The 272,327-nt window shown below is 38.7% G+C and overlaps 4 protein-coding genes across 20 annotated transcripts in view; 3 read left to right on the forward strand and 1 right to left on the reverse strand.

The window, feature by feature from the left end:
* The window catches only part of TMEM70 (transmembrane protein 70), a 3,859-nt gene extending 2,868 nt beyond the window's left edge, over nucleotides 1–991 (reverse strand). The window contains exons 1-2 of the mRNA XM_068933755.1: nucleotides 836–991; nucleotides 234–345 (exon numbers count right to left, since the gene is read on the reverse strand). Coding sequence (XP_068789856.1) covers nucleotides 234–345; nucleotides 836–991 — 268 coding nt within the window. The remainder of the gene's footprint in view (nucleotides 1–233; nucleotides 346–835) is intronic.
* Nucleotides 992–1,808: 817 nt separating this feature from the next.
* On the forward strand, nucleotides 1,809–16,520 carry ELOC (elongin C). 4 transcript variants are annotated; one of them, XM_068932492.1, is made up of 5 exons: nucleotides 2,179–2,257; nucleotides 2,737–2,797; nucleotides 11,425–11,482; nucleotides 13,729–13,872; nucleotides 16,089–16,520. In XM_068932492.1, the coding sequence occupies exons 3-5, from the start codon at nucleotides 11,479–11,481 to the stop codon at nucleotides 16,277–16,279; spliced, it is 339 nt and encodes a 112-aa protein (XP_068788593.1). In that variant the 5' UTR covers nucleotides 2,179–2,257; nucleotides 2,737–2,797; nucleotides 11,425–11,478; the 3' UTR covers nucleotides 16,280–16,520. The 4 variants fall into 4 exon arrangements, with proteins under 4 accessions (XP_068788592.1, XP_068788593.1, XP_068788594.1 ...); XM_068932491.1 differs by lacking the exon at nucleotides 2,737–2,797 and having other exon boundaries at nucleotides 1,809–2,257; XM_068932493.1 differs by lacking the exon at nucleotides 2,737–2,797 and having other exon boundaries at nucleotides 2,184–2,257; nucleotides 11,353–11,482.
* A 9,390-nt stretch (nucleotides 16,521–25,910) lies between these two features.
* Nucleotides 25,911–58,819, forward strand: UBE2W (ubiquitin conjugating enzyme E2 W). Of its 6 annotated transcripts, none has more exons than XM_068932504.1 (6): nucleotides 25,911–26,035; nucleotides 43,921–44,012; nucleotides 47,158–47,260; nucleotides 49,933–50,088; nucleotides 51,276–51,351; nucleotides 55,877–58,819. In XM_068932504.1, the coding sequence occupies exons 1-6, from the start codon at nucleotides 26,021–26,023 to the stop codon at nucleotides 55,888–55,890; spliced, it is 456 nt and encodes a 151-aa protein (XP_068788605.1). In that variant the 5' UTR covers nucleotides 25,911–26,020; the 3' UTR covers nucleotides 55,891–58,819. The 6 variants fall into 6 exon arrangements, with proteins under 6 accessions (XP_068788605.1, XP_068788603.1, XP_068788607.1 ...); XM_068932502.1 differs by having other exon boundaries at nucleotides 25,936–26,035; nucleotides 54,168–58,819; XM_068932506.1 differs by lacking the exon at nucleotides 25,911–26,035 and adding an exon at nucleotides 26,423–26,518.
* A 12,534-nt stretch (nucleotides 58,820–71,353) lies between these two features.
* Nucleotides 71,354–243,252, forward strand: STAU2 (staufen double-stranded RNA binding protein 2). 9 transcript variants are annotated; one of them, XM_068932495.1, is made up of 16 exons: nucleotides 71,617–71,755; nucleotides 91,959–92,166; nucleotides 93,255–93,385; nucleotides 97,880–98,039; nucleotides 100,281–100,416; nucleotides 123,270–123,429; nucleotides 128,523–128,630; nucleotides 137,015–137,227; nucleotides 141,003–141,140; nucleotides 144,356–144,487; nucleotides 148,321–148,381; nucleotides 163,548–163,855; nucleotides 180,745–180,858; nucleotides 209,799–209,925; nucleotides 241,205–241,293; nucleotides 242,144–243,252. In XM_068932495.1, exons 2-15 carry the CDS (start codon nucleotides 91,968–91,970, stop codon nucleotides 241,288–241,290), a joined length of 2,073 nt encoding a protein of 690 aa, XP_068788596.1. In that variant the 5' UTR covers nucleotides 71,617–71,755; nucleotides 91,959–91,967; the 3' UTR covers nucleotides 241,291–241,293; nucleotides 242,144–243,252. The 9 variants fall into 9 exon arrangements, 7 of the variants coding, with proteins under 7 accessions (XP_068788600.1, XP_068788596.1, XP_068788595.1 ...); XM_068932494.1 differs by lacking the exon at nucleotides 71,617–71,755 and adding an exon at nucleotides 72,229–72,364; XM_068932496.1 differs by lacking the exon at nucleotides 71,617–71,755 and adding an exon at nucleotides 88,580–88,709.
* The last annotated feature ends 29,075 nt before the right edge of the window (nucleotides 243,253–272,327 follow it).

Below are 272,327 nucleotides of genomic sequence, written 5' to 3' on the forward strand. Positions count from 1 at the left end.
GCAGAATTCACCGGAGACCAAAAGATCAACTAAAATATGGAAATAATGTTAACATCAATCATCATAAACTGTGGAAGGAAAACAAAAAAAATCAATGACAACATTTTTTGGCTGCACAAAGAATCTGCAGAATTGGAAGGCGATTATTCCCTTTTATAATGTTACATTTTACAGTTATTAAATAGTGTTTAAAAAAAAAAACAAGGCAATGCAAATCACTTCCAGTCACATACCTAACACTGCCTTTGCCAGATTTCCGGTATAAATTAGTCTTCCATGTTCCGAGTGTTCCTGAGGGGGAGAGGTGCTGAGGCTGCGAACAGCCAGCCCTTGGAAAGATGTAACCTAGAAGGTGAAAGCAGCTAACAAACATCAGCATCGTCTACTTTGCATGTTAAAAAAAAGAGGTTTCTCCAGTTGCTGAAGCCATTCCCAGCACCTGCAGCTGGAGGCTGAAAGTTAAACTATATTACGCAGCACACCACAAGCCAGCTTCCACTAACATCTCGCTTAATTATTTTCACAACCTTTCGTTTAGGTATCCTAAAATAGCCTTAAACACTGCCAAACCAGCTCGCAAATATTAATCTTGCCATCCTTCCGCTTATATGTGGCTTTGTCGGGAGGCACTTACAACCCTTAGCCCTTAAAATCCTCCGCCCCGATTCCCCAATAAATTTTGTACCAAGAGAGGCGAGCAGCTGGCAACCTCAGCTCTCCCCTTCGGTCTGTATTTTACGCAGGGGAAAACGCTGCAAATCGGAGAACACGGATCAGCCACCTCCCCCCGCCACCGGGCTCCTCCGGGGCGGCCGCTCCCCGCCCCTCACCGCACCTGCTGCCCCCCCGCGGGCACCGGCAGGGCCGCCCGGCGGCGGCAGGCGGCCGGGACCCCGCGGCGAGCGGCTCCCCGCAGCCAGGCGGCGGCGGCGGCGGCGGCCGAGGCCGGGCCGGCGGCGCGGCGGCAGCCGGCAGCCAGGAGCAGCAGCATGGCGGGGCCGCGGTGGCGGCCGGGAGGGAGGGAGGGAGGGAGGAGCGCGGTGCCCCCGGCCGGCGGCCCCCGGCGCCCCGCAGCCCCGCACTTTGGTTCCGCCCGGCAGGAAGGGTCCGCCGCCGGCTGGCCGCCGCTGCCGGCACCCTGCGTTACAGCCGGGGCCGCGCCGGGGGTGTGCGAGCCGCAGCTCCCCGCTTGTATACCCTAACGGCGTAAAATCAGCAGCCAGCCTGGAGCTGCCCTTGGCCCTGCTGGCTCAAGTAGCCTCACTACTATCAGGCAGCTGCTGGCGGCTTCGTGAGCGAGGCTTGGTCAGGCAGGGCCCGAGGGGAGCTGCCCTCCCTGCACCCCTGGGAGCCCCCCCCCGGGCTTGCGCGAGGTAGAAAACGTGCGGAAATAAGGTGGTAAAAGCAAGAACTCAAAACTCAGGAAGTGAGTCAGAAGCACAAATGATGTTGTGGACAGTGAGCGCAAGAAAGTTGGAGTAACGCACAAAGGAAAGGTGCTTGTGCAAACTTAGTGCAAAGGAAGCTGTTATTCAGCGTTACTTTTTTGAAGACAATTTTTAGATGTGGCTGAAAATCGCAACTCGTTGTACCACTGCTGACAGAAATCCCTTTGCGCTGCGGTCCTGGCTGATTTGTCTTTAGCGGAAAGGAAACAAAGCGTTTGATTTTTACTTGCACCAATTTCACAAACCGGCTTTTGCCAATTATTGCAGTTGTGGCTTGACGAGACAGTGGCCGTGGTAGTCCCGGGTCCGTAGGAGGCAGGGAGGACGCTCAGGAAACGGGTCACGCTTCCTCGGAGGCCGCAGTAGCAGCAGCCCGGGGGCTCGGTCCAACGGCTTGAGGTTGTTCCCACAGCCCAGCTCCCTGGGGCGCTCGGGCCGGCTGAAAGCTCAGCTCTGCCTAAAAACGTGGATTTTAGTTTTTAGGGCCCTCGCGAGAACGTGGCCTCGCGCCAAACCCCGAGGCAGGAAGCCCCACACGGGGAATCCCGATCTGAAAGGCGGCGCTGCTCCCCCACCCCGACGCCTCTAACATGGTGGACTCGCACCCGGTCGGAACTACAGGCCCCAGCATGCCTCGCTCCTGCCGCCCAGCATGACGGGAGCCGGGCGCCGCGCACCTCCCAAGGGCAGGGCGCGGGGTTGCGCGTCCCGGCCGGAAGTCCGCCGTGACCTAGCGGAAGTGTTCGGGAGGCAGCTGGCCCGACACCGAGGGGGCCCTGCGAGCAGGGCAGAGGTAGCGGCGCTGACGGGTGAGCGGCCGCGGGGCGCGCAGCGGGCCGCGCCCGGCCGCGGGGGGCGCTGCTGCTGCTGCTGCCGCCGACCGGGCCGGGCCGGGGGGAGCGGGAAATGGGGAGAGGGGAGCCCCCGGGGCTGCCCCCGTCAGGGGAGCGGGCCTCGCCCGCCGCGCCTCGCCGGCCCCGCTCCCGCGCCGAGGGGCGGGCGCTGCGCGGGGGCCCGGCCGCGCAGCGGAGAGGCGCGGAGGGGCCGGTGGGCGAGTGGGGCCGGGGGGTCGGGGCGGAGGCGGTGCCGGGCCGAGGTTCCCGCACCAGGACCGGGGGGCGGGAGACAGGCGCGTTTCCTTCCTCTAGTGCGTGAGTGAAACGGTCTCCTTGAAATCTGCGCGCCGCCGGGAAAGGGGCTTTCCAGAACGGTGTTTTAATTAAATATCGCTCTTAAACTTTTTCCACCACAAATGACGTCCACCCTCTTCCCACGCCTGGCCCTAGAGAGAGGGGGAAAACTAAGGCCGAAAGAATTTAGGATGCACCCCCTGGGGTTGTTATACCAAGGTGAGAAGTGCTAGTTAAAGTGCTTTAGCTGTAATAGTCGAAGACTAATAAGCAAAGCAGAGGTGTTGGAAAGGGGTGGTATACTGTGATAGTTAGAAGAAAACAAGCTTTTCGGTGCCATCTGTTTCTTACAGGCAGATTTTACTTTAATATAAATGAGCATAGGCATTGGTAGGTGACTGCTTTCTTGACGTATACGTATGAAAAGGAAACAATGTGATGCTAGTGGTTTCCTCTGAGGCCTGGTTTTATTTTGCAATGTGTGATACTGCGTTACAGGTATTTCTCTTATTTTGAACTGTACTAGCGATGTTTGATATGGCAAATTCTGAGATAAGCCTTGTACTGTAGAGAAACTTAGAAAGTTATAGGCCGTTTGTTTACTCGAGTTTGCTGTGGATCACTTGCAGAAGTTCAATTTGGACGGAAAACAGCAAAAACATACGTATCCTAAAGGTGTCTCACTAGTTTGTTTAAGCACCGCTTTGTACCCACGTTTGTGAATATTTCTTCCTCTACAGAATTTCCCCATCAGTGTACTAAGAAAAAACGATAATGTTGGTAGATGAATATTATTTGATAACCCAAGTGTTATTTAGAACAGGGAAAGCGTTAATTAATTCTCTGTAGTACAGTAGCTACAATTTTTGCTTATGTGTTACATGTTATATCAACCTTCAAGTTATGTAAATACAATTTTCCCCAACAGCAAAAAGATCTGGTATTCGTGCCAGTGTTAACATCGATGGGAGCTTCAAGACAGATAGGCTTTACAGACTTTCAGCACTTTTTTTCTTGCCGTATCAGCTAAAAGTCATTTGAGCTTCTTTGTACCGGAATAGGTGATGAACAGATGTAGCTAGTTTCCTGAAACTTCATGCAGACTTCGTATGAAGACTGAGTGTTGGTCACTGTCTTATAAAAGTGAGGCGATCTAGCTGATTCTTTCAAGTATTTTCTTCCTTCCTCTCACTCCCACCTTCAAATTTCTTTCTGATACATACTTTTGTGTTCGTGCTCGTGTTGCTTGTGCTTTGTGTGGGGACAATTTAATATCTTTTGGGAGCTTACCTAACTTCAGATATTTTACTGTGTTTTTGCCGTTCTCAGTATACACTATAAGAAAGTCTAACTTTTTTCATAAAAGTACATTTGTTGTCAGAACAAAATAAAGGAGTTGTGATGTTGGGCTTTTGACAAAATTTCTTATGTTCAGAAAGGTTTACAGTTCATAATTTAATTACCTTTATTGTGGAGTAATTGCTATGCCAGTAATTTTTGATGAATACTTACAGAGAGAGGGGAAATCCGGTGAAACATGCTACTGGTTTTTTCCTCTATGGCAAGAAGTGTACAGTCTTAATAAAGGCTGTAATTAAGCCCTTTCTTTGTGTTAGGAAGAAAAACAATAAAGGATTTACTGAAAAGGAATGCTTCCTTAGAAAAAAGAAAGTATTGAGTAAAGTGAAGTCTTTGATGCTCCATGCCCGGTATTCTAACTCATTTCATGTTTGTCTTAACTAGCATTCACTGTTAGTATGCCTTCTTCTCACAGGTTGCTTTGTCCCAAACGTTTGAACTTTAGTACTAGTGATTAGGGAAAACCAAGTCAGCTGATTTGGAAATCGTCCTGTACCAGTTTCCCTCATATTTTTACTAAATACACTTCAATCTTTATTTTCGTCAATCCTTATTTTCATTATTTTCTCGTGTGCCCTGAGCAGTGAATGCTAAATTGAGGTGCCATATTTTTGAACAAGTCAGTATATAGCGTCTAGAATGGGACTAAAACTTAGTTGCCTGGGATTAAACAGAAGGAGACTAATGTTTTAACGCACAATAGCCTTTGTTTATTGATGAGTACATATTTATATACAAATGGCATCCTGAAAATTTCACATTTGACTTTTAAACTAATGTAGGAATTGTGGAGCAAATAACTCAAATGTCTTCACATTTTCCAAAAAAGGGTATAGAAGACACGAGAAGTGTCACAAGCTGAAGTATACAAAAGCCGTGTGCGTACTACACAGCTAATGAATTTGAAGTCATTTGAGTTGCTGTAGACCAGAATCTAAGTTTTAAAGAGTTTTCTGTGAGATCAGAGAATCTGAGTGCTTGCAAATGTTTGTGTAGATTTAAGTTTCTTGCACTAACTAGAATAAAGTAGTGGAGTTCTGGAATCTGTGCAATGATTGCATGTATTTGATTAAATTATCACATCTTTGAAATGACATGTGTTCTAGTCTCACAGACATACAAGGTATGCAAGGAAATGACATGCTGAAAATTTGAGTAGGCTTGGGAGGTGAGCACTGTGAGGAGTAAGGTAGGAGTGTCATGGACATGGTTCACTATCTCTTGCGCTCCTGCTCAAGAGAAGCAGGAAGGGAATCACATTACACTTGCTGTACTGTAGTATTTTTTCTTAAAGTTGTGAGAAGGAGAACAAAACATTTGAGTATGCTGAGAAGAAGAACACTTGAGTTGTATAGGTTAATACTCACTTTTTAATGTTACTTAGCTATATTTAACCTTGTAGATTTAAATATTCTAAGAACTTGTGAAAATTTTCACTTCCCTAATTTCTAGCCAAAACTTTGTTTTCTGCAGCAACAGCTTCCTTTGCAGACGGTTTGGAAAGCTCTCTTCTGTGTCAAATATTTTTTATAATTTTATTGTGTTTGCCCTCTTTGATAGAAAGTGACGTATCCTTTTTTGCACTATTTCTCTTAATTAAGGCAATATTAACTAATTTTTTTTTTTTTTTTTAAGGAAGCATTACAGGAAAGCAAGAGTACCTGATATATGTGCTTTTTGAGAGTGGAGGCAGGAAGCTGAGCTATCTAACTTGTAATGCCACATAAGCTTCTTGAAGGGGAAACGGAATGGAGAATATGCTTCGAACAAAAGATTAGTGGTTCTTTGCATGGGTCTGGTTCTAGTGTTCAGAAAATTTAGATTGCTCTCTTGCATTAGTGTGTTCTTGGTGAAGTCGGACGGAAGCAGGTATAAATATAGTAAAGTACCTAAAATATGGGTAGGTACCAGCTACCTGGTGTTTTCTTCATATTGCCTTAACAAACATTGTCCTCTGCATTATTTTCATTATACAGAAGTGTTTTGCAATATTATAAAATAGTTCCGAAGAAAAAAAATTGTGATAAGAGGACTTATCATAATGTGACTTGAGTTTCCTGTTTCTAACCTATTATTTAATACTTAAGAGGACCTAATTGCTGATCTTTTAAAAAGTTGAATGTAGAGTGTTATTTTTGTGCAGAAAGAATTCCTTCCCGCTCCTTTTGGAGCTGTAACTTGTGTATGGCAGAGATTTCTTCATCCTTCATCTGCTGTTGTTCCCATTCTAATTTATTTTCTCTCTGTATTTTTTTTCTTTTAAGATGGTGAGTAGCAAATCATATTTCTATCAAAAAACGTCAAATGTGCAGCTGCATGGTTGTTTCTGTACCAGCTTTTCAGAGTGTTTGTTCCGCTTACCTTTTTATAAACTCATAAGCCAATAATATAGTTGACTGAAGAAAGTAGGCTGTGGCTTATGTCGGATCATGTTAATGCTGTCTCAGTCAACTTGAGTATAGTTGCTGGGAGGAAGACGCTTTTCACAAAATAACCATTTCTAATACAGTATGTGCTAATCTTCATAATATGTGGGGACACATTCAACACTACTTGATCCAGAAAAGGAACCAAGAGGTGCTAACAGGCGATTATTGCTTTTCTAGGTTTCTCAGTTTGCCCAGCTTTCCTATTCTCTTTCTTTCTTTCTTTCTTTCTTTCTCTTCTCTTTTCACATAGAGCCCTATGATCTTTCCGTGCTCTCCACTGTCTGTATCCTGTCAGGATTAAATCTGTCTTGCTAATACTATTCATGGTTCTCGTATCATTTCAGAAAAATATAAAAAGTGCTTTGTTATGTCAGAATAGAAATCGAATGAAACCAAACTCAGTCCTGTGCTTACACATCAAATGCATCATAAAATGAAGTATATAAACGTTTTTCTTAAAAGTAGGTAGATTTTCTGCATTTTCTGCTTTTAGCGTTAGAATGTTAAAGTTTTTTGTTTTACTTTTTAGACAAAACTTGGATTCTGGAATAGCAATATTGATTTATTACTTACTCGTTTATGTTCATTTGGGCTTAAACTGAGGAGTAATGTTGGCATACTTCTTCTTCTCTGTTATTTATCCTTATAATGAATGGTTATATTAATCTTCACACCAATTTTATTTTGCTAAGCTGAGTAAGCAAGACTTCAATTCTTCTTTCATACAACAGACTGCTTGGTCATATCAGTAGCTCCTTTCCATAATTCTTTGAATTTGAACTTCTCATCCTTGAAGACAGGTAGTTAGAATTGTATATGGTATTCCAGACAAGTTGTCACCTTTGTATAGTACAACAGCAATAATATTTCCCTATATCTATGCCAGATACTATACTTAAGTCCTTGGTTTGCATTTTCCTTTTTTTTCCCCTCCCAGAGCTGCATCAGCTTATAGTTGACCATAGGATGGCTAAGACTTCCAGAGGACAAGCCCTGATGACATAAAATAAATTTGTATTTATCCCTGCATGTAGGGATCTTGCATTTTATATTTCATTTCATCTAGCTTCTAGTATGCCATTTTTTTTAAGACTGTTCACTTCTTTATGTGATACTCTGTTCTCCTTTTGTTGCAGTGCCTTCCGCATTTGCCCCATCTAAACATGCCTCCTTTTCCTGGCAGCATTGTCAAAAAATAAGTTTGATAATATTTGTGGAGGAACTTCACTGGTTACTGTTTTCCAGCCCCATTGTTTCATTTTTGCAGTGTTATATGGCATTCTTTTTTAAAGTTTCTCTTTTGTTCTAAGATTATCTTCTTATCACATTTATTTAACCTCAGATGATTTACTGAATCCAGATTAAATTTAGTTTGCGTCCTTGGTGAATACCAAGGAAAGGACTGATTCATTTTTGGGGTATTGGTTTAGTCTAGCATGTTGTAACTCTGCTAGGCCTTAACCGCATTTTTATCCTTTTTTCTTTTGCATTTCGTATACTTGAATTCAGACCACTGAACCTGATCACGTTTTTCTTCCTTACGTGTAACTACTGTATTTTTTCTCTAATCATACGATAGCACATTCCATTTGTTTTAGTTAAAATGCCAATTGGATTTGCAATTTTTTGACAGCTGTAAGATTTTGGTGTAGGAATTATTTCAGTGGCACAACTTTAATGTATCAGTCCCCTCAAATTATGCTTTCACCTTGGAAGGAGTTAATATGTTCTTATTCCCAGTAACTAGCCTATCTTTATTGCTATGTTCAGTGGCACTATTTGTATCAAAAACTCAGGCATATTTTATCTTGTCTCTGTTACCTCTACAAAATGGTATCAGTTCTTTTGTTCTTTTCTCTTTAAAAGAGTTGTGAAACTCCTTATTTTTAATAGAGTATGGGGAAGGGCTTTGTGGCTAGAGAAAGGGGTGGCACAAGTGATCCTCTCCTGTGAAGCAGAAGTAATAAAGTTTCTGAGCAACCAATACTTGCCCATAGGATGCTTGATTTCCATTTACAAAACCTGTTGAAACAGGAGAAAAGATCACATCGGTTTTGTGCTGCTACTGATCCTGCACCTGAGTGTGCAGCAACTGAACGTGACGCCCTTGGACTTCCTGGAATTAATGAAAATGGCCATTGCCTTTAACATTTAATATTAGGGTGTCTGTATGTCAGTTCACACACATTACCTCTGAAAGGGCATTCCTGAATGTGCTTTACGTTCAGAAACTTTTCACCTGGAAGAGTACGGGTGAAGGTTTGCCCAGTGTGAGTGAGAAATGAAAGTATTTTTATAAAAGTTTTCTATAAGACGGGGACAATTCTTAAAGACAAAAACAATGTAGATGGAGAAGGCTGTTTGCTCAGTTTTCAGAAAATTGAAGACTGTTGTTTTATCTCGTCATGCATATGTAGTTTGGTTAAGTTTGCAGAGTGAAGTGTCGTCTTGTGAAAGCCTGCAAAAAACATTCAGAATGTTTCATATTTGCTTATATGGAAAAGTCCTGAAAAAAGGGAGGTGGAACAAATGAACGTGCCCCAGTCCAAACTACTTTTGAGAAGTAAAACTTCTCAAAGAGCTGCATCTTCTGAAGAGCTGCGTCTTTGATTTTGCTCAGCAATATCTGTAAAACTTTTCCTCCAAATGCTGGAGGAAAAACTTTATCTTTCGGCTCCCTCCTCAACTTGCTTGCGTTTTGGGCTTTTACCGCAAACGTGGGAGGTGGGGGAGACAGTGGTCTCTATATTTCTCTCTCTCTCACTCGCACTCGTGTACCGAGGTCCTTTTCTGTAGTGAGTAATTCCAGTTCATGCCTCTGCTGTTGCTCATCGCTTTTCTAAGCAATGGCATGAATTGTCAGAATTCTTAACAGTCTCATTGCTGCCCTCAGCCCTGAATGCCAGCTAGGAAACCAACCAGAATCACTAGGGGTGTTTTCCTGAATCTGTGGGCATACAACAGTACTTCATTGATCTATACTGGGTTAATGATTGGAGAGTAGCCGTTGACGTGAAACGAACTTTAGGATGGCAATTGAGTGGATGGAATTTCTATTCCAAAGTTTTCTTTTTCACGACAAAAGGACAGTTTCAGTGTGAAGAAATATATACTGTATCTGAACATACTAGATATGTTTTGCAGATAAGTGCTTTCATCTCTATAACTCTTAGGATATGTTTACAAGAGGAAGTATGTATGTATCATGGGTGTGTGACTTTATAAGCTGTGGCAACTCCTGGTAAATTTACCCTGTGAACGCTTATGTTAAATGTGTGAAGTAGATTATCTAGGTGATAATGATGTGCCAAAATCGGGAAGTTTCAATCTTTTGGAAAGGATACGTTGGAGGGCCAGGTAGTGGGAGCTGGCAAATGTTCTCCACGGAAAGCAGAATGCTGCCCAACATCAGCAAACTTTTTTTTTTTTTGTTTAACTGAGAGGTCGTTGAGTTCAGCACTGCTACCTCTCTCAAATGTTTATCTGCAGTTATCAGGACTCTTAACTGTATCATATGGTGCGTTCTCCAAAATCTATTACATGTTTCTAAAGCCTGAATATATATTCATTGAGAGGAACACTGGTGCATTTGTATGATGAACATATCAGATCTGTGTATTCATCCTTTTGGTATGCCTCATCTATTACATTAAATAGTATACTTTGAAAGTGATTGCTACGAACAGCAACAATGCTGACTAAGTCCACTCTGGGGACTTGATACAAAGTGGATGGTAATTCTGTAAAATCACAGAATAGAAGAGGCTGAGAGGGACCCCTGGAGAGTCAGTTCCCTCCCCACACCCCTGACTGGAAGTAGGGTCAACTAGGATCGTTTGGCTAGGATCTTTTCCAGCTGAGTTTTCAATACAACCAAGGAACATCTCTGGTCAACCTGTTCCAGTGTTCATCTGCTTTCACAGAAGAAGTGTTTTTTCTTTGAATGGAATGTCTTATATTTCAATATCTGCCTATTGCATCTTGTCCTGTCACTGGATACCACCGAGAAAGAGTCTGGCTCAGTCATCTTTACTCCCCCTTATTAGTTATTCACACATTGATAAGATTTCCCCCCCCCCCCCCCCCGGTGCCTTCTCTTCCGCAGGCTAAATATTCCCAGTTCTCTCAGCCTCTCCTCATGTGAGAGATTCTCCAATCCCCTAATTGTCTTTGTGGCCTTTCACTGGACTTGCTGCAGTATGTCTATGTCTGTCTTGTAGTGGGGAGCCCAGAACAGCACATGCACTCCAGGTGTCTCACCAGTGCTGAGGAGAAGGATCGCTTCCTCGTCCTGCTGACAATGCTCTTCCTAATGCAACCTAGGATACCGCTGGCTGCCTTCGCTGCAAGGGCATGCTCTTGGCTCATGTTCAACTTGTCCACCAGCACCCTCAGGTCTTTTTAGGAAAAAGCTGCTCTCCAGCTAGTTGGCCCCCAGCCTGTACTGGTGCATGGGGTTAGTCCTTCCCCAAGCGCAGGACTTTGTATTTCTCTTTGAACTTCACGAGACTCCTGTTTACCCATTTCTCCAGCCTGTCATGGTCCATCTGAAAAGGCAGCACAACCATCTAGTGTATCAGACACTCCTTGATTTACGTCATGATAAACTGGTCTCTGACTCCTTTTCCTCTGTAGATAAGCTGCATAGTCTCTTAATAGTACTCTTTTGCAGTACATACTTTCTGTGGCAAAACTTGCCATCCCCCATTGTCCCCCTCCCAGCCCATTACCATAGTAGACGGTGTCTGCAGTAAAAAAAAGTCTTCAGGCTCTAGGCATAACTGGCTTTATGGTCGAGGACCTTAAAAAAGCTTAAAGGAACGATTTCTTTACAAAGTAAGCTAAGGATTAGATTTTAGAAATATCAGAATATAATGAACTGGTAAGGATCTCTGGGTAGCGAAGATAAATTTCAAAGCCTAATGCTTAAGTGTTCATCCACATTGCATGTTGTGTATTATCGTATTTTTCCTTACTATTATAAAGGCTAATAACTGAAGCTGGCTTAAGAAATCATCGTACTACTGACTGAAAGCTTTGCCACTTGTGTTTTTTCAGACGCTCCTATTGCAAAAGCTGCTGTTGCAAAGAAATAAAAATTTTTATAAGAGAATGGGTAAGTTAATTTTCTTAGAACTTTTTTTGTTTATTATAATGTGAAACATGTGGTAGCCTCTTATATTGGTAGAGGAGGTGGATTGTAAGACTCTAAATGTTGATCATGTCACTGTTTTTCTTGTAGCTTCAAATTTATTACAGAATTACTACAGTGTGCAAATACTACATTCCACAATACACACTTTATTTGCTTTTCTCCTCATATTGCAGGTACTGGTTATGTGGAAAAATAATTCAGGAATGAGAGAAAGCTTTAATTTAAATAGTTTTTAGGAGGGATTTCTCATGTGAACGTTGATTTATTGAAAGGCTTATTCAAAACACATCTATTTTACAATAAATTTCATTTTACTTAATGTGTATAACACTGAAAATGTACATGCTAAAATAGGTTGTTACCTTTAGGTTCTGTAACACTAAACTTTCTAGTGGACTAGAAAATTCCATTATATGCTCTCAAATATTTTTAATTGCTTGCTAAGGCCAACCGGTTTAATTCTGGCCAAGAGATCATCATAAGGACCGCTCTTCCTGAACTACAGTGCGTGTGTGCATTGACTTTAAACGTCTGAATCTGTCGTGTCTGTCTCTATATACAAATAACTGGTTAATGAAACTGATGTAAAACAAGATTGAACAGATTCTGGTTTTAATTATATTTTTTCTAAATGTATTTTAGCATCTTTGGCACTGGCAATACTTTAGGATTGGCAATAACTACTATGGTAATTCCATTTTAATTTCAAATTGACAGAGCAACTTAATTTATTGGGGGGAGGATGTTATATTTGCCATAGTGCTAGATGAAATGCAATGCACTTCAGAATATTTCTATTCTTTGTTTTGTCAGATGGAGAAACAACACTAACAATTAATCAAATTTCAAATTTGCAGTCTGTAGCAGTTCTATCTTTCCCACTTCTATATCCTTCTGAAAAGGAATATATTGCCAGTATTTCATGATTGTATGCAGATCTCTTCTGTTACATTTTTTCCAAGCTGTAAGCACTTTCAGGATTTTCATTTTTACAGTTCTAGCAAGAACTGTATTTACTTTTCTGTAAATAAAATCTTAAATGCGATATAAAGCTCAAGCATTTTTAATGGAATTCTAGCAGCACTTGCTAGATCGATTTTGTACTCCTGTAGAAAATACAGTTTGAAGTTGATAGAAATTATATATTGACTGAGATGGGGGTTTACACTTTTAAAAATTTTAAAACTACTGTGGTCCTTAATTAAATGAGTTTACAGGAATGTGTAAAGGCCAACTATAGATATGGTCTCCTTGGTGCTATAGTCTCATGTAGTGCTTAGGTCTATGCAGACACAAAGTAGTCAGCAGTTCCTACCCCAGAGAGCTTCTGCCCAAACAGCTAAGACAGGTGCAAGATGGAGAAAGTGTTAGAATGCACAAAGTGAACGGTGGGGTGGTAGGAGAGAACAAATGAATGAAGAAAAAAAGGGAAGGGGGATAAGGGTCTATGGAGAAGCAAAGCGGAGAGCAGGTGTATAGTGAGACAAAAGGGAGAAGTAAAACAGAAAAAAAAAAAAACCACAGTCAAAACTGCTGTGGGAGGAATGACCAAGTTTCCTTGATTTTTGGTGTTTTGCGCTTTCCTTATTTTCCACGAAAGGACATAATATGGGTGGCACAGAGATGCATTAACCCTGTATGGTTCTGGGTCTGGCTGGCCAGCTGCGTAGGAATGAATCCTATTTCATGCTACTTCAGTGCAGGAATCTCTGCTCTGGCTGCTTTTGCTCCTACCTGGTTTCATAGAGGTCTTTTTGCCTTGCAGTCTGTTTTTTAAACATTAGATATATATTTAGGTAGCTTTTAGTAAACTATTGAAGTATCAGCATGATAAACATGGCAATAGTTTCTTACATGAATGTGGAGGGAAGAAGTAGCATGCTTTTAAAAATACTTTCCACCTGAGGATTTGTCTAAAGGAAAATTTCAGCCCTATGTAGATTTTTGAAATCGTGTCAAAATTTGATAATGGAGAAATGAGGGAGGAGGGAAGTTAATCAACTGAGTTTTTTTTTAAAAAAAATTTTGCAACAGGTGCTGCACTCTTCAGAGAAATCTTTTTCAAATGTGCAAAGTACTTCTGTCTTTTGGTAGTATTGTGATCTTCTTCTGTCTGCAAACATAGTCATGAAAGACAGCAGCTTGTATTCTTAGTAAGGTTAATCCGTCATTGTATTCTGAAACTGTTAATTTGTTTTCCATTGTAGATGGAGAAGAGAAAACATACGGTGGGTGTGAGGGCCCAGATGCTATGTATGTGAAGTTAATATCTTCTGATGGCCACGAGTTCATTGTAAAAAGAGAGCATGCATTAACATCAGGAACAATAAAAGCTATGTTGAGTGGACCAGGTAGGTACAAAAAATTCAATGCTTTCATGTCCTTCGTTTTCTTTATTGGACGGTTTGAATCTATGTCATGTAGTGAGTGAAAGTTGAAGTAAGTAATAACTTTTCCTAATCCTTACTAGTTCCTGTTTCTGTTGGAATAGTCCGTCTCTGCAGAGGTGTACTACCAGCCATATGATTGGACTCTGCTTTTGAACTGTTAGCATCTTTTGGTGTTGTTACTACTCATTTCCTCTATTATGAGAACTTGAGGGCATTAAATGAAGCTTGCAGCTCTCAAGTTCAAACAAACAAGAGCTGGTAGTCCCTCGTGGCTGAGCTTTTGTGATTAAGCTCAGGAACTCCTTTCCGTAGGATCTTGTGAATAATGAAAGCTTGCTTGTGTTTGAGGGGAGAGTAGATAAATTCATAGAGGGAAAACTCATCGAGTGTTACTTAGTGCTTGAAACCACCTCTAGCTTAAGCAGTGCCTGAACTACTACTTACAGAAGTCCAAAGGGATGGAGAAGAGAATGGAGAGAAGTGGGTTTTTTTGTTTTTTTTTTTTTAAAAGCATGCTTGTCCCCTTCTGTATCTTCATCTTTTACATTTACCTTTGGCCACTTTAGTGGTGGGCAGTACGGTAGCGGACCTCTCTTCTGACCCCGTAGTCGTTCTTATATTCTTTCAAATTCTGGTGAGGGGAGGTTGCTGGAGAGAGTTCTTTTTCTTAATAGATCTTGAGATTTTTTTCAGGAACCGTTAGGCAAATTGAACGGTTACAAATCTCAGCTTAACGTTCCACTAAGTGTCATAGTAATGATTGCACTTGAAAATATGTAGCAGACCTGTTGTGTCTGATCTAGTTCACATCCGCTACCCAGACATGTAAGAGGAAGACTAGTCACAAGACCTGCTCTGAATTTGTTCCACAGTCTGTGACAACGTGAAGAAATAAGTCAAAGCACCGTGATCAGAGGGCTAGGCCTCCTCTGTAGAGGAGTCAGCGTTTAAGCACATTTTGTATAAAAACTAACAAGTAAAAGGGTTTACAAGGAAAGGTACTCTTACTGCCTAGTTTAATAGATCAATATTTAATTGGTGAGTGAGCTTTCTCTATTTCACAAAACATTACCAATCTGCTAATATTTGTGTTGTTTCCTACTATTCCTGTACTAGAATTCAAGCTACACTGGCTTCAGTGTATTTGTTTTGATTTCTGTGTGTAGAAATCGGTATATAACCGTACTTGATGTGAAGGGGATTCCTGCAGGGACAGCAGAAACTGTGCACTACTAGGGGTCTTGTATATACTGAGTTAGTGCTAGTTTTTGTATTTGTCTTTCAGCCTGGTAAGCTTGCAATCTAGAGAGATGAGGAAAAGCACGGAGAAGATAACAACAGTAGGAAGGCCGTGGGACTAATTACAGGATAATTTTGCATCCTAATTTTGTGCTTAGAGGGACCAAAGAAGGCTAGTTTCAAGTATACTTGTGTTTTGAGGTTTGAGCTGTTGCATAAATTCTTCAGTGTCCCAGAGGATATTGAAAAATTCAATTCTCAATTCTTCATTATCCTAGAGGATAATACTGGATGAAATCCCTGGATCAACTCATTCTGAACCTTTCCTTCAGTAGAATTATAACTAAGGTTTTCCCCTTCCTTCCTTCCTTCCTTCCTTCCTGTTTTCACAGAGCTTATCAAGCTCGTATGTCTCTGAGGTTTCCACCCTCTGTCAAATCTACCTGAAACTAACCTAGAAATTCAAAGTTAGTAGGACCGCAGAAGGGACAAGTGCGCATACATAAATGTGGAACATATATAAACTTTTTTCTCTTCCATGGGAGTCCAGCTAAAAATTTGGGTTGATACATCTTTTTGTAGATATGTTGTTATTGTGGGCTTCAGAACTGAGTGCTACAGTTTTAAAGCACCTTTCAAAGGCAAACAGATGAAAACTAAACCTTAATTTCTGGTGTATAGTTCAGAATATTTTTAATAGGCTGCAGCCAAAATGAACAACGCTTTCTAATGCAAATGGATCTTAATATTTTTGAAGATTGTGATTGTGGCACATCTTGTTTCACACTGAAGAATCTAATACCCAGCAGCATGGTACTTACGGAAGTCTATTATGGTAATAGTGTCTATATAGTAGTAGTATAATAGTGTCTATATGGTAAAGTGTTTCACGTTGCAGTGAATTTTTGTTTTAATGTTTTGTTTTGTTTTTCCTACAGGACAGTTTGCAGAAAATGAAACAAATGAGGTGAATTTTAGAGAGATCCCATCCCATGTCCTATCCAAAGTATGCATGTATTTCACCTACAAGGTCCGCTATACTAACAGCTCTACGGAGATTCCTGAATTCCCAATTGCACCTGAAATTGCACTGGAACTTCTGATGGCTGCAAACTTCTTAGATTGTTAAATAAAATAAATTATAATAAAAATGTAAACTTTTTTCAGTATTTAATACCTGTAGTTCAGTTAGTAACTTTTTTTCAGATAGCATGTTGCGTGTGTGCTGTTGAGAACTGTAAAGTTCACTGCAGAGGCAATTGCCTTCAGTCCTTTTGCATATAGCAATCATTCAGTTGAAATTTGTTTTGCCGCTTACACAAGTAAGGACCTTTTCACAAACTGAGACAAATAAACAAATATGCCAATTAGTAGATGGCTATGCCTTATCCTTTAGGTGTGGTAGAACTTTCTTTTAATGCAATGACCATATAAAATACTGGAGTTTAGGCTAATGCTCTAAAAGGTAATTATAGCTAAATACAAGTAGCTGTTTAAGGTTTCTAACTTTCTTTTATTGTTGCAGTTTCTAAACATCTGAACTTAATCTCCTTTATAAGGTAGCTGTCCTTTAGCATAGTTAAACCAAGTAGATTAGAAGTGCCCTCAGTAGGGTTTGTATACTGACAGCAATATTCCATTTAGGTTGCAAGTGGAGTATGTAGGAGAATGTTTAAGGCTTTTAGTTAAAATCATAGTATAGACACATGAAAAAGTGTACTTGGTACATTTTTCTTTTGTAACCTAAATTTTCCCCTTTATCATTTAAAATACTCAAGTCACTTGTCTGTAGAGTAAGTCTGTGACCCTAATGACAGTGGCTTTTAAGGGAAAACATAACTGTATTACAATCTTTGTGTATATTATCTTCTGTATAACATATAAGGTTATTCTTAATGTACTGTCACTTGACCTGATACGGATTTTATATGTCAGCTATGTTTTTTTTTCCATTGTTGTGATTGGTTATGTAAACTCTGTATTTAACCTTTAGAGTAGTAGTCATTTAAATTTTCTAACATAGTCATTGAAAGATAGCAGTTATCCTATTCTTTACCTTTTCCCTAGCCTCGCTCTTACTTCCACAGGAAAAAAACCCTGAAATGCGAAGCCCTTTTGTATTTGAAGGAAAGGGGCATTAACCAGATGTTAAAGGAGCTTTTTTATAAATTTCTTAAATATTTCCAATGTTTTTACAAATATTTTAGGGGGAAAGGATTGGCAAGCCACGGACATAATACTTGAGTGGAACACATCATCGCTTGGTAGTTGCTGCTGGTAATTGCCTATCCTATCAATTCTCTGTTCAAAACAGGTTCCCATAAAACAAAAAAATTGAACTGAGACAAGAAACTGCTTTTTGTTCAGCAACAGCCTGAAGAACTTCTGCCAAAGTCATCTGTAAATGACAGTGATAAATCTTAATGTATCATGAAAAAATGATGCAAGGACAATGTAGTAGCATTTCCATCAGCTCTCACTACTTCAGATCTGTTGTATCAAGAATTGGTTGTGGTCTGTTATGAAAATGCCACTAACAGGTGGTGGGACTTCTTTATTAATGTATTAACTAAATAATGGTGAATTTAGAGGGTGGTTAAAAACTGTGTCTAAACCTGTTTGCTAGCATAAATACAAAAACCTATGAAGAGGTTGTCTTGGTAAAAACTGGTAACGTTGCATAGACTATGCAGTCTGCCCACAGATGAGTTCAGTTCTGGCAAATGAACTTTTACTCTGGACTTGAACAGTGCTTGACAGACACGCTGACATTTGTCAATGTGTTGATAGATTAGCTAACGTTTATTCACGTCACACTTTGGCACAATTTATTGTGTTTACTGTGGAGATGTTTGTGACTAGATTGGTTTTGCACGTTAAAGCTGAAGCGCATTGCAAGGCTATTGGCAAAAGGCAAAAACCTATGTTTAAGCACTCTGGTTAGTGCTATTAGTAACTCATTTTCAAGAGCACTAAAAAGATGAAAAAACACAAAACAGAAATACCCTGTTATGCTGCTTTTACTCAAGCCACTAGAAATACCCGGGAAGTTAAAGGAGTAACAACGTGGATATTTTAGTCCCAACTTCATTTCAGACTGAGAGGCTCTTAAGTTCTTCAGCCATCTTTTAACAGCCTTCAGGTTAGTGACTTGAAATGTAAAAAGTCTAAAACTTTAGTTTGAAATGGAAGTGAAAAGTTGAGCTTAGCTTAACTTCATTTTAAAATGGATGGGGTGGGTTTTATGGGCCCTTGGGGGGGGGAGAGGAGGGGGAACCTTCCAAAAATGTGTTTAAAATACATTGCGTTTTATGATTGCATATTTCAGCCCTAAGGTAAAACAGCTGTTTTATTTCTGCATTATAATTTCATGTTTTTTCTTCAGCTTAATGTATCATACAGTAGCTTTGAACACTCAGGAAATGCAGTAGTGTCCTATAATGCACTATTTGCAAAACACCGGCTGTTAAGAAAACTAACCTGCAACTATCTAAGGGGGAACGGTGCAGAGGTAATTAGTGCAATTGACTTGGTAGTGATGTGGGTATGCTATTAACAGACGATTGGAAACTTACCACACTTAACCCCTGAGTTCTAAATAAATTTCAAAATTGAAATTTTTACAACTGTGTTTCTGTTGATTTGTGCCTTTTTACAGAAGTCTTACTATGCAGAATCATAGTTTTCATAACTATTTGGTGAGCGAACTGCTAATATAAAACTGGTATTTGGGTAGTAGATGGCAAAACCAGCATCTGTGAAATAAAAAAAAAAAAATTAATATGGCTGTGAAGGGTGTCGTGGAACTGAAGCGTTCAGATCTCTTCACACACCTCCTAATTATAAGTACTTGTAATTCTCATGAAAGAAGCAACCAAACACTAAAAATGGATGATAGTCCTAAAAAACCTAGAATAGAATACTTTGAAGACTTCATGGGTCACATAATACTGAACTCCCTGTAATTTAGTAAGCTAGTCCTGTGTCTGATGTCCAGTTTTTAAACTCAACCACTGATTTTGTCATAAAAGGCTGCAAGTTCTTTGCCAAGTGTAAGGAATGAGGAAAGTCTTGCTTGCTAATAATTTTGTCATAGCTTGATTATAGGTTGCTAAAGAAGTCTTTGAGGGCCTTATAAAATGGTCTATTTAAAAAAAAAAAAAAAGCAGAATTCTGTTCTACAAGACAGGAAATTCCTTTTTGTTCTTGAGCTGCAAAAAAGACTGTTTCATCAAGATTTATCAGGTCATTGTACTCAACAGCTGTGTTGGACATTGCTTAAAAGGCATTTATGATTAATGGCTAGTACATGTGGAAAAATGAGTTGCTTATGTCTGCGTTCTATCAGTATATTTCATACTTCATAGTCATAATCTGCAGCAGTGGCTGTTTGCGCCCCTTCCTTGTTTTTACTGTTACTGAAAGGAGTTTCCCAACACCTAAGTCTGTGGTTTTATATAATAGATAGATTGGACCCCAAAACCCTGTATTTAATGGGACAGGGAAGTTAACTTTTTCACTCTGTGTTTTGTGCCTCAACATAAAGGTGCTATTTTTTGTTTGTTTGTTTGCTTTTAAATCTCAAATATGATATCCTGATTGCAGCAAAGCAACAGCTACTGCAGAGTCAACAAAAGCACAATGTTACTGTGTGGGTACTAAGGAGAAAAATATTTTTTCTAGCTGGAAACTAGTGGTGGAGGCTGTGGTGTAAATTTGATTTCAACAACTGAATGGGAGGAAAACAGCAGCAGCTCTTTATTTTATTTTAAGAGGGACTGAATTTGGAAATGAAACTATTATGCTGCTCTTTAAAGCTAGGTAGGCCAAAGCTCTGCAATTAGCAAAAAAAAGGTGTCTGGTTTTTCTCATGGAAAAAGATCAAATTTAAAGTTTCTTTTCTTTTTTTTTTTTTTTTTGGACAAACAAACTGCATTGGAGTTGGATTTCTTTCTAAAGGTAGCTTAGGAGGTGGTAACTGTGTGGGAACATAGCAATACTGTGAACTAGATGTGTTGCATGAGATTGAAAAAGCCAGAAAAGAGCACACAGTAGCTTTTGTCATTATTATTCACCTATGAAGTTTGTTTCAGTGTCATCACTAGGGTAGCACAGAGAAAGGAAAAGTGACTTTTTATCAATTCAATAAATATATTTTAAACCTTATTTTAACTAGTGTTCTGTGTCATGAAATAAAGCTTTGAGTATGTTACATCTACAAATGTAGGCTATGGTGCAATCTGTCCTATATGGGAGAAAGGTCACTGAGATTAAAAAAAAAAAAAAACATGTCCCTCTATCATTGCCATGTTGCTGTTTTATGTGTACAGAATATAGGATTTTCCTCCCACACTATGTGGGAGGAAAATCAAAGATTTAAGATCGAGATTATTTTTTGACAAATGGAATACTTCAGTTTTTTATCCTATTGAACTTAACACATTTAGACAGTTTTCAAGACCTTAATCATATAATCAGTTTTGTAGCCTCGGTTGTTGAGAGTAGAATTTGAAAATTAACTTAAAATTGCCCCTGAAATATGTATTGCCTTTTAGGTTGGAGAAAGTAACAACTTGACCATTTTTAGACAACTTAAAATCTCATTGATTATCACTGATAATGATAAAGTGACTGATTTTCAGAATCATGCTCTGAGATAATTTGGGGGGAATATATGCATAGATTAATGCTGGACCTTATTTATTTGTTGCCTATTTCTATCCAGTTGAAAATTAGTGATAGTTCAACCAGAAGATACTCTGAAATTAAAAACATAAATACTGTGAATTCTTTCAATATTAATTCAAATTTAAAACTGCTTTTCAGGTGAGAATTCATAACGAAGGCCTCCCCCCCCCCAATACTACTGATATTGTATTTGCATGTAATAATAGAACCCCTTTATTTTTAAAATCACCACCACAGAAAGCCATAAATAATAAATAATTCATGTCTTGGGTCACTATAAATTCTTGCTACTCTGACTAGTAAAACAATGGAATATTTGTCAGGTAAGTTAATTATCTCTCACATAAATAGTTCTCAGTTTTGTTTGGCATCACCAAGCCTAAACATTATCTAGGATCTATTTGTATTTGGCATAAAGGATTTCATTTATCTTCTTACACTGGGAAAAAAATGTTCTGTATTATCATATTAAATTGACGTATAATGCTTTTCAGAAGCAACACTCCATTTAAGTTGAGAATTATTTCTAGTAAATTACTTGAAACTTGTAAATAATATCTATTGTCTTGGTTTGATTCTAAAGCTTTTACTGGTAAGATGCAGATAGTGTTTTCTGCAGGTGAGTCAAGTTTGTGTTTTTCAGAAGATTTGTTTCAGAGACTTGTAGTTTAATGCCCTCCGTCAAACTGGCAAACAGCAGTGGAAGGAGAAGTTGGCCCAATTGCTCTGGGAGGAATGTGGTCCTCCTCCTCACTCATGAGATGTGGTCTCCTGGTGCTGCAGAGTATGCTTGCTATGTCACTGGAGTAACACAGGGAGATTAACATGAATGTACAGTTAAGTTCGGTGTGAGAAGGAGACAAGATGTAAAGCTAGACAAGTGCAGTAGACTCAGAAGATCTCTTTCTCTCTTTCTCTGTCTCTCTTCAATGTTATAGCTGCAGAAATTGCAGAGAAGCAGGCAGTGACAGACAACTCAGTATACAGAAAAATGACAGAGGATTAAAGGGACAGCAGAGGAAAAAACAGTTCGGCAATGTTTGTGAAAACCTTACAGATAATGGAAGAAATGGAATACAAAATTATAAGGACCCAAACAGGGAGACATATTTGGCCTTTGTGAAACTGGCTAGACACATCAGAAGATAATCTAATAAATGCACTTTGAACATTGCATTTTTAATTTTTTCTGTAAACTTAAGGTAATGCAACCTATGGAAAAAAGTGAATTTCCAAGTCAAGTGCATGAATATTTACAGAAACATTTTTAGTAGGAGGTATGGCTCAGTCCTCATGATTTGCACTATATGTATTAGATATGCAAGGCATAAAAGTGTATTTGATCAGACCAATACAAGATAGCTCCTGAAATAATGAAGATAGATGAAATTCATTTTACCTCTAAAGTTTTGAATGTTTGGGCCTAGGATTCCAATCTTTGAAGTCTCTGGCAAAACTTGGGTTGACTGGTGCAGGGTCAGAGTGTATGGGCCAAATATTAAAGCTTTCTTTAATAAAAGAAAAGCTGTCAATTATTGTGTTGGCTATCTTTACACCTGCAACAGATTGATAAGGGTTAATTATAAAAGTATAGGTAGAGGTCAGCACTGAAATGAACAGCAAACTACTATAAAACCTACTCTTTCTGAAATCTATGCTCTCTGGGAGTTTGGGTTTTTCCCTGGTTAAATTACTTAGAGCAAAGAACAGTATGAGCCATCACAAAATCACGAATTGAAATGAATTTAAAGAAGAAAATGTTCATACAAATTCTTTCCAGAAGTCTGTTAATTGTATACGTTTTACTATTGTGCTTAAGGGATTGAACCCCTATCGCATTAGGGACTGTACAAACACTTACTAAAAAAAGGAGACTCTGCAACCAAGGTTACTGATATGAGACATGGGGAAGGAGAAAACAACAATAAAACCCAAGGATAATTCTCCAGCTTTCCTATTCCAAAAAACAACAAGAGGAGCTAAAAATGTTGCACACCTATATTAGGTGATTGCATGACACATGAGAAAACAACAGATGAAAACATTAATAGAAGAAATCTCTGGTAGTCCTGTAAGAATTAACTGCTCAAACTGAAGTTAGGGATAAGGGGACTCTGGTCACAGACTGCAGCTGCACAGTAACACAGCTCAGCTTCTTACACATCCAGCTAGGACATGGTAGGTAGTAATCCATTTATGTCTTATAGTTTATGTGAAGGGCAGATTCTATTCCTTGCTTTACATGTCTGCTGTTCTCAGGAATGGGATTTGCAGTGTGGATGAGGTTATCTCAGTAAATGTTATTTTAGTCCAAAGTGTTGCAGGTGCCTGTTTTTCAGATTGAAAGTGTGACCAGAAAAAGAATTCCCAAAGAAAAGAACAGTAACAAGCAATGTGTTTTTGCTAAAGCAGCGTTTTGTCTACAGAATTTTTTCTTTACTACAGAGTGGACGTCATATTTGTATTGATTACAGTTATCCTTAAGACTACAAAGCTGATCTTTTCATTTACTGTATCTGGTAAACGCACAAGAGCAAAACCACTTTGCAATCTATCAAACATAGGGGCATTCATACACTTATGCCTTGTTGTATATTCTGACCTTAGAGAGGGTTTCCTGTAACAGGTTAAGAAACTGAATATAATGGATTCAAATCAGTTTTATCCCACTGTGATTACATCAACACGAACAGTCAATATGTCCCTGTTTATAGCTGAACACATGTCCACTGCCTAAACTTGATGTTCTTGCTGTCTGTGTGGCATATGGCATTAAGAAATGTATTTTAGGATAAACATATGTCTCAATCATGTAAAACAACAACATCTAGTAAAATAGTAATAACAATGTTGCACCTAATATTGTAACTGCCTAAGTTAGTTCTGAAGGACTGCGCGAAAAATTTTCACTAGTTCTAAACGTCTCTTTAACACAATAAATCTTTCACAACTCAAGTTGTGTCAAGACGTAATACAGCACATAAACATTGACTTCCAGGAAAAACAGATGGAAGACTCTTGTGACTTAAGTGTCACTTAATTGAAGTCAGTAGAGCAATGCTTGTTTACAGTGCTCAAGGAGCCTATAGGTTTGTGACTGAGCTAATGAAAACTCAGAATTGAGGCTAGGTTAGATTGAATTCACAGGACAAAAAGTAAAGGATTTAGCTTCCTGGATGCACTGCAATGCTTTTTCTATCCTTACTTTTGGTAGGCTAATCTCCTTTCATACTCTAAAATCTACACACACTCACAATTTTGTCATCAGCAAATTCCTGCAACAGCAGCAGGTTCAATCCCTTCTGCAGCTAGCCCACTGAGGAATGATATTCCTGTTGCCTTCTGTTGTTCCCTTTAAGCAAACCACAGAGGTTTGTACACTCAGTTTAACTATTGCAACTTTGCTGAATCTGGATGCAAGTTTGAATCTGACGTGACATTGCGTGTTGGGTTTTTGTTTTTCTCCAGTTAGCAGTTTTCAAAGCTGGGCATATGTATGGAGCATACAGGAAGGTAAAGCCTGCATGTAGAAGTAATACCTTGTATCATACCAAATAAAGTGATTATAGAAAGTAGGCAAGATGCACAAGCCTTCTTTAGGTCTAAAACTGAAACAGCAGACTTCAAAGCTAAATACAAATTGAGAACAACTGTTCAAAACTTCAGTTTGGCCATCTCTGAAAAAAAAAGTAGGTGCTACCTGTGGAGTAGAAAGGATGAGAGTTGGAAAGGTGAGAAGGGTGAAACACCCTTCCTATTGCCAAGGAAGACAGAAAGATAGGTAGTTTACTTCCCTTGGCACATAGAGAGACATTAGTGGGGACATGGAGATTATAATGAGCCATAAAACCATTATCTTTATTAAGTTGTTGGTTTTAGGTATCCACTAGGACTGTGGGTTTTATAGGTTTGTCTTTGGAAAAATATTTTGTTGGTTCCCTTGGAGGATCAGGTAGGTCTGAAATACAGCTGGAATAGCTTTTGTGAAAAGTGTTTCTTCAAGGTGCTTAATTCACTGATTGCATGTAAGTTAATTCCTGCAAGTGCTGCTTGTTTATTTTCACCTGGTAAGTTACCACAAGAGTGTTTGGTGCAAAGGACAGAAAATATTCCAATCCAGGAAATGAAAATGTAGGATCCAAAAAAATTCTCCCACTTACAATATATTCATGCTCTGTAATTCAGGCACCGAGGCCACAGGTGCAGAAAAAAGTCCAAATCAGAGATTATCTGAAGAACTCTGATGGTGCAGCATGGGAGACAAAGAGAAACTTCTCCCTCCTCATCAGGACAATTTCCATCACCACAAATTATAGCCAGACGTTTTCCTGCAGCAAGCCAGCTAATAAACCCAGGGTACTTAGTCCAAAATGCAGACCCTAGCACTGCCTGCTGTGGATCTCTAATCCTCCTTTCCCGAAATGACAAATCAAATATGAGACGAACTTGCAGAAACCCATAAAAGGGAACAGCTGGCATTAACTAAATCCCTTAAGGACTGTGGATGTGCAGTTCTAAAAAACCTTTAAAAATATGTAGGCCACCGCTCGCACAGCAGTTCTAACTCCAGCACGGCAACCACGTCCATCAGCAGGGAGAACCGTTTGCCTTTTTGGAGCTGGCGAATCCCTCCAAACCCGGAAAAATACGGCAACCACTTGGTCCTCGCTAAAGAAAGGAGTGAGGAGGCACAGCCATGCCTCGCCGGCGCTGCCGGGTGTCAGGGCGGCGGCGGCGCCGAGGCCGAGGCCACCCGCCCGGCCTTCCCGCCTCACGCGGCTCCCAACGGCCGCCCCTCCCCCCCGCGCGCGGCCCCCAACGGCCGCCCCTCCCCCCCCCCGCCTGACGCGGCAGGGGGCGATGGGGCCGGTTTTTCACGACTCCTTCCCACAGCGTGCTCAGGAATGGTCCGGGCTGACGCTCTAGGGCTGCCCCCCCCAAAAGCTTCCCCTCGGAGGAAACCCGCTCCGCTCGGCAGCGGGCGAGGCCAGCCCGCGGGGGCGAACCCCATGACGAGAGTGCCGCCGCCGCCGCCAGCCCTCCCCGCCCCCGGCGCATGCGCGGCCGGGCCGAGGGCAGCGCTTCCCACGTGACCGGCGAGGGCGGGGAGGAGACGGGCGCGCGGCGCTGCGTCTCTGTGGGTCTGGGCCGGCGGCGCAGAGGGGCGGGGGGTGGATCCATCATGGCGTCTATGCAGGTGAGGAGCTTGCGGCGGAGCCGGGCAGGCGGGGGGGGGGTGGCCAGCGCCGGCAGGGCCTGGGCAGCGGCGCCCTGAGGGCGGGAGGAGCCACTTGAGGGTGGGGGGAGCGGGGCCGTCGGGGCGAGGGGAGCCCCCGTTGGGGCAGCGGTTGGGGGTCCGTTGCGGCGAGGCCCTGAGGCGGGCTCGGGGCCGGGGGCGCCGCCTGCCGCTCGGCGGGGCCGGGGCCGTGAGGGAAGTAGGGTAGAGCTCGTTGCCGGCGGCGGGATGGAGCTGGGAGCCGCAGGGGGAGGCTGTGAGGGGCGAGGCCGGCCCCGGCTGTGGCGAGGGGAAGGGAAGGGAGGAGGGAGCAGGGAGTGAGGGAGGGCGGGCGGGCGGGCGGGGCAGGCCGGCCCGGCGGGGGAGGAGGCGGGAAGGGCAGAGATCCTGTAGGGGAAGGACGGAGCGGCTGCCGGCCCCGAGGGCGGCTTGGCCCCAGGAGAGGTCCGGCCGCGATGCAGCCCTCCGGGGAGCGGTGGGGGGGGGGGGGGGGTTGGTGGCGGGGGAAGAGCGAAGAGAGCCGTGGCCCGGGCGGGGTTTGAGGGCGCCGAGGCGTTGTTGGCTCCTGGGGAGGTGGCGGGCTCCCCCTTTGCGGCGGCGTGGTCGACCAGCGCGGCGGGGTGGCCTCGCCGGGGCCGTCGTGAGGACGGTGTTGAAGGATGTGGCCACCTTCCGAGAGTTTCTGAGGTTACGGCCCTGTTAATTCTGCTCAAGCACAGGGTGGTTGCGACAGACCAGTTTTATCCTAAGCAGTGTGCAGGTGCTGCCTGTGAGGTTCGTTCTGTCTTTCTCTCTAAAATAAGCTCGTAGTGTGGTTTCAGTCTGATGGACAGATAACGTCCAGTTTGGCTTGGTTGGATGGGGTTGCTGTAGGTGCGGTAGCAAGAAACATCCTGCTGCTTGACAGGTATTTCCACTTGAATTATTTATTTATACCTTCTCCGAAGGAGTTTTAAAATAGTAGCTGTAGAAATTGATCTGAAAGAATGGATCACTTTCACTGTGTGCTATTCTGAACGGGTGGTGATTTGTTCCGTGACATGCCTAGGACACGGGCAGGACAAAAGATTACCTGGTTTTGTGGCTATGCCCCTGTTCTTATTTCACCTGTAATATTTTTCTTGCTAAATTATAAAATGTTTGATGTTGTATTTAGATCCAGATGATCTACTACTTCCGTTTTACTCCTCAAGCTGCTGCTACTTTTTTTTTTCCTCCTTTTTATTTTCATTGTGGTCCAGTGTAGGTTACTTTTTTCTGTTACTACTAAATGGGACAGTGCAGAAAGAGTGTACAAACTAAATCAAATTAGATAAATTTGTCCTGACTAGCCTGGATTTCCAGTGATAATGAGAAGTAAAATGTCAGAACATTGACTCTTATTGGGTAAAGATTTTGCTGATGAGGTTTGGAAGAATAAAAAAGCATTGTATGTCTTTTTGAGTTACTGAAATGGGATCAGAACATGAACATACTGTACCGCAAGTTCTTGATTTAGTAGCAGTTTAAATAAGATAAACCAAAGACAGATTAGTCTATCAGCTCTATCTGGCAAATGTATTTTGTAATTTTTTTTTTTTGAATGTTCAAGCTCTTACAAGCAAGGCTGCAAAATAGAAGCAATAGTTCATTAAGCAGAGTCTTGTTTAGAACTGTGTAAAAACCCTAGGGAAATGATAATTTGGAAACTTTAAGGATACATTCCCTGGGACTCTGTAAACCTGTGCTGCGTTGCTATCTCTGGCCTATTAAATGACCTTGTACAGCTTGCCTCACCGTTGTTCCTGCTGCTCACTTTGTAAAAGAGAAATGGTGATTACAAATTAAGTAAGGTTGCTTAAAATACGTGAATGCTGTCTGAAAGGACGATGACAGTGATATGTTGAGGTGGTACTCTTTTCCTGAAAATATGGCAGTGGTAAGTCCAGTATTGTAATTCCTTCATTTTAGAAATGCTATCTGCAAGATTTCTGTGGGTTTTTTTAATGATATTTTGTGATGTTGTGATGAGAGATTGAAGGAAAATTATGGAGGTTTTTTAATCTTACCAATCGTATAACCTGACAGAATTTTTCTTCCCTTTATCCTAAAGATGAGCAATAAAATTGGAAGTATGAATTTGTAGAGTTTTTTTAAAACTAGTTTACTTAAACTTCTTAAACTAAAAATAGCTAGTCTGATATCTTGAAGAGATATTTTTATTTAAAAAAAAATTTAAAAATTGAGCCTGTATCTGGAGAGTTAATGAAACCGACATCAAGAAAAGATTTGAAGAATAGAGAGGATTATTACAATTAAATTGGTTGACATCACACTAACATCACCCACTGTATTATTTTACTGGGGGTCAACCTTTGTTTAAAAAAATCAATGACTTTAAAGTTTAGTTTAAAATGTGAGAGTTAACAGCACTAATTTGAAAAAAGTGACGTGTACATAACCTTTGGTATTAGTCTGGTCCAAGACTTGAGGATAATAAATATCATAATTCGAATCTTGAAGTTTGAATCCTAAAAATGTTAAGTGTTAGGTAGGCTGAGTGGGCAAATGCTAGTTATCTAGTATTTTTGTTGGGCAACTTTTTCCAGGGCATTTGCTGATACTGATTCTTAAGCACCCTGAAATCTGTGGTTAAGCAGGATAGCTAAATGTTTTGGTAGCTATATGTGGTATGACAATATACAACATACTGATTTTTCTCATTAAAATGATAAGTTGATATGTAAATTTTAGATCACTTTTTAAAGTGCTCTCATTTTGTACAGTGTTGTATGTGCCCTAGGTTGATGATATTCTTTTACAGACCCACTGACATTTCTTTGATTAACTTAGAGCTCGAATGCTTGATCAGCCTATTCTGTCAGGCTACAAGGAAAGTTTTTAAACTGTATCAAATTACCTCCTTTTGATAATAGCAATGAACATCCACCTCAACAGCTACTGTAGTTCACTTGATGCATAATGACTTGTAAAGCTTGGGTGTTTGAGCAGAACGTGCAGAATTTCAATTTATAATGAACTTCATCTGCAGTAACATTTTTTTAATTGTAGTTTTCTCTGACTATTCAGAAAAATAGAAACTAGTGTTGGTGAGATCTTGTATTTTGTTTTAGACAACACAGTGGTTGGAAAGTGTTGGCTAGTTCTATCACTAGGTTGATTTAAATATGATTTGCAGGATTTTAATCAAATACTATTTCTTTTAACAAAGAACTTGATGGAAAAGCATTTTTTAAAGATTATTTACAGGAAAAAAAGGCTAAGCTTGTGCAACTTCTTCATGAAAAACAGTAGTATTCTGGAAGATTGTGAGTGGTGCATAGACTGCGTAGATAGAATGTATTTGCTTAAGAAAATTTCGTGTAACACTTCTAATCTTAAACATTAAAGCTCTAGGTAACATAACATAAAAATGTACTCAGAGCATAATTTAAAGCAGTTTTTATTGAGATTTCAGTAGCTTGTATACATTTTCCCTATCCCCTTACCCATTGGCTAAAAAGATTGGGATGAAATTTGTGGGAAGCGTCTGTATTGCTAGTGGCTTGTGTTTTGTGCTAAAGTTCTGAACGGTCTCGAACTGTAACATAAATTCTACATTCAAATCTAGCGTATGATTGTTTATTTTGTTAAGTACCTTTTTAGACAGATATTTTGCAGGAAAAGTTAAATTTTGTTGTTGGAAAAAACTTAGTCTGTTTTATTTTGATGTGTACAGGTGTTTTGATGGTGGCCCATATAGCAGGCAGTTTTCAAGGGCAAAAATAAAGTCCTAATCAAACATGAGGTGAGGGCTAACATTCTGCACTCTTTACTAAAGCTTTTAATGTCATTAATTACATTAGCTCTGTATTTAATCAGATTTGAATATCTTCTTGTACAAACCTCATGTGCCTAATTCAAATGAAGAGAGCAGAAGTTATTCTGGTATTAAAGTACACCTTTAAAACTGTTTCCATAGACATGTTTGCATTCAAATATGTCCATTGAGAATTCAGGTTTGCAAGGAACGGGGTATTAAACATTTAAGGAGGGGAAGGGTAGAATGGTAGTAATTAAAAAGTCAGCATTGTGGATAAAAAGCATATTTCGAGCTTAAGGCATGAACATTTGATATCTGTGGGTTTAGGGAAAGGTGTTAATTCAGAATTTGACACTTTGTTTAGAAACAATTTTTTTCCCTATATTTTCAGTTGAGCTTCTTTGTTTTTATTCTTTACCTGCTCTTCCATTCTCAGGGGAAGTTCTGTGTTTCTAGCTGCTTGCAGAACAACTATTTATTGCTTAATATTTCTTCAGTGTTTGCAACATGTTTATGTAGTAATTTGGAAATCATTTCCTCTTTACTGATCCGACAGCTCTGTCCAGAAAAGTTCTAAACTATTTTTAATGTAACTTAAAACAAACAAACAAAAAACTTAAAAAAAAAAAAAAAGTAAGAAAAAACAACTCTTCAATGAGTTTAAAAAAAAAACAATGATGTTGCTGTTAGGGGGTCATAAGACAGCAAATTATTTATGTTATTTCAAATAAAATATTAAATACAGTAAATTAAAAGAGTAATTACTTAGTAGTTACAGCCGACTCTGGGATATAAACACAATGAAATTATTGGTAGTTATTAAGTACTTGAAATATTTAGTGATGCCATTGGTGAAAGACTATTGAAGATGAAAACTTTAATCATTCCTTAAACTAAAAAATGCAAATACCATGAATGAGGCCAGAGTGAGTGGAAAGTAATAGTATTTCTCCTGTCCGCTAAGTGATTTAGTCCTTTATGTAACCTTCAGTTATCTGTCTGTACTGATATGTAGTATATTAGTTTTAGCCTGTAGTCATGCTACAGTAAAATAAGATAAATGCAAAATTTGTTCTTGTTTTACTAAGATGACTTAATTTTAAAAAGCCAATAAGAAAGCAAGATTAAAGTGAATTGAAAATCAAATGCAGTTTAAAATTGTGGCCTGCAAGTCAGTAAAGATAGATAAAATAAGTTGTGCTTTTGGCCCTATGGAGTCTCACTTGTTTGTTTTTGCATCTTACCACATAAAATAGGATTTTGGAGAATACTGTGCTGTGCAGCAAGTGCATAATTTTTAAGCTAGAGTGATAAAGTTCATTTTAGAAAGAAAAAGAAGTAGATTTTTAGCTTACATAAAGGTCCCTGGATATCAATAAATTTTCCTTATAGCTAGACCAACTGCATAGCTAGAAAATTGAAAACCTCTCATTTTGAACACTGATATGTATATGATTTAAATGAGGAAAGTGAAGGCAGGTGGACATTTATTGTATAGGACACTGTCAGTCCAGTTGATCGTAAATGTTTTCTGTTCAACTTTGATAATATCTTGCTCTTGCTTTTGGGCCAAGCTATTTAAGCACTGAGAAAGGGAAAAGAGAAAACAATAGATTTGCCCAAGCCAGGGAATGTTGTCTTGTTAAGCTGTAACCTTGGAAAGCTCTGTAGGTTTATAATTAATATAAAGCAGCTTAGCTTGAATAATGTGTAAAACTTGGTAGTTCGAGCCCTTTCCTTAACTATTTGCTCAATTTTTATGAAGCTAAGACTTCCAGACCTAAGGGCCTTCACTACATAATATGTCGGTATAGGCTATACTGGTTGTTACTCCAGGAGATGTGATTAAATTGCCCCTAATGATATGAAAGAAATAAGGCACAACTTAAATTGAACTCCTCCTTTGTTGTTGTATTCAACAAATGCAAATGTGTTCAGTATAATAATATCTCTTATGTACCCTTGGTGTACAATGAAAAGATGGAAAGCTTTTTAAGTAGTTTGCCTGCTACCGTTCTTGTGGGGGAGAGGGAAGCGAAGCTCTTTTAATCTGTACTGACGCAAATTTTATGCATCTGAGATGGCTTGGCAGTGGCGAAGGACTGATAGAGCTGTCCAGCTGTGGGTTGGTTGATTTTGTGTGTTTGTTTTTTGAGGGGAGGAGGAGACAATATTACGCTCATGAAGCCTATAACAACTATATTAGTTAAAAAATAAAAATAGCTAATAACAACCTTTTGTTATGAAGGTCAGGTAACCTGTCTTTAACCTGTCTGCTTTTGACAGTTAATGGTCCTCAAAAGGTATTCTGAAATTCGTACTGGTCCTTGCAGATTTTTTTTTCTCTAAAGTGACCTCTATCACTGGAGTGAAAAGCAAGTATTAAAGTGAGGGAAAGATTGGGGGGGTGGATCCCAAGCACCACTAGGGCTGATCTGCCTCCCCGGGAGCAGTGTTAATATGTCAGATGAGAAAGGACAGCAATTATCAGTGGTAGAGCAGGAATTGCTGAGAGTCCTTATTTTTGGTAATTAAGGATCTCATGGAGAATACTAACTATTCATCCTTTCATATGCAGCTTTAAAAAAATAATTCTGTTTCTCTTTGGATAATTACAAAATCCAAGTCATTTGCCATCTTTTTATTCAGTTTATTTAAAAATAATGCTTGATCAGCCTCAGGAAAAATTCCTGTATATATGTCAATAAATATTATTATTAATAGAGTACATTGAACATTCTTTCTAAAAGTCTGGTGGAATAAAATCCTTCAAGGAATTTTATGCTATTTATTTACATAGATTTATTTATTTCTTCTTGATTAGAAATTGATGACCAATAAGGAGACAGGACAAGGAGACTGCATGGATTGAGTCTGTGAAGAAAGAAATTCTCTCCTGATCATGTTTAGGGATATAGGCTTGATGACTATTTAAGTCTTTTTGTAGTTCACCGCTTCCAGTTTTGTTTCTTTCCAAAAGGCTTTTTGTCAGAATACGACATTTTATCTTGGTATCAGCTTCTGGAATGTTCTTTAAAAGGATAAGATTTGCTTTAAATTCACAAATTTGATGTCAGAAATTGCATTATCTGGAAGAATAACCTTTTCAGATGGTAGCCTAGAGAGTACTTTTTTTGTGTGTGTGTGTGCCATCATTAACGATTGCTATTTAATTATACCGTAGTTCTGATTTTAGGTTGATCTTGTCTCTTAATGAGTTTTAAGTCAGTCATATCATTGCCTTTGAAACATGACGATATAAAATCGTTATCTTGAACGTTGTCATCTCTGTTGCTTTGACCTTCCAGTCAAATATTGAGAAATTCACGGCTTGCCATATTTCTCGTTTTGTTTTAGAATATCTTGGAAAGCATGAAGACAGTATCCTTTTTAGTGAACCGGGTAACCAACAAACATTTACCTCCCGTCACCATTCTCCCCCCCCCCCCCCCAAAACTCACCTAGAATCTAATGAAATTTTAAAATATCTCAAAAGAGCAAAAGATTGATGGAAACCTCTTTGTAAGTAGCTCACTAGGAGATTCTTGCACTGCCTTTGTGTCCCCTTTATAATGGAGGAAACATACAAAGTGCCTGATATTCAGGACTTGAACTACAGATTGATCTGGGAAAATAACATTGTAACTAGGTTACCAGATGTTAACATGTTTTATTAGAAATGAGAAGGAAGAGACTAATCTGCCTCTGCAGTCTTAGTACAGATTGAAAACCTGATATTGAGCCAAAAACAGATAAAATTGAAAAAAGATTCTTCAAATTCAAATCCTGGTGTAAATTTTCTCAGCCATAGTATTTTGTGAAGCAGTTTTGCTACGTGTTCTGCTGAAGCTTTAATTGGCCACGTACAGTCAATTTATTTTTCTTCCCTTCCTCATTTCCTCCTCTGGGCCTTGATTAAAACTTACCGTAAGAACTATTAACTTCATTAGAAAGAAATACTCCCAGGATCATGTTAGTCAAGTACCTGGATAGCTTGTGAGGTTGGGAGTTTGGGCCAGGTGGTTTCACGAAAATAATAGGATGTACTCTACAGGGGGTTGCTTGAAAAACGTTCATTAGGAAACAAAGGATTTTTGACCCTGTAGGAACATCTTTTTCATCTTTTCTACAGATTTCCCATATAGTAAAATGGGCTGTAGTAGGTAAAACTTTCTTAAATGTCACTGTCTGTCATCTGTACTTGTTTCTCTTTATTCTATTTGAAAGCTTTTTGGCATTTGAAGTTAGGTTGCTAATTAGACAGTAACAGAGAATTGATTCCAGTAATACTTACACCATTAAAAATATCTTTTCTGTAGAGGACTCTTGTTTGCAAAGCAGGGCTGTTTGCACAGGGTTTAGAATTTCATATTCTCGACTCGAGATACTTTTCAGAGTGAGAAAAGCATGAGTGGATGAACCAAAATACAGAAACCGAAGAGTTCTTGCTAGCCATGTTCTCTCAGACTAGTAGTTGTGTGTAGCAGGCTGGTAACAGCCTTGCTTATGAAGCAACATAATGGTGCTGTAACAACAGTTGGTACAGGCTGATAACAACTCCTCCTATTCTGCTTCGCTGTTACCCTCTATCTCCATCACTTGAGGGAACACTTTAAGAATACGATCTTCTGCATGCAAAAAATTCTCCAAATCAGAAAGGATATTTTTTGGGTACAGAAGAATATTGTAACTTGAATGGGGAGGAGATGAACTGTAGCTCATAAGTGAAGTGTAATTTTTTGCCAGGAGTACTTCATAGGACTGACAGTAGTTCTGTGCTAAGATGGAGTTTACTGGGTAAACTAAATCTTCAGCTGTGGGAGAGAATCATTACTAGTTACTGAGGAAATATTGTTGGTTCTCCCTAGGATGCGCCTGCTTTTAATGTATAAAATAGAAGAGTGGGGCCCTTATGGAATTAAAGCCAGCTCATGAAAAGTAGTTAAAAATTTTCTTCCTCTTAGACTCAGTCTTGCCTCAATATCTACAATTTGCAGGGTTTTAGAAGGATTGGCTACTCCTTTCTTATGACATCGCAGCAAAGAAAAGGGAATTGTGTGTGGAAATGGAAAGTTTTTAGAAAAAAAGTTCAAGTGTAGATTTTTTGGACATCCATGTTTTCTGCTCTGTAATATTTCAAAGCTGCTGCTGTTCCATCTTTTATGTTCCTCGTTTCATCCTGATACTCTAACTGAGCATGGCTAGTTGAGTCTCTGTTTGCCACCCAGGTGGAATGGCTACCACATTTCAGCTTTTAATCACCCATCTCAGCTTCTCTTGGTGGTAAAAGGAGGTGTGAATATGGAACATTTCCTTCAGCAGAAATCGAAGGAAGCTGTCTACCTATTTTTCACTTAAGTTTTCTGCTCTCCTGGTAGAGGGAAATGTCTTTTTTCCTCAAGTGTTTCATACCAAACTCTTGGATCCCTGTACTTAATACATCCTGTCTTGTACGGAATCTCCTTTTGGGTCAATCAGCTCAACTCTTCTGTCTCCTCTTAAACTTCCAAGCCTTTTAAAGGGGTTGTTCACAGGTAAGGTATTTATTTAAGACAGCTCATCGTTTAGTTTTCAGTTTACCTATTTAGACCCTTGCACACCTCATGCAACACCAAAAATGGAATACTGAAGAACTGCAAGATCAGGTGCTTGAACACATACATATGTGCTGAGCTTTCTTCAGTTTTATTTTCTTTTTATCATTTAGCTTTTATAAGGTTGATATATTCAGCTCTGAGGAAAAAATAAATATGGAGTATGGGCATGCAGTTGAACTTAACTGCATTTTGGTAGGTTAACACTTCATGCTCATGAGCAAAGCAGTGCACATATGCTTTGCCCACACCAGTTATGAAGTAAAATTCCCTAGCTAAAACCACGTTCATTGACTACCTTAATTGCTTTCAACTATATGTACGTGTTCATACCTGTTATTGAGCCCTATAACTAAGGGTGCCTTGCTTTTTCGTTATAAGCGTATTTTTGTTTGCATATAGTTTTATTAAACTTTAACTCTGTCTAGCCTCCAGTTCCCCAAAGGAGGGGCAGAGCTGCTGTAAGAGTTCTGGTAATGGGCTTAGGACTGGAAATAGACACCTGATATTGTGATACTCCTTTTTAAAGGTATTAAGAAAGGTACTTTTCATATACCTACAAAAATTATATAGATTTTTCATGATGTGGGAGGCAAAATACCTTTGAATGCATTGTAGCTTTATGAGAGCTTGTGGTTGAAAAGTCTATCATGTCTTTGGGTGTGATCCTTGTTTGTGGAAGAATCAGAAAAAAGGTCTCCGGTTTGAGGAATGTAATAGTGATATTGTCATACATGTTCTAGGAATATAGGTTATTCCCATGTGAGATAGCTGATGGGAGGTCAGAGACATGATTTCGTGTCTGTTAATAGATGTTTGTGAGATGCATCTAGTGCAATGGCATAGTAACTGAACTTTCTGATTCTAGGAGATGCATTCGAAACTATTCATGTTACCAACAGCCAAACCTCCTCCTATACTAAATATCCTTTCCCCTTTTTCACACTGCATCTTTCTCTATATACTTTTGCCCTTTCCAACTGTCTGATGTGACTATATATATATATATATATATATCTGTATATCTGACATGACTATGCATCCTACTGTAGATTGGCATTAATAAGAGATGGGAGGTTGAGAGCTTAATGATCCATGAACAGTATTTTGTACTTGTGAGCTCTAGTTTAACCAGTCTTGCGCCGTGTGTTCACTAGTGATTGTATTCTTAACTGAATATGTTGGCTAATGAGGAAGTTTCTAATGCTGCAGCAGTGAAATGTTTTGAAGTTTGTAGTTTCTTGGGGAGAAAATACTTTGCCTTTTGGATTCAAGAAGCCTTTGTGAGAAAAGGCATAAATTAAACAATGTGATTTTCTTGGCATAGAGAATCCAAAAATCAATGTGGATTTGAGGCCAAAGGGAGATCCTCCGTGCAGATTTGATTGTACTTGTAGCCTTGTTAGTACCTAAACCAAACCTGGCATATTGTTAAGTAAGTTAGATGGGCATTTATCCTGGCTAGTTTCTGATGAGGGTCCCTGTAATGCTGCTTCTCTGAATAAATAGCACTTTACATTCTAAAAGATGGCTGGCCGCTGAATAACTTCGTCACTGCCCCCCGAGAGGCAGTCTTTCCTGATAATTTACAGATAATTTTGTGAGGAGTTGAGCTACCACGGTTTGAAGAAAGTATTCCCCAGCATAACTTTCTCACTTCCTCACTATTCTGTTTCTCACTATTCTACAGCAAAAATCTGTAGAAGAGTAAATTAATAAATAAAGTAGAAGTAATAAAGTTTTCAGAACTAGGTGAACTACACATGTTCTTGGGAGCTTTAAGGAAATTCACCAGGAATTGACACAAGGCAGAATTTAGACCTGTTATGAATTTAGCTGTGGCATCTGAGATGTTACCGCACTAGTTCCAGAGCTGGCAAAGAAAGATGTATACCAGTTTGGAGAAAGAAGAATGTGGATTTTTGCCTGGCAAAGGTGATAGAAGCTGATTGCCTTGAAGTTGTCCTTAACTTGGGAACTGTGACAGGCAGTGACTGCCATCGTTTTGACTTGCAATGATTTAGTTTGTTGTGAGCTGTCTGGGGAGCCAGCAGAAATTTTACTCTGCTGACACCTTGTTAATTTTGTGCTCTTTGCTGCCCATACTCTGAGAAGTCTTATGAGCTTGACATTTCAGAAAATCTGTGAAGGGTAACTGAGGAGATTGCACAAAATCCTACTTGACAGAATTAGCAATAGAATACAAGCCATTACTATGCCGGGCATGTCAACTATTTGAATACACTTTCTTTTGGATTAGATGTTTGGATCAGTGGTAAGCTATGTTCTTTGATTTCATCCCTGAATCACACTCTTCTGTAGAGGTAGGAGTGTTCTTGGTTTCAAAGATTTCTACATTTATGAAAACGATTGTGTGAACTAGTAGTTGTGTTGCTACTCTACCTTTTGCGGTTGTTAGTCCTTTATTTGGAGGACTGTGAAGTTAGCCAGTCTTGCTTTCTGATCTTCATACTCTGCTGTTTGCTTTTCTTCTTAGCAATGAATGCTGTACTAGATTATACTTTTTAGTTTAGTTTGCTTGGACTTTGCATTAAAAAACATTTAAGCATAAAATCCTGTCTCTCAGAACTAAAGAAAAGATAAAAATAAGATTGCCTAGGTAATCTTATTTCATTCCCCCTTTATGTAAATAACTCCATGACTGCAGTCTGTTTTCTTTCTCGGCCATCTTGAATAGAATGTTGGACTGTAGACTGACAAACAGGAAGGGAATTTCTGTACAGAATCTTATGACGGATTAGCAGAAACATCAGAAAGATCGTCCTAAGGTCTGAAAAGAAACACAGCAAGCACAGATCGCAAGAGCTTGTCAAGGTGTAAAAGATCTGTTTTGGTGAGCGATGGAGGTAATTTTAGGCTTAGCTGCACTAGATTGTATTTTGGGTTAAAGGAGCTGGTTGCAAGGCCAGAAACAACTGAAGTACGTGGTAAGAACAATGGTGTTCTTGATTCCTGTTTAAAAAAAAAAAAAAAAAAAGCAATAATGATAGTGATTCCAGAGATGCATGTCTCAGAGTTGGAGATTTGGAAATACAGACCGTATCCTAATAATTCATGTGTGAGTACTGAAGACTTAACAGTTTCTAGAAGAAAGTATAAGGTTTCGATATGGAAAAAATAAAGAAAATACAATAGAAAGTACCGTAGAAGTCAATAAGCCTACATGAGCAGCAGTTTAGTGACTTGAAGATCAAAAAGACTTTGCACAAAAAAAAAGTGGAAATAAGTAGTTGCTGCTCAAGTTCAATATAAAAGAAAGGAGCAAGCATTTAAGAGTGAAACCAGCCGTAGTTCACTGTGTTAAAATTAGCAGATTTGAAAAGTACTGAGAAGGGGTATTATAAATCTCTTATAAGAAGGACAAAGAAAAGGATGAGCCCATTAAAGAAAAAATAAAGCAAAGATTAGATTACACAGATAGATGAAAGTCGGTAGAGTTCACCTTGTTGGTTTGTTTTTTGTTTTTTAGAGGCAGGGGTAAATTTTTAAGCAGCTGAAGTAGTCTGAGTTTTTGGCTATTACTTTGAGCATGTTTCCAAATGATAGTAGAAGAATAAGCATAGTATCTGTCATGTAAAAAGGTGACTTCTTCTGGAAACCACTGTTGGACTGAAAGGTCTCTGATGCTAGAAGATACAAATAAAGAATTAACTTACAAGTGCCAAGGTAAAAAGCAGCCAAAATGGATTTCCTGAGAACAAATCACACTGAACTAACATGATTTCCTCCTTTGACTGTGTGGTAACTATTACTTCAGAGAAGAGTGGTAAATGTGCTTTCTTCTGATGATACAAATATTTTTGACTTGGCTTAGTGTGACATTTTAATAAGCAAACAAGGAAAATGTAATTTAAATCGGTGGATTCTAAATTTTTTGTCCTATTAACTGCAGAGGCCACTTCTCAAGTAATCACACATGCAGTTTGATCATAGTATAGTTACTTTGTTTCAAGTAGGTGTGTGATTGAGAAATGGCATTTTGTTCTGTCAAGCTGGGAGAATGTATAAAAGGGTAGTCTGTACTGGTTTTCGTGCTTTCTAAAAGCAGCTTGAATGACTTGAATACAAGCATTTTTACAAAATGCGCAGGTAACAGTAAATGGAAAAGCTTCAACTGAAGAAGCATTTAAATCAACAAAATGCAATTCAGTAAAGGCAGGTACAAAGTATATAATTGGGGAGTAGGGGAGAAGAGAACATACAAATATAAATGTTGAGTACCTGGCTAACAACTAGTCATGCAGGAGGGGCTCTAGGTTGCAAATTCAGACTGAATATGAGTCAACAGAATTGTGCTATTACAAAGCAAAAGCAAATCTCTGAGATTTATTTTTAAATGTTGTGATAAGACGTTATTCTCGACTGTGCAGTGCTGTGTGTGCTTTTGAGTATCATGTTTCTATATCTAAATGCTTTAAGGAGTCAGCTGAAGAGCAGCAAAAATGAAATGCTTAGTAAACAAGACGTGTGTGGGGAAGTTGAAGGAATTAGATTTATTTAGCGAAGATTAGGGGAGGAGAGCAGTATTAAGTTGAAATAAGTAATTTTTTTTCTATAAGAGAGTATAAGAGAAGTAATTTGACCTAAATCATTTCATTCATCTAGATCTCTTTCTGTGAAGAAAATCCTTCTAATTATAAAAGCAGCAGAACAGGCAACAAGCAGAGATAGTGTGCTGTGGAAAACGTTACGGCTTTTAAGTGAAGGGATATTTTAAGAGTACTTGATCTGGCCTCGTGTTAGGAAGAAGGAGCGATGACTTCCATGAGGTCTTTTCTATGTTTATAACATTCTAGAAATGAGAGAGTTAAGATTGTCTGAAAATTCTTAATCCATTATACTTTATCCTGCTATATATGTCCCTGTTAATAGCCGTAGATTTTTGTGCCAGAAAAGCAGTTTTCTACGTTCATTCCTATGAAATATAAGAAAGTATGTTCTTTTCCTGAAACTGTCCCATTTTAAATGCTTAACTTCAGAAACTTATAGTTGCAGTGGGCCTGGTATTTCGGTCATATTTCTTTTTCTTTTTTAAATATATATCTGAACAATGAATTATCTTCAAGTGACTCTACCACTGTGCATTTCTGATTGTGTGTGTGGTGTTGTAGTAGTCTTTAGATTTAGCATTTCTCTGAAAATTAATGCTTTTGTAACTTTTATGGTCAGCTAGTACAAACATTTTTAACACTGAAGTGGAATTCATTTTAAGTTGTTGCATTTAAACTTTGCATGTTTTCTGAATTACTAGGAATTGAAATTTCCTAATTGAGCTATGTGAATCTGGTCTTTGAGGTCTATGCTTAAGCAATTTTTTTTTTCCCAAACTCTTAATAATCCAGTGTAATGTATTAATGAGACACAAAGCAGCAAACTATGAGTTGTCGTGAGGGTGAGGAAAAAAACAGACCTTCATATTATCTGGAGATTATCTTCAGGATTTTTCTGAATATCTTTAGCTGTGTACTGCCTGTATTGGCAAGAATGTAGCCATCAGGTTAAAGAAGTGATCTTTCCCCTCTATTTGGTCCTTGTGAGATGACATCCGCATCTACCATGTTTTGGGATCCTCAGTACAAGAAGGACATGGATGTGCTGGAGTGAGTCCAACAGAGAGCTACCAAGGTTAGGGGCTGGGCTATATCATATGCAAGGAGAGGCTGGGAGAACTGCGTTTGTTCAGCCTTAAGAAGGAAAGGCAAAGGGAAGATCTTGCCACTGTTCATAAAAATCTCACGGGAAGGTGTAGAGAAAACAGATCTTGACTCTTCTCAGGTACACAGTAGAAAGACAAGAGACAACAGATGCAATTTGAAGCATGAGAAATTCTAGTATACAAAGAAAACATTTTTGTACTGTGAAGGTGGTCAGACATAGGAACAGGTTGCCCAGAGAGGCTGTAGAATCTCCATTTGTGGAGATATTTGAAACTCGCGTGAACGAAGCCTTGCTCAAGTAGGAGGCTGGACTGGATAGATGACTTCCGGAGGTCCCTTCCAATCTATGTGATTCTGAAAGTAAATCAGTTGGGTTTATTGGTTAGGGAATTAAATAGGGTTTATTACTTTAAACTTAATAAAACTTTATATGAAGTTGGACCTTTGCTGATGTTCCCTTTTAGCTGAAAGCTTTATCCAAACGTCTTGATTTTTGCAATTGAAATATTAAGTTTTCTGTCTTCCCCATATAGTGATCTCTTCAAACTAAGAATTTTCTCTCTTAGATGAGACATTTTGGCTATGAAATAACACTATGTTCTATTAAAATATAGTTGCAAAGGCTAGAAGCATATCAATTTCTTTTGCTTTTTTTTTTATGAAAATACTTATCTTTAGTGTTTGTGATACTTCAGAATATTCTAAGCATATAGATCTGATTCCTGGGTGCAAGATATCTTTGTGCAATAATGCAGAACAGTTTCAGTAGAATTTTACTCAAGAATTTTACTCAAGAAGGATAGAACTCTTACATACTCTAATGATTAAAAGAAATTATAATTGTTAGCATTTTCAACGGGAGCTGCATAAACTTTTGTTGATAGTTTGGACTAGCTAACTTGGAAAAAATAATTTATTTTGTCTTTAAAAATATGATTTGGTTTACTGTGACACCGTTTACACTTCTAGTCAAAAGTTAATGCTGCTATTTCTCTGGGATGCATTTTTTCCTGAATTTTTTCTTGGATCTTAATGTATTCTTGTATTGTAGCTGATTAGAAGTGATGTGTTGTCTGTGCCTGTTATTTACATTTAATGGGCAGGAGCTTGTGAAGGTGACAACAGATATTTAAGTTGAGAAGAACAGGGCATTTCAGTGGCTACTCTAGTGATCATGTACACATTTTTTTTTTTCTTGATTTACTACTGTTCTACAAAGAGCCATAAATATTACATGTGAAAACTGAAAAGCTGTGAAGCAGTTTGAGAGAGAGTTTTTGAACTGGTGAAATAAATGAAAAAATATAAAGACAAAGAAGTCCGTAGTTTGTCCACGTGTGAAGTGAATTGTTTTCTGATCTTACATACATTTATTCCTTCATTGTTTTTACCTAACATTTGGAAATGTGCTCTCTCCTAGTGGAAGAATTTGCATTGCTCTTATGATAAAAGGTTCTCAACTGAATTTTTTTTATATATATTTCTCTAAATGGCGATCTACATAACAAGGCACATAGATTGAATTTACAGGTTGACTATCATTGATTTTTATATGATGATGATCATATCAGAAGAAGAAGAATCAGAAAGTGAATTGACTTTAAAACATCTTTTCCACCCAAATTAAGAATTTGTAAAATGATTCTGGAATGTCATTCTATTGTAACTTAATTCATGATTGGATGTGAAATACAGTTAATGTTTTCTGTCTGAGATTTTCTTAAGCTGTATGTAAAAAGCAAATAGTGAACACTAGCTCACTGTGTGAGCAAATTACATAGCTTTCTTATGAAAATGTTAGCATTATTTTTCCATTTGTTTTTCTGTACACCAGTTATAACAGCCTTTAATTAAAATTATTTCATGGCATAATGTTTCACTTCAAAATGAAATTTTTTAACTACTTACAAATAAGTTATTTAGACTTTCAGAGTGCGTATCTGGATTCCCAGGCTGAAGCTTTCAAAGCAGAAGCCCAAAGCAAGTTTTCAGGGCTGTTTGATAAAGACAAATCTCTTTTGAAAGATAAATTGTGAATGTATACGAGTAGTTAAGTAGGTGTGTGTCTGAATTTATTGTGGTCTTATTTAAAAGGTATTAACGACATGCAAGATCACTTCTGTGTTGACAAGTGCATCCCTTCCACACACGCACACCCCCCCCCCACACACACCTCCCCACACCTCCTGCAGTGTTTTTTTTAACCACAGCGAGGAGTTGTTGTGGTTATTGATTTATCTCTGTCAAAACAGGTAAGAATTACCTGAGATTCTGGTACAACGTTTTTCTAAATATTATAACTCTATAGATCTTAAGATACAGTAACTATAAACTGTATCCTCTAGATTGTGTCCTGCACATGATCTTTTAGTTTTTGTTTTCTGTCCTCTGGGACTATTTAGAATAAAGAAAAGGCTTGCATAGACATCAGGCTTAAATATCTGTTAAACTATGGGGAAGAGAAAGAGTTGTGCTGTTAAGTTCTCGGAAAATTCTAAATCTGATGCATTGCAAATAAGTGGAATTGCATATTATAAAAACTATAATGAAAAAGAACCTGAGTTAATGCCTGCGAATATTTCCCTTCAGATTAATTTCTAGGAGAGGAGTCTTTCCTCTTTCTCGTCTTTCAGTTTTGCGTTCTATTTAAGTTTTCAAATAAAACTTGTTTTACCTTTCAGTAACTGATAAAGAGTACTTTAGCACACAATGTGTTTATTGTTAAATTTACTTTATATAATATTTCAAGTACTCTATGCCGTTTCTTTCTAGAAAAGATTACAAAAAGAACTATTGGCATTGCAAAATGATCCACCTCCAGGAATGACTCTAAATGAAAAGAGTGTGCAAAACTCAATCACACAGTAAGTATATAAATGCTCTTTTATTTTTGTCATCAAGCTTAGAGGTACAAGTGTATGTGATGCAAAAATATAGGTATATAATGAAAAGTCCCCTGCATGTCACGTCCACTGCTTATTCTGATTTTTTTTTTTCTCCTTTTAAATTTAGGAGCTGAAGCCCTATTTTGATTAATGAAACTATTAGTTTAATGTACTGGCCGCTCTCTGAAACTGATTAGCCCATGCATTAAATCTGTATTGGGCATTTTACTGTCTAATGAAATGTCAGTGGTTAAAATCTTCTACACATTTTAGAGTAAAATGATGGGAGAACATCACCTCTTATAGCCACTAACCTGTGAAACCCCTCTAAGTTTATGGAAATCATGCACTAACTGGTTTAGATGCTCTCTATTACTTGTGTTCACTATATTCAGTAGTTGTTGACTTCCAGGGTCGTCTTTCTCAAAAGTAAGTGGAGAAAACTTCTTAAAGAGCAAAGTTATCAAAGTAAATTTTTTTTGCATTTTCATCCCTGCTGTACTTTTATCTGGGATAAGTATAACTGAAAGAAAGACATGGTTAAATATTCCATATATTTGATTGAAATGGACAGTTGTCGTTTCTGATTTTAATTTAAACTTTTTTAACCGACTGAAGTTCAGAATATTTTCCTAGGCTATGTTAGCATTTTAGATGATTTTGTAGCTATTTTTACTAGCAGCTTAATTTTGGAGGAATATTAGAAAACCCCTAGCAGGGAAAAACATTTGTATCTGTAGGAATCTCAGATTGCATGTTCTGGACTTCTGTGTTATTCATTGATTGTTTTATTTTTGTCATCAAGCTTAAAAGTGTAAGTAATGAAACCCCCCTTGCAAGCTCTTTGAAAACCATAATGTAGAGCTGACTTCTGATAGTACTTCACATCTGCATTTTTGATGGTGGCACTCAGTGAACATGTTAGGTAAGGCCTTTGAGCCCTGAGTGTTTATACATACTGAGTTAAATACTGTTGTTGCTTTTCAGATTTTGCTGTTTTGTGGGATACTTGATGCAGACAAATATGACTCAACCAAATTGAAATAGCGCTTTCCAGAATTGAGTACAGTTAATAATAAACTGCTGCACAATTGCCAAATTACAAATTGTAATTTGAATTTTCTGTGGCCACTAGAGAAGCAAAATTCTGAATTTTCTGAGTAAGAGGACTCAATCTAGTATTGCAAATACTTTTCACTCCCATTAAAACAAGAAAATTATTAAGTGAAAGTGTACAGACAATGAAGAGATGGAAAAAGGGGGGGGAAAATCTATTTTTTATCTATTCTTGGGTTTCCATTTTTCTTAGGATATCTCTAAGTCACCAGAGTACTACTTTATTGGTTTTTATATAATGTGTTGTTTTTCTATCTCTCAGTAGCCTGCAAATAAAATAACCTCCTGCTTACTGTCATACTAATTTTTCAAATCCTCAGTTTTTAGAAGGTTTATTTTTACTAGTAACATTAGTTTTTGCCCTTTGAAGGTTATTGACACCAAGTAACATATGTTCTGAGAGCATTAATCAAGATACGGTTTGAGCTGATGCAGTATAGATTTGTGTGAAAGTATCAGCTTGGATTCGAAGAGTTGAATAAAATAATTAGAGCCTTTGGAGTAACTGGATCATTTAACACAAGGCAGTCATCTTTTAAATAGCCTTTTCTTAAACTTCTACTCATTGTGTAAACTTAAAACATATAGGAAAGACTGATTCTAGTGATTGACTGTAAAAGGAGGAAAGTCCAGATAGAGCTATCCCCTTCTACTTTGTAAACGAAATTATTTTAAAAATGTGAAGGTGGGACGTTCTGGATCACAAGGAGAAATAAAGCTGGAGGAGTGCTGGTGCAGCATGGCCATAAATGCTAAAGCAGAAGGCATAACAAGATAAATAGTCTTGAGCCCAGCTAGATTAAATCAAAGGAGTCTTCACAAAATTGGAAGACTAGCACAGCATTACTCTGTTACTGTTGAAGATGCATTCCTCCTGAAGAGTGTGACAGCTAGTGGTTTAATAGAGAAGGATTTTTTTTCTCATAAAAATTAATGTAATAGAGGGGAAGATCTGTGCAGGGACTTGAAAAATGAACAGCTTAAATACATGGTGATAGTGTATATGACGGGCAGGATGGAGAAATGAGGAATAGGTTCATCAGGATTACCAGCTGAAGGAGATGCTATTTTTTTTCTGAATACATTGTTGGTCTGAAAATCTCAGCTGCTTCACCTGTGAGACTGACAGAGGTACTTTTAATCTGGGCAGTTTTGCTGCCTCTAGCTGAATGTTAACATTATCATCATATTCCTCAAATGTATAAGGCTCAATCAAGGATGAAGGACAGATAAATGGGGGGGGTGATGGTCATTAGCAGAAGGTGGTATTCAATGATCAACAACAGAACTCCAAAAAGAGAATTTAGTTAGCAGCATGCTGCTGTATGTTTGGAACACTATTCAAAGCAACTCTTTTTGACTGGATTTAAAAAAAAAAAAAAAACCACACACTATCAGTCACTTCCATATTATGATGGAAGGAGCAAAAGCAGATGAAAAAGAGTCCTGTGGTATGTTGAGTGTTATCTTAATTACTTGTTGAGTTATATAAAGGACAAAGCAAACAATTTACTGAGCTGGTCAATTACAAGTCATTACCTTTCTTTTTTGCTGTGACCTTTTCCTTTTTATGCTGTTAACTTTCCTAGTTTTGGTGTGGACATGCTAGGTTGTATAGCATTTCATCTTTGACATTTTCATAGCATAAGAGGGAGAGAGAAATATTCCCCCTGCACCCTTTGGATGTTGCCATTTATTTTAGTAAGCTATATTCATGATTTTCTTACAGAAAAAACAAAATGGAAAGAGAATGTATACTACTTTGTTTTCTTCCTAGGCTGTGTATAGTTTTCAGCGCTGTAGCAATGACTATACGTAAAGTACCAAGATGATTTCTTCCAAATGCGCAAGCTTGATATTTTACTCGCTTTCGTGATAGTTAAGATACTAATGGAGTTTAGTGGATTTAGTTGTAGCTGGCAATTGATTCGATTAGTCCTGTGTTCCAGGAGTAAAATTATAATTTAATTGTCTACAGCACTAACAGTGTTATTCCCCTGTTCTTTAGGTGGATTGTAGACATGGAAGGTGCTCCAGGAACACTATATGAAGGGGAGAAATTTCAGCTTCTATTTAAGTTCAGTAGTCGGTATCCTTTTGATTCGCCTCAGGTAACCGCTTGCTTTCTTCCTTCCTGCTTAGTTCTACTTTTAGGTTATAGCTGCATGGCACATGCTGACTATTAACACTATCTGCACATACCCTAATGTAAAGCTTAGTTGCTTTGATTTATATTAAACACATTGTGCATATGCCATTTCTTTTAAAAATGACTCTGCAGTGAAATACAGTGCCCACTGCAATCTACTTGATTTCACAGGAGATGAAAGAGCAAAGTAAACTTGAGTAGGTTTTGTGTGTGTGTGTTTGAGAGTGTGTTTGTTTTTTTTTTTTTGTCATATTAAAGAGCAACACAGAGAAGAGTAAGAAGGTTCTCCTTTCCTGGGATATAGGAGCAGAGTAAACAAGAAATTACTTCTTTCTCCCCTATCCTTTTTACTTCCTTTTTTTTAAAGCCTCTCTTTCATCTTACCTGCTGTGATTGTTACTACAACTGGGGAAATACTGTGACTCTGGTAGGGACTCTCAAAGATGTTTGGCATCTTATGAGAGGCCTACAAATACAGTGATTAGAATTAAGGTGTAAGCTGCTGTTTTGCTTTAACAGCAACATCAAAAGAGCTGAAGAGGCAGCATTACTATTGGACTGCAGAATGAGCTCTGCGCATCCCTCCATTACCTGAGGGGAAGGTTCCAAAACATGGCTTGTAAGGGGGAGGTAGGTGTTCAGCTATCACCAACCTACCCTCCTGAAAAAGGAAAAAGAAAAGCAAGGATTCCTCAGTCTGTCCTTTCTGTTTTTGACCTTTCAGCTCAAAGTTCCAAGAGGGAGAGTTAGTCATCTCTGTGATGCTTTGCTTGTTGTTGAAAGCTATGCGAAGAGCTGTAAGAGACACATCAGCATAAACATACGGTGTCTTTAGGTACCGTGGTAAAAAACAGAATGCTGACTTTTCAGTCTTAGGTTTTTAAGGAACAAACTAGCACCTGCACATCTGCATCCATCAGGTTTGCAGGGAATTACTCATAGGTAGGTGATCCACAAGAAAGTAGCCGCTATCATTTGGTTCCAAGTAGGTACTGTTTGTACTCATTACGCAATGTGTGTGTGTGGCTGTGTGCAATTTATTGTAAAACAGCAAGCCAGATCAGTACATATACACTAATTTTAGCACAGAAAACAATTAGGTATTTAAATACTGGATACTGAATTGTTGTAGATAACTAGAATTTCCATTTTGAAAGCAGTGCTGTGGAGTAAGTTCATTCCGTATTGCAACTCCTGGATTATAATTCTCTCCTCCAAATCTACTTACTGTGAATTGAGAGTTTAAACTTCTGCTGCTTAACCACTTGATTGTTTTCTGCCTTAAATGTATGTTGTCTATCATGGTGTGCATGCTTTTGCTTACTTAGTATGCTTAGTTCTTGCTTCCTGGTAAAGAGGAGGCAATAGTTTGAATGGAAATACATTACTGGATTATGAAGGTAACATGTTCCAGTGCTTAAGAAATATCAGTAAAAGGCCTATGAAGTTCAAGGTAAGATGATGGATGATTGTTCTGCATCCAGTTCTTCCTCTGCTATAGAAGACTGTATGTGCATTTAGCAAATAAGTTAAGCTCTTTCCTCTCAGTTCCCCAAATGATTATGGTGATGCTTCCCTCTTGTAGTCAGTGGTGATATATGCGTTGTCTGTGTGTGTGTTTGTGTATGTGTGTGTGTGTGTGTGTCTATATATATATATATATACACATATACACAGAAAAGAGACTGCTGGATGCTAATGAATGGTAGGGATTTATTATGTCATTGCATAAAAGAAGGCAGTGGATATGTCAGATAAGGAGCTCAGGAGGATAATGTCTGCCGTGAGGTTCTCTTTCACTTCATTTCCACTGGTCATGAGTCAACCGTGTGTTTGACAAAAACTTGTTGTAAGAGCAATAATTGTCAGAATCACTTTTCTAACCTTATTTTGACTGTGGTATTGTCTTTTTAATAGAGAGGAATTAGTTCTAAACATTGTTCTTTTGGTATTACTTCACGACAAATAACATCGTATTTCAAATGGAATATGATCTAAAAATTTTTCCTATATGATATGATACTGTGGCTGTTCAAGTACATTTTATAGTTAATAGGGTTAGTGCATTTAACTCTTCATGCTGGAACCTGCATGGGTTGCCCAGAACTTCAATTTCTGTTGTGTCTGTGGCTATAGAAATACTCATTTGTCAATTTCATTGTATTCCTTGGTGTATGAAATCATTCAGTCCTGTGGCTTATGAAATCATTCAAATTCAGTGTCTCGGGTAGGCAACTCTATTCCATAGGACACAAAATAGGACTGAGGCTGCAAGATTTGAAAAGCTTAGTTTGATGTCTTTACACGGTTGTAACTGTGAATTTACCTTTGCACTTTTCTATTGTGTGCTGCTATTCATAAGAACTACGTTTACCCACAGATCGCACTTCATCAACAGCAGTTATTTAGGCTTATGTTCTTTTATTTTATATTTGAATTATTTGCTTGCAAAAATGAATGAATCTGACATGGTGAAAAGTGTTATACGTAAGTGAAAATGGCAGAATCTACTTAGAAGTTACTGTTTACCCGAAAGCAATACAGTCATATTTAACAGATTGTTCACAGTCTTATTTACAGTCTTACGTATGTTCACGGTAAATTACAATTATATTTATTTAATTCTTTTTTTAGGTCATGTTTACTGGTGACAATATTCCTGTTCATCCTCATGTTTATAGCAATGGCCATATCTGTTTATCCATTCTAACAGAAGACTGGTCTCCAGCTCTCTCAGTGCAATCCGTTTGTCTTAGCATTATTAGCATGCTTTCCAGCTGCAAAGAAAAGGTATGAGTATTTTTGTTGTTTTTGTTTAGAAGTGTTCAAGTAAGAATAAAAGTTAACTAGCTAACTTTGCAAAGTAAGGTTTCATGTCTCAAATTCTAAAATAGGCAACCTACATTTCAACCACTGAAAAAAATACTAAGTTAGAACTACGAAATGAACAGTGCAGTAATTACTTCATAACTTTTCATGGTAATGTGCTCATATATCATTACTAGAAAAGAGGCATGAATAGAATCACTCTAATTGTACTAATTACAAAGTTAAATTGTGTCTTAGGACAGTTCTTTGTAAACTGATTCCGACTGCAAAGGCAGCGCGAGATGTTTGTTATGAAATGTGTATTTTGCATAGTGTAGATATTTGTCTATATTAGAGTACTGGAATTAGTACAGCTGCAAAACCTTTAGCAGTTAATTATTTAATTCATCTTTATCACTTTTTCTGCAGGAAAGTAAATAGTGCTAAGATGCTTTTTTGGTCATAAATTTGTGGCCCTGATACCTTAAATGGCCTTTTTTTTGTAAAGATTATATTGTTTTACTGCTTCCTTTGGAGTGAAATTACACTGGAAGTTAGATTTGTTCAGAGCTCTTGTACATCTGTGCTATCCAAACATGCCTATTTATGTCACGTGCCAGTCAATCTTAATCATGTGTATGTGATAGAAAAAAGCCTCAAATTGCTTTATTCTGTATCCTGTGACTTCAGTTTTGCACCACGATGACACTGTACCTTAAAATTGTTATGAAAAAAACGAAGAATATTTCATGTAGTAGATGTTTATCTGTAAGTGCGTTGAAACAAAGTTCATTTTTTTCAGCTACCCCAAGCTATGGGAGACTTATGAATGTCAATTAGATTCTAGTTGTATTATATTAGATCTGAACTGCAGAGGTATTTCATTTGGTTATTTCAAATAAGTGTTGTTCCTTTTTTTGTTTGTTTGTTTTTTTCCATCCCTGCCAAACCCCTGTTTGGAATTTTTGTGGAATTTGTGCTTGAAGTATCTCTACTAAGAATTTTGCTACTAGGATTCTTGAGAGATTTTCCTTGACCAAGGCCTAGCACCGTCTCTTATCTCACTTTCACTGCATTCATGTGACAGCTTGCCATGAGCTTATTCAAATAGTTCCCATATTACAATGTGAGGACTGTTTGATTATTTGTAGGTGTTTTTTCTGTTGCAGAGGCGACCTCCAGATAATTCATTTTATGTAAGAACGTGTAACAAGAATCCAAAGAAAACAAAATGGTGGTATCATGGTAAGTATTTAACTAGAACCAGGAATTTTTGAGGTTTTTTTCTTTTTAAGCTGAAGACGATTAAAATGTAATAAAGTAGGTTAAGTGTTTTCAAAACCTTTAAACTCTTTTTATTTCGAAATCTTATTAAAATTCTGTTTCTGAGATATGCTATGGTGATTTTTTTTTTTAACATCACACTTTAACTGCTTAGTGAAAATTAAACAGCACAGGGTTATGCAAGTTTTAAACTATAGGACTGGATTTGCATAAAACTTCTTGTGAACTGTAACAGTTTATGACAAGTCTTGGGTTTGGGGAGGGTACTTGATGAAACCAGATTTCTATAACCGGTGTATTATAACTCTAAAACCAGAGTTGGTAACAACCAGTTGTTGTTGGTAATGCTTTAAAAGCTTGCATTGCAATTAAAATATCCGTGTATATTTATAAATGGCTGTGTTGTCAGTAGATTTCAGCTGTTTCACAGAATTTCTAATGTGGGACAATTGGTTGACTTAAGGGTATTAGGAACTAGTGTCTGTAACACAGCAATGTGATTCTACATGTGCATTGTAAAAAATTATACTAAAATTGCCAAGTATAGTACTACAGTCTCTGCAGTGTAGTGCTTTTACTTTTCCTTGCCACGTGCTTCCTGTCCAGCTTTATACTGTGTGTGTCGGTTTTCTTGGGTTTTTTTGTTTGTTTGTTTGTTTTCCTTCTGCCTTAACATTTGTTGTCCTCTTCCTAGAGCTGGGGTTGGCTGTATGTGCTTGGCTTATGCAGTCCAATAGTGAGGAAGGAAAGAAGGAGGGAGTAGAGAGGGGCTATGCTTTCCTTCTTTCTTCTCTCCTTGGCCAATACTTTCTTTGCTCTCCCTAGGAAAATGCTGTACAAATGGTGGTTATAGGAAACCCATGCATCTTTCAGGAAGGGATGTGTTGGAGCAGGAAATACTGTGTGCGAGGATGGTGCAGGAAGAGCAGGTCCCATAAATACCTTTTACTGAAGCCTCCATCATAAGGCATCCTATTTATTTATTTTTTTTTTTCCCCCTGCCTCCCCACCCCAGGACTGGTTCTCTCTCCCATGTGAAATGAAACTAACTATTTAAGATTGAGGGAGTCAATGAATGGAGAGGGAAAGACCAAAGCCTTCACCCTTACATTCTTAAAAACCTTTGGTACTTTATCTTAAAAGTTTGATAGTTTCATAATACTGACACCTGTGGGGATTTTTGGATGGGTGGTAATGCAAAAGAATGAACTGTTTCTCCTAGTGTAGTATTGTAATAGTCTTTCAAAAACAAGTTGACTTGAATCACAGCAAGAGTGTGCTGTATGTCATGGGATTAGGAAGTATTTAAGATACTTAAGACCGTTGATCATGAGATACATAATGTTGTTTTTAAAATTGACTCTAAAATCCATTGTCCAAAAGACTAGTAGACTGGGTTCTTCAACTTCACTACATTCTTTAGTAATCACTTTCTTTTCTTTCCCTGTCCCCTCACTCTTGTAAAGTATGTGGTGCTTCCTCATTTCTCCTCTTGCTTTCTCTTTATTGGCAGTTTCTGGATAACTGGTTGATTGACTATTTTTGTTTTATTTTCACTTGCTAGTTATTTTCAAAGAGAATCAGCTAAAGTTTCATTTATTGGCTTTATTTTGCGATTAAAAGATGTTCTGTTTACTTCGAATCTATAGAAAGTCTCCTTTTGATTCAGGATTGAAGTCTTTCAAGGAGAACAGTCTGCAGTCACTACTTTGATTTCTAATTTATGGAATTCAGTTAGAGTTAAACAAGTAAAACACTAAATGAATATAAAAAGACGTGGTTTTATGCTGAAAGTTGCTATACTATTGTGGCTGGAAAAAATCAAACTTATAGTCCATTAAATTATTTCAAAGTAATTGTACAATGGCTGTTTTATGAAAGTCAGAAATTTTAATAACCCAAAAGCCAACCTAACATACTCACAAGAGAAAACAAGTCAGTTCATTTAAATAACTTACTGTTTTGCTCCATAATACTCTCATTTATGTTTTTTAACTTCCTTCTTAGTTACTAATTACAAAAGAGATCATGTTTAAAAGTTGAATGAGCTTCTCTTCCACCTCTCCCCTGTTAAATTCTTAAAAAATAAAAAAAAAAATCTTGATGTTAGTTGGATAAAAATATTTTCATAAAATTTAGAGGTGTTTTTCACAAATTTTGTGTGGCCCTTTTTTCTTTTCTCAGTTACAAGTAATTGACTTCTCTTTTGTGGCTGTATAACAAAGCTGCCAAGGGAGAATCTTTAAATTTTCAGTGGTTTTCCTAATTGGTTTGAGGAAATGCTGGTTTGAACCAAAATGGGAAGTATAGCTTGACTGCTAATTTTAACCCTTCTTTCTGGACAAGAACTATCTTCAACCTTAGGTACACCTAAATGGATTTACAAACCCTTGAAAAACCTGGTTCTGTCGTCTTAATTTCCTGCTCCTATTTCCATTGGAGTGCCACACATCTAACCTTGTGGTTGAACCACTTTGTGCTAAGTCAGTTAGTAAAGGAAAAACATAACACCAGCTAAGAAGGAGGAAAAAAAAAAAAGTCCAAGGCTAACCACAGGGTAAACTAAATGCTGATACTGGTATAGGAACATGTGGAGGGAGAGGCAGAGTGGTACTGCTGCTTCTGCTGTTAGCTAGCCATTGGACTGCCTTAGCTGTAAAGTGAAATTGCATCCCCATGTTCTGTTAAGAAGGTCTTAGTCTCTCTATTTGGAAGAGAAAGGAGGAAGATGGTCATCGTTTTTATCATACACCTGTGAAGGATATTTTCTTTTCCAGGAGGTGCCTGGAACTTACTTGACTGGGAGCAAATAATGCGTGATTGGGGACTGATGTTGAAGTAAACCAATACAGACACAGAGGGACACAGTGGCTCTTAGAGATATTCTGATATGTAAACGTGACTCTCTGTGTATTTAGTTTATGAGAGCTTTTAATATCTCACTTTCTCTCTGCCCAGCCTAACAGCTTATTCCCTAAGTAGCAGGATTATGAAGCCTTGTTTGGTACAAACTGCCATTCTCTCAAGCCCTGTTGCAAAACTCCCGCTTCCTCTAACTCACGCTCCCTTCAACAGCTAGAAATATTTCTAGATTCTCTCCTCTACCCAACATCTGCTTTAATTGTGTGTTGAATTTCATGTTGCCAATCTTAAGATCTTGTCAGTCGTGCCTTGTCAAAGACGCAGGAGGATTTTCAGGAAGGGGGGAGTCGGGGGCATTCAAGCTGAAACTTAGTTCCATAAGGTGGTTGCGTGTTCTTTCTGCTCTCAGGAAATAATTTCTGTGAAAGAGGGGAGCACTGGTGTTTTTTTCACAACTAGCACCTCCTTACTGCATTTTTTTCTTTGTTTTTTAATGAGAAAGTATTTTCTCTCTTATCTATCCTAAACTTTTGGTATGCAGTTCAAACACCCCTTCTGTCCCTCCTTCATCCTCATCTTTTTGCATTCATTCTTTACCTTCCTATCAAAATGAACTTACTTACATGTAACGGTATAGACAACACAGTGTTTTCCAGTGAGAATGTAAAATTGTTCTCTGCTATTTATATATACTAGAAATCTGTCTGTTGATGAGGCTACATCTTTTGTGTGCAAGGTTACAAATAAGTGCATTAAAAATAATCAGACAGTGAATTTGCTTTTTGTTAACAAGCTTAACTTTTACTGAAGCACACTTTTACATATGTACACTTGTACATATGCAATAAAGTTATTCTGCAATTTTTGAGGATTCCCCCTCCCCCCCCCCTTGGCAAGCTGTTATCAGACGCAATTTCACTGTAGATTGATGTCTGGAAGAGAAACTTTAAAAGGGAGAGCTTTCACAGGTGTAAATATTTCTTTACTGTCAAGCATAAAAATTGACATAGAATACCTTTTCTATAATGCGTTCTGTCCAACAATAATATCTAAAATGTACTGAATGTAAACTATTTTCACATTCAAGATTTTAGAATTACAGTAGCAATATATTACATAATACAATGTCAGCTAAAATTTGTGTTGATTCTGGAGAAGTGTATATAAAAAGGGCTGGAGAATGGACACATGAGGAGAAGCCTACTTTGCACACCCTATCACTGTATATCCCTTACAAAGGATTTATCAATTTGAACTCTTTAAAATGATGTGCGCATGCTATACTTCATGGGACAAAATGTTAAGCGTACTTGATATTTCATTTTCCTAAATAATGGTTTTCAGAATATCAAATGTGAAAGTCTTATCCTTTTAATGGAATATTTGCTAATACTAATACGTTAGGGATGTGTGTATATATATTTTAAAAGTTTTGTGTTCGCGCGCGCGCTCTCTCTCTCTCTCTCTTTTTTTTATTTCTTCCTCTGAACAAAACCCAAAAATTATTCAGTTGTTATGTTTCCACTGCATGCTAATCTCTATGCTAGGAGTTGTTTAGCACCTTACTAATTTGGGCTTAGAATGTTTATATGTTTTCCATAAATACTTTTTTTTTATTTTAAAGATGACACATGTTGATGCCACCATTTTGTGATCCTCGTAGCAGAAGATAGTCCTACTGAGAAAATGAGCACTTTGATCATTCAGTCTTTGAACTTTAACCTTTGACTGGAAGTGACCTATAGGCAATGAAGACTACTTCCTTTGACTGCATTTTTACTAGTGTGCATTCTGGGCGCATGTTGATCGCTGGTTCAGTCCATGCAACTGACATGCTTTTATTAGTCATACAGTATTAATGCAGGTGTCCAGAAATGTCAGAATAATTCCATTATTTTTATTTTAAGCTTTTGGAAGAATTCCAGGTCTTCATATATTGTGCAATAACACTGAGCTCCTTGGCGGTTTTGGTGCATCCATTGCCGGCAATGGACATTGTACCAGGGAAAAGTTTTGTTCCTGCCACAAAAAGATTGCATGATAGAGCTTAGGAAAGTTTCAGATGTATTTGGATTATAAGCAAGGGATCTACCATTACCTTAAAAGCCACCCCATTCTTTTATATTTGGATTCTATGCACTGTGATCACAAAACTAGCAGCATGAGTTAACATGCTTAGCTGAAGGACTGTAATAAGATCATTGCATATTTATTAAATTGTTTATCTGCTGTCAAATTGTTTTGACATGGAAGGTTTTCAAGTGACAGTGGCAGAGAGGTACAATGTTATCCCTATGGTGAAATAAAACTACTTTTTTGTATATAGTTATTCATATCTCTGAAGCAAAGGTATGAGTAATTTAGGGTATGAGTGATTTAATCAAGAATTTATTTTGGAGATAAGAGAGGATGGCAGTGATATATCTGAACTTGCTGCAGTCCATAATTGGGCTTGTAATTTGTACTTTAGAGCTTTTTTCCAAATAGATTGCACACTGTTATTTCCTGCTAGCCATCAGCATGAGCCCTATTGCCTACACCAATATTTCATTTATTTATGTGTTTGAAAGCAATCCATATAACATTTTTTGTTTGCATTCACTGTTTCTTTTGTTGTTGTATGTCATGTTTGAATGTTACAAAACAATATTTTGATTGAAAAGCTTTGTCAGAAGATATTTTCGTGTAAATTATTTCTTTACCTTGTAAGCATCATCTTGTCTTTTAATCCTGTACTATAAAAAAAAAAATACATTTTTTGACAGAGGCTTAATGTTTTGACAAAAAAGTGTGGACCTTCTTATTTAAGTTTAGACTAAAGTATATTTTATTAACTTGCTTGTCCCAGGCAGCCATACTGATTTTCTCCAGGCTTTTACTTCACCAAAAAGGAGAAAAAAAAAAAACCCTAAAATCAGATTGCCATTTTTCTATGGAACAACAATTATTGAAATAATGGATAGTTGTTCTCGCCATTCTGTAATATTTTGATACTGCAATTAGGTTGTCTTTTTAGGAAGCACTTTTATAAACTTAATATCTTTACACATATGCAAAATTTCTATAACATTGTGGTTTTGGGTTTTTTTTGGTTTTGTTTTACTGTTGTCTTATTGTTGCACTCAACAAAAAAAAAATCAAGTGGTCTAAACATGAATGTCTAAATCAAGTAACTACTTGATTAAAAGAAAAAAAGAGCCAACCCAGAATTAATAATTACAACAAAAAAATTGGCTGAAAATGTTGAAGTTTTTTTACTGCTGTATAATATAACTGACAAATTTTATAGCCTTGTACATACTTCTCAAATAATGTGTAAAACGTATTTTAAAGTATAGATGCTTAACTCAGGGTGGATAGAATTCAAATGGATTTGCTTCAGAGAAGTGTTTTGTACAGCAACTGAATTATGGATATTACCAGTGAAGTGAGGCCTACTTCAGGAACTGCTATCTTTTTTTCTACTGTATTGAAAATATTTCTTGGCCTTTAAAACTCAATGGTAAAATCTAGCTGTGGATATAAATTTGATGTGTATAAATACTTTCACAATGAGCCTTTAAAACACAGAAGTTGGTTTATTTTAAGAGCCAAAAATAATCATTTTAAGCAAAGGAAATAGTTATGGTTCTAACTTTTGTTTAGTAAAATTTTGTTGTTACAAGTTAATCAAATCAACTATTTTTGCAAATGTTTAAAATGAAAGAGCAGTAATCTATCTGAATACATAATCTGTATGTTCATGTTAACTGCTCTGTATTATTGATTGAATGGATTGACACATCTTTGAAAATCTCATGTATTTTCACACAGTTGGTTCACGTACAGGGTTTTATTAAATAGTCCATAGTAAAGAGAAATTATTGTAACAGAAGGTAATGTCTCTGAAGAAATAGTTACAGTACATCTTCACAGGTTCATGTGTCTTTTCATATGGCAGATTGCCGTACTACAATATGTGGTTTGAGAGAAGCTTTATGGCATACTGTATGTATCCTGTCAAAGATATGTGATGTAGTGGTAAGCATTTATATCTTTTATTGACTTACATCTTTATATCAGCTACGGTGAAGTTAAATAACCAAACTTATGCTGCTCTTTAACACCTCCACCTATAATGTACTTAAATCCAAAAAATGCAAGATAGATTAGAAGAGAATGTACCTCAGGTTTTTTTGTTTACGATAGAAATGCCCCCAGAATAACGTAATGGTTCTTTTGCACTTCTGTGGGTAAGTTCACCTATGTACAGAGGGGCAAGACAAAATCTATATACCACTCAAGCCCTCAAAATAATGCAGCTATTCTGACAATACTATAATATCCCAAAATAGGGTTTAAATTAGATGAAGGTGGTGCCATCCTTCCTTTAGGGTGACCCTGTGTATGAAACTTTCTTCACTTCGAGTTTCTCACATGAAATGATTATAGAATTGGCTTGAAACAATTTTGCTTTTCTTTTGTGTCAATGCTCATGTTGTTAAACGCTTTGTTTTGTGTTTAGTGTCTTTCTACTATAACACAATAAATTCTTGTTTTAAAATAGATTACTACCCTTGAATGAAAACACGTGTGGACCTTTTAATGGTGGAGTGCAGAAGCATTGTCCTTTACGTTCAGCTACTCTGAGACAAAGCTGTCAGTAATTCCAAAATGGTGTGAGGGGTATCAAGGCAGGAATTTGCGTAATACTGAGGTGTTTCCTCTTTTCTTCTCCAGAGAATATCTGTTGTAACAGCTGAAGGAAATAGTTCCGTTAATTTAAAAAAAAAAAAACAAAAAACCTAAAATATAGCGTCAGAGAGATCTACGTCAGAGAGAATTATCAAATCATGCTGTGAGGCTACTTTTCATGTCTCATAGATGCTTGAATCATTCCTTATCATGGTTCTTTGCCCATTGACAAGCACTTTAGATACTGAATGGGAGTTTCATATGCAGGCTTTTTTGTTTGTTCACAGCAGTAGGAAGAGAGATTTTTTGTGAGCATGTCAGGACTATTAAATGCAATTTCTAGTGTCTCATATCAATATTTGCTGTCAGTTTTGTACATTTTTTTCTTCAGAAATGATGATTTCTGTTTCAGAAAAAGTAAGGCCCTTGATACCTGAAAAAAACTATTTTAGTGAAAAACTACATTTTAAAATTCATATTTTTTTTTGATGTTTGATTTTTAGTTATTTATTTGAAAGTCTGGCAAAACATAATTAATATCTAAGATTATAAGTCTGAGAAGATCGTAGAATTCCCATGTCTATACTTTTGAAGAGCAGATTAGACAAATGACTGTCAGGAAAGGAAGATAAAATTGACAATAAGACTTTCCAATCCCATTTTTGCTGGGGGTGTGTGTGTGTGTGTAAATGTTTTTTAAAATGACTGAAGTTTAAAAACCAGAGCTCAAAAAAAAAAAAAAAAAAAGGAACTCATGTTTCTTAAGCCGTGTCCTAATTGTCAGCCTACTGTTTTCAGGACTTCTATGTTTCGACCTAAACAAAATTGGAAGAGTAGAAGTATTGTGAGCCTTTTACTAATTAAAGCTTAATTCAGAAATACAAATCCATAAATATTTAGCCACTGCTATTTAATTTTAATGATAATAGCAATGCTGGAAATCTTGTTCACTTGCCATATTTTTCCTCCAGATTTTAAGTACACTTTTAAAAGTGGTATTTGCTAGTGTTTATGATTATCTAGCAGTTGATTCAATTTCAGAAAGCCCCTCTGCTGCTGCGAAAGGTGAAGGTTTTTTAAGTTACAAAGGAAGAGCAGATTCAGTAATTTTGTAGTTCAAAAATAATTACTGCCACAAAGCGGCTTCCTTAAAAACCTGTGTGGATTTCATTCAGATAATTCTTTTATAAAAATCATAAAAGCAAAACTGATGGATTGTAGAGTGTAAGATACTACCAGTGTAGAGATTACATTTATAAAAGTCTCAATCTACAGTTATTTTTAGCATAGAACTTAGAGGAATTCCATAGCTCTGAAAGTATGTGTTACCTTTAGTAAATTAGACTGTGTTTAAACTCCTTCAGTTTACATACATATTATCCACAAGTGTAACATTGCCCTTGGAAGTCCCATTTTTTCTTTTGGCTACTGCTTGTGAAAGAGCTGCTTATAAAAGACTCCGCTCTTCTGGAACAGGAGCCCAGTGAAGTCCTGGAAACCATCATGTTAGCCTCATTAACAGAGATGCCTATAACAGTATGAAATCCTGTAACACTGACTGCTCTTGCTTCCCTTAGGCTAGTCCTACTTCTGATATTGAAAAGTCTCAGTGATAAGATCTTATAGAAACTCCTTTCTGTCTTCAGCAGCTATTCTGTCCTGTTGGAGTACTTTAACCCTGGCCCAGAAAGCACTCCAGATCTGGTTATATGAACATTCTGGGCCTTCTCTCTTCCCAGGGCTACAATATCATCTCGATGGTGTTAATGTCCACAGAAATAAATGGAGCAGAATTCCTGCCATTCAGTGTTTTGTCTTAGTTTGCTGCTACTGAAAAGGAGGAAGTTGGATTCCTCCTCCTCCTTTCTTTGCAGCCTCATGATTCACATTCCTACCTTGCATCAAGTTCTGCTGTCAGAGTCCACACAGAGATGATTCAGCTTGTTAAACCACTAGGAAACTGAATTCAGAAGAAAAAAGTAAAAACTCTTCTGAATTAGCAAATGGAATCAGTTTGCTGTGTGATCCAAGAGTTCCAGAGCTAGAGGAAATTGGAAAGATTGTTTAGCTGGGAATTGGGATGGGCTAGCTGAAACCCACTTCAGATCTTCAGACTTTTCTGTGTGATATAAAGTACTAGAAACCTTGTTTAACACACAAGCTGAGTTATGTGCTATAAGAATCCTAAAAGCCAGGGGTCTGGACTGCCTGTATCAATCTTGGCAGTGGATACCCTTTCCATCTGTTCTAATTTTGTTTTTTCAGTAAAAATTCTTAAGATGTTCCAAAGCCTTCAAGTGATTTAGCATATGTTACCTCTTCACTTAGATGCCTTAGTCTCTGTGCCCAAGACTTATTCTTTTTTTTGTTGTTGTTCTGTTTTGTTTTCCAAATAGCAAAGCTGCTAGTGTTAGTCTGTGTATACAGGTGTTTTGGATGTTTGTGTTTTAAGTTTCTTTAGTCGTCTGCTGACATAGACGAGTTCCTAGATGCTTGAAAGCTCATGTTTAGGCTTGTGGTTGTCTGTCTCTTGATCCATAATTTGTATCTTTACTTTTGCTTTTATTTCAGGTATGATTTTTAGAAAGGGTGAGTGTCACTGTCATTGTTTTCAGGTGCTGTCAGGGTATCAGAACCAGGTTTGCGACTGAAGCTGTATTTGGGATTCTGTCAAGTAAATTGCAATGTGAAAGGATTAAAAGATAGGTTTCAGCTGTTGCTCTGAGCATGGCAGTTTGGGAGTGCTTGTATGAAGACTCCTGTAATTCCAGCAGAATTTGGCATACAGCTCTGTGGACTAGAGATCATAGCTGGCCAACGCTACAGTCGCGGTTCTGCACCAATGGTGCAAGCAGTGTCCTCTGAAGCTAAGTACGGCACACTTACCAGATGTTTCTTGATGTTCTTGTACTTCATTTTAGAACCAACTAATTCAGAGTTCTAGCTCACTGTCTTACCTAGAACTTCTCATTAATAGGGTGACAAATGCTAAGAGGTATTGTTAGCAGTTCTTGAGAGAAAACTTGTTCAAGCCTCAGAATATTGGCATATCCAAAGAAAGAATTCTGTATTTTTGAGTGTTCCCTGTTCAACAATGCAGAAAATTCACAGTGAATCTGCTGTCTTCTGTCTTCCTTGATGTTGTCCACATCAGTACTGTCAGGTGTTCCTTTTGTGAAATCTTGGCATATTGTATCATAAAGATCCAGTTGGATCATTTTATGTACTGAGGCAAACACTGCCCAAGTTCTGACACTGTTTAGGAAGTTGCTCTTAATACAGGTGCTACATCTCTCAAGGCTGACAGTGGTCATTGTTTCATCTTTATTTCATGTATCATTCTCCATAGATACTTGATAGGGATTGGTGATGAAGAAAAGCACTGTGGAGCATTAACTAAAAGACATTATGAAGCAAATTGTCCCTCCCCAAATGAATACCAAGATAACAGCCAAAGAGTTATCTGCCTTTGTTTCTAAAAGAAATTTATCAAATATCTGTTTCTGTGATTTTTGTTTTGCTTTATTAGAACATTTGCATGTACCAGGGTTGCAGCTGAGATACCTGGAGCGGAAAGCTCTTACTAAAATCCTATTCAGCTTTTACACTTTCTCTAGTGTAGTTAGGTGGTGAAGGCATTGCAGACTCTTACAACAACTGTACATGAGAAGTATATTCTTTCGAAGACAGTAGTATGTGATAATAGATAGGATACAGGATCTGTCCCTTTTCTCAATGGAAATTTAGTTGGAGGTATTGTATTTGAAGGGAGAACTGCTAGCATTTAATTAGCTAGAAAGTTCAGGAGTTCCATATTAAGTATTTACCAGACCAAAATTGCCAGATACTAATGGAGTGTAGAGTTACAGATTCAGTGAAGCTGCTCAAGATCGGTACTATTGTTTTCCAACAGGAATTCAATGCATTACGTTTCAAATCAAATGTTCTTGAGGTTGCATATAAAGCCATATATGGTACGGTCATCCTCTAAGAGAAGAGACTTGAGACGGAAGACGTAGATACAGATCTCATAGGTCTACTGAACTTTGGTAGGAGGTTTCCAAGACAAAAACCACATTGTTGTTTGTTTCACCCCTTTCTCTGAAGGTCTTATTCAAAAGATAGGTGGATTAATTTTATGTGGAAAACTGATGTTTTTGAACTCAGAATTTATTACTCGTACTCGGTCAGTAACAAGTGTTACAGGTGTCATTCTGACTGGCAGAGAAAGGTGAACAGCTCTGGACTCTGTCACTCTTATACTGGTTGCACAGGAGCAGCCTCATCTCTTACTCTCTGAACTGTCTTTAGAAAACATTGGTCGGTAGCTATATTTCACATTCAGAAGATAAAGCAGGCTCTTTTCTATTAGATGTAGACAATTTATTGAAGACAGTACTGCAAAAATAGCAGTATAGGAAGTACATGTCACTAGGTAAACAAGTCGCAAAGACTGATAAAATACCCTATCTCTAGATATTTTAGAGTCTATCTAGCCTGAATTCTTCTTGACTTGCAGCAGGTTTTGAGTTTAAAGGGAGGAAAAAAGAAATTGGGAGCATCACCTTGCACGAATGTGCTTTGTATCACACCGAGCATTAGCTTTTTAGGGGTTATAACTCTTTTTAATCTTTTATGTATCTGAGCATGATCATGTTCCCCAAGCAGTAATTCCTGATTTGGACGTCGTGCTCGGGTAACAGATGATTTTTTTTTGGCTGCCTTAGACAAGTAATAGTCCAGCTAGTCTCGTACTGAGAATGATCTTCCAAACACTCCTCCAAATAGTGTTGACTGACTAGGAGTAAGGATGCCAAGTGGAGAGAAGTTATACTTAGAAAAGGGGGTGAGGGTTGGAGAATGAGAGGGGATCCCAAACAGTTCTGGAAGATTAAATTGGTTTGATGGATTTATGAAAATTCTCAGAGAATTAGTGGTTCTTAATAAAAATAACAGAAATCATCACTAATTGCACAAACTGTAATTCTTATGTCATGAAGTTCTTCAGAAGTGGAAGAAGGCAAGACGACTGTGGTCATGATGCAACTGAAAGACAGGCCAGAGATTTTACTTCTGGTCAAGGTCCTATTATCAGAGTAGATCAGGATTTTCCATGCTAAGAAAAACCACTGGCCCAAACCAATCAAACCTTACAACTCAGAGCGTGGAAAACCTGCTCTGAGATAATAGGTTTATTTTTGTCTTTGCAATAATTTCTCCAGAAAGACTGCATACTGTGCCAAAAAAACAGATTCTAAAGTCTTGCAGATGAAGAATGCTTAGATCTAGTATGACAGTTTGTTGTTTGTAATTCTAAACGTTCTGTTAGTTTCCTTCCTTCTTTAGCCTTTAGGAATAGACTAAATCATATCTGGACATTATTCATATCTTCCTGCTCTCCTTGATGCTGTCTAGGGAATGTTACATAGAACAGCTTGTGATTTGGTGCAGCCAGGTGCAGATAGACCCTTTTATCATTTAAAAACTGCACAAATATTTTTCTGAATAGTTCTTACATCTGTTTAGATGTGTCATCTACTCTTATACTTTCCCAGTCAACTAGCGTTTTTTTTTTTTTTTTAAATCTCATTTCTTTGCAACTATGCACTCTTCCTGGTTCATGTTTATAACACTAGTAACTTGTGAAGCCTTCCCCCTGCCCCCTCCTCCCCCCAGGAAAAGAAACTTTCCCTGTATGCAGAGTCTTCATAATGCTGTGTACAGAGAATTTCTCCTTTCTGTTTGACTTCATATGTGGCTAAGATATTCCTTATTCAAAGAGAATAATCATTCTAAAACTTACTAATTTAATATAGGCTTAATTCACAATATAATTTTATAATCTTACCTTATTGCCTTAAATGATTTTTCTGCTTCTGATGGTTTAGTATCACTTGCAAATACAAGTCCCTTTCAACTTGTAGAGTTCTTCACTCTCCTTCAAAGAAAAGTATCTTAGGAGGGTTAGGTTTTATTTGCGTCAACTACCTTGGTGTGGTATAGAATATAAGGTTGTTAGTGCAGCACTTCTGTAGTAGTGTAACTTAAACAGCTGGATGGAAAAGTAAACACCAATGCAGAATGGAAAGCACCCTTCTAACAATTTTATCTTGTCCACGCTAGTTTTATCCTGTTACATCTGCTTAACTATAGCGGGTCATTTTTAAACTTATGTCAGTACAAGAATATGTTTGGGTATGAGTTAAATTTTTATGTCAGTCATTGACCTTAACTTACTCCACGATTCAAGAGGCCTGATTCCTGTTTACTCTTAAGACCTAGTCTGTGTTACAGTCTGCTAGTGATAAAGGTGTCAATGGGTATGACTAGGTACAATCTCCTACAAACACAACTGTGCCAGTAAATGTACTTAGTATTGACACTGGTGTACAGAGAAAGCAATGCTGTTCCTGGTGTAGCTTCCTGTGCGTTTGCAGCATGCTGCTGTAGGGCGCATCTCCAGTAGAAGACACCGCAATTAGAATCTAAAGCTCTTCAAGGACACGATGCTGTCTTACACCACTCTGTCAACGAAAAGGGCTTTATGTCTGGACTTGTTTGAAGGCCTCTTTATATAGTCAGAATGCTATCAATAATAATTGCTTCTTTGGTCTGTAATTACCCTTTGGCTTTCCCATCCTTATCTCCTGAGGAAAGCTAGTGTATTGCTCGTGAAGTAACAAAACCTAATTGTTCAGAAGTGGATCATTCCTACGTTTTTGACCATGTGCTTGTAACGGAAAACTGACATGCTGTGGTCTTAAAGTTTGCAGTTTTGGTGGTATTCTTGCTACTTCATCAAACTGTAGTTACATTTGTCTCCATTGCTTGTAGTCCTGAGATCTGAAACACGCACTGACCTGAATAACTTTTTCTTTTTTTCTTCCCTCCTAAAATGTTATGATTTGCGTTTTACAGGAAAAATCCAAACCTAGATTTTTCTAAGTCTGGAAAATACATAGGAAATGAGAGAAGGTCCCTGCATTCAACTTAGATGGTGAAGCTGTGTGCATATACAGTAATGTAGTACATACGGGAGTTTATAGGGTTAGTAGGCATAATAACTCTATAGACTGAAATACTCATAACCTTTTCTCTAGTTGTAAAAAGGCAGGATGACTGTATGTAAAAATTCTTCAGTTCCTAATGAAGAAGATTAGGAAGATCTATGGTGGCTAAAGAGCTGAAACAAAAACCAGTCATATCTTTATAACGCAAAACAAATTTTAAATGTACCCTAAAAGAGGAGATTTTAGGCCTGGCTTTCATGCAGTTTTGAATACATAAACTAAGCTAATGAACAATGTGAAGTTTTTTCAATATATAAGTACAACCCCCTACTACAGTCTAGACAATAACTTGTCAGTATAATTTTCAAATTACGCTAGCTTAATTAAAATGGTAAAGCCTGTATTTAGACGAGACCTTATTGTTTCCAACAAACATAGGAGAGCAATGGGAACAAATAATTACAGGGAAATACATTTGCACCTGCAAATAAGCTGAATTTGGGGCAACACATGAAGAACTGGACTTGATACGCTGATGATAAGAGACTTAGATATAAAGTAGTGATTACAAAATCAGCACATCATTTTGGTTGGATTCACTTCTGTGGTGTGTTCTAAAATAATGATATTAGCCAAAGGAGAAGACGACCTAGAACTTGCACGCATGCTTAGCAACATCATAAATTTTAAGTGATGGAAAAACAAGGGGTAGTTGAATATATGTGAATAAATGCAAGTTCTAATTCATTTCACTTTTTGATTCTTGAAGTGGTTGTGTGATTCATCTGGTTTCGGGAACTTGCATTTTAGATATGAATCATGAAAAATACATTAATTTTGTGAATTCTTCAAGTTTAGCACTTGCCACTCTCTACTGGAGTATAAAGAAGAAATGGTTTCCATTAACTGAGAAAACAATCTAGTATTTACTTGTAAGCTATGCAGTTGTATTGTGGTTTCTTAATGTTTCTCACTTATGTACTGCACAGGATGATAAATTGTTTTAGTTATTTATGATAATATGCATTGCTACCAAAAATGTGTTTTCATAGTTACATTTCTGCACCTGTAACTGGGGAAAACAGCAGTTTGGTTAGACTCCAGGTTTATTAATAATTTCAGCTTCAACGAAATACAATCCTAAGCTCTTGGCCTTTGATTTTCTAATAGTTCTTAGCTATAGGAAAATAATATTTACAAATTTGTAACTGATCTGTTTTCTGATATTAAGCTACTAGAGGCTTCAAAGTATTGCCAGTTGAGCCAGTATGACTAATGTAAATAGTGCATGTAAGTTCCTATTGGTATATTGAGCCCACAGTACTAGTTCAATTATTGCTTCAACTTTAATATTAAAATATATCATGTAAGTTTATTATTATCTATTTTAAAAATATGGCTAAGAACTTTTATCAAGCCCTAGAACTCAGAATGGCTGTAAAATCTCCATCTTTGGAGATGCTCAGAACTCAACTGGACAAAAGGCCCTGAGCAACCTGTTGACTTCAAAATCAGATCCAACTTTGAGGTGGGTCCTGGTTTGAGGGGGGGCAGAGAAGGTGGTGGACCAGGTGACTTCCCGAGGTCCCTTCCAACCAATTTTTCTATTTCTAATATACTAATTAAAAACAGGTTCCTGTGTTGGTGGTACTGCCATTCTTCTCCTCTTTCTTGTTAAATACATCACGGAGTACACTTTCTCAGCTTGTTGCACCAGTGTATACTGAGGGGTGGGAACTCATTCCATGATGGCGTTTTAAAAGCCATTTTCAATTCTAATTTGTCAGTAAAAAAATTAAAATATTTTGATTTTTGGAAGACAGTTTGAAAGTACCAAATTTTTTTTCCTACATCTGAGGTTAAAAATGACAAGGCCAAGTGTTTTCAAGTATCCTGCACTCATATATATATACACGTATAGAATGAATGGAGTACTTGTCTCTTACATCCCATTTTAGGCTTTCTGTTAGCGTATTTTTCATGCTTTCTCTCATTAATAGGGGTGATTAATCCAGTATGCTGTTTGACAACAAATCACCTACTAAAACTCTGTATCCATTGCACAGTAATGAAGTGGAGCAGATGCTTATACACAAAATAAGCATTTTTTTTCTTCCCAAGGCATTCTTTGTTTATATTAAGCTGTCCTGAATGGATGTACTGACTAGCCTTTATCCCGTATCTCAACGGTAAGAGGGGGGGGAAAAAAAAAAAAAACTTTCATGAAGGTACAGTAAATCTAAAGAATGGCTAGTAACTTGACTCAGTTGTTCATCTATGTAAAGCTCCAAACATGTAGCAGAAATTTATTAAACAGCAAAACACAATCACAGATTTTATAATGGTCATAAAATATTTGATCCTCTGTTTTATCACTGAATAATACTAGATGGAGAACTCACTAGTTATATGGTAAGTTTATGGATAAAATTCATTCTTGATTATTCATAGGCTTTTTTTGTATTTCTAGTTTTCTTTCAGCTATATATACCATTTGTGACACAGGATATGTAACCAAGATTTCAGTTTGCTGAGCTGATAAAACATTTCAAGTAATCCTAGAGGTATAGATAGATATATTTTTAAACTAAGCAGCTGTGCAGTAGGCAGTACTATTAATTATAAAAATGCTAAATGCTCAATTTAAGAGCACAGACTTCAGGTTTTAGGGACTTGTTGGAACGTTATCCAACTATTGTAGAAAGGTGGGAAAATTTTCCTTATAATCTGATGCTGACATTCCCTGAATGCATTTGTACTCCAGGTACGTCGTTATTCAGTATAGGCTATAACATAAGGTTGCGCATCAAGTTACTAACCAGCCCATTAGTAAAAATTTTTATAGACAAAGTGATGATTCAGCAATAAGAAGAAACTTTACTTACATTAAAAACTTGTAGGAGGCTTATGAAAAGTATTTGCAGTATTAGCTATTACTAGATGACATCAGAAGAATACATAGGAAATTGTATTATCGATTATGTACTTCTGAGCTCAGTTTTTAGATGAAATGAAATAAGGGGGTAAGGAATCGCAGATGCAGAAAACTAAACAAAGGAGGAATAAGAAGGGAAGGATGTCAGGTTACCACAATTGAAAAAATAGGTGTATATATACAGCCATGTCTTAACTGCTATGTCCCAAAGTGTATTCAAACAAGTTATAAATCTCATGTTAGTGTTCTGTTACTACGAACAAAACATTGATATCACTTAGCTCTCCATAACAAAAACCTGTTACTAGGTGAAATTACATGTCGTTGACATATTGTTTATTTCCTATAATATACCAAATTATTACCAAAAAAACATCTGGGGTGATGTGCTATTAGATTCCAAGTGACTATACCATTAGCATGTGGAAAGCCTGACAGGCTACTTTTTTTTTTCTTACTCTCAGCTGTCATAGCAATTCACTACTTGTTTTCAAGTCATGATTTTAAAACATTCTCATGGAGTAGCATAAACAGATTTTGAAGGATATATGACTCCTGAATTCATTCTGATCTTGAATAAATATCTGTGTTGTTCTGACATTATCCTTGCGACATCTAATGTTCTAACTCTCGTAGCTATCATTAAAATATAGTTGTGTAGTAAAATAACGTAGACAGCTTTCCCCAAAACTACTGGTTTTGTTTTGAAACATAAAGGGTTTAATTTGTGCAGAAATTACTGGTCAGTTTTATTTGATCCCCGATTTAAATGAAGTTTTTGGTTTTTTTCTCTCTCAGAAATCCTTTAGCCTTTAATCTCTCAATTCTGTATACAGCCAAATCTGACATTACTAAAGTGCTTTCCATTTTATTTCTTCTGTCTAGATCTGCCTTCTGCAGGTGACATATGCAAAGACCTGCAAGATGGTGACAGAGTAAATGTGTTGTTACTGTAAAATCACAGCAATGTTGGTCAGAAGGGAACTCTGGAGGTCATCTAGTCCAGCTTCCCACCTGAAACAAAGCGATGCAAAAGCCATGGCTAACTTGATCTGCTTTATCTAGCTGAGTCTTGACAGCCTATGGATGAGGACTCCACAGCCTCCCTGGGTGGCCTGTCATGCTGCTCTGCCACCCACCGAGTGAAGAGGTCTTCCTCAACATTCAGCCTATGCCTTCAGAGCTGTACCGTGCAGACAGTGCTCCTGGTTATCCCCTCCCTTAGTGTGCCTGTAGGGGAACGCCCAGCAGCTCAATCAGTTAGCATCTTCTTCACCTTAGGTAGCTGGTAGAAACATGATGTGACCTAAGAAATTATCTAATTCTGCACAGAAGAAAATGTTCACATCTCAGCAATCACTTGTCTCAATAGCTTCGTCTCAATTTTTATTGAAGAATGCAGTAACCTCCTTTACTGTAGTTTTTACTGGAGTCTTTCAAAAAGATAGTAACATTAAACTTTCTACTCTACCTTAAGTCCAGCGCTTGTAAATCTCTTTCAAACCCCCTAAAATAGAAATGCTGTTCATATAAATTGTTTAAATGTTTCCATGGTGTTTTGACTAAATACAAAGCCCAGGTGCATTATCCAGTAAAACTTACTAAAACTAGTGAAATGTGTAGTATATTATAAAAATGAATTACTTTTTCGAGCTTAATATCAGATATAGTCCACTTTAAGCTTACTGTTGTTAGATTTGCCAGAGCCCATTTCTCGGACTTTTTAGGCCCTCAATCACTATCCAGGATGAGTAGCATCTTGACTAAAGAGCTACCGAAGGTGTTAACTGTGCTAAGGTCCTGTTTTTAATACAGCTTAAAAAAGAAAAAGCACCTCTGATAATGATTTCTTAGACCGAAAAAACATTATTTTTCATCTGTTTTCTTGTCCCATGTCTATAAAGCAGTTCTCAATTCTTCCTAAAATACTCATTGAAAAAATTATTGTGAAAAGAGCAGTAAAGGAAATGAAAAGCCCAATTCTTCTGGGAGAGTTTGGTTATGAAACTTAGTTCTTGCTTGTGAATATAATACATAAGTTCCAGTTTCTGCACCCGTAAGATATTACAAGCTCAATGCAGTCCCACCTGCCCACTAGATTCTTCTGACCTTTGCCTTCCTGTATGTCATTTGTTTGAATGATGTGGCCAGGTAGCAAGTGCCCCAATCGGTAGACTATTTGGGGGGGGGAAAAAAATGTATATGCTACTGATGGGAACAAGTTGTGGTTAACTTTTTGCCTTTCTCTCTGAACTGTGGTCTTTGAGAGCAAAGGTGGCAAGTAAAACTTTTGAGTGTTACGTGTTCTGAGGTAGATTGAGACAGAGTAAAACCAATGGGAGAACAGACAAATCCTATTCCGTTTACTCACTTTTACTACGTTACTGCAAGCCGATAATATATTTTCCCTTACGTTAAGTCATGTTGTTTTGCTCCTTGTTCTTCATCTGTCTCTAGGAAACATCTGTTTCATAAAATCGCCAGTAGGGGTCAGGTCTCTGCCAACAGAAAACAGAGGCAAAATCTTGCAAGGCAACGTATAAAAGGAAATAAGAAGCTCGCAACTCATCTTGCGCGGGGCGAGTGAGATGATTGCCAGCGGGGCTCTAGCCAAACCTGCTTTATTTCGGGGCTCTTCGATGTAGTGAAGTTCACGGACCTGCGAGGCGGAGAGCGGGGGCCGGGAGCCGCGCAGCCTTCGCGCAGCGCATGGTTTCGCCCTGGCACCACTTTGCAGGCTGCGCGCTCCCCGTTTCTTCGCTAGTTTCCGCGAAGCGGTTTGATGCCAGCGGCTGACGCCAACCCGCCTTGGGATCATCGGCCTGCGCGGCGGCGGGCCGGGCCGGGCCGGGCCAGGCCGGGCCGGCGGCTCCTGCCGGCCGCGGTGAGTATCGGGGGCGCCCCGGGGCGCGGCCGCCGCCCGCCCGGCGGGGGCAGGAGCAGGAGCAGGGCTGGGGGGCGGCCCGGCCCGGCCCGGCCGCTGCCGGCCCTGGGGCAGGCCCGGGGTGGGGGGGGGAGCCCAGCCTGCGCGGGGGGCAGCGGGCCGGCCGCGCCGAGCGGAGCGGGGCAGCGCGGCGCGGCGCCCCGGCCCGCCGCCGCCGCCGCCTCGCGGGGCGCGGAGAGGAGCGGAGCCCGGCGGCGCCGAGGCGAAGCCGCAGCCACCGCTAGGGGCGCTGCGCGCGGGCTGGCAGGCCGGGGAAGGGATGCGGACGGGGCCATTCGCGCTGTGGGAGCGGGGGGGGAGCGCAGGCCCGGGCGCGGCGCGGGCGGCCCTGCGTAGGGGCCGGGAGCCGGCGGCGGCGGCGGCGGGCGAGGCCGGCGGAGGGCGAGGGGCGGCGGGTGGCGCGGCGGCGGGGCGGCGCGGTGGGGCGGCGGCGGGAGCGCGGCGGGGGGGGAGGCGGAGTGGTTGGGGCCGGCGGCGGCGGCGGCGGGGTCAGTTCTCTTTAGTGTTTGCCGATGTTGGAGGCGTCTCCAAAGTGTCCCCGGGAACCAGGTAACGGAGCCCGCGGCGGCGGCCCGGCGCCCCGCGGAGGCGGTGAGGGGAGGGCGCGGGACGGCGGGAGCCGAAGCGCCGGCGCCGGAGGGGGCTGCTTCGGCCATGATGTCCGAGTCGCCGTCCCGTTTCCCCCTCCTCCTCCTTCCTCCCTCCCTCGCTCGCTCCCTCCCTCCCCTCGCCTGCCGCCGGCGCGGCGGCCCCGCGGGGCGCTGGGGCCCGGGGCTGTTGGCGGCGCGGCGCGGCGCTGGCTGCCGGCCCCGCCCGCCCCTCGGCGCCCTCTCCCCCAGGCCGGGAAGGCGCCTTTGCGCCACAGCGCTGCCCACCCGCCCGGGTGTCGCTAGCTCCTGGCGGGGATGGAGGAGGAGGAGGGGGCGGCGGAGGAGGCACCGGCTCCGCCATGCGTCGCGGGGTCCCCGCCGCGGGGAGGGGGCGGGCGGTGGCCGCGGGGGGGGCCGCAGGTGAGCGGCCGTTGCGGCGGGTGGGCGGGAGAGGCGGCCCCGCCGCGGGGACCCCCCCCCGCCCCCCGTTCCTCCCTCCCCTCCACCTCCCCCGGGCCGCTGGCGCGGGGGCTGCGGCCGGCGGCCCTCCGCGCCGGGCCTGCTTCGCGCCTGAGAAGTAGTCGGCTGCGACCTGAACTCGGCTGCCTCTGCTCGGCCTGCCGCCCTCCCCTTGCCAGGGCGCTCTTGGAGCACCCCCCCACACACCGGGTTTTGGCACCCCGGTTTCGAAGAGCGCGGGTGGCAGTTGGCTGCCAGCAGGCGTCTGGTGATGGGTTTCAAAAATCCTCACCTTCAGTCAACGGCACGGACTCCTGTAGTTCGGTGGTTGCGTTTTTCTACCTTTTCTTGCTTGCCGTCGCTTTATTCGTCTTGCGCTTTGCCCAAACTTTGTCCAGGATGGTAAAGTTTGCCAGCAGGACGACACTCTCGTGCTCCCAAAATGGATGTCAACGTTTCTGCCGTGAAGCAGTTAACCGGCGTTCAGGGTGCATGGTGCTTTCAGGGTTGCTTCTGAGACGGGGTGAAACCCAGAGATAACGCGTTCTTTACTAAACGAGCTGGTTAGAGTTACGCGGACATTGGTTCGTGTTTTCCTGGTGTCCAGGTCCTCTGATTAAAGGGGGGGGGGAAATAAAAAAAGTGCACCTTGGTTGTAGGCAGGCCTAGAACTCACAGCCCAGCTCTCCCGGAGCAGCTTGGGTGCTCGCTGCGGACTGGGAGCAGGGGAAGCAGCAAAGCTGTTCGTCTGAAAGGTCGCGGGGTACTACCGTAAAAGTCAGTGATACCCAAGCAAAAAATTACCCTGAAGCGCATCTGCCTAATGTTGCCCTGTGGCCAACAAACGTGCGGCTACCAAGGCCCCGTTTGGAGCGTTCTTTTTGCAACTATTATAGTACTAAAAAATAAAAGTTTGTGTTATGCAAAAGAGTAGGAGGCACGTTACTATTGTAGCTCTTCTTTTGTGTTAAGCACTGTGTTGAACAGTACCTGAAAAAGGTGCATAAATAACCCAACATTGCAGGGTACAAGTAAGCTTGCCTTTGGTGTAAGTAGGTTTAGTTACGTTGTGCTTGTGTAAGTGGACGTACGTTGCTATGTCTTACTTACATTACTAATGTCATCAAGCTGTGCAAGAATAAAGTCGTCTTGAGCTGTGTAGTAACTCCAGGTTAGGAATCTACACCAGTGTAATAGCATTACTGTGTTTAAACCATTTTCTAAATATAGGCAAGACTTTTTTTTTTTCTGTACAGGTTTTGTTGTGACATTACTGCCTATAAACAGTGCTAGGCTGACAGCTTTCTGAATGAAATCTTTTTTCGAAGGAGCCAGCAGCAGAGTAAGATTTCCAGTACTGGTTCCCAGTCACTGAACATTGTTAGCTTTGCCCTGGAAGATCTGCTGCAGAGAGAGATTTCTGTTTGTCTGTGTGTTTGCTACGTTTCCTATCGCTGTCTACTGGGAACTGGATTAAGACTGCCTATTTGTTCCTAGCTCGCTTCTGAGGGGAGGGAGCAATTCAGAATTTTTTTCTTTTAAAGCGAACTTTTCAGTGACATTGCTCAGTTTGGTTTGCAGTTCAGGTTCAATTCAGTTTTGGGTTTGGAGGCCAAAGTCTTTATACGTCTTTTTGTCAGCCTAAGTTACCTAGCCTCCCAACAGTAATGTCAGAATAATAATGAATTAGAATAATCTTTTATCCTGCATTGTGTAAGTGGTTTGTAAAAGAATTTAGTAATTTTGTGTTCAGCAAAACTTAATCAGAGGTGCTTAACGACTTGACCAAGTTTAAACCAGCGCTTACTGCTCAGTCAACCCTTCCTTGGGAGCAATTATTGGGCCTGATTTTCCTACACAGGTCTATAAATTTAACTCCACTGAAATCCTGGTTTATTTTGGTGTAAACGTGAGAAGTGAATCAATTATTGTGTGTTTTATCTGCAAAGTGTCATGAAAAGTGACCTTGGGAAGGTTAGACAACCGGCTGTAGTCAAGCCAGATCTTCTGATTCCAAGACTGCTTCTCCAACTATTAGGAAAGCTGCACCTGTTATGCTCTATCTAGATAGTTTGTTTCGACCTGCCCGAAATATGTGACTATTGATTTGTCGGTCTTTGAAAAGAAGAAAAACTCTCATGCCGGTTCTATCCAATCCTTCAGCCAAAAATACATCTTATCATAGTATCATATGATTGGAAAGTGAGCCTTATAAAGTGTGCCATTTTTTAGTGCTAAATTTATATATGCGTATATAGATATAAATGTGTATATACATGCCCAGATTTTATGCTATTGGAGTCAAATATTTACTTGCTTACATGGGTCACACTTGACAGGGTGGAGAAGGACTTAAACCTACATTTTTTTTAGGATAACTGTAAGAAAAACTTAACTTCTGTTAATAAGCCACTAAAGCTTCCTGCTCTTTCCCCGTCTGTATTGATTTCGTATCAGCAACAGCAGCAAGAAGATCCATTAGATGAGAGTTAGACCTATCTTGTTTTGCCAAAACCAATTGTTTTGCGTTTCTAATCTTTGAATGACTTACAGACTTCATTTTTCACAGTAGTTCTTGAGGACGACTTGAATTTTTTCTCTCTTCCAAACAGACAGAGAAAGAGAATGGCTTTCTTAAAGCTACTATAAAGGTACTGTTGTCAGAGCCAGTATTGGAAATCTAGAATCCCCGCTACCCCTTTCTGTATTCACACTTCACGGCTACTTGTTTTGCTGTTTTTTCTACGTTGCACACTTGCGGATACACCTCCGTAAAGGTCAGAAGTATCTTAGACTCTCTCTGGGGTTCTGACCTGGCCACCTCTCTTTTCTCACCTAGTGCTGTTCAGCAGCTGGTACCTAAAAAAACACATGTGGTACCTAAACAAACAGGAGGGCAGAAGCGCAACAGAGCAGGGTTGATTTGGAGGGGTGAGTACTCCTTTATAGGAGCCAGATTTAGGGAGGTAAGAAACTCAGGTCTTGATTCAAGGAATTAAGGTTTTTTTATTGTGAATTTTATTATTGTGGATGGGTGAGGGGTATACAGGGCATGAAGCTGGCAGTGCTGTTCACGGAGCAGCAGATGTCTTGTGCAAGAGTGGGGGGAGTAGAGGTGGTGGGAGCATATGACAGACTCTGGGAAGAGAGAAAATGGAACCTGTGTATAATAAGTACTTAATAGATACTAAAAATCAAGGGCTGTGCTTTTAGAGATTACTTGGATCTGCTCAGTGTCAGAGCTCAACCATGAGCAGCGTTATCTGAAATAGCACTTATGTTTACATTAGAAGATCAGGAGTTCAGTAAAAATCCGAAAGATGTCTTGTCATGCGTTGTTCTGGAAACTATTTAGAGTAAAAAAAAAAAAAATCACTTGTCACAACTTCTAATCTAAAAATGTATTTTGAAAGACCATCTGTGGTAGTGTAATACTGAAGTCACATGTATGTCTATAACTGTTAAAGTTTGCTCGTACTTCACCCTAACAGCCAACTGTTTTTTGTTGGTTTTTCGTTTGTTTTTGGTTGTTTTTTTTTAAGCTGCTAGTATTTGGAATGCCTCCTAGTATTAAAATCTGTAGTCCAGGATTATAGTATACTCACCTGTGTTGTAGCACATCTTTTTCTTCTGGTTCAGTCGAGTACATTTCCGTATAGTACTTCACTAGTATGTTACAAATTTATTGATATTTAACCAAATAAAACCAAAATATGAAATTTAAATTTTTTTATTAAATAAAGTGGTTTTTATGGTAAATAACTCATTACATTTCTTTGTACATAAAAATGATTTTATTCTGTGACTCAAGCATATTTCTCTCTCCCTGTAATCCTCCAATTTAGTCTCTGTTCCTTGAGGAACAGGGGAATTAGTGCTGTTTGCCTCCAGGCTTAAGAAGTTTCTGAGAGCGAGGGACTGGATTTTCTAGGAAAGCTTCTTGCAGTGAAAATAGTCACCTGTTGGAACAATAACAGTTCTGCAAGAGACAATTAACTTAATTTTTATTATTATTGCTGCTGTTCTTAGTTACTCTTGCTATACTTAGTTATTCTTGGCAGCTGTTATATATTTGTGGTGTCCAATTTTTTTATACAATAAACCCAGTTTAAAAAGTAGTGTCAGACAATATAAGGAAATTTCAATCTACTAGACGTGTTAGGTTGGTATCAGTAACTTATTCAGCGAAGAAACTGGCTCTAGGTGATAGAGAACTTCTTCCATGTCTCTGAGATAACACATCCATACAGCAGATCACTTTTTGAAGGGAAGAAACCAAGATATCCTGTTCTGCAATGTGACGTTGTGGACTTGAAACTGGGTAGCGCATCCAGTTGTACTGATACAAATAAATTACTAAAATGGTAGTGTCTGTAGGAACTTGGCTTTGTTAGACAACATAAGAACAAGAAATCATCTAAAACTTCTTGTTAAAAATTATTCTGATTTTCTTTTTTCTTTTTTCTTCTTTCTGCTACTTCTTCATTCCTGTGTACAAGATTGCAGGGCTTTTCCCTTCCAGAATGTGAATTTTTTTTTTCTCTGCTTTTGCTTCCATTCTGTGTATCTGACAATACTTAACCCTTCCTGCTTTAAACTGTGTTCTATCTGTGGCCATAAACTACGTTCCTCTATCAGATAGACATCACTAATGTGTATTTTGCTTAAGAGAAAATTATAAACCCAAGAGATACTCTTTTTACAAGTGTTTAAAGCTGGGGGATCTTAATAAATATCAAGAAAGGCTCCGGAGAGATTTCCTTGAAAACACTTCTGTCCTTTTTGTAATTCAATCCAACACACTGAATGGCCTTGTATGAGATAGATGTTACCTCAGCTTCTGTACTGCAGATGAGTCCGACTATCCCTCATGAAATGGAGTGAGAAGCTTGTCTTGTGTCAGTAGGCAGGTAAAGCCTTGTTTCTCTGAGAGACTTAGCTGAAACCATACTGTTAGACGTGGGATTTGACCTCTTCAGAAGGGAGAACGACCACACCATTTGCTCATCACCCCTCAGCAGCAGCCCAGTTTTCATCGCCTAGACATTGCCTTAAGGAAGTGAAAAGCCACTGAAGTTGCCAGAACTGGATTCCATTTCTATGGGGTGACGGACTTGTCCTTCATGAGGGCATTCTGGGTGTAAACTTGCTTGCAACTGTAGGTATTTTCCAGGTCTTAGGAGAAAAATTCACCTTGCAACTTTATTCAACTGTTATATTACTGTCCTCTCCCACACGTTATTGTGAGTGGCAAGTTACCAGAACAGGTGTCTTTGGAGGCCCCTTTGTCAGGGGTCTTTTTCATGACTGTAAAACTGTACTTGACTTCCTCAGGAAGCTTGCTTTTTCTGGTTCTCTACGAATGCCATTGCAGTTAGAGCTCCTTGATACTTTGCAACAGCCATCTTCATTACAAGTAGGCATGAGTGAACTACTACTGTAGCTGGGGAAGCTGGTCTTTAATGCCGTAGCTTATGTCAGACTTTCAGCATTTTAAGATACAGAAGCAGTAACTTAGCTGTTCTGCCTTTAACATAGTTTCATTCATGGTAGTACTTGGAATGCTTTCGAAGCTCTTAAGGCAGCTTTGTGCTCACTGCGAATCTTTGCATGTAGCATGAAAAAGGAAATGTTTTATTTGCTGTCGTTGCAAATACTGCTCTGTATCCTTTACCTCTGCTGACACGCTTCATAGCTATCAGAAGCAAGGGAGACATAGTGGCCATCAAAACAAATACAGCCGATGGCCCAGATCATTCTCAGCTTTCTCCCTTCTTCAGTTTTGGCAGCCAGCTTTTTATTACTGTTTGTGCATCTTGTCTTCGTTTCACTCTCACAGAAGGTCCTCGGCAAGACAGGGCAGGACAGAGCACTACAGTTGAACAAGTTTAGCCAGGGCAGTTCTAGTGCTAGAACCTACCCCGCTTTTCAGATAGGTTGTCTTAGCCACTGTGCTGGGTTGCAGACCTCTTCGCAGTTCCGCGAATCTGTAACTCTGCCTGAACTTCTGCTTATACGTTGCAGCCTAGATGTTGGATGACTTTTGAGCTGAGGGAGCGCTCCTTCGCATCGTTAATGAGGGGCATCCTTATTGGCAGGCAGTAAGATTCCGTTTGACACCTATATATGGCCAAATAACGTATGTTGTTTTGGAGATCTTAGCAAGCTGAGTCCTTCTTCCTCTTTGGACTGTTCTTGTTTATTTGATTATATTTTTGAAGGTAAGGAACAGGAATCTTAGCTCAGTAATGAACAGGAATGTTAGCTCCATGGAAATTTAAAAACAAGCTTTGTTCTTTCACTGTGATTTAGGGTGATTCCAGGGGAAATACACTAAGGTTACTTTTACCATAGTGAGGTAAAAGGCTCTGGGAGAAGACATGAGAAAGACATTCTTCTGAAGGGAAAGACATTCTTCTGAAGAAAGACATTCTTCTGAAGGGCAACTCCGAGTATAATTTTATCTGTGTGTTCATTTTATCTCCATCTAGTCATGCGCCTATGTTGTTGCTAATGTTTTTATTGTTCCTTATACACTTACACTCTTTCTGACAGTCTATAGATTAGAATTTTTCTCCAGTGTCTTTAGTTTCTCATGCAGTTTTCTTCACTCCATGAAATCTTATTTATTTCAATTTTTTTTTAGATGCTATTTCCTTTTATTTTGAATTATTTGATGTGTGCACTTTCTCCCGAGGTTGTTCTCTATTTTATTTCTGACTCTTTATCCGTTTAAAAATACTTAAATAATTCCAAATTTCAATTCACTGTTTCAGTGTATATTTTTTCATGTATCAGTTATGCTGATAACTTCCTTCAGTCTAGAGAAACAAGTTATTTTGAACCAGACACTACAGGGATTGAGAGGATTTTGTTCTATTTGTTATCGTGTTATCTATCCTACTTTGTACTCTTAATGATTAGTACCTAAGCAGTTGGAGGAAAGAGTCTCCTATTTTTGCCATGCTGCTTCTGTCTGCTCACAACATGCTGAATTTGAACCAAGTCTCTTTTTATTAGCACTCTTCCTTTCTGTTGTTCTTTGTTTAATATCCTCTTCACTAATTCAACTACAGGGATTAACCTTTTACCATCCTGCTAGATTTATGTACTCTCTGTGCTGCAGTGGAATGTGTGTGCTCCATGTTCAGCAAGTTTTTAACATTCAGCTTCGCGCTGGTCATGTAACCAACAGTTTTTCTTTGGTGTTTTGTGTGCCTTTGCTCACTCCATCAACTGAGAAGATCTCTAAGTATATCAGTAGGATTTTTTTTTTTTCTTCTAAGATCATGAAAATCTGTAATATGCAATTTCTTATGAGGATAAGTCATTTATTTGAATATTTTCCTCACACAGCTTCACAATTTCTGTCCAAAACATGATTTTGCTACAAGGAATCAGTACACCGTTGCTATACTTGTGTACTTTGCTGAGTTGTTGATGACGATCCTTTGCATTCTCGGGATGCTTGAAGAGTCTATATTGATAGCTGGTTGCAGCATACAGTTATATCAATGAGTTCGGCTCCCTTTGGCTTTCTCTTAACTCTTCCAGACATGTGTCTCTTCCCATGTTGTTTGCAAGAGTATAATGCTGGTGGCACCAAGTCATCACTGGCTACAAATGGCTTGTCCACTTCCTTGATCTTTGTATTCTTCTTTTTCATTGTTACTGAGCTGGGTTTGTATGATCTCTTTTCCAGCAGTTCATGGCTTTGCCCTCAGTCTTGGTATTTCTAAGCTATTAATTTTCTTCAACTGAAAACTTGAATTTCTTACTTTTCTTCAGCAAGAAAATTTGATGCATCTAAAGCAAGCCCTAGTCATTATGTTGTCTTTATTTGTCAACTATACCTGAAGTAGAAAGAAGGCTTTTTCTCTGAACTCGTTGCAGACCTTCTGACGTGGCCAGTGCTCTGAACAGTGATCCCGTTCCATCCCTTGGTGAATAGGGAGCTAGTCTTATGAGCTGTGTATCAAAATCATCTTGTATACAAACATCACAAAACACATGTGGGAACGCACCGAGATAAAGGGGACTCCAAAAGTGATTCATGAACAGGAGATGGCAATCTGGCCCAAGTTGTGTCTGAGAGCTGCAACTTTTGGGAAGCTGTAGGAGACTTAAAAATCATCAGTTGGCCATTCTTAATTCTAGCTGTAAAACACTGATTTTGTTCAAATAAAATTGTGGCGAATAAAAAGAGAAATACAAAACAGAATTTTATCCGCCTCTAACAGTAAAGCGCAATATCTGCCACTTTGACCAATGAAACATAAAGTTCCTTCTCTAATATTCCTGGAACTGTTGGTGATAGGGGAAAGTGTGTAGTGTGAAAGGTAGAAGCAGGCAGAAAGAATTGCAACTTTTTGGGAAAAAAAAAAAAAGGCATGTTTATACTACTTCACTATACTATCTTACTTGAAGTGATCTGGGAAGCAGTTTGTCGCAGGCAGCCAGCGAAAACCTAGATGATTTTCTGAGTCCATTAACAATACATAATTTCTGGTTAGGGAATAAACTTTTAGTAGAGAAGTATTTTTTGCCTACTTCAGAACAATGTAACAGTTGTAAGGATGTTTACTCTAGAATAATCTGAGAAATATTTTGTAATTTAAAGCTGATCAAAGCCCATTTCCTTATTTGAGATGTTATAACTACTAATTACCAACATAAGTTGTAGTAGATTTCAGTAATTGCTTTTGGACATATATATGAAAGAAATTTTTAAAAATTAATTGAATAAGAAACTGACCTCTTGGAAGGAATTCCGATTAGACACTGATATCTCCAATCGGGAGCCAATTACAGATTTGATGGAAACAATTCTGTAGTGGCAGTGTGTCAAGCCTGAGTCATGTTTTTCTCATTTACCTACTTAATCTCCTTCTGCACTTTTAAGCTGCTGATTGATTGTGAAAGTAGTGGCTTAAGCTTCCCTTCTTTTCAGCTATTTTCCTTCATGAAAGAGCTTAGTAACGTATTTTTGCTTGACCTAAGGCGAATGTGGTTTACCTGCCCGTCATCTTTAGTAAGATGCTATGATGACCTCTGTACACAACAGCAGCCAATAAGCATTTCAGTATAACCCTTTCATTGAGTTCCACCCGCTGTCTCATTGGAATATTTAAATGGTTGCACTTGAATGATCTATCCCGGAAAGTAAAGAACTCAATTCCTTCTACCTTTTGGGAGCTTCAACTTCTTTGTTTGCGATTTCTGTAGCCACTAAGTTAAACAGTTATCTCCTTGAACCTTTCTGACATGTTCTGAATGGATAAGTTTTGAGGTGGCTGTAGAAATTCAACTTCATTTCTTTGTGTCAATGTTGCCTAGAATTTCTCTTGAAGATTATTCTACTCTCCCTTCTCCAAGGACTGTGAAACCAGATGAGGTCATCTTTTTAAAAACTTACAGATATGACTGTGTATCATAGAGAGTCTGGGTAGATGCAAGTTTTTTGGGTCCCTGGAATTTTGCGTGCCTACTGCATGTAAATTTGCTTTTGTATTTTGGATTCGTACACTTGAGGTGACTCATCTGGCATCAAATCTGCTTATGAATTAATTCACAGAACCTCTAAGTGAAATAGGAACTAACCTTAAAACATGTATTTCACCAAAAAGACATGACTAAAATTTAATTGAGCCCTTTCTGTAAAAATGAGTGATTTGCGACGTTCCCTTGTTGTATGAGCGAAATGTGACACCTTTTCCAATTTTTCAAGAAGTCGTAGAAAGAAATTTAGATCCCTTCTTTACCATGACTTTTAGATCATGGTAGTGAAGAACCCTTACTACTGGATATTTGACAGCTAGCTTTTGTCTTTTGGATTAGTGGTTGCTCCCCATTATAGTAGACTAATACAAAAAGGATATTATCCTCCAGTTTTGTGGAGTCCTTGTGACTTCCTGTCACTGATCTGTTAGTCTGTATTAAGCCTCTGTAAACTAGTTTATTGGATATACCTCAAACCTTGATGGATTTTGGATGTTGAAGGCCTACCACGAAGAAGAAGTCTCTAATCATCTTGCTGTTTCATGAGGGAGTCGCACCTTTTATTTTGTTTGTAGTAATGCAGAGTAACCTGGCTGGGTCAAATTGATAGCTGTGCCTGAGCTGATGTCCTGCTTGGATGGTTCAATTTCTTTTCTGGGTATGAACTGTGTGGAGGCATGAGAGCTAACTCAGCTCTCACTTCCTCTTTTCTTGATCCTCACCTTAGTTTTCTAGGCAGCAATAAACAAAGCCAAACAATCTTTCTGATGAGCTTCTCTCTGTACCACAGGGGCTGTTTATATGAAACAGCCTAATCTTTCTCCTTTGGGATGTGGGTTTTAAACAGGTTGAAAAGTGTTGAAATGCCTGACTGGCTTATTTTCTGATGCAACGTATTGACTTCTGTTATCTTTCAGTTTTCTGCTGGCATTGAAATGTCCAAGTTGTTGGTTAATCTCATCATCTCCCTTGTCCTTTCAAAAGGGAGTCTTGTAATTAAGCATCTCGCTCTACCTAAATGCCAAGTAGCTGTCCCGAAGAAGTGTTTGCTCTGGTAACAGACTTATCTTCTCTAAGGACTTTCCTGAAGTCCATATTGTCTTTGTTTCTCTTTGCTTCAGTGATCTTTGATATCAGTGAGATGCTCTGTGAGAATGGCGAACTTTTTTTTCCCCGTCATGGTTCAAGCATGAATATGAATTCAGTTTCTCTACTTAGGAACTCTGTTACATACTTGACACTGAAGTTTCCACTTGACCTGAGTGGCTATCCAGCATACACAGGACCACCCCGTAATCTTCCTGTTAGGAAAGAAAATTAACTGCATCTATTCCCTGCAGTTATTCTGTTTCATTGTATGCAATAAGATGTAGTGTGACCTGGGTTGTTTCTTTCTCAGAATTTTCATTTCAGCCTTACTGTTGTCACAGAAGCAAGAGTTATATTTCTTAGTATCAATGTGTTCCACTTCCTACCACATTTGTCTTGTTACAGGTATTCAGACTCTCATCTGTGCGGAGGTGCACAATTGTAGTCAGTGTCATAGCTTCCATTTCCCATCATTCCGTAGAAGACGACCAATCTCAGGCAAATACATTAGGTGTGGCACTTTTCTTCTGTCTGCAGTACTTCTCAAGGGAGTTTATTTGCTTCCGTAATCATTCCTGTCAGTTTTAATAAGGTCTGTGATTGCTTATTTGTCAAAGACAGGTTTGACAGTAGACTTTGAGCAGGATTCAGTTGCCTATATATAGGCATCTAGTGCTCTTTGCGACATTGTAAGTTATCCTGTCTAGCCTTCAACTGCCACTCAGCTGAGTGATTTAGCTAACCCTAAAATAGATGCCTACTTGTTGATCACCTTGAATAACTCTCTGAGGTCCACTGACTGTACTGACTAGTGGAATAATGCATTTTATTTAAGCACATACATTATTGCTATTTCAGATATCCTGATTTATCTGAACCAGATGCCACATGCGGTGTCAAATGTGGCATAGGTCTTTTGAGAGACTTCTGCTCTATTGAAGCAGCAGCTGATGGGTATCCAAATGGGGTATCTTAGAGCATCTCAAATAGCACTAGTAAACTAGTAAAGTGGACAACTGAATCCTATACTGGTTTGCTTTGACTCTAATGGGAGTTTAAACACCTTGCTTATATCCAGATAGCTGCATTTGCAAACTTAAATTATACAAGCCTTTAATCCTTGCCTGAATCCTTGTATATTATTGTACAGCTGTATCATAAGGTGTGGGTCACTGTTCTGGTGTGAGATAAATCATGCACATAAATGGCCTCACAAATCACATGTTTTTCTTATTAGTTACCTGTCTTTTACTATAGCAGCTTAAACAATTTACTAGATCTGAAATGTTTGCTCTTTATTTATTTTTTGCTTTCTGGCATATATTTCAAGTTGTTATGTATTTAAAGTTATATTATGTATTTCAGATTACGTTGCTCTCAACTGCTGGGTGACCTTTTTCTATTCTAGTCCCCTTGCTAACACGTCATAGTTCAGTGGCAACAAAAATCCTCACCTTTGGCCATTTTGTACATCTTGAAATCTTAGTTTTTAGAGTTGGATTCTATAATTTGTTACCTTATTTGTCGATTTTTTTCTTTGGAAATTTTCCTTTGTTTTCAAAATTTCCAAAAGCCATTGTTGCAGAAGGGTTGAATCTGTGACAAATGTGGCTGGTATTCCCAAATAACTGTAATCTAGTAATTAATTTAAAGACTAATATGCGTCATGTAGCATCTTGGATCAACCCAGCATTGGCGTTAGGGAACCTATATAGCTTCATGGTGAAAGAAGTCTACAAGATGATACGGTTTCCAGCTCAGCTGTCTGATCCTGTTTGTTTGTTTGTTTGTTTTAATGTACTTTTCCTGTGTAGTAATTCAGATAGGATGATGAGCTGATTGACGTTTGAAGAATTGGCTGGAAGTTACTATGAGAACAGATTTTTGCTCTACTAAATATCCTACTTAATTTTTTTTTTTTTTTCAAAAATACCTTCCTGCCTCTACTCAGATAACTGCTTACTGATCATAGGAAATGATTCTTGCTCTCGGTGGAATGTTACTCTGTGGATGGTATTAGCCTTACAGAAATGACTTTTCTATTTTCTGAAAGTGTGATACGATTTAATGATCTGACGTGGCTTTCTCTGCGCTTGTTTATTCCATCTTGGGTCTTTGCAAAGACAAATGATCCCCTTTGCAAAGGGATCATCACATCTGCTCCTGCGGAGAGCTAGGGAGTATTACTGGGGGCACAGTTAAGAACTGGTGTTGTTAATGTTCCCTAAAAACATGAATAACGGTCATATAGATTTGATGGTAAATCTGAGATGAAGCCAAATTTGACTAAATAGTTGTATGCCTACTGGCATAGTGAAGTTACCTTGCCTTGCAAAATCCTTATATTCTTGTACTTTCTGTTGCATTCAAAAAGCAAAAGAGGCTACTTTTAAGAAACTATAGCATTAAGTCATTTCTGAGAGGATTGCTTTAGTGCTGAGCAAGTAGGTGAATTTTCTGTTGCCTTTGCAGCCCCTTTGAATTTGAGCATTACTCTATAGCATTGCGTCAATTCACCTTCCGATTCGTGTACTTTTTTGTTATCTTTGGTTGTAAATTACTTTATCAAACTGAGCAAAATAAGACAGTTAGTGATTTTTTTTCTTATGCTTTGGGAAAAATAGTAAAGTAGCAAGTCAAGTTTTTCAGGTTTTTACTTGTTATCATGTATTACTTATTATTTGGGCTGACATAGTTGTAGTTATGTCCAGAATTTCCACTGAAATTAAGAATCTCTTGTATAAGGCATTGTTTTAAAAAAAAAAAAAAAAAAAAAAAGTCACTGCTTTTAGCGATTAAGTCACTGGGGATGAGACGGGGCTTCATATGGAACAGTGTAAAGGAGCTGAACTTTAGTGTATGATTTGACAGTAAAGCTAAGCTGATTAGCGAGAACAGCAAGGGCTAATTCCTTGCTCCCACTCCTGGTCATGAGTCTGCGGCCTTCCTTGTACAAACAGGGACTCTCTGATCTTCCCCTCACCTGCACGTGAGCTGCTTCAGTGGGGTAAATTGTTGGAAAAAGAGCAGCTTTTTGCTCTGGGAAAGGGGGGAGGGCAAACGGGATCGTCCTTTACTGTGGCAGCAAGTCATTAAGTCAGTTTGGCTATAGTCAAACCACATGCAGTAAGGTGGAAGCCAACAGGTTGGTAGAGAAACAAATGGGAGTGCAGACAGACAGAGTGGAGACTAACAGTGGTATCTGTAGACTTCTGTGCACACAGATTGCATGCGTAGTTTGTCGATTTTGCATATTTAAAATGTATAAACAAGACAAATTTTGTTAGTGTTGCTAGATAGCCATCTGCTCGTTGTTGCTGTAAGTCATGCTCTTACTAAATTGTTGCTGTGTGGCTATCTCGTTATTGGATTTTATAGAATAGGAGAGATTGAATTAACAGCTGCTGTGAAGGTAAATGCAGAGCTGTGTGTTTTCTGTCATCCTCAAACAAGCTGCTAGATAAAACGATACCACAGCAAAAAGAAAAAAAACATGAAGCTTAGGACTTAACGGTAGTACTTTTTACGTATATGTACGTTAATACAAAAATACTTACTGCAAGCGTGGGAAACAGCACACAAATATGTTTTACCTCTTGGAGGTTTTGTATGCTTTTCTGTGAGTGAGTGAAAGAAATAAAATAGGAGACTAGAGAATTTAATAGGTTTTTAAGGCTGAAGACAAAATCGAGGCCTCCCTAGTTAGGAAACTGTTAACCATGTTGGTGCGCTATGATTTGCGACTTTTGGAAAAAGAATGACGTTAATAAGCTACAGACTAAAGTAGGGGTTGGTCTTAAACAAACAAACAAACAGACGAAAACATTGACATGCTGCCTACTTAGACGTTGTGCACAGTCCGTGATGCTGTTCCTGTACCTTTCAATATTTTCATTAATGATGTGGATGATAGAATAAACAGTACACTTATTAAATTTGTAGATGCTATAAAGCAGGGTTGGAGGAGACTGCAGACATTTTAGAAGTGGAATTGGAATTCAATGTGATCTTGACAAATGGAAACCGTTTTTTTTTTCTTTTCCCCCAAAGAAAAAGAAAAAAGGGAAGACGAGCAGAGTCTCGTTACCTGTAGAACAATCAGGTTCACAGACGGAACCGAACGTGAGGGTATATCTTTATGGGCCAGCTGCTGTTTGTAGACTAAAGCAGAGCGTAGGGTTGCAACTGGCTGTGCAGCGATTCTGCAGAAGCTGGACTCCATCGTGTGATGCTGTAGGGAAAAACAGGCACTGTATTAGAACGTATACGTGGAATCATCGGATGTATAAGATACAAGATATGTCAAGTAATCTGTTTTACTCAGCAGTGGCTGGCCCTCAGCTGTTAGTTTTAGTAAAGCACTTCACAAATAACTACTATGTCATTTGCTACGTACTTGTATGCAAATTAGATTGTGTACTTGGAGTTGTACGACACAGTAGTGCAACGTCTGGAAGCGCCGTACTGCAGATAAACATTTTCACGTTCCATGCAGATAAAATTCAGCCTTCTACTTTGGCTGTTCAGGTCATTAGTTTCTCTTACTGTGTTGATTTTTCACACAGCAACTTGCGTTTCAAGTCAGGTTTTGGCTTTTTAAATTTTTCCACATTGTGGAAGTACATTTAACTTAGAAACTTACTATTCTTATTTCCACATTTTGTTCTATCTTACCTACTTTTGTCTTTGTTTTTTTCTGTTGGTTTGCCTTATTGTAAGAATCATTTCATCTCAGCATTTCATTTATATCCTATATCATAAGGCGTAAGGATATAGAGTGATGGATATTCCAGAAAAGTACAAGAAATGATAATCGTTAAAGAATTACTTCTGTTTTTTCTATGTTGTGTGGAGCATTTTTTGGATAGCACAGGTGTCTTCACATCTGTTGAAAATATTTTGTAGCTATGAATATAAGTAAGCTAATGTTATATTTCCTAACTTGCAGGAAATATTAATTGAATATTTGACAGTGGTATTTTCACTTTAAAATGTGAGGGCTTTTTTTTTTTTTTTTTTTTGATGTGAGAGGAAAAAAAATCACACCTTTTATGTTGTTGAACAAGAAAGTTAATACCCAGCCTGTTCAGTGGAACCTGTGAAATTGCCTATATACAAAGTGCTTTCAAATTTGGAAATTAAGTATAATGCAATTATAGTGTATTTAAATCCTTTTAAATGCCTGCTGCAGAATTTATATTGTATCTATGCAAGCTGATGTAAAAGAAGAGAAACATTGCTGTATTTTAGAAGTCAACGTAAGTTTTTTAAATACAACTTTTTAAAAATTGCGGCATTGTAGTTCATAGACTGCAAATCTATAGGCACATCTGTGTTGAAAACTCTAAGTAATATCATTGCTCTGATGGGTCAGTTTGGTAGTTAGTGACTTTTATAAAGAAACAAAGCTGGTAGCTGGCAGCTGAACCGTAAAGATTGCTAACAAACATCTGCATATCTATAACCGTCATTTAACATAAAGAAAAACTCTGGCTGATACTGTGATATAACAATTTCATAGCTATGAGTTTGGTTAGCTCCTTGAAATGAGGTGTGGAGGCTATCCTAAACCCATTCATAGTATCCTTAGAAATTATCCGTTCTGTATATGCCAAATTTTATAAAAGTATTCACATAGAAGATTTAAAACTATTTTGACTATTTAACTGTATTCATGTCTGAACAGCTCAGTAAAATATCTTTCCCTGTGAGTCCTATCCTTTGTTTTGTAGTAATAAATAATTTCATGCTTGCGGCTGGAAGGACTCAAAATGTTTTTGTTTCATTACTTCTAAAATAGTATGATGCTATTGGCGTCTATAAAACATGTAATGAAAAGGTTTAGCATATGAGTTTCCTCCCCTTTTTTGTAATGACACGATAGATTATTTCCTTGGTAATATGAAAATCTCATTGCAGCACTGTATCAACTGTGTTTTCTCTGTTCTCTATATATTACTATACTTCTAGAACTGATTGCAAAATACCTCCACATCTCATATGCTTGAAAGCTAGTCCCTACAGTTATATTTACTTTCTGGGCATCATTATGCAGATGAATTTAAAAGGTAGTTATCTATCCTTGTAGGACTACTTCAGCTTTAGAAATGCAACAAAATTAATAAAACAAACAAACCTCAACTCTTAATATGTTATGATTTTATTCTGGATTTCATAGTTTAATTTCCCCAGCGCTTTAGTACAAAGAATCTCTTCTTTTTCTCCTAAACTTTTTCTTATGTATTTTTCCTGTTCCTTGATACCATTATCAAACTGATTGTTTATCCTTAGTAAAAAAGGATCATTCCTATAATTTATCTCTTTAGTACAACGGTAGTGTAACAGCTATTAATGTAGTTAATAAAACTTACGGTTTTATTTGGGTATTAGCATGACAGGGCTTGAGAATATGCCTTCCGTAGGATCCTGTACAGTATAAGAGGAATGATACCTTTCCTGTACTTGCCATTATAAGCCAAAATGCTGCAAATAACTCTAACACGTATCTTAAAATTTAAATATTTTGATAATATATTATGATAATGCTATACATATTTTGGTAGTATTTAATTATGTTGATTTCATTTTAAAGAAGATATTTAATAAATATGGACTGATTTTTGTCATCATCTATGCTGTAGAAACCAACCTAAATAATTAAATATGCACAGAATGCCAAAGAAGTCCATAGGCATACACTTGCTCAGTCTTTAAGTTAGATACCTCTAACAGTACTGCTGTATTGTGTGATATTTTCTGTTAAGTAACAGTAGTATTTTTACAGTCTGAATTTATATTTTGAATATGTGAAATATTTGAATATATCTCAGTTGACTACATGCATGTTTTTAAAATCTGTCACTGGTAGATTTGATTTACCATTTTTATGGAAAGGGCAAATGATTGCATCTCAGCTTTATTCTTTATTTTTTTACTTTTGTCTCTCCAGAGATTTAAATCAGAGTGTTCTGTCTTTCCTATGTAACAAAAATGATAATCCAATCTGAACTTCTTCCTCAAAGTGCAGATTTACAGTAATAGGATTCATCATTTTAGTTATACAAGCTGAACTGTACTACAGTAGTTGCACTGTATGCTGTATCTAATGATTTGGGGTTTTAATCCAGCAATATAGTCCATTTGAGTACAGATACTGGGATATTCTTTAACAGTTCTTTTGGAGGCCAGAAATACTGATTTAATCAAAAATCAATTCTTTTAAATAGTTGTATTTGTTTCAATAAGACCTGAATTGCTTTTTCGGGTCTTGGATGGGATTTTTCCTCAGGAGGAGGGAATTACCGCAGCAAAAGTAGCCAAAAGCTTTGGTGGTTAAGGCACTCCACATGTGGAGCAGGACTACTCTCACGTCCTCCTCTCCCTTGGGCAGAGGTACCCGGCTCTGAGCCGGGAAAGGTCCCAGGACGCTGGGCTATCGACTGCTCTGGGATTGGTCTCTCTGTCCGCCCTGCACATATCATGTAACGCATATGAGGCCTAAGAAATACAGTCTACCTCTGTATCGCTAGATAAACTAGGCTTTTCCTGTTTGGTCTTAATGCCCAAAGGAAAAGCCTAAGACTTTCCTCTGTCCTCCACCTCTTAGGCTGAACTTGGCTCCTTCCAAACTTCTCCTGACTTGCCTGGGATGCCCGCTGTCCTGTCCTCTCCACTGTCCCAGCTGTTCCCTGCAAGGATTTGGCAGGAGCCAAAACTGTACCAGGCAGCATACTCTTGGTGGAAGAGCATGAAGGAGCCATGCCCTGACCCTGTTTTGTGTACTAGTATAGACTTAGCCAGAGAACGTGTGTTGGTAATAAATAAACCCATCTGGGGAAACAAGAGAGAGAGAGAATTCGTATCTGGCATTTCAGGCACTGGATTACAGGCTAGAGTAGGAAATCCGTGATACCCTTTGTACAAAGACTGAAGTTTTCTGCCTGTTGACTGGAAGCAGAAGTAATTTTTCAGAACTTCTCAGGATTTTTCTTTTTTCTCCTTCTCCTATTTTGTCTCTTTTCTAGTTTGAAAACAGGCAGACTAATTAGGGATATTCTTTAATGGCCTTGTTTGGTATTTTGTGTGCACCCAGCTGTAAAAACTATGGCAAAAGATTGGTACCGCAGTTTTTTTGTGAAGGCCTCAGCTCATGTAGAAGGTGACAAGCGCTAATCTCATCCACAGAAGAATTATATGGAATCTTACTCTAGAATAATCATTTTTCCTGCTGTATTTTAGGCAGGATTATCCCATAGTTAAGCAACAGAACCTAAAATCAGGAAGTGTGGGTTCTGCTTTAGTCATGTTCTTTGACTGTGGGCATTTAGCTCTGTTTCTGTTCTACTTCTATTTGGAGTTAATCTTTACAGGGGAATGACATTTCTGAATAGTTTTATGACCCATGCGTGAAAGATCCAGTAGCAAAAAGAGGTGTTGTTAATAACAGTACTTGCAATTGACATTCAAAATACGAAGGTACCCTGCTCATAATTATTTGTTTATTGCAGTAAAAGACAATGGCACAAGTTAAGATGCAGACTACAGCAAACCTCTCTGGACCTACCATGTCCCCTATGGTGCTACCCCTACCAGTAACAACGACAGCTACACTGGGTCTGCAGTCCTCCATGAATGGATCCATTTCTGAATCAGCTGCCAGCTGTAGCAGCCCTACTGCTGGCCTTGTGGATCCTGCGCCTTCGAGCAACTCACCAGGTAAGTTGGTCCAGGTATATTTTTTTGTTGTTCAAATTCAGCTTTTTGACGACTTGTTAATAAAAAAAAAATTAGATCTTAAAGGAGACTAAACTAAAGAAAGAAAACTCTGTAGAAAAAAATTTTTGTTACATAGACTGTTTACTAAGTTAAGTTTCTTCAGGTCAGTTTTACAGTGAAGCATTGGTAAATAATATAAAAGCCCAGAAAGAACATGGCCTTTTTTGTCAAATTCTGACTCTATCTTATATAGAGAAGTTTTAGTCGTGCAGGAAGGTCTCCAAGTGTATTTCTCTTCCCTAGAACAGAATGTCTTCGGAGTGCTTGGCAGTATTTGGTGTTTCCTTTGTAGCCTAATAAATGCTGTAGTTCCTATGCTTGACTGGATATAAAATACAGAAATCTTTTCCTAAAAATTTAAGCAAGTAATGAAAGTTTGTATTAGGGATAAATACAGTCAAGTTGAAAGAAGTAAGTAATAGAAGGATAAAAAAAATACTAAGACCGTATATACCAAGTAAATAATCTGTTTTAAAAAAGCAGAACAAAATCCTTAAAAGAGGTGGAAAGGTGTTCTTTGGGAGTTACTCTGAAAATGGCTTAATTATTATGAGGAAAATCTAAAGGACTGGGAAGAAGGAGGGAAAAGCAAACGAGGACCACAGGCTTTCATCCACTGTGCTTATCTTGGAAACCTTATGCTATCCACAGTTTGAAAATGTTTAGAAATCATTCTGAAAGAAAGTTAATTCCTGTAGCCAGTACACTACTGACAATAAACTTTAGTGGTGTTGCAGAAAATGTAGCGTATGTATATATCCTCCTACTTTACCATCTTTTATAAATATATTTTGAAAAGAAAATCTGTTTTTTCTATTGCATGTAATTGAAATGGTTATGATAAAATGTATATTGTCATATGATTAATATGTAAATAGTATTTAAACATTGTCTTTAGCATTTTTGCAAAAATTGTTTTTTAGCTAAAGTATTTTCTTATTTTAAGCGTACTGCTGCTTTTGTAAAGTTTTGCAAAGTTGTGAAGAATACATTTCTCCACAAAAAATTTACAGACTCTTTGTTTGCAGCTCCTCTCCAAGATATCACGGCAAACCCCAAAGAGAAAACTCCAATGTGTCTGGTAAATGAGTTAGCCCGTTTCAACAGAATTCAACCCCAGTATAAGCTTCTGAATGAAAGAGGGCCTGCTCATGCCAAGGTAAGGTCATAGTTTCAGGTTATGAGCCATATTGTAAATTCTGAACAGATAATGTCATGGTCTAGGCAAGTGCACTTGTCAGACACAATCACATTTCTAGTGTAAGGCATTTCTTATTTTTCTTTGTTTTGCTTTATTTTTATTACACTTTCAGAAAGTATTTCTGTATTTCTGTTGAAGTTCCATAGATGATTTTTGTACCTTACTTTGAATTCCATCTTTGAGTCTATATTTACTGGTTCCTACAAAGACCTCACTAAAGGTCTTTTCAGAGTATCACCACCCTTTCTTAATCACCATGGAGTTTGCTTGTAAGCTGCGTGAATCCTTCTCCCCAGTCTTCCTCTGATGATTACCTCTGAATCTATTTCATGATAGTGCAGAATACTATAGAGCTAGTTTATGTCTTTTTTTTTAAAGTATTAAGTACTTACTGATATGATTTTGTGTCCATAAAGTTGACTACATTGATATCATATCTTTGGATCTTGTTTTACAGGGCACAAAGTATGTTACTGCTCTTTCCCTTAAATTCCATGCAGCCTTTTTTCAAAGATTCACAGTGGTATTAAAACTCCTAAAATGATCATAGCATTAAAGTTTCTAGTGAGCTGACGATTAATTCACATCAGTTCTCTCATCTGTTTGGATATCCAGCTTCATTTCCTAAGTATGTATTAGCATGATTTCAGATGGTAGGTGATACAGAGGGATAGTGTCATGAAAATTATTTTCAAATTTCGTTTCAAACTTGCTCCCTAGTTAGGAGCAATCTGGGGAGGGGAAAGAAGCCTGAAAAGCACTGATAGCAAGTGGTGTAATTAATAACTTCTTTGTACTCAATATTTCAAGAGCAGAGAAACTGAATAAAACAGTAGGATCCTACTGCAGATTAGGAACAGTTTCAGCTAGTAGTGGGCTGTTCTCTCTGCAACTGGCCCTGATTTCTCTTTTGCACCTTATGTTGTCAGCTAGTGCAGAGCTGATGCTGCCGTTCTCATTTGACTCTTTCTCAGGCATGCTTTATTGTGGTGGAAATGATGTCACCATGTGCAGGACCATTGAGAAGCAGCAGGCTTTTCATATCTCCTAAGCAATGGAGGTTGAAGCACTCTTCTTTCTGGAAGTGTTCAGCACTGAGTGATAATAATCTTGGTTGATTTTAGGTTATGACATGTTAAATCTGTTGTGTGTTCCTTAAGTTTTCACTGTTGGGCTGCTTGTTTATTATGCTACTGTTGTTCCATTACTGTGAAACTGAAGGTGCTTCAGTTGTGCAAAAAGGTGTATTTTGGGCTGTTCATATTCCTCAGCAATAAAGGGATTTGAGTTATGTTACATTAGTATCGTTCTTTAAATTTTGCATATTTAAAGCTCAGAACTGCTTAAAGATTAAAATATAGCTCAGATATTAGTTACTTTAAAAATAGCAATGTATGTATAATTGAAGTGAGCCTTTGTCAGCTGTACTTTTGAAAGCTAGGTTTTCTGGGGGTTTCTTCATTTTTCAGCTTTTTCGATTTACATCTTCTTACTACTTTAATTATTCTCATAGTGCTCCAAATAATGTTATGTGCTCTGCAGACTAGTTGTTATTCAGAAAACTGTTAAGTCTAATTTTGACCTGTGCGGCAAATGAGAAGGGAAGCGGATGAAGAGCAACAAAAGTGATATTAATAGGATTATGCAGACTTGCATACCTTTGACCTGTGGAAAGGAGTGATATAAGAAATTATTCTGACAGTGTTAGCTGTTTTGTATGTGTTGCTAGTCACATGATAATATAGCTGATAGACTATGTGAAACAGAGCTAAGTCTTTGTCCTGGAAAACGTGACAGAAAGGATGTAATGTTGCTGCTGTTTGCCCCTGGAGGAGTGTTCCATAGTGCTTTTCACCTCCACGTACTCTGTCCCCATCCACTAGTGGTTTTCATAATTTTCAGAGGAATACTGTACAAGACAACTATCTGTGTCATGACTACAAATGCTAGTAAATTTTTATATCCTTTTTTTCTAGGTTTCTTTAGCAAATACATTCTGAGGGTCATGGTCAAAGGGGAAGCTGATAACAGTGGAGTTGTTAGAGAAGTGGTGCTTACTAGCAGTGTAGCTATGATTTCTAGAAGTCTGCCCTCTAAATGGATTTTTCATCATAAAAAAAAAACCGGAAAGCCTTTGTTGGCATAAACTACATTTCCAGGGGTAGTAGTCAACTTCATTATGTGCTTCGATGCCAGTGGCATCTCAGGAGACAAACTTAAAAGAAATAATGGCAGAAGAAACTAGATAGTGGCACAAAGAAAAGGAAAAGTGTGAAGGGACTAGCACTTCAGAAGCCTTAGAAGGAAGAGAGAAAGTTCTGCATGCAGAAAAAGTGAGCAGGAAAGAATTGCCAGAGCTAAGGGAGACTGACCTTACGAGGACAGTGGAGTTAAAGAGCACAAAGCGTGATAGCGTTTGCGTTTCTGGTCTCTTGCCATCATGTAATTAGGTTACACTCAAAGAATAAAAACTACCTCAGAAAATTAGTGAGAAATGCCTACCAAACTGTAGCAAAATTGTCAGCTTGGGTCTTCCAGAACTTGCATGTTTCGTTGCTTAGTCCAGACTTTTTAGCCAGTTTTACTCCTTTAATTAGATTCCCACCTACTATTGTGTCTGTGTTTTTTTCTTTCTTTCTTTCTTTTTTTTTTTTAAGCAAGAGGTTTTTGTCAAATGGGCTAAATGAGAAGGTTAATCCTCCAGCTATAGAAATTTATTAAGTAAGCCTTTTATTACCTTGAATTCCTGTAGATTACCTGAAGAACTAGGAAGAGAGTTGTGAACAGACAGGTAGATAAGTAGCCATTACTGATCATATTTTATTGAAATTCAAGATTATTCCTCTCCTATAAAAAACACTACACTGATATTTGCTTGTAGAATCTGAAATATATAAAGTCCAGATCCAGAACAAATTTTAGTTCTGTTAAGGTTGTATGTTTATGATAATTACATAATTATGAGTATTTAGCTCTAATACCCTGCCTAGCATTCAGGTGAGGGTAGTTTTTGACAGAACGCAAAATTAAGATTGTTTCTCTCTCTTCCCCCTTGTCCATGAGGAAATTGTCATGACAGCGTGAAAAAATGAAATGGCAGTAGGAATTGTGATCCTAGGACTTGCACTGTAATTGTGAAAAATACAGTAGGCCAAAATTCAAGCCTGCAGTGAAGATAAAAGTATAGAAGTATTTAGTATTTATCTAATATTCTATATATAGTATATATAGAGTATTAGTATTTGTAGAATTCAATTCCTTACAGAACTGAGTTGTATTTGTGTTCAAATGCTTATTTGCAAAAACATGCTGTATAAAAATGCATGTATAGGTAGATTTCAAGGTTGTCCATCATGCCTAACTCTAGATGCCTGGTCCTGGTTCTAGCAAATTTGACTCAGTTTGAAAAGTACAGAGCAAATAAGTGTCCAGATGAAAATGTCACCTTCTGTGCTACTGACACTGATATGTAGACTTCTTTGTGTTGCCTCAAAGTAAGTTAGTCTGCTTTTAGATGCAGATATATCTTAGTTTAACATGTGCACCTGACTGTTAAACCTTGCTTTAGATGTATGGGACTGATACTTGGAAAAGATACTGAGTTTTTAATCTTGTTTACTCTGCTCTTGTTGTTAGATGTTCAAATTTAAACAGAGCATAAGATATACAGCAGAAGTTCTCTGTTTAGTATCTTAAATATGCTTTATCTCCACAACTAACGCAGCACAGATAGTGCTTGGAATAATCCTTTACTACAGATTTTTGAATCTATACAGTTTCATCAGGAGTTAGTTTTCTGAACTCTGAATTATGGCAGTTCCTATCTTCACTCTAGAGTCCACATTAAAGAACTACAGTTTCTTTTAAAAGGATAATACTTGTTTTTTTCTTTCATACTTCATACTGGTTGTTGTGACTCTGCCCTAACAATATGTGTTATTTTCAGAAATGACACTGTACTAGAGGAAGTCTTTTCACTGTGTAAAAATATCTGGACCAAGTTCTCCACTGTTTTGAAGAGTGTGCAGTCATTTATATCCGTTTAGAATTGTTGTAAAATTACATTCTTCCCTTTTCATAGCATGCTGCACCTGTTCTCTACAGGTAACAATGACTAAACTTGTTCAAATGTGTGAAGAAATGTGATCTGAAATGACATATATATCGGTCTTCCAAGAGCAAAGGTCCAGTTTGCACTTGATTTAAACAGTACTCTCTTCTTTGATAGGTGATGTAACATTATGCTGCTTTACTTTGTCATTTAAAGGGCCCAATGTTGCCCACTGATAAGGACCCACTGATCTCTATAAGAATCAAATATGTTATCTGAGAGTTGAATGAGTATAATGAAAAGGGAGCAGAGTTTCTCTTCAGGCACGTAAGTTTTTACACAGATTGGTCTAACTCACAGTGATAATCTTGCCAGTGTTTACCTGTTCTTTGTCTTTGAAGATGTTCACAGTGCAGCTGACTCTTGGAGAGCAGACATGGGAAGCTGAAGGAAGCAGTATTAAAAAGGCCCAACATGCTGCTGCTAGCAAAGCTTTGAATGAAACTACCCTTCCCAAACCAACTCCTAGACCACCCAAAAATAATGTTAATAATAATCCAGGTATGACGTTTTCCTGTGCCTAATAAATCTTGTTGAAGTGTTGGAATATTATCCCATTGACAGATAATTTTAACCAGATATAGCTAGAGTTGGCAGATGAGAATCAATACAGCTGTCTTACAGGTATGATAGTATAATTAAGAACCTAAAGTGAGTTTGCACAGTAGAGTTTTTCATACAACATACCTACAACAGTTGAAACATCAGTGAGTATGATTATTTATATAAGACTTCGCTATGTGCAGCGTGATGATATAGCTGACAGTAGACAGCCAGACAAAACTAGATTGAACTAGCCATAGTGAAATACTGAATTTTGCAAAGAGTTATTTTAGCTGATTTTACAGTGAGAGGACCAAATTTTACCCAGTCCGCTCCTGTGAAATTATATCTGTGGTGTAAATAAAAGGATTTGGCATGGGAACTTTTAACAGATTATTCCCTGAATAATGGATTTTACTTCATAGAGACTTAAAATAAGCTAGCAAACAGCTTTGGAATCTTTATTGTTTGAAAAACTGAAAGAACACGGGTTGGAGTCTGACATCCTTCTTTTTGAGATGTTACCTGTGAGTTGTCTTCTATGCGTGCAACACCTTTTGAGGTACATGTGTTCAATGATTTTCTGTCTTGTTTGTTGGAATAAAGGAATATTTGTATTCCTAATTTTATTTCACACAAATATAAAAGCAAGCTGATGAGAAAAAATTTCATCTTTTCCATTTTCCCTTTTTTTCTTCTTCCTTTTTTCCCCCTTTTCCCCCTTCTTCCCCACCCCCCTTTCTTTAAAGTTTTTTGCAGCCAGTTTCTTAAAGAGGATTCATTTTGCAGTTAACCTTCTCCATGTTGGCAAAGAGCTGGGCAAACTTTCCTCTAGAGCATCTCAGTATTATCCTGAGCACTGGCCATTAAGAGCTGTTTGAGAGTAATGTTGTAGCGTTGCCTTGTTGCTTCTGGGATCAATGCATTGCTTCTTCAGCAGCAGAACGCTGATTTTACCCTGCCTCCTTTTGTAGTCAGTGTGACTTCTGTTAGAAGGCAGCAGGGTCAGATCTCTGTAGAAAAAGAGTCCTACGTTTGATTCCTGGCATTGTAGCATATCCCTGAGCGTCTAGATTTTGTTTGCTTTTGTCATATTTTTAAAAGGAAAAGCTGATAACAAAAGAAATAGCCTTTAAAGATATTCAATTAAAAAAATATATCACAAAACACTGTAGTTTACTTTTAGATAGGTTTATTATACCTGCATGAGTGTCTTGTCATCAAATGGCATTTTGCTTTTTTGTTATATAGTTGAATTCGTTGTCATTTTTTGCTTAGGAAGATATCAAAATTGTAGTTGATGGATTTTTTGACCTAAGTATAAAAACTTCCATCTTTTGACATATGAAGTTGCAATGGCAGAGCTGCCACGTTTATCATAGCCATATTAAGGTTAAATTCCTTTGAACATTATCAAAGTAGTTTGAGAAAATATTGACTACTTTTTACTGGAATGCATTTGTGCATTTAGATCATGTAGGAGTTTTTTTAAAACAGCGGAAGGAGGAATACCATAGTGGAGCAATTTTTTCATGAAAACTTATAAATGTGCTATATTAAAATAATTTAAATCTTTTTAATGGATTTCCTTTTTAAAAAAAGGTATTTAGATGAAGCTATAACGTAGCTTCGTGTTTGGCATTTTGTAGACCAAGTGTGGTTGTTTTTCATTTTTGTGTTCTGTCACCAGTAGATGGCTGTAGTTGCACTGATTTCCAGTACTAGTTTGTTAGATCATTCCAGTTCATTAGTTTTTAGTCATAGTCTTAAATTTTCAAGTCTTATTTCAATACATCTTTGATTTACTGATTTTTTTTTTTTAATGGTATTTGGTGGGAAGAAACATACTTTTAAATTTCATACAGTTTCAGAAAGTATCACCATATATTACAGGCACTTTGGAAAGAAGAATAACCGCTTCAATTATAGCATTGACTTTTTCATTCATCTATGAAGATTAATCTACAGAAATTGTAAAGAGAATACTCTAAGATGACTATTTAAATGTTCTTTTTCATTGGTTGTGATTAAGTTGGCATTTCTATTCTCGTCTCATAGGAAAGCAGAGACAGCATAGTAGTTAAAGAGCAAGGAAGTCATATAGGTGTATTACAGCTCTCTCTTCTTTAGCAATACTGTATCTGTGTTTTGCAGGATTTGTGTTTTAAGTGCCGTACATGTATTCTTATTTTTTTCCAGGCAGTATAACTCCAACAGTGGAGCTGAATGGTCTGGCTATGAAAAGAGGAGAGCCTGCCATCTACAGGCCATTAGATCCAAAGCCCATCCCTAATTATAGAGCAAATTATAATTTTCGGGGCATGTACAATCAGAGGTTTGTACTTTTTCTATTATTTGCTGTTCTCTCTCCTTTGCTTATTAATGTGTATTAAATCTTTATGAACTTCACAGATTATTTCAGTGTAAAATAAACTTTTTTTTTTAATAAGGAGAGTCTGAGCAGCCTCATTTAGAAGCACACATAATCTGCTCCTTGAAGAAGGCAGATGCGATAAGCATGTCAAAAGGAGTAAAGAGGTGTAAATCTTGTTTTTATTTAGTTTTAAATGTGCAAACTGGAGTTACAGTCTCCATTCATGACAGCAAGGAGGCAGAGTATTAGCTTCAGAAAAAAGTTTTACTTTTCTTTGCTGATATTTTATGTCACATGATTAGAATCTATAGCATTAAAAATGAAGCACTCTTCTTGGAAGTTGGATATAAAATTAGGAGGGCTACATTTTGAAAGCAGTCTTGAAACCATGCACAAGTTTCTAGTTTTTACCATTGTAAAGTGATAAAAGCTTTACCAAGTTCAAATATCTCAGTTCCTTAATCCCACCATGTTTGATTTACAAAGATCCTTTATTTCACAGTTTAAAAACCTGTATTCAGAACCATCCATTGATGTTGTAATTACTGTAATTACTTGGAGTAATCTTTCAGAAGACAGTATTCAAAATTCTGTTTTTAAACACCCAAGTAGGTCAAAGCCTTAAAAAAAAATTGAAAACGTTAAGTGAGCGGAGCAGTTTTGTTCTTCAATGTGCTTCAAGTTTTTGAAATATCTTTGTTTGCACAATTTTTGTACAATTTTAGTACAAATAGAAAAACTATTCTCATTCATCCTGAATCTAAATGTAAGTTGTATCTAATATAAAGATCTAAGAGAAGTTTAAGGTAATATATGTATTATTTGTAAGAATTCTTTCTCTAGAATAGATTTTTTTCTGTTTTTCCCTATTTTTTCTATAGATTTCCTATAGAACTATATTAGATGAGCTCTTTTGAATGTGGGCTAAAACTCGGAAGTGATCCAAAGTATATTCTGTAAAATAACAAAAAAGACAAAAACTGGTCAGGAATTTCCAAAAAATGTTTTTTCACTGAATAATGCTGCTTTTCTTAAAGAGGTTTGCTTAACGCATTTCCTGTTAATTTTTAGACACTTAATAATTGTCAAAAAGGATAAGGTAACACACCCTGAAGAAATGTTTTGGGTCAAAATTATTCTTCTGTTAGGAACTGAATTTATAGTAATGTTTAAAAAGTTAAGGAGCTTGAAATGAAAATGCAGCGTTTCATAGTTGTCTAAGGAAAATGTTTCAGATGACTTGATCTAATTTTACTTTCTCCACAGATTTTTAAATCATAGTAACTTTTGGGTTTGGGCATTTTCATCCTGACAAGACAACTTTCATAACTCTACAGAACAGTGTCTGATTACTGTATTTACTTGTGTTATATTTCTGGTCACTGCTGATTAGTCTCCACTTGCATATATGATGGTTTAGGTAGCTGACTGTGGTACGTGAAATAAGTTTTCTTAATATTTAGAACTCCCAAACTTAGTCAGATTGCTTTTATAAAGAGATTAGTTTGACTAGGATAAAAAGGCAAGGCTGAAAAAGTGCAAGCTAGCAAAAAAACCTGGAATTCCAGAATCCGGATGACTTACTGAACATCTTCATCAAAGCAGAACCCCAAAACACTTACTAGCTGCTGACTTTTAGGATGTTCTTTCTTTCATCACAAATGAATATTACATCAAATACAGTCTTTAAGTTTATTTCTTTCTTGAACTTCATTCCCATGTTAGGGTAAAGTGGTACACGAGCTTTGATTCCTCCAGTGCATGAGGCAGCAGAGGTGTTTGATTATTCTACTCACATAACAAATGGGGTGGGACAGAAGGCCAGAATCTTTGCTTGACAGCTTCACTGTACTTATCTGAGTACAGTGGCCCATGTGAGATGTGAGAATTTACTGTGGATAGTAAATGAGTAAGTAACTATTAAATGACTATGTAAACCTATATATATACATCAACCTGCCACTGCATGCATGCTTGCTAGCTTACTAATACCAGAGTAAAGAGGAAACAATAATGGTACCACCTGATAATATTTTTGTAACTACTCCTATGTTGGAAATGATTGTTTATCACCTCTTACCCATCCACCAGTGAGAAATGTGAAGACAGATTCTAGCTCTGTTGTAGTAGTAAGTCAAGTCCCGCATGTGAAGCACATGCTGAAGTACTATATTATGTTCTAGTAGTATGATATATGTTATGTTTATTACTTTTTAAAATAACTTATTGCCATATTGTATGCAGCATTCATTTGCTGATTTTTAGCAGTAGTAGTGCAGTGGAATAGAAGTGCTGGAGTTCCCAAATAAACGCAGACGTTATGGACTGTTTAAAAATAAGATCTGAAAAATAGTTTAAGTAATATGCTGTGGCCAGTATCTTTCTTTGTCATCAGCTTCTGACTCTAGATTGAGGAAATAGCTTTGTTATTAAAACAGTTACTAAATATGCTAAATAAGCTGGAAGCCATTTTTTTTCTTTTATGTTGTGACTTAATTCTCATGGCGAATCTCTATTTTAAAAAATGTGTTTTTCAAAGAGATGAAGATTAGGGAATTCTGTTAGGAACTTTGATTCTGGCAAGATGAATGACTTGAGGGGGGGAAAAAAGAAGAGTATTAAGTTCACCCCAGGGCATCTCTTTAGACCAATTAAGTCTAGTGTTTCAAGTGACACAAAAGATCCTTTTCAGTAACTCATAGAAATGTGGTCTAAGAGCTGCTATTTGCATGCAAAGTTGAGAGCTAGCTTCTATGTCTCCCTAAGATAATTTATGTTTAGGTGACGATTCCTCCCCCTCCCTCTGTCTTCAGCCTTGGGTCCCTACAGTATTCCTGGGTTCAGCACTGGGAGCTGAGCTGCTCAGAAATGAATTTTTTTTTTTTAGTGGGAGGAGAGGAAGAGAGGAGTTACTTTCTGACTAACGTGTGTCCTGAAACAGCTCCTCACCTAGGGCCGGCACTAGAGATGGGGCAGGAGTGTGTGTTTGGGAGCTGAGGGCAGTTAAGCTTGTGAAGAACTACACTCCCAGATACAGTAGTTCATATTTGTGTGGATGGTGTGTTGCACAAAGGATGCTGAAACGGTTTTACATGCACAAAGATGTATTTGCAGAGTCCATAGCTGATGGGCATATGTTGACACTGAATGTGAAAGTTACCTAAAAGTTTAAAAAAAAAAAAAAAAAAAAGGTGGCCAGCTTGGAAGGCAAGTGATGGAGTCTCCAAGGTGAGTGTCCTTCTCTGGGCATTCTCTCCCATGCAGCAGATGGTCCCCCACAACACTTTTCCCATAGTAATTTTGTGTTTTTCATCCGAACCTGCTCAAACTCCATCTTTGTTTTCCTACTTATGATGCAGTTAGTGTTCGTTGGAATATGCTTTGATCAGGGCAGATATTGAATGCTGACTGATTCATAAGCTTGGTGTGTGCATATTATTGGGCACCCTAACATTTTAAAGGGCTTCTTTTTCCGTATGAATGATTCTTTTCAATTTTAGTTGAAAACAAAATATGTTATTATAAAAGCAACCAGCACTCAGTGGGGACAAGGCAAGCTAACAAACTGACTCTAGGGAATTAAGAGCTGACGCTTTCGGAAACAGTTTGTTATCCTATTTCAGTGGCATCTAGTGTGTTTGTCAGCACACCATTTGGCACAAGTCAGTAGGACTGGCAAGCTACTCGAAAGAGTGCAAGCTCTGAAATGGTAGTTCAGGTTTGAGTAATACTGACAGAACTGAGGATGAAACCTGTGTGTACTACTCATATCTGTAGCCAGTGCTAGAGCCAGTACTCCCTCACATACCTGAGTATACGGTTGGCTTAAATAGTGCAGCAAAACAAAAACATGGCTGTTCACATTAGAACAGGTCTCAGTTCTGACTTCATAGTCATCCAGCTTGCCTTGTCCCCACTGAGTGCTGGATGGTTTTATAACAAGTTAGGCTGTTTTCAATTGGAATTGAAAAGAGTCGTTCCTGAAGTTTAATTATCCTGCAATATTTTCAATTATAGAATATCCATAAGTGACAAAAGAGATGTGATATCTTACAAACTTAACCAAACCATGTCCTTTCAGCCAAGAAATAAAGCCATAAGAAACTGAACACCAGCTTTGATATTTTAGTATGGAAAGTAGTGTCAAAGGGATCACAAATTTCAACCCTTATCTTTAGGGAGAATTCAGAAATTACTTGTTTATTATATAAAATTCCTTAAAACTGTCTCACCACAATTCAGAGATCTTGAAAAACATTTGTTTAATTTTGAAAGGTTTTTTTTTTTTTTTTTAAAAACACTTGTGAAGCGTAGGAAGAAAAGGAAATACAAAACAATGACAAGCTGAAGGTTGAGAGTAAAATAATTAAAGGAGATTCTTCCTTGGCTTTGAAGAATTTGATATGATGTGATAATGCTATAAGCATATGTCACACAAAGTGGTAATGTCCTTGGGATAAATTGCAGCTTCTGTGCGTTTTGACAGTTTCTGCTGCACTGAGCATTCACATTCATTTTGTATGGGATTACTTCTTTCTACAAGTATATTATATACTACAGACTTAGAAGATTATTACCTTTCTCTTTAGTGCGGTGGGTAGAGGGGAGCGCACAGAGCATTCCTCCTCTTCTTTCGCTTCACAACCCTGTCATTCTGATCCCACATTTCGTTGATGTTAGTGCACGCTTCTGTACACTGCTGTTTGCAAGACCAAGACTCGAGAATAGAGAGGATGCATGCTCTTGCCTTCTCTGCAGCCAGCCAGGTGGACTGGCCACAAAGCACAGGGCACCTCCCTAAGTGGACGTGTCTTTCCTACCTACTGGGTACTGACTGAGCTGTGGCAGGGGACACTCTGCTTAGGCTTAGTTGCTCCTGAAGTTATGTTTATTAGCCCTGTGGATCAGTACCCTAAATACTGAATCCAATGCTCTAAAAATGAGGTATACTAACAGAAAATTTGAGGAGCTGTAATAAGGCAACTACATCTATAACTGTTAGCTTCATAGTGGACTATCATGATCTCCACATTCCATCTAATAATTGAATGGAAAATAGTGTGTGTGATTATTGGATAAATTAGTAAAATTGTCAGATCAGATGAACAAAAGATTTTTACGGTGGAAGACTGGAATGGAAATGGAAAAGTTTGTTTCTTCTGTGAATGCTCAGTTAAAGATTAAATACATGTGTCAAAGAGAACGGTTTTGAGGCTAGTTTTATTTGACTTTGAGTGCTTAGCAGTGCAGTCTTAATCCTCACCCGGCCAGTGAAATTTTCCAGTGGGGAGGTTACACTGCAGGAAGCGACCTAAAATCTGTTGAGACTATCTCCAGAAGCACACCTACAGGTATGCAAACCTATTTTCTTAATTTATGGAGACAGAACGAAGGCTGAAACTCTTCAGAACTTAAAAGGCCTGCTGCGTTGCCGCAGCACCCTGTTTACCTTCTAGGAGGAGAGTTCCCTCTGTACAGAGGGCTTCCTCCGTTTGCGGCACAAATAGTCCAGTGAATAACGTGAAGGGTTGTTGGATCTGTTTGACTTTGATCTAGTGATGATTAGATCAGACTGTAGCCTGAAGCAGGTAAAGTTCAGATTATCCTGTAGAGTCTTTTCATGAATCCAGGCATGGGATGAGCCTGTTATCCTTAGCCGAATTCCAGTTATTGAGGCTTACTGCAGTGAAGGTAGATTTTATGCACAGATGTATACAAAGTAGATTTCTCTCCCAAATGTATGCCCTGTGGCAGATGTGAAGACACCAAGTTGCCTAAACAGAGACTTCTAGTGACATTTGAGACATTGTAGGGTCTCTGTGACATCCGCTTAGGAACTGGCAGATTTGGCAGCTAGAGTGGCAGCTAAAGGCCAGGCAAGGCACCTTAGGGCATTTCAGAGGGCCCTACCTACCTGTGTTTAGGCAATTGGATCAAGCCCCAAAAGTAGGGTTCAACTCATAATACCATTTTAGGTAACCCATTTAGACTCCACCTATTCATGGGAAACTTGTGCTTTTCATGAATGAGTCCTGTGTCATGTCATGCAGATGTCTTAGTACCATTTGAATGGTGTACCTATGTGCTTGTGTTTAGGCAGCTGGCTGCTTTCTAAGGGTGAGATTCACCTTCAAGTTCGGATGCCTAAATACCGTCTCTGCCTATGCTCATTTATAACCGATGGAAGGTCTAGTCAGTGCAGGTGCAGTGCAGTGCAGAATGCTATTTGTGTTATAAGCCAAGGCATCTACATTTGTTCATATGGATCTCTACAGCTTCACTGGCTATAATGGGAGCTTTGGCTACTACACATCAGCTGAATAGCTAGTGTTTGAATCTAGAACTGAATCCCAACCTAAGAAATAATCCTAAGAATGTTGATACATAGTAATTTTATGAATGCTGTAGGTGGAGTCATCTGACTATCACAGACAAGTTCATCTGATCTAATTATTTGAAGGTCCTTTAATAGTTGACAGGAGAGAAACAAGCACTTCCCAGAGCGTTACTTAGCCCATCCTATTTAAAATAGGCAAGAGAAATAGTTCCCCAAGTGTCTTATGTTAAGTCTGGTCAGTGCTATCTTATGTGATCAGGGCGGTGAAATGACATTATAGTGTATTAGGCTTTAAGATTTGATGTCTGAAAATACTGTTCTATTTTACCAGCGAGGAAGGAAACCACAAATTTCCTCTTTGCTGTGCTTCTGGGTACTTGTCAAAGGATACCCTTTTGTAAGACAAGGAATGGATGAACATAAAAGGACTATAGAAAAGATGAAATCTCTCCCCAGAGAGAAAAGTACCAGAAGAACAAACTCTTTAGTAAAGAGTATATGAGAGATTAAGTTCTTTTCTCATATCTGGTAATAACAATTATAAGGAGAGGCAGGCATGCATGGTTGCTTTTTAGTGAAATGCTTTTGATGTAACTTTTTACTGCAAAAGACTGGTTGCAGGACACCAATGTCATAAGTCCCAAGGTGAAGCTGACTAGGCTCTGAGGTTTGTTAAATTAAGCAAAGGTAGTCAGAGGAGAAGACTCAAGGTCCAGAACTAGGGTGGGGTAACACTGTGATTTTAGTTTGTGACAATTGCAGACTTAAGCCACAATGTACAACATCCCTCTCCTGAAAAGGCCAGAAGGAGTTTGAGGTGCTTTGTCTCTCATTTCCGTTCAGTGTTACAAAGCTTTATCCTTGAAGTTTGCATTTTACGGAAGAAGAGGTGTAATGACAGAGATGCTGTTGATTTAGTTTACTGATTCACTTTGAGAAAACTCCTTTCTGCATTCCTCTCCCCATACCGTTTGGAGAAAAACAGTTTTGGAAGAAATTTAGAAAACTATATCTGAATAGAAATTAAGAGTTTGGTTAGAATAAATTATATCTCCTTAATTTTGGTGCAGTTTCATTCTGAGCGCTACCTATGGATTAGAAAGAGTTAAAATTTAGGGGAAGAAATTATAGTCCTAACAGTGGTGAAAGTGGTTGTTCAGATTAGGGATTTAATTTACAGCTAGATACATTTGATTTAGACCATTAGATGGCAGCATGAATTTGTATTTTGGTACACGAATTTCACAGCAGAAGCCCTCTCTAAAAAGTTACTTTTTTCTATGCTATAGCTTTCATTACTTAAAATGTCGTAATTCCAGCATAAAACAAAAACAGGCTTGCTGCAGTGTTGTATCTCATTGTTTTCTTCAAGCTTTCTTTTCCTATAATGAATGGAACTATAGTGCAGTAAATTTAATGCATGTAAAAGGTGCCAGTTTGTCAGCAGTGACAATTCAAGTATTTGGTTTATTCACAGAACTACAGCAAGAGCAGCAGAATTCTGGGTTTCACCACAACATCTCTAACTCGTAACCTAATGACATTTCCTTAAAGATGGGCTGTACTTCAGTCACCAGGCCTCAAGTCTGTTCCTACTAATGATGCTTTCTGGTGATGTGGACAACTATTCACTTGGAGGAGACTGAGATTGCCTCCTGATATTTTATTAGGTTTTGTATGTTACCAGTCGAGATAGGATTCAGATCCCATCTTAAAGCAAAAGCTTGTACATTCCAGTATTATTACCCTGAGTAACCTAGACCAGCTTTAGTGCATCAACATTGTACAGTAATAATCCACTCAGAGATTTGTAATGAATTCTTTGTATCCATCTTCTGCATGTTACATTTCACTTCCCCTGGTCTGTTTGTTCCCAGTCATTGCATGCCTCCCACACAGACATATTGTTATAAGGAAAGTGTTGAGTACAGCTGTGCTAGATTTTTCTTTGCTAGTATTTGTTTCTAGGAAAGGAAAAGGGAGAAAATCAGTCCATTTCCTGTTGGTTTAAAACAGCAGAAACATCTGTTTGTCTCAAGATAGTTTTCCCAAAAGAACAGTGGCAAGGGAGCCTGCAGGTGATGAGCTTTACCATTGCCAGTAGCTATCAGTTTAGACAATGGTGATTAGCGTTGTCGGCTTTAAAAAAGAAATTTCCTAAGTCTGTCAGAAAATGACAGAGGATATTTATTTCTGCAATAAAATTTTTGACAGCTGGTATTTAATTTCTGCAATGTTTTAAATCATAAAAATACGTAGAGTAGTTTCTGGGATCAGAAAAGCCATATCCTACTGAGGATTCTACAAAATCCATTAAATTCTTTATGAAAGCTATTTTTCGGTGCTCACTTCACCCTGTTATGGTGAAGTTCCGTAGTGCTCACCAAATGGTGTTAGGTGATATGCCTTGACACATGTGAATTGAATCTTTTTGACAAATACATGCCATTGCTACCATCCACAACATTAATGGGTACATTTAACCTACCAGGCATCAAAAAATATATGTACAATGTTACATTGAGAGCTGTTAAAATGATACTACATAGGTTAAAATCAAGCTGACAGAATGTAGAGCAAACTTTGTGGATATTGTTCCTGGTACAGTATCTGTTTATTCTCCTAGTGAATGCACTTGCCTGCTATCATTAAAACCTTTGTAGCCTTAGTAGTACCTGTAGAGTTTGTAGATGCTTCATCACTGTTTATGGCTAAAATGTGGTGTATAGAGCATGACGTATTACACCATTGTGTTCTTCTAAATGATCTCTCGCTCAAGGCAAAGTAGTTTTGTCAATGACCTCTTGGCCTGTTTTTATAGAGAGGAGCTCCTGAGCCCTCTACTTTATTCTTCTCTCAATTAATTATTGTTTTCCTTTGCTTTCCTTCAGCATATAATGAGCTCCCCAGGCCACTTTACACTTTCCTTGCTAAGTAGATACAGAGGGTCATCTTCCTTTAGGACTGCCTTTCCTTCTTGTGGTCCTTGGCTCAAATTTTGATTATTTCTCCTGAGGCTTCCCTCTGTGAACAGGGTTTTGGTAGATTCTTTTCTGTGCTCTGGAGAAGGCATCTTTGGATACAGATCTTATCTCCAAGTGTCAGCTGTGGCTTTTCTTGTTCTCGCTTAGACTGAAAAGCGTAAACAGATGAAATATAAATCATCTTCACCTTTGGTTGCTCTCAATGTCTATCCTTCAATCCTGCTCTTCCCCTTGGGGCAGTTCCTGTAAACTCCTCTGATTCAAAAATCTTCAGAGCCAACAACCTGCCCCAGGACCTTATGAATCTCCTGTAGGCTACTGGCTTTGCAATCTACTGAGTGTCCTGCAGTCCTCTGTACCTGATTGTTTTAGGGTAGCTTCCAGGGAACAAACAGAAGAACAGCAGGGTTGCTGTGTATAAAAATAAATCCTGATTCAGAATGCTTTTTCTAGAGTAGGAATATGTTGAGTGTGTTGCATTCCTTCCACAAGTAGCTTTTTCTTCGCCCTTATTTTTGTCCTGTACTTGTGCTCAAAATGATGTTCTGCTGAACTGTGGATATTTCCGTCAAGAGACCTGTGAGATAGTAAGTTCAATGGAAGCAAGCCTAGATATCCTCCTTTCCTGTTACGGCTTTTGTGCGATGTCCACAAGCTGAACATCGATTATCAGTAAATAACTCTTTTCTTCTCCTGCTTCTTTGGTAATGACACAGGCAAACTGCTGTTAGAGCTCAAATAGTACTTTGAGAGATAATTTTCCTCGTGGAAGCAACCAAAAGGTTAGTGGCTAATTTTTAACAATTTATAACCTGATTAGACCTGACTGGAATTACCCTGGAAAAAACACCTCTCTAGGCTAAGGTCTTTGTCCCTGTTACACTGAAAGTTTTGCCACAGACTGAGAAAGTAGTATATTTTCTCAAGAAAGGTTTTAAAGATTCTTTTAAGAAGAATATATAAGACAGTTTAAATATAGACAATGTCACCAGCAACCACTGTATTACAATTTCTTTTAATGTAGTTTCTGAAGTAGTAACTTTGGTGGCTGCTTGTTCTCTGTGAAAGAAAGTACAGTTACTAGCTCTTCGAAAATGCAGATTCCCAGGATCTTTTGAAGATCTATTTGTGATGCAAGGATCTTTTTCTAAGAGGAATGCGGGTTTAAATTGGTTATTGTCAAAGACAAGTTAGCTGAACTTAAGATTGTGCACTTTGACATGAAGGTTTGTTTGGATTAATTGTCCCACTGAAATGGAGCTGCACCCTGTAACTTTGTGGTCAAAAGGGAAATCATCTGTGGAATAAACATCTCTTAACTTTGAGTCTTTTTTCCATGACAAAAGAGAAGAGGAGTCTGATCAATTTACTAATTTACTAAATATGACATCCACGTCAGTTGTTTGTTTCAGTTAAGATATCTCTCTGTACTGATTTTATTTTTCAGCCATCAAAGATCATATTAGCCATTTTGGATAGGCATATGGTCTACAGTCCTTGTTAACTGTATTTTACAAGTCTTTTGCAGTGTCCCAACTTTCTAGAATACAGTCCCTCACAATTTTATAAAGATTTCCTGCATTTCCTACTTTCTGGCAGGTATATGATCTTATCTTTTAGTATATCGAGCTAATGTGATTTAACTTTTTTCTGTATTAATATATAGTACTGAATTGAACCCATTGGGTCAACTGAGTCAAGTCACTGTGCATCAGTAACCACTACTACTACTACATCTTTATTGTAGTCATTTACAAATTTTATTAGCAATGACTTCGTATTTACTTCCAGATCATTGATATAAATCCAGTACGTCTACTGAAGTTTGAAAATTGAAAGCATTGAAGTGTTGTATCTACCATTCAAGAATAAGCTTCCCTAGGAAATACTGGGCTTTTTATGCTTTTAAGTATGAAAGAATCAAAGCTCTGAAAGATTTCACTGCTATTCTTTTTGTATTCCTACCTTTTTGTCACATCGAAACTATGCCTTAAGTGGATAACAAACTTCTTCCTTTTTGAGTAGATGTAGATAAAGCTTCCTTTGTAAGGCCATCCACGTTACTTTCTGGAGTTGAGAAGAGGCTCATTAAGCCATAATTAAATGGGATTTTTCAGGCCATCTTCACAATTTCAATCATTTAATTGCCAAATTTAAAACAAGTTAAATTTTTGATTCATTCGGAGTAATGCAATTTATGTGTTGGCATTCCTACAAGTCAGAACAGAAAGTGGCCCAATATACAGTAGTTATTTCAGTTTGAGTTTATTTGATTGTTGAGTTAGAATCACTTGCTTTAAGTTTTCCTGTGTCTTCCCCTTCTGCACTTTTAAGTTGCAATGTAAATAATTCCTATGGAGTCCTAGGCTTGAGAGGATTTTATTAGTAACATTTTTGTTGGTATTATATTAATGGTATAAATATGTGACAAAATTAAGTGAATGAGGTGTTCTGTTCTCTCATTTACTTAGTCCCTAGGTTGGCAAGTAACATTATTTTTTATCATGTGAGTTTCTTATGCAGAGAGAAAATGATATTGTACTCAGATATGCAACATTGTTTATGTTCTTTTACTGTAATGGGTATTTGGAAGACATTCTCAGCAACCACTCTGCATGCTTGTAAAGGTTAGTGAGTAATACTGTTCATGGGAAACGTTATGAGCTGAAGTAGATAAAGAGTTTGAGAGTTTGTCTTCTAGATGTCTGTCCTAACCTTTAAGTCCGTGGTGTACATCACAGCTTCGTTATGTTTTCTCTTTTATTCCTCCTGTACTTGTTTTTGTGTTACTGAAAAGAACATTTTCTTTTTACTCATATTATCTTTTCCATATCCTTCCCCTTCCACCCTCAACATCCCTATTTCAGCATTGTCCACTTGACATTTTACAATGCCTTAAACTGTGGAGGCAGTGTTCTTGTTATGTTCTTATATTGTTTCTGCAGCCTGCTCTGCGGATTTTTGCTGTCAAGAATAAATTGAAGTTGTGTCAGCCATTTCCATTACTTAGTTATTTGGTTGATAGGTAAAAGTAATTCTTCAGAGACGCATAACATTTTGTTCTGTGCTCTCTTCTTGATTTTGATTGTTGTTTTTCACTTGACTCTTTCTCCCATAGTCTCCAATATACAGTCCTTTGGAAGGCTCATCTCATGATTCTTTTTTTTCCCTAGCTCTCTTTCCTTTCATTGCTTCTCAGCAGTAAAGCAGTACTGCTTTTTTCTTTTTTTTTTTCTCCCATTTTTCTTGCACTAGTTTTTCTTTGTTTTTAAAAAAGGTATTCCAGCTGGCATTGAAACAGCTAATAGAAGGAGATATAAAGGTAGAAGCAGAGATCTGAACTTACTGTGCATGTAAGCATTTCTCTATAATTAGTGCTGCAAAGCTAGCTCAGTATGTATATTGTATTACTTGTTAGATTATTCGTGATTTTTAAAGTATTCTGCCGATAATTTCTGTAACTTTTTGTTGTTCAGCATGAAGTTACTGTATACTAAAGGTAGAGTGTATTTGACTAATGTGTTAGCCTGTTACATGTTAACTCATTTTTTCTGTGATTTTTATTGGATAACTCAATCTATGTGGGATTCAGTTAAGCATTTTGTAGCATTAGATAAGGATACTGTTTTTGTTAAACTGATGGTGACGGGTCTTAGTATAAGAAATGCAAGGGAGGAAAGGAGAAGAAAAATAAATGGCAGTATTAAAAATCAAGCGTGGAAGAAGTTTATTAACTGCAGTTTCTCTTCTGGTTTAAAGACCAATCTTGTTTATTATTTTTGTTAAAGATGTTTACACAAGAGGTGGGAACATGCTCATGGAATTTATAAGGCACCATCTAGACAGAAAGATCAAGCTATACAGGAAGAACTGGGTAATCCTGAGGGTTGAGATGTTGGCAATGGGATGGGACTGAACTTTGCAGTATAAAATGCAAGGCATTTTACATGGTACATAGGCACTAGTAGCAGAAACTCTGCTGTCAGCTGAGCATTATTTAGATGAAAATAACAGAACAGGAGAATTATCTGCTATTATCAGTTATTTGCAAGATTAACTGTGAACAACTGATGTGTTGGAAGCGTAGAAGAGGCAGATGTGATTTTTGGGATGTGCTAGGCAAGATATTTCTGTAAAGATACAGAAGCATAGCAGTTAAAGAGGGCGCTAATAACCTTTCATATGTAATTTTGTTTACTACTTTTATCTTCTTGTCTCTTACGCTCAAGATCAGGAGCAAATATAGAGAAGGGCTATGAAGGATGATCAGAATAGTGGATAGCCTATTATACAAAAGAGTACCAAAATAAGTTCACTTTTTACCTGTTCACTGTTGTAAAATGCAGGCTAAGTGGGAGTGAGGCTGCTCACCTTAAACAATAAGCACAACAAAAAAGTAAAAGTGAAGCAATGACCCAAAACAAAATGGGTCAATAATACACCTAGGTTGAACATCAGAAGCTGAGCTCTAGAACATCTAATTCATTTTCCTGTATAGACCTGGACAGATAAAGAGTACTATAATATGCAGCTGCATGCAACTCACAGGACTCAGGTTGACTGTAGCACAGGATTTGCTTATATTCTTACATTTGAAACAGAAGGTGTTGGGTTTTGTATGCTTTAAAATGCAAAGCATCTTTGTTATGTCTTCTCATTATTTTTAAAAATTTTGACAGTGCTTTTTAAAATCTTTCCATTAATGTTTTTCCATCACTTAGTCTTTAAAATTTTGACATAAGCAATTAGATATCATTCTGCTGCCTAGGGCATTTCTCCCCTAAGATCAAAAGTGATTTCATAAAATGATCATGGTAAAAATTAATTCTTACAGGTTCAAATTTTAGTTTAAAACCATCTTTTAAAGGAAGAATAATCTGGGACACATATACATGATTTATATATTTTTTTAATCTTATACATGTGGCTGATGGCATATCAGCATTAGGGAAAGTGAAAACAGTCACAGGCTATATAAAAAAAAAAAAATCTGCAGAAGAGAAATTTCAGAAAATTATCTTTCTGTCTAGCCAGAGATGAATGTGGCTAAAAGTGAAATATAGTGCCTTATCTTACTTGCTTTACAATAAGATTTTTTGGGGGAGGATATGGAGGTAATCCAGAAGAGGACAACTAGACTAATTTAGGGATAATGGACTGTAGTTTTCAAAAGAGGTACTTGGAAAAGAGGGTCTTTTTGTTACCAGGTGTTGTTGTGGAAGCTGCAGAAAGGAGCAGAAGGTAGATTGTATGAAGATAAAAGTGGCTGTACTTGATGTTTCCTTCTTCAAAACATAGAACTGACTCACATCTGTAAGAAATCCATGTGGCTAATGGACTGCTTGGAAAAATAGGGCATGGCCAGGGAACAGCTGCACTAAGCAACTTGCTCCCCTAGAGAAATTTCAAATGTTATGGAGAAGAAGTTGTTCACAATGAGTGCTGTTTCCGACTCCCCTGCACGTTCTGTGACTCTCTAGTCCTACACCCTCGCAAAGCTCGCAGCATTTTTCTGTATAAGCAGCATCAACAGGGCTGCCAGCTTGGCTGAACTGATATGGAAAAGGTGCCAGAGGGAAGGCTGCAGAGAAGGGCCCTTTCAACAGGGAGCTGGCATCTGTTGAGTGACTTTCCTGTACCATTTCGGATCTCATAATTTAGTGTCCCTTTTCTTTGGCCAAACCAGTCCTCATTCCTCTTCACTTGCCGTATGAAATGGGAATAGCATAATATTTATTATAGCTCTTCTGTAGTGGAGAAGTAATTGGGTTTATTTGTTCTTTGTTTACATAAATGAAGAATACGTTGGCCATTAGAATTTAGACAGAGCCTCACTGGAGTTTTTAACAGTGAAAAGGAGGCTAAATCTAAATAAAATTCAGTTTCCTTGAGCCTCAAATTGCAACTTGTTTTTTTTTCCCCCTTCTAAGAATAAAGTAACAATATTTACCAGAAACATTTATGCCATTGAGGAATCCAGAGAAATACAGGAAATGCAATATGAACACATAACGTATATACTAATACTTTATTTGTCTTTGTGTGTGTGGATTTGATGGCCAAAAAGGAAGAGGCCCCAAGGGCTCCTTAGTATGCAATTAATATTTTGGCTAGAAAAGCAGCAGATTGTTTCAGTATGCTTACATGTTATGACATCATATTCCAGTAAAATTATAATGAACAGAATTTTTGTTTGTCTCTGTGGCAAACCAAAATGAGTTTTGTAATTGTCAACAGACCTTGGTGATTTATTTAATTATAGTGGCGCCCGCTCACACCAACTTAGTTAAGGTCTGTCAGCATTTCTGTTATGAACCCCTGTTTTTAGGGGTTTATAACTAGCTGTAAATATTTGCTTGTTGCTGAAACTTGGTATTCAAGGTCACAGTCATAGAGCAAATTTCCCTTTTCAGGTTGACCATTCTAAAGCGATACCAGTGGAGTTAGCTAAAGAGTAGATTTCTGATGCTATTAAACTTAGGCTATGAAACAGGGGATAAAGACAGTCTGCTTTCTTATGTGAGGGATGTGCTTATGAGTCTCAGACATACAGGAGAGCCAGATGAAAACTGACTTGTTTTAGTAGGTTGTATGTGACTGCTTATTAAAGTAATATCCTTTATCATCTTTGTATGTTTCATTTAAGCATATCATTTCATATATCCTTTTGTGATCCTCTGGTCCTGTAATTTTTTGTCATTTGGACTGTCTGTCAATTTATGTTCTATGGATTGTGGCAATATTACCTAGGGTGTTTTTTTTTATTATTATAACATATGGATTTGCTCCAAAGAAAAATCATAACCTTTGCAGCAGCAATGCAGACCGCAGAGAGATGCGTATTCTATAAATATAGGTAGTTTTAAAGCTTTCAGAAACTTAGAGTTGGTATTTGAAGTGTTGCTGTTTGAAATACTGACTATTTTAGTTCTGTGACTGAACACATCAACAGAGGGCTAAGAAGCGTAGAACTGAAGTTTAGGAATCCTTATGACAGAAAATACTGTACTGATATGTTATTGTAAAATAATCAACAAATTCTATATAAACGTTCCCAATATTGTTAATGTTTTCAGTTGTCTTAGTAAGTCAAATGTAAAATATTGGGAAGGTTCACTGAAGATCAGTGGCACATATGATATCTTAACTTTGCATGGTGCTATTCCTTTTGTTAGGGTGCTTCTTTAGGATGCAGAATTACTCTGTATTAAAACTCAGTCTAATGGTACTTTCAGACTGTAATATTACGATTACTTTTAAGGCTTTCATAAATACTATCTCTTTCTTCTGTCCTCACAACTGAAAAGTTGGGGATATTTCTTTTCTATTTGACACTATTGTTGAGAAGCCAAGATCCTAGCAGATTTAGTCCATTTTCTAAGGACTTCAGGTGCTCCTTTACACTTTCCTGGCAACGTTCATATTATCAGTGCTGTGCTAACTCTGCTTGAGGCCAAGCAGAGCAAGAAAAGTTTAATCAAAACCATGTAAAAGCCTAATCATTCTGCCAGTGCCAAAGAGCTGCATGAGGCTCTAGAGCCACAGGCTGAATATCATTTTTCCATATTATCACGTAAATAGCTCCCTAAACACTCTTTAAAAGAAAAGGTGGGGGGGGGGGGAAGGAAAAAGAGAGGGCCTGTTGTGGGACCTGAGTTTATAAAGTGGATTAAGGTTCATATGCTTTCCTCTATTGCATTGAATGGACAGAAAGGGAAGCCTAGTAACTCAACAAGAAATAGGAACTTATAATGGATGCGGTATTTTTCCCCAAATGTAGGTAGTTACCAACAGCTCTACCACATTTTTTTATTTCAAGAGGATTGTGAAGTAATAAGGTTTGATGTGCTGTCAAGATACCTACTGCTTTTGCATGACAGAATTTATCCTGCATGCCGCAGCCCACAGAGGCACCAGTTTGCAGGCTCTGCTTCTAGATTTTCTAGGAAATTCTAGGATCATTGGAGGATTCCTGGCAACTCTGAGGAAATTCAGGGTGCCTGCTGCTGCAGGGAAAAGATAGTTGCAGGAGCCTGCAACGTCTAGGAAGCCCTTTATGTGCAAAAGTGGGAAAGCATGGAGCCCTGCCTAGGGATGCATGATGAGCCAACTGAGAATTTATGGATTAGGATTAGAGGGAGACCAATGTGGGTGACGTTGTGGTGAAAGTCATGCCTGGACAGGAAGTAGAAGATGAGGCCTTCTTCAGACAGCTGGAAGAAGTCTAATGTTTACAGGCCCTTATCCTCGTGGGAGACCTTAACCACCCCAATGTCTGCTGGAAGGGTAACGCAGCAGGACATAAGCAATTGAGGAAGTTTCTGAAGTGCATCGATGACAGCTTCCTAACACAGGTGATAGAGGAGCCAGTGAGGGGAGATTCTGTGCTGGACCTCATACTTTCAAACAAGGAAGAACTGTTTCTGGATGTGAAGGCTGGGGGCAGCCTTTGCTGCAGTGACCATGAGATGACAGAGTACAGGATCCTGAGAGGTGGAAACAAGGCAAATAACAGCATTGTGACCCAGGACTTCAGGAGAGCAGACTTTGGCCTCTTCAAGGATGTGCTTGAAATAATATCATGGGATATGCTCCTGGAAGTCTAAGAGAGCTGGTTTAATTTTCAAGGATCCCCTCCTGCAACTTCGAGAACGGTCCATCCTCATGTGCAGGTAAACAAGCAGAGGTAGCAGGAGGCCTGCATGGATAAACAAGGAGCTCCTTGCCTATGTTCAAACATAAAAGAGAAACATACAAGAGGTGAAAGGAGGGTCAGGTGGCCCTGGAGGAATGTAGAGACCATGTCCAAACAGGCAGGGATGGGGTTAGAAAAGCCAAAGCCCATCTGGATTTGAATCGAGAAGGGCAACAAGAAAGGTTTCTACAGGTATATCCAGCATCAAAACGAAGACTACGGAAAATGTGGGCCTGCTGCTGAATGGTGCAGGAGACTGGTGACAGAGGACACAGAAAAGGCCAAGCTACTCAATGCGATCTGCACCTTGGTCTTTACTGGTAAGACTTGCCTTCAGGAATCCCAGACCCCTGAGACCTGCAGAAAGTCTGGAGCAATGGAGACTTACCCTTGCATGATCAGGTTAGGGAACATTTAAAAAAAACTTGGACATACAAATGTCTATGGGACCTAATGGGATGCACCCATGAGTGCTGAGGGAGCTGGCTGATGTCGTTGCAAGACTACTCTCAGTTGTCTTTGAAAGATTGTGGCAATCAGGGGACGTTTTCTTGAGGACTGGAAGAGTGCAAATGTCAGCCCTGTCTTCATGAAGGACAAGAAGGAGGATCAGGGGAACTACAGGCTGGTCTTCCTCCCCTTGATCCCTGAGAAGGTGATGGAGCCAATCATTCTGGAAAGCATTTCCAAACATATTAAGGACAAGAAGGTGATTGGGAGTAGTGAACACGGATTTATGAAGGGGAGATAATGTCTGACCAAGCTGATAGCCTTCTACATTGAGATGATTAGCTCAGTGGATGAGGGGAGTGCTGTGGGTGTTATTTATCATGACTTTAGCAAGGCTTTCAACACTGCCTCTCCCATAACGTCCTCATTGACAAACTGATGAAGTGTGAACTAGGTAAGCGAACAGTGAGGTAAATTGAAATCTGGCTGAATCGTCAGGCTCAAAGGGCTGTGGTAAGCAGCATGAAGTCCAGATGGAGGCCAGTCACTAGTGGTATCCCTCACGGGTCAATACTGGGGCCAGTACTGCTTATACCTTCATCGGTGACAGGGATGATAGGGCAGAGCGCACCGTCAGCAAGTTTTCAGATAATGCACAAACTGGGAGGAGTAGTTGATACACCAGATGTTGTGCTGCCATTTAGAGGGACCTTGACAAGCTGGAGAAATGTGCCGACAGGGATATCATGAAGCTCAACAAACGTAAATGCAAAGCCCTGCCCTTGGGGAGGAATAACAGGAATTAACTCAAACCAGCTGGAAAGCAAGTTTGCAGAAAAGGACCTGAGGGTGCTATTGGACAACAAGTGGGACATCAGTGCACCCTTGTGGCAAAGGCAGCCAATGGTCCTAGGCTGCATGAGGAGGAGCCTTGCCAGCAGGTTGAGGGAGATGATCCTTCCATTCTGCTCAGCCCTGGTGAGGCCGCATCTGGAGTGCTGTGTCCAGTTCTGTGCTCCAAGAAAAATAAGGACCAGTTGGAACAAATGCAGCAAAGGGCCACAAAGATGATTAAGGGACTGGAGCCTCTCTCATAGGAGGAAAGGCTGGGAAAGCTGGGACTGTTTAGCCTGGAGAAGAGAAGGCTCAGGAGGATCTTATCAATGTTTATAACTATCTGAAGGGAGGGTGTAAAGAGGATGGGGCCAGACTCTTTTCAGTGGTATCTAGTGAAAGTGGCACAAACTAAAATACGGGGAATTCTGTTTAAGCATAAACACCGAACAGGTTGCCCAGAGAGGATGTAGAGTGTCCATCTTTGGAGATACTCAAAATGTGACTGCAGACACTCCTGAGGAACCTGCTCTAGGCGACCCTGCTTTGAGCTAGGGATTAGAATAGGTGATCTGCAGAGGTACCTTCCAACCTCAACTATTCTGTGATTCTGTGGTAAACTAAGAAAACACTTCAGAGGAGTTAACGTTAGCAGTGTTCTAGTAGAGGAGCCAGTGACAGACAACTCTAAGCCAGAAGTGGAAAAAGTAGAGTTATGAACCAAGCCACTGATCTGTTCCATTGGTAGTGATTAAACTGATGAAACTTTCCTTTGTCTTTTCCTTGATTTTCTGTATGTAATATTTTTACACTTTTTGAGATATACTGTGAGCTATATTTTGTGTCAAAGGCCCATTCCTGGTTCTTAGACTTACATTCTTTCAAGTTATTATTTAGCTTTGTTGCCTGTATTCCCTATATTTATTTTTAACATATTCCCTAAAACAATATTACAATCCAAATGAAACTAATAAATCAAAGGGAAGTGTTGATATAAGAAGCATTTCACCTAAAATTAGGAAGCGAAGAGAAAGGGTGAAAATCTACCTTTTAACGTTGTGTGGAAAGTTACCATTCTTTTTGAGGTAAATCTCACTCTGATGCCACTGTACTTGATCTAAGTAAGAACTGTAGATTTGGTCACACTAGTGCTGTCTTGATTTTATTTTTGTATTTTTTGATAGTGTAGGGAGACAGAAGGGGGATGCTATATATCAAAAGCAGTGAAGAGCAGAGTGAAGTAAGTTACAAGTTAAAGTTAAATATTCTTAGAGTGGCTTTGTAGCTTTTCCCGAAGGTGCTTGTATTCTATTTTACAGTTTTTTGTAATCATATGTAGATGATATAATGTGTCATATATAATATATCACACACATGCATATAAGTATACTTATACATATTTTCTGTGGACGATATTTATAATATTACAATATAATTTCATATCTAATATAGAAACTGAAATTTAGATGGATCAATTTAGAGGCATCCTTTTTTTTTGGTTGCAGGCTTTTAAATGAAATTTAGTTTAGTTAGCATTCCCTTCTACGTTGTTTAGTATCTCTGATTTCTCTTTAATGGAATATAGTGGTTGCCTTTAAAGGGAAAGAGAAAGTAGTTTCTAATTTGGATTCCATGTTTTAACTCTTACACTTCTACTGCGGGGGAAATTCAACCATCTAGACATTAACTAGATTCTTAACCTCACTTGAACTGGCACGTATCTGAACTAACTGTATTGAAGTAGTATAAAACTAGGAAAGTAGAGTCAAACAGATAGTAATATTTTTTTATATCTTTGTGCCACTTGGCATACTCTGACTATTAAAAACGTACAGTGATTGCTCTTTATAAGACATACCATATTGTTTTCAAGTGTAGGTTTAATCAGGCTAAAAACTGAGAGAATCAATTTTGATGAAATGTAGAAAGCTAAAGCGCAGTTGGAAATGGAATTGGCTGGGAGTGTGAAGATCAATAAGAAACACAGCAATTCAGCGTGCTGAATGTAGCGAGGGACCTTGTGACAGAGGAGGCAGAAAAAGGTGTACTGATGTACTCAGTGCCTACTTTGCCTTGGTCTTTACTGGCAAGATCTGGCCTCACGTTTCCCTGTGCCTAGTGGAAGAGTCTGGGGAGTGAATTACTTACTACCCATGGTAGAGAAGATAAGTTAGGGATCATTTAAACAAACAAGAGGTACAAAAGTCTGTGACAAGATAGGATAGATCTGATGAGCTGGGGAGTTAGTGTTGTCGCTGTAAGGACAGCGCTTATAATCTTTGGAAGTCTGGTGGTGACTGGAGGAGGTTGGATGATTGGAAGAAAATGTCATGTCTGTCTTTAAGAAGGACAAGGGGTAGTAGGATCTTGTACACTACCAGCTGGTGAACCTGACTTCATTCTCAGGACAGAGGAAACCAATCAATTACTGTTGTAACTGAAAAGCCAAAAAGTCTTGGTGGAAAATATCACCACCTGTGTCAAAAGACAAAAATGAAGAAAGTATATTTTAGTAGAAGTCCCGGAAGAGGAGAACAAAGGAAAGATGCTGCAATTGTGAGTGATTCTAATTTTGTTGTGATTGGCCTAGCTTTGGCCAAGCTTTGAACTTCTGGGCTTTTTTACATCGCAGTAAAATATGTACAAATTCTATGTCATAAATGAGAAACCATTTCCAATATGCATATATTTTTCCAAGGAAGAAATCTCTAATGTGTTAGAAGAGCAATTTTTGAGGAAGGAGCCATGGTGTACTTGGCCATAGAGCATAGAGTAGAAAGCAAATTCCCTCATTGGAGGGAATATTCTTAATTTTCTGTTAAAAGATTATAATTTTGACAGTGACGAGAACTAATTATTTGTGCTGAATTACTTTTTCTGAGTCTAGAGGGAAAAACCCACTTCTATTACAGTGTTGGAGGAGAGCTTCCTCCTACCTTCTATTATGCTGTTGGAAAAGAACTTCCTATCCTCTACAAAAATTTCAAAAATTGAACTTCAAGAAGAAGCTAGAAGTACCTTTTCCAGATCCCTTGGTGTCTGCCATCTGATTTTTCTCTTTGTTCGCTACAAGGCCTGAGACGTGCAGGCACGTCACAGAACCGTTGTGGGAAAGAGCTCACATTCCTGCTTCCTCCATGCAACTTTCCCTTGGGAAAGGAGTACTCTCCCAGGCACAGCTTCCCCTGGAGCTTTCAGTTCTCCTGAGGCATAATGCTCTCAGGACTAAAACCAGAGAGAGGGTAGAGCTGGGTGGTTCACCTGAAGTAGTTCAAGCTCATTGCAGAGCAATTCAAATACGAGTGCAGAACTAGTGGGTATGCTGATGTTGCCATCAGAATTACCGACGGACTGGCTGAGGAGTGGGGTCATATATCTCGGTGCTGAGTCTTTCTTATACTGTGAGAAGAGATAACATCTGTTATACTGTTGTATACACATTTAAAATTAATAACTTATATTACTAGTTTCTAAAGTTTAGAAATCTGTTAACTTGTTCATGACTTCTCTTCAGGTATCACTGCCCAGTGCCTAAAATTTTCTACGTCCAGTTAACTGTTGGCAACAGTGAGTTTTTTGGTGAAGGAAAGACTCGTCAAGCTGCTAGACATAATGCTGCAATGAAGGCCCTTCAAGCTCTCCAGAATGAGCCTATACCAGAAAAATTACCTCAGGTTTGTGTTTCAAAAAATGTGCTCTGCCTAATCTTCACACTAAGATACCAAATCTTACAATTTATTTATCAGCTTTTCAATGTTTAATTTATTTAGTTTAGTTTTTTCTTTATGTGTTAGCCTCAGTAAAAACAGAAGCAATAGTAAAAAAAACTGTTCGTGTTATTTCTGTATAAAAGCACACCTAACATGGAGCTGGACTTAAATAGTAAAAGTAGAAAGGCATTTTAAAGATGAGAGGATTATCAACAGTGGTTAAGTAAAACACGAGAAAATAATTGAGATTATCCCAAAAGTAGAAAAAATGTCCATTTAATCAGTGGCTTTACAGAGAATGAATTATTGAACTTACTCGTATGTTGTGGCATGAACATGTTCTTTACAATTGAAATGACTTGTCCCCACCCTGAGCCTTACTGATAGCTACTAAACAGCTCTCAGATGGTTTTAGGCTTTTAGCCACTTAGTCCCTTTCTGAATAGTTAGCTTTCTCACTTGTTGTAAGTGGTATATATTGTTGCTTATAAATGAAAATATTGTGTTATGTTTTTAAAAAAATATATTAGCAGAATAATTATTCTTAGAATAATCATTGTAAATTCAAAGGACAAAAATAATAAAATTGCCTTGTCAAATGAGCGCTAACAGATGCATCAGGAGACAATTCTTTTTTTGTATTCTCCTTCTGATGAGTCCTATTGAAATCCTATGCACGGTACAAAACATTAGTGAAAGTGCCTTCAGTGTCTTGTGTGGTTGCTTCAAGGTGCTTTTTAAGATTGGAAATAATTTTCTGTATCAAAAAGACATCCATCTGCCTCACCCTATATTTTAATGTGTTCCTTTTGATCCAAATAGAGTTTGGTTTTACTATGTCATTTTTCTGGATCAGGAAATTCTCTTTAAAATCACTTTCTAAAATTAGTATTGATTTTTTTTTTTTTTTAAACAGAAAAACTATTAAAAGGAATATGTGAAGTCTTAAGTAGAATCTCCATTTTGTTTCCTGTTTTTAATTCCCTTCCTTCCTCTTCTGGTTTCCAGACAAAAGTATTGGTTGATGATGAATGCCAAGTGCAAAGCTGAGTGGGAATGTCATATTATTGAACTGTATTTTTAGATCAACATATCCTTAGTTTTGAAAACTATATATATAATATTGTATTCATAAAAAGAATCCTTGAATTCAAGATACCCATTGATCAGCATGGAAAATAAATTACTGTTATCTAAGTGCATGGGATAATAAGTAAGATAGGTGGGTTTAAATACTTAGTTTTCATAGCGGGTGTATGTGAAACGTGGGTAGCATTTATTTACTTAGCAAAAGTAATAGAATCCTAAATTCACATTCATGTCCAATTTGATCTGTTTAGTGTCTACTGAGATTAGTGTCTCTTAGGGTATGCAGGCTTTTAGGAAAGGATGCAGTTGTGGCAAACTGAGTTTCCTAAATTCTTGTCGCAATCTGCATTGTCATCTCTATCTTGAGCTAATAAAGTAAATTCATTCTTCTCTTCACCACCATAAATTATATATGTAATGAGAAAAATATGGAAGGATTGTCAGGAGACAATACCTTGGGGTTGCTGAGATATTCGCATACTACTGGTAAGACCAGTGGGAGTACCGTGACGTTCTGGCGCAGCAGCAGAAGGCCCATTAGGATCCTGTGGGATCTCAAATGGCAGATGTCTGTGGGTAGGAAACTGAATCGAGTCCTCAGTTAGGAAAGCCTGTGAGGCTTGGTCCTGCTGAGGGTAATGGAAGCGGGTTGAGGGGAGTCATGAGAAAGAATAATCTCTGTTATTTTATGCGTTGTGGTCATAGGTGCCTGGAGAAGGCTGGAGGTGACCCTGGATGGTCATGGTGGAGTACAAAGAGCTGCACTGTGTGGTGCTGGGTGCAGCTATCCAAAGAATTGATGGGTTGAAGTGGTGTTTAAGGGCTTCGCCGTGCTGAGGCTAGGGCTCCTCGCTTGCACTGGCTGCGCGATGCACGCACAGGGCTCTTGTCAGCTGCGGAGTAGTGACGTGCCCTCAGCGTGGGACCCAGTCCAGCTCACTAAAGCTCTGCTTCCTTCAGCTGGACTGACCTGCTGCGATCTGCACCTTCCGTGGAAGATGCGTGATTTGTCATACCTTATTTGTGATACATGGATCAGAGCTAACAGGTGTTAGAATCTGGCTGGCCCTATCCGTTGACTGACTGAAATTCCTTCTCCCTCCATCACTTATTGCCGTCCTGCTTCCAGTAATGCAAGGGAGCAGTGACAGAGCTGCTGAGACCAATCTAGCCCTACATGCCATTAGTCATGAAAAGATCTTCACTGGAATGGGACCCCTGCAATATAGCACAATGAATACATGGTTTTGCCTTCTGATCTGCATAACCATGTTTGCTTAATGCAAATTTATTTATATTCCTATTTTATCCTGAGATACTAAGTTTTTTCTTTTTTTTAAACCAAATGAGTCTAGTGCAAATCTTTTACCCGTATTAAACCACTGAAGAGAAGCATTGTCGTCTTAATACTTCATTGCGCAAACGTGTAGAAAGCGTAAGGTGAACAGGAACAAGAAACAAATAGCAAACAGAGCCAGGGTACAGGTGACTTGCTTTCATAAAAAGAACTATTGTGTGTCTGCCAAAGTAGCTCTGCTGCCTCATAGAACAGAGGCCTAAGAAGGGCCTTACAATTCAAGTGTCAGTTCTGGAATGAGGATCAAATTTAAATCCAAAGCGCCTTAGATGCTCCTGAACATGTTTTATCGTCCTGAAGTTAAGGGAATCAGCCGACTAAGACTTGAAACCTTATTGCTCAGTACTAAGGTCTGGGCCTTAAAGACATATCCTCCTTAGTCTCCACTCACAGTTAGGCTCTACTATGCGTGATGGAAGAACAGGCAAGGACTGAAATTTAAGAACAGACATTTAATGATTTTTTAGATTAATGTGTTTGTGTTAATCATGAAATTTAAACAGTAATTTCTACATTAGACTCTACATATGTGGTTAAGCTAGAGTATCCAGCTAGAGTAGGTTTAGAAAACCTAAAAAAAATCTTGTCTGAAAGACTTACTAGCAGTCTGGTGAACTCTATAATTTTATATTTTAAAATTTATTTATATGTATTTTATGTAATTTATAGCAGTGATTGATTATTCCCCTAGTTAAAGATAAATTGTATTGCATTTCTTCTAAATGTACTTAGCTTTGATTTCTTCTTTTCATGTCTTTAAATCTAACAAACAGCTGTAAAAAAATCTCTTCCCCATATAATTTTATCAATTATGCTCAAATGATTTTAAAATCTTCTTATATAACTGATTGCTTCCGTAGTCTGTCAGTGTAAAGTGCTTTTTCTAATCAATAGTTTGTTTTTACAGCTCCTTTTCTCTACTTTTCTTATTGTCAATCTCCTTTATAAAACACAAACTTAATTGAATACAATATTGAGTAAGGTTCTTACTATAGTTGTTTACAGTAATAATAGTACCCCACAGTTTCTGCTTGATATTCTCTATATCCCAAAAATATATGTATGCTTTTAAATGTTGTCCTTTCAACTCTGTTCAGTTCATTATTCTCTGTGAACCTAAGTCCTTTACTGAATCACTGCTTTGCCTATCCTATAAATAATGACTCACATTTTGATTTCAGTAGTACTTTACCTTTCATTATATTAAATGAGCCAGAGGTACTATGTAATTTCATTCTGGCTCCTCTTGCTGTTACTTAGTACTGCACCCTGTGTTTTTGGCAGCTTCTGCAAACTTTATCAATTTTTGTTTTGTATATTGCTCCAGATCACTGGCAGGGAAGTAAATTGCATTTTCTACTCAAAATTTTTTTGACCATTTAATGAGACAAAAAGCTCCCCAAGTCTATGTGTTAAAGTTGCATGCTTCTGCTGCATTTTTGGTCCTGCTTTATGCTAAAGGTTAATATGTTAAGAGTTAACAACGGGTAGATAAAATTTTCATAATTTTCATTGTTATAGTGAAGAACCTTTTTTTTTTTTTTTTTTTTTGATGTTACTTTATAGCTTCAGTATCTAGATTTTGTATTTATACTGGTGGCTAAAGATTTATATCAGTCTTTCTTATGCAAGACTCTGCAGGAATCCACCTAGTTGAGCCCTATTGGTTTGATGTTTACCTCCCCTAATAAAAAATTAGGAGTCTGGCCAAGGCTACAAGGCTGTTGAGAGATCCCGGTTTGAAACATTCAGGGCTTTCGAGTTTGAAAGTAGCTGAAAGTTAAACCTCTGAGAACTAAGGAAAATGTGGCCTGGGGTCAAAGACCAAAAGGCAGAAATTGTAGAAGGTGATCGCTGTTTGACTGATCCCCATACTGTTGGTTTTCTGAGAAAAATAGGACTTACCTAAATTGCAAAGCAAAGCTGAATTTTAGGTAGGATAATGTTTATATATTCCTTTTGTTGTTTTATCCCTTATCCTCTCAGTTTGTTATCTTCCTATGGATAAATAAATAATGTTTTGTGTTGAGCAAGCTGTTCTCTGTCACTACCTTTTCATACTGGTCATACCTCCCAGAGGGAAGGCTGTGGAGGGGCCGTTAACCAGCTGGACCTGCTGAGGACACCTGCAACCTGGTGACCCAGTCGAAGCGTAGGGGTGATATCACTGAATTTCTTCTCAGAGAAGTACAGGCACTCACCCGTGGCTTGGAAGGGGTGCCCATGGAGGGGAGGCTGAGAAGGAGGTCACAGGATCTTTAATAGTCATGTTTGACACAAGCAGTGTGCGATCAGTTGATTATTATCCATGTTATTAATAAGCCTAAAATCAGTAGAAGTTACTTTGCCTCTAACAGCCATGTAAGCTAATGTGTATGTGTTCTTTTAGTATGAGCAATATGAAACATAACTGTTATATGCAGCTTTACAGGTCAGTTATATGCAGCTTTACAGGCTGATAGTGGGGTACTGAAGTAGATACACAAACAAAAATTTACTGCATGACAGAACTCAAAAAGAGTTTAAGACCGGCGGGAAGAGTATATTGCATTTTTTACCTTCTAAAAAAAAAAAATTTTACTATGATCATATTGTATTCTTCATTTTTCAGAATGGAGAAGCAGGAAAAGAAACAGAAGAAGATAAAGATGCAAACAAGTCTGAGATCAGTGTAGTGTTTGAAATTGCTTTGAAGCGCAATATACCTGTCAGTTTTGAGGTATGTGTTACATATTTATTTGTTTGCTGAGAAAGTATTAAAAACACCTACTACTAAAACTCAACAAGATTAAAAATAATAATAATTATGAATAGGACACTTTTAAATTCATGCAAATTATAAATAGAAAAGTTTGGTAGTATATCTGAATCTAATACACTTGAATTTTTACTATTACATTAGGTGCTCTCTAAGAGCATTATAGACCTAACATTTGGATGGTAACAAGTGGATTGTAGAAAGACTGTTCAAGCATCCCCTGTAGGGTGTGGAATTATAGGATCAGTGGCCACGCTTGAGCTGAATTGAAATCATTCTTCAAAATGGACTCAGCTGAGATGTTTGCTTTAACGGTAGGAGATTTTTTAAGGCGTGGATACACTATAGAAGTTCCCATTGAGACACTTTACATCCTATGTGCTGTTTTCAGAAAGTCATGGGTACATTTTTTTATCTTCCACAATGTTCAATTCCATATCAATCTATACTTAAGCCTTCATGATTTTTCTTCACATTTCATACATATTTATCTATGAAACTGCTTCAGACACCTTTGTTTACCTTAAAAAATAAAAAATTTTTGGAATAGCTCCAATACAATCAGTGAACTAACTATGGGAGGATGAGTAATAGTAACAGCAGAATTTTTCCGATGAGAAAGCTTTGTACAACCTGGTTGTAAAAATCTGATCTTATTATGGTAGAATCTACCAAATTTCAAGTTTTGATTTTTGTTTACATACAGAAAATGCTGGTTTAAATGACACTTTAAAGTTATTTTTATTTTTCTACTTTTTATTATACATTTATACTGAATAAATTTGAAGGACGTGGGTAGTGCCTATACTAGTAGTGGTAATTTTCTCCAATATTTTTGGTAGAAAATGAAGAGAAAGTAAAATCTCAGGGATAAAACTGGAGGTGTTGGGATATCAATGTGTGACTACGTGGAAAGAATCTTGTAATTCTTATATAGGATCAGACATAATGGAAACACATGCCCACATTTCAAAAAAGGAAACTCGTAATTAATGTTGCAGCTTTCACCGATCATTTTCTACCTTCAGTATTAAAAAGCATTTGGAATAGTGCCATATAAATTAATGCACTAAACTACAGAGAGATGAATGGTCGTGGATCACAGGATATCTGGGAGGTTAGAAAGAAAGAGGGATAGTGCTTTAAATATGTTCCTAACCTCATTCCTATGTTTTAGCCTCTTTAAGAGACACCATTTGATGAGGAAAAAATGAAGATAGTGATACTTAGTAAAGAAAAAGTCTAACGTGACATTTGTTATAGAATCACAGAATGGCCAAGGTTGGAACGGACCTCTGGAGATCATCTAGTCTCCTGGCTCAAGCCAGTCCCCTGGCTCAAGCAGGGTCCTCTAGAGCACATTGCACAGGAGTGCATCTAGCTGGGTTTTGAATATCTCCAGCGAAGGGGACTCCACAACCCCTCTGGGCAACCTGTTCCAGGGCGCTCTCACCCTCCCAGGAAAGAAGTTTTTCCTTATGTTTAGATGGGACTTCCTGTGTTTCAGTTTGTGCCTGTTGCCTCGCCCTGTTGCTGAGCACCACCAAAAATAGACTGGCCCCATCCTCTCGACAACCCCCCCCCCTTCAGATACTTGTACACATTGATGAGATCCCCTCTCAATCTTCTCTTCTCCAGGCTCAACAGGCCCAGCCCTCTCAGCCTTTCTTCAGAGGAGAGGTGCTCCAGTCCCCTCATCATCTGTGTAGCCCTCCGCTGGACTCTCTGCAGTAGCGCCATGTCTCTCTTGTCCTGGGGAGCCCAGCACTGGACACAGTACTCCAGGGGAGGCCTCAGCAGGGCTGACGAGAGGGGCAGGATCACCTCCCTCCACCTGCTGGCAACACTCTGCCTAATGCACCCCAGGAGACCATTGGCCTTCTTGGCCACAAGGGCACACTGGTGGCTCATGTTTAACTTGTTGTCCACCAGGATTCCCAGGTCCTTCTCTGCAGAGCTGCTTTCCGGCAGGCCAGCCCCCAGCCTGTACTGGTGCCTGGGCTTATTCCTCCCTAGGCGCAGGACCCTGCCCTTGCCTTTGTTGAACTTCATGAGGTTTTTCTCTGCCCAGCTCTCCAGCCTGTCCAGGTGCCTGTGAATGGCAGCACAGCCTTCTGGTGTGTCAGCCACTCCTCCCAGTTTAGTATCATCAGCAAACTTGCTGAGGGTGCACTCATGTCCCTTCATCCAGGTCATTGATGCATATGTTGAACAAGACTGGCCCCAGGACTGACCCCTGGGGGACACCACTAGCCACAGGCCTCCAACTTGACTCTGCGCCACTGACCGCAACCCTCTGAGCTCGGCCATCCAGCCACTTCTCAGTCTGCCTCGCTGCCCATTCATCCAACTCACACTTCCTGAGCTTGCCTATGAGGATGTGATGGGAGACAGTGTCAAAAGCCTTGCTGAAGTCCAGGTAGACAACATCCACTGCTCTGCCCTCATCTACCCAGCCAGTCATCCCATCAGAGAAGGCTACCACGTTGCTGAAGCACAATTTCCCCTTGATGAATCCATGCTGGCTACTCCTGATCACCTTCTTGTCCTCCACATGCTTAGTGAGGACCTCCCGGAGGAGCTGTTCCGTCACCTTTCCAGGGATGGAGGTGAGGCTGACAGGCCTGTAGTTTCCTGGCTCCTCCTTCTTGCCCTTTTGGAAGACTGGCGTGACACTGGCTTTCTTCCAGTCCTCAGGCACCTCTCCTGATCTCCAGGACCTTTCCAAGAGGATGGAGAGTGGCCTAGCGATAACATCCGCCAGCTCCCTCAGCACTCGTGGATGCATCCCATTGGGGCCCGTGGATCTGTGAATGTCAGGTTTGCCCAAATGCTGTCTAACCCGATCCTCCTCGACCAAGGGAGAATCTTCCTTTCTCCAGACTTTCTCCCTGGTCTCCAGAGTCTGAGATTCCTGAGGGCTGGCCTTAGCAGTAAACACTGAAACAAAGAAGTTATTCAGCAACTCTGCCTTCTCTGTATCCTTCGTCACCAGGGCACCCATCCCACTCAGCAGCGGGCCCATGTTTTCCCTAGTCTTCCTTTTGCTATTGATGTATTTGAAGAAGCCTTTCTTGTTGTCTTTGATATCCCTTGCCAGATTTAATTCCAGCTGGGCCTTAGCCTTCCTTGTCGCATCCCTCCATACTCTGACAATGTCCCTGTATTCCTCCCGAGTGGCCTGTCCCCTTTTCCACATTCTGTAGACTTCCTTTTCTGTTTGAGTTTTGCCAGGAGTTCCTTGCTCATCCATGAAGGTCTCCTGCCCGCTTTGCTGGACTTCTTACTCATAGGGATGCACCGATCTTGAGCCTGCAGGAGGTGATGCTTGAATATTAACCAGCTTTCTTGGACCCCTCTTCCTGCTAGGGCCCTACCCCATGAGATTGCTCCAAGTAGGTCCCTGAAGAGGCCAAAGTTAGCTCTCCTGAAGTCCAGGGATGTGATCTTACTTATTGCCCTGCTCCCTCCTCGTAGGATCCTGAACTCCACCATCTCTTGGTCACTGCAGCCAAGGCTGCCCCCAGCCTTCACATCTCCAACCAGACCTTCTTTGTTTGTTAGTACAAGGTCTAGCAGCGCACCTCTCCTTGTTGGTGTCTCCACTACCTGTGTCAGGAAGTTATCCTCAGTGCTCTGCAGGAACTTCCTGGACTGTTTGTGCCTAGCTGTGCTGCCTTCCCAGCAGATGTCAGGGTGGTTGAAGTCCCCCATGAGAACCAGGGCCTGTGATCATGAGGCTACTTCGAGCTGTCGGTAGAAGGCCTCATTGACTTCCTCTTCCTGATCAGGTGGCCTCACCGCCGTGTCACCTGTGTTACCCTGCCCTTTAGTCCTTACGCATAGGCTCTCAACTTGCTCTTCATCCACGCCGAGGCAGAGCTCCATAGATTCTAGTTGCTTATTTAGTTGCTTTGCGTGTCTAGTTGAATGTTTAGAAGAATGTTGAAAAAAGACAGTCTCTTGCTCTCTCAACAGGTTTTATGTTATTATTTCCTGTCTTTAAGTATAGGTGACATTCTTAAAAAGAGTTCTGGTTTAACTCGGATCTTAAAAGATGGCTTATATTTCAATAAAACTACTGAACAATTAGGGATAACCCACAGGGTCTGATGTTTCTAATAGGGTTCTTTTTACAAATGTTTTTGTGATTCCAGGCATGCATCAAAGCTTTCTCTAGGGTTTTTTTTTTTTTTTTTGTGATAACTATAAAATGATCAGCCTTTTCTTCATCTGACAAATATTCCAACAGTGCTGTGTTATGCAACTAAGTAACAGTAATAAAGATATGTGAAGTTCTATGTAAACACGTTTTCAGAATTGCATAATAGGTAGGGAATAGGGAGAGCATGCAGAGCCCAGGTTTTGCATGCTAATGTCAGTGTGTCCATTCAAACTGAGTGTGTGGTTTCATTCCAGCTGCTTTGCCAATGGGAGTTATGCACTCATTATCCTGTTTATTCTGTTCAAATAGTGTGGCTAGTTTTAATTATCTAAGAAATCTAGGAAGATTTTAAAGGGATTTCTATCTGATAAATGGCTAACTAAAATAAAATCATTGAATTCCAGTAAAAGCAACCTTTTATAGCAACGTATCATTGATGCATCCTTATCTAACTTATTCATCAACTTTTAAGACAAACTGCAATGCCTTTATGACATACATGGGACTGTCACTGAACGGCTTTTAAGGAAGGATGCAAAATTGATCTATGTATTATTAAAATAGATGTAAAATGCTCATTTTGCTTATTATTCCCTGCTTGAGAGTAGACTGAAATCTTGCTATTCTAGTTCTCTTGCAACATAGATGATTTTTCTTTCCGAACTTGTCAGTAAGGAGTTGAGTGAGCCCATGGAATTAGAACAACTATATGCAAATAATACTGTACTCTCACCAAACATTTAGATGCCTTGGGGTGTTTTTCACTCAATATTTTTCTTTGGGTTGGAGTGTTCTTTCTTTAAGAGACCAAATACAATAATCCTTTTTTTCATTCTGAGTTTCGTTCTCAATATCAAGATTGAGGAGATGCAATGCCCAAACAAGCATTTTTTCTTCCCCCTATGCTCTTTTGGGAAAAAGAGTTGAAGTTTCAGTCTTATTATAATGGTGCCTGCACAGATTCTGTATTTTGAACTAAGAACAAACTGAGTTGCTGACTATGAAAAACTGAGCAAGTTCTCAGGATGAAGTTTCACACCCATCTGGCTCCTAGACTCCTAGGGATTAAGGCTTTCAGATTAGGTTATGGACGTACTGAGTAGCTCTCCTTCTGATTTTGGATGAAGGGAGGCCAGCCTTCCTCACTCTACTTTTAATAAACTATCCAAACTCTTTTTTTTTTTAATATTTTTTTTTTTAACTGGGAAAATCTTGCATGTGTGCCTAGTTGCACAAGCAAAATTCTCGATGATCATGCATATAGGTAACATGTTTTTCCTGATCTATTTTTTGTCCTCTTTGTTTTTTTTTTAAGTCTATTTAATGTTGTCAAAATCTTGTGAATTTTCTACCTGTAGTCTCAGTAATAGTTGAAGCAGCATTGCTCTTTCATTGTAGTTGTACTGCTGTTTTTCATTTGTCAGCATGATTCGTTAAATTGAGCCAAATTCACTCTTGATGTAACTTGACCTTAGATGTATTTTGGCCCCATGTGTTTTCTCTTGCTGGAGTTATTCTTTAAATCAGTGGAACAGAAAAAGAAAAGCGTATTGAACTGTCATCCTTAATCAAATTCTCAGCTTTAAATTAGCCGTGATTTGGTCAAATCTTTCAACTGAGGAAATGGTTTAGTGTACTAATGCAGATAGTGTTCTTGGATAGCAGACTGAATTTCTTCTTAATGTTTTGTGTCCCTAGGTTTATAGAAGAACTATTTAAAATCACGTGGAGTAAAAAGATATAAAATCTAGGATTAACCAAAATGGTTTTAGGTTAATGTTTTTTTGCTAAGTTACCAAATTTGGGTATTGAGTTTGATTCGGAGCCCATCTGAAGCCTATGGGATTCATTCCATTGACAACACAAAGATTTTTTTTCATTTACACACTAACAAGGACACAAATTTGAATATTTTTCCTTGCAATTATTTACCTTGTGTCACGTACTTAAAAGTTTAAAAGGTTAAAAACATACCACAAAACATTATATTTTCATATGCATGAAAAAATATTTCTTAATATAAAACTAATCTCATTTTGTATTAAAATTCTTTTTTCTGTATATATTTGTGTGCATTTTTATATATATGAGAAAAAGTATATAAAACTAATATTTTAGGAACTCGACAATTACATTTCTTAAGGAGTTATTTTGTCCTTTTTCATCTGGTCAGTGTAGACATTCTTGTGCATTTTATTAATACATTATATTGTATATAAGTGAAAACACCTATATAATGGTATTAATAAGATCTAATCGCAAAAATATTAAGGGCCTTTATAATGTTAGTTTTGCCATGTTTTGCAGCCAATGCATAATACTTGAATAGCAAAGTACAGTAATACAGTAAGACACACCTTTAAAACAGAGTGGAAAACACTTCAGTGTGATGAAGGCACATAGCACTGATACGAAGCCCTATTACGCCTGAAAGTGCGTGGTCCTGGAATTAGGTTCTTCAGTTCTGATGTAGACAGTGCAGCTCCACGTGGCTGAGTATGGATTAGTGCAACAAGAGCACAACTTGAGTTCTCGCTTAGTGAAGCGCTAGTGGACCGCTTCTGAGTGATGTAATTTTGAAAAAACTTCTGAAATTCTTACCGTGAAACTTAGACTACAACAAATAAATCCCGTGCTGGCACAGATGTTGTCTTACTCTGGGAAAATGTGGACAAAGTTTTCTGTTATTTTTCATTTTGTATCTTTTTATTGATATGTGCCGTGATAATTATATTTTCTGGGTGAAACTGCCGCAAAAGAGAGCTTAAAAAAGGAATATAAGCCTAAAGAGACCTCATTACAGTGTAATGGCAAAACTAAATAATGCAAGGGACATGACCTTGATAAAAAGAACTTTAATACAAAACATGTTGTCATAATACGAAAGTTGAGGATTTCAACACATAAAAATGCAATTATTGTACCAAGAGCACCCTAGCACCTTTGCCTCAGTGTCCTTGCACTCAGGCCTTATACTTGTTCAGCAAATGGTTTGATGTTATTGCACCTGCTGAAAAAGTATGTATTTGTATTGTTTTTGAAGTTGATACGAGGAGGTGCCTGTCAGAAGCTCTGATCTTGCCTTACAGGCATATATATTACATATAACAAAAATGAAATTAGGTCACTGCTTCCTCCCATTGAACAAAATAACCTTTTCACAAATGAAATCTATAGTACTTATAGATGTTATCAAGAGCAGTACGTGTTGCATGCATGAGTAGATGGCTATGTTAGCACTTGTGCTACTGTGCTACTGTAATTTGTTGGTAAATGCAGCCTATTGGTTTAACCTTCTGAAAGAAGTCTTCTGTTTGTGGAAAGGTGAAGATAGAAGAGACCTAACGGAACTTCTTTGTTTTATTTCATCATATTATTGTAACTTGTAATAGTTAAGAGGTATTTAAAGCAGGTTTTCTCATTGTTTTTCATCCTGGATATGTTTGGAAAGGAATGTATGAATTCAGCTTTGCAGAGCTGACTGCTTTTTTGTGTGAGTTACGGTGGTTCTGCTAATATCTCCCATTAGTTCTGTTGGGAGCGATAGCTGATGATCTTGGGGCTAGACTGTGGCAGCCTATCAGATATACACGGTATCGCTCTAAGCTGTGTGCTCTGGCAAGATGAGGATAGAGAGCAGGCATGCTGCTGGTAACCTGGACAGCGTAAAATTACTGGTATTTGAGACTAAAGTTTGGGTCCTTGCATGAACATCCCAGTTTTGAGTGATGCTGGAAAAAAGTTATGAGCAGGTTAAAGTGATGCCCTATGAACATAATTCTGAATATTAGAGAAATAGCTGAAGCCTGGTGGCCCTTGATGAATTGAAGTTCTTTAGTATGTGAAGTGCCTTGCGAGGAAAGATACGGTGCCTTGGTTAAAATACGTGCTGTGTTAGTGTTGTGTACATTTTTTTGGAAAATATAGGTCTATTGTACATTCTGTAAAACACTGAATAGGATGTTTAGATTTACTTTACCTCATCAGCCTTAATTTTATATCCTCACACCTGGTAGGCGCATTAATACTTGTCCAGATTGTACGCAACCGCGTGTAAGTGCCTTCAGTTAGCCAGAAGGTCACATCAGTGGTAAGAACATTGTGTTGCAGAAGCGTGAAGTGAATAACTAAGGTGTATTCTTATAGGGTGATTTGATTCATTGTAACTTCTGTTCAAAAGGTGATTAAGGAAAGTGGACCTCCTCACATGAAGAGCTTTGTCACGCGAGTTACTGTAGGAGAGTTCACTGCAGAAGGAGAAGGGAACAGTAAGAAGCTCTCAAAGAAACGTGCTGCGATGGCTGTCCTGCAAGAGCTTAAGAAACTTCCTCCTCTTCCTGTGATTGAAAAGCCAAAACTGTACTTTAAAAAACGCCCCAAAACAATATTGAAGGTATGTGTCTGTGTCTGCCTGTGTGTCAGAATTAGGAATGTTTGCTTAGGAAGTAACAGAATTGCTTCATTTTTAAACGAGGAAAAACTAATTTGTCATCTTCTGTCAATTCTTTGTCAATATTGTTATATATTTGCTTGCACTGATACGCCAGTACTTTTTTAAATTCTAAGAACACGGTGAAATTCTCAAACGTAATGACTTGTAAGGTACTATTTCTTAAGACCCGAGCTTGCATCACTGAAACGTGCAGGAGGTTGTTCCAGTGTAGTGGAGGATCAAACCCTCAGAATATCTCTGCGCATTTGTGTGAATGTTCCGCATCTACTCCGTTGGGAGGTCCTTCTGGAACATATGATGGCTCTCTCCCTGCTCTTTTCTCTCCCACCCATGCCCCCTGAAGCTTTCATTTAAAGAGAGAGATGTATATGAAAGAACAGATACATGGGGGAATGGTGCACAGTCCAGTGTCCTCCCCTCATGGAGCTGATTTTGGGAATTTTGTGGGTTCAGCTTCAATGTGTTTAGATCGTCGAAAGAGCCGAAAGAAGCCCGGCAGTTTATTCATCTGAGCTGAGTGTGTCATGTTTCAAGCTCCAAAGAAAAACAGTTGCTTGTTTCGTGTGCCTATGTTGAGGTTAGTGTTTGTTTGATAACACTCTGTAGCTCTCAAAAAGATAGAAAATAGACTGGAGACCAGCCCATGAAGGACTTGGTGACTTTGAACTATCCCTCCATGAAAATGTGCCCCATCTCAAAGGGTATTAATGTGCTTCTTGCTGCAGTAAGGCTTCCTTTAGAGGGTCTGGATTCTTGTGAGCTCAAATTTCTTAAATGGTGCTTTTATTATCAGTGGCAGCAGATTTGTTGCTGCTTCTTGAATTCAGTTAGTCCACACTGACTAGCCCTGATTTGTCCATTCATCCTAACTTTGTACAGAAGCAAAGGGCCATCTGAAGTAATCCGTCTTCCAGTTGAACTAACAAAAGTGTTCTCCAGGTATACTCGTGAAGCATCACTACATGGTCTCAGCACTGTACAATTAATCAGATTAACTTGTCATCTATTCAGTCTGAAAGCAAAGGCCTTTTAAGTAGTTAACATCTTCTACATTTCATTTTATTTGAGGAAGTATTATTTTGTGAGGAAAGCAGTTAAACTCTGGACGTGATTTTCCATTGTCTGGCATATTGGGTAGTCGTTTACACCTGTACAAAAGAATGTCTTATTATGTTTATTTAAAAGCACATTTGTAGCCTTTCATGCTTGTTTCGAATTGGGTCTACGCAACAGTGGAAAGTTAGTCACTTTCTGTCTGGTCTCACAGAGTGACTTTTGCCCTATAATCTGCAGATCGGAAACCTCAAGACTAGAACTATGTTACACAAAACAGAAAACTGTTATGTGCAAAAGCCGTACTTTGGAATATATTTATAGGACCTAAATTTAATCTATTTTTCTGTATTGGCCTCTTGTTGATTAAAAAACAAAGCCTGTTCAATTTTTGTTCTGAATTTGACAACTGTAGGGATAATAAACACACTGGTTGTGTTAAAATACACAACTATGTGCACAACTTGCATTATGTTAGGTTAGGCAGCTCTATACGAGCGAAGTCGTATAGAGTCTGAAGTTTTAAATATGACTTGAACTCAGTCCTCACTGAGTATTGCATAGACTGTAAAAATAAATAAATACTTAGTCTGAGCAAAGGTATGTCTGTTAGAAACCTGTATCCTGAGTGCAGTATGTACTGAGTGCAGAATTCTGTAGGAGCTAACAGCACAGCTATCTAGAATAAGCAAATACTTCGGAGAATGCAGAACTGGGTTTGGACACTGCACAGAGTCCTTTAATCTTCCTCCTCTCTTCATTTGCCTTTATGTCAAAGTGAGAGATTTTTCAAAGAAACCTGGGTTAATTACATACCTAGCTCCTACTGAAATTCTGGATATTGGATTCCCAAAGACTTTTGGGAAACTTTTAGCAAAAAAATATATTTAGTGCAAAACCATCAGCATTAATGCAGCTTTAAAGCTGCAAGACCTGAAAGTCGGAAAACAAAGTGTTACAGAATCTGTTGGCTCTGGCTGTCTCATTTTGGCAAATTCTGCGCAAGTACACTCTGAGCAGACTTACATGATAAGGGTATAATAATGTCAAAATTTCTTATATTACCATATACATACAATTACCATATACAGTTACAATTTTAAATTTAATTACCCAAAGTTGACCACATTAGAAACAGACGTTAATAGTCAAAACCTGGATATGCAGAAGGTCTTTATTTTTTGAATAGCCAAACCTCCAAAATGCATTTAGTTTTCCCGTTTCTTTTTGTTTAATCTGTACATATTTTGAGCATTGAAGAAAAATGACAATAACTTTTTTTTTAACTTGTATATATATTTACAAGGCTATATCTTATGACCTGCACTTTATTTAGCCTGCTCTTCATTTTGTCTCTGCCTGGCTCCTTGCCCACACAGCTGCCCTTGTGCATGACATTGTCCTGATTCTTTTACCTACATATTCCCTAACAACTTTAATGATTACACTATGAAGGGTTTGCTGCACAGCTTTCTTAATATATTATCCCTCTGCAGTCTTTCCGTTCAGTTTCTGATCTTCTCTTTAGGTTCTTTGTTCTTTTTTGAGAAGCTCAGATAAGCGTGGCTTCTGGTCTTCTCGTATTCTGCAAAAGCCTTCATAAAAAGGAAGTAAAATAATAATATAAAAACACTTCTACATTCAAATTCCGTTTACGTTTATAAGTTCTTCCTTATGCATTATGGCATATGAATTAGCCATATATGACTTCAGATAAATATGTTTGTATCTTAATTCCTTATCCTTTCCTTATCTCTGCAAGCAAATATTTTGATAGCTGTATACTCTGAGTGAGCATTTGCCTTACGCATAACATATTAAAAGGATTTCAAGACTAGTACAGATATTTTGTAAGGACTGTAGTTTTCCACTTGTCTGTGTAATTTTGGACATACCAGTCTCTCTGTGCTTTTGTTTACCCCATCAGGTAGAGGCATGCTATCACCAACAATGCATTTTGACGATGTAGTTGTGAAGATGGATATCTGTAAAGCGTTTGAAATACTTCCATGGGTGGCTCATAGTGCAAAACGTTTGTAGCCATTGGAGATACTCCTCTCCTTGTGTTTTCTAGCTTCACTATGTAACAGCATTTCAAGGGTTTCAATTCCTATGACATGCAAACAGAGCAAGCCTTCTGCATCTTCAGTTTAGTTGTAGGATGGAAGGCAGGAATCCTGGGAGAAGTGCAGCTTCCTTGTTTTATGTCAAATCTTTTGTGTCCCTGTGTAAATCTACCTCTTAATGTACTGCATGTTCCAGTGTTGTAGCAAGCTATTTAAGGCGCTGAGGGAAGGGTCACAGAAGTAGGGCAATGAAGTATAATTGGTGAGTCTGCTTATTGTCATCCATCCCCACAGGGATGGATGCCATCCATCCTACATAGATAGTTAAGGATATTAGTAGACTGCAGATGTTGGGCATACACGCTTCCCACAACAGTGGCGGAGAGTAGGTGCTTTTACTTGAAACAGTATGCGCTTGAAGAATATTATCTTCTGTTACGTGATCAGCAGATGATACAAAATTTATTTCTTGTTCTCTCAAAACAAATAAGAGAGGACCATAGTAAATGATTTATTAAAATAACGTAACAGTTTTATTGGTATATGCTGAAATCATGGTTGTTCAGGCTTTTTTTTGGTTTTTTAAACTTTTTTAGACTGGACCAGAATATGGTCAAGGAATGAATCCCATCAGCCGCCTGGCTCAGATCCAACAGGCCAAAAAGGAGAAGGAGCCAGAGTATGTTCTTCTTTCAGAGAGAGGAATGCCTCGTCGTCGAGAATTTGTTATGCAGGTATCGACTGCTGTTACGTTAGAGGCAATTCTCTTATTTGGTTGTGTTCAAAAACAAGAAAAATGGTGGCATAATATAAAGCTGATCCCTATGTGTTTAACTCTTTACTTTTTCGTCGGTTGTATAGCAAGAGCCTCCTATATGTTTATCTTTTGGAGATTTCACATTTTTATACTCCTTTTATTTTTATTCCACCTAATGGTTTCTGCTTTATCTCTAGATTTACTATTTGTTCATGATTTATTCACTTTCATTTGTCTTTTTGAAATTTTGCAGCTGTTGATTGAGGTAATGCAACACTAACAAGTATTTTGAAATATCGAGGAGACTCTCCATCTTTCTGAACCTTTTCTTTTAAGAAAGTAGTGGTGTACGTCTTGTAAGAGCAGGCTCCTTCCAGATTTTCACTTTCTCCATGGTTTTGTTAATACCTGAAATACCACAAAAAGCTTTTCATCATGTTTTTAGCCTGTCCAGTGAAAGGTCCTGGGCCTAACAGGGAAACAGCAAATCATCAAAATTCGTATAATTTTTAAAGTAAGAACATTTTCAAAGGTTTAATATGGCCATGGTATTTTAGTAGCTGGCACAACAGCAGGCTAAGCAAGATTGGGGACAGGAAAGAACATTTTTTTTTCTTGTCATGTTTTCACTCAGATAATTTTGTGCTGGAATGGTTCCGAACAGCATATCAGAACATGTTTTGACTTTTTGTCTACAAACCGCACCAAGATGTCACTTCTGATCACAAGTGGAATTCATGATGTTCCAGCACCTCCTTCTCTACAAAATTAGTTATGTTTTCACTTAAATCTTTAAATCCATCTTTCTTGTGTACCTGTATCTTCCTATCTTGGATCTCAGTGGTCTTTATGGAGAATTTATTATTTTTCTTTCTGGAAAAAAAAGATACTGGGCTCTTTTTCTGTCTAGAGTTATTGTTGCAGAATCTGTATATATATGAGTATAGACTTAGATTTCCACTTAGATTTTTATGTGATTTGAAAGTATTTGAAAAAGAGTAATCCTGTCATAGACTCTTTCTTCCCCTGCTCAGTCTTTCTTGGGAGAGTCCGCAGTCTGAGGTGGTTCTTTGAGGTCTCAGAAAATGACTGGGTACAGCAGTTCAGTATCTAAGAAAAAGTGGCAGAGAATTTGTTTCTTCACTGAAGGATTCTCAGTAATAGTAATCTTTGGTCTGAATCAAAAAATAATCTTATAGGAAGTTAATGCATAGGAGATTCCTATGTGAAAGGGTGAATCAAAGACATTCCATGGATCAATCGCTTTATTATGTATACTTGTAAATACTGTAACCTCATTTTTAACCTTTTTTTAATATTTATACATTAAAATCATACTGCTGTTTCTTTTGCCTTCAGGAAGTCTCAGTGGATTCATCATGACACGCAAAAAAAACCTTATCAGAATAAAAAGCCTTTGTATAAACTACTTAAACAATGTTTTCATTTAATTTAATTGAATGTGGAAGTGAAATATCCAGAGATAATATGTTCATTTTTATCTGTCACACAAAGAGCAAGTTTAGATGTGATGAAATGGATCCAATTACTTGTCCTTACCACTAAATAAACAGAAGAAAACCTCTGATGACATTAGTTGGTGTTCTATTCCCAAAGTCAATTTCAGAAAGCTCCTTCTCTTTTTAGTCAGACCTTTAATCCTTGGCAGAGGTTATAATAACAGCTAAACCGGTTTTACAGGTCCGAGAAATAGCAGCACGTTGATTTATTGTAAGCTATGTTATAAATTATCATTGTGTCTTGTCCCGTTAAAGTCCTTCAATGTTACTGCGTACAAACTTATAGGAGGTTGGCTATTTTCTGATTGTGATTGCAGAACTGCATAAAGGATAAGCTTTTTTATTTCATGATTGCTAATATTTCTGTTTTATGTGGCTGAATCTTTTTGTTTAGTTGTGTATGTATTTTTTCCAAAGGATGTTTACAATCATTCTTATTTATTGACAGTTTTTCTTTTGTGTTTATAATTAGTAGTATTTGAAATAAAAAAGCTTAAACTTTTTGGAAAATATATACATGATAATTTGATGAAAGTCAATAATTTTTAAATAACAAATCTTAAATAGCATTTTTTATTTATTTAACAAGTATGTGTCTGTCTAATTTTTTTTAAAGCTCCTTCTGGAATATTTCAGCTCTTTGACCTCTTAAGGGACCTTTTATTCTAGTTGCCTTGTGCATTGTATTGTTTTTATTTTACTTTGGTTTCCATTTTTAATATACTTTTGAGACCATCCACCATTTTTAGAGGCAATTCAGCAATTACAATGGCTTAATGCACAAAGTGACATGTAGCTATTAAAGAGCTATGAATATTCGACAGATGAATGTGAATGACAGAGCTAATACCACAGACAAGGCACATACAACTTGTGTGGTTTATGAATGGTACCAAACTCAAATAATACGTTACAGCCACACTCTTAGTGGATATCTGTTGTCCGTAGTACGTCTTTATTTTTAGGTTTTAACTTCTAGTTTTGTGAAAGGCATCTTGCTTGTCAGAAAACCTTTATGTAGTGCGAACAACAGGTTTGCAGCTTTCCAAGTAATGCCTTGATGAAAGCTAGTCAGGTGCAAGCAGTGAAGAAGGAAACAGCCGTGAGTCCTCCTTGCACTTGTTTCCCTGGGGACTCAACCCCTATGTTCCTCGCTGCGCCATGCAGAGGCAGGAGTACGCAGATGGCTGTCGTCTGTCTATAGAAATTGCTGTCTTTTAAATCTCCAGATCGTTTATTTTGTCTCCCTTGTTCTGGATACTGTTGCAATCATGCTGGAGAGCTGCTGCAGACCCCACTTCTACAAGGAAAAGAAGTCCAGATCCTGTAGCACCTCCTCCTTTAAAAAAGAGGAGAAAGCAAGAGTCGGGGGTGGATATTCAGCAGGGGAAAGGGATTGGCACAGAACCTGGTGGAAAGGAGAGGACTCCATGTGCGCACTGTAGATATACAAAAAAATAGCTCTTTGTGAATTTGAGGACCTTCTAAAAAATGCAAGCAAGCTCACCTGTGGGAAGTAGCATTGTAGTCCCCTTTTGCACTGTTCTTATTTTTTGGAGATTGCACCATGAAAAGGGCTGACGCAGTTGTTGGTAGGTCAGCCGGATTATTATGTGGTGATATTGAAAGGTCATGTACTTACCATGTTTATGATCAATATATTTTTTTTAAGGTAAAAGTAGGCAATGAGATTACTACTGGAACAGGCCCAAACAAGAAAATAGCTAAAAGAAATGCAGCAGAAGCAATGTTGCTACAGCTGGGTTATAAAGCCTCTACTCCTCTTCAAGATCAGCCAGAAAAGGTGAGAACCAGTTGTTATGATGGCAACATTTCACCCTTTGTCCAGATATCTTAGCTGTTTCAACTTAGTAAAATCAGAACCTTAAATGTATGCACCACCTGTTACTCAGGTGTATTTCAAACCTTATTCTTCATTTAGCTACAACTCTATAACTACAGTGAATGGTGAGTGCAGCCTGTCCTCTTGTGAGAGTAAGAACAGAAATGTAATTTCAGGAGTATAGTGTATGTGCAAAAATACGTGCTTGTAACATGAGTGCACATATTTCTACTTAAAAAATGAGGGCACACATGCCTCTTGCTTTTATTCCATTTTTGGTGTCCATGATAGGATACGTCCTCTCTTCTGAAACTGCGATATCCTGTATCATTAATTTTCATGTATGATATTATTAGTTGTCATATGTGAAGTAGTCACAGATGTTTGTCTTACTGTTGCATATGCACTAAAAGCACTCTAGGAAAAGATGGCTTTTTCAAGGCCAAGAAACACGTGTGTCAAATTTTTGTGGAAAAGTAGTAGATGACATTTTAAATTCATTCATGTTGCAGGTTAGTGATGTGCAGCTTAACACTGCTCACCTCTCTTGGGCTTGTTGTTGATAAAACAGTTTTATTACCACAATTGAGTGTTAAGATTTTGCTTTTTATATCCTGAAAAGACCAGAGCAAGGTATTTGGCTAAGCAGTGGACTCAGCAGAGCTTCTGTCGTATGCATGAAGTCACTGCACGATACTTTCATCGGAGCTTACCTGTTTACTGTTACTGCACCAGCTCAGGTCAACAGAATGCTCTACTGGGGTTCTGTAGGGCCCACATAATAAACCTGTATACATACAGTACTGTATTCTCTTCTGAGTGGTGGCTCAGTGGTGGCCTCCTTTTCCGTTTAGGAAAAGACTATAAATATATCACAGAATCACAGAGTAGTTTAGGTTGGAAGTAGTTCACAAAATGTGAACTACTCAGATTTTATGAAATGGGAGTATTCAAGACACTAGAACAAATTTTTATAGCTTGCTGGGGTCAAGGGCATAAAACATCATTAGACCATCTAGTCCGATCTTCTGTATATACCACACTGAATATTTAAAGGAGCTACTCAAATTAGTCTGAGTAGATTAAATCATTTTAGTTCACAGGTTAAGCTGTGTTCCCTACACACAGAGCAGGAGAGACTGAGGTGCCAGTAGTTCTTTGTTCCAGCATATGCTAAATCTGGGTTTGAGGCTCTTATTACCAAATCACAATGCTATGGCCCTATGAAACAAAGAGCTAATCCAAGAAAAATTTCACCTTGCTAGTTCAGAATACATTGGAGCTTTTTTGATTGATTAAATTTGTATTGCCAGACTTCATTTCTTTTGGCAGACATGCAGTTGTGTATCTGTACGTAGTATGGATGAAATGTATTCTCCTGAGTGATCTGAAGGGCGCTTTAATTCAATATGGAAAAATGTAGAATCCGTGCTAGAGGAGTCAGCACTAGCTGGGAGCTGGTTAGGGTGAAAGCTACTCAGATAATCTCCTCAGCCGAAACATGTCCAGTGCTCGAGAAGAAGGTAGATAGCCCTTAGATCTCTACCAGTTTGAGCACTGCAAAATTTCTTCCGCATGAAGTGCACAATAGAGATATTTTATTGGAAGATACTTGTTTCTCTCTGAATCCTAAGTAAGGCCCCAAGGTAGCTTAGCTAGACGTATCAACTTGACATCTAAATGGAGAATTTTCACTTATGTGTTGTCTTTGATGAGTTAAAGAAGTAGACACTTCCACCCTGAGTCCTTTCAACTCTTCCTCCCTCCACAAAATAAGCAGTATCGAATTCAGTGTTCTTTCCTCACACCCTTGCTGCATAAAATTTGATCATATTCATTGTTTTAGTGAAGAGCTAAGAGTGTTACGTTACAAGGGCAATGCATGTTGCTAATGGCGGTACAGGTATTCCAAATGATGTAAAAAAGTAAAAGCTCTGCTCTTCTTTTTACTGAGGTAATCAGATTGGTAGCATGTTCAACCTGGTAGCATTTGTGCAGAGCCCTGAGGAGAGCAATTTGAAAATTTGGGAAATTTTTTGCAGCTATGAGAATTTTAGCTCTGTGGATGAAATTGGAGAATTGTAATGTTTTCAGTTTTTCATGCTTTTATCTTTTCATTTCTTCTTGACGTTTTTTTGAGAGAAATACACCAGAATAGATGGTATTTGTGTGAGACAGCAACACTAAGGCTGACTGATTCCTGAATTCTTGTTAAGCTCCCCATCATGAAGTTAATAAACAGTAAAAAGAGAGGAACTGAGAGTTAGAAACATTATTCGTTGTATTCCTGCAGTGTGCTTGGGAGATTTTCGTATCCTGTTCTGGATTCATGATAAAGCCATTCTGTTGTAACAGACAACAGTAAATACAGGCATATTAACAGATTTCATATTGTCTATTCATTTGAAGAGCTGTCTATTCCATGTTTTCCAGTATACTTATTGTCTGCTTCATGATAAGAATTAAAGTTGTGTGGAATTAAGATGCATGGAAGTGGATGACCAGTTTGAGAAACAGCTCTAAGACCTATCCCCTCTTTCCACTAAATAACACTTTGTTTTATTGTGCATCTCCTATACTGTGATGTTATGTACGTTGTTGTGTACATGATGAGGAAAGGCAGGGAAATAGTCATTGGGGTAGCTACTTTCCTTCTGTCGTCTTCCCAGAGAAAACATATCTTCTAGTAGTCAGCATTATAAGGTAATAGTAGCCTAAGCCACCTTGACTTAACCTTTGAGATGCAACCATGGAATCATGGAAAGGTTACAGAGGCAGGAGAAGATGTGGGGTGGACACGTCCCCCATGACGGGAGGACAGAGAGCAGCGTTCTGTCCCAGCTTGTAAACCAGATAGGCCCTCTCCAGAGGACGAGGCTCTGTCAGACTGCAGACTTTAGGCCCTTCTTCTTGTCTCGCTTCCTGTCAACCCCTTCTCCCAGAACTAATGATTATGACTTTGTCATGGTTTATAGTAATGGCTTATAGGCTGCATTGCTGTGAGGTTTTCTGTTTGCATGTAAAATGCCAGTGAAATCTGAAAAGAATCATTTGATTCACTTCCGCTGAGCTGGTTATCAATAGCTTGTAGTTTCTAAGGAAGCCTGGACTTGTTTCTGTACCTTTACACAGAAATCTAGAACAATACCATTTTATCTTTACTGTGTTTGACTTCAGGAATGGCCATATTTTGAACTTAAGTGTTAATTGCTTCTCTTTTCTGTGTCAGAACGATACCCAGTGTTAAACATAGTGAAATCCAATTGTAGGCCATTAGCCTGCTCAGCAAAGGTCTATATGTTAAAGTCATGGAAAATTGTAAGACTCTTTATTGCTTCTCTTCAGGGATTAAATGGATTCCTAGTGAGTAAATATTTTAAAATTACACCTGAAATACTTTATAGTGTTTATGCATTCTTTCATAGACAGATAATAGGTTCTTCTTGTTTCAAAATGTAATTGCTGTACTGTCTGCGTATGTTCCCAACTGAGAGCTGCTTAAAACATTTGATTTTAAGTCTGAATTGGTTACATATTGAGTTGAGTCTAATACTTGGGGAAACATTTATATTTCAGTGTTGGGCAATAGTTGTAAATGTTTATTCATGAAGAGTACAATCCTCAAATAGCCTATTTTAGACCAAAAATTAAGATACATCAGCAAAGTTTTGTGAGCAGAGGTGTCAATACTAAGTCATCCTTTTTAGAATCTTTCAAACAAATTTATAAATCTGAATATTTTATTTAAAATGTAGTTTGCCATTTACTTACTTATCATTTTCTACCTGTTTCAGCTCGGAGAAAATAAGAGTTGGAATGGCCAGAATGTTGGGTTTCCTGAGCCAACAAGTAACAGTGAGTATTACTTTCTATATTCATACTTATTTTTACTTCTTTTTTTCTCTTTAGGATTTGGATTACTTGATATATTAGGCTTTTTATTGCAGTGAATTAACTCTTGAGTGTTGTGTGAGTATAGACATGAATGAATGCTGGAATAAGAAGATTTTTGTTTACTAAATGATCATAGAATCCTTCAGGTTGTAAGAGACTTTAAGAGGTCATCTAGTCCAATCACTTACTCAAAGCAGGGTCAACACTGAATTCAGACAAGGCTACTTAAGTTATTTTCCTGCCAGGTCTTGAAAAGTTCCAGGGATGGAGATTCCACAGCCTCTCTGGGCAGCTTGATCCATTGTTTTAATTATTCTCACACTTTTTTTTCCCCCCCTCCCTTTTATCCAGTCCGAACCTCTCCTGGTTCAGTTTATGACTGTCATCTCTTGTTCTTCTGCCGTGCATCTCCGTAAAGTACCTGGCTCCCTTTTTCTGGCAACATCTTCTTAGGTATTGGAAAGCTATTATTAGGTACCCCCAAGCCTACCACTGTCCTTGAAGCCTGATCATCCAAACAGTTTTTCACCCATCTAGTAGTCTGTTCACCTAGACTATAACATCCCAACTTGGATAAAAGGATACTGTGGGAGACCATGTCAAAAGCCTTGTTAAAATCAAGGTAAATGGTATCCACTACTCTCCCCTGTTCATAAATCCTGACACTTAATCACAAAAAGCAATCAGGTTGTTCAGGTATTATTCATCCTTGGTAAATCCGCGTGGACTGTTCCCAATCACTTTCCTCTGTATGTGCCCAGAAATGGTTTTTAAGAGGACTTGTGCCACAATTTTCCCAAGGACCAAAGTGAGGCTGACCAGCCTGCAGTTCCCTACATTGTCTTTCTTGCCTTTGATCATGGGTGCAACATTTGCCTTTGTCCAGTCATTTGAGACCTCCATGACTTTTCAAAGATGATAGAGAGTGACCTTACAATGACATCGGCCGCCTCATTCGCACCCTGGGATCTATCTCATCTGATCCATTGGACTTGTACAGACTGAAATTTTTCAAGAGACCTCTAACTCCGACCTTTCACTCGTGGTAGTTTCTCTTTTCCTTGAACCCTGTCTATAGACACAAAGGCCTAGAAGACCTTGTTGGTGAAGGCCAAGGCAAAAAAAGCATCTGTATCTGCTGTCACGAAATCACTCTCCTCCTTTAGCAGCATTTTCTTTGTTTATTCTTTTACTGTTAGTGTAATGATAGAAGCTCTTCTTGCTGCCCTCGAGGTTCCTTGCCAGTTTCAGCTCTAGGTTAGCTTTAACTCTCATGACACCCTTCCTGCATGCCTGGGCAATTTTTCTAAACTCTTTGTTGCCTGTAGCTGCTTCCACCTCTCGGTATACATTCTTTTTGCTTTTGAGCTCAGTCATGAGTTCCCTGTTTAGGCAACGTGATCTGCCGATACGGCTACTAGTTTTCCTGAGTATCAGGATAGTCTGTTCTTGTGCTTGGAGGAGGTTGTCCCTAAAGACCTGTCAGCTATTTTGAGCTGCTTTATACTTCAGAGCTGCCTTTCCTGGAATCTCATCTACTAACTCCTTGAATAAGCTGAAATCTACTCTCTTGAAGCCCAGAGACTGTACTCTACCATCTGCCTTCCATATTTCCCTCAGAATCTTCAGGAGCATCAGTATTTCATGTTTGCTAAAGCCAAGGGTGCTACTGGTTACCACATCTGCAATAAGTTTTTCCTTGTGTATGAGTAGCAGATTCAGGACAGCAGCAGTACTGGTTGGCCGTTCTATCATCTGTGATAAGAAGTTTTCTCTGACACTCTCCAAAACACTGGCTTATGTCTCACCATATTGCTCTTTCAGCACAAGTCATGGAGGTTGAAGTCCTCTATAAGAATCAGCATCTGTGGTTTGGAGACTTCCTCGCGTTGTCAGATAGCAAACTTTTATTGAATTAATTCATAATACTGCATTTGTTCTGCTGTGTCCTGAGTACACTTAGACATTAGGGAGTGTAGCTGAGAATCTGAGAGCAGGAATGAAGCTTTCTGGTACAGTTGGAAGGAAGAAGAGAGGGAGCTGGACACCTACTTAGCAACTGTAGGGAGGAATTCAAGAATTTTTTTTAATGATACTATGCTTACATACTGCAGGGCTGAACACATTGGAGATACAGAAATACTAAAAATTTGTGTAATTTTTGTAAATTTTTTGTAAAAAAAAAGTGTTTGTAAAAAAAAAATCTCTTGATTAACTAGAGAAGCATAATGAGATATACAGAGTGTGAGTCTGTGTGAGGAATTTTATAGTAATAGTTTAAGTGTTTAAGTGTTGTTACATTTCCCCATGTACGGAAATGGCATGCAGTTTTGAGCCTGGCAGCTTTAAAGAGCTATGAGAGAGATTTCATACAAGGATCAATCTGGTCTAATCTTTATTTAGATTATGCACCATACATGCCCTTTGGTTCCAGTGCTGTAGATGATGACTAGAACAAGCCCTTGTGACTTCATGACTAGATTTTTCCCAGCTTTGGACTTCCTGTGTAGAGGGCTAAAGATGATATGAATAATACTTCCTTCGCTGTTCCAGGATCCCTACGTTCTTTTCTAGTACTGTGTTGCATTTTGAATTTCGTATTCATCCCAAACATCATCTCCCTAAACTGAGGATTGTACAAAGACATGCACATCAGCCACCTTCTGTTTTTTGCCTATCCACATCTGAATGATTTGGTCCCAAAGACAGGTTTGGGGAGGGTTCAATATAGTGTTCCAATACATATGCAATCTTTCTAGTCCCTGGACCTGGGGAAGAACTGAGGAATAATTTGTGCTTCAGTTTGCACAAAAAATTTACCATTATTGAAAATGATCTTGGATTCAGTATAGGCCATTGTGTTTCCCTGCAAGGGAAAGTTTCTGTAGGATCTAAGACTTAATAGTATTCACTTCCTTCCAGCCCTGTCGTCAATTCCCATCAATACTTTCAGATGATTGCTGTTTGCATTGGCAAAATCTCTAAGGACATGGCCTGTGAAATGTCTGCAAATCCAGCCTTCATATTAACATATTGACATTTGGGACAGCAGGATAAGCTCTCAAACTTTTCTTTCCTATCCTTGCAGTGTTTTGTAGCAAAGGTATGTACAGGTGACATGACCATCTGCTACACTGGCAAGAAAAAATGAACCCATTTTGACACTTTATCTAGCAAAAAAACTTTAGTATCATACATGTAAATCCAAGTCTGGAAGGAGAACACAAAGGCAAACTCATTCAACAGGAGACAAGATCAACAAAAACTATATTTTAAACCTTTGCTGACCAAAGCACTTTTTTCAGATTGACCTGTTGATAGACCTGTTTGCAGTCAGACTAAACCTACAAGCCAACGTACAGAAAGAGGTTTTAAGTCTGGGATGTTCTTCTAATGCATGGAAGACGTTCTTAGATACCCTCATTTCCATTCTTCTGACACCCAAGTATCAGGCCCTTGAGCCCCTAACTCCTTTTTTGTGCATTTGGATCCAGAGGCAAAATGAATGATAATCAGCTGATTAAAATGGCTCATTTTTGTTTTTAGAGGGGCTGTGCTATGCTTTTGCAAAACAGGAATGGTTTGAATCTCACATGCTGTAAGCAAGCATTAAAAATGATTTTTTTAGTTGCTCACCTCCTCAAGGGCATTTCTGGTTCTAGAGTATTTTCTTTAAAATTTGCAGCTTAACGGTAATTTCCATAAAAATCATTGGAGAAGAATGAGTCCATTACAGTAATTTGGAGGACAGATAGGTCTTTCTTCACTTTATGGTCTTCTTCAGGGCACTCACTAGATTCATAGAAGACAAAGAATTGCATTTTTCATCTCTAAAAGCCTTAGTGCGATATCACTTTTGGCTGAATGAGTTGCCGATAGGTCTTCTTTTTGAGTTTCTTACTGAAACCTCTCTAGAGATTTGTAAATTAAAATGCCTTTCTGCTAGCATTGTGAGTTTACTGTTTCAATGGGCACTCTATTAATCTATATTTATACTGCAGCATAAACGCATTTATGCTGAAGTATACTATATGGTAGTCCTCAAGGACAGAGTCTGCATTGAGTTCATTCAGCTTGATGCTTACAGTTGTTACAGATATCTCAAAGTATTTTCCTAATTGTAGTCTTCCAAATAATACATCCGTATGAAAGGAAAATTAGTTTCTATACCACAACTCTTTTAATATGTAAATACCATATCATTCTGAAAATGTACCATTTATTTGTAACATATAGGATGGAACCAGAGATCGCTGGGTAGAAAATGCAGTGTATGTTTTTGTGTTATCTCAGGAGCCAATAACCTCGTTTCATACCTTCCTACCGAATGAAGAGACCTTTCTTTCAGGACATGGTTGAGGTTAGGAGATTGCAGCGTTTGGAGATTTACAGAATATTCACTTGAAATTTATTATCTATTTTTCACAGACACAATTGCCTGTTAGAATTCTAATATTTGGCAGGGAAGAACGGTCCACCAGTACATATTTACCTAGGAGCACTTTGCCCTCTCTTCTTCTGGTGGAACATTATCTGCTGTTTTCCCACAAAGGGAATGCATAAAGACCCTTGAAGAAGAATTAGTAAATATTGTTACAAGTTTTTCCATTTGCACACCTGTTGATCTTTCCCTCAGCCTCACAGTTCTAGATAACTTCAGAGATTGATAGTCAAGGAGAACTGAGGAAATCTGAAGTATTGTTCTTCTATATGAAAGAAGAGATCACTTGCACGTCAAGTGCAGTTTTTAAGGCAGTGGTATATGTCACTAACAAGTTCCATAGTCTGAGGTTAGAAATGCTGCATCCTTGCAAGTATGAATGTGCTACAGTTTTTCATAAGTACATCTATTCTTGCAGTGTTTAAAATAGGGCAAATGGAGCAGCTTCCTCACTCCTATATCCCTGCTTATAAGAGAAATGTGTCGTTTGCATTTGCCATGACCCTAAGACTTAACTGAAAATCTAAGGCAGGCTCTGAGGATAACAATTGTGTCTAGTTAGGACAACGTACTGTGGATCCGTTTCCTTTTACAGGCAAATACTCCTTCTTCGTGTGCATAACGTACTATGTTTTCATCTGAAACTGTGTGGAGTAAAACTGGGATAGTAAAATGAACTTGTATATTTTAGTAAAACAACAACAAAAACCTAGAAACTGTTTATTTTAGCACAGTTGAAGAACAGAGTCCATTGTGTCCTTATTATGTAGTTTATATTTTTTGCTGAGAAATACCTTTTATTCTGTATCCGTTAACATACTCCATGCATTTTTAGTTTTCCCTATTAAATGTCCCTGAAAACTAACTTCTCCTGTTCCTCTCTATCAAGCACTCTCACAGCTATCCTTGGAGCAAAGCTTCTTCCCACAGATTCACTTCTTTACCATTCCTCTTCATTTCACAATCTTAAAGATGACTTGCAACAAGAAACTATTTGTTTCTTAGTACTGGATATCTTAGAAGTTTTTCACATGTGAAATAACTGAAAGTGTTGAGTATGTTTGTCCTTGATGCTTCTGCAAGAGACTTTGAAGATACTGTGGGCGGATCACAAGCGTTTTCAGCCCATATAGGAGATGTTTACTGTCAACAAAATGTTCATGTATTTCTGGGGAATTTGACTTAAGCAGGTGTCAACAAAACCAAAATGTGAAACAAAGAGAAATCCTGATGCAAATTATATTCTCTGTGGAGCGTGTTCAGGTTCTGGTTTGATATTTCTCAGTAGGGGTTATCATAAACATTAGTATGTGTCCTAGGAGAAGCTGTAGATGAGGCACAGAGTGTTTAAAAATGTACACAGTTAAAAGAGAAAAGTAACTGGACTTTTTATAACTGGACTTACTCAGGAGAAAATAATGGCCCTAACTGCTACTATCGGTTCCCCCATCCTCAATTTTCCATAAAATACTTTTCGTATATCTATTCCTATCAGTTTTGGGGAGTCACAAAGCAAATACTGAAAAACTAATGCTAAAAAACTACATTCAGAACAATCCTACCTCTGTCAAGATAGCCCCTTTGTTTTTCTTGCCTAACATTTTATTACTTGGGATTCTGCATGACTTAAAATCTTTGTTCTTCAGAGCACATCTGCTCCTGCTGTTTGTTCACCACCTGAAATCATAAGCATTTGTTGGTGACCTCACAATTAGTTACTGTGAAGATAATTAGATTGTCACCAACAGATGATTATGATTTCAGACGGTAAATGAGCAGCAGGAGCAGATGATCTCCTAAGGAACAAAGATACTTGATCTCATGCAGTTGTTCTCAGGAAAAAACAAGCAATGAGAAAAAAGTAAATAGATACTCAGAACTGAGTTTTGTAAATCTGTGACTAGGAAATTTCAGCATTTGTCCATAACTAATAAATATTTTGATTTTTTTTCACATATACCTAAATAATAAGAAATATAAAAGAGAAGTATAAAAGACGTGGAACTACATGGTGCTGCTGTAACCTGGAACCGTATGGTTGTATTCAAAATATTATCTAGATGCATCTTCACCAGTTCTGGGACAAGAAAAATAAATGCAAAATATATTGTATTTTCATTAAATTTGGCATATTAATAGGTCTTCACTATGGAGGAAACAAAATTCATATGAACTCTATAGTTCTGGCACTGAACAGTTTTATGAAGTTTTTTTTTTTTAAAGTCCCCTACATGTTTATTTTTTAACTGGAAATTTTGGTGAAGCCCTCTAGTAGCTAATTTAATGCCTGTATGTTTGCGTTAACAGTAACTAAAGTTTACAGTTTTGTGGGTAAAGTTTTTTTTTTTTGTATTTCAGACATTTTTAATTGGAATGAATCTGTGTTATATTTTACCAAAGCATTTGTTTTGAGGGTATTTCAAAGGTGATTTGCAGTGAATTGTATCAATTTTTACTCACTAATTAACTGCTGTATTGTTGGACTTCACTTTTGAATTGCTTCCAAGCTTACTAAACTTTGTCAATTACAATACGCTCTTGCTAGGGGTTAGACTGATGCATCAGTAGTTTTATTGAGTTGTTTTGTCATTCTGAATAGAAACCACAGTAAGAGGGGTTGAAAACGCTGCTTATTTGACATAGCACAGGCAGAACAGTAGCTTTCTGTCTGTCCATCTGTGTTTTTTGTTTTTTTTAAACACATACCGTCAGGTTAGCATTATACCATCACTGCATGTTTCAGAGAGCAGTTTCACCAGCTGAGCCACTAGTTTGCACTGTGTATGTGCCACCACCTTGACTAGAGTCTCTTAAAGAAATTGGTTATGCGTAACACCTTACCTCTGTAGCTATTGAGTTTATGTGCTAGTTTTAAGAGAAAGAGATTCATCCCATCTTCTACAGAGGATGTGAAATAATCATATTTTCTTTCTAATGGAAGACCCAGGAGAATCAGATTTAGAAATTGGAAGAGATTTTTCCAATTTTGTCTCTTCTCTGCGGGTCATTAAACTTTGCTGTTCCAAGGAACGTGTTGTGTGGCTCTTGGGTAGTATGGATTATGCATATATAAGAAACACACTCTTGGGCTGTGAGAGTTATGGTTTGATTGCCTTTAGGCTGAGAAGGACTTGAACCCAGGCCTTGAGTTTTCTAGGAGATTGCTTCACTATTAAGCTCTTGATGTATAAAGGGGGAACAGCCACCTTGACAGTAGATACCCCTCTCTGGGTGTAGAGATAATTTCAGAGAAATTCATGTTTTGCTTTTCTCAATCTTCTAAAATTTCTATATGAATTATATTTGTTCAAAGTCGCTAGACTTTATTCCTTTGGAAAAAAATCTGTGTATTATGTAGCAAGGTAGAGCTTGTTGTTGATGTTGGCTCTAAAATTCAAATTTAAGAATGTAATTCTGAAAAAGTTCTGCATTTAGGTTTATGTCTCAGCCTAGGCAAACAGAGCAGTATCCCACAGTTAACCTTAATACTGTATTCTAAATGCTTTCACTTTCGTAAAGTCTTTTTCCTTTTCCCACTCCCTTTCCCCACTCAAACCCCGTTCTCACCTAGAACCCACCGGGTGCATCACTATTAGACTAGGATAATAATTTCCTTGAAGAATTGAATCACTTGAACTGAGGCTTTATTGTTGTCAGAACCAAGACTTAATTCTCCTTTCTCACCTCTATCCTCTTTCCTTACATCAAACATCTTACCCCTATGACTTCCACTCCCCCACTGCTCTCTCCTCCTCTGATTTCATCTTCACTCATACCTACGCTGTGCTTGTTGATGTCCCCCTTGACCTTCTTAGCTTCAGCAACCTCTCTATCCTCGTCTATTAGACTAGCTTGTTCTTTCATCTCTTCTATGTGTAGGTCATGCCTTTGTTTTCATCATCACAATTCTCGTTCCCCTCTTAAGCTGTTAATGAATGGTCTTGGCTGCACAGGTCACACTCCAGTTGCACTTAGGCACTCTCCTAATTGCTTTACTCCCTCAAAAATCACTTTCTTGCTGCTTTTACAAGCACCTTGATCTGTCAACTCACTAGCTTGCTTTGCTCCTGCTTCAAAATTTGCTGATCCTCTCTACTGATAAGAATACTATCCTTTTGCATTTATATTGGTTCTTTTCAGAACCTGTTTCATCTTAATCTTAGGTTCTGCTGGTACACTGAAATATTGCATGAATATTCCAATGTAGAAGTTGTCATGTAAAAATAATGATGTAGGTGTTTTGCCTGTGTCTATAAGAACAATTCATAGGATATCTTGTGGAAATTCCCAGTTAAAACTACTAAGTCTTATTTTTACCAAAATCTGATGTTCCTAAGTAGAGGAGTAAAGCTTCTGGATATTTCAAAACAATTTTTTCACGAGTTAAACACCAAATGTTATAAAAATATATAGAATAGAATTTTAACTCTCCTGTGATACTACAATTTTATTTTTGGCTGTACAGAAAAAGCTTAAGTAAAACTAAGGATATCGAGACCTGACTTCATGAAGAAGTAAATAGTATTTACTTCAGTGTCATGGTTATATTAAGGTTAAATAAACTAGTATTTTAATGAATGGTTTTATATAGGATCAATTTGTTTAAGGTCATGTAGAGAAGATCATCTGATTGAAGGACATTGTGTAATGACAAAACGTTTTTTGATGTCTGAATACTGGAGTAGCTGGTGACTTAGAAATACCACAGATAGCTGTGTTTAGTAGATAATGTTTGTATCTTGGCATTTCTAGTCCAGACTGTGTGTAGACTATTACTGAGAACAAAATGGCTATACTGTTTGCCTATTAAATTGTTTGACTGATGTTTTCTGAGTTTCCTAGTGTCGTAATAAATTTTTTTGACAATACTCTAGTATATAAATAAGCTTTTGCCATCAGTATAGTATCAAATCATAACAATTTCTTTTTATGGTAACATTTACATCATTCAGTCTTGATTTTGAAATATTTATTTTTATAAATTCTCTTCTTTTTTTGCTCTAAGATGTTTTTAATAGGCCATATTCTAAGGTGTGTTGAGAATTTGCCAGTTCTATGGAGAGGTCATTCCATTTGAAAGTCCTCTGAAAATACCTCTGAAAATATTGTCCTTTTAAACTTATATTATAGTGAAGTCAAGGCTGGATTTTGAGCTAACTCTTGCTGCTTAATACCTTGCTACAAAATTTTGCCATGTATTTTCAACAGCACAGTATAGGAAGGCTTTACTCAATTTGAATATAGGTAGCAAAATCAGAAAGTAAGCTTTTTAATGATAATTGGCTGAGTTTTTTATTCAGTTCCCAAAATACTGATTACCACAGAATCATGGAAGAGTTGGTATAGGAAGGGACTTCCGGAGATCACTCGCCCAACCCTGCCGCTCAAGCGGGGTCACCTGGAGCAGATTACCTAGGACCGTGTCCAATCAGCTTTTGAATATCTCCAAGGATGGAGACGCCACAACCTCTCTGGGCAACCTGTTCCGCTGTTCAACCACCCTCACAGTTAAGAAGCGTCGTCTTATGTTCAAGTGGAATTTCCTGTGTTTGAGTTTGTGCTTGTTGCCTCTCAACCTGACACTGGGCACCACTTATATCTCTGTATAAGTAATGTCATCCATCACCATTGATGTTTTAGTTAAAATACTGAGGTGCTAATTTATGAGCATGTCATGTACAGAATTATATCATTGTCCACTTTGCATAGCTACAGAAGACACAAAAATGCTCCCTCATGCTGGTGACCCATACCAGTGATTGTAGGGCAGGGAAGAGCATGTGCTTATCAGGGATATCAGTGCAATTCATACATTAGCTGACACTGCTTCTGATACACCAACAAGTATAGTGTTGGACAGATGGGAGCCGCGGGAGCGACTTACGGTTCTCTAAGAAAGAACAAAGTTGTGGTTAGACCGAGTATACTACAGGTCCTTGAAACAGGAAAAGTTACTGAATGAAGGCACAGGGAGAGCATCCCTACAGTGTTGATCAAGTAGGAAAGAGAGATCATCTTTTGGAGTTGAATGATAAAATCTCAACTTATCATGTTTTCTAATCTTTCTGACAAAAATAAAAATTTGAAAATGGGACACCTGTGTTACCCATGTAGAGACTTGTGCATTTGAGTCTGCAAGCAATGTACCATCACTCTGATCATTTCTTAACTTTATAATCCACTGCTATGGGGTAACTTGCCACTGTCCCTGTAACAAAAAATTAAATTTGTGAGGAATCTTTTTACACGAAGGCTCATTTGTTGGTATCATTACTAGTTCTCCCTTCCTGCTCCACAGCCCCCATGCACAAAGTCCCTCAGATGTTCAAGTGCTGTTTTCTATGAGCTCTAGATGGAGTAAAGGTCTAGATAGGGCAGAACACTGCTGTAGAAAGGTCCTCCCACCCTCCCAGGTAGGGGAACCCTGTATAAAAAGGATCAGGGATTAAAAACAGCACCATTCGAAAAGACCTTGTGAAGGCTGCTTCTACTACTGCCACTATGAAAAGAAGGAGGATCAAAGCGCAGAGGTTACGCTTCAAGAGGAAAGCTTGTGAAGGATAGCGCAGCCCTTTGGTACTTTAATCAAAACATTTGCCTTAGAATCTGAACTATTTTGCCGTTGTCTAGCATGTGACAACAGAAGTAGGCGATAGAAGACCAAGAAATTTCTTCTTAGGTTAGAGAGGTCTTTGGTTTATTTTAGGATTTTCGGAGATTATAGCAGGTTCTAAGAGACTGCTAACAATTACTGCCAAGAATGAGTAAAAGGTTTTCCAAATGTTAGTGATTACATTGCCTAGCTGGTCTGCATATTTTCATAACATATTTGCCCACAGGTTTAAATAATATATATGGAAATTATTTTAACGTATTTGATGAATGTACCTCTAAATTATGTCCAGCAGAAGGTGCAGTGTTATTGGTGTAGATGGTAGTACAGTAGTTCCTGTGACTGTCCCAACAGTTACAATGTTATCTTTAGAGTATATTGAAGTTAGTATGGCATAAATTCATGTTTAGCAGACATAATGTAAAAATCTACTTTTTTCAGATGAGCGACCAACAAATGTATGAAACTGTCATTCACATCGTCGGTGATGTTGTCATGCAGTATGGAAAACAACATGTTAAGAGTGTAGTATTTTAGTATTTCTCTTCCCGTATTTTTATTAAAGTGCTTGTTTGAGGATATATTACGATAATTTCTGAAGAGTGCTTTTGTTCCCACAGTGAGTCCTCTCTTGATGTCATACTCTTCATCTTGTGATAACATCACTACCACAGTAACTTAAGTTGTTAAGTATACACACTTTTAGAATTCAACAGAGTTGTAATAGACAAGAAAGAGGGATGATACTAAAAAAATCCTCAATAACATTTTAAAAATGGTAAAGAGTTATAATAAATAAGTGCCAGATGGCAGTTTTGAAAGAGACCAAGTTTCACTGGCTTTTTAAAGCAGGTTTCTAAGTAGCTTCATGAAACATAGGCACTGAACATAAAATGTTAATAGCTTGCGACTATATTAATATAATGTCTGGAATATTACATTACTTGGTTTGCAGAGATAATCAGTGATGGTAATATAATGCCTGCCTCTCAGATCCAACCTATGATTTAAATTCATTATTGCTTATAAAGCACTCTGAAGTCTTTAGTTGAAAGGTGTTACATAAGTGTAAAAGTACTATTATTATTATTAATTTAACATCACCATTAGAGTAAAGTCAGTACTTTAGGAACATTTGCTATATTATACTCAATAACTTTTTATTCATCATATGCTGCATATTAGTTATTTTAACATTTAGAAAGCTTAGTAATCTGGAAGTGTTCCAATCTATTGTTCCAGACAGCAGTTAGATATTTGGGTGGATCATGTAAAAACAGTGAAATGGCTGAGAAAGCATGTAAAATGTTTGTTTTAAGTAATATTACATCAATGAAACAGACATCTGCAGTACTGGATTTGGTTTTAAACCTCTTTAAACTTTTTTTCAAGTTAACGTTGTGCTATTTTTTTCTAAAGTTGATTTTTGGGGGAGTAATACATTATTTCTAAACAAGTATATTGTTTTACTTCTGTTTAAATTTTCTGTTTCTCACGTTTTTGGAGAAAAACAGATTTACAGTAGGCGAGGTACCTCTTAGGATGTACTGAACACCTATCACTTAGTATTGTTGTTACTGTTTATTTTTGCAACCAAACTTTAACAGCCAATATTTGTAATATCTATTTTGATTTTTATTCTTGTTATCTCAAGTACAAGACTATTTAAAAAAAATGAAAAATGACAGACCTCAGGGATTATAGCCTCAGAAGAGGGTATATAATAACTCTGTGGTATGGATTACGCACTATAAAATAATGTTGCCTGTTGACACAATAGTTATATCTGCAGGGTTATATTCTAAATGTCCCACATGGGACAAAAATTCTACTGGGGAAAAAGAAATTTTAGGAACTTTATCCTCCATCCTCCGCAATAACATTGTCCTGAATTTGTGCCCTGCTCTAGAGAGTTCAGTGCAGGAGTCTCTCCTCTTGGAGTTAGCTGTCAGCATGGATGAAGTGCCCTTGGGTTGGAGGTCAGGGACTGACCAGACTCCGTAGCCCCATGTAGAAAGGACAGAGAGTTGATTACTCAGTTGAGTAATAAATACATCTGTCTCAGCCTATGTATATATATATATATGCCTATTACAAATGCGACTGTAGGCATCTACACTTTCTCTCTAAAGCAGTGGTATGGAGTACCATGTGGTTTGCTGTCTGTAGGCTCCTGAGCAGTCTTTGGCTTTGTTTTCCTCCAGCGGCAAAGTGGAGTCATGCCTCAGATGTTACCTGTTACACTCTTCTGCATTGTGCGGAACAAGCAAGGTCAAAACTTGGGACCTTGTCCTTCTGTACTTAACTCATTCAAATTCTGTCAGCATCAGTGGAATTACCTACCTTAATTCAGAAGACAACATCAGTCTTTGCCCCCTAGTTTTCACTATCCTAATGTAAAATTAATAGCAGCACTCCTTAAACTAATCATGCCTAACAGTGTAACCAGATGCTTCCTGAAACGTTATTGGGCCTTTTGGAATGGCGTAAGCTTGATGTTCTCTCTGAACCAATATTAAGTTAAAAGCCAAGTGCGTGAGTAAATTGATTAAAAGATTCACCTGTAAGCAGTTTGCTGGGTCAGCAGTGTGGAAGTTCGATTTTTGCTATGTAGTTGAAGATGAGGATATTAATTACTGGTAATATTTTTAAGTCTTCTCCTTGCAGAAGACATTTTGTTATATCACTAGCATTAGAGGAATCCTTTATAGGAAACTGGAAATTAGTTTTCTTCTCTTCTTTGAATTTATTCTACATTTTGAAATGACTTGAATATGTACTGCAAGGGAATTAAGCCTTGAACCCTGCAATTTCTCATGGAATTGCTAAATCAGTTAACAAACATGTTTGTCATTCCTAAAATGAAGTGCCATATGACTCAAGTTCACAAATGTTATTTTCAGGTATATACTAAAAGATTAAAGTATGCTATTAATGTGATATTAAACATTCTCAAGATTATTTTTCAATTTATTAATCGTAAGAAAGAAGTTTTCCTCTTATCTCAGCAAACTACGTGCTCAGGTTTCAAACAAATGCTTCATTGTGTATGAAAACTACAAAAATTCAGCTTTAATTCTGCAGACAAGAATATTAGCAAAACTGCTCAAGTATGTACCCCTGTGTACAAGTGGGTTGAGGGTCAAGATGTTCTCTAAAAATATATTTAAAATTCTGAAATGCAGACAAATCATTCCTAATTAACACGTAGAAATATTTAAAAGTTCCCACAATTCATGTGAATAAATTTAGGTCTTTTTGATATTCCTGTAACTCCTGTTGATGTTAATTGTGAACATTCACACTGAACAAAGAAAGCATGTATGTTATCCAAAGCAAGGAGCTATTTGCAAGCTATAGAATGCCATATATGCAGCCAAACACAAAAAAATCTCTTCTCTGGGGAGCAATCAAATAAGAGTCCTTAGCGCAGTAATGATGTGGCTGCAGGGCAATTTAAGATTATTTAAGCACAGGTTGCTGTTGTAATTCAGCGAATGTTTTAAGCCAGCATAAAGCAGCACTGCTACTGCAAGAAGCAGTCCTGCCCTCCTCCTGCCTCTGACTGCTCATTCTCATGAGTGTCACTGCATGGCCCTACAGGTGCGTGTGGTGGCACGAGAAGCAGAGCAGCTGAAGAGTACAAACAACAGCTTTAGGTGGGAGAGAAAAGAACTACTTCTTGTTGTGATAGTGCTGGTATAGGCTAGTTTAAATTTTTTGTCCAACAGCCTCAATTGTTGTGTCAGGAAGGAGGCAGAAGATTGTAGTTGAATAAAGATTGTGCTACTAATTGAAAGTAACAACTGTTCCTTATGGTTTGTAGATCTGCAGACCTTTAATTTTTCACATTGTGTATTCTGTGCATGCCACAGTTATAAAGTCCAGGTTTATAGCTTGGGAAGACTGGGAAAGAGGAGGGGCACTTCATATCTGCTTTGTTGCTTAAAGAAAGAGGAAACGTTACCTTTAAATACTTTCTTTGTTTTCAGGTGAAAAGTATTTTAATGAGAAGTATCTTACTGTCAGACACATTCTAGGGTAGTGAAAATGTTCTTTGCTTTTGTTTTCAGCACCAAAGGGAATACTCCATCTCTCTCCTGATGTTTATCAAGAGATGGAAGCAAGCCGCAACAAAGCAGCCCCTGGTACCACCGTAAGCTATTTGTCCTCCAAAGAAATGAGCCAGACTTCTAGCTCTTTCTTCAGCATATCTCCTACAACAAATAGCACAGCTACAATTGCCAGGGAACTTCTCATGAATGGAACGTCCCCAACTGCTGAAGCCATAGGTCTAAAAGGAATATCTCCTGCTTCCCCCTGTTCTGCAGTGCAGCCTTCAAAACAGCTGGAGTATTTGGCAAGGATTCAAGGCTTTCAGGTATGGGAAGGGGAAAATGAAGCTCTTCAGCCAGAATCATAGCATTGCCATCAAGGTTTCACTCTTGCCCTCTTGAATGTGGGCATGCATGTAACTTATCCTGTAAAATTAGCTGGTGTCCAAGGCAGTTTCTGGGTCCAGGGGATACAACCCTGTGCCAGTATACATGTCCCTCCTTCTCTTTTTTTTTTTGTTCCTTCCTTCCATTCACTTTATTGCAGGTCATCTTTCTCTCCTTTGTTTATTTTCCTGAAATAACTACAGGCTTAAATGATGCTTTTTACTTGCACTTCTTGGAGTGTCTTCACCTCGTGGCATTAGAAGCTTTACATTCTGCTCTGATGTTAGTTTCTCTCTTACAAACTGATCCAGAAGATACTGACGCAATAACTTAGTGGTGGTGTTCTGGGTCAGATTGTTAAAACTTACTCTTGGTTCCCATCCTGCACCTGTCAGTTGTAACCGGCAGAGCAAAGTTTTTGTCAGAAGGTGCAGCCTGAGAGCAGACTTGGTGTCAGAGCAACGTAGAAAGTTCTTGATATCGCACTCAATCCTAGCAAATGTAGGATGTAGTAAGCTGGATCAGCGTATTAGTCCATCAGCACTGATAACCGGTATCCAGCACTGGCAAATACCATACACGTCATACAACAGTGAAAGCCTCTGTAGTACATTCACTCATTTCTGCAGCCTGGAAGACGGGAAAAGGAAGCCTCTTCCTGATCACTGTTAGAAAATTACATGCATAATTACATGCATATATATGCGTAGTCACTCATTTTATTGTGTTGCACCACTGGAGGATAGGACCAGCTGCGTAGAAGTACTCTTTTTCCTGTCTTAGGGTCTTTTTTTCCTTTTCAGAGTTGTGAATTTGTTTCATTTGAAAACTTGGCCTCATATGTTTTAGCATATGTAATTTGATCATGTAACCAAATCATGGAAATGGGAGGTCCCTGTTAGAGTTTTTGCATGCCCGCTAATGACTTTTTTCATCAAAGCCCGTGTAATTTACAAAGTATGCAGTTGTTGGAAGTGATTTAAAAGAGGCTGCTAAAATTTGAGAAATAGTGTCAGATATTTTGTTGGCATAAGCAGCGTAGTTCAATTACACATAAGTAAATCAGATATCACCACTTACAGATCTGGGCCAATGTTGCCTCTCTCTAAAACGTACTTTCAGATGTCTTTCAGTCTTCATTTTTAAAATACATCATTTTTGATTCATTAGGTTGAGTTTCTCTTAACAGAAGAAACAGTAAGAGTGTAAACCTTATCATAGAAGAGTTAAGCTGCTAATGGGAATTCAGTTCCTCTGAGTTCCATTTGATTACCTGCCTACACTAGAAACAGATGAATTCTGATGAAAAGAAATTCTATCCATGAAGTTTTCACTGCTCGCTTTCACATCTTGTCAGACTGCTTGTGTCTACTAGTAACACTTTATTTGCATAGAACCAATGCACAGTTTATGTTATTGTTTTGATTCCTACTTGCCTACAGTATGTGGTTACTGTAAAATGCTTAGTTGTGTTTGTCCTGTTTCTTTCATGCTTTGATTCTAGATGCTTATGTAGAAATTGTTTTTAAAGGGTCTTACCTTGAGCCAAAAATATAATCCGTTTCACTCATAAACTCGACTACTACTTTTTACTTGGCCCTGATACAATGCAACAAGTTTGACAGAGAATTTCTATTATTACCATATATCCTCTCTGTATAAAACTGATCGTTTTACATCATATTAGCATGCTTTTTAACACCTCGCTTGAACAAGTCTGGTATCGATGTGAAACTCTGCCACTGCTGGATCGCTGAGCTGAGGTGGAGCAGTGAACAGAATCTCTGTGGGAAATGGCTTAGTGGCCTGTCAGGTGCATATCACAGGTCTCTTCACCATTTCAGTGTAGAAAGCTCTTTGTGTTTAAGAGTTGGAAAGCCTATTTCTTTACAGGTTAACTTTCTCAGGCATATTTACTAAGTAGAAAACTACTGCATTTACAAACAGGTAGCTTGTTTCATGTTGACCCAAAATGATTTTTTAATTGTTAGCATGTATTTGTATTCTGGTCCGGATGATAACCATAGTTTTGTCTTTCATTGAAGAACGTATACATTCTGTTCTGTTACAATGTATTTTTGAATTTAAAAAAAAATCAATAAATACTCATATGGTGTTTCATTTGTAAATGTAAAAAAATGTTATTTGCTTATTTGAATGTTTCTTTGAACTTCTTTAGCTGCAGAGAACACGTCTTAAAAATGTGACTATTTAATTTAAATTCTTCTAAACCGTTTGTATATGATCTCAGTCATGTTCTGTTGTAAGCCCTTAATATTAAGAGGGACTAATGTATGGAAAATACTAAAAAAAATACATTCTATGTCTTTTGGCTTATTATTCTAAAGGCATTTGTAATTGATAAGCAGCAGCTCAGTGTCGTTGAAAAACAGGTGTTTTGCTTGGATACTTTCAAGACTCAGGCTTCAAATTACCAGTGATAAGTAAACCAAGATACTTCACAAGCAAGCCTTTACCAAGTCTGAATAAAGCATTTTTAGTGCTTGCTTCATATTTATGGATCCGATCTACCAGTTAATCATTTTGCAGACTTTGCCCAGAGATTGTTTAAAGGAAGATTCAGCTTTGGTTAAAATTGTTATTTTTAAGCGACTGTGGTATTTTAGTCATTGTTTTGTAACTAGATTAGGAAAGTTATAGTTACATTTGCTGACAATTTAAGTGCAGTAAATTATTCAGAGAGTTTGTTTAATCTGAAACATTTAGAGAAACTGTTTACACATGAATAATTTGAGCCTCCAGTTTTTACTGAGGCAAAACATAAGTTGCAGGTAGTTAGAGTCCAGTAGGAAATTCCCCTGGGAGTTTCCATGAAGTAAAGGCTGTAGAATTTAAGAGGCCGTTGCTGAGAGCCCACAGTCTCTGTGCATGGATGCAGCCGTAATGGGTCACAGTGGTGTTAGTATTACATTTGGCTTGCTGTATTGGCAGCACTTAGATATCTTAACTTTTTCTCTGTAGTGGCTAGTGGAAATAAAAGCTCACACAGGATATAGTTTCTGTTTGATGCATCTCATTAATTGCAATGATTACACAATTTATCTGTTTTTTTTTTCCCCACATCTGTTTAGTTGATTGATTTGAATGTTATATGTTGGGCCTTTCCAAATGTTTCTCGTTTTCCCAACAAGTAGTGAAGACTTAAATTTCTGAGTGATTGTACATACATGAGAAGCCCTGCTGTACGCTCTAGACTCAGGATTACGTGTAGTTCATACATTTCAGCTTGTGGTTTTGAACTGTAGTGAGAGATGGGCCTAAACCAAATCTCCACACCTGTGTCGGGGCTGACCTTGAGCTCAAACCTTTCCCTACAGTGACGTTAAGCAAAATCAAGAGTCCTGCTTTGCTGAAGCTTGGATTTGGAAATCAGTCCAGGAGTGTTTGCATCTTATTACTGAGATATGTTTGTGAAATTCAGGTACATTGTAATCTCAGTGAATTTCAAGTAAAGATCTATAGCTTTGTCTAATCTATATGTAATTGCAAATTTCTTGGAGCAGGACTCACAAGTCAAAATTTAAAACGCAGCTAAATACCATTTTAAAAAAAGACATAGGCACTATGGCTGCTAGTGGCAAGTTTTTTCAAGTTGTAAAAATGCCTAAAAATCCAGGTAGATGCTTCCTGGGATTTTCACAAAGAGCTATGTAAATTAGGTAGCTAACTTACAGTTAGATCGTAACACAGGGCACCCCACGTAGTGTTTTCCAAGTTGGAGCTGTGTTCCCTCCTGTGCCACCCTGTGAATGTGCTGTTGGAGGGGGTTGGTAACACCTTGGAGATTTCTGCCCTACCCTGTGTTGCCTGATACAGACAAGCCTAAGTCTCTTGAGACTTTCTGACAAGCTCCAGGTTGTGATGCTAGGGTGATTTAAAATGTTGCTTTACTCGGTGTCTTCTCTGCTCTTCTGCTAAAGGCTGTGGCCACTCTGATGGAGAGCAAAAGGCACAAGTCTGTCTTTCTATTAAGCCGTTGGAAGTTCAGACTTGGCACAGTTATTTGAAAGAACCATCTAGTTTAGGCTGGGCTCTGAGCTGTGGTGACTGAGCTCCATTTCATGGTACCTCTTAGATGTAGCTGTTGCTGCTGCAGAGTTTAATACCACAGAAGTGGTATTTGGTTCCCAAAGTAGACAACCGCTATCTTCTCCACCACCACTACCAAATTTGCACAGGATTGTGAATCAGAACCCTGCTTTTACCCCAGTCTCTTTCTGTTTGTCCGATATTAAGCTCACTGTTAGCACCTGTTAACAGTGTTAAAGATAATTAAACAGTTCCTGGTCTTTTTAATATGGAAGAGTTTAGGCCTGAAATCCATATTCAAGCAAATCTCGTAGAAACGAGCATGACAGTAAGATCTGAGTTCAGTGGGAAATTTTTGTACCCAAGGAATGAATCCCTATTCAGGATTAAACCAGAAAGAAAATAACTGGAATATAAATTGTATTCATTCCTTTTATATATTTAGATATCCTTAAAACTTTTTTAAGAATTTAAGGATTTATATATATATATATGTGTGTGTGTTTTTTATATATATACATATCTCTCTCCTTATATACCTTTAACTTCCTTCATTAGCATTTTGTTTCCAAGTATGACAACTCATCAGTGATGGATGAAATAACAATTTCAATTCAAAAGTTCTTTTCAAAAGCAGGCCACAATTAAGAAAAGTTGCTTACTTAGATAAATTAAAATTCTTTGCACTTCACTGAATGGAAGCAGCTTCCCTTTCATGAGTTCTTGTTAGTTAGACGACCCAGTGAAATTTGCATATTGAGTTTGGCAGAGCTCCCTGGGAGTGTTAACATTAGCTATTTCCCTCTCTTTTCTCAACTCTGAAGCTGTTTTTTACCTCAGTTAAAAGCAACACCTTACCTTTTTTCAGTACAACTTTTTCTCTTCGCACAGCAAGCAGGGTTTTTTTTTCCATTGAAGTTTCATCAGTCTTTGTACATAGATTAGGATATTTCTTTTTGACGATCTTTGATATGAATTCTGACTAGAAAACCAAGGCCAGATCACTTACTTGCACAAATTATTATATCTCTGAAGGCAACAGAGTGACACACCAATTGCAGATTTGGGCAACAGGACTGTCCTTTGAAGTTTTCCATAAGCCTGTCGCATTCATAAAAACAGCCATGGTAAAATAAGGAGGATGAGAAGACTACAGCAAGATGTTTGCCCATCTTTTAAACTCTTGAAGAACAAGAGTCTCTGAATTAGCTTTGGAAATTGTAAGAACTAAGTGGTATGGGTTGCAGGATTAGGGATAAAAACAAGCAGAAAGAAACCCTGAGCGTTCTCCCAAATTCAAATAGCTACAACAAAAGGAATTGCTAAATTTTTTTTGAGTGTTCTAGCGAACGCACCTAGAGTGAAAGCAGGCTGAAAATGCTCAGTATTGCATCTCATTCTCAAGAGCATCCTCCTGCTGAATAGACAATATGAAAAAGGAGGAGGTGAATAGCAATGCTACCATGAAAGTGAAAGCTCACAGTATAGAGCTTAGAAGCAGCACATTTAAATGCGGCTTCTGTGGTTTCCCAGAAAATCAGCAGCCATTTTCTACCTTTGTGTCTCTGATGGGCTGTAGAGTTGGGGCCTTCCCTTCCCAAGTGTACTCTCTCTGTTTTTACTATAGGCCTTCTTCATTTTTCTTGTTGTTGTTGCTTTCATTTCCATTCCTCACCCAAGACTAAAAGCAGCTACTTCTTTTTGCTTCTTTCACCTTTTTTCTTGGCTCATGGTGTGGGTAGAGTGATGCCCGAGTATGCCATTCACCTCTACTGTTCTTCAGTAATCTAGTAATCTACCCTGCACAAGTTATAGTTAGTCATTTTGTGGTGATTGTATTCAACTCATCATTCATTTAGGGGTGAAATGGAGCTGGGCTGTGTTAAACTGAAAAAAAAAACCAAACAATCTCCTTTGAATCATGAATGGCTCATGTGATTTTCCTCAGAGATTCCCCAAAATCACTTTTGAGAAAAAAACTAAAATTTTCCTGTCTTTTGGGGGAAGGGTTCAGTACAGTGAACCTATAGATAGAGTATAATTTTAACTGTAGTATTAGCTGTCAGGGTAAGTATATTTTCAAAGTTCCCTAGAGGTGAATGAATCAAAAGGTATTTTTTAGCAAGTTAAAGCTGATCATGGAAAGTATGGCAAGTGCTAAAAAACTAGAACGTAAACCCGAATGGTACTGCTCTGTCCTTGGACCTTTCAGCTGCAGAAATATTTGCAGCCGTTGTCAGCTTGGAACTGGAATCCTAACAAATGTTTGAGTACTGGGGAGTGCAAGAGTCTCATCACTAGTTCAAATAAAAAAATATAAATAGTTAGAGGAAGCTTTTGAAATTATAACATCGGGCTTCCTGGCATCTTTAATGTAAAAGGGATTAATGTAATGTCAGCAGAGAATTTTTAAACAAATATTTCTGTAAAGAAGGTCATATTTCCAAAAATGAGGACAAATTCGGATATTAAAAAATGAAAAAGTTTGTAAAACAGCTCTATTAAGAGAATAGCTTTGAAATCAAGCTGTTAAAGCAAATTTTACTGTATCCACAGTTCAGGTCAAAAAAGCTATAATTCTATGTATGTAGCTGTGCATCTGGTCCCCTATTGAAGTCGTTGGAGACTTCTTAACAAGCGGGATTGACCAGACCAGCAAACGTTTGTGAGATTGTTCTAAAATAGCAGTACTCGTTTAGGCCCCAGAAGGAACTGTGATCAGGTGATTCACTTGAATGTTAACACTGCATAGTGGATAGAAGTGGCAATTAATGACGTTTATATTTAAAAATAAGCGTTCATGAAACCTCTCGGAGAGGCACTAGAGTGACTGTGTTGCTGTGTGTTACAACTATGTTCATCTACAAAACACGGTGTGGAATCAAGAGTTTTGGTTCCAGTCCCAGGACCTTGGATCTCAGTCAAGTTTACTAGTGCTATACTCGCTCGTTACTGAGATGGGTTTCTGTAAAATGATATGTGGAATGATGCTGTGCTCCATCATGACTGAAAGGATTGAAATCTGGCCTTTTACAGAAGGGATAGTATCTTCCCGTGTGTTCGTACTATGGCATGCTTAATGGCCAATACAGTAATCTTAACAACAGTATTTGTCCCTTACCTATAGAGAATATAAACACCTATAGAATTAGTTGACATAGTCCTCATTATCCCAGTTTCTGTCTCTTCTGAATATTTTTTCTTTCTTCGTTTTTTTTTTTTTTTGCTAATATGAAGTTTGCAGTTTCACTAAATACCGAGCTGTTGCCTGATATTCAGATTGCTACAGGCTGTCCAAATTTACCTAACGTTTTTACTCCTGTTCTGTACAAAATCAGAAAATAAAAATTCTTTTATCCATATGAACTTAACAGTCTTTGCGCTCTGAAGAAAACTTACTCTATTGTATCGAGTTACTTTTCCACAAAACTTCTACGTTTATTCCAGACAACTGTTATTCTTGTCATACCAGTAATGCAGATTAACAGGGAAGGAAGCTTCCTCTAAGCAATGGCAACAGGTCAGTTAAGATTTTATTAATAAGTTTAGTGGTATCTGATTTGCACAACACCAGGAGTTTATTATCTCCTGTTAATGGAAAGTCCTCACTTGTCTATCAGAAACTTGCAGGTGTCTCGCTACACTGAAAATCACCTTGAAATCAAATGGGTATATAACATAGGTAATGGCTTCCAGATCAAAGCCTGAATTATACACAACTAGCCAAAAAAACCCAAACCATGTTGGGAGTGTGGAATAGAGAGAGAAAGAAACAGAACAAGCTGATAGAGTTGTTCTTCAGAGAGCTTCATGTGAAAATCAAAGCACATGGACCTCATTGCATTCTGTCTTACAGGTTTTTTTAATCAACTGAACTCCAGAAAGAAGGTAGACAGTACCATAGTTGATGCCAGTGTCTCAGAGTAGATCTACAAGAAGTGATTTTATTAGTTTCTGTTTATTTCAGAAATGTTTTTGATGGCCTGGGGGCCATCTAGGCGTGTTTTTGTCCTCCGAAAGTCAAAATAGTGGTAGTAATTCTACAAAAGATAACCAAAAGGATCATACCCGTATCAGTTTCTTACAAGAAAGAAATGTAAGTTGGGGAAACCTAGCATATTCACAGAACGTAGTGAGGGAGGTAGTATTTGTTAGAGGAAAATGGTTCTGAATTAATTTAAGAGCATGCAGAATTGGAGAGACAAATGCAAGTCTAGCTGCAAGGGGCAGTAAATTTTCAGATGCAAGGCTGTGGTGTGCAAGTGCCTGGCTTCTGGCCAGATATCTATCTCAACTAACTTTTTTCTCTTCTGGCTGTTGTTCCCTTTCTCCCTCTCAGCAGGAGGAAAGCCCTGCAGTCAAGGGCTGTTGACAATTCCAGGTGCATCTTTTTGTTTCGGTTTCTGGAAAGAAAGAAGGTAAATAGAGAGAAACAAGATACTGGCATTGCGTGCGGTTTTGTCCTCACCATCTTGCAAATAACAGTTGAAATCCTCTCGCATATCCCTGCACATAACTTGGTCCGTGAAAAAATGTAAATTGTGTTTTGATAACCAATTTTAGGATTTAGGGGTTTTATAAATATATGGAAAGTTAAAAAGCTATCAGGATCTCTCAAAATGTTGTAGCCAGCACTAAACACACCAGGCCTTGCCCCCTGCCAAAATCTTTTTAAGTAAATCCTAACGTGACTTGATAAGTTAGCTACAGACCTTGACTTGGAAGAAAGCCAAAACTTTGAATGACTGGAAGTTTCAGTTAGCAAAAATGTGAAAATGTGATGCTGAATTCATAGTAGACTGTGGCTTAGTTTTAATTATAATAAGGGAACTCAGCTCTGAAGCATAAACCCTTAAAAAGAGACGTGGCAAGAAAAGCTTAAAAAGAAGGCGGCAGACAGCAGAGTTACAGTTTACTCTTCCCGCTGTGCCAGAAGAGTAGGCGTTTGGAGAATGAGGGGTTTTTTAGCTGTCATCTCACTCAGTCTCATTCAGAACTGGGGCACAAGGAAGCAATATTACTTTCAGAAGTGACGTGATTTTTTTTTCTCTGTACACTTTATTTCACTTGTTTATAAAGAATTGTGATTCTTCCTGTGTGATGTCATATATCTGAGTTAATGCACAAAAGCAGTGTCTGTGCGATGATTAGATTTTTCGGCAAATTCAGGCAGCTGGTTTTGTGCTTGCAGTTTCACAGGGATGCTCCTCCATGCTCATTAATGTAATATTTTCCACTTTGGGCTTTCACTTGCAGTTTGTAAGCAGAGGATGGGGAACACACATCCTTAACTTTTCCGTGAAGTGGATGTTCATAATGAAAAAGAATGTACAAGAAAACATATTCCCATTGATATTGTTGCTAAATATTATTTTAAACTTGAATGATTTTCTCTCTCCACACTGACCAAATTCCTCTCTCAAATGAGGCAGTTGCTCAAAGTGATAAGTGAGGCACTTGCTCCTCCACAAATATTCTAAAACAAGCTCTTTCTCTGTGTACTTTATTAGCTGAACGCAAGCTCTCTCGTCTCTCTCATGTCATTTTTTAGGCCCTGTGATGAAAGCCGGGGATCACAAGGATTTCTCTATATGCAGTTGTCTTTTTCATATTTACTTTGACTGTAAAATAGAAATTTAATTTTGACTCCTCTCCCTGAAAATGCACTAGTCATCTGAATAATTATATTTAATTGCAACAGATAAGTTGTTTCTGCTAAAACCATGTCAGGTGTAACTTACTTTATAGTGCTTTACAATGTTTTCACTTGTGAATAATTCGTTTGTTGTTTTTTATCAGATATTTCTTATTCATTGGGCTCGGTGTTTTTTGGGAGATTGTATTCAGTAACCCACTGTAGTAAAATTGCTCTTTCTATTGGTACATGCATGTTTTGGTTACAGGATCGAGGAAGTGAACAGAATAGCGAGGTACTTTTCAATGTAATTGTTTTTTTTTAAATAGAAAGCCATGTGCCATCTTGCGATTCCAGGTTCCCTGATCAGACAAACAGCTCTCTTTGCACTTTTTGATGGTACCTATTGCAAATATGATTGTTCACTTTGCATGTGCACCACAGGAGCACCGTTCTTACTTTTTGTAAGGGTTAAAGACCTGGGGTGAAGTGGAGCAGATGGAAGATAAACAGTAGGTACCTTACTGTGCCGATGCTGCTGCGTGCTACCGCAGCAGCAGTGGCGTCAGCTCATTTGCTCTCAGTTAGAGCTAGACATCACAGGGGTGGACTAGCTCCAGTGGCACGACAGAGCTGGGTCTCCCTTACTTCACTGAACATAATACGTGCCCAAACTTTCCGGATCACCTGTGTCACTGAAAGCAAGAGATCTGAATTCAGAGGCTATATAAACAGCGTAAAATAAATCACATACACTCGTCTTTGGCTCAGATAAGCTTATTTTGCATTTAACAGATATTTTATATGTCCCCTTTAGGAACTGTATCAGATAAGCTTTTTCAATCTTATTCATGCCTTACATGTTTTTATAGATGGCAACTGTCTGCCTTACTATAATCAAGAACATAAATAACTAGTGCACAGACCTATGACAGTATCTTTAGTCTGCTTATTGTCATCTATTTATGGTACAGTAATGGTTTATTTCTCAGTCAAAAGCCTTGGATTGTGTATTTTAATGGAGATTTAAGGCTGTGATACCGCTGGCATTCAAACTGTGTAAGAGAAGAGCGCGTTAGAAAAGCTCAAGATTTACTGCTGAACTGTCAGTCTTTTTGCTACCGAGCGTCTTTAGCAGTAGCTCCAATGGAGGCTTTGCCCACTGCTGGGAAGCAGACACAGCGATTAATGAACCTGAGGCGTACTAATCAAACATATGTTTTCTTGACACAATGATTGTGTTATATATCACATATGAATGTACAGGCCTTTATCTTTCCTTAATGATCTAGCAAGGGGTCTTTTTTAAATGTGGGTGTTTTTCATGCGCTCCTTAGATTTGTTCCACAGGGGGTGACCATTAAAAACATCTGACGGGCATGCAGTTAGCCAGCTCCCTGCTGAGATTAGTAAAATACTATATTTAGTAATCGCACTACATCAAGGAACTCCAGCATTGCAGGAAGCAGTTTGATTCAACGCTTTTTTCTGATTTTTTATTTTTATTTTATGTCTTATTTTTTCATCTGGGACAACTTTTTTCATGTCTTTTGTATCTTTTTTGTATCTTGTAATTTTTCATAAAAGACTTTCTTCATACTATAGGACTTCCCCTAATTTTGTTTTCTTTGTTTTTACTGTAGTCCTACTCTGTCCTACTCTCACAAATAAAATCTGTGGAATTGTAGAGCAGATACTAAGACTAAGAGTGCCATGGGATATTTTGAATTTCTCACGTGCTGCTCCCTGTTTGAAAAGACTAATCTATTATTTGTTGGAAACTCTCTACAGATAACACCTATATACTAGAATAATATACAGTGAAAAATCCTAACATTGACTTTGAGAGAATGGTTTGAAATTACCAAGTATATTTCAATTATTTTAGCACCAGGCATATTTCTTCATTGGTATATAGGCATAAAACAGAGTCTGAGCAGAAGCAGGATTCTTATATTTTCTCTAGTAGAAGATCACACGACTCCTAGTAGATGAGATGAGTAACAGAAATAGTAATATAAAGGACAAATACGGAAAAGAGAATTGTTTCACCAAGAAGTTAAAGGAACAAAATGTTTCATGAGAATGTTCATGAGAGCATTGCCCAAGTCAAAGCTACTTATTTTAGATTTGATTTTTGAGTCACATTCTAGTTTGTTGGTAGCTGTAAATCCAGAGCAACCTTTGTGGAATCTTTGAAATTATTCTGTAAATTCAGGAGAAAATTTGATGCTTTCACTTTAAGGGGTAGATTTAAAGGAATACCATCCTTTGTTCTAAGAAAATAGTCCTGACTTGTCAATCCAGAAGATTTGTGCAGTGCTGAACATAATGGCATTTTATTACCTAGTTTATTTCTGTCTAGCATTCTAAGACTCCTGCTGATGCTTTGACTCAGAGTAGTTTTTGGTTTGGAAACATGAACTCCAGTGTCACAGATAACTTCTTTCTTTTGATAATTCATTTTTTTTTCAGTTAATAAATGTTCAAGAAGGAAAGTGTTTGGCCAGACAGAATTTGTGTTTCAAACTGTAAACATCTAAGTAGCAGTATATGAAAATAGTAGCCTTTATTTTTGCTCACTTCAGTCTCTTGGTAATATATAGTTAGCTTGTTTCAAACAGTAGTTTAGTATCTTACAGTTAAGCTTGGTTATTAGGTACTAGTGAAGCAGGTCTCCCCCCTTCCTCAGTTGTGAGTCAGTAAAACATAGCTCCCCCTTTGCATGCATTGATGCAAAAGGGCGGATGTTTAAATTCAGGAGTGCCCACTAAAGACCAGGAGTCTACCCCTGTGCTTGAAGTTAGGAGCGTTGTGTTTGCTCTTATCTGAAATTGCATAGTGGCTCAGCGCTTCTTGCAAGAGAAATCCTGCAGTATTTTTACAGTTTCTATCAGCATGCTTAAGCATAGTGAAGGATCTTATAGTAAAGCTAGGTTCAAGAGGCATGTATTTACATAATTACAAAAGAAATGGGAATTTTTCTGCTTCTAGAACAGCATTATGATAGAGATAGCCTGAACTGTAATTTATTATGCAGTTTTATACAGGGCAATTCAGTTTTTCCTTTATGAAAAAACATACAAGATTGAGAATTTTGGCTATGCCATTCCACATGCAGTTGTAACATTGCAAACATTCATTTTATGTCTTTCTTTATGTGATGCTATAAATGTACTTCAAAATATTTCCATCTCTTCAGTAATGTAAAATATTAAAAACAAGGGCCAAATTTTGACATAGCTGTAAAATGGATTCAGGCCATCACATACATTTCAATGTACGTATGCCAGTTAGTAGTATCGCTGCATGCATAGTCATACGTTACAACTTATTTTGTTCCTGCCTGAAGTAATCTCTTAAAAGGGTGCATAGCTGCAACCCCTGAGAACATCACACATAAAAGCCTGCACGTATGAGTAAATCCATGGCATGCACTTGTGGAAAAAAAGAGTCCTCTAGAATTTGCTTCATTATTTTGATGCCTGGGATGCACTTTGCATTTTATAGGCAGAGGTTTTGTGCCCTGTCTACACAGAACAATGGAGTGCTGTGTTTGGGATTCCTGAGCTAGTTATAAATGATTTATCTCTGATCCTAGAAGTGTGCAGTTACCCAGGAGAAAACCTAGCGGTGCTGTATGCTTTTTTCCAATAAATGAGCAGACTCCTTTAGAGTTATTGCCAGGATCTTGTTGTGGCACTGCTTTGTGCTGTGTGGACATACCTTTGAAGAGCATTACATGTAAATCACTCATAACAGTCTGAGGAGGCTGGATCCTTGAATTTTGCTCGGAAACTTACACAGCCTTTACTACAGGCATCAGTAGGTTAACCTGGGCATTATTTTCTAACCAAATCCTGATGCTGTTCTTTAAAGTCTCTTCTATGTTATCCAAATAAAGCATTCTGAATTTTAATGAGAGCCATTTTATTGCTGTTTAATCCGGAAAGTGCACTGAGCTAATTTATGAATGTACCTTAATTACAAAAAAATTAAAGCCTGAATATTAGGCACTGCACATGGATAGTAATTACTTTCATAACCCTTTTGTTTTTACCTACCTAATATATGGAAAGGGAAAATGCCTAATTGTGGTTAGGCCTGAGGCCTTAATCACAGGTTATAGTCCCAATGCTGCCATTCACTGCTGCCAATTCTGAGTGAATTTGGAGGAGTCATTTAACTTGAGTCCACAGACTGCCCTTACCTGCCTAACAGAGTTATGGTGAAGATGAGCAGTAGTTAAGCACTCTCAACTCTTAAACTACAGGCACTTACTAACTTTAAAAAAGCAAAGTATTACTGTAGTTGTTAATCTTAGTAATGGCCATGTAATCACTCTTAGAGCGCTTGGCCAGCCTTCCGTTGCCGCTCCTTAATCACAGATACTGAAGAAAGCACTTACTGTGCCTTCACGTTTCTTGCCTTGGATGCTAATGATATCCTTAAACCAGTTTTATAGATATTCAGGCTCCTCCCATACTTAGTCATAATAGCATGGACATAGAAACTGAAACGTTTACAACATACTTCTGGCTGAAAACCTAGACGCATCTGCTGCTGTTCAGACTATTTGATAGCTATTAGACTGCTACTGTTTCTTCCAAAGTGCCTATTTTGGGCGTTCTGCTCAAATAAATGAATACCCATGTACACTCGGTTAACAACAAACAACCTTTAGATCATAGATCAAATATGAAGAAGAAAGAGAATTAAAATAGAGCTCGAGAATGCAGCAGCTGGACTGATTAATAACAACATGGATTTACTGGGATATCACACATGCCCATGCCAAAATGCGTAAAGGAAATCAGAATGTTTCTGTTGACTGTAAGGAAATCTGTAGCTTAGAGAGATTTGATGAAAAGACAAAACTTGATTTTATCCCCCACTCAAAGTCCAATCATTTGTTTTTAGATCACTGTATTATATCATTGACATAGAAGATGTTTATTGTGGTTAAACTGAAGAGCTTCAACACGGCAAGAGATAAGTAGAGAGCTATTGTCTTAAGAAACTACTGGTCTGTATCCATTAAGATGAGGCCAAGAGTGCATCAAGAAATTCCTTCAAGTTAAACCTAGAAATAAATTAGACTTCCAGATTTATTGTGTTCTGAACTTGGAACTACAAAGGAGTCGTAGATCAAATCTCCTGTTGCCGGAGATTATGCTGTCATGTAATACTTATTGTAATCTTTCTTCTGGCTATCTCTTGTTCTTTCAGCTTGTTAAACTTGCTGTAGTCCAGTGGACATTAGTGAACTGCAACTGCATTCATATTATTTTTCATTAACAATAAGCCTATAACATGCTATGCGGTTCCAAAAGCTCCATTGCTCCATGCGCACTGTAAGATATGTCCTTTTCTAGGAGAGCAGCTTTTGGCCCTTGCGCTATGTCATACTCGCAGCGCAGAATCATCTGCGTGTGCTTCTCTGCCCCATTTCCCCAGTTTGCACTCCCACAACAGGTACTCAGCAAAGTATCTAGCTTGCAACCAGATACCGCAGTTTTGGAGACTTGATAAGTTCTTCTCATAACAGTAGTCCCTGACATTTAAAGAACTTGAGTTTATATTTACAAGCCAAATTTCATACCTTCATACCTCTTTCGATTAATCAAAGTTAAACCATTGTATATGTGAAGGGGCCTCTTGTGGTTTCTAAGTAAGTAGTATGGCTTTTCTGGCAGAGAGCCACAAGCAATTTAGTAGGCACATATTGTGGGAGTTGAGAGACAAAGAAAGGATGGACCAGAAAGCTTTAAGAAGGGCTGAGTGAAATCAATATTTCTATGCACAGTTAAAAGGAGAAGTCTGCACTGTATATCTTACTTTTGACCACAGCTAAACTGTTTTTATGTGTTGTCATTAAAGTTAATTCTGTTAATTCACCGAGGACTTTTTTTTCCCTCTCACTCAGCCAGCTTTGCATTGGTTTTGCTTCAGCTGAATTATTCCAATTTACACCTGTGGCAGGGAAGAGTTAGGCAGAATAGGTATAGTACACATGGTGTACAATTAAGTATCAGAGACATCTCTAAATGAGTTCTGTAGGAATAAGTCTATCACAACTCCTAGTTCTCTTCAGAAATAATAGTATTTAATTTTGTAGCTTAAATGTAAAGATGAGGCTTTATCATATAACCTTTCCATGAGATCTATACAGTTGTAAATAGATACTAACATAAAAGGTCTGTCTCCAGCAGAGCTGATCTCGCTTTCCATTTCTGACAGGGGTCACATAGCCAATGTAAATTACCACCATAAACTAAATTCCACCTCTGCTGTAGAACAAAGTGCTTGATCTGCCCGTCTAGAAACCAGGAGCTACGTAGCAGATTGTAATGTTTCAACAATTCAGCATGAACGGCAACCTGCAACATTTAAATTACTTTTATCTCTACCAACTAAAATCTATCCTTTCTTTAGGGGTTTTAAGAACTGTGTGAAGGTGACTTGAAGGGAAGAAAAATAATTTAAGTAGAAGCAGTATCTTCCTCTGTATTTCATGCAAGAATCAGGTTTAATATGCACAACTAGACATTAGTAGGGAATGAATTACTCTCAGAAAAGGATAGCCTAGACGTCTCAAGAAGAATATGAATTCTTCTCCATGTTATCTGTCATTTTCATTTAATTACCAAATCCAGTTCAAATATACAACATTACATAGCAATATCAAAAGAGTTAGTGGATTTCAGTAAAAATGGCATTGCAGCTGAAAAATTAAAACTATAATTGCCAAGTTTTTGGAGGTATAATGATTTATGTGGATGTTCTATAACTAAGCTACAAAATGCTGTTAAAGATAACATCTAGGTGGAAAAGGATAACTTGAAACTGACTCTTATAGTTGTATAAATATAGTGCCTTGAATTTACTCCCAAAGGTCTCAGGAACTGAAGAACCATAGCACTTAAAAACTGTCCAACAAGCAGATCACAGAAAACTTGCCCTCAGTTCAGTACTTGACTACTTAGAGTATTTTACACACTCCTTGTTTTATATTAAAGATGAATTCAATGTAAATGTTTGGAATTCTTCTTACAAACTTGTTGAAAAGGGACAGAGTATTTTAGCATGACTCCCTTGTGCAAACCTGGTGTTTAGCAGATTACGTATGTTATTCTGTTATAGGTACACTACAGTGATAGACAAAATGGCAAAGAGTGTATGACCTGTTTGACACTGTCTCCTGTGCAGATGACTTTCCAAGGTATCGGAAGCTCCATTGAAGCCAGCCATGACCAGGTATAATACCTTCACCCCACGCTCCTGTAATTTTATTAATATCTAGTAAGGCCAGAATGTCAGCATTAGTACGTTTCAAATTTAGACACATCTATGCTTTTCATGTAGCATGTTCTTATCACTGGGATTTGCCTATCTTGCCATAATTTGACTAGATCTAAGGAGTGACCTGGAAATGGGACAGAACTCCATATGCGGCTCAAAGAAGAGTTTGTTTTGGTTTTAAAGACAGGTTTCTGTGAAAGTTTTGTTTAATTTTATGCATGTGTCAGGTTCTGTCTATCCATTTTTTTCCTGGAAGATTATGGGTAGCTGGAAAACAAGTGAGATGAAGCCATCATCTGTCACAAGCAACTGGCATTTGAGAGGGGAAAGGGATTGTTAATCAAACTGTGTAAAACTCATTTTGTTTGGCTGTTCTTAAAATGTTTAATACAGGCTTCTGGCCGACAGCCAGGAGAAAAAAATCTCATTATTAATCACTTATCACCGAGCTGCTTCAGGTGGGAATTGAAGGGGGCTTCCATTGTACTTATACACTCTTATGTATAAAATCAAGACAAGACTAGACTTTTGATACTCCAGAAGATTTCAAAGCAAAAAAGGAAAAAAGTAGAAGAAAACTTTAAATGAAACCTTGCACCTTTCAGATCTTCAGTGGGTTGCAAAAAGCACCATTTCTATTTGCCTTAGCAAGCCATCTTTAAATTGATTGTGCTAACATCTAGCGCAGATTTTGTTCAGACTATGATGTGCAAGATTCTCTAGGGAAAACGGAAAAGTCATCTTAAGAATTATCAGAATTAGTTACAGATGCTCTTGGCCATATTTTAGGTTGCTGTTTTTTAGTAGAAGTTTTTAAGAAGTTAGTTGTTAACATAAACTAAGCTCATTAGTTATTTACATGATAACTTGAGGATACTTCCTGTCCATAAGTGTTTGGTACTTTGCAGTAATGGAGACCTGTGGTAAGTCAAACTGATTCAACAGCCGTATTCCGTTCAATTCTCATTTCATCCAGCAACTGGTTGATACTATTCTAAACTCCGTTAGTTTTTCTTTCAGTAAGATTGCCTTTTAAAATGTAGTTATATCTCAAATATAATATTTAGACATTTCAATGAATTTAAGGTGGTCTCTGTCAATTTGGTAACAGCTACGTTCTGGGCTACCAGCCAGCTTGGCCTTTGTCTAAGCATTTATTTAGGCTAGCATATGATATGTAAACAGAAAAAGACTGTGTAAGCAAAAAGCAAGTTTAATCTGTCTGAATAATTATATATTTAAAATGACTAAACGAGAAAGCATTATTGAGCTTGCGAAGTCAAGCACCTTGAAGCTAGGAAATTCCAGATTATGTGCGGCCTTAGTTCCCTAGTGTACCCATTCAGTGCTCTGAACGGGACTTTCTAGCAGGAAAAAAATGCATAAAGTCATCAAGCTGAAGATTATATCATAGCTTGTACACGAATAAGTAGAATTAAGTTTACTTGGACCATTACGAAGATAGAATTTCCTAATCTTGCTTCAATTTGCAGTGTAAAGAATGTTCCTTCCGCATTTTTCTTAGTTATATAATTTTCCACAGGGTTATTTAAAAGGGAAAAAAACAGTTTATCATTCCATGATTGGGTGGTTGTTGCATCAATGAACCCTCCTCACTTGTGCCAAGATTTCCTCTGAGCTGTGGGCAGACGAAAATGATCATCTAAAAGCCAGGTGGCAACTGGTGGGTCACAAGTAGATCCAAATACTGGTCGGGAGTCACAAAGTTCTACTTGTCCCATCCTAAGTATCAAAAGAATTCCACTTTCTGGGGAGGACAGATACTATTCACTGCTTGTGTTTGATGAGGAGGATGGCAGCACTGGAATGAAGCATTATTTGCCATTATCTAAATAGATAGAGAAAATTGAATCAAACAAAACGAAACAAAACAAAGCAAACAAACGGAAGGTACACCAACTATTTGGCAGGCACTGGAGTTAATTAATAACAAAATTAAGGCTCTTAATGGGCTAACTAGAAAAAAAAAACATTCTCCTCCTCATTCCTTGTGATTTGGTATGATTTTTCTTGTTTTTCTACCATTTCGCTCCCAGCAGGTTTATTTGATACCTTATTCTTGAAAAACAGGAAAAAGGACTTCTGTGCATTTCTTAAGCTGAATTATCCTCATTTTTAAGTTTCAAATGAAGTAAGTGCAAGCTGCCATATACTATAAAACTTAAAGTCTGGAACGTTTTCTTTAACTAATGTAATCTGTTACTTGTATAGCATCTCTTTTATTTTGTGTAATAATTAAGATGAACTAGTTGCCTAAAAGCCTGTGGTTTCAATGGTGACATGCTGATTTGAATCAGCTAAGAGACGTGGCATGGTGTGACTTCAGCATCTGTCTTCTCTACTTGTAAAGATAATTTTTCTCGTTTTCGTTCTGAAATGCAGATTCTGTAAATTCTGACTTTGTTTCATAGAAAGCTATCTGAATGAGAATCTGGAATAGTTTCTCTATAGGAAAGTGGTGGAATCTTTTTTATGAGTGCACCTAATAAACCAGCGGTATACTAGAATTGACAGGATATTGTGGCAGAAAGATCATAGTTGACCAAATACCTTTTTTTCCCATCTCTTATTCTGCTTCTTATATTTGCTTCATAGAAACCATTTTGTTTCTATAATAAATTTGAATGGTATCTTGTACGTATGATTATTAATGGTTTGCTTTTTTTGTAAAGAAAAGCAAAAAAAAGAAAAAGAAAGAAAGAAAAAAACAGGTTCCCAATGGAACAGGTTTCCCCATTTCCAGCATGATAGTGGGCTTGTTAGATTGATGTTATCTTTTATAATATAGGAATATCTTTCATTATACATATCCAGTGGGATGTTTGTTACCCAGTAGATACCAATGTGGTTACAATTCAACATAAGTATATTTCCTTGCTTTTTTGAATCTACTAAGACTTGACACAGCAGTTTTTCAAATCACTTGCTCTTTTCCTGTATGGTATAGAGAATTCATCTCTTTATTCTTTAGGTTGTTTTAACTTGTGATTTTAATGGATTTTTTTTTTCCAAATGCTTCATCCATTTGAGCAATTTCAGAGTAAAATACGTATTTCATATTGGTACTAGTTAGCGTGCATTTTCAGTACTTGATTGCTAAGGCATATCTCATCTGGTCATGAAGCAGTACTGTGGAAGCTGTTGCTGGTCTGTATTTTATTCCTAAAAGTAACTTTTATTCTCTTTGGGCAAACAATAAAAAGGGGAAACATTTCTGTAATATCACTGCCGTCTAGTCTGCCACAGGTTCTGTTGCATTTTGTGTTCAGATATGCCAGCTTCTTTGGTAGAAATGTAATGGTTTTAGAATATTTTTTCCTGAAATATCTTCTTCTCCATTTTCTCTTTCCCGGTATCTAATAGCATCCTTATCAACTTTCCCTTTTTTTCCTAAATGGCCACTATTTTTACAATTTCTTTCTGTAAAACTTAGCTACAAGCTGCTTTCAGTTAAAATGATCACCACCTCCTACTCTCCAATATTTCTACTAGATTTCGAAAAAGCCAGTGTTGGGCACACCTTCCATATTTGCATATGTATTTTGGGAACTTGCAATGTTGCCATCTTTTGTGACTGTATAATAACGGGTGTTTTTCTGAATGCTTTGGCCCTAAGTCTATGTGACTACAGAGCTCTGCTTCAGGGGTATAAATAGACTTGTAGTTCTCATAGCTGTTAAGAAAAAACTGAAAAAATGGGTGCCCTCTTATGACTTTCAGGACGGAAGACAAATTAAAAATGTAAAAAGTCATTCTTAAATAAAATTATTTTAAGTCAGTCCTGGAGGTGGGAAGGGAAGAACAGATAAAGCTCATCTTCAGATTTTTGAATTCCTGATGTAGAACGCTCTGCCTGTACAATTAAATTTTAAGTCAAAATAACTTGATATTCATGGAGGGGTGGCCAGTTTTCTACTTAGACAGCTCAAAGACCAGTGATTTTCTTAAAATCTCATTACTTTAGTACTTTTTGATAATTTTGAATATTTAACGTTTTAACTTTTAATATATGAATTTGGACATAGCCTTGTTTTTTGGAGCTGGCATTACTGTCAGTTTATTTATTACTGAATTCTACGATATAGTTCACCCAGTAGTTCTGATAACGTGCTGGTGGAGTGATAAAAATTAATCTTTTATGCTCAGCTTGTATCCTGAGTCCAGGATCACTTAATCCCATCCAATATGTTTGTGTTGTATGTTAGAGTGTGTTTGTTCGAATTCGCCTACTTGTCACAATAGGTAAAATAAAATACTTTTTTATTTTCTAGGACAGATAATAAATTATCAAAGTTCCCTTCTTATGTAATGTTATATATATAAAATCTACCATTATTATCAGTTTTACTTTCAGGTATAAAAATAGCTGGAAAGAGAATAAGCAGGGGCAGAAATTGTAGAATTGGAAGTGTTACCTATGAGATAGACTTGATAAGCGAGTACAGCAGAGAGGGGGGCTGAAATGAAAGCAAGATGCCATCATCAACAGTTTCAAAAATTGCTGATGGAAAATCTGATGGACAGCAGTAACAAACAAACTGAAACGTGCTATGTAAGAAACTGTCGATGTCTTCCTGCAAACTGGTGCTACTGGGCAGGGTTAAGGGCTTACGGTGACACCCTGAGATGAGCAACTCTTCATGTCACTTGAATACAGCGAAGATAGAAGAAGTCCTCGAGGGGCAAGAGAGCCAGGAGGTGGGCGAACAGGCTCGAGGAACAAATGCTTGGAGCATCAAAGCTCAAGACAAGGTTTAAGATGAGCCTTACCTTGCATTAACAGAAAATACATGGAGGAAAGATGGAGTTTGTATGGTGTGAGGACTATTTGTAGAGCATGCTGGGAAAGGCATCTTCTCCTGGGGAATTTATGTTGGCCGGACTCACTGGCTGACTTATTTGCGGTGGGGTTGGGAGTCTGGACTCCTGGTTTCCATCCTCAGTACTACTCCTCCCCTTTCCTCTGATGATATTACTGATTTTACTTTTTTGCTGTGTCTCCCTATCAGCACCTTTGCAGCAGCTTCCTGAGGTAGTGGGACTCCTTCAGACTTTCTCAGGAGAGTTAGCACCCTTCCCACAAGGGAGAGCAATGCCTCCTTGCTCATGCAGGCCTAGAAATCGCAAACAAGAAAAATTCCAAACAAAAACCCCCCTAAACTAATGGTGCTGTCAGTGAGTATGAAGAGGAAGAGAATTTGTCCGCTGCTGTTACCAGAGAATATGAATGGCATTAGGATTTTAGTTAAGGTACCTTTCCGCATCAGAAAAAACAATTTTCCGTGAACACTGCAGGATTTAATATTCCTGCTCAAAATGAATTTTCTTCTGAGGCAAAATGAATATTTTCAAGATGTTCAGATTTACTTCATGGTAGAGATTTGAGTCATGGACATAGTCAAAAAATGAGAAGATGCTAGGATTTTCTTTAAAAAATGAGTGCATTCCTTTCTCTACTGGTATTATGTGCTTCCCCTGTCAGCTCAGTTCTGCTTTATTTTCCTCTGTTCAGTTCTTAGTTCTCGGGGGTGGTTCTGTAATAAAAAGATAAAAGCTTAGTTTGACCTAGTAAAAAATTTCTAGCCAGTTTTCCAAAGCTCAGTGATTTCTTCATAGCCCCTTCGGATTCAGGACTCCTGCCTGTTCTTGCAAAAACATCTCATGCGACTAAGACTCCTTCTCCTTCCCATACTGTCTGGGGGCTGCTGCCTTTTCCTCAGTGACTCTGTAACCCTCAAGATGGCTCAAGTATAGCCATAGCTGAGCACCTGATGCTCTGAAAGAGACAGTTCACTGTGACAGAAATGTAAACTACTTTTGATGTAGAGCACCAAACTTTACTCTTCTCTTTTTTTGTATTGGGAAAGTTGCACCTTTTACATTTGACATTCCCATTAGGAGTCATCCCATCAGGTTTTAGTTATGCTCACAAGGTTGCTGTCTGCTATTGAGTACCTTTTGCTCGACTGCTATGCTCCCTGTGGCTGTATATAGAAGCTTTAGCACATTCTCTCCTTATTCTTCATCTTCTGTTTCACATTAACTCAATTTGGATGTACGTGACAGAGCATTTGCTTTTCCCTCGCAACTGCTGAAGTTTTCCTTGATGAGCCTGAGATCAAACGCTTGTATTTGTTCAGAATGTATAATCTTTCATTTTCAAAAAGTAAGTTACTAATTAACTGCCGAATGGGAACAGAACGTAAACCGAAGCAGTGCTGTCTTCCAGGCAGGCTGCTTCAGTGCTCTCGTTCAGGCCTTCCCAAGCAGCTTCGTAACGCAGCGGCTTCTTACTGAAGATGCAGCATAAGATTTCTCAGCACTCCGTGTATGTATCTTTGTTTACACAGTAATGTGAACAGGGTATGAAGTGCTACTATTGTATTCTGATGGTATCTTACGTGCTTGCTGTGTAAATGATAACAAAACAAGACTCTGCCAATGTTTTGGGTACTATTTCCGCCTCTGTTGAGAAAAAAAAAAAAATCTCAGAACATACCTATGGCAACCGTAGGTGAGGTTTTGCAAGAGCAGTGTGAGGTTGTTCCCTCCCCTTCAGTTCATCCCCTGTCCTGGCTGTGGGCTCCTCTGCTCCCTGTACCACTAAGTGGGCAGAACCTAACTCCAGCTTTTAGCTTGGGGGTTTAGATGAGACCAGAGCTGAAGTGAAGGAGAGAGCAGGAGTGCACAGCCAAGGGAAGAGGAGGGGGTGCCATCCCCTTCCACACTAGCAAGCCGTTAGATCAGCTTACCCATGTTGTAAAGCCTCACTTGGGGAGAACAAACCAAAAACTAACTCTGCATGAAAGGAACGTGATTTTTCCTGTAGAAATTTATATCTGGTTCATCATTCTTAAGGCAATTCACTGTGCAATAGCATGATCTGGTACAAGGAAGGGAACAGGGATGCACACAGAAGGAAGAAGGAAGAGCAAGATTGCAGCTGCCCTGACCTAGATAAGTTTAGCTTTTTTGAAACTGAAGCCTTAGTAGTTGCTTGTATGATCCATTAAAAAACCTTAGCAGGCTTTCAGTGCGGTGTAGCATGTGGAAATGAAAAGAAAGGTATAAAGAACATGCAATGAGCTAACCTGCCACTGGCCTCAGTTTGTAATCTGTTTCTGGTTTGGTTAGTTTTACTGCTACTTTAGGCTCATCTGACCCATGGTGAAATGTAAAATCTTTAATTTTCATGTTGCTGCAGTTGCTTTTTGGGAAGGCAAGAAGCTTAAAAGGAACAGGTATTAGAAAAGTTTGGAAAAGGTACAAGAGTCAGTCTCTTTTCAGTTTGTCACACTACAGCAGGAAATTCAGCCCACTTGCAGTACCAAGAAATCTTAACATTTTTTTCCCTGGCAGGATCAAGCAGAAAGAAAACACCAGGGCTAGGCTCTTCTCTTGCTTAACAGTTAGAAATGGATAGACAGACATCTACTAGACAGAAGCTGGTAACAGTGATGGAGCCCAAAGTGAAGTGAAAGGAATCCCCCTCCCCAGTAGCTGGTCTTGCAGTTGGGATTTTTCATCTTGACCCCTGATGGCAGCATTTTCATTTTAATAGCTATATTAATTTGAATAGCTAGGGCTGGTAAAGTCTTTCAAACCTTGTGAAATAAAACTAACACACAGTCAAAACTCACAGTGGTATTAGAATGGTATTAGCAATGCTTATGCTCTGTTTCATTGCCCACTCTGTACTTGCAAGAGTTACTGTGGCATTTTCCACGCTCTAATCAAAGTAATACCATGTCCATTTGTTGATATGTGTTTAATCACTTGTCATTCAGTGAAGCTGCTTAACATACTAATTATATAATTGGCATTTCAGCATGCATCACATTTCCTTAACTGTTCTACTAGACAAAATAATGATTTGCACATGTTGCATCTGCAGAATTGTCCTTTTGCCAAAATAGTGTTTGTCACTGAGTTTTGTCACTTTTCATGAAGTAATATCAAATAACTGGCATTATGCCTTCACCTTGTACAAATGAAGTTTCATAGATTTTTGTTTGCGTGATCATCATACAAACAACTGGTTCTACATAGTGCAAGTAGAAACAAAATTTGACGTCCTAGCCCCCTTCATTTCAAGGAAGCTAGGTTCTCATAATAAATCTTTTCACAGTAGACTTAAGGGGAAAAAGAGGAGGCTGGGTATTGTAAATAATTACAAGGGAATAGCCGAGCTTATGTAACTGAGAAATACAGAGGGATATAACAAAACTGACCGCTCCCCTCTATCTCTGTCACCACTTTATTCTTCAACTGGGAGTAGTTTGATCAAATTGGTACAATTTTCCTCTAAGTATCTCCTCAGAGTTTAAAACTGTTTTTCCTTTTTCTTTTTGAGATGATAGGTCTACACTGCATAACCAGCCCTGGTGGTTAGCTGGAATAAGCACGTCTGAAAATTTAGTATTAGAGAGCACCACATTCCCACTGCAAGCTCCTACCGTCTGTTGTGTCTGGATAACATATGTAGATACTCATCTGTGTGCAGCTTGGCCCATGTTTCAAATGCTGAAGTGCTTTTTTTCAGTCTGTTGAAGGCAAACAGAGGTGGGATTACCAGAAGAACAAATGAATGACTTTGTCAAGCAATGGGAAGAGCAGGAAAATAGTCAAGTATGCATTCTCAGTGCAAGTTGTGGCAACCTCCTGTCCAATTTAAAGTTCAGTTCTAAATTTAAGTTACCCGCTGAGCTGTGCTACTTGGAGCACAAATAAGTACATTAGAGAGCTGGATCTCTGACGAGTATGAGGAAGTTGTGGAGTTATGTTTAGGAACACTGAGCTTAAAGTCAGCTCCTAGACATGGTGCAACAGTATCTTGCTTTCTTCCTTAAACAGTTCTTGGGTTCTTGAACAAAAAATCCCTCATCAAGAGAGAACTGAAGACTTACTCTAGCTTACTTACTAATGGTTTGCCTTAGAAAATGATTTCACTTTCCCTTTTTACATGACTGCATTGTGTCCCTGACAGAAAGCATGAGGCATATCGAGAGGAAAAGCAGGTTTTAATATTCTTTTCTAGAACTCATTTAACATAGCATCTTGTCTCTTGCCTCTCTTGTCTCCTAAACTCATTTGAAATATAGATTTGGGTAGTCACACCGGATTTCTCTAATCTCTGAGTCAGAGCATTTCCCTGTTTGAGAAAGGAAGGAAGGAATCACTGACTAACTTTTTCTTGAAAGCATCAAATGCACAATATTCTCATTTAATACAGGAGTTCCTACATCCCCCGAATCTCCATATAATGGTGTTCTCCATTTTGTAGCACTTACAGGCCATATAGATCATCTGTGTTCCAATAACAGTGCTTCATACCAGCAGGATCCTTCACATATGCTAAATATAAGAGTACTTCCAAGTAATTATACCCTGTCAAGGGTCCAGGACTTGAGATAATAAACATTAAAAAGGAAGTATCAAGCACAACCCAAATAATGAACTCTAAGTTAAACTTTAAATTATATATGTATTTCTTTATATTCATTCTTTCTCTTTCCCATCATTAGAGAGACTGTGAGACCTAATTTTCCGCAGATCCTTTGGGCTGTAGAAATAATTGATTTTCCAGTCCAAAATCTCCTCTCTCATCCTTTATCCTCTCAAAAAAAAAGTTCAAATTGGTCCAAAATAAAGAAAAAAATAGTTCTAGCCAAAAAAAATAATTAATTTTGTACTTGAGTATTTGTAGTGAAGCTAGAAAAATGGCTGAGATTCACAGAACTGGTGGGAAAGATGATGAATTCTTCTAACTACTAGCTCAGTGGTGAGGGTACTTGTGCACGATGCAGAACGTGTAAAGTTTATTCTATCCCTGTTCCTGCAGGAACATGAATCTTCTACAGGAAGCCTCATGCTACAGAGCAATATGGTTGTGTAGCCACTGGAACAGGAATCAATGCCCACAGAGTCATCACTTTCCTTGACTCTCTGAGTATTTAAACAGACCAGGCCAAGTAGAACTGCGTAAGCAGAAGAATTTGAGAGATTATCATTTTGGACTGGCCCACAACATGGTGGCTCGGGTCCTCCTCTCAAAGATGAGAAAGAAAGGTTCAGATGCCTTGTGAATCAAGGAACCTTAAGCTATGGTTTTCCACAGTCTAAATCCCAGCTATTGGTTATCAAGTGATGTTAAAACCACTTGTCTCCTGCTTTGTGAATCTCGCCCTTTGGTTTTAATTACAGATGGCCAAAGCGAAGCAACTCATAACAGATGACTTCAAAGTTTCTACAGCTAGATGCTGTTTGCAGTTGAAATTATAGAATAATTGTCAGAAGTTTGAGAGTAGATTTAGCCAACCCAAAACTGCTTTTTCTAGTTGTTTTTTGTTTGTTTTTTTGTTTGTTTGTTTGAGGAAGGAAATGCTTACCTTGCTCTACAACCAACCCACATCCTTGCCATCAGCCCATGTCCAGCTGGTGGCGGCATTGTTCAAACCTCCCAGCTATGTGCTAGTGATGACTGAAAGTTGCCACAGGGATCCCAAGCAGGGACTGCCAGGGCAGGCTACAAAGGCAGTTTAAGATAGTAAGACATCTTCAGCTAGAATCGCTCTCTTCCCCAGCAATACACAGAAAGTCTCCTTCTCCCATGTATGTCTTACACTACAACCTGCAGACAAATGAAAGCTTCACTCCCTCAACGTTCAGCTCTTCAGCTGTCCAGAAAAGAGCATTGCAATGGCTTCATATTTTTTAAAACTTGGTTATATGACATGCATTCATAACAGACATCTTGGCACACATTTGTACATCTACTATTGCAGGATCTATGAGATGGGCAGCTTGAAAAGTAGGACACGTGCTGAAGACTGGTTTCTCTGTGTGATGAGAGCATTGGGACACCAAGAAATACCAGTCCCTATACCTTTCATCCCTCAAATATTTACATAAAAAGCATACCCATTGCTGGTACTAGCTATAGGGATCATCCCAGTAAATTAAAGATTTTAACTGGTTTGTGAGAGTGTAAAAAACTTACACAGCCATTACTTGAAAATGTTGGAAAAGTATTCAACAAGTAAGGCCTATTTCAGTCTGCTCCCTAAATATCTCATACTTTAACTTTGTTTTAAATAATTGGGGTGATATTTTCTAGCACAGCATGCTGTATGAAATTGTGAATTGAGGAGATTTCTGTGTTGTCATATTTGATTCAATACCCCGTTGTCATGTGAATTGGTGCAATGCTACACTGTCATTCATTTAGTCAGACAGCTGAAGCTACGTAAAGCTTTGTTCATGTGAGTGGGGCTTCACAGGGTGCCTCAGTTCATCAATGCAGATAATACTGAAGGGTTTGGGGCTTGATGTTGGAGTGTGCCAGAAAACAGGTTCATTCTTTGAAAATATATAAAAAATAAACAGGGATCAGTGTGTAGGAGAACACTTTTTAGTCATCATGCTCTACAGAGCAAAAATATTAGCATAGAAGAAGTCTGACATTGTGGGAAATATTTCACAATTTAGACATGTTAAAGTAAAGTACTTTGAGAAAATTTGAGAGTTTTTTTGGCCATAATTTAGATAAAACTGAATCTTGAGCAGTTTTTTTTAAACTAACACTTGAAACGTGTTTGATCGGATAGCCTTCCTCATGCAATTATATATTCTTAATTTATAAGCCAGTTCAAATGATTGCTTGTTACCTTTAGCAAATGCTCAACTGCTAGCTTTCTGATCCTTTTAAAAAAGGGAAATGAGGAAGGTTTTTTACACAATCAAAGTTCTTTTCTCATTCTCAAATTAATTATTTTGAAATATCTCACAGATTACATCAGTTTCTTATTCTCATTCATGTTGTAAGATGGTGACTATTGTATATTGCTAGTGATGCATTAAATTAGTTGTTTACATTATAAAATCTAAACATATTAGAATCTTTTGTGTTTGTCTTCAAAGATTCCTATTCTAATAAAGCTTTCTGAAACAAGTAAGGTTGTCTTTTTTGTTTAGTTAATGCATCAGTGGAGAACCTAAAGATTTGTAGCCTCTAGCCATCCCTGTCTGTGTTTAGTAGAGTGTAAGGAAATTGTATTTGGGACAATATGTATTTTCATTTGAAATAGAAAGCTATACCTTTAAATGAGTCATTTTACGTTTAGAAAAGGTAACACCTGAGCTGAATGTAGGTGGAAGGAGTCTAAATTCATCCTCTTTTTGCAGAGACTCTGTTTTGCTGTGATTTTTAACTGGCATAAGGGCAATATGTACAGTGTACTGAAAAATAAAATTTTGGCTTCATCTTTAATATTTTTGATGACTGTGTCTCTCTCTTCAGGTCAAATAGATTCTGAGGGTCAAGTGTTAAAAGACCAGCATTGAGTAAAGAACGTGATTATTTGAAATTTTAAAGAAACTCTGCAATTTGGACTCTCATTTTTATTCCTTAGCAAGTGTCTTTAAGAGAGACGTACTGAAAAGTGAAGAAGAAAACAAAAACTTGCCAGCCTTAGTATGTCTGGAGGCGCTGTGTGAAAGTAACTTTTAGTGTTGAGAGAAGTGCATGACAACATTTTTAGTAGCAAAGGAGCCATGGTACTTCTTGAAGACTCAGCTGAGCAGCATGGTGGTGAGAGTAACAGTTTGTTTTTAAGTATGGTACGTCTTAGTTCTTCAACTAGAGAAATGCTTGCTTTGATATATTTGTTAATTTATATTGCCTTTACCTTATAAATCTGGCTTTTAGCCTGTTTAGGCTTATATCCGCCTATCTTAACGACGATGGCAAGTCATGAAAAACAGCAATATTTAATTTACCTATCAAAAAACTAAAATAACTTGCATTAAGCCTTTGAGGAAATGTAATTGTCATAGTTGTATTTCTATCAAAGAATGTCACTGAAAGGAAGAGGAGCAAGCTAAGTGTTAACTTCAGAAACAGATTATTTTCTGTTTACCAGATATGCCTTTCAGGAAAACAAGCCGAAAGAGCTTCACATCTAAATAGAGTGTGGAAGATACAGCAATATAACAAGCACTGAGATATAGCAAGACTTGGGAAATGTGACAAAATAAGCAATGGAGGGAAGAGAACAGTACTGAAACCAATTGGAAAAACAGGAAGTACAGAATCTGATGAAATTATGAAATAATATCTTAAGGGACATCTTGTTTCTGATCATGACTAAACACTGAGAAAAGTGATAAGGATTAAACTTCTAGTTTCAATAAACCCAAAAGTTTAGACCAAAAACCAAAGTGATTAAAAAGTGCTGAGGACTGTTTTGATTAAACAGAAAAGGGTAGCGTTTTATAGTAAAGTCTATGATTAAAAAAAGTACATGAAAATGCATTCTTCTTTACTTGAAAGATTTTTTTAGGAAAGAAAGCATGAGAAGGTAAAGAACAGATGTGACAGCCTGCCAGAAGTTGTTTCAAGAGTTAGTACTTCTTAAGATATTTAGACAAGATATGTTCCATCAGCAGTGTAATGGACAGTGCCATGTGTAAGAGGATAGTAACACTCATGCTGTCTGGACAGTTTTAGCAAAGCTCAAGTTTAGCTGTGAAACTTCAAAAATAATACAGATTATTCATTAAAGGCTTGTACATTCTTACAAATTACCCCAAAGCAAAAAATACGTTCATATAGTCTCTGTAAAACATAGGAGGAAGTGGTGTATATATATATTATCCGTATTCTTATACAAATTGCAAAGTTACTTGTACATCTAATTACAAAATGCTTGAGAGGCTATTAAACTTAAAAGGCTACATTTCAAACACACCCTCTGATTCTGGGCATCTGATTTGAGATACCTTGAACCACAGTATTCAGAAGCAACAAGCACCACAGCTTTTTAAAGGATGTGTGCTTTGTCTTTGGCAGGAGCTTTGCCTATTCAATTTATAGTGATGCCAGAAGGGTAACCGTACTACTAGTTCACTGAGAAAATCTGACCAAATTTCCTGGTCCCGTAGGCATATGGGTACTCACGCAGCTCTGCGTATGAGCGGTCCCATTCAATTACCTAATGATTGGTCTGTACAAATGTGCAGACAGTCAGAACTGCAAGTTCAACTGATGTGAATGGAGGGTTGATCTGATGTAGAATACCAGACGTCTAGCTACATTGCCTGGGTTTAGTACCAGCTCTTGTTTAAGCTAGGGTTTTGTCTAAGAATGTCACGTGGCAGAGAATAAAGCACAGTATTTCAAGAAGTATGACTGCTATTCCTACAGTCAGTTTTTACCTTCAAACTGCATGAAAGCTGCAGTTTCCTACCGTATCAAATATACCTGTAATAGAATTAATGATTTTTGTTTTGTACTCCCTTTTGTTCTTTCTATTTTGTTTTACAAGTCATAGTAGATGGCAGTGGTATGCACATTGCCTTTGAAGATGACTAAAGGGGAAAACTCTGTTTACGATTTTAGAAAAAGAGATGGAGGGAAATACAGACAACTAAAGGCTCATTGTTGGAATCAAAGGAACTCACTGCCCTTGTCATGGGAACAGATGTATGTAGTGGGTTGTATCTTTTGTAACCACAGAGTCTCATAGTTCTCCATGGGGGTGATGCCTCTTACCTTCCTCCTAGACCTTCCTTTGAAAATCTTGATCTTGACAGCAACTCCTTTCATAACTGAAAGAGCAGCAGGCAGCACAGAACATCAGAGCCTGTTATTTGGCTGGCAGTTTGCGCAGGGGCGCGTTTTTTGCAGTAGTGGGTCTTTGTCAGGTGGGACAACTTTTCGGTGTATAAGGTACATACTTCTGGGCTCCCGATCGCATTCTCCAGTTCAAGCAGAAGACAGAGGGCCAAGCAAGCTGTTATCAGCGGGGAGTGGAATAGCCAGGTGATGTGCTTTGGTCTCTCTGATGCGAAGAAGTTAGAACTAAGTCCTTTCAGATCTTGAAATCAGCAGTGTAAGTACAGTGCCGTCATACATTAGTGCCAGAAACACACCAAAGGCAGTGCTTCAGAGCTTGCGGTCAAAGTTTCCATTGCTTTCCTTGTCTGGCAGGAGAAAAGGACAGCTCAAGATCACTCCTGTCCTATTGTCAGTTTTCCTCCTCACCTTCTCTGGTAAGGATAGCTTGAGCTTCATTAGTCTCAAAATACAAGGAAGATTTTACCGACTCAGCTGCTTCTTCTTTTTCAGAACTGTCTAATCTGTCAATATACTTTTTAAACTTTGGAGATTTCAGCTAGAGGTGGCTAGGTTGTGGAATATCAACGCCATTTGTACTGGCAATAACAGTTTCCCATTTCTTGATACTGTTTTGACGATGTGTCTCATGTTCTTGTTTGATGTTGTAGCCATTCCATTACTTTTGCTAGGGTAGGTTGGTCCATTTTTTTCTTTGTCTTTTTTGCAATGAATGCATCTGGATGAGATGGAACTGGCATCATTGTAGATCACCTGTTGGAAGCTCTGTTTCTACAGTAGTAATGTGTGAAAATTAGGGGTTTGCTCTAAAATAACTATTTTTCTGTTAACTCTTGCTCTTTGTTGGGGAGAGAGCACAGAATGGAGCAAGAGCATTTTACCTGTGTTGAAACTAGAAAGTCTTCACCTGTAGGAAACAAGATTTCATTATTTTGTGAGTTGCATTCCTTGCGTACTGGAAGTAAAGTTCAGAATTTGAATATGCTGATATGATTAGGGATCTTTTTTGATGAATGTGATCTGTATGGGGCTGGGCTCCCACACAGAATCAGTCAGCCAGTGCCCAGTGAGTTTCGTCAGTAAATATCATTCAGAGGTGCATTTGATAAGGATGTATTTGTGTTCTCTAAATAATTGTCTGGCATATGCTTTGTGTAATATCCTTACGTAGTGTCAAAAATTACGGTGAAAATAAATCTTAAAGTGCAAGTCTTCTGTCCACAAATGCACAGGAAGTGGCAGGCGTCTGAGCAATCTGACGCACTTGATTAATCCAGTCTTACATGAAATACTTCTACAATGTTGAATAAAATAAAATGGAGGCTATAAGTAGGAACAAAATTCTTGCGAATTGCCTCAAAGCAAAAAATATATTAATATACTCTGCGTAAAACATAGGAAGTGATGTATATATATATTATCCATGTTCTTATACAAATTACAAAGTTGCTTCTACATCTAATTACAAAATGCTAATGCCTATAGTTCAGATTAATTCAGTGGGATTGCCTGTGCACAAAGTCACTCAGTTCTATAGCATTTTCAAAATATGGCCTGGGTTATATGTATACACCAACATACTTGTCACTTTAATATATCCCATATAAATTAATAATCTGTGTATACATCAGATATGCAATCAAGTTACATATTTTCTTTTGATATAAATTTCTTTAGTACATTGTTTTTTCTGCTGAAATCTGAGATGATCTCTTTAATTGTGTAGTGTTGTGTTTCAGTAATTCAAGTCACAGTGCAGGTGGTACATGCAGTTTACTGATGTTAGAGATAGTATTTAAACAACTCCATGCTCAGAGGTAGTATATCAAAAGTTTTCAAATTGAGGGTGACAGGAACTGGTGCTGCACTTTCATGTTATCCAACAATGTGGAAGGATTTTGACATACAGCTGGAATGATCAAACTGCACCAGTTTTACTTTCTAACTTCATTTGACATGAATTTCAAAGGTATTTGGAAATTATTAAATGGTATGCTATGTTTGGAGAGTTTGACTTCCTTAGGAAACTTGTTTATAAAGTCTGATACAAGGGATGAAAACACTGCACAAAGCTGATATATTTTTGGTAAATCTCTTTCTCTATTTAATTTGTGAATCATGCAGAAGCTGTAGTTCTACAGGAGCTGTTACTGTAAAAGTGAAATATGCTGCTACTAGCCTGCCCACAAACATATTTGTTTTGCAGATACAGGAAGAGATTGGCCTGAAAGAACAAAATTTTACTTCAGAACATGAGTATCTTGTGAATGTATAGGAAATTTCTGAAAAGATAAGTAACAACAGGAAGCTTAGAGTATAGGTTGGCAACACAAATTTGGTTCTGATTCACATTATAAATGATATAATTTGTGCAAGTTCAGTAAGCATTGCAGTATATTTACTGGCTTGGTGCAATTTTGCAGAAAAGCCAAGAAAAATTACCTAAATCTTTTTTTGTTATATTGCTTAATACTGATGTAGCTTAAAGAGTATACAGATAAACACTTTCTTATAGGGTAAAAACTATATGTAATTTAAAATGTTGTATGAATACAACATTGGGTGACAGAGCGTTGGAACAGGTTGCCCAGAGAGGTAGTGGAGTCTCCTTCCCTGGAGATTTCAAAACCCGTCTGGATGTGATCCTGGGAAATATGCTCTAGGTGACCCCGCTTGAGCAGGGAGGTTGGACTAGATGATCTCCAGAGGTCCCTTCCAACCTAAACGATTCTGTGAGCCTGTGATTCTGTAATATTTGTATTTCATCAGGATTCTGACAGCCGTAACCCATAGGACTTAATTTACTTATGTAGTTTCATATATGTTTGAGTCACATATAAAATAAGTCAGGTTTTCAAAACGTAAGGTAATTAATATAATTTGCACAAAAGTTGTAAAAACTCATGACTGAAAGATGTTTAGAGAAGAATTATTTTCGAAAACGGCCTTCTGGATTTTTCTTCAAACATGATTTTGTCTAATTTCTATTAACATTTCCCTACGTTTCCCTACATTTCCCTACGTTTTCATTTAGAGTAAGATCTTTTTTATCAGTGATGCCTTTTTCTGTTCTAGTACCAAGTGAGTGCTGCGTAGTGATTCGTAACGCATAGATATCTCAGTATGAGAGCACTTCAGAGTTACCTGACAGAACAGAAGAGGATAGTGAGGTGTCTGCTGTGCTTAGCTGCAGCAATAACGAAGGATTAAACGCTTCCTGACGCCTGAGTTACAGTTCCCATACTTTCTGTGCCAGCTCAAACAGGCAAGGGAGTAGTGTTTATAGGCGAGTATAAAATTCAATAACGACTCTAGTAAGGAATTGCCTACTAAAGAAATCAATACATACGTCTCCTATTGGTAAGAAGAGGGTGCTGTGCAGATAGTGGTTTCTGTTAAATGAGAAGCCTATGGGGGAAAGGCTTATGGGGTGTGATTGAGACACCTGTTGAGAAAATGGGCAACTATTGACAAGTCTGATTCATGACTGAGTGACTGCTCTGCTAGTCTTCACATGATCCCCACAGAGAGAGATCTTCGACCGCCTGCTAAACAAGGGCTGTTTGAAGTTTCTTTTTAACATTTCCAAGACGTTAATTCAGCAGGACATCTCCACTGGGGTTCTCGATGTCACCAAATCAGCAGCTGTTGAAATCCATTCACTTCAGCGTGAAATGTTTGTATAAGTTTTTTTTTGCTTTTATTTGTGACAACAGCAAAGTAAATAAAAATTCTGCACTACTCAACCCGTGTGTGTGTGAGAACAGCCTCTGATAGCAACTTTAATTCCAAGGCAAAAAGTTTGTTTGGAGAGAGCAATGACAAGCTGAATAGTTTATTACAATGCACAAAAAGTACTGGTTTTAATAGACATTTCTGCCACATTTTTACAGTGTAACCATCCAGTTAATTTTTGTGCCGACAATCAAACTTGTAGAAGAAGTGTTTTGAAATGGAATTGTCTTCATTTGTCAATTCTAAAAATCTTAAAAGTCTGCAAGCAAATTCTCACGTTTCCTATTTACTAGTCCAGTGAGTAAATGAAACACTGTTTGTCTGGTAGGAAAATATTTCTATCATCTGACTCACATTTCCCTGAGAAAACAGCTTGTATCATAGCACTAGTTTAGTTTGAAGGGGAAACAGAACAAGGCAAGACATGTAAACATATTACAAAGCTTACTTTGATATTGAAATGCTTTTTTTCTCTTCTTGACCATCTGAAAAAAGGTGTGGTGAATGTAGTCAATTGTAAATAGAAACTGTATTTTCAGTCAGCTTCATTGTTAAACCTGAGAACTGCTGACCACATATAAAGACTCCTGGTATGAGCTGTTTCTTTTCTGTTTATTAAATCTGTTAAGACTTAAGTGTATTTTTACAAGTTCATTAATGTATTCCATTCTCTCTGATGTATTTTTTCCCACTATTATCAGATTTCATTATATGGGAAGAATTATCAGATCAACCCATTATACAGCCAAGCAGCGTTAAGTCTGATTGGAATTTGGTCTTCCTTCAGTTTACAGGGAGAATATTGTGTAAATCAGACTCTCGGGTTTCAGTGGGAGGCACAGGGCTGCACAGCATCCATTTGTCAAGTTGATTGCACCTCAGTGAGGTTGCATTAGCTTGTCTTTGAACAGAAGTGAAATCCTATGCGAAGCTCCCCTTTCTGTCATTTACACTAACATCCATCCTCTTAAACCAAGGCCTCAGAGAAAAACAAAGTGATGGCACAATATAATCAGTCACTCAAGTTGTCTGTCATCTGTTTTCTTAAGGAAATGACTTTTAAGTTAGTGGAGCAGAAAATTGAAGAAAATTAGCAAAAGGTTGTTGTAGAAGTGGGAGGAATTTTTAAAAATTACAGATGTATGGAACGAAGTTCCGCTGCATACAGCAAGCAAAAGCGCAGTTGATTCTGTGTCTCAGTCTAGAGTTAACATGGCAAGAGCCTATCTGATATGTAATAATATTATTTCAACTTTTAATGAAATTCTATTCATGAACTTGAATTGGGCTGTAAATGCACAATAAAAAGCTGGTATGCACATTTTCAGCTTTTATACCAGAGACTGTGTTTTATGGTGCTGAACACTCAAGTAATTTGCACTCTTTTCCATGTGTCAGGAAGGCTGTGAGCGTACCTCAGAAACGTTAAGCTCTTGGAAAGGGCATTGTGAACAACTCTGTGAGGGTGCTTGTAAGTTTTCTGGACATCAGAGAACTGAATTTTAGTCTGGTGTCTGGGCAAATGACAGTAGTGAGTAACATTACCTGTTTAAACTGGTGTACAATTAAAACTTGTCCAGTACAGCTACAACAGTTACTACAGGGTTAATGGTGGAGAGGAAAGGAAGATAAAGAAGTTCATTTTGCACAAGGTGAAAAGCACCACATATTAATTTATGCCTTTGTCACCTATCTTTATAACTCTGGCTTGCTTTTATTCACTCTGAAATTAAATTTTTATTCAGAGCTATTTTGATATAGATTTGTTTGCATGTTATTGTGGGTTAGTAATGCCTGGTTTTGGTTTAACTTCAATCAGCAAGAAAAACAGTTTTCTCTTATCTATCTTAAGTGAACAGTTTTCATTGTGTGTTCTGTCTGGGGAGGGCTGTGGGCAGCTAGTTAAAGTCAGAGCAAAAAGTAGTGCGTTCCTACTTTAAAAGCTCTGAGTTATTGCAATGAACTGGTGTGAATTTTGAATTTATTTAGTTATTTTGGTGTAGAGAAATGCCTTCTAAGGGCTTTCCAGATATGCAGTAAGTGATGTGACTAGCATCTGTCAAACGTGCTTCTTTCTTTTCTATCTTAGTTATCGCCAAGGGAAAACGGCATGTGTTCTTTATTTATTTATATGTTGCAGATAGGGTAGTCTAAATCCTAAAGCTCAGTAACAGAAATAGGATGATCTTTATGCTATTCCTAATCTTGTCACAGTTATGCTGGTGAGAAACCTGTTTTCTTATACTCCTTTTTTGTCTTACTCGTTTTTTTTCTTACTAGTAATAAAGGTATAGAGCCTCACAGAACAGGGCAGGATATTCAATTGCTGCTACTTAAAGCACCTTAGAAACTTTGGGATGGACTATGATATAAAAATATAAAATTATATTATTTGATTTATATCAATATACTATCATTGTCAGTTGGAAAGAGAAAGGAAATGCAGAAAAATGCTAGTGTTTCAAATATTGTGCAAAACATTTTTATAGTTTCCATTTTCTCACACAACTGCAGTTTACAGCTAATTTAATTTTTCAGTCAGTAATAATAGATTTTTCATATATTCTTTGAAGAAAGCTTAAATTGGCTTCACAATCTTGAAAACACTTAGGTTTGAATAGCGTACTCAATAGAGACATTATGTACACTTAAGTTAGTCATATGCATAAGTGTCTGCAGAATCAGAGCAGTAGATGCATGTTTCTCATCAAAAATAAATCCTAAAGATTTCAGAAGAAAATTATTTTTTAAAGACAGCCTTTGAAGCTGTTTAAATAGTTACAGGTTATATAAATACCAAGTGTAGTGCTCACGCAACTCACGTTTCCCTAAGATATACCACTGGAGGTAGTGATATGAAGATGATAATGGCTACACTTTACACTTCTTTCCCCTTTTCTAACCTAGTGTTAACATTTAGGAATTTGGGAACTTGATAGCCCTAGTAGATCAATCTTGATTAGTTTATTTTTCTTTGTAAAGATTTTGATAGCCCGGTAATGCTTTTGTTTGAAAGAGTATTCTTTACTTCCTCTTGTGGGGGATGAAATATTGTTACACCCAGCTCTTCCTCTGAAATAGTGAAAAACAATTTAGGTAACTGAATCTTTGGTGAAGAGACCTTAGATTGAAAAGTCTGGCATTTAATTGCCCTTTTACTCATAATTCTTCTACATTTAACCTCAAAGGTGATTTAAAAAGTTACATCTTAATTGCATAGCCTCATTCAATCATCAGTACTTTGCCTTGCAGCAATTTATTACAACTTTATTTCCCTGAACCATCAATGAAGATGATGCTGAATTTTATATTAGCCAAATGTCCTTTTGAGATTAATGTGGTAATAGAGATTTTATGCATGCTTTTTCAGCTTTAATATTTGTGTTACAGATTGAGGTTATAGGTATAGCACAACTGCTGTAGTAGTTTATAGAGCCCTGTACATATTGCCTCAAGGACTGAGGCCTTAGATTTATTTGAAAATGTCCATCTGCCAGAGGAAATTATAGCAGTGCATTCTCTGATGTACTTCTTTCTAGCTATTTTCACAGCTTACTCACACTGGGTTTTCGCCTTTGAAGATAATAGTTCAACTCTCATTGTGAGGAAAACGCTGTCTGTGGTCTGACAGCCGAGGAGATGGGGCTATGGGCACCAGTGTGCTTTGCCACAAATGTAATTGTGAACTTTGGGCAAGTCACCCTCTCTCCCTTTAAAAGGTACTTCTCCTTCATAAGGGTCTTTTGAAGATTACTACATTCTTAAATTTTAAGATTTCCAAATACTTAGGCTATGAAATACCAGAAAAACCTTGTGTGAGTGCAGGTTCAATGTAGAATTTATTCTGAGCCTGTTTCCCATTATGTTCTCTAGTTCATTTGGGCAGATATTTAAGACATGTCTGGTAGAAAGTGTCGAGTCCCTTTATGCTACTCTGTGTAACTGTCATAATTTAAAAATTCACAGCTTCCCCATAGGCTTCGTGCCCATATTCTCCGAATGGAACAAACAGCTTCCGACATCTACTTCACAGGCATACTTACTGGCATAAAACTCGGGCAGACTGCAGTAGCTGGGACCCTAGTTTGATGAATACTTTCAGCCAGGTATGCCGACACAGATGCCAGAAGCGCAGTCCTGCCTTCCCCCACTCTTGGCTTCTCACTCCTGACCCTCTACCACACTTCCCTTTGAGCTATTGCAGCTGTTTATACTGCAAGTAGTGAACCAGGTCTGGATGGGGGAGGCCGGTCACTGCTGCTTTGAGGGACACCGCTGCCATAAGCAGCATAAATGTTCCTTTGGCTACAGACTCTGAAGCCAGCTGAAGGAGGTCTGTAGGCAAACTAGGAGGATCGCCACAGCATTCCAGAAGTGCAAACTTTTGGTGTGAGGGTTTGGGTGAAATATCGGGGGAACGTGATGAGTGTTACCTCCTTCCTTTAAGGAACAGGTAAGCGAATTTTGGTAGCAGTTCAAACAATGGCAGCCTCCACCCTAACCTCAGGCACATTTCACCTCCTGAAACAAAAGCATATGTGGAGACACTCCAGAATTTGAACTAGGTGGAAGAAGGGTATGACTGGATATTAAATTAAGCTCTATGGAAACTGTGTATATCTGGAAGAGAACGACAACAAGAAAAGAAAGAAAAACACATAAAGCAGGAGTAAAAGCATAGCAAAAGACTCAAAGAAGGAACAGAAAGTAGAAGAGGAATTAGATAAACTCTGTGACAATCCAAAAAAGGAAAAAGGCCTGAGCGCTGGCTGAAAAAGGCTTTGAGAAGTGGTGACAGAGAGTTTTTATTGTTATCGTGTATCTCCTGTATTCGAGGAAACAGAAGGAGTGAAGTTGGGGAGGGGAGATTTTAGGGGTGTTTTTTTTTAACAAGATTTGGGTGAAAGATGCTTGACTTATTCATTTTCTCCTCCTAATAGAAACAGCCCTTAGGGCCTCTAACTTTGGGTAATCATTTGAGTCAAAAGGGTAACAATAACGTAGAAGACCATGAATTAGAAGTGTACCCTGGGGAAAGCTTGACCCAATGCAGAAGTAGAAAATAACCATACAAAACTCTGTAATGGGATCCTCTGAAGCTGAATGGGACAATGAGGGCTCGTACAAATATGCTCACCATCTAATATGAAACATAACTCCAGAAGTATGTATTTTTATTCCCTATTACAAGAGTGAAACCACAGTGGAGTTACTGTAACACTGAGGCTGAACTAATCCCATCACAAGATCAGATCTTGGTAATAAATAGTTCCAGGTGCAATCCAAGGACTAAGAATGTTTCAATTAGCTTAAGCTGAAAGGTGTGGAGTTTTTTCAGCCTTTCCACTGACAAGGGAGGGTTGTACGAGGTGCATAACTCAGTCCCTCAAAAGGGCGACCTGCTTATTGCACTGCACTCTTCATTGGTGTATCTCAAGTACTTCACCAAGAAAGCTGGTATCATTCTGCTTATGCTATCAATAGGGAAATGAGGCATGAAGAAGCTCAAGATCTTTCTGAAAGTCAGTCACTGTGCCAGTGGCAAACCTGGAAGTGTAAGTCCTGGTACAGTGCTGTTTTCATCAGGCTCTGCTGCTTTCCCTTATACACAGAGCATCCTTACTATTGGCAGCTTTCTTGATCATGAAATTTTGGGTTTGTGGTGGGAGAAGTTTGGAAAAGAACGACTCTTTTGTACATGTGTATCTTCTGAATGGAATGAGACAGGAATGGTATGAGCACTTACTTAGAGGTTATATCATACGGCATATACATAAAAGACCATGCTAAGGTTGCATAGGCAATCTCATAGCCAATGCCTCTAAGTTTTTCAGTCTTCAGTTTTACAGTTTTATGGCCTATGTCTAATCAAGCACTTGGAGCTCTGTAAAATAGGCTGTACTTATACATGAGGTTGCTAGGCTAAGTTCTCGGTTCCATCCAACGGGCTGTCTTGGCAGCAGCTAGATAGTATAGCAGCAGATAAGAGTTAGTTACATCAGAAAAGTAATTCAGTTAAGCTCATATGCTGAAAAGGGAGCTGCACAGAGCTGGGTACAACAACACACGAGGCATTTATATCTATCTCTGAAGCCATGGTCCCTATTCAGAATTGATACAGCTCTTTCAGAGCAACACATAGGTGGTGACTTCCCCTCATAAGCCAGAATTTTCCATGCGTGCATCCCACTTTCAAGCAGAAACGAAGCAGTGTTATGGCCTCGAGTGTTTGCCTTTTCTGCCTAGTCCCTGTATCCCGAGAGATCACAGTGGAAACGGCATAAGACAAAGAAGGCAGAGAAGACTGCTTTTGTGCCACCTACACCAGCACTCACTGTAAGAAAGCAAGTGGGTGCTAGATACCTGTGCAGAGAAAATAATCACCAGTAGGCATCGGCTATAGGGCTTCAAAATATGCTTTCCTTTAATCTGTGCTGCTAAGCAGAGGCTCTGAGCCAGGGACACAGTGCTGTGGGACACGATCTCTGTAATACTTCTAGATTTCTTGAAAAATTCACAAAGCTTTTGGACCCCTTTCCCCCCCTCCCCACACAAAGGTGATCCTTTGTGGAAAAGGGCTGGTCAAAACTCTCTAAGGAAAGCTCCTTAGCACCTTAGCCTTTATATAGGCATTTTTATGCAGTCTTTATTATTCCCCGTTTTCAGGAGCTGATGAGGTTGGCCACTTAGTTTTTGCAGAGTTCATACACTGTAATGATTTACTTTCCGTGTCTTTATTAGGGTTTTACTGCTTTATTTACATTTTAATAGCAATAGTGATGTTTTGCGTATAGCCATATTGTCTTTGACTGGGAACAATACCAAGAAAACGGAGTACTTTATGATTTAATTATTTGTGTTCTTTGAAAGACTAATTAAAGGATCATGCCAAAACCTTATCAGAGCATGAAAATTTAGCATGCCAAGACTGAAACTATTTAAGTGACATACCAATGATTTATTTGCTGACAAGATACACTTTTAGAAACTCTCTCTTCACTGTTTCACTACTGATAGTTAGGAGTGTAAAGAATGTAGTTATCAAAACGTGTTAGTAGAAGAGAGAATAGATTTTCAAGTGACTAGTGATTATAGATGCTTCAATGTAAAAAAAAAAAAAAAAGTGTCGGAGAAACTGATTTTTCAGAGGAACTGAGCAAGCATTTTCTGAAAAATCAACCCCTGGGCAAGTATTTGAAGTATTCAACCAGCACTGACACAACTACTCCTGCTAATCCTTTTTTAAGTCTTCACCATGAAGTTCTTGGACAATATTCTGATATCTTTATTCATCTAGGAAGCACTGTTTTAATCTGTATTAGTTTTGGTTGCAGAAGTGTTGCAGTTGGATAGGAAAAACTGGTAATTAGGTTAGTCTTCGTAATTAAACAATTTAAGATATAGTAAAATGGTTGCAGTTTATAGTCCACACGTGCCTTATGAAGTAGATTCTTTTTTTACCATTAGATCTTCAGGCCCAGACACCTACTTCATTTTTTTTTCTAAAAATTTTCTCTATCCGACTGATTAATCAGCTTCCAAACAATAGATTTAACTCTCCTCAGTAAAACAGTTTTGCATGGCACGTGTACCTTGACCTACAGAGTTAATCCACAGTTTTTCTTGAAGAATTTTTGTATGCTTACAGATATTGGTCTGTTGCAGGAGTAACTTAATAGGATTTCTCTGTAGATGCTTAGAAGAACAAGTATTTAATAAAGCAGTGTTCAGATCTACAGATCTTGTTTAACATTTGAAATATATCAGTAGCACCAAGTTAATTTGGGTTTCTCTGCTTAGCAACTAACTGGTCCCACACAGAGTATCCTGCAAAGAGCAGTCTCCTGCAAAGTGTTGATCTTCAGCATTTTTAGTGCTTTGCAGAACTGATTTCTCAGTCCCGGGGAAATTGTCTTTATCATGGAAGTGCTGCATACAATTATAGTCAGAAGCCTCTGTTTGAGAGTAATCCAAGAAAGAATACCAGTGCTTTGTTTCCAAGTTCTTTTCATGAAATATTTGGCTCTAAAGCATAGCTAATTTTCCTAAGGATCTTTAAAAGACTCTTTTTAGAAAAAGATGTAGTTTTTCTTTGTGTGTAGCTAAAATTTACCACATAAGCGGTTTTTTCAGGAAAGGGACAATAGCCATATTTTGTCTCTCCAAAGAATTAATGCATTTATGTTTTTTAAATATATATGTTTGAGTAGTCATATAAAATAAGAAGTAACATAAAGGTGCCATATTGATTTCATTAACATTTCTCTCTTATAGGTAATCCCAAATATCTAGATCCTTATAATTTTATTGGCAAAGGGAGCAAGTACATGGCTTGATATATCAGCTGGGAGCTGGGCTATGGATATCTAAATATTCATACAGTTTCAAGCTCATGTTTTGGTTTGGTTTTCGGCCTTACAAGTGACTTTAGCGTTGGTTAAGAAGTCCCAACTGGTGATACCATCTCCAGAGCGTATTCAGCAGGCAGGTTTCACCTGTCCCATTATCAGCCTTCCAAGTGGAGAGATGGAGCGTCCTCTCTCTGGTCTCCTGGGGTGTTCAACGCTCCGCTTTCCTGTTACTCTTTGGTCGCTAGAGCATAACCACAGGCAAAGGGAGAGAGCGAATTTGCTGGGTGCTGGCGCTGCCAGGCCTCGCAGAACTGTGTTTCCCATGGCTGTTGCTGTCCAAAGGAACAGAAGACTCAAAGGAAACTAAAGGTAAAGAACAGGTCACTGTTTCCATCCTCCTGTTCTTTGATATAAATAATTATTAAGGAAACAAAATTTAATTTTCACCTCAAACCTAGAAGTTTTTGTTTGACATAGTGACATCTGATGTTGTTAAAGGGAGCCCTGGATGGCAACTAGGGATTAGTAGGGGAAAATATTTCACTTGTAGGTCACCTGCATGAACCTGGCCTGGGGCATGAGTGATTGAAAGCTGTTCAAATTCGATGTCTGTAGGAGGCCTCTGGGAAGTTTCAGTCTCAGTCGACAGGTGTCAATGCTACGGAAACACGCTATCGTAATTAGTAATCTCTGCTGGCAATCTCGGCGGCAGTGAACGCAGAGGGAAACCGAGCCTCGAGGTCGTGGGTGAGGCACGCCGGCCGCTCCGCTGCCGCTGCTGCGCTTGCAGGGAGAAGCAGCGCGCTGCCGTCTCTGGGAAATCAACACCCTGTGTAAATGCTCTGACAGAATAAATCATACAAGTAAAGCTGGTAAGACCCTGTCACGAGCTGCTTTATACACACTGTTCTCTTTAAGCTTGAACATTATTACTGTGTTGCCTATCCCTGGAGAAAGTCAATGCCAAAGAAAAGGATTTAATGCCCTCCACTATTTTTGTCTCAGATTCCTTCCTGTAAACTTGCATCTCATCAGTCCTTTCTCTTACCACTTGGCTTGTTGATACTTTCCCAGGCAAGTTTTTTTTCCTCGTAAATGATGTGAAGCAAATATCTAATGTTATCTTTAGTGCTGACGCAAGAAAATTAGAAGAGGTATATTATAGTTCTGCTCAGTATTCTTTCCAGAGAAAACTGCTTGTTAGGTTAATTTGCTTGGCACTGTATGCTGCTTTAATCTTAACTTGAGGCTTGCTGTAGATATACAGCAGCTGGGTCTAATGTCTTCATGCATGGTTGCAAGTCAGTCAGTTAATTTCTGTTTGTTGAGAGGTAGGAATCAAGCAAATTTTTCTCTCTTGAATGAAAACATTGTGGGGCTGGTAACAGGTGAATAAGCAATACCAAATAAGAAAGCAAAGCTGGAATTACCGCCTAAACTTTGAAGGCTGGATTCCACAACAGAGAAGTCACAGTTTCAGTGAAGTGACAATGGCAGTAGTTTAGCCCACAGTGTTTGATTAGAAGAATTAAAAACAAAAACTGGCTTGAACCTTGTTCAAAGGAAACATATAGTGAATGGTGAAGAAACACTTAGCTCGCGTCCACTGTGGTACTCAGTATGGGGTAAACCCATATGCATGACTATAAAACTGCACGGACAATATGCACAGACTACAAAAACTGCGTGAATCGCTCCCCCTATCATGTTCAGGTCTGTTCAAGCTCTTGATGAACCTCTCGCGTTATATCCATTAAGCTTGTTGCTGCATGTACATAGGTGTATAGAGCATTACCCACGTATGGCCTGAGTTCCTGTCACGTTCTGTGCACTCCTCAAAGGTTATGACTACGTTCACCAGATCTTTTGACTTCATATAGTTCTTTAAAACTACAGACAAAGATGTAACTATTTAAAAGTAAGTAAGTGCTACTTATGCACCTATGTTCTGATTAAGTATAAGAGGCTCTATACCTCAACCTATAAACGTTTAGGCTCCTATCATGTTAATGATAGCTTACTTCCAAATACTTACTGCTGTGCCTTAGTACTACCTAAGACCGTTTCTGTATTTTACAGTAAAAACATCTTTGGATAAAATACCCGACAAAACTTAATAGTAGGGAATTAAATCTAGGTCTTTCTTCTTCCAGCTGACACCTACAGAGTCAGGCACCTGTTTCCTCTCTTTCTGGGAGTCTCGAGGCCTTTTCTGCACAGTAGCACAGCATCAGCAGCAGAATAGAGCACACTCCCAGATGAGGCTGTGCTATGGAGAAGGTGAGAGAAATAATCTGAGGGCATAAAATCTCCTTTTTTCAATCATCTGCTCTAATTCTCTTTTGTCCTTGTTCCTGTGTCTGTGTTCAGAGTAGAAGAGTGTGCTTCCAGGCAGCTTAATATTTTATTGCAAGACATTCATCACCTATCCAGCCTAGCTTCTCTAATTTAGTGCTTTTAAGAAGTGGGAAATCTCAAGCTAAGAAAGACGCCACACCAGCCACTCTTACTTTAAGTTGATATTATGGCCAAAGTCTCTGTATTGTCAAACCACTGACTGAGAGAAGTTACATTTCAGAAACACCCTTTTACTAGATCCAGTCCTTATAACCTTGCAATATGAAACCAAAGAATATATAAAATGCTATCAAATATGAATCCCTACACACAATAAAAAAAAGAATCAATCCAATATGTATAATTTCTATAGACTATATCTCCACTGTTAGTTAAAAGGACAGCTATGATATAAACCTTAGTCTGATGTTTCCTATCAAGCTTGGTGTTTGAAGCACTTTCCTGCAAAGTTGTCTATTTACCTAAGCCTTTAGGCGAAAAGCCACCTTCACCTCCCCTACACCTAGCGGAGCTAATGAGCCATATTTGTTATTGTCTTAAAACTATTAGCTCAGCAGAAATTAATCCACTTTCTTTGCCCAGTTCCAACACATGCCACCAGGTTAAGTCAAAAGAGTGAACCTTGCTACCCTTCTATATGCATGGAAGGATTGATCGACAGACACATAGTATTTCTTTGTGTTTCATTAGTCCATTATGTTGTCAATTATGAGGCATTTTGACACTAAAGCTAAACCAATTTAATTGCTAGCTGCCATCGAAAGGGGCAACCTCATGCCTTTCCTGCCATCCTGTTTCCAACTGCATGGTCCCGGTGTCTCCTTGTGCAGGCACCTGGCCCATGGGGAGGCAGTTCAGAGGGCTGTGCTTAGAGAAAATTAGCCCTGCAAAAATATGTGAATAGATTTATGGCTCACCTTGGGGGACCTGCCCTTGCTGATGGAAGATTGGGAGCAGGAGTGTATTCCTAGAATGAGAGGAGAGAGATAGGACTACTAATTTTAGCAGTGACAGGGTGTTAGATTGACTTAGTTGTCTTGTCAAACTAGCCCTGCTATTCTGTAGAGAGCAGCAGAATTGCAGTATTCCACAATAAAATTGTGGTTCCTGTTGTGAGTCAGCATGTGTAACTGAATTAACTTTCCTAATGAATTATGTTTCTACTGTCATTCATAGGGCATGGTTGCAAAGACATTTTCGTCAGTGGAGGTGTCAGTGTAAGCACTGCCTGCCACTGCCTCCTGTTGTGTTGGTGCAACTGTTGGGGCCTGTGGGATGAATGAGATTGGGAAACTGATCCACATCAAGTATAGCTTTTTTTTTTTTCCTCCCTGGGAGATTATTTTGAAGCTAGATCAGTTCGCTGATATGTCCTGGTGGACAGTTGTAGCAGCACAATTAACAGCAACACAGGGGCTGAAACAGGGATGGGGGAGTGGAGAGAAAAGGAACGGAGAACTGCTTAAGTGGATGTTGTCATAAAAAGAAATATCTATATAACCATTGCCTTAGTAAGAGTTTAGCAAAGGTTTTTCTTTACCTAAGAGACGTTTGCTTTTGGAACAGAAGATCTGAATGTAGCCATACTCCCAGTATGCCACCTTGTGAATCACCGTGACAATCTCAAAGATTAAAGGAGTAATGCACTTTGCTTTACATTGTCAGTCAAAGTGGGTGTGACCCTGAGCCCTGAGTATAGTGTAAGATAAAGGAGCTGTCTGACCAAACCTGGCAGTAAGTTAGTCCTGGAAGGAGCTCCTAGGATTAGATAGCATATTCAGGGCTGAATGTTCACACAGTGTGAATTGCGGAGGAAGGGGCTGGAGAAAAGGAGGGAATTGTGCAGATACCACGTCAGGCTATAGAGCGTGTTAACATTACTGAAAATGCTAAAATGGAGCAGACAGACTGTGTAGACTATCAGACAAATCTGAACCTGCAAAATACTGTAATTGTGTAAGCACACGCTCATTAGTATATGGAAGAGTTACACTGACAGCAGCATCTTCTAACTGCAGCTCTGTATTCTGTCTGTTGGTATTTTTTAATAAATGCCATCGTGTGACAAACTGGGGGGCTGATACATTCTCAAACAGAGTCTCAGCAGGAGGTTACTGAAGTGGAAGGAGAGGAACAACAGGATCAGTCCTGCAGCATGATAGTGGTATTTTACAAACAGCTTTGAAGCATTTGGCTATATAATATTTTGCAGTTGCCTCAGAAGTTCCCTGATGTCTTCAGGAGCAATTACCTCCTGAATCTTACCGTATGCTCCAGCCTTCTTTTTGTGTGGCTGCAGATTATTTGTAAGTCCTGCAGATGACTTCTAGAATTGTTGTGTGCACATTGGATATGCGTGTGATTCAGGGCCCAACCTGAAATGTGCTCAGTGTCCCACACCGATTGCAGCCCTTTGATTTGAAGCGCTCTGGCCACTTCACCACATCAGGCTCTTAACAAGTGGATGGCATTGTGTTAACTTTCTCAGAAATCAAGTACTGCTATTTTAAAATCATGTGTGCCTTTCTTTTTGTCCGAATTCGTTAGGGTCGACAAACTTTCTTCTGGGTAATTTGTTATTGTTGCTTTGCTCTACGATATACGCAGAAACCAGTTTGTCATTCAGAGAAGACTGTGAAGCAGAGCTGTAGGGCATGTCACTGGCACGTCGGGTTCTTAGGCTAAAAACAGTTTGTGTCAGTGCTCCCCATTAGCCGCCTGTACTTTCAGATGGAAACTTGACTGTCACTTCTACTTAACTGCATCATTTCCTAACATATAATGATGTGCGGGTTTTGTTCTGCTAACTGTACTCTGTGTAAAAGCTTTAAAACAAGACTTAAAGTATTGATTTGTTTATAAATTCAAGCACGTATTTCATTTTCGTTCTCTTTCTTATGACCATTCAAAACAAAGACGGAACCACCTGTGTACAATTTTTTCTCTCTCATCATTGTTTTATGTTAATTGTGAGTAACCTTTTAGTCTGAAAAGGATCATTAGAAAAACTTTCAACGTATATCTGTGAGGTATAGCTACACACTACATAATGTGTTAAAAACTTTGAATATTTCAAGTCAGTAAATGTACTGTAATTCTGAAAGTTTATTCTACATGCTGTGAGCCATAATCTTTATTTTAAGACTTCCCCTATAATCGTCTCCATGACTGTGTATGAAGTACGCAATTACTACTTGCAGCTCGGTTGCCTTCTTTCGAAAAAATATGTTTCACTGGTTTCCACTGAAAAATTCTGAATTTCTAATTATGAAAGGGAGCTGTTTATGGCTGTCTGAGGTGTCTGTTTGACAAGCAGTCATGCAGAAATAGTACAATGTGTAGGCTCCCAGTATAAATAGAAGCAATCATGATCCAAACTGTGGTAAGTAATTAGAGTAATAACTAGAAATAAAGAAGCTTTGTCAGTTTGCATTCCTTTTTCTGAAGCAGCTAAGGGCAAGTGTGGAAACTGATCCTTATCTTTAGTTATTTCCCCCCCAAAAAGATAAAATTGGATTTAAGAGTAAGAGCTTACCATGTGAATTTAGGTTTATGGAGGATGTACTCTAGACTGTCAAAAATAGTATGCCTCAGGCAGATTTGCCTCTAAAAAGAAGAATGCAATAAAGCTTAAGGTTATATTGAAATTGAACTCCAATATATTATGAAATAGTTTGGTAAGTAATTCCTGCATTGTTTCATTGAGATTTTCAGCCACTGTGGTTTTTTGTTGATTAAAAAAATCCTCTGATAAATGCCAAGGACTAGTGAAGTGAAGAGTCTAACTATTTTTGCCTTGAGAGGTTTGAACCTCTCAAGGCAAGGGAGGGGATAGTAATTTACACTTTGAAAAACTTAATAGTGACCTGAAACTATTAAATGTATTTCAGAGGTGACTGAGAATAGTGACAAGGAAACTAACCCCAGTGAAAAGTGACCACATGTAGGAAATGTCAATAGACCTTATCTGACTAAAAGGAGCTATGAGGAGGTGGCCTGCTTCCAGGCATTTTTCACCCTCTGAAGTAGGACCCAGAGGATGAGGTCAAAGCAGGTTGCTCATGTATAGCCTCTACGATCCCTAGCAGGAGTAAATCAGCCTCAGTGCTGCTCTAAATTATACCAGAACAAACTAGTCTTCTGATTCTGTGTTGTATAATCTACTGAACATAATAGTCTTTTCAAATTACTGTTTGCTACAGGTTCTGAGACTAAAAAATAAGCAGATGAAACCCATTTTTTGCTGCTACTGACAGTTGTTATTTGAAGACTAGCTGTATAAATAACTCCGGGACATCTGACATCTTTTTCCTATAAAAGTGTTGGCAAAATTTGGCATGAATTGGTTCCATTTCATCAACCTTCTTTTTGGTTATTTTTTCTTTTCTGTAGGAGTAATTCCTTTTTTTTAATCATTTTGGAATTTGGAAGTTTATTCATATCTCCATAAGCATATAATAGTTGAAGGAACACATAATCCCTTTTAGGCAGCAGCTTTTACAACATGTGGTGGGTGCCTCTGAATCAGCATCATATGTTGGCATCTCCGCTTCCCCCTTCGTCAGAAGTAGTGATGTTTCATCAGAACCAGTGAAAAAAAAGTATTCCAGAGAAAGTAAAGAAGTAGTGCTTCTTTCCTCAAAAAAACTTGAGAACTAGATTTAATATTAAATGGAAGAACGTAGAGCCAGTTTTCAGAAAACATTATATATATTTCCTTCAAACTTCAGAAGGAATTAAGAATTTCTGATAGAGGATAGGCACTGTTGATAACTAATAATGAGAAATAATATGTCTTATCGTAAGACAAATCACATTGTAATGTGATTTGATGGTTTTTCTTGAATGGAAACATGGAAAGTGGGATATCTGGTTTCAGGCAGGTCTAGAAGAGAGCAAAATTCAGAATAATGTCATTTTCAATCTACATGCTTAAAGTAATGTGCTCCCCTGCAAGCTACTTTCTCCAACTTTCTGATCCATTTGATATATCTACTTGGAAAAACATGTGAGGTCACTATTTACAAAAGTGCTTTTGAGAAGCGCTTTTGAGCTCTTGAGACTGATATACACACAGGCAATCTCCTGACCTCATACAGGGACAAGAAGTAGGTGCAGAGCAGCCTCCCTTCTCTTCACACCCTAGTTTGCATCAAGGTGCATGGGCTGGGTGGAGGAGGCCTGCCGGAGCAGGCAGGCGGGGTGCTTGTGCCTGCAGCATTCAGCATATGCACTCTGGGAAGAGTTTAGTTGCAGACTCTGGTGGTGGTCACTGATGTGAGTGAAATATTCACAGTGTGGTCCTGAAGGCGCATTAAAAGCATAGGGATTCTGACCATGCTCCTATCTGATGTACGTTTCTCAAGTCGTTCCTTTGTATCCAAATCTCCCTACAAACTTAAAATCCTGTATTCCAACGTGCTGAACTCTACAAGAAATAATTCAAGGAAACGCTTCAGGCAATGGAATGTAAAACTTAGAAAGGTCCAAAGGTTTCTGCTCATAACGTGATCCCACAATCACTTAAATTCATGGCTTACCTGATCCTTTTTGTTCTTAAATTGGATATCTGTAAGATAGAAAATCTACAGTGTTTTAGCTTTCAGGAGCTCAGTGGGAAGAACCAATTATGCTATAAGCAGGTATAATCCTGATCTCTCACAGCTGGAGAACAGGTCACTTTATATAAAATAATAACTTGGGGGGATTCATGGTTTTCCTCTTCCCAGACTATGAGCCCAGACACAAAAGTCTGACCCAAGCAATGGAGCCTTTGGAAAACCTTTCCAAGAGGAAGGGCTGAATGTCTAAGCTGTTTTCCTATCCCAACTAAAAGAATGATTTTTCTGGGATCATATATCAACAAATAAACTTTTAGCTAAGCTATGGGAACAAAACCAAGACATGTTTTTGGCCAGTAATAACATCACAGTTGAGTGAGGATGATGCAGAAACCTGAATTTTCAGAACTTAATTTTTATATATTTAGTTTTTAATGCTCTGTTTGAAATTAATAATGACATTCTATCTTATTTTTACTTTAATGTTATTTCACAATTAGATTTGTCTTCAAAGCCACAACATTTCTCAATGTTAAAATTGATTTTCTCTGATAACTTAATTCCAGCTCTGGATACAACAGGCCTAGATTCCTTTCTACATGAAATGGAAACAGAGTGCAGGATATTTAATATCCTGTCATTGAGACAGTGCAGGCTGCTACTATGCAGTAAATAGTATATAAGTGCATGAATTGTGAGAATTAAAATTAAATAGTAGGCTAATAAAAAGAGTAAGAAGTAAGATAGTCATTGTTTTTTACATCTACGTAAGACCATCCTAAATAATTGTGGGCAGTTTGAATTTTTGAACAATCATTCTTAGACCTGTCTGTGCTACTAGCTCTATATAACATGAATACTTTGAAATAATTGATTTTCAAACACTGAAGGAAGCAGAGCCTGACGCTTAAGACTGCAAGGCAATAAAGACAAATCAGTTTTATATAAGAAACTAATTTTTAAAAAAGCAGCACAAGTTCAGTAAAGCACAATTCATGGTAAGAAAGCCTTTGTTTCTCTCATGTGGAATGAGTCCTATCATTTATTAAGCAGATATCTTTTATTACCTTTAGAGAAACACAGTACTGTTTAGAGGAAGTGGGCATTCGTAGCTCTATTGGTCATAACGATCTACAGTCTCATGCTGTAGAATTCAGGATATTCAGCTGTTTACAACTTTACATACTCTATAGCCAAGTAGGGTAAATAAATACCCACTTGGGTAGAGCAGTTGTTAGTAATCTGCTTTAATAATCTGAATTTAGTATATGTTACGATTACATTGCCCTGTAGGCAAGATTTCTTTGGACACTTTAAAAGTTTTCAACTCAACAGAATGAGGTATTTTGCATTAATAAAGTGCTGTTATGCTGAAAGCTGCCAGGTTCAAGTTTGATAACTTACATTGCTGGCAGTATTCAGCTTTCATTCTCACATTACAGCAATGTTGTGGAATAGGTATCACTTGTTTTTTCTCCTTTTTTAGTACTGCTGAGAATCCAGCAGAGTAATAAGATTGCTGAAGACTTAAAATACAGGCAATATCTCATATATACACCTTAAGCCTGATCTTCCAAAAAAGTATAAGGAGGCCACTAATTTTGAGCAGGCCATCTATTTGGCTCAAAAAGGAGGATGCATTTACCTGCACGGAAATCAGGTAGCTTGACCTGCAACATCTTCTTGGCCCATTTCAACCCTATCATTGGTTTTCACAAAACTGAAGATGAGGGCAGAAAATATGACCTAACCTTTTATTTTTACTATATACAAGCTTTCTTAACTCATCCTGAGAAATCTGTTCCAGTATATAGTACACTCTGGTTGGTCATTCTCTACACTGTGCTGAAATAAACGCTTCAAAATTCCGTTTTAATTTTCAGTCTTGGGTTATATGCAATATGTTCATCAGTGATCAGGAAGTAAATACAAAAATTGTCTCTCAATAATGTTTACTGATAGTACAAAGACCAGCAGAGGGTTAAATGATGATAAGTCATAGAATACAGTCTGGTTAGCCTAGTCGATTCAAACAAAGTCTATCTCAATATAGTTAACTGCACAATTGTTCATCAAGGAGCAAGCGATCAGAGTCATACTGACAGAATGGAGAATTTTATCCTAGAAAAAAGTAATTTTGATCAGGAGTCATGTAGGGTAGGTGACTGAATAAGAGTTCCCATTACAGTTCTTGACCACGAATGACTTCAATAATAGTAAGTATGAGTTACAGGGTATGTCCTTGTTTGTGGCATTGGTCAAGCTGATGCTGGAAGAATTCACCTAGTCCTGATGTCAACATTTTTAAAAGGATATGGAAACATTGAGGCAAGTTCAGAAAACAGTCACAAAAAAGTATTTGCTGGAGGAAGTGGAGGGAAATGCCTTCTGGTGAGAGTCTTGAAAGAGCTCATTTGATTTAGTTTTTCTAAAGGAAAAACCTGGGAGCTGACTTGATGATTCTGTCAAAGTACTTTCAAAGAAAAAACTGCTCATTCCTAAAGGACTCTTTGATCTAGCCAAGAAAAATAGAATAAGAACCAATAGCAAAAAGCTGAAGGTACTCAAATTCAAATGACAGAGAGTTTTGAGCAGAGAAGGTGCTTACCAATGGAAACAAGTTGCTAAAAGTCCCTAAAATTCTATGAATCAAGATAGAATTTCTCTAGTCAACACAAGAGAACAGGACTAACAAACACAGGACGACATCCAGGAGGTCAAACTTGACTACCTCAGATTCCCTTCTGGCTTTATGAATTAATGAATATATGTGGTTTATAGCTACAGAATAGAAATTTCACTAATCTGTAACTTTAATCATGGATCTGGGTGGTACAGAACAATAAAATCAGTACACATTTTCAGAGAGGGAGAGGAGCAAAACTGAAGGAAGTGTACTGGGATGCGGTGCTACCTTATTTTCATAATGAGGTCTCAGATGAAATCTGAGGAATAAATTCTGCTATGTGAGAGTGCTTTGTTTTGAAATTGTTGATTTGGCCTGATCTCTTACTCACTTCTCTTTGGGGTTGTTGTGTAGCGAGTTCATTTTTTGGTATTGCACTTTAAGCCTGTCTCTCTCTGCCTCCTATAGAAGCAGTTTCTATCTGCGATGAGTTTCTCTAATGAGGAGAGGAAGTCTGGTATCCGGTCTTTGGTTAATATGAGCATAACTCAGAACTGCAGCTTTACAAGTGGTTTAAATCAGCACAACCAGGCTCACTCTTTGCTTTATTTGCTGTTGCTTTCCGAGGGGAAGGCAGGAAGGGTTGCTTATTATATTCTTACAGATAACTTAGTCTCTATTCTTAATACTCTTGTTCAACGCTGTGATTGGAGAATGGACATCTGAGTGCTGAATGTTGTGGGGCACTCTGGAGTTCTTTATCCACCTAAGAGGTTACTTTTACTCTGTTACTACTTTTTCAGCACTGAGTAGTTTTTTCTTTTTTCAATAAAGAATGATGAATACTTTCCTGTGGATACTGTGCCTTACCGCAATGTATATTTGCTTCTGCAATATTATTCTGTTTGTAGGGTGAGCATGTTCTTGCCCATGTTTTATGACTGTATGAAAACTTGAAAACTGCAGAGAAAAAGTTAAATAAAAACTCTCAAAAATATATGATGACTTAATTTGGGCTCTGAAGCTGTGGATTCAAGGGCCACCTTGATATTTGAGCTCTGAAACAGAGCTGTAGTACTCAGTCTGAATAATCCCTGTTTGATGCATGATTCCCATGAAAACACAGTCAAGGTCTGATTTTTGACCAACACGAGGAGTCCTCTTTTTCTAAAAGGTCTCCTTATTCTCTACAAAAAGATCTATTGTTTTCCATTACAATCTTAAATAGCTGGGTTTTGTTTAGGGAGATTCACTGGATCATGGGGAATTTCTCCTTAAGCCACAGAGTTGCACAATGCTATTCAATGCCTCGAGTGCAAACTTTTCATTTCTTCTCCTCTTAATAATCAGAACCCTCTAGCAGGGCTTTAATATCCAGATCAGGCTTGCTCAAGTCATTATCTCAATATACTTCCGTTAGTGCAAATAGGATCCTGCAGAGTACAGGGAAACCCCACTGTGCTCCAGGATGATCTCCCCAGATTCTGTTTTTTTTTTTTCCATCTACACAAAGGAACCTCACTAGTGTAGCTGGTTTTAAGACATCCTAGGCCACTCTGCAGAAATGGGCAGAATTTTTTACAACGTGAACAGCTAATACATGACGTAAAATATATGAGCATATGACTATGCTCAAGTTGACCCTGCTTGAACAGGGAGGTTGGACTAGATGATCTCCAGAGGTCCCTTCCAACCTAAACGATTCTGTGATTCTGTGATTCCAATAACCACATTTCCTTGTAAGCCACAAAAAGTCACTCAAGATGTTTTAGTAATTCACTGAAACATCTTGCATAACTTTCAGACAATTGCAAAGTATCTTGGTTTACCTAGTTTTATAGGTTTCTCTATAGTGAAAGTACAGAGAGAAGCATTCGATGCTTCCTCCCACCTATCTGCTCAGGACAGGATAGAGCATCCTCCAGAGATAGCTGTCTCCTTCCACTGACAAGAGACAGAGAATTTCAACTGTATCTTAGAGAGCTCAGGGTAACTGGGAATGGCTCCGTCTGTGAATTACTAGCAGGTTATTTCTTCACCAATCAGCAACTTCTTGGAGCTTTTATTAAAATAAAAGGTGCTACTTGTTATGAAACAGTTAGCCTTAGGCATAGGGATAGTTCCAAGTTTTGCAAGAGAAAAACATGTGAAATCACCTCAAGTGATATATTCTATCATCATTTGCAAAAAATGTTTGTAGGAGAAAACTTCTTTGCAGATCAGATATATCTGCACATGGTAAGTGGTACATGGTATTAGGATCTTGCAGAATCAATTTTACGAGGTAAAAAGTAGTAGTGGAGTTCTTGTTCTGTGCAGTCTAGTTCCCAGCAGTTTTTCTTCTTCAAAGGAAGAGTTTTGTTAGCTTGAGGCTGAGCACAGAAATCTAGCCATTTTTAGCTCTAGTAGAATCTTTATATATTTCACTGGCAGAGGAGACAGATATAAGGGGATGGCTTTAAACTGGAGAAAAAATGTTTCAAAGTGGAGGGACACATTTAAATTCTTTAACCTCCACTCATATTAGCTACTTCTTGGCTTCTAGCGCAAGAAAGCTTCTTGGCATGTGCCCTGCCTGGGGTCGAGTAGGACGTGGGAGAGATTGTACTTGGATGTCTGGAGTACTACCACTTGGGGGGGAAAATGTGTAGCATTCCAACAGATATAATTAATGACAAGTGTTGTTGTCTTTCTCCTGTGCCATCCACCCACTGGCTGCCTGGTGCTGACCTCTTGCTGTCCTGCTGACCTCTCCAAAGTTTATTTTAAAAAGGCATCCTTGCTTTCCCAAACTCTTCAGCTAGGCTTCCCTTGGGCTTCTCATTCAGTGCGTGCCCAAGACTATGCCTGTGTCCACCGCTTCGTGATCAGACACAAGTGTTTCCATTAGAGGAATGATTAATGGAACCTTCCTTGGGAATGGGAAAAGGAGAAGTGGGTAACAGAAGTCAAGAAAGGTGTCAAAACGGAACAAAGACACTTTGTTTCTTCGTTTCAAAAATAATTTATTTTTCAAGTGTTCAGCAAACTGTCCTTACTCTGTCACTCATTTTACTCACATCAGTAAAAACCTGCATTTTTTTTCTGCAGTATTAGGCTTGGCAGCAGTTTGTGCTTTCAATCCACCTCATAACGAGTGACCACATCAAATAAATTCACCAATTGAATTGGCTTCCTCTTAGCAGATTTACTAGATACAGGGTTTAATGCTCTGTAGTGCAGGTGCATGGAGTTTTGTACATCTAAATGCAAAGTAATAAAATACTGTCCACGATTGAAGAGTACATGAGAGCGCAGCTGTCAATTTACTCCTGCCTTGTAGCATTCACCAAAGAGAAGACTGCATGACTAAGTTCTTCATTTGCATGACGAAGATCACAGATCAGTTTCTGTCTGATCTCAAGTCTCACCTTACCCTCTAGTTATATTTTTCTTTTTACAGAAAATTTGAGGGAAAAACCTTTTTCTTTCATTGTCATTAGATTTAGGGCTAAACCCTTGAGATGCCTAGGTACAGCAAGCGTTACGTCAGCCAAGTCAACATGGAGATCAAAGGCACAACAGTGAAATGGATGTGGTGACTGATTTTTCACTGCTAAAGGGAACTGTTGAAAAATGTGAATGAGGCATAGATAGAGTAATATTCCTCACAGGAGGAATAGCTTTGTGCTGTCCCTTCACTGAGAAAACCTCGTACTGCCAGGCAGGACGTTCCACAAAAGCTTTGCAAGGAAGAACTTTCACTTTTTTTTCCAGGAGAAGCTGCTTTTGCTTCTCTTTTTTCTGTAACAGTGTATTAATAGCTTTGTAGAGACAATAGAAAGTGTTAGCTTCCCACAAGCCAAACAGACCCAAGCAGCTGTTATGCCTGCCAAACTTTGCTGTTCCTCAAAACCGATCAACTCTTGACTACTTGGTAGGTTGCTGTTCAGTGTGCACACATCTTATTCTTTCTGGAATCAGTCTTTCAGGGTGAGAGCTTGATCCTGTTGCCAAAGCAGAGCAACTGGGGCCGTTGCGCTGTGGTGCAACAGGGAGATCGAGGCATGTGGCTGGAGCTGCTCTCCAGCCAGCAAACTAGGTCTAAAACTCCAGGAACCTTTGCCATCCCTAGAGCAACAAATAAATCCACTTGATATTTTAGTCAATGAACCAGTTAGGCACACGCTCCTGCCCTGCCCCACCGTCCAAACCCCATCGTGCAGAATTTGCCTGCGTATGGCTGGCTCTGGCCGAGGTCTCCGAGTGCCTGCACAAATGAAGGGCCTGCCCCTCCCTGGTCTAGCAAAGGCATGCTGATTTTATGGCATCTGGGCCACCGCAGCTGTTATAAGGAGGGGTTTGCTCTTTTAAGAACTAATTAGCAAAGTAAGCGTGTCATTTATTAAAATAGGTAGTGTACGTGGTGAGTTTAAATGCTATGAAAGCAAATTTGCAATTTATTCGATCGTACTGTGTTACAAAAAAGTATCTACATACATGTGACAGCTCATGGGGAACTTCCTCCTCCTAGCCCAGTGAAAGTTGGAATTACATTTTGGTTTAATATACAACTTAAAAAATACATAATTTACTTCTGTATTTTTGCCTCTAGAAATCCAAATATTTTATATTCAAATTATAAATATTATAAATTAGAATTACACATTGAAAATCATAACAAAATATTGGAGAAAATTCCTTGACTTTAAGTCTTCATATATGACCAGCTTTGATGAAATGGCTGCAGCAGATAAAACACAAGAGTTAGTGATCCCTAGCAGCAGCTAGTTTCCTGAAAAGCACGGTTCATGCCCAAGTGTATTGTTAATGGAACATGCAACTGCTAGTAACACTGGTACGAGAGGAGCACAACTGTTAGCCAGACATAATGCTGTAAATAAGACCTGGAAAAGACCAAATGTTATCAAAATAGGAGTATAAGAATTACAAATATCTGTATGAGGGAACAGCCTCTGTGTAAAAATTCTGTCCACAGAAGATACTTTCTTAAGAATGGTGATTTACTTATTTTAATACAAATGATATTTTGGCTGTTTTCTGAATGATTAAAGTGTTTTTTCGTGGACTTTTTAAGTGTAAAAATGCTAGATTTTCATTTTTTCCCAAGATTATTGAGTCTTTGTCATCCACCAGTCTTTATTTTCTTTTACTTATATACAGAAACTTTTTACTGTATTTGAATGATTGATATTCATTCACTATAGCGTTAATTGTTGCAACTTTCCTGGAAAAGACTAACAAGCTCTGTCAGTTCATTACTACTTCTTTTGTTTTCTTTTCTATGATCAATACCCGTTTTTGATACCCAGTTACAGTTCCCTCAACTGCAGTTTAAAGACGAGAATGAGATTAATGTTAGGGAAATAAAAATTATTAGTCAATTTACAGGGGCAGTTGATTTGAATGAAGTAAGTTTCTTTGCTAAATTCAGATATGAACGACCAGATTCCTCTGTGGTATGACTGGAAAGAAAGAAATGACTTTGCTTCTCATAGTGTGTGGAAAAGGGAAGGTGGGGGTATCATATTACCAATTTCTGATTTGAGAAAACTATTTTTGAGCCTTACAAGATCTTAGAATCAGTGGAAACAGGCCACAGATGGATAAATCACAGAACTTACTTTCAGAGGAACTGCCTTAATCCAGTGCTTTAAGAGTCCTTAATATTTTTGTGTGACTTCCATCTTCTGGAGCCTAACCTAAACACTGTACACAGGGTCTTACTCTTCAAGGATATACCTATGGACAGAGAACTGGTCGTACCCTTTCACGTCTCTTCTAGACAGGAACATGTTTTTTTAGATCCGGAATACTTTACGTTAGACTGTCAGGACAAGAGAAAAACTACAGCTTTGAGGTAGAAGAAGTATGGTCTACAGAAATCCTCTATTTTCCTGAAAGAACTGAAAGTGCTGCAACATTTGAGCTCCTCTTCTTATATGTAGTCCCCAGGAGAAAGAGTTATGCTGTATGTCATATATATTTCTAAAAATGAGGGTGATCTTCTTTCTCTAAGTTTTAAAAAAAACTATTTGTCATTTAGGAAGAATATGGTTAGATAAATGTAAAGGCATTTCTTATTCATAGCTGTTCCAGGGACTTGCTCTACTTTTTTGTTAGAACCATTGTAGTATTATCTTTTGCAGACTGACATTGGTTTACATCGCAGTTTGGATGATCTTCTCCAGTTGTATAATCACAGGCCAGCATGCAGAGTCTGTGGGTGGTTTTAAGATCTTTTCGAGGCTTCTTTGTTTCAGGAGTTTGGTGTCCAAACATTATATGATTTGTTTATTCTGATTTCTTTGTGAAGGAAAGAATAAGTCTGATCTCTTCCTCTCTTTATGGTAACTTGTTAGCCTGGCAGTTATCTGAAGCATGGTTTCAGTTAGGTCTTATTTGTACCTGATAAATATTTCTGCATAATATGCATGGTTATGCGTGTTAGTATTTTGTCCACGTCTGGTGGCAGCCTTATAAAGCTAGTGTTCCCTTGACGCTATGATTGTATTGTTTATGTGACAGATGTAAGTATTAAGTTCGTAGAGCTAAGTAAGCCTGGGCATAATGTTTTACTCTTTTTGCTGTATAAATTACATTAATATCTTTTCTTTTGTTGTGAGTGCACTGATTTTAAGCAACTTAATTTTCCCCTATCGTGGCAGAGTAAAACTGCTTGTAGCCTGATCCTGGAAATCCTCTGATAAGGTTTGCATAGATGAGCAGGCTTATTGGAATCATTTGCATGAAGACAGCTGGAATAATTAAAGATTGTAATTACTTACATAAATAATAATCTTTTATGAAGATACAGCTGTGTATTAATTAAAATGTGTTGCAGGCAAAAATATAAGGCAAAATAGCAACCCGAAGGCTTTCCTTCTTAGCTGTGTTAGGAGAGTTGCTAATGGTTTCTGTACTTTGCACAGTAGCATAAACTTATGCAGGAAATATGAACTTGGACTCTGTTTCTTCCGCAGTCTTAAGATATTCATAATGTCATCTCATAGGAGACGCTATCTGTGCCACTGTATAACAAGGAATGAAAATATTCAGGATCATAAAAGGAGAGCACAGCAAGGAATATTATTGTGCCCTACTGGTTAGAGCAGCCACTGTACTCATTTACAGTTCCTGCTTTCATCACTTCTGAACTTGGTGTTAAAGTGGTAATTGGATAAAGAACAGAAGTAATCTAGGAAACATGGGATGGTCCTCAGGTCACAGCACAGTAAGTCCTGTGACCATTAGCTACAGAGTCAGGCTCTTTCTTGCATCTTTTCATGACCCATGAATCCTGAATTATTTTTCTGCATAGCTGCCCACTTTCAAGAGCTGAATCTTCTTTATCACTGAACCTGGAAGTTAGACCATCACCTAGGAGAAGGGAAATGTGGTTTGTTTGGCTGAGGCCAAGAAATCTAAAATCTGTATCTCCTGGCCTCTGGGCATGTGTTTCAACATCTGTGCCATTAAAAAAAAAGGTAAGTCTCACCTCTACCTGCTTCTCAGATAAACGTATTTTCAGTGAAAACAGTGGGCTGTGCTCAAGTCTGTACATGAGCTGGAATAGCCAACTATCTGGAGGAGACGTTAGTGTGTCTCTAGATCCCAGCAGGCCAAGATCCTGGATCCTCTGCGTATAACCCTGACTTCACACCGCAGAGGAGCAGGAGTTCATCTCTGGGTATGGAGTACCTCATTGCCTTTAGGTAGCTCCATATTCAGCATGCAGCTTTTTCAGCCGGTTCTTCAGAGAAGCTAAACTCTCCTCTTACACTGAATAAAGGAACTGAGTACCTTTGATTCTTTTCCAGGAATCTGCTATTTAAAACCTTGATGTTGCAGTATCTAATTTGTAAGCACCTAGATTCTTTACTGAATTTAACCCTGACAGGTTATTTTGTAACTAGCAATATTTTGAATAATCTCTTTTTGACAGCTGTAGTTAATGGTTTTTAATAATAAGTGTTAAGATGAAATGATAAAATAGCCGTTAGCAGATCTTCCAGTCTAAAAGCCAGCTGTTCAGTAAAGTTGTTGGACGTACATCTGTTTTTTCGACTGTAACTGCAAATGGAAGAAAAACAGGTCTGTAGTTGCAGAGCTCCGTTAATCAGAGTCAAGGACTGTCTAATCTGCGTTGCTGAGCTGCCAGTTAGCAGTTGCAAGTTCCTGAACTTAAGAAATCAGAATTCTTGAGAAAATCTAGTACCTGCTTATTGATGTCTCTGTTGAAGTACTTTCTGAGCTATACAGCACCCAATGTATACCTTCTTATGAGAAAAGCCTGTATACCTTCTTATGAGAAAAGCATGTAGGATAGCATTCACTAAGATGACTGAAAGAGCCTGATCCATCCGACAACATCAGGACTCTTTCTATCATTCTGCCTGTTGTATTAGGTAGAGGTAGAAGTTAATGATTATAGGACAAATCCAGGTGCACACAGCCAGTGCCCATTTAAATGAGCATGCACATTGAAGCAGAAGCTGAATCTGAGGGTAGATTTGGCCTTTCTGTTAAAAGTGGGAGCTTTTAACAGTAGAAAGTACAGAATAATGCAGTAAAAAGTACATCTATCACTTCACAAAATGAACAGGAAAACAGCTGGTACTGATTTTAATGAAGATTAATCCTTCACCTCAAGACGTGTTGCTAAATAAATGGTTGAATTTTTGTGTAAAATAGCAGCATTGGAATAGGTGGAAAAATTTATGTATTTCTAGAGTGTTCTGCAATGCTGTCATTTAACTCAATCATTGAAGTGATAAATGGGTGTATTAGCTTTTCTCCACTTTTTCACCTTTAAGAAGTACTTGAATACCCTTGAAAGACAAAGTTGTGAGGGAAAAGGAGAAATAATGAAGTTCTGTTACTGCTTCTTTATGTATGTAAAAAGACAGGCTGAAATATTTTACTATAGAATATATAATATAATTAAAAATATGAATATAACCTTGAAAAGGGATCGAGGGTACAGAAATAGCCTAGGTTTCTTTTGATGCTAGAAAAAAGTGGTTTTGACTTTTCTTCTGGCTGTACAATAAAGAGAAACATTGGGGCACCTGGAAGGTATTCTTGCACCTGAGATAAAAAGCTGAGCTCCTCTTCACGCCTATACTAAGGAGCAAGATGAAATACAGCTTGGGTAGTATCCACCAGCTTTCACAATATCTTCCAAGTTTTCCAGATATTGTCAGAATCCTCAGATGCAAATGATAAGTTGGAATTTATACATCTGATCTAAAATTTTTTTAAAATCTGTGGGAGAAGTCCTCTTTTTGAAAATTAACTTTTACAGCTGCTTTTTTCCATTCACACTGGCCACACACTACTCTCCCCAAGAAGTTGTTTTATTTTGCAGTTCACCTCTAATTCCAAACTCTGAGAGCTGGAACTGCTGGACGCTACATGCTAGTAAGGAATGTATAGGAGCTTAACAGCAGGAGCGACAGACCCAGGTTAAAAATTCAGTGACCAGGAACAAATATGCCCTTTATTTCATCTTCCAGCTAAAATCCTGGATACAGTTTCTTGGCTTTAAACTTTTCTCATTTAGTAGAAAAATCTAAGCTTAGTGTTTCTTCTTAATCACAGCCACTTTAAGTAGGACATATATGGCACTATAAATTAAGCTAGCACAGAAGTATCCTTTGTTTAAAAGACTTGGAAATTGTTTGACAGTTAACTATTAAATGGTATCTAAAATACCTGGAATTTCCTCTGAAGAAGTAAATACCTCTACTGAAAATAACAAAATCAAATGTATATCAAAATTGATCAAAATATAGTACTTGAGGATCTCAAAGTCAGGAGCTAAGCACATGTTTGAAAAATACGGAGCTAAAGTGGTTCTGCAAGGTCACATAGCAGATTAGTGGCAGGGTCAGCCTTTTGAATGAAGCAGATTTTTTATCCTACATAGAATAGCAAGATTGAAATGATCTGGGGACATCTTGAAATTTTTCACGCAGAAGAACAAGCAAGTATGATCGTGTCACCCCAGCACAGTCATTAGCCCAGTGGTTTTGTATGACACTTGTCTGTGATGTTTTGACTGGAGAGTCTATCCTGGGCCTAGAAAACCTTTTGTCAAAACTGACATATTCCCATAAGAAGGTTTGTTTCTTGTTTTAGTTGTTTTCCTGAATTTTGAAAGAGTTGTGACCAGCTGTCATCCTGAGTCCTAGTTCAGTGTCCTGACCAGCTGATCATGTGTCGTCCCCAACAAATACATGCTAGTCACCTCTTTGAGGAATAGCAAGATCTGCAGCATCTTCATAATACATTTCTCAAATTTTGGATCTTGACATAAAAAAGCTGGAATGAAGGATATGGTGTTGTGCATACCCAAGTGAAGGCAGAGAGCCAACAAAATACTGTTGTAATTACAAGTGAACATTCTTGTATCATAAAACTGTAAAGAAAAAACTATAAATCAGAGCTGGCCTGGTGGTCCCTGGCAGCAAAGTGCAGGAGATTTGAGCTCATTCCCTGAGCTAGCCAAGACTGGGATCCTTGTGGAGACAGCAGGCTCATTCCAAGGGAAGGGCATTCCTAGTGTCTCCTGAGTGATGTTCATGAAGCACTGATTTTGGTGGGAGTCAGATCCAGCCCTGCAGGAGTGATAGTTTGCAAAGTGCTAGCCACGGTGGAAATTAAAGCAAATTGAGATCTAGAGGAATTTTATCTACAAGTACTCTCTACGTGTTTTTAGGAGCCCACCACCTTCAGTGTTAGGCCTGCAATATTGTCCAAATCCTGTATTTGATCATTTATTGTGGTACTTGAGTATGTAAGATTATTCTTAATTCAGGTACCTAGTTTCATGTTTCCGCATACACACTCATGATAATAAACTGTGCTAAGATTTTTTTTTATAGGCATTAGAAAAAGGATTTAAGTAAGACTATCCAAAATGTGTCTACTGAAGTTTCTGTCACTAATAAACATGGGCTCAAACTTCATCTTCAGTTACAAATGGCTTTTTCTCCTGTCCTGGAACATTTTTCCTTTTTTTCCTTTTGTTGTCTCATGATCATATAGCTCTTTAAAAATCATTGATCTGTCTGGATATTTTAGCAGTTTCCAAAATAAATAAATAAATAAGTAGCAGGAGGGCAGGAGAGAATTTAAGTTGTTACAACTGGGCAGTTTTCTAGAAACTTTCTTTAACACAAGCTGTGGGGGGGGTGGGGGGGAGGCAGTATTTCCTGCCTCTGAAAGATGTGGTCTGAGCTGAGCCCACATTTCCAAACAGTTGGAGAGTGGCAAAAAAAGATGATCTACTTACTGTTATTTGAAGCAAAAATAAAAAAATTCTGAAAGTATACAAGTGATTATGGCAAAATAAACCCAAAATTGACAGCTGCACAAACAGCACTTGCCCAGCAGTGGTAGTCAGTCGCTAGGAATGCCCAGTTTCCCATCACGTTAGTAAGAATTTATAATTAATAGCACATTTGGGATCTCTTCTGTAATGATACCACAATTTAGTCAGCTAACCTGCTTATGGAGGAGATAAAGGAGACAGGGCAGAAATTCAGAGACTCACTTTGCTGAGTATATTATCTCAATTGCAGTATGAAACTAAGACAGACAGCATTTTCCAGAACCAGATCCTCCACTGGTTTAAAAGCCGTGGTTCTGAAAGGTGAGATACTCTTTCTTTAAAAGATGTGACGCCCTTCAACCCTGATAAACTTCCCAAAAAGATGAGGAAAATCTGTACCACACAGGATGTGCTCAGCACATTGAGGGATTGAGTTAGTAATGTCCCCGATAATTGTGGATACCTCATTGTAGGAGTCAGTTTTTATTTAAATTTTTAATAGGAGCATACACATCTGTCTTTATACCCAGCAGCTTTTCTGGCCCACAAGAAGTCCTCTGTGAGTTTCCCCAACTGAGCTCAGTGGGATCTCTGTCAGCTGCAAGATTTATGTCATCTTTTTCAGTCCTGAGAACTGTTCCTTAAGCTTTTCACATCTGGATTTAATTGGAAAGACATTAAAAGACATTAAGTGTGCTGGAAAAGCATATTTTAGAGAAGATCTTTATAGACACTTCCATTAAAGGAGCTGATGGTTATAGGTTAAAATGGTATGAGGACAAGCCATCAACAGTTAGCAAGGACAAATTTACATTACTAACTGCTTCATATGAGAAGTCCGGCCTTTAGCTCTTGGGCCTGATTCTGATCTCACTTAAATCAACTTCAATTAAGAGAAAAATAACAGTTAATGCAGTATAAAAATAGTGTGAGATCAGAATCAAAAACTTTTGTCTGTCTGTGCTTTGGAAGCACTCAAATTTCTACAGTAAATTTCTCAAATTGCGCGCAGTGTATAGTAAATGTAACACTGTTAGCTGCCAGTCTAGATTTGATACTTTGTGGTACATACATGCACACTGTAAAATGAGATTTGTAGAATTAAGAGGGTGATTGGTCATTAGTGCTTTCAGGGTGGAAGTTTCGTTCTCGGAATGGCTATATACAGGCCACAGGAGTAGAGTTACACAGAAGCCACGACACAATACAGTTTAGTAAGTGGGTTTCATTAGGGGCTTTGTAATGCAAGGATCTACAACCCTAAACTCCCCCTTTGTTCAAGCTGTACTTGAATAATCCAATGGGTAGTCCTTTGCCTTAAGTGTAATCTATTACTTTTGTTTTCAAATTGGAGTTTCTGGTCGTGTTTAGCCTGACACGCACTTAAAATCCAAGGTAATCAGCTCAGTAGGAGAGAATAAACATTCTTTTGTTTTAAAATTACTAAAAACAAGGAATTTGATATTTAGGAAATTGCTCCTGTTTCTAAAGCGAAGAGTACAGTCTTTAGCTATAGTAACTTGTCAAACTTTTAAGTAAAGAATAAAAAAAGGTTATATTTGTAAAACATTGTAAAAAGAAGGCTTCTTAGAACATTTCAGCAAAACAAATGATTTTGTTAGAGGTTCTCAGCTGCCCTCTTCTCTTGAGTGGTTCCTTTTCACCACTAGTTCCTGAAAAGTGTTTAACAGTAATGGGAAGATTACAATGTGCTGGGTGGTAGTGACAGGAATAAGGCACTTGAATTAATGTCAGGGCTGCAGTGTAGACTGTGGTTTTATTTTCTATCATTAAATACTATTTCCTATTCAGAATATCCCAGTGTCTATCTTAGGCTATGATGAAGTGCACATGAATTAGTAAAGCTGTATGCTTTGAAGCTAATTCTTTTTTTTTTGTTGCTTGACCTTGGGCCAGTAATTTATGTGGTCATGCACTCTCTTCACTTCAGTTTCATTCTCTTTAAAAGCAGAAATAGTAAAGCCATCTCTGCTCCTTAGTGCCATTTTGTCTCATGAAGAATGTGGTACTTGCAAGTAGAAGTGCAAAGTAGTGAGTGTGTTTTACAGGTTCAGTTTATTTTATATGGAAGAGTAAGCATGTTGAAGAGCACTGAGTGATATTTGGTGGCTTGAATTTTGTTATATGCAAGTTTTGGTGTGGAACTTCTCTGAGGATTCTTAAAAATATTTTAATACTTTAATTTTGACCACTCTGCATTGACAGTTGCCTAAAAAAGCTCTCAAGTAGCAGAGAAATTGCTTATATCTTGTTTTACTACAACATGGTTTGGAGATAATTACTTTGTTAAAACAGCTCTGGCCATGTCTACACTACTGCTAATGGTCAGGGCCTATTCCCTGACCTTGAGGATAAATGGCAAGATCTTTGCTTCCTTTATATACTGCTAGCCATGTTGTAAAAGCTGTGGTAGTGATATTAAAAAAGGCCAGACTAGTGAAGAGGATTGGCTATTGCAGTCTATTTTAGAAGTCATCACCACATCTTACACAGCTAAGAGCTTTAGTCCACCTATCTAAAATCAGGAGATCAAAATCTCCTGCAATATATATATAGGGTTAATGACAGTCAAGATGCAAATATATAGCAGTGCAGAATTTGATTTGTTGAAATGCCTATAAATAAATAACTAAACCAAAGTGTTCTGAGAACACAGCTGACAAGGATATTTTCCAGCCATTAGTGATGAAAGAGACAGTGATTCATGGCCTTTCTTTCCTGCTAGTGCAGGATTTTGCCTGAGGATATACATTCTCCTGTGTTCAGTTTTAGCTTTAAAGCCACATTTCTTAAAATTTCCTATAATCTGCAGCTTCACACCCATGCTTGAGTGCTGTCCGGACTGTATGATTAAAACCTCTGCCTACCTATCCAACTATTAGCCATCTAAATGCTATCATTTGGAGGTCTCTAATTAATGAAAATGTCTATATTATTTAGACATCTACATTCTTCTGAAAGTTAGTGTTTGAATGGCTTTTGACTGGGAATACAAAACTGCAAAAAAGATTAATTTACAAATTGGGCCCTATGCATCTTCCAAGGTGGGCTTGCTTTTTCCAGGGAATGACTAAGTGTTTATCAACATAGTAAGAGCATCTAGAGAAACAAGTTAGAACACAGACAAGCTCCCCAAAATGTTTTATGAACTGTATGATGTTTGTAAATTGTTTCTGCTGGGTGGCTCTCTGGTGAAATTCTTTAGTATATGGTGTAAATGCTTAGGAATTTTATTTTAAATTGTTTTCTGCATCTTACTAAGTAAGCTACAGTGATCCATTATTCTTTCTGTCTTTGCTCGTTCAATTTCAACAATTATGAGGTTGACAAAATTGAGGTTTTGAGTTTAGAAAGCAGTGGAGGCTGAGTAGGAATATGTGTCAGATGCAAGGTTTTAGAAGACAATATTTTCCAAAGCACTAAAGTTAAATGCAACCCTCTTAAAAGTGATTATGTTGATAGCTTTCAAAAATGTTTCTCCTCACAGTTAAGAATAAGTAAGAGGGAGGAGTCTGAGAAGATACAGATTTAAGAACTTTTTTCTGAGTCTCTTACAAATTTTTGAGCTATCCTTTCCTCTCTTATTTCCATCTGCAAGTAAGAATGAAACCTAAACTTGGCAAACAGACTACCCTCTTCATGCTGGATTAATCTTTTAGGTTAGTATTAAGTTTGGTCCTCAGTATTATTGCTCAGCTACTCCTCATACAAAAACATACCTTTTAAAGCTTATTTTAAAAATGAGGTGCTTTATTTTTTCTCATTATGACCATAAACTCTTGAATCATGATAAAAGCAATAGAATAGTTTCACCTCAAATGATCATTCAGCTGTTTCTTAGGCTTTAAGATAACGCCTCACCGTTCATTACTTCTGGAATTATTGCGTAGTCACAAGAATGAATGTCATGTTTCTAGTGTGCTTGTTCATATGCTAAAATAAGTCAATGCAAAACTGATTCTCTGTATTGGTGACTCAACCAGTCCTATTACTTAAATAGATTGTTGAAGGAGAAAATCTGCAGAAATAAAATACTGTATTGAAGAGAGTCTTTTGCTCCGTCTACCTTTTGGAATATTGAGAGGTGTGGGGGAATTCAAACCGTGGAGATGTGTGTCCAGTAAAACTACGTGAAAGAAGGTCACGTGCATGCTGCTGTTGATAGAAACTCTACTTAATATCTTGGGAAAATTGATCAAGAACAGTTAATCCTTACTTTAGGATTATCCCCAGAAAGCTGGCAAGCTCAGGCTCTATGTGGATTATGTGTCATGTAAATGCTGGCTGCATCAGTTGCCTGGGGGTAGCATTAAGTAGTAGGTGGGACTTTTTCAGAAGTGTTCTAAGCTACATCCATGAATCATCCATCATTCCTTGTTTGAAGATATGGGACTCCTATCCCCCAACCCCCTTTTCTTGACAGGTGCAATCAGCAGCCTTAATTTTAGTGCCTGTCAATCAGGTGACTATTCCCTTGTGTAGAGATTAATCAGTTTGGAAAATACTATTTCCATGTAAACTACATGAGTTAATCAGATTATAGCCCTGTGTTTTTTATGCGTAGCATAAACTGTGTGAGGAAAGGGCGTAAAGTCATTTAATTAAGGTTTACATTGTGCAGTGTGAAAAGCCTTTCTGAAATTTAATTTTTAAACAGATGTTAACATTGATTCACATGAAATCTAATCAACTGAGGGAAACAGTGCATTGTGAGGAAAGTGGCAAAAACTCCTGGCAAAAGTTATTGCTTGTGATACAGTAAATTCAGTTATAACAGAAGCTGTGGGGAAAAGGGATTTGTTCACAGTATCCATCACATAATTCCTGTTTAGTTTATATGTTGCCAGCCTGGTAAATTTGGGAGGATTAAATAGATATGCTAAGGAGTCAAATCTTAGCTATTTTGTGTGTATGTATGTAAGGCCACACAAGCATATATATCTTCTCTTTGTGCATTCGTGTGTGCGTGCAATTTTGGATGTGGACAAGTTAAGGCAAGGTGGAGGCTTGGTCAAAAATTTATTCATCGAGGGAAGGCAAAAACAATCAAAAAGAACAAAATTGTAATACGTACAAATTTAAATAGTTGCTTAGCTTTGGGACAGTAATACGTCCTCAAACTCACCTCTACAGCTGTGATATTGTTGGGGTTTTTTCAAATAGCCTTTAGATGTGAAATTTAAATCTACATATTAAAAAGTCATGAAGTGCCTCTCATTACTGATGCAGACAGCTCTGCCTCAATGTTCTTGCACAGATGGTATTGCCTTTTGAGGCCTCAACTGTCTGGGAAGGGCAGAGAAGCTGTGCTTTGGGGTGTCTCTTTTCTCTTAGCTTAGAGAACAGATGATTGCTGGGTGTTTGTAAATCCACTTGCTAACACCATTGCTGTGGGCAGAAATAGATTCTGAGTCTCCAGTTTTGTTTGTGCATTAACCATGCTGTTGTATAGGCTTTTGGCTTGTAAGTGAAATCAGGGACTGGACCTAGATCTGCCTGTCGTTTTAACTGGGCACACAAGTATTTTCTGAAGCCTAAACTCAGGCATAGCCTGAGTCTGGTTCACATACATGGCATGTGGCTACAGGCAGTATGGTCACAGTGAACCATTTGACTCTGCTAACTCAACCTTGAACTTGGACCCAGCTACTGAAGACAGTGAGTTCTTTACCTGCATGGCCTAACTCCGGGCATTGACTTAATACAGTTTTGCACCAAAGCTGTTTCTAATCGTATTTTTATGCCTTCAGAAAGCACTGATTATGGCCAAACTGAAAATATATATTTTTAGGAACTTAAGAAACTGAAGTTTGGAGACATCTCCCCAGTGAATTAACAATGTCAAGCAGTGTATTTATTAGGAATGTCTCAGACCTCCTTAATAAAGTCAACTGGAAGGGCCACAGAGAACAGCAAAATTTTATTATTTTGAGTTTCATGGAATAATCTGAAATGGAATATAGTTTTAAGAGGAAAAACACAAACCACATACTGTGCTAAAACAAATGTCAAACCTTTATCATGAGGATGTGAGCTTAAATATGCATGGGCTAGTGTAGTGCTTGACTGCTGTTCTTGCTAAAAGAATGATCTAATGTTTCTAGATTGCCATTGCAAGACGCTTAATCCCCAGAGCGGGAAACAGGAAGAATATTCACAAGTTTCAATGCTATTTACTAATTGCTAATTGACTTGAGGAAAGCTAAAAAAATGACTGGAAACATCCATCCCCATCCTGATACACACACATACTAAGAATGGAAATGGCAGCCAAGACAAACAACGAGCAGTGCGGTGCATCCTGTTGGCATCGTATTTTTGGCACTGCTGTAGCTACATAGAAAACAAGTGATACAAGAAATGTGTAAGGACATCTGTTCTGTAACCTATGGGGCTTCACTCACAAAACAGTTGTAAAATCTTCTGGGGGAGAGAAATATTTCTCTATATCTGTGCAGATGCTCTATTGTAAGAAAAATATCAATGGAAGGAAGTGTTGAGCCTTTACAAGAGGAAATTGTTCACCAGATTCACTGTCAAATGTTCCATTCTTTTCTTTCCTTTTCATTTAACCTAAGTTATCTGCCATTCACAAGTTGTATTTAAGCCAAGTGGTGTAAACCTGTTGGGAGGAATAGAATTGAATCATGGATAAATTAGCCTAATGTCTCCTTGTAACTCTTCTTCACTGCAGATTACTCAGATTCTGTGTCACTCTGCTGACTATTCAGGGCACAGCCTCCCAGCTACCAGCTTCCTTCCTAAATCTAGCATCTTCATATCTGTTTAGAGGCATGAAGGGGTGAGGAGAATCATTAAAGACATCTATTAAGGTCCAGAGTACTGTTTACTTATGAGCGTCTCTCAGCTTCTCTCAGCTGCTGATCCTTCCAAACATAAGCAAGCTGTGGAAGAACCAGAAGAAAGAAAAGCAGGAGCTTTTAAGATAATGTAAGCCCCCCTCTACCTTTCATGTATGGCCCTTCAGTCATGTTCAGTTAAGGAATATTTTAAAAAGGAAAGAAACTTTCCCAAAATTCAAATGTTGTTGTAAAAAGCCAAGAGATAAGACGTTAGTCTTCCCTCACAGATATCTTACGGGAAGAGAGACATATTTCCATGCAAAAGGAATCATATACATAAACCTGAAACACATGAGGAGAATGGAAAGTAAAGAGGGGCTGTAAGGTGCAGGAGTTTAGGAGGACTTGGGGAAGGAAAGTTTGCCTCTGGAAGCTGAGAGCAGTTGGGGTTCTTGGATGGGAGAGAATTTAGGAGCAGGAAAAAGTAGGGGCCTAGGTGTGGGGGGATTTGTGGAGAAGTAGAGATGAGTTCCTCTGCTGTTAAATAAGTTGGAGCTTTAAGGTGGCTAGTAAGGAGTGGAAGACGAGGGACTCTGCATTGGCTTAGGAAGGATATGGGACTGAGGCAGAAGATGCTAGGGCGTGGGGACTCTGCAGTGAGAAGCTTGAGCTTTTGAAAGGATTGTAATCTTCCAGAGCAGCAAAGGTGAGAAACCAGGCAATGAGAGATGATATACAAGGCGGCTCTTCAACACTGCTCACACAAACATCCTTACACCTCTAACTGGAAGATCAGGGATACAGGCACAGGACTGCTTTCCTGCCACTCCCCTCTTCTGATACTTGGTTTCAGAAATATGATAGTTTTGAGGTCTTACATCATGCATGGGTTTGGGAAGGGCATAGCTGGAAGAGGGTGTGATGGAGAAGTTAGACTGCACTGTATAACAAGCATTCGGATTTGAAAGTTGTGATGGCATTAAACAGTGCTTATAATTACACACCTTATCGTTACACAGCTTCATTTTGTATACTTCCTCTACATGTTCCGTATTTGCATCCTTGACATCAATATAGTAATGATCCATGTTTACAGACAAGAGAGTTCATTTTTATATTGCAGTACTTCTTCCACTGCTGTTTGTTAGAAGAGCAGTTGTGAGCTGTTTCTGTTGAAATACTGGCTCATATTCCTTTAGGATGTTCTGAAGTAGTTTTCCTGGAAAGCAAGCTTGGAAGCTGCTCTGCAATTTGTGTGGTATGCTTTGCAATAGCCAATTCTATGAGTAAACTAGTAGTAAGTAACGAAAGTACTCATATTCAGAGGAATTCCATAAAGGAATTAAGAAGTTTGGGTTGGTTCAATTCCTCTGCTGATGATCTGTGGATGTTAGTGACCGCTGGTCAAGATCAGACTGTTCTGCACATCATATGATGAACCTGTGATCTAATCGTGCGTTATTTGGCACTTCTTATTACTTACTATGATCAGGACCTCATTGTGCTAGCCACCGTACAGACAAATATCTTGAACAAACAGTTCTTCCACAAAAAGTTTACAATTCATGCATCAGATCAGGAAGCTAGAAGCAGATACGAAAAAAGCAAACGAGGTGGGTTCAAGAAATAGATGAAGTAGCAATAAAACTGTGTAGGAGTAGCGGATGTCTCAGCCTACTTTTCTCCTCACGGTGCTACCTGGTAATGGTTTTTAGACTGCCTTACATAAGAAATAAATGAGAGGGTGATCATTTTACTGATGTTCATTAGGAAAAACAGGCAAGAGAGGAAGGGAGAATATAAGCAGCCAATGCCTGTGTTGTTGTCAGAGACAAAGCTGAAAGTTAAGAGAAAATTAGCAGAATGTGTCCTTAAATATACGGAACAAGATTTAGAACGCCTGTTTTAGGCAGTCAACCTAGGCTTTAAGTTGCTTAAGACTTAGGTGCCTCACTTCAGTAGGATGTGAGTGTCTCAAGTGGTCTGAAAGTAAATTATTCAGGAGTACAGGACATGGGATTTCACATACCTACCCCTGCTTGGCTCTCCACCTCCATCCTCTGTGCCCATTAAGCCAGCTTAAAAATACATATATTGGCATATATATTTTAATTTGGCAGGGTATTTTTAAGCTAAATTTATTCTCTAACCTGTTTCCCAGCCTGACAATCGGTTGTGTTGGCCCAGCTAAGGGAGCAGGATGTCATGGGGCAGACATGGGAACAAACAGTATGAGAGCAGCAAGAATTAAATTAGTCTGAAAACGACATATTATGAAACCACAGCCTAGATGTCTAGACTTGATATAAGGCCAGTAGCTAGGTGCCTCCAAAAGGTGATCAGGAAAGCCTGTGCTCTGAGCTGAGGAAAGCTTAGAGAGAGGGAAGGAGGCAGGAGACAGTAACACAGACCAGCTGGCCTCCTTGCCCTGTCCAGTAGCTCTAGAGCCTGGCTCAGGACTAGACATTCAGAGCCTGGTGCCTTGTTGAGCAGGATCACCCATTTTAAAGTGGTGGAGACTGCACACACCTGCTGTATGTTTCTGGATAGATTTAATTCTGTCAGTTGATGTTGAACCACTCTACCCAGGCATGGGACCAGGTGAAAGTCAGCAAGATAGCTTGACTCTCTATCTGAAAGCACATAGCTTTTATTTATTTTTTTGGGGGGGGGGAAGGGATACTTGCCTGCCAGTCCCTACCCCGTGAATTGGTTGGTTCTGATTGTTGCTCATCCATGACTAACTAAAGTAAAATAGAGAAGCAGACCTGTACAAGGGAGCACAGGAACCCAGATCTCTTTCCTTCCTCACTTGCTGAGCAGTTTTTATATTGTGATGAAAAGGAGCCCAAGGAGAGGAATAGAAGGGAGAAATTAGGATGAAGAAAAGTGTAGCATTACTACAGCAAGCAGGTGAGTTAAAAGGAGAGTGGACAAAAAACCTTGTTGCCACTGGGAGAAATTTGGATTGAACAAACCTGTTGATTTTTGCTGTGCAGACAAGATGCAGAACGGAAAGGCAGATGGTGATCAGAGCTTGTAGGGGTTGAGAATACACATCTGAAATTATGAGGGACACTAGAGGTGGTAGAAGAAGAGCTGTCTTGTAAGAAAATGCAAATACATCCAAATGTCAAGAAAAACAGGAGAAAAGAGGAAGGAGATTGGGGAGCCCAGTGGGTGATGGAAGTGATAGATCCTAGAACAGGAGAAGTTACTGAGTGAAACAGGCTCAGCACTTTTGAGACAAACCATACGTGGAAAAAAGGAAACAAGAAAGATATGGCGGCAGGAATTCTGAGAGGAAGGGAAAAATTATCAGTGGATGGGAAGAAGGAGCAAGTAGAGAGCAGAGTAGCCATCAGATACAGGAGGCCCGGAAGACATGGCAAAGGGAAAGTGGACAGGCAAGTAACGGTGATAGTCTGAGCAAGACATTTTGAGAAATGTGTAGCTTTATATTTGCTTGCTAGGACAAAAAAACATAAAACCTCACAGACTAGAAAGATTCCACCTTTGTCGATTACGGATGTTGAGTGCCTTCCGAAGCTTTAGAAACTAGTCATTGTTATAGACAAATCTGGGATACATGGCCTTTTAGTCTAGGGCAGTCTCGCAATTCTTGTGCTGTTATTTATCTTGCCAAAATACACATTGTCTAATAATGAAAAGGAGCTGTTGAGAGAATCCAGACAGAGCATTACTATGAAAGCAAATCTAGTACTTCACTACAGTGGCAGCTCCCGTTATGGACAGTATCCCGGTTGCCCAAGAAGAATGGGAAATGGAAATGGAAACACAGGTTCTTTCTGTAGTGTCAATTAAAAAGAGAGCAACGCCCACATTTCTAAAAGGTGCTTGTTGGGCTGGCCATGAAAAGCAATGCTAGAAGACCTGCAGTCAGTTCCAGTGTTTGTGGTGTTACCTTCTATGATAATGTCAGTGAAAAGTTACCTGTTTTTTTTTTTTTTTTTTTGCTGTGATTAATCCTAAGTGCAACTTAGGTGGGAGGGATTAAATAGAAAAACCTATTTTTCAGTTTTGCTTTTAATTTCACCTTTGAGACAGAACTGACCTTTACCGTTTTACTACGGTAGGTGTGTTTTTGAAGGGAGACATGTGGTATCTGAGAGTTTCATAATCACACTTTGCTAAATTAATTATGAAAAATCATTTGTCTATTGCCAAAGCAGTTAGGTGAGAGAAGAACAATTTGCTTCACTGAACTAAAGCAGGACTCGTGAAGAGGAGAGAGAAGCTGCTCTATAAAGAATGCAATTATGCAGAAAAATCTGAGCTGTAAAATTGATCATTCTTTTGCTGATGCTCTATGATCCTGTATTGGCTCACCCTGTTTAACACACTTGATTGAACTCTGTATAAGATGCCAGTCTACTGGATTGTTTGAGACCTAGCCTTGGCCCGTTGGTACTGTCCTACTGACCCTCTTCCTGTTACTCACAACTTTTGTGATCATCCAGAAGACAGAATCCTTCCATAGGAGCTCCGTGAAGCGTAGGCTCTAGGAAAGCACGTGAGGAGGCTAGAGAGACTTTGTAGACCAGAGAAGCAAGAATCCTAAAACTGTATCTTATTCTTCGTCTAGGTAATGCAGCTTTCATTAACATGAATGGAAGTCACTCGCATGCCCAGGAAGATGAAGATATCCTCAAACCTGTGCCCAAACACAGCTGTTTATCATGGCACTGTTATGCAGCTTCTTTATTAGCTTTGTAGTCTAAATGGCCTGGAAATACAGCAAATGATTTAAAAGTAAAATACCCACCTTCCTTCACTTGGTGTTAATATTGTTGTGTTAGCGGGGGTTTTTGACAGCTCATTTTTTCTTTAGGCAGCGTTAAGTGCCTTGAAACAGTTTTCAGAACAAGGACTGGATCCAGTGGAAGGGGCTATGAAAGTGGAAAACGGATCACTTGAAAAGTAAGTACCTTTTAAATCCTCTGCATTTTAATGCCTGTGTGGCATGGTAGATAAGAAATGTTAATTAAGAGCTTAGCTGCCCTTTTAAACCTGTGCAAAAAAATTTCCTTTGGAATTTACATAAAATTTTTCACAATTTGAGAGCATAAACAGGATTTCAGGTTTAGCTTTACAAGTAGTATTAAGTAATGAACTATTAGGCAGTCAGTCCTCCTATGGAAATGCTAAAGAGAAGGATTTTCTTTTTATTTTATGGATTCTCTGTAATTAGCATAGCATGATTTTTGTCAAATGTGTTACAGCACGTGATATCTCCTGTAAATGGCTATCTGCCTGTAAGTCCTTATGTCTGCAGGATGAATTTTACCTTAGAGAATTTAAAAGTAGGTTAAAATCTCTGTCAGATCTTAAAAACCTGTATGTGGAGCGTTAGTTTTAAGTAGCAGACAATAGATCCAGGTTTCGCGCTGGATTTTCAGTAATTTCAAAAAGCAGGATTATCTTCAGAACCTAGTATAGATTTTTTTCCAGTTGTTAGTCTGCTTAAGTAAAAAGGTAACCTTCTCTTACTAAATAAATTAGGAAGTAATAGAATAAGAGAAAAAAGACTGTAAGTGGCATTTGGAATTTTCAAAGGACATATTGTATTTTTTTTATAAACTAATTTAATCAGAAACATTTTCCATATGATCTCATCAGCCTAGTATTTGAACATAAATATTGTTATTTCACTTTAAAATGTTACCTTCCATAGTGACCTTTGAATCTCATGTGCCATCTGCTAATAAACATGTCTTAAAGATGTGCAACCCTGGACCTTACCACTCTTGTTAATGTATTAATCTTTCAGACAAGTCAAGCATCTGGGAGAGAAAGCAGACAATAAACAGACTAACTCAGGCACCATTGCTCAGGACTGCAAGGATTCAAAGGCTGTCGTCTAGGAGCTTCCCAGCGCCCACGGCTGCCACTGCATCCTTATAAACCTGTCAACACGCAATAGGGTGTATGTGTACAAGGAAATGGATGACTAATACCATTATTTGAGTCTTATGTGAAGACAACACTATTCTAACACAAGAGATAGTATACATGGTACTGTTTATTCAACTGCGGAAAAAAACAGAATCGAACATTTCCCTTAGAGCCTGAGATCAGAGCATAACTCAGTTGCCCAGAGGCAGAAGAAATCTGATCATGTTACTGGAGGTTAAAATAACAACTAATTAAAAAAAAGTGTTAGATAAAAAAGGGAAATTTTAAAACTGATTAATATTGAGGAAAACAAGTCAGCATTGGTTCAGTTATACAATTTTTTCGTAGTGTAGTTTAAGTTCAGCTTACTGTTTTTTAAATAATGCTTGAATATTTTAAAAATAACCAATGACAGTGCTGTGAGAATTGTAGTTGTTGTCTTCATATATAGTCATACAGCTTATCTTTTTATGCAGACATTATGCATTCTTCATTCTATATGAATATGTATGACTTTAAGATGCACTACTCAGAGTTGTATGCAAACAGAAGTTTAAATCATGACAAGTATTTGCTTAACATGAACAGATGTTAGTTACGATCAGTCTCAGTATACTCCAGGAAAAGCAGATATGGTATTTGATTTTCCTTGCCATAATCAATTAAAGAGGCGTCTTGCCTCCAAGCAACATTTTCCCCCTTCAATTCTGCTCTCTGTTGTGTGAAGCACATCTACACCCCATTCTGTGTGTTGTATCAACCCACCGTTTGCATCAACTGAGTGTTTTTAATCTCTGCATTCTGACCAAGAGCAAAAGATGGGATTGCAATGTTATCTAGCCAAGGAAGGAAAACTGTCGATGTAAAGATCGTTCTTTTGTAAAAGGAGTAGCAGCAGAGATAAGACCTGCGGCTGCGCTCTGTACCAGCATATTCGTTCGAGTGTGTGGCCAAATGCAGTAAAACCACATCAGTTCATGTGTACGATGACAGTGTCGTCTCTTTCTTTATCATCCACGCTTAGACAACTCAGAAAATGGATTGAAAAAAAGAATTTCAAACTAAGGAATGACTGGCCAAAATGCCAAAACCAGGGTTCAGCGTACCTTTCTCTATGAGTCCACCTTCTACAAGCTTATTATGTTAAAGCAGTCATACTGATATTTAAGTCATTTATTTATCTTAAATACAACTATTTATTTTAAGCCTTATGCGATAAACACATAAGGCAGCTACCAACTGCACAGCAGTTGTGACAACATTGCACAAGATTTTAGCATGTAAACCAGAGATCACAACCCAGGTGACTCACTCAGGTAAACAGACAAAGAGCAATGTACGGAAATGGTGCAAGCTACAGTGGAATTGATTCACCTCTGTGAAAGTCTTTCAGGGCAACATCTATCATGCTTTTACAGGGTGAGTGGTTGCTAAAAATTCTAAGTCGGTTTTTCTCAGGGGTATGATTCACTCTCCTCCCAACAGATTAAGAGCCTTTGTGCTCAGAGCTTGCAGTTTATCTAGGGTCTGATTCTGTGGCGTATAAAACAGTCTGGAACAAGCTGAGCCTTTCAATTCCCACAGAACTGGGAGACTGCCAGAGGCGTTTGGCACCTGGCAGACTCCAGTTCTTAAGGTAGCAGCATACAAAAATACTTAGATCTTTCACAGTGTCTTTCTCAAGGATATGCTATCTGCCTAATTGGCTACCAAAGTAGAAAGTCTACTGCTCCTTCAGCTAAGCAGCCAGCTGAGGTAGTTCAGAAGCAGGATCAGTCTGTGCTCAAGCAGTACCTTCTAGCACACAGCCAGCGTACAAAAGGCATTATTGTCCTCTCCCATGGAGAACAGGAACAAAAGGAAGAGACAGACCTATTCATTGACAACTCTGATCATTTGCATTTGCCTCAGGGACAAGAAGCTGAGGTTGCTGGGAATAATATGACAAGGAGACTGAGAGTACGGCCTCCCAGGCATTAACAGTACTTCTGTCGTGTGTTCCTGGTCCAGCCACTACAGAGAAACCCTTTGGCAAACCTACTCTGTACTGGTTTGCCCAGTAGCTCAAGATACATCCACTGATCTGGGAACCAACCAGAGCAGACTATAGCATCTTATGCTCAGCCGGAGCGTGAATGACAAACCTTAATCTTTTGAAGCCCAGACGTCAGCAGTAGCTGCATAGTGTTCCGATACCTCTGACCACTAGCAACGTGCTGACGTTCCCTACGCAAAGCCACAGAAATGCACCCCGTAATCTTCAGATTAGCTGCTTTGTTGCGTTCATGGCAGATGGCCTCTCCATTGAGCGCTGGGCTTGCTACAGTGCCCATGGCAGAAGTGCAAAGTGGTGCTTAGACCTCACTCTAAACGAACAAATTGCAACCAAATGCATGCAACTGGTTATCTAGGCCCAGGCTGGCTCATTCAGCCCCTCCTTTCTGGACAACAGTACAGAAGGGTCAACTCTATGCAATTGTCAACATCTCAGGTCCTCTTGTTGGTCAGAGAGATATTTGATTCTCACTCTGGCAAAAGCAAGTCAGGTAACTGGGGGAGCTTGTTCATTTTCTTGAAACTACAGAAATATGGAATAGATTTATTTTGGGGTCGTATATTAGCAGGATTTCTAAGTATTTTCCAAATGCAGGCTTCTCTAATATTTGCGGTAATCACAAGTCAGAAAGTTCTGTTCAGTCTGAGGTAAAGTGCACACAGATGGCAGTTTTAAAACACCTCCCAAACTGCAGGTTAAAAGCCTCACCAAAGAGGTTGCAATGAAGTCTAAGAGCGTTTCCTGACATAAATCTGAAGAAAGAGTTCCTGCTACGTACAGGTATGGGTGGGAGCACAGAGACCTTAATGTGGAGCTCCTCGAGATACCACACCTGAACTCCATTATGCCATTTTTAGTGTTATTTTAACGCACTGCAAGGCTTGTGTCTCAGATTTCAGTCTGTCTGCCTGCATATCACATACAGGAAGTTTCTTAAAGAAAATTCTGCAGTATTCTCACACACACATATAAAGCAATGAAATGTAAGTGTAGTTTGGCATTATCACTAGCAACTTCCCAAGAGCCTGAGGAAAATTCTTGCACCAGAGGTGTTGCAGCAGGCAGTGGACATGTCTCCAATCTTCAGTCTTGTCAGTTCACAGCTGTTCCTGTTAGTTCAGAGCTGACAGCATCTCAAAGCTTCTGGAGAAAGCTTTAGTCCAATATAAAAAATATTTTTTTTCCTTCAGCGGCCTCAATTGCTTCCCATAATCGGAGAAAGGTTGGTAAACAGGGGCAAATAGAACAAAGCACCCTTTGTATTTAATTATGATCAATAATTAGCTAATGGTGTACAGTGAATATTGGAAAAGAAGCAGTGTGTTTTGAATGGGATTATGGTTCATGGTTGAGGTTTATTCTAAACATTCTAAAATAGTTGAGGTTTATTCTCTAGCAGCGGTAAATTGTTTTTATTTATATTTTAAGGTTGTACCGTCTTTGAGGGAGAGACTTTGTCAATCCTCTATTTGCAAAGCACTGAGAATAGTTTAGTTCCCTGTTGAGCATGCATTCTGCATCTCTCATCCTACATCACAAAGCACCTTGCAAAGATGAGGAAAAATGCCGTATTTTATGGATTTGGATCAGAGGTACAAACTGATGCTAGGAACAAAGCTGGAAACAGTACTCCTTTGGCAAAGACTGCTGAGAGCCCTATCGTGAAGACTCTGTTCAACTCCTTTTAAGGACTCAGGAACCAAATTGCCGTCCATTGTGGACAACACTCATTAATCAGGAGGAATTATGTTTAGGGCAGACTAATACCCTCAGGTATCCTCTCACAAAATCTTTTCAACACCCTCTGGGAATCAACAGCTTACACAGGAAAAGCCTCATCACAGAGAGACTGTAGGAATATGATATTACTAGAAGGAAGAGAATTGACACGATTAATTTTATATCTATCTGAGTTATCACGCCCAATTGCGCACTGACCTGTCAACAATTCAACATATTCTGGAACCTTCTGTTCTCACAGTGACACAGATTTAGCACTGAGCTCCAGGCAGACAGATGTGCTGCTTGCAACAAATGCGAAATACAGCAGCATCAGGGCCATAGAGCTGGAGAAAAGGATGAGGATTTCTATGGTTCTTCTCCAACCATCCCAGCACTGACTTCCCATTTACAACGAAACTGAGCCTCAGCTATAGTCCGCCCTGAATTCAACATGCTACTGTATAATTACACCTGATTGAAGTCGTGGCCAGAGGATTTAAAAGATGACGTGTTCACCAGCAGCATTTTTAAAGGGTCTTTGTATAATGGGTAGAGAAGAATCTCAGGAGTTCTTGTTCTCCCTGTCGTCTCTCGCCTCTTAAGCATGAGGAAACGGGGCTGAGCCACCACAGAGTTTAAAGATCAGTATGGGAGTAGTCTAGATGAATGACTCCAGGAATATGGAATCCTCTTCTTCGTGGCCTGAAATGACAATGAAAACAAATCCTTCTGAAAGTATATGCAAAGCGCTTGATCCCTCTGACAGTACTTTCCTGCCTGTATTTTTTTGGTGGGTGGCTGCTTGTTTTTGTTCCTGTCTCTTTGGCCTGCTCCGATTCTCCATGAAACAGCACAAAAGTTTCCCATTTCCTGCAGGGAGAGTTCACCGAAGTTTTTAAGCTGAATTTGTTTCCCAGTTAACAGGCGGGGCTTTTTGTTTGTTTGTTTGTTTGTTTCTTTGCAAACACTATGTAAAAATAAATGTTCCTGGTAACATCTCTTTATCCCCCCCCCAGAAACATCCAGGATTTCTCCGCTCTTAGTTGCACCTCAAAAGCAGTTAGAGTTATCTTTCTTTGCTCAAATAAAAATGTCCTTTGTAACAGAGAAAAAATAGTAGAGGATGAAAGCTTATTTTTAATGACAGTGAGGACAAGGACTTGTCAGAGGCCTGACTACAGCATTGCATAATTTTGTACTCAGTTGGGGACATTATTCCATTGGCAAGTGGGAATGGCTGGTCATTGTCCTTCATCAGTTTTTTTTTTTTTTCACTAAAACACAAGAAGTTAACTGCATTGAACTACACCTGGAACAATAGTGATAAGCATGTATATTTGGCATAGCTCCCCTAGGACATCTCCCGGAGAGCTGAAAGGAGAGACGTGTACCCTGAGTAACAGCTAGCTCCTACCTTTCACTGTCTGTAACTGATGAACCTCAAGCTGAAGGATAAGGTGTCATCAGGATGCGGTACAGGGAAATGCAGCTTCCCCTCGAGGCATTTACCTCTTGTACAGGTTTCCTTCTGTTTGTAGCTGCATTCCTAAGGCGTGATATGAGCTGAGCACGTGTGTATGTTGGTGGATCAGATGTGCATGAAGTGTTTTGGTGGTATGATTTCTATTATTCCACATGAACTGCACTGGCTTTCGTTTTTGATCATACAGCTTGTTATTTGCTTTATGCTGTTAGTCATGGTTGGCTGTGCACTTTTGTGCTTGGTGTTTTAACTCTGTAGCACTTCAGTACAAAGGAAATTTTAAAACTAACGACGAAAATGTTTCTAATCTGTTCTTAATTAAATAGCCCTCAATAATTGATTTATAAGAAGAGGGAAAGCATAACAGAATGGGCGCTAACCAGAAAATATCACTTATTTAAGGGCCAAACTTTCCTTTTATTTATGATCACCAGGATCCAGTGAAAGCATGAATGCCACTGAAGTTTTATCTGATAGCACTCAATAAATGAGAGGAAAATTAGTCCAGATAAGGCAGTTTTATGCCTCTCGATGCAATATATTAAAAATATATTTGTGCATTTAAACAGATTGCCTAGACCTGCTTATTCACTTTTGTTTGTGATTATATAGGCAGCAATTTTTCTTTCTAATTACCCACTGTTACCTCTTAAAAATGTTCAAGGCCAATAATAACAATATCAATATAGCCAAATCCCTATATTACAATGGCCCATTTCCACCACCGCTCCAATTCACAGTGGTTGAACTGGGCTGGAGATAGATTTGGTTTTGTGTTTGTTTCAGTTAATTAGGTTTAAGATGGGAGCCTCCACATGTAGGTCAAAACAAAGAACATACATATTTAAATGTCAGGCAAAATAAAATAAAAATGTGACATCTTTTTTAAGTGCAAAAATTGCCTTACCTGTGTCTAAAATATACCTGAAATGTTTTGAAACCAAAAGACTAAACTCCAGACCTTTCTGAAGACAGGAAGTTTGTCAATTGACTTCAACAGAACCTGTGTTTAATTATTGTCTCCCTAAGCCATGTAGCTAGCTAGATCAAATACAGTTGTGATAAGCCAAGAGCTACTTAAATGGAACTTTCTTGTCTTATGCTGGTATAAAATGATACCATTTGTTGCAACCAAACTTGATTTCACCCTGAATTGGAACGAAATTTAAGTAAAAGGGATGCGGGATTTTTTTCTTATCAAGAAAGTTTTATCAATCCAGAGTACAGCATAGTAAAAATAGTTGGACCAGACATATTAACAAAATCCTTATTTTTCATATCACTAATGCTATTGATGATTCAAGATTTAAACCCAATGGCGATTGATAATGCTAGGAATTGTTTACAGACTCAGAAATACTGTAGGTAGGCATCTGGTAAGCAGAAGCTACAGTTCCCATGTACAATAAACAGTAGGAATAAATAAGTAAATGAGTACCGAAGAGAAATAGTTCGTTGCAAAAGAAAAGTCACAAAGCCTAAGGCTATAAGTTGCTTTATGCAGCCCAACTCACTTCAACAATGCTAGACTTACTATTGTGAAATATTTGTTGCATGGGATCAACACAGTGCACAGAAAGACGTTGCTACTGTTCAGTGTTTCTTCTAACTCATAGACTAAATAACCCCGGGCCAGCATTTTAATAGCACTGGTCTATTTAAAGTGCACCAAAAAGGACAAGATTTTCAGGAGAGCTTTAGCATTTGATAGCTAACCTCTTCTGGAAATTTGGTCCCAAATGGGCTTGAATATCACTTTTGCAGTCATTTTGAAATTGCTTCCCAGATACAGACAGAGCTGTTCTATCAGTCTGTTGTGATGTTCTAGAAGAAAGCAAGTGGCTTGTCTGTTGAGGAGGAAGGAAGTTATGAAGGCCTTAACACCGTTATGTAGAAGATTTTGCTGCAGATTTTGTAGCTTGAATGAGGGCATCTGAAAATAAAAGTGTAGAAAACTTCTGGCCCTTACCAGAAGGGTACCTCTGCATCGGTTGTACTCTTAAGTCTTGCTTCTGCACAAAAGCTGAGACAAAAGTTTCCACACAAATGTCAAAAAGATTATGAAAACATTTTTGTGAAACAATTTTTTGAGAAGTCAGTCACAATATTTTCCATAATTTCTTTTGTTATTATTTTTTAAAATATATGTATGATCTATCTGCTAATTTAAAAACAGAAAGCAATTTTAAGAACCACCTACGTTCTAGATAGATACACAAATATTTAAGTGTCTTAGTCGAGGACAAGCCAAGTATGCAAAATCTTCATCCTCCCCAGGAGCTAACACAAAAGATCTTAAAGTCCATAGACAGACACCTTCTCAGAACTCACGCTCTATTTGTGAGCATGTTCAGAAACACGTTAACCTTAACCATCTAAACTGCTTCCCACTCTGCAATTTAGTTTTCCAAAACTGGATTCTCCCCTTCTCACATGGAGAGACTACCTTAGCTGACCCATGTTCAAGAGTTCTTACCAGCTTGGGCAACATACAAAATACTGCTGAAGGACCCTGCTTACAAAAAAATCTTGCCTTTTACTCAGTAGCTAAGACCAGGGTTAAACTTCTTCCTCTGCCTCTCGCCTTGGAGAAATGAGCCATCAGGCTATAGTCTATTCTGAAGTAAGGTGTCATCCATGCAGCTGGTCCTCTTCACTTTGGATAGAGCTATTCAGCATTCACTGAATCAGTGAGAAAGGGAAAATACTCCTATTACCTAGTGCTTAGGGTACTCACAGAGTAGGATGGGAAGGAAACTGTTGTTCCAATTTTTTTTCCATAAAATAGCGAAATATCAATATAAATTAATCAACAGGCAATTATTCATGTTCACTTTTGCGCTCTCTGAACCACTGAATATTAGATTATTCTGTACAAAGTAGAACAGTTTCCATGGAGCTTGAAAGCAGCCTGGCGACCTCAGCATTTTGGTGGTTAGAGCATTCTTTGAAGGTGGACAAGTATATACTACCTGCTAATCAAATGCATGATCAACATGGAGAAAATTCGTAGCGATATCTTGCCCTGTGCATCTTACAATTTGATCTAATCTGCAAAAGCACTTGGAAAGTACAATGATCTAATGAGATGTACGTGTCACTCTTCCTGTAAGAAAACAGAAGTATTTTTTACTGGGAAGGAAACTACCTTTCTTCATGACTACAAGTGCTGGAGTTCCCTCTGAGCAACAGGTGATATAAGTCAGAGCAATACATGACCACAGCATAGTCAATCTCTTCTGAGTGAGACTTGTTCTGATGGATTCTTGGGCTTAGAAACTGTCTATTACATCGGAAGTCAAGAGGGAATTACGTTCTAACAACTACCTTCGTTTTTTTTCCGTCTTAAAGAAAAATATGTGGAAAGCTTTTGTTTTTTCTTTAATCTAAAAGTTATATTATAGCATCACAAAGAACTGTAAGCTTCTGTGGTCCTTTCAGCTCTATTTTGGCTTGCATATTTGTTTTTCTTCGATTTAATCTTTTATTTTTGTTTGACAACTTGGATTCATTCAGATTCATTCTGTCGCATTTCAGAGAGAAAAGAGAGACATAGAAATGTTTCTGAACAGAAAGGGCGAATGCATTGGAAATAAAATTAGCAGTTTTATTTTATTGGTTAAGGCCTTCACCAAGGAGCAATTTGTGCAACAGTGCTGAAAGCCAAAGAAATCTTAACACAAAACGAGTCAATAGCTTGATAAAACCCAGACGTCTTGTGTTATGCAATTAAAGTTTAGACAGGGTGATAAGGGTTTTAATTTACCTTTGGGAAATGCTCATCAAATTCTGGATTAATTCAAAATATGCTTCCTGTGCATTTCTTGCTGGGTGAAGGTCCTTCAGTGTTTCCTCTGGTGCAGAGGAAGTTAAAACAGTTTCTCGAAGTGGGGTGAATTCCGCAAGCCTAGATATTCTATCGGGAGATTTTCTCCAAGCTCCATAATCCTGTGATATTTCTCCTAGCAGCCAGGAAAGCCAGTGGTATGAATTCCCATATGTGCTTGTTTGATGTGAGTTCTGTTATTTTTAATTATTTATACAGCACCGTGCGTGTGCATGATTCTTTATGGACAAAAGATAATATCCCCAAAGAGCCTGCAAACCAAATGGCCCAGTGGTACAAACACTTCTTTACCTTTCCTAGAGCGTACTACCTGGAATAATCCACTGATGTCAGTGGGCTACTTATATGCTGGTAAGTACTCTACTGGGTAGGAAGTGTTTGCAGGATTAGACTGTCGTTAAAACATGACGTGATCATTGGTGATGAGGGAAGGGAGGGCAAGAATTCCAGCAATAAGATCATGCTGTTGCTTTGGTTATAATGAAGGTGTCAAGGGGCTAGGGCATTTTTAATGTTTTGTGTTATTTATGATCCTGTTACTAAGAAGGAAAAGCTCAGTTTTATAGACCGCACGGAAGAAGCGAGTTTTCGAGAAGGAAGACTGGCTTCGGATGGGGAGGGGGGCACAGCTTGCTATGTTAGGAAGTGGCCTCCGGAGGTGGGGAGGAATGCACCAGCAGAGACACTAACCATACGCTGGGAGAGCCTGAGTCCTTCGCTGCAGCTAGCACACGTCCAGCAGCTCCTTGAGAGTCTTTCTTTTTTAATTGAGGGCATTTTCAGAAGTTTCCCAGTACATTCCCAGCTCTTGGCAAGACCGAGACACATCTGTGACATTTAGCTGATAGCCTCCTTAGCGAAGGGGAAGTTTGCCAATGAATCCTTGTGCAACTGTTTATGCTACAAACCAAGGCGTACAATTGCCAGTTTCACTCTTACAACACAGAGAGCATTTTTCCTCCTTAATTGAAAGTGCGGAACACAACAGAGCCTTTAAATACCAAGAAAACAACCAGCTGAAACAAGTAGTAAGAGAGACATCAAGGATGACAGGCAGCAGGCCCTCTGCCCAGTGAGACACGCAGCCAGGGCATGCTCTATTTTTAAAAGCAACCTACAGACTCGAGCAATACAGAATACAGGACTTGGGGGCTGGGCCGGGGGGAGGGCCGTTGTTCCAGGATCTCACAGCGCTTCGCAGAAACACCTCTGCTGGCGAGGAAGCCGTCTTATGGGTAACCGGAATAAGGCACAGACAAGCCATGGGACTGGGGTTCGGCCCCAAAGAAAGACAGACAGTGGCTGCGGAGAGACTGGGTATCAGTGGAAATCTGCCCGTGCAGATTTCTGCTTTTTCCAGCGAAGACTTTTGCGAGGAAGTGTGGTCCTGCCGCTCCGCGGCAACGAGCCTGCAGCAGAAACGGGGCGAGCAGCAAGTGAGAGCACCTTTTCCCTCCTGTTTGAATGGCGGCACCTCCATACCATGAAGGGCTTTAGGAGTGTCCTAAACAACTGGGGAAAAACTCTACCTTTTGGGGTCAGTGTAGGAATCAGTACAAGGCAAAAGAAAACAGCCAGCAGCACTGCTGAGCAACTGCCCTGGGGGCCGCGATGCTGAGAAGGCTCCTCTGCTGTGCTGCGGACCTCTGCCAGCCGGCCATCGTGCAGCTCCCTTCCTCGTGCTTGCCCCCGGTCTGCCCCCTCCCCAGAGAGGGGCCTCACGGTCCTCAAGAAGAACAGCAGAAAAGTGAGTTGTTGGTGAGGCTCCCTGGGCTGACCTGCCCAAGTAGGACCTTCCTAAGGCATGGGTCCTCCTCCTCCCCTCACCACCAGATCCCTGCATTCAAGCTGCCCTCCTTATTTTGCAGCCGTGGCCCCTGGGAAAAGGCAGCCAGGAGACAACCAGGATCAGGAGGAAGAAGCGGCAGGAGGGCACCTGAGGCTCCACGTGAAGCACTTGCACTTTTTTTCTCAACTTTTCCTTTGCAGTTATGTTTTTCTCACAGCTCCAAGAGTTAAAATCTGGGCAAAAATAATTTCAGTAATAAAAGTATCAAAATGGCAGAAGTTAGCAGAGAAATTCAGATAGGATAGTAGCTTCCTGCTGCTTTCTGTAACAATGCAGTATGGATATTTTGAGTTTTCAGCGTTTTATGGAACCTAAACGTGTGCCTCAATGATTAAATGCACTGAGATGCACCTATTAGTTACACTTGGAGGGCGAGGATGGCACTTGCATGGAAACAGACTTCATTAACCCTCCCTTTTTAGAGTCTCCCCCTTTCACAGTCCTTCCATGATGTGTGAGACTTTTCTCTCTCCTGAACTAGTCCGTGAAAAGTGGCCTAAATTTGTTTCCAGACCTTTTTAAAGTTTTTAAATAGTTCTGACAGATCACAAACAGCACCCGAAGCAAACACACACATGCATGTAGGCAGACCTACAAAACTTGGATGCTCTTAACTTTTCTCTTCTCTTTTTGGTGTTTAACCTGTTCCAGATAGTATTCCTGTTTTCTCTTATGAGTTTCACATTTTTCAACCTAAATTTCTATGTTTTATTAGTAATATGCTTTGAATTCTACATAAAAAGAACTAGTGATGTAAGCAGCCAGATCCTTCTGCCTGACAAATCTTTTGCATAGGACAAATATACAACTAACAAAGATACAGTCTGGTTCTGAACTTGTTTTCCTTACTGTAAAGACAGCTTTTGATGTAATAACCCTGTACATATTGACTCAGTACCTCTGAAACTTGAGATTTAGCTTCTATTGGTGCAAGATAGCCCAGACTGTCAGTCACAGTGCAATGAGCCATTGTCCTCATATATAATTAGTATGCCTCTCCCTTCTCGGAGGGACATTTTCATACTAGCTTCTGATCTCCAGCATGAATGACATCACACATTCTTTAGCTGCAACGCATGTAAAATAAAATTAGATGCACTGCCAAGAAACACTCATGCTCTCTCCTGTTTGCAGTCAAAGACGGGGCAGCTTCTTCACAGGTCCAAGTGGTGGCTCCTACTTCTCGGTGACGATCAACAGGCAGCTAAGCCTAACCCTTAGTAGTATGGAGGTGCTTGACATGCTTGAATCGATATTGACTCGGTCTAGCATTTAAGCAATTGTGACCTGATGCTCTCTAGTGGAGCAGAGTGTCCAGATAGATTAAAACAGATGCAGTAGCTCTGAGTGAGGAAGGGAATGGTCTTTCAAACTCAGCAGATGGCTGTGGTACTGCTTCCAACAGCCCTATTTATGGAGGGGATTAGGCAGCAGCATATTGAGCAAGTCCAACACAGAAGAGATGTTACCCTGACACAGCAACAGTTCTTTTCTGTAGAACCTGGGACACTTCATTTGACAGATGCCAGGGCCTGACTTGTTTCTTCCCGTGAGATTGGTGCCCTGTTTATTTCCCTCTAGGCAAAGTCTTAAATTGCTGGAGTAGAAGCTCACCTCATTCCATCCCTCTTCTGGATTCCATTTGGCTTCATGTTTCTCCTGAGAACATTGCTCCATGATTCAGCCAGCAGTCAAGGGGAAAAAATTCACAGGGGGACAGCTTTCCTCACCCTCTTCCATCTGACCCTCGGAATAGTGGTGATGTGCAACATCACCCTAGACCAGGCAGATGCAGCTTCCAACTGCATGTCAGCTTCTTTTAACACCACTGCCAGACTGCAAATATAGAATTTTATATTAGTTTTTGCATGAAATAATTACCAGTAGAAATCCCTAGAAATTAGGTCTCAAAAGTATATTTAAAGAGGGAATATTGCCTGGATGTAATTTAGCTGCCATTGTGCAGCAATTTCATAGATCCTTTTGATTCATAACATTAAATATATGGAGCAAGTATATGAACAGATTAACATGCAAGGTCCTATAAGTAGATGTGTTATTAAATTTACAAAGTAGTGGGGGGGGGGGAAGGGCTTGTTTGCCATCTGTTTAAAAAGTATCTCTCTTTCCACTGAAATCTGGATATAAAAAAACCCAAACATGTGGGCATGACTGCCTTACATGCATTACTGGGATTATTTCCCTTGAGTTAACCAAAGACGAGTATGATTCATATATCAGTAGAATGTTGTGCAAAAATGTGCGTAGAATTTTTTCACATAATGTTCCTTTTCCTTCACATTGTAAATTATGAATCTTGTAAACATCATGAATTACACATTTTATTGGTCTGTTTTTTTTTATTTTTTAATCATGACCCTAAAACTATGTAATGGAAGAGTAATTATGCCACGCAGCATGGTAAATTCTTCCATGATAATGATTTTTTAATCCTACTCTTGTTGCTATGGAATAATGTAACCACATAGTCATTTACTTCAATTTCCCTAGAAAATTTACAATAGCTAAGCCATGATTTTAAAACACAGACACCAAGACACACACGTACACATTCTCACTGACTTCAAATAGAAAGTATGCTTGTATAGAAAGAAGAAAAAGTTGGCCCTGCTTAAAAAAGAGTTCCAAATTAACTCTTTAATCATTGGCACTAGTTATGTGGAAATTGCCCTAAAAATGTGAAAAGGGCTCCATCCTGAAAAGCTTATAGTCTAACAGTAAGACTCTAATTTACTTACTCTTCAACAGAGCTCTAGCACTCAATAGTTCCATGAAAGCATTGTAAGAAAAAGAGATTCTCAGTGAAAGCATACTGCAACAACAACAATCACCACCAAAAAAACCCCCATGAAAACGCATGAAAACCAGAAAGACTCCAGAGTATGGAAACCTTCTAGCATGGTAAATGAGCAGCGCCGTAAATTGGGGCTTGTGCATAGATCCTAATTTTTAATAATAATTTATTTTAAAATGAGTGTGATAAGCAAGCATTTGTGATTTCTGATCAACCATTTAGTAGCAGTTGCTGCAGCATGCAGAGCAAGCATTTTAATTTTTTTTTAATGTACATTAAGAAAGAGGTATTTAAGGAAAGCATAGCTGAAAACAGAGGAACCTGGATCTGAGCAGGGTTTCCACTTGTCTCAGGCTGGCTGAGAGGAAGGTCAGTTAAGCCAGAGGCAGAGAGAGATCCACTCTAATGTTATGAGTTTGGGGTTCATTCTCACCTCCACAAGTATTAAATTAAAAAGTAACAGGAAAGTACTGGTGAAGGTATAGCATAAACCAAAAGGGGAACATAAGAGGAAGGAAGCTGTTGGACACTTGACATATGCAGTCTAACTTCCCATATATGGCTTCCTATATAGTCATCAGAGACCGTTAAGCTTTCAACTTGGGTATTCTGAGTCACTGCCTGGGGGAGCTCAAGGGGTGATTATTTGTTTAGCACATTAACTGTACAGGAGGATATAGGAGGTCTAAAGTTCAGAGGCTGAGCATGCATACACCCCAGAAGGTATGGAGTTTGTATTTCTTTCTGTTTGCCATTCTATCCCCTATCCCCCTCTAAGCTCCCCCTAAGCCACATTATAGAAGACCAAGAAACATTTTGATTTACACAAGCCAGAAACAGCATAATCAGTGATCCAGACCTAAGTTCCTCTGGCTATGATCTCTGCTCTGGCAGAGGTAAAAAAAGAAGTTATATGTTGGCTGTTTGTCCCTGCACAGAACAAAGTGGCCAAGATAAACTAGCTGGATATTCTTTGCATGCGAAAAGAAAAGAAAATGAAAACTAAAAAAGAAACCCCCCAAGAAGGACCCTCATCCATCTGTTTTTCTTTAGGGATGCTTTAACATTAGCTAAATATCACTTATTTACACCTGAAGAAGTTAAATGATCTTGTTCCCATGAACTCTCTTACAAATGCTGTTCTGGCCTGTGATTTATATAAAAGTAGCTGTTCCCTTAATTTTATTCACAATAGCTTCATTCTTACCGTATGAACCTGCTTTGTCAGTATTCGCTTTGATTTATGGAAGATTTCAAACTACCAAAATAACTATCCCTTTTCTTTTCATTAAAGCTAATCCCCACAAAGACACTTTCATCTGCTGATTAGTCATGCTTCAGTGATCCTTGCTAACCAGAGGCTAAGTTATTGATGTGTTAAAGATGTAATCGCAGAGATTCAAGACCACTGAAGAAAATTCAATGTGTTGTTTGACAGTGTCAGGACAGAACAGTGTTTTGCCTTGTTTAACCAGCCTGGGTAGCACATGCTCAGCAGCATGGTCAAATCTCCTCAGTTAGGCTACATATAAGAAAGGACTTACTAGTAAGTGTTTGAAAGCCATGCATGTGCAGTGCGTTACAGACCATGAAGAGAAGGGGTAGGAATTTCCAAAGTACTTCAGGGAATCAGGAACCCAGCCCTCATTCAGTAGGAATCAAATCAAACTCACTCAGGCATTTTTGTAAAGTCCACCCAACTTTCTAAGCTTAAGGAGCAACACATTTTCCATTATAATCTGTACACTTAACTGAAAAATTCACCACCAAGGCTGATATTTCTAGGCCTGCACTAAGCTGAATGTTTGTTTGGAAATTATTTAAGCAAACCCTTCTTACACCTTTTCATGCTTAGACAATTCTAACCACTTTGAAACAAAACCTTCCTGCAGACCATCGCTGTCTGTAAATGGTTCACATTGAGCTGTGATGACAGGCTCACATGCTAGCAGCAATTGATGAAACCCCACTTTCTGGGGCATAAACATATACTCAGCTGCAATGATCCAGCTGTAATAAGACACACTTCACTCACTTCGTCTGTTATTGGTGGACAATTGCAGATTAGCGATGTTAGGATGCTCATATGGTTCCTACAATCAGCTTGGGCCTGAATATGGGTTGACCATTTTTTTGTCGTATAGAGCCTGAACTAACAAGTCTTACTGAACCTAAGCTGGCTGTCTTCAGGGCGGGGCTAGGCATTGCTGCACTGTGTTCCCTAAGCTGCAAGGGAGGACAGCACAGAGACCCCCACACAGCAGCTCAAGAGGGCGTTGACCTGGCCTGACACAATTCTGCCAGGATTGGAGCCAGGCTGGCTCTGTGCAATCACTGAAGTGTCTCTGTAGGAGTTCTTCTGTACCCATCTTATTCTGCTCCTTATCTCAGATCCCTGTTACACAAATAATTGTGCTTTGACTGTATTTACTCAGATTTTCACTTTGTCCCATTTTCAAAACCATTGTGTGGATGAGTCCCTATTCCCTCATCACTCTATCTGTTTGATAAGCTACTGGTTGTCCCAGACTTGGACCTTGTGTTCCATTATCTTTTAACATGTTTGCTCTGATTATTTATGTTTGATTCAGATCATTATAGACCTATACCTTTCCTGTCTTCTGTCATTTAGACTCTAACAAATGGTGTTCAGTGACAGTCTTGATTCTTCTTTTGAGGCTTTATCTCTTCAGGCTGGTGTCCATCCATGTCCTGTGCTAGAAGACACTGACAACGTTCTTTCTAGCCTGTCCAGCCTGTCCCGCCCTGTACTCACAGCGCTCCTTTGTATTACCGACCTTTTTCCACATGGCTGACCTTTCACTCATATTTTGTCACTTTCCCTGTTTTTCAGGGCAAACTTATTGTCTTCCCTAGCTGTTTAATAAAACCATGAGCCAGATGAGACTCCCCTCTTCCTCATCGATATCAGACACAGAGCAGTATGTGCAGGGTTCATGGCAGCCAGCTTTCTGCCTCCTTTCTAGCAGCTGCTTCTTCATCTGGTGTATTTCTGTAAGGACAGTGTCCAGTTCCATGGCAAATATTACTCCTCTAGGAATGTTCTTGGAATACTTTAACTGCCCTTGATCTGCAAGCCCAAATCCACTGAGCACATAAAAATTGGTCCATTGCTAATTTATGCTGGGAAGCCCCGCTGAATACATGAATATGCCAGGAAGGCAAATCTTTGTGAGTCTCTCTTAGCTGAAATGGATTCTTCTCACTCACTCCTTTACCTTTCGGCTTTGTCCTGGCCAGCTTATGCTGATGACTGCTCCAAACAGTATATCAAGGACTTGCTCCATCTAGGCATAAATCAGTTTGCAGGGAGGAGGTTTGAACTCTGAACCACAGTCAGAGCTGGTCCTGCAGATTGGGTCCTGGATGATCCCCTCTCAGTTCTATGTCAGCCATTTGTTTGGTATTGACATTAAATCAAACTAAACCAAATTAACCTATCAAAGATTTAACCCTCATGTATAGTAGGGTTTTGTATTATCTATAGATGGGACAGCCTGACCTTAGGCTGCAGGGCAAACTGAAAAAAATTTTGCAGATGCCTGAACTAGATCAAGTCTTCTCTGATTTGGACCAGGTCCACCGCTTGTATTTGTTCTGAAATTGCAAATTTAAGGCAAGGGTTTAGTTCCTATAGTTTGTGCAGATAAATGGAAGACTTACGAATTGGACTTCCATTTGTGATACCTTCATTTCTTCACTTTCGGAAAATGATAAATTACCATGAGCAATTGAACAGATTAAAATGTACAAAATCACTCATAACCCCTGCATGTCAAATTCCAAAGCAATTAGATTATTACTAGTGAAGAAAGAGATAGTACAGAGGAAAAGCTTGTTTTACTGTGACCTGTCAGTTCACTGACTCAGAGAGAACATATCTATACCAGATCTGTGAAGCAATCCAGAATATTTCAGCCAGCTGGGATGCATAACACTGACACACACAAGACAGGGCCAATAGTTATATCTCACAGAGACAGAAACAGGAGTCAGTACAACTAACAGGTGTTGTGTCATTCTAGAGGCTTTGAATCCATCCTTGTTTTATTCTAATGAAAAGCAGCTTAGTTTACATCCACACTGATTGTCTGTAGACCTCTGGCTGGTACGCAGGTAATCAGTTTGTACAGGTCTGTTGGTGACTCTTCATCCCCATTGCAGATTCTGTACAATTGTACATGGATACAGTGAGGACGATTCCTTATTCCTTCAGCCTAGATGGCTTTGTTCACTCTGATATTGAGGCAAGTAGCCAGCTTATGTACTGCTACCTTATGTATCTTCCTGAAAATACACAGTGTGTCTTTCTTGAGGGACATCCCATTAATCAATTTGTGAAGGCAGATGTTTATCCCTCTGCTGATGGCTTACTAACCCTTCCTCTTCTAGCTACCTGAGACAATTTTATGAACGTCCTAATAAAACTCCTTCTCTTGATGACAGTGTAATCAGAAAACAATTCTTTAGGTGGACTTTTCAGTCTTCTTCTCTGTCTCTTTCAGACAGCTTCCTTTTGTGGAGAGTTACCTTAGAGCAGGTGTGTATGATAGAAATCATACACAGATATGGCCTGAGCGGTTGAATACTTCTTCCACATGAGCTGACACACGGCTAGCAACCTCTTAGCAGTGGCACCTGAGAAAGCATACCTGGGAATCTTCAGGTTTAGAGCAACCTTTGCCCATTCAGACATGCTAATTTCTGTGGACAGTGCTTGGGTGGGTTCTCTGTCCCCCTATCCTCAGTTTTCCCCATAACACACATTTTTCCAGTGTTTCTCAAGCAATTTTCCAAAAAATGCTAGTTTTATGACAAATAAAGTGTGGGTGGAATTAGCAAAATCCATTCTACTTTTTCTGTCCCCAGTACCTATATCTGTATTAGTAAATTAAACTCTGTCAAGGAATGTTCTCTGACCCTGAGCCCAAGAGTCATGCTCTAACTACATCCATACTCTTGAACTCTCTTAGCCACCAAAGCTACTTCTGTGGACATTTGTGTTAGCAAAGCTTGTTCTCATGTATATGCACGGAAAGTAGTCTGATATTAGAAAAGAATTTGCAGAGAATTTGAGTGACAGCACGGAGAGACACTTTTGTTTGCTTCTTGGGTTGCATCCAGCACATAGTGATATGGCTGGAAGTCATGACATTCTGCTCATGTTTGGACGCCTATAGGACAGAAATCGCTGCTTCTCACCTCTGTTCATGCTCTTGGCTAATCACAGCATAGAAATTGTCACGGGGTGTTGGCAGGCTTGTGGAGAAGCTGGAGTGAATCGTGCTTGCAGCATGAATATGTATTTTATTCCAGGATATTCTTTTGCCAGAGAAGTTCATAGCAAGTGGTTGGATCTAGGGAACCTGAATCTTCTGTTAGGCAGCCTATATAACTTTTGTTGTAAACTATGAGTCCGTTGGTGAACTTAGATCTTTCAGTCACCTTGAAAAATTAAAATAGCTTGAACGATTTCAAGTGGGTATGTCGAAGCCTTGCTGATGTAAGTGATAGAGGGTAGTATAAACGGTCTCGTTCCTTGGCAATGGAAGAAGATCCTAGATACTAATAAGAACCCATGAATGGTGGCAGAGGTTTTGCCTGATGCATCTTCTTTATTAAAATTAGCAGGATATCTACAAGCTATGGTATTTCCACCTCTTCCCTCCCTAATTATTGCTTAGAATCAAGTGCCAATATTCTTAGTTCACTGCTGAAGAACTTCATATTGCTTTTCTTAGCAGATCTCATATCCCATACAAGGCACTGATTCACAGCTCTGAGTGCAAGTATGTAGAGGGCATTCCAGCTGGGACTAGGAAAGAAAAAAGCATTAACATTAGACTACTTAAAACCAGTTCATTTAGTTCATTTCCTCCTCTAGTGCTCCACCACCCACCATCCCAGCCGGCTTCAGATTTCTCTGATCAACATCCAATTGAATGTACAGGACACACAGCACTCAGAATGTACCTAAGTGCAATAAAATTCAGTTCTTATCTCCATGTTGAAGGGCCCCAGATTGTGAATCACAAATGTAAATGACTGAGCAGAATGCTTTTCCATTTTCACTTTTGTTTTTATCATGGGGTTTGAAGTGTCTGTAATATATAATTCTATAATATAACTTCCCTTTTCTAGTCACAAACAAATGACATCTGGCCACTTGCAATAATAAACTTGAAGAGAGGGGACATTTCCTTTTAGCTTGTTGAGCCTCTGCTTAACCTTAAAATTCCTAGTAGAGATGGGGCAAAGGAAAAGTTTTTAAAAAAATGCCTCAATGATTATTCAACAGTAAAAAAAAACTTTCTTTAGAGTACAGTCTGCCTCACAATCTCAAACGACCTGTTACAGTCAATGTTTGAAGAGCTGTTTACTGTTCCCACTCCAGTTCTTACATCATACAGGAAACACTTTCAGGAAATGAATATTCAATTAGCCTTCTTCACCCTCAACACCTTGGACTTAATGAATCTAAGACAGAAAGCATACAGGGAAGAATTAAGGTGGGGTAAGAGCACCAAAGAGCCAGGCCAGACACTAATACGTCTTACACCTTGATTTTCCTGCCTGGCACACTGTTGCATTTTCTTTCCAGAGATGCTTCTGTCAAGTAATCTCAATTTCACTGGGCAAGAAAGTATCACTACCTATCCAGCACTGAGGCTTGTCATTCACAATTGCGTAGGCTGAGGTCTCCCTATTCTTGAAATATCCCAGGCTTGGATACTCTTGTCATCATAACAATGTGGTGTAGCTCATTGTCAGGGTGGTGAGAGTACAGTTTCAACAAGACTCACCCAACTGCTTTTCACCCAGAAGCAGTTAGCAGAGAATGACTGAGGATATCGAGATGAATAAAAATTAGGAAATGCATTGTAAGCAATGGTAATGAAGAGCTCGTTTCTTCTTTGGTTGTTAGTCACCAGAAATACCAGATACCTGATTTTTCAAGATTAGATTCTTAAGGCTACCGCAAATGGTGCAATGTGTAGTAAGTCCGGAAGTGGTAATATAATGACTACATAAGGAACCACATGTCCTCCTCCTGATAACTTTAAAGAGCCCCTTTCAAAGTTGATTCAGGACAATGGAAAGATTTCCACTGGTTTCCCTAAGCTGCAGCCGAGGCCTGGACAATGACACCATCGCTGCCGCCAGCGCTAGTTAGATGTTTTCTAGATGAATGTTTTTTCTTTCTATTAAAAACATGGATATGCTGAAGTTGAAATATTAAATAGAAATGCATCAGTCCTGACTCTATTTCACTAAAGTCCTGCTTGTCTGGGTTTCTGCCCATCCCCCCCACCAGCTGACTGCCCACTTCGCTCCGTTCCCTTGAGCCTCCCTGACGGACTCAGGACTTCTCTCTTGCAACGTGCTCGGAAAAGCGCCTTTTTAATTTTCAAAACACCAGGAAGTTCCCCAGCAAGAATGATTTGTTATTCTCAAAGCAAATGAACAGCTATTCCCAAAGTATTAGGGACCCCAAAGCTATTAGGGACTTCGGGAGCCACATAGAGGTTCAGGCTTCTGGATTTTCATCACAATTTGAGACAAGAAAATAATAATTAAAAAGGTTATTATGCTTTTCCGTGGACCCAGTTGAAATGCACCCTACGGAAGACCCTCAAAGTCTCTGTGGGAAAAGAGACTAGTTTGTGACTTTCAGCAGCCTCACTGAATTCACCAACAAGCATTTCGTTCCTCCTCAGTCTGTAATACGTACGGCAGCTTTGCTGTGCCACTGCGGGGTGCAGTGTGTTCCAGGTCCTTTACATGTAGCCTCTGTCTTTGGAGGTGATTCACATTCCCCAAAGAATAGCTGGGAGCATATTTCTGTTCAGGAAAATATAACTGAACCTTTTGTGGCACAAGAAGAAGGAAATGCTCTTTATCAATCAGCCCTGTTGTGTCCAACAGAGTTGGCAGGCTTTTAGTTATTGTCGACATATGGCCTTTGGACCATGCTCGGTTTGAATGCCCCGTGACTAGCAGGGTGGCTATGCTGATTTGGAAAGTCCTTAATAATCTGAAATGCCTACTGTGGAAGGCAGTGAGCTGGCAGGTCTGCTGATGCTAACATCACCAAATCACATTTGGGCCCACCTACACACCCATCCGTAACTTGTAACGGTCCACTGGGAAGGGAACTTCACCCTTAAAAAAAGAAAGGAAAACCAACAAAACCATAGCAACAAAAAATCCCTGACATTCTGGCAGAGTCACGAGCTGCAGCGACCAGGGGGATTTAACAGAACATGCCAGCTATCACATGAATCACAGGAGTATTGTGTGGGATAGTAACACTGGGCACAAGTCTACACACATTTCAGCAGTCAAATCTCTGGAGTGGTTGTGCATTGTTAGCTCAGTCTATTGTGCAGTCTCCAAGACTGTGGAATATTATCTGTTAAGGCGAAAGGAAAAAATCTGAAGTGAAGGTTTTCTGCTCTCTTGCTTTCTTTCCTTCCAGGGATTGTCCAGAAGCTTCTCAGCATCAGCCCCCCGCACACACACTGTTGCTGTACTCTGACCGAGTACTCTTGGCATTTCGAATTGAAGAAAATAAATTGTTTCTAAATGGCTATGTCCACCTACAGAAAGGAAAACTGTGGAAACAAGCAATAGAAATGGTGCTCCTGCTGCCAGTCTGGGTGTCTCAAAACCACCCTTCAGAAAATTCCTTGAGATTTAAACTACTAATATAATGAACTGGTCTCTTTGTCTGTTGCCTTCTGAGGTCCTGATCCTTCAAAGCTTGTCTTTCTCAAAGCCTCTCTTTGCTGTAAGAGATTCTAGGGAAAATAATATCAGCTCTCCCAAGACTAGTCATAGCACTTGGCTGCACTGACTTCTACTGTGAAACAAAGGAAAACACTGCAATGCTGGTTAGAGATACTTAATTCTTACCCCTAGTGGCTAAGCAGTGACTGGGGACACAAAAGCTTGGACCATGTCACAGAACACGGGTCACTGACTTTAGAGCCTTAGGTTACATACCATTCCCATCTCTAGTTCAGAGGGAACACACTGGGAGTCAGCTTAACTTTTTAGCCCAAGAAAAGTTCATTCACAGTTTACATTTTACAATATTTTCATGGTGACTAACAATGTTACTGAACTCCAAGTAGGGCATTTTTCTGGCACTGAGTGACTCGCTAGTCTTACAGGTTCCAGCCTCATCTCTGGCTCTTACCTCTTGCAGTCTGTTGTTTGAGTCCAGGCTGGCCATTCTCCTTGTCTCTGAAACCCTATGGTCCAGAGGTCTGAGGCCCACCCCACATCTCCCTGACCTGCTGCAAAAATCTCTCTCCAGAAGTTACCATTCCTCAGCTTGCTCCTGATGGGAATAGCTGATCAAAGCAGAAAATTTAACCTGTCACACTTGACAGTATCAGAGAATCTCACAGCATATCTGAAGAGAGCACCCATCTTTACAGCAGCAGAATTAAGTGAAATCGTAATTAGTTGTGTACTGCCTAGTAGCCAGGTATTTGTAAAAAAGGGCTTAGCTGAGACTCCCCAGAAAAAGGAGAGACTGAGGCTGCTTAGAGAGTGGAAGAATGAATGAATGCAGAGCTGACAGCAGCACCTCTGAAGTTCTTTGAAAATGGTAAGCAGAGCAGCCCAGAGAAGAGCAAGCACATGGGCACACACACAGTGCTCCCTCTGGTACACTCACAATGCAAGGCCTTCAGAAATATTTCCTTTCTTGGAAGGCCACAGCGGTAGTAGATTGCCTGAGCACTACAGAAGAGTTTCTGTGTTTATAATGACCAAAAGCAAAGCCTGAGAGAATTCTTTTATAATCAAGATCGTTTTCTATCCCACAAGCAGGAAAGCAGAGAGGCATTGCAAGAGAAGGAGATTTTGTTAAGTGGATTATCATATTAACTAAAAATAAAGATCAGACATATTTGGAATTCTAGGATAATCTCACTTTTCTGGTGACAATAGAAACCTCTCAAGCCTCTCTCCTGTGCTTTCTGTAGAGCTGTGGCTCCCTAATTCTCAGTAGCCAGTTAATTCATGAGTTTCTCTATGCTGTGCATGAAAAGGCATATCTATGCATAGAGCACATACTGACATTCTGATCCAGATGATTTAGCAATTGGTGCATTTTCATGGAGCAACTACATGCTGAATACTTAACCATGAGTTCTACCTTTAAATAAGAAATTGATCTTTTTGACTTATTACTTCATATTGGTTTCCCATACAGCACCACCCTTTCGTTTTGTCCATCCAGACTAATGAGTCTGATCAGAGAGGGGATTTTCCAAACCTTCTGCGGTCATCTTAGCTTCAAATTTCAAACCTCCATACCCTCCTGACACTAGTTCTGGTGCAGTGCCTGAACTAGTTCAGAACCTGGAAGCAGTCTAAGCAGAGCAGTGGAGTTATCCCGCAGCAAACAGTGGTGTCCACCTCTGAGCTGCGCTGTACCAGCTTGGCAAACTCCAGTCTCTGCATTAATTCATTTACAGCTGGCTTGTGTACCAATATGCTGTAACTTGTGCGGCCCTAACCGAATGTATGTTCAGGCACATGCAGGTTTTTATCTTATTTCAGGCTTATGGCTCCTGCTTGGCTTTTTCTGTTGCAAATACGTGTTTGTCTAACGAAAGTAATGCACTGACCTCCAGCTACTCTTGGCTCCGTAGTAAGGCCCAGTCCTTCACACAGCAACAGAGTGGTCTCAGGCTCTGCCCGAGGATCACCCCTGTGGGACAGAAGCTTGGACTGGAAAGTGCTGGATTCTCTATAGCATCATCCGGAGAGAGCACCCAGAAAGCCAACAGCTCTGTCAGCAGTACATGGTACTTGGTGACTCCACTGCCTACGTTATTTCCAAGTTGTGCTAGTGAACATAACTGATTTATCTTCTTATCTTGCTGTCCTCAAAGCCTCTTGGTACACACACTCAACACTGACTTGATGTCCAGTTTTCACCTTGCAGCTCAGTCATGGGTTTTTCAGACACTCCCTAATCCATTAGAAAAGGCAATCAGTCCTATTTGGAATGACTCTGGCTACCCACCAGTGGCACAGCGGTGGTTGCAGCCTGTCTGCTACCCAACTAGAGCAACCATTTACCTTCACATCTGAGCAGATCTATCCTGTATCTCCTATCATCTACCCTATTCCATTGCTACTTAAAATGATTTCCTCCTTCTAAGCTGAAAAGACAGCTGAAATCTCTCAAGAATTAATGAAAAATAAATGCCATAGCAGTCCTCTGTAGGAAATTTCCAGTGTGTGTCTATGCATGTGTGTGTGTGTGTGTGTTTATGTGTGTATGCACGCGTACACACACTGCACAATTTCAGCAGGGGACTTTCTATTTTGCATTCTACTTGGACTAACACTCGCACTTTAGTACCAGATATCACTGTGAGACATAATGAGGGTCATTAAATATATTTATTAGCTTATTAAACTGAACTGCCTTCGCTGTTGCAGCTGGCCTGTGTTTTATAGAAAACCCAGCAAATCCCAAAAGTCACACAACAGGAGCCCAACACACTTTAGCTGATGACAGTGTAAATATCAAATTTACTAGGGCTAGCAAGTGGCAAACACAGTTCTGTTATATTATTTAAAAACCTGCCATGAGGCATAGTACGTAATTCTCAACTCGTAAGGCTAGCGTTGCTTTGGAAGGAAACATGAGAAGCAATTTGATAGGATTTAGTGATATTTTCAGGGATATAATTTAATTATAGGCAGTCAGAAAGCTTTTGCATGCTAGCTGCAGGCCTGATCCAATAGCTATTGGAGTAAGTGAAAAGACTTAAGCTGGTTATAACATGGATTGGTCTAACATAAGTCCTAAGCACAGCATACCAGATATTCTTGAAGTACCCATACCTTTATCAAAATCTGCTTAGAAAATAAGTTTATTTTTTTACTTAAGTTCAAGCATGGAGAGAGAGAGACTCCAGTGGGTTCTGGATGTGTAAATGGTGTGTGTTTGCATATGTTTAGGTAAATGTTTATGTGGTTTTCCAGTAGGCAGTATTCCTTTTTCATAATCTGTTGATTGTGACAGAGCTTTTTCTCCTGATTTTGAAAAAATGTGATAGTGTTAGCTGGCTGTACATGTACATGTTTCTCAATTCCCAGGGTTCCTAATCCCTCATTTCAAACATTTGGAAGACTGAGATAATGGGGTCTTCTCAGTTTCCACCGTTCTCAACGCTCTAGACATGGGTGGGTGCAAGTGTGACGCAAATGCAGGCTGGTATTCAACAGCTCACGGCCCCCTCCTTGGGGCTTGGCTGGGGGAAATGCCTTTAAAAATTTCCACTGGGCTCCTTAAGAACGTGGTTCCTGCAAAGCCCCGCGACAGTGGGGATGGACGGATTTAACACATGGCTATGCTCCCTCCCGCCTCAGCACGAACCACTTCTGAGCTGCGGGAGGTGAGCACAGGACACCCCGCGGGGGGCTGTGCTCACACGGAGCAGCAGTCTCCCAGCCCTGCTTCTGTCGCAAGGGTTGGGATCCTGGAGCTATGCCAGCGTTGAGCAGCCCTTTAACCCCCACTTCCCTGTAGTCCCACACGTGCAAAGACGATGGGAAAGGCTATAACCCTCTCAAACATTTCTTAAGCTATTTCTCCAGGGCAAAGATGAATGGGCAATTCCCTCAAGTGACTGGTAGATATAGTATCAGCCACACTTTCTATTGTAGATGGCTGTGCATCACCGAAGAGAAATCAGGAAGGACTTAGTCACAAGGAAGTACACTTTGTGTTTAAAATTCCTCTCAACCAAACACTTCTCTCAAACCTGGTCAGAAGGAGAGTCTCCCAGGGCACTGAATGAGCAATAGCTATAGCTAGATACAGACACAGAAGCTGCTCGGTTGCTTTGCGATAACCATGGCTAAGAACGATGACCTCACAAAACAGTTGTCTGCCTTAATATAAAAAAAATCCGGTGTCCCTTTTTACTCCCATTACAAGGAACCCGTGAATAGTTTGACATCATTTTCCACAAAGTAGAAGGAAAACCCCTGGTGAGGTATTTTTACTCTTACTTTATCTCAGTGTCCTGCTCTAACACCCACAGTTCTCCTGAAGACACAGTCACTGCTTATTCAAAGTTCAAGTGCAGAGGGACCTTAACTGTTCTGCCAAAACCTTTCCCCTTCCCCCACCACCCCCGCCTGAATCACTGGCAGCAAACATAATGGCAAGGGGTGTCACATTCTTTTTACTGTAATCCTGTAAAGCAGACCGGGACATTTTCTGAGATTTCTTGTAAAGCTGGATGCAAGCAACTGTGTGTGTGTACATGTATGCACACCCAATTGCCAGTAAATCGGCTTAAACTCACACACTTGGAAAATTAATGGCCGATTTAGCTCTTTTCTTATAATTAAGAGTGTGTATTCAAATTATAATTGAAAATCCACTTCTTCATGCTTTGTTCTTCCAAACCCTCTGAGAAATTTCATACACTAACAACACAGACGTGTATCCCAGGTAGCTGAAAGGCATGAATTATAAATGCCCACACCCCTCTACACACACTTTTCTAATGGCTTACACTGACATGAGCCAGGAAATTCAGTCTCACATGGCCTTAATTCATGCCTTTGAACACACAAACCCCTCTCTCTGTAGGACTGTATTTTAAAAATAACCAGTGGGACTTAACTCCAAATTTCTCTGTGTATCCCTGATTATATTGGCTTTTCCTTTTTCAGATCTATCTTTTACAACCTTTGTTGTTCATTTTTCAAAAGATAACACTGTAAAAGACTGATTGAGAAAGGGTTACTTAGTTTTCCATGGGCCCAATGTTATTTTAGAAGCATGGCATATTTTTTCATTTTGATATGTCTTAAGCATGTTTTACATGTTCTTATGAGCACGGTGAAAAGTATTGTCATTAACTGTTACAGATCCAAGCACCCAACAGTAAAGAAATGCCAAAATAAATTGCTTGTACAACCCTGTTCGCCTCTCATACACTTACATACAGGGAGATGGCCTCCAGGCAGGGTCAATCCCAGTTTGCTCTGGTACTTGCTCTTTATCAGCTCCTTCTCCCCTCACTGTCCTCCAGGGTCCCTGTTACCTTGTCCTCCAAGGTGCTCATCAGATCACAGCCTCTCACCCTTCTTACTCTGTTTTTCCATGCTGCTCCTAAGCTCCTGGCCCACAAAAGCCAGAGCCTTCTCCCAACTCTCTTACTGGAGTTCTCACTGAAGACTTTGACGTGAACTGGTGGAGGATAATTAGCTGTAGATTGTGCGGTTATTTGCCACATACACAAACATATGTTCTGTCAGCAGGTCTCCAGCATGCTTTGCCTGCAGCCTGCCCAGTTCAGCTGAAGTATACAAATAGGCCCTATTTGCAGGGAAGGCCACAGGGGCTAAAGGCAAGAGACGAGTGAGAGTTTAAAGCCAGCCGGGCAGTTTGGGACAGTTGCCTGGTCTGAGCAGCCTGGAACACCTAAAATACCAAATGCATGCACAGACCTGGTTGCTTATGGGCAGTAGGGCTATCGCCCTATGTCAGGGTACTATGGACATCTGGTTGCCTGGGCGGCTCAGCGTTGAGAAATTGGAAGATCACTGATAGCGTGGAGGTTTACAGTCTGGCAGGCCTGACTTAGGCAATAAGCAAGTAGGCAAAGCTGCAAGCCATGCTTCCCACCTGCTTTATTTCACAGGCACTTGTCACTTTCCGGCTTGATTTAAATGTTCATTTGGCCCTTAGGCCCTGCTCTGCACATGCCCAAGCCTCTGCAGCTATTTCCTAGCCTCTGCCTAGAGCCTTTGCTATCTGTGAATCAGAGGAAGGGGTGATGTGATGCCCTGGGGGGCCTGCCTGAATGGTGGAATAGGCATCTGCTAAGAAAACTCAGTCCCTGACGAGGGATGGATGTCTTTCTTTTAGGAAACAACCCTGAAACATATCACGTGGAGGAAGCTGTAGTCAAAACTACATCTCCTCTACATGGGAAAAGGCCTTTACCACCATACAAGTTCCCAGAGCCTTCCTTTGCTGAAACGGGGCCAAAAGAAAGCAAGGCTCTTCGGCCAGCAAGGCTGCACAGACAGGACCTTGGCTCTGCAGCTGAGTGTTAGGAGACTTATCTAAAGAGCAGCTGAATTCTGGTCTCTTCTCCTGTGTTTTTTCTTTCTTTTTTTTTTTTTTAACTCAATGACTAGCCAGTATAAGAAACACGTAACCAAGGTTCTCCCAAAATAGGCTGCAGTGTCATGCCCCTTCTTACATTGTCTGCATGATTTCTCCATTGCTAAATTTGTTCCAAAATGTGATTCTGGGAAAAGTTCGAGGAAAGACAGTATTCTGAGCAGAGTACTGGCTGACAGCAATGTGAAACAGGGAGCAAAAGGACGGTCACCTGCAGTTTGAGACCTCCAGGGAAAGCATAGTTTTGGTTATTTTTTTTTAAGTAAACAGGATTGCCTCAGAGAGACAGCTGACTCCATCTTCGGTTTCCCCTACAACACCTGCAGCTCCGCAAATTTGGCTGAAGTTTGGGTCAAAAAAAGGGTAACATTAATATAATCAAAAGTAATGTAATGAAATTAACTGAGTGAAGGATTTCTAAACAGCCCAAGGTCTTTTGGGCTGTAGACTGTTGGGACTCTGAACCTGAAAGCTTGTCAGTCTTTTCCAGAAATATCAACAGGCCCTGCAAAGGGTACTGATGATGTCTGCACGGGCAGCTCGACTGACCCTGCATTCCAGAGGGTGCTAGCAAGGCTTGTACCCACGTGGAGACGTTACTAGCATCCTTAAAAGAGGTGTTTTAGGGCTTCAGCTCTGCTTCCCTCCATCTTCCCCAGTTCCCACTAAGGTGTACGGGACCACTGCTGAAGACCATAGTCCTAGCACTGCCCACTGAATAGTTGAACATAAAGAGCATCCACGACTCACGCTCTGAACGGAATTTCTCCTAATCATATCCCGAGTATTCCCTTAACTCCATATCAGTTTACTTACTTTGTGCAACTTCTTAAAATGAACTTGTATTCCCAGCTTTGCTTATGATGGTCTTCCAAAGCGCTGCCATTTCCTTGCCATTTATCTGTTCCTTACTTTGTATCCCTCAATAAAGATATTCTCTCTGGCTAAAAGGATGCCGCCCCCTCCCCCCCCCCCCCCCACACCCCGTCCTGTACAAAACCTTCTCATAAATATTTAAAAAACTGTTACTTAATGATAAAGAGAAGGTTGTTGATTATTCTCACTACACTGCCAGGTAAATT

The sequence above is a fragment of the Struthio camelus genome, chromosome 2 (assembly GCF_040807025.1).
Source record: "Struthio camelus isolate bStrCam1 chromosome 2, bStrCam1.hap1, whole genome shotgun sequence".
NCBI classification, from domain to species: domain Eukaryota; kingdom Metazoa; phylum Chordata; class Aves; order Struthioniformes; family Struthionidae; genus Struthio; species Struthio camelus.

What these genes read in the sequence shown, in the direction of transcription:
- ELOC (XM_068932490.1), top strand. Translation starts at nt 5,727, where the DNA reads ATGGGTCTGGTTCTAGTGTTCAGAAAATTTAGATTGCTCTCTTGCATT. An exon ending in AAATTTTTATAAGAGAATGG is followed by an intron (nt 11,483 to 13,728) that starts GTAAGTTAATTT and finishes TTTCCATTGTAG; the next exon opens with ATGGAGAAGAGAAAACATAC. An exon ending in AGCTATGTTGAGTGGACCAG is followed by an intron (nt 13,873 to 16,088) that starts GTAGGTACAAAA and finishes TTTTTCCTACAG; the next exon opens with GACAGTTTGCAGAAAATGAA.
- UBE2W (XM_068932502.1), top strand. An exon ending in ATCCTTTTGATTCGCCTCAG is followed by an intron (nt 47,261 to 49,932) that starts GTAACCGCTTGC and finishes TTCTTTTTTTAG; the next exon opens with GTCATGTTTACTGGTGACAA. An exon ending in AACAAAATGGTGGTATCATG is followed by an intron (nt 51,352 to 54,167) that starts GTAAGTATTTAA and finishes TTTCTTTTCCAG; the next exon opens with GAGGTGCCTGGAACTTACTT.
- STAU2 (XM_068932495.1), top strand. Translation starts at nt 91,968, where the DNA reads ATGGCACAAGTTAAGATGCAGACTACAGCAAACCTCTCTGGACCTACC. An exon ending in CGGGGCATGTACAATCAGAG is followed by an intron (nt 100,417 to 123,269) that starts GTTTGTACTTTT and finishes ACTTCTCTTCAG; the next exon opens with GTATCACTGCCCAGTGCCTA. An exon ending in GAGGCTGTGCTATGGAGAAG is followed by an intron (nt 209,926 to 241,204) that starts GTGAGAGAAATA and finishes TTTTTTCTTTAG; the next exon opens with GCAGCGTTAAGTGCCTTGAA.